The 281,407-nt window shown below is 37.7% G+C and overlaps 22 protein-coding genes, 1 long non-coding RNA gene, 1 other non-coding gene and 1 pseudogene across 30 annotated transcripts; 9 read left to right on the top strand and 16 right to left on the bottom strand.

The window, feature by feature from the left end:
- The first annotated feature begins 2,447 nt into the window (after positions 1-2,447).
- Positions 2,448-9,399, top strand: LOC145908267 (spermatogenesis-associated protein 20-like). The gene is made up of 16 exons (XM_082995509.1): positions 2,448-2,650; positions 3,013-3,232; positions 3,543-3,686; positions 4,193-4,252; positions 4,460-4,598; positions 4,992-5,122; positions 5,352-5,531; positions 5,826-5,924; positions 5,996-6,100; positions 6,370-6,562; positions 6,931-7,099; positions 7,466-7,580; positions 8,007-8,100; positions 8,230-8,429; positions 8,563-8,643; positions 8,705-9,399. Exons 1-16 carry the CDS (start codon positions 2,457-2,459, stop codon positions 8,888-8,890), a joined length of 2,310 nt encoding a protein of 769 aa, XP_082851635.1. The 5' UTR covers positions 2,448-2,456; the 3' UTR covers positions 8,891-9,399.
- A 352-nt stretch (positions 9,400-9,751) lies between these two features.
- LOC145907879 (chondroitin sulfate glucuronyltransferase-like) lies at positions 9,752-19,820 on the top strand. Its single transcript, XM_082994975.1, has 17 exons — positions 9,752-10,048; positions 10,541-10,748; positions 11,198-11,378; positions 11,655-11,814; positions 11,954-12,124; positions 13,126-13,317; positions 14,206-14,356; positions 14,789-14,889; positions 15,029-15,193; positions 15,445-15,558; positions 15,928-16,053; positions 16,225-16,299; positions 16,509-16,629; positions 17,044-17,102; positions 17,599-17,745; positions 17,897-18,006; positions 18,311-19,820. The coding sequence occupies exons 1-17, from the start codon at positions 9,800-9,802 to the stop codon at positions 18,438-18,440; spliced, it is 2,460 nt and encodes an 819-aa protein (XP_082851101.1). The 5' UTR covers positions 9,752-9,799; the 3' UTR covers positions 18,441-19,820.
- Positions 19,821-20,920: 1,100 nt separating this feature from the next.
- LOC145909232 (acid-sensing ion channel 2-like) lies at positions 20,921-28,216 on the bottom strand. The gene is made up of 13 exons (XM_082996563.1): positions 27,983-28,216; positions 27,663-27,824; positions 26,777-26,976; positions 26,345-26,543; positions 25,755-25,902; positions 25,206-25,333; positions 24,716-24,872; positions 24,215-24,332; positions 23,691-23,783; positions 22,834-22,925; positions 22,480-22,568; positions 22,148-22,229; positions 20,921-21,686 (listed from the first exon to the last, which is right to left on the bottom strand). Exons 1-13 carry the CDS (start codon positions 28,214-28,216, stop codon positions 21,037-21,039), a joined length of 2,352 nt encoding a protein of 783 aa, XP_082852689.1. The 3' UTR covers positions 20,921-21,036.
- Positions 28,217-52,622: 24,406 nt separating this feature from the next.
- LOC145908852 (acid-sensing ion channel 1C pseudogene) lies at positions 52,623-56,020 on the top strand (annotated as a pseudogene).
- A 4,910-nt stretch (positions 56,021-60,930) lies between these two features.
- On the top strand, positions 60,931-70,425 carry LOC145909273 (acid-sensing ion channel 1-like). Its single transcript, XM_082996631.1, has 13 exons — positions 60,931-61,209; positions 61,783-61,935; positions 62,321-62,523; positions 62,721-62,922; positions 63,992-64,139; positions 64,554-64,681; positions 65,019-65,175; positions 66,704-66,821; positions 67,056-67,148; positions 67,908-67,999; positions 68,095-68,183; positions 69,285-69,369; positions 69,884-70,425. The coding sequence occupies exons 1-13, from the start codon at positions 60,931-60,933 to the stop codon at positions 70,423-70,425; spliced, it is 2,289 nt and encodes a 762-aa protein (XP_082852757.1).
- Positions 70,426-72,217: 1,792 nt separating this feature from the next.
- On the bottom strand, positions 72,218-74,922 carry LOC145908851 (uncharacterized). The gene is made up of 9 exons (XM_082996174.1): positions 74,859-74,922; positions 74,473-74,639; positions 74,017-74,152; positions 73,554-73,741; positions 73,324-73,492; positions 73,083-73,148; positions 72,683-72,792; positions 72,487-72,606; positions 72,218-72,436 (listed from the first exon to the last, which is right to left on the bottom strand). The coding sequence occupies exons 1-9, from the start codon at positions 74,920-74,922 to the stop codon at positions 72,218-72,220; spliced, it is 1,239 nt and encodes a 412-aa protein (XP_082852300.1).
- Positions 74,923-78,007: 3,085 nt separating this feature from the next.
- Positions 78,008-78,876, bottom strand: LOC145908398 (uncharacterized). The gene is made up of 2 exons (XR_014402991.1): positions 78,766-78,876; positions 78,008-78,278 (listed from the first exon to the last, which is right to left on the bottom strand). It is a non-coding gene; the product is annotated as an uncharacterized LOC145908398 (long non-coding RNA).
- A 358-nt stretch (positions 78,877-79,234) lies between these two features.
- Positions 79,235-84,884, bottom strand: LOC145908954 (uncharacterized). Its single transcript, XM_082996272.1, has 14 exons — positions 84,797-84,884; positions 84,439-84,584; positions 83,624-83,771; positions 83,153-83,346; positions 82,294-82,444; positions 82,177-82,228; positions 81,855-82,020; positions 81,481-81,617; positions 80,902-81,070; positions 80,673-80,725; positions 80,446-80,611; positions 80,056-80,145; positions 79,879-79,978; positions 79,235-79,780 (listed from the first exon to the last, which is right to left on the bottom strand). Exons 1-14 carry the CDS (start codon positions 84,843-84,845, stop codon positions 79,557-79,559), a joined length of 1,845 nt encoding a protein of 614 aa, XP_082852398.1. The 5' UTR covers positions 84,846-84,884; the 3' UTR covers positions 79,235-79,556.
- Positions 84,885-86,116: 1,232 nt separating this feature from the next.
- Positions 86,117-89,647, bottom strand: LOC145908848 (cytochrome P450 2U1-like). Its single transcript, XM_082996171.1, has 9 exons — positions 89,357-89,647; positions 89,032-89,177; positions 88,496-88,598; positions 88,329-88,438; positions 88,042-88,163; positions 87,795-87,916; positions 87,287-87,431; positions 86,902-87,065; positions 86,117-86,380 (listed from the first exon to the last, which is right to left on the bottom strand). The coding sequence occupies exons 1-9, from the start codon at positions 89,645-89,647 to the stop codon at positions 86,117-86,119; spliced, it is 1,467 nt and encodes a 488-aa protein (XP_082852297.1).
- Positions 89,648-92,405: 2,758 nt separating this feature from the next.
- LOC145908847 (uncharacterized) lies at positions 92,406-102,200 on the bottom strand. The gene is made up of 22 exons (XM_082996170.1): positions 101,910-102,200; positions 101,585-101,730; positions 101,049-101,151; positions 100,883-100,992; positions 100,596-100,717; positions 100,349-100,470; positions 99,842-99,986; positions 99,458-99,621; positions 98,676-98,937; positions 96,949-97,094; positions 96,501-96,648; positions 96,064-96,257; positions 95,191-95,341; positions 95,074-95,125; positions 94,727-94,892; positions 94,352-94,488; positions 93,773-93,941; positions 93,516-93,568; positions 93,288-93,453; positions 92,898-92,987; positions 92,722-92,821; positions 92,406-92,623 (listed from the first exon to the last, which is right to left on the bottom strand). Exons 1-22 carry the CDS (start codon positions 102,198-102,200, stop codon positions 92,406-92,408), a joined length of 3,255 nt encoding a protein of 1,084 aa, XP_082852296.1.
- A 2,758-nt stretch (positions 102,201-104,958) lies between these two features.
- Positions 104,959-115,485, bottom strand: LOC145908846 (uncharacterized). Its single transcript, XM_082996168.1, has 23 exons — positions 115,195-115,485; positions 114,873-115,018; positions 114,228-114,330; positions 114,062-114,171; positions 113,764-113,885; positions 113,441-113,562; positions 112,935-113,079; positions 112,503-112,666; positions 111,505-111,766; positions 110,278-110,352; positions 109,920-110,065; positions 109,096-109,243; positions 108,622-108,815; positions 107,753-107,903; positions 107,636-107,687; positions 107,296-107,461; positions 106,923-107,059; positions 106,344-106,512; positions 106,097-106,149; positions 105,870-106,035; positions 105,425-105,514; positions 105,248-105,347; positions 104,959-105,149 (listed from the first exon to the last, which is right to left on the bottom strand). The coding sequence occupies exons 1-23, from the start codon at positions 115,483-115,485 to the stop codon at positions 104,959-104,961; spliced, it is 3,303 nt and encodes a 1,100-aa protein (XP_082852294.1).
- Positions 115,486-117,166: 1,681 nt separating this feature from the next.
- Positions 117,167-121,808, bottom strand: LOC145908845 (cytochrome P450 2A9-like). The gene is given in 10 exon segments (XM_082996167.1): positions 117,167-117,778; positions 118,453-118,616; positions 118,979-119,123; positions 119,370-119,491; positions 119,833-119,954; positions 120,177-120,286; positions 120,391-120,493; positions 120,885-120,957; positions 120,960-121,029; positions 121,518-121,808. Coding segments are annotated over 10 exon segments (1,515 nt in total). The 3' UTR covers positions 117,167-117,463.
- Positions 121,809-123,081: 1,273 nt separating this feature from the next.
- On the bottom strand, positions 123,082-127,681 carry LOC145908622 (cytochrome P450 2B19-like). Its single transcript, XM_082995939.1, has 10 exons — positions 127,571-127,681; positions 127,082-127,382; positions 126,760-126,905; positions 126,196-126,298; positions 126,030-126,139; positions 125,763-125,884; positions 125,451-125,572; positions 124,942-125,086; positions 124,263-124,426; positions 123,082-123,714 (listed from the first exon to the last, which is right to left on the bottom strand). Exons 2-10 carry the CDS (start codon positions 127,370-127,372, stop codon positions 123,400-123,402), a joined length of 1,518 nt encoding a protein of 505 aa, XP_082852065.1. The 5' UTR covers positions 127,373-127,382; positions 127,571-127,681; the 3' UTR covers positions 123,082-123,399.
- A 919-nt stretch (positions 127,682-128,600) lies between these two features.
- On the bottom strand, positions 128,601-132,044 carry LOC145908844 (cytochrome P450 2B19-like). The gene is made up of 9 exons (XM_082996166.1): positions 131,754-132,044; positions 131,422-131,567; positions 131,066-131,168; positions 130,900-131,009; positions 130,607-130,728; positions 130,336-130,457; positions 129,754-129,898; positions 129,294-129,457; positions 128,601-129,083 (listed from the first exon to the last, which is right to left on the bottom strand). Exons 1-9 carry the CDS (start codon positions 132,042-132,044, stop codon positions 128,769-128,771), a joined length of 1,518 nt encoding a protein of 505 aa, XP_082852292.1. The 3' UTR covers positions 128,601-128,768.
- Positions 132,045-133,281: 1,237 nt separating this feature from the next.
- On the bottom strand, positions 133,282-138,714 carry LOC145908841 (cytochrome P450 2U1-like). The gene is made up of 9 exons (XM_082996164.1): positions 138,424-138,714; positions 137,938-138,083; positions 137,400-137,502; positions 137,234-137,343; positions 136,549-136,670; positions 135,597-135,718; positions 134,774-134,918; positions 133,937-134,100; positions 133,282-133,596 (listed from the first exon to the last, which is right to left on the bottom strand). Exons 1-9 carry the CDS (start codon positions 138,712-138,714, stop codon positions 133,282-133,284), a joined length of 1,518 nt encoding a protein of 505 aa, XP_082852290.1.
- A 1,252-nt stretch (positions 138,715-139,966) lies between these two features.
- Positions 139,967-168,259, bottom strand: LOC145907952 (transmembrane protease serine 9-like). 5 transcript variants are annotated; one of them, XM_082995094.1, is made up of 29 exons: positions 168,110-168,259; positions 167,969-168,015; positions 167,556-167,722; positions 167,112-167,213; positions 166,603-166,757; positions 166,269-166,408; positions 165,640-165,759; positions 155,737-155,758; positions 155,523-155,552; positions 155,184-155,226; positions 155,012-155,031; positions 154,761-154,801; positions 154,192-154,352; positions 153,854-153,955; positions 153,466-153,620; positions 153,025-153,164; positions 151,975-152,116; positions 151,753-151,782; positions 151,430-151,459; positions 151,258-151,281; positions 151,005-151,054; positions 150,478-150,638; positions 150,141-150,242; positions 149,627-149,781; positions 149,202-149,341; positions 141,448-141,589; positions 141,234-141,263; positions 140,900-140,935; positions 139,967-140,806 (listed from the first exon to the last, which is right to left on the bottom strand). In XM_082995094.1, the coding sequence occupies exons 1-29, from the start codon at positions 168,213-168,215 to the stop codon at positions 140,727-140,729; spliced, it is 2,673 nt and encodes an 890-aa protein (XP_082851220.1). In that variant the 5' UTR covers positions 168,216-168,259; the 3' UTR covers positions 139,967-140,726. The 5 variants fall into 5 exon arrangements, with proteins under 5 accessions (XP_082851220.1, XP_082851222.1, XP_082851219.1 ...); XM_082995096.1 differs by having other exon boundaries at positions 140,900-140,916; positions 141,233-141,263; positions 155,012-155,038; positions 155,188-155,226; XM_082995093.1 differs by having other exon boundaries at positions 155,012-155,038; positions 155,188-155,226.
- On the top strand, positions 165,327-165,400 carry Trnat-ggu (transfer RNA threonine (anticodon GGU)). The gene has a single exon. It is a non-coding gene; the product is annotated as a tRNA-Thr (tRNA).
- Positions 168,260-169,419: 1,160 nt separating the features above from the next.
- On the bottom strand, positions 169,420-172,868 carry LOC145908971 (chymotrypsinogen A-like). Its single transcript, XM_082996288.1, has 9 exons — positions 172,785-172,868; positions 172,474-172,520; positions 171,810-171,976; positions 171,511-171,612; positions 171,113-171,267; positions 170,561-170,700; positions 170,155-170,296; positions 169,943-169,975; positions 169,420-169,883 (listed from the first exon to the last, which is right to left on the bottom strand). The coding sequence occupies exons 1-9, from the start codon at positions 172,834-172,836 to the stop codon at positions 169,804-169,806; spliced, it is 918 nt and encodes a 305-aa protein (XP_082852414.1). The 5' UTR covers positions 172,837-172,868; the 3' UTR covers positions 169,420-169,803.
- Positions 172,869-176,990: 4,122 nt separating this feature from the next.
- On the bottom strand, positions 176,991-181,597 carry LOC145908840 (chymotrypsin-like protease CTRL-1). Its single transcript, XM_082996163.1, has 9 exons — positions 181,534-181,597; positions 179,629-179,675; positions 179,158-179,324; positions 178,833-178,934; positions 178,346-178,500; positions 178,011-178,150; positions 177,599-177,743; positions 177,249-177,278; positions 176,991-177,070 (listed from the first exon to the last, which is right to left on the bottom strand). Exons 1-9 carry the CDS (start codon positions 181,595-181,597, stop codon positions 176,991-176,993), a joined length of 930 nt encoding a protein of 309 aa, XP_082852289.1.
- Positions 181,598-185,474: 3,877 nt separating this feature from the next.
- LOC145908420 (chymotrypsin-like elastase family member 2A) lies at positions 185,475-193,087 on the bottom strand. Of its 2 annotated transcripts, none has more exons than XM_082995699.1 (13): positions 191,622-193,087; positions 191,091-191,218; positions 190,533-190,634; positions 189,724-189,856; positions 189,378-189,507; positions 189,155-189,213; positions 188,228-188,381; positions 187,729-187,830; positions 187,268-187,419; positions 186,713-186,885; positions 186,380-186,524; positions 185,674-185,706; positions 185,475-185,603 (listed from the first exon to the last, which is right to left on the bottom strand). In XM_082995699.1, exons 1-13 carry the CDS (start codon positions 191,683-191,685, stop codon positions 185,536-185,538), a joined length of 1,443 nt encoding a protein of 480 aa, XP_082851825.1. In that variant the 5' UTR covers positions 191,686-193,087; the 3' UTR covers positions 185,475-185,535. The 2 variants fall into 2 exon arrangements, with proteins under 2 accessions (XP_082851825.1, XP_082851826.1); XM_082995700.1 differs by having other exon boundaries at positions 188,228-188,397; positions 189,397-189,507.
- Positions 193,088-194,129: 1,042 nt separating this feature from the next.
- LOC145909167 (protein transport protein Sec24C-like) lies at positions 194,130-206,686 on the top strand. The gene is made up of 23 exons (XM_082996490.1): positions 194,130-194,396; positions 194,807-194,982; positions 195,646-195,800; positions 195,999-196,099; positions 196,174-196,426; positions 197,459-197,544; positions 197,885-197,990; positions 198,275-198,351; positions 198,623-198,811; positions 198,985-199,101; positions 199,321-199,524; positions 199,902-199,999; positions 200,247-200,355; positions 200,710-200,826; positions 201,126-201,280; positions 201,515-201,627; positions 202,020-202,165; positions 202,435-202,580; positions 202,901-203,069; positions 203,528-203,650; positions 204,091-204,282; positions 204,390-204,479; positions 205,173-206,686. The coding sequence occupies exons 1-23, from the start codon at positions 194,244-194,246 to the stop codon at positions 205,311-205,313; spliced, it is 3,216 nt and encodes a 1,071-aa protein (XP_082852616.1). The 5' UTR covers positions 194,130-194,243; the 3' UTR covers positions 205,314-206,686.
- Positions 206,687-207,870: 1,184 nt separating this feature from the next.
- On the top strand, positions 207,871-231,648 carry LOC145909773 (uncharacterized). 2 transcript variants are annotated; one of them, XM_082997123.1, is made up of 21 exons: positions 207,871-207,950; positions 208,048-208,086; positions 208,586-208,664; positions 209,220-209,263; positions 209,423-209,462; positions 214,414-214,442; positions 214,851-214,920; positions 215,219-215,256; positions 216,685-216,790; positions 220,879-220,973; positions 221,834-221,903; positions 222,222-222,265; positions 224,599-224,728; positions 225,422-225,453; positions 225,624-225,672; positions 226,949-227,151; positions 227,353-227,435; positions 227,622-227,690; positions 227,941-228,007; positions 228,219-228,299; positions 228,947-231,648. In XM_082997123.1, exons 1-21 carry the CDS (start codon positions 207,904-207,906, stop codon positions 229,134-229,136), a joined length of 1,605 nt encoding a protein of 534 aa, XP_082853249.1. In that variant the 5' UTR covers positions 207,871-207,903; the 3' UTR covers positions 229,137-231,648. The 2 variants fall into 2 exon arrangements, with proteins under 2 accessions (XP_082853249.1, XP_082853250.1); XM_082997124.1 differs by having other exon boundaries at positions 207,875-207,950; positions 208,589-208,664.
- Positions 231,649-238,740: 7,092 nt separating this feature from the next.
- LOC145907942 (zinc transporter ZIP10-like) lies at positions 238,741-250,290 on the top strand. Its single transcript, XM_082995069.1, has 17 exons — positions 238,741-238,899; positions 239,265-239,331; positions 239,485-239,561; positions 239,755-239,924; positions 240,590-240,871; positions 242,618-242,762; positions 242,839-242,895; positions 243,149-243,321; positions 244,348-244,500; positions 244,997-245,105; positions 246,011-246,117; positions 246,496-246,553; positions 246,703-246,798; positions 247,553-247,690; positions 247,843-248,022; positions 248,258-248,349; positions 248,579-250,290. The coding sequence occupies exons 1-17, from the start codon at positions 238,896-238,898 to the stop codon at positions 248,759-248,761; spliced, it is 2,091 nt and encodes a 696-aa protein (XP_082851195.1). The 5' UTR covers positions 238,741-238,895; the 3' UTR covers positions 248,762-250,290.
- Positions 250,291-251,084: 794 nt separating this feature from the next.
- On the top strand, positions 251,085-259,872 carry LOC145909239 (electrogenic aspartate/glutamate antiporter SLC25A13, mitochondrial-like). Its single transcript, XM_082996571.1, has 16 exons — positions 251,085-251,212; positions 251,424-251,566; positions 252,141-252,256; positions 253,171-253,310; positions 253,614-253,760; positions 254,179-254,317; positions 254,629-254,804; positions 255,043-255,121; positions 255,242-255,363; positions 255,863-255,952; positions 256,011-256,088; positions 256,546-256,686; positions 256,992-257,130; positions 257,852-257,964; positions 258,366-258,513; positions 258,779-259,872. Exons 1-16 carry the CDS (start codon positions 251,165-251,167, stop codon positions 258,940-258,942), a joined length of 1,983 nt encoding a protein of 660 aa, XP_082852697.1. The 5' UTR covers positions 251,085-251,164; the 3' UTR covers positions 258,943-259,872.
- A 7,972-nt stretch (positions 259,873-267,844) lies between these two features.
- On the bottom strand, positions 267,845-274,242 carry LOC145909771 (uncharacterized). Its single transcript, XM_082997122.1, has 15 exons — positions 273,145-274,242; positions 272,892-273,017; positions 272,723-272,803; positions 272,523-272,633; positions 272,178-272,231; positions 271,883-271,995; positions 271,567-271,679; positions 271,048-271,286; positions 270,579-270,740; positions 270,327-270,498; positions 270,161-270,214; positions 269,900-270,017; positions 269,457-269,649; positions 268,999-269,163; positions 267,845-268,809 (listed from the first exon to the last, which is right to left on the bottom strand). The coding sequence occupies exons 1-15, from the start codon at positions 274,057-274,059 to the stop codon at positions 268,567-268,569; spliced, it is 2,859 nt and encodes a 952-aa protein (XP_082853248.1). The 5' UTR covers positions 274,060-274,242; the 3' UTR covers positions 267,845-268,566.
- Positions 274,243-281,407: the final 7,165 nt, after the last annotated feature.

Raw genomic sequence — 281,407 nt, 5'->3', positions numbered from 1 at the left:
CGGCAAAACGTTCTTTAGAAATTGCGATAATTCTACATCAGCCGAGCAATGGAATTCAAGTCTGGGTGTAACCTGAACCTATGTCTCGCTGTCTGATTCCAATTCGTATTGGTTGATTGTGCACTCATTATTTACCAAGAAACGGCATTCGAAGAAATTAATGAAACGTTGAGACTTCCCGTTGTCGTCATTGCAAGCCGATCAACAACGTCTACGGTCTCCCGATAGCCATTAATTACCTGCGGCATTTTCTTATTGATACAATTTTAAATTTGACCCAATTTCCTGCTTTGTCAAGCGTTTTTTTGTTCAAATTGTCGTCTTTATCTAAACACACATCATATCAACCATTTCTACTTTAGTTGGGTGCTATGCAAGGTTTCTACACACACCTCTTTTGAATTATAATCCTGCTTGTAGTTTGTGTCACCTCCAAAATTGGGAATTAAAACACCTGACAGTAAAATGCACTTCTCGGATATACACTGAGGCAACAGTTATGTACGATGCACTTCTCTATAACTTATGTTGCGTTAAGATTTTTAAGTGCAAACCAAACCAGTTGTTTGTGCGTTACTTGATTAAATTTGTTAACGACAACCGACTGTCTGAATTTATATAAATTAGGCCTCAATTAAATAAAACTACATAAACTTACGCCTCAATAAACTTAACTCAATTAAACCAGATTCTGTTCCGAGAAGCCGCAATTCAAAACTATCTTAACGTTCCCTGGTAACATTTCAACTGATCAAAACCGAACGGTAAAATTCTCGATTTATTATTTGCACAAGAATTTGAAACCCATTTTCTTGGGTTCGGCCGCCGACGTTTGCCGCGCCATGACTCGCTTACTCCCATTGTCCGAACGCGCATGTCCGCTTCCACCAATCCACCGCTTTGCGCCATAGGAAGCATAGAAATACATGAAAACAATCCACCGCCAGGCACTGGAAGGGCTACGGACCATTCATGGAGGGCAATAAGGTTTGGGTCAGCTGTGCTCTCTGACTCCAACCTTTAGTTACAGTTTCCTCGCCATCAGATTGCAGAGAGATTTGGCAGAGGTTTCTCGTTGACTGCGCTTTGATTGCTTGTTTAAATCAGAACCCGCACACTTTGCTCGCCTTATTGGGTATCGCCGTCTCGACGTGTTTTCAAACGACGCCATTTGATGTAACGGCATGTTGTTGGCCTTCTTTCAACTTGACGTTTGACGAAATGAAAACAATACCATTGCTCGAAAACATATTTTTCAACACAACTTGAACCTAAACATATTGATTCAACTTCGTTTGCGACGAAATGCAACAAATAATTCCATATTAGCTTATTACCAGTGTTTAACAACATGTTTAGAGCAAAGCTTTTAATCCATCATTTTCAATATAATTGATCTTTTGGTATAAAAATAAACAAAGAATTCAACCAACGTTTTGTCTGGTAGGTGGCAAATCTTCATCAGTTTTGTTAATCACATTTACATCTAGCAGCAACAACAGCGCATTAATATTCATTATTATTTGATATTATCTTTGTGCTTCGTCTGATTTCACATATATTTATTACTTTTATAAACAACAGGTCCTTCTTCATTGTTTTTGTGTGTGTTTGTATTCGTTCGCAAACAGGGTTGTTGTAATCAATTTTACATTTCACAAATTTCTGTTCCGGTGAAATTTTGCGGCAAAAAATCGGTCTCTGACGTCAATACCGAATCAAATGTGGTCCGGTATTGGCTGAGAGTCAAAAAGGTCACATGAAGGACAGGTTGACCTTGAAGTACTCGAACCAATGTTAAAATAGCTGCTGAAAAGATATGACAAAGAAATGTGGAACAGCTTATTTTAAGTCTGCGATGTGCCGGCATTTTGGTCACTGTACCAAAGGTGGCCAAAATCTCAGGTTGGTCAACCTTTATTCACCTGCAAACTATTTCAACGCATGGAGCTCGATTTAAATCAAAATGTTATTCTCACGGTTTTTCGCTTCCCTCGCATTCCCATACAATCAAACAATAAGCTCACCAAAATTTGTTGTTTTGGCGAAAATGAAAAATGTTTGTGGTTTTCGAAACGTGAGAATTCCACATGATAGAGATCAATTATAACGTGTGGTTTTGGCATCGGCTGCTGATACAATTTTAGATTCTTCCATAACTGGCAGGTTTTGCATAACTCGGGAAATGGTTGCGGGTGCTGGAATGCTTCTTTTTCACCAACAGTCGCTCACTTTTTATGCCCGAAAACTTGACACAGAATTTGTAGCAATTATGCAAAACTGGTAAAAAAATTAGTTGCTGTAAAATATATTTGATGAGTCATTGTCCTAGTCGTCGCGCAATCAGGGGATTTACCTTTCTGTGGCACTGCCATGACTTGCAAGTTCGCATAGTGAATTTCAGTAAGTTTGCAAACTGACAACTGTTTCCGCTTGTTTGCAGGTTTGGCAATGAAATGTTCATGCACTTGCGTCGGTTTGTATCTGCAGTAAATTTTTCTTTACCGCGTAAAAATAGGATAACGTCAAATTCTTTGGTGACCTCGAGTAAAATGGCTGCTTCCAGTTCAACTTCTCAGCAAAAACCAAACCGTTTGATCAACGAGAGGTCTCCATATTTACTGCAACATGCCTACAACCCAGTTGACTGGTAAGTCTAAGATTTTTCCTTGTTTATTTGTAGTTAAGGTGACTACAATTGTTGGCAAATTGCGCGGGGATTTTTTTTGGCGAACGTCGTTTGCACGGTTAAACTAACGTTTTTCGTATGTCAATGCATTTGAAAAGTTAGAAAGAACAGATCATCCTTTCATATCAGCCAACCAATAAAGCTGTGCATTATAAATTCCTTGAATAAAATTCTTGGTATTCATTTTGCTTAACAACTGTTTTTAAAAATAAAAATTTTTTTTGCTTGTAAATTTACCCAAAACAAAACATACAATGAATTAAAGATGTACATAGTATATAAAATCATTGTGAAGCCACTTTATTTTCTTGCCATCTTTTTAGGTACCCTTGGGGTGAAGAGGCGTTTACGAAAGCAAAAGATGAATCAAAGTTAATATTTTTATCTGTTGGTTACTCCACTTGTCACTGGTGTCACGTAATGGAAAAGGAATCATTTGAAAATGACCTGGTTGCGAAAATTCTCAACGAAAAGTTTGTGCCAATAAAAGTTGACCGAGAGGAGAGACCAGATGTTGATCGAGTTTACATGACTTTTGTTCAGGTTTTTTTTAGCATATTTATGCCATAAAGTGAATGGATAAATTAGTTTTTATAAGTTATTTGAAAAACCTAAGAAAGTTTCCATTTTATATACCTGAAAAACAAAAATGATGTACTCAAGATAGGAAGAAGGACATAACTCATCATTTCTTATGCTATTTCAACATAAAATCTAACTGAAGTTGTTTAAAAGCAGACCATGAAAAAGATTACGAAAAAAATATTTGCTAAAAAAGCGGATTATGCTTGTTACACAAATCAAGCCTGTCTGTAAATAAATGTGGTTGTAATACTTTATTATGAATTTTCAGGCCACCAGTGGTCATGGTGGATGGCCAATGAGTGTTTGGTTAACACCAGATTTAAAACCATATATTGGTGGAACTTATTTTCCTCCGGAAGATTCAATTTCACGTCGAGGGTTTAAAACCATCCTGGGAGTCATCGCTAAAAAGGTGAACAAACTGAACATATTTGTTGCTGATGCTGCCAGGCATATTACTCAATAATTTAAAGCTCTTCTGGCAAAAAAACTTGTTTGGACGGCATTTCGGTTGTTATACAACAGACCTTCATCAGGACAAGTGAAATAAAATGCCAACACGGCAATAAACCCAGTAATCGCTAAGAAATTGAATAACCAAATACGTGTTTGTTGTAGTACCAGAAAGGTTACCGTACAAATCTTGATGGGAAACGTTTCATATTTGAAATGCTGGGTTTGGATTAAAGAAATTAAAATGTATTGCTCTACATTCATTTAATTAAAGCATTCCATTATTCCTTTCATAATTGGGTTGCACAATTAGTTACATCTGTAAAATTGTGAATTATGAAAAAGTTCTTGTCCATCAAAATTTTATATTTGTCAAAATATCTGTTGATTTGTCCAGATATTTTAACACATAAGCTTTCAGTGTGTCACATTGACAACTTTTATTTTGAATATGCTGTTCAACAGTGGGATGAAGACAGGGTGAATTGCAGTTCCACAGCATCAAAAATAATGGAAGCAATTCAAGTAAGTCCTATTTTATTGCTTCACATGAAATATCAGGGATTCCCTGACTTTATTTCAGAAAAGTATTAAAAAATACATTTTAAAATATTAATATCTCTAGATTGCTTTTGCTTTTGTAAATACATTTTTGTGGGTCTAGGGACATATGAGGAAAAATCATGTGTGTAAAACATATGAAGGTGGACTTGAAATAATATTTTTGCACAGAAAGCAATTGAAGTAAAGCCAGACAGTTCAGCTGGGATTCCTGACAAGGAAGCTTGCGATAAATGTGTGACACAAATGACAGAAAACTTTGATGATGAACTTGGGGGATTTGGAGGAGCTCCAAAGTTTCCACAACCAGGTTATTTATTTTATTCACACTAAAGTTAAGATTCATGTAAAACAAACCTTGTTATTTAAGTTCAAGTTCCTTGCAAAAAAAATCAAACAAACGCTATTAAAAACTGAAAGAAAATTTTACCTTGAAATGGACTTTCTAAGAAACTTTCGTTTCAGGCTGAAATCTGTCAGATTTCAAACGAAAGTTTCTTAGATAGTGTATATATTTAAAATAAGGTGGAAATCGTCAGGGCCACTTGCAACAGAATGGGAAATAATTCCCAGAATCAATTCACAAGCCTTGAAATGGACTTGTTATATATTCTCTTTTTATTTCCCATGTCCTGGTCTTTCTGTTATTTTTTTTAGATATGTGAAGTTAAATATCTGATAACATTCTCATGTTTTTTAACAGTGAACTTGAACTTTCTTCTCCGATACTTTGCCTCCTACCCTGGAACAAACTTGGGCCAGAAAGCATTGGACATGACATGCAGGACATTGAAAGCGATGGCTGATGGCGGAATTCACGACCATATCGGATATGTATGCTGCATTTTTTAAAGAGCTTAGTGTCTGACTTTAAATGTTGTTTTGTGTGTGTTGGTGTAACAATGTTTTATCCAACAATAATGGCTGAATGTGTCAACTTTTAGGAAACCAAAATTTGTCTTTGTTTAAAAGGTCATCAGTAACTTTTTGGTTCTTTATCTTCATTGTTTTGTGTTCTCCAAAAATCTTTGACCTTCAAATGTTTTCACTTTAATCATTGCAGGGTTTCCATCGCTACTCAACCGACCAATATTGGCATGTTCCCCACTTTGAGAAGATGTTGTACGACCAGGGGCAGATTGCGGTGGCACTCGCTGATTGTTACGCAATAACCAAAGACAACAAGTTGAAAGAGGCTTTGGTTAAACTACTTGCTTATGTTGAAAGAGACCTCTGCCATCCTGTAAGTATTTTTCTTTTTTTATAAGAAGGCTATTCAAAGGTTTTTAAGAAATCTTTTCTTTTGTCTCCAACCAATTTGTTTATTTTATTTGATAATTCACTTCACAGACTTTCTTTACCTATTACTAATAAGGCACTGAAATTTGGTTTCTATGTTGTAGGCTTTTGGTGCTAGAAGAGACTTTGACTTGTATAGGTTCAATGATATCGCGTTGTTAGCATAACGGTGCCTGTGTGTTTGACCATCCATCCTCTAATCTATAGTAAACATTGATAACAATCCATATTTTTTCAGAATGGTGGATTTTTCAGTGCGGAAGATGCAGATTCGTTGGAAAACAAGGATGACTCAGCAAAAAAGGAGGGTGCATTTTACGTGTTTACAAAAACTGAGGTAAAGTTTATTTTGTAAAAGGTATTTTGTGTTGAACCCTGGCTAAAATATCACCATGTATTTTTTTTCAGATTAAAGACATTCTGAAGGGCGAAAAAGTCGGTGACGTTGAACTGTGGGAAATTGTTTGTCAACATTATGGTGTAAAGGATGAGGGGAACGTGGCTTTCGAGCAGGTGACGTATTAACTACTAACGCCTAACCATGCAGCACACGAAACTGTAGTGTCTTGGCACGCTAATGTTTCTTAGTTGTGCACTATTCTCAGTCGGGTCTTATAACAATGCGCCTAATTTGGATCCATTCAAATCTGCACAATTACGGGGAAATTTTATATCGATAATATAGCTTAAAGCCCCGTTTTAACAAAGTAAGCCACTTTATTACTGGACACAGACAAAGTTCAAAACCAACGTCACATATATTTACTAACCAAACTCTTCAGGATCCACACGGCGAGTTACGTGGCAAAAACGTGCTGATTGTACGAGCTAATGTCAACACCTTATCTGAAAAGTTCTCTCTAGCCTACGATGACGTCATTGCGGGACTTGAGAGAGCACGTGACTTGATGTTTGAGGTTCGAGAGAAAAGACCTCGTCCCCACTTGGATGATAAAATGATTACGGCGTGGAATGGTAAGATTTTGTTGCTCTTTTATTCCAGTTTAAACGAAACAATGGGAGTTTTCTGGGGAAATTGGAAGGAAAAACAACAAATTCGGTCTGTGTTCTGTGACTGAAACTTGTGAACACAGAAACAAGTCGTCCTGGTGGATTTATATTTGGTGATTCGTGATTCTTTCTCGGAAGATCACGGCGTGGAATTGTGACGCTCCGCTGGTGACGACTAATGTTGTAACAAAGACAGTTACTATATCTATGGTGCAACGTCAGCCAGCACCAATTTTTTGTGTTTTTTGTTCTCTTTTAAATTAAATAAACTAGATTTTAAAATAAATCAATATTCACAAATTTGTATGAAGAATAATTTTTTTCGTTTTCAGGTCTCATGATTTCCGGTTTCGCAAGAGCGGCATGCGCTACTGGAGATACTCGCTATAGCGAAGTAGCGGAGAAGGCGGCGAGATTCGTTCGCGATCACCTCTATGACGTCACAAGCCAAACGCTACTTCGAAGTTGTTACAAAGGGGAGAACAACGAAATCGATCAAATGTAAATGTCACTTTTCTGTGATAATGTTTCTAACCGGTCACAAACATTGTGTCAACCACGTGCACAGTTTTGCTCGGTCCGAATGTTGGATGTTTTATGTATTCTTGTGGGCAACCTTTCCCTGTAAGCCTCGGGACAAATCCAAACTCTACATGGTCTCAGCGGGCCGTATATTTTACTACTAACATTTACGTTCCTTATGTACCGTTTATAATTATGGAGATTTATAGAATTTTATTCCGATTATCTCCTAATATTTTGCACCAAAACATAACAGCACTGATGGGCCATATCGTGACTGCCATTTGTAAAGAGACTGCGCACTGGGTGATTTTCCCCGCCCTGTCGTAACGGATAGTTTTGCAGACGAACTCCTATCAATGGTTTCGACGCGGATTACGCTTTTCTTATTCGTGCCCTGCTGGACTTGTACGAATCCTCACATAACGATAGATGGGTGGAATGGGCGGGTGATCTACAGGTGTGGAGATATTTACATGTTGTTGTGTACTTTTCTAGTTAGGCAATATTAAAAAGACTGATTTTTATTTTCAAAATATTTTATAATTTGATGTTCTTTTGCGTCATTTTTTACTTCAAATGTTCCATGGACGCAATATTTAGGCTTGGAATCCTACTATGTTCTTGATTATTAGGATTAGCTCATTAGTGTTAGAAGTAGCTGTCCCTCGTTTATACATTGTCGTATCTCTGTGACACCAAATTTTTATTCTTCTGTAAATTACTAAAGCAGCAAATTCGATATCAACTGATTTATTTAATCATTATTAGTTTTTTTATTCATGAAAAAAAGATTTTCAAATTTATCTCCCAGCTGACATCGAACGGAAGCTTGTTGCTTTATTGACAAACATAATAATTGATTTATTATTTTTTAATATTTTAGGAAAGACAAACGGAATTATTCTGGGACAAAACAAATGGAGGATTTTTTACAATTTCTGAAGGAGATTCGTCCATTTTGTTGCGAATGAAAGAAGGTAAATGCATAAAAAATCGTCTTTTCTTAGCGAATCAATATATTCGTGTTTTTGAGGCTTTTTCTTACAACTATTTGCATGTCGCATCAAAGCACGGATAAATGTAACATAAATGTTTATGTTTTCCAGATCAGGACGGCGCAGAGCCGAGCGCTAATTCTGTTTCCGCTTTAAACTTACTTCGTCTTTCCGCTTACTTGAACGAACCTAAACTGGAAGAGCAAGCCCACCAACTTATAAAATCATATTCAAACCGCCTTACAACTGTGCCTCACTCATTACCAGAGATGGCTTCTGCTCTGTTGTGGATTGCGAAAGGACACAAACAGGTTTGGAACAAAAATCAATGTTAGAAATGCTATATCTCCGCTTTTAATAGACTTTTGCCATAGTGAAGGCCTTGTTACTAAAAACGACCGATTTTTACATGTTTGCAATTAAGTTTTGTGTTTTATTTCATAGATTGTAATTCGAGGTGACGTCACAAACGAGAAAACACGTGATCTCACACGTCACGTCAGTTCAAAGTTTTTGCCCCACAAGGTAAAAATCTTTTTAGCGAACTTTGAATTTATCCAAAGTTATTGAAATGTTTCTTGTGTAGATTTTCGTTCCCGCTTCGATCAATTCACCAGAGAGTTTTCTCTATCGCCACCTCGCGGGGCATTTATCCGGCATGACTGGAACACAGGCTAGCGCCAGAGAAAGGTCTCGCGTATTTGTGTGCGAAAACTTCACGTGTCAGCTTCCGGTTGAAAATTTGGAAGATCTTGACGCAACTTTGCAATAAAACAACATTTAGACGTTTGAGTAAAACTGTTGCACTTTCAACGCCCAAAACTTATAATAGTGCTTCTGCGGACCAATGAATTCAGCATTATTTGTGAGGCTTGTGATTTTCATTTTAATGAGGGTTTGTTGTTACAGCAATGGAGTATTGTTGTTTTTGCATATTCCTCTACCTTGAGAGAATTCTCTACTGTAATTGTGGTTTGTTGGACATTAACTGTGGGTTTATGTGAATATTGCGCCCTAAAAGAGCCTTTTTCCTGTACAAAATCGTCCTTTGGCTGAAAGACAGCTATAAACATGGCCCACCCTGTGAGTAGCTGGATTGGAAATTAGTAAATCAGCAAAACAAGTTTGCATATTCCACCAAAAACACTGCTTAGTATGTTATATAAGGTTAATAACTTTTTAACGTAGCAATTACAAAACTTCGTGCTTATTTACTTTTTTCCCTTGTTCTCTTTTATGCTTGAGTGGTTTTGTGACGTGAGTGTGATTTGCGAGCTTGTGGGCATTCGGAATAAAATCCCGTTTAAAGAAAACAGAATTCAGTTCTGTGTTTATGTAATGTCTTGTTGAACCGCAGAACCTGTTTGAACAACTCGTATCACATAAATAGGCAAAGCAAGGATACTGCAGGATGAGTTAATTGTCTACACATAATTTATCTGGCCTACGGTGTATTCGTATTGTAGTTACGGGTGGATTTTGAAATGTGATATGGAAATGCATCTTTGCGATAGGCTATAGTTGAATTAGATTTCCTTAAAATTTATTGATTTTTCTGAAACTAGTGAAAAAGTACATGGCAGGCTAAATATTAAAACATTTACAAAAAAATTTGAATTTTCAATGCAGAGTAGAATATTACAAAGTGAGACATAAGAGTCCACAACTGACAAAATCCAACATGAAGTTGAGGCGTTTAGTTTGCGTTAACAAGATTCGTCCATTTTTACCTGTGATCATCGGAATTTCATTGGGATTTAGTATGAGTATCGTTCGTATGCCAATCTCTCATGAAGATTGTGTACATTTATCAAAAGACAATGTGGACAGAAAGTTGCATTCAATTTCAAGATCAAAGGAATCACTTAACGATCCAAACAATCCTAATGCTCCATTTGAAGTTATGAGCAAGGAGGATGCTTTCCGATATGTAAGCAATAAATGTTTGTGTATTTTTTTGGAGTAGAAAGAAAAGAAGTAAAGATGAAGTTTTCTTATGTGTTGCTAATGGCTGTTTTCTGAGCACTTGCTTACTTGTTGATTCTTGAATTGTATTGCCAATTTGTGTAGTAAATTGTTGAATGAATGCTTTAGTAACACTATTCACAAATGTAATCTCAGAATAAATGTAATCGCAGAATATATAAAACTACCCACAAACCTGTTAACATGGACATATTTATTGAACATCAATGTTTCCTAACATTTATTCAGCTATTTACTTCTCTACATAAATATTATTTAACAACTTCTTTTACCCATTTGCCTGTGTTTAATCATGCAAAAAACATTAATTAAGTGTAGTTGTCTGATGTGTTGTTCTATAGGTAGTGATAAATTAACTGCATAAATATACAGTTTTTGTGTGGGTGGCTAAAATACATACAGTCTTGTTAACCAAACTCATTACAATCAATTGCAGAGAAAAGACAGGGAATATGCTCCACCCATTTTCAACACCCTTGAAGATTTTGAACCGCGAATCATAACAGATCCAGCACTTCTGCCCAAAGTGGATTTTGCCCCAAGCAAGAAAATGGTGCGACCTAGATTTATCAGCACAGAGCTCGGCATTCGGGAGAAACTTGTTAGCTCAGTGATTACGTCAAGAAACACATTTGAAACTCTTGGTGAGTTCAATAACTTGTAATCACCTCTTACATGTTTTTGCAAATTATCAGCGACCTCGCTAAATAATGAGTGTTTTTTTATGTCTGGAAAGACGTGCAAAACAAGCAAAAAGTATGTAGAAATGTTTGTGGAACAAGTTTCGATCTGACCACATTTAAAGTCTTTCCATTTTCTGCCTTGTTGCCCTGCAATTTCATCAAATATATTTTATGGTTGCGTCAAATATAATATGTCACGGGCATATTAGCTGTCATGTCAGTGTTAAATTTTCCGAGAAATAAAGGGTGGGTGTAAGCTGTAAGGTGTTGATGTAATGACCACTTACTAAGTAATTTATATTCTTATGGTAATATACCCTTGGTGTCTACAATTTTTGTGTGTCATAAAGCAGTATAGAAGAAATGCAAAAATGTGTTTTTGGAAGTTACTGATCTTTTGTCTTTTGCAGGGGTTGCTTTAAACAAAACGTTCTCACACCATATGAAAAAAGTTATATATTTTGATGGTTTGATGAAATCTCACAGTAATTTGCCACCTTCTGCATCAGGGATTACGCTCGTGCTACATCCCAATTCTAATCCTGTTCACATATTGCATCAGACACTGACTTATCTTCATTCAAAGTTTGGGTAAGTGGCCACAGAAGCATATCTAATGTTGCGGTCGGATAATTTGATACATTGTTGTGGCAAAAAAGGTTGTTTTTTTGCTTTAAGCTCTTTCGCTTCAAAATTGCCTTGTGATTTATAGTTTTGTATGAATTGCTGTTGTTTAAATACATGCATAAACACTTAGGGTTTGGTAGTGTAAGAAATCGAACCCATGTTTTGGTAATTATTAGTCATAATTACATGCATCATTAAAAAAATCTCTATAACATAACCAAAGTTTATAATATTTTTCAGGGAGGATTATGACTGGTTTTACATCACAACTGATCAAGCTTATTCCGAAGGAGACCGAATTAATGACATCGTTGACAGCATCAGCATCAATAGAAGATTGTACTTGGGAAATCCTTTTCAGTATGATGATGATGTCGCTGGCTCTGTTACATACTGCAATGTAAGTTTAATTCAAATTGTAAAGTTAGCTCTGTGTGAGTTAAAAATACTTAAGTCATAAAAAGGTGTTATTACTTGTTACATTATTGAGAATTTAGTACTAATATGTATTATAGTGACATTAATTTTGTTTATTGCAGATGAACAATGGCTTTATTATATCCCGTCTACTGTTGGTTGATCTGATTCCCGGTTTGGATCGGTGTCTCCAGGACATGGCAAGCGTCAACACTCTGACACCCGACCAGTGGCTTGGAAAGTGCATTAAAAGGATTACAAAGGCGGCTGTGGAATGCGTCAACCAGGAAGAGGTATTAACGTCACAACCACTTCTTTGCACTACTGTCTGCTGCCCTTGTGCATTGTTGTGGTTTTATATTGCTTTTTACAACTGTGTCTAAAGTTATTCAAGGTATTAGTGTTTATTTTTCGTGTATTAAAATTAAATGATGTTTGACAACAATTATGAATCAACCTTAAAAAAAGAAACTACTTGATATTTTACTGCTTTTTATAGAAACACACAAAATTTGTCTGCTAATTTGTTGCTGCAAGTTTTTTTTGACATCAATCCTGTACAAACATGCCAAACCTCAAAGTCCAATTAGTTGTTAATAAAACGTGCAAAGGAGTGTTGCGGCTTCTAAGCCAACTTTGTTTAAATTTATTTCCAGGGCGTTTCCCTGATCTGACCTTTAAACAAATTCAACTTTTCCCTTCCACACTTTTATGAGTTGACATTTTTTTGGTGCCGACCTCCTTTCACAAACAATAGCAATTGTGGTCATGTTTGTTCAGTGTGGGTGGTGCGTCACTTGAACCTACGACTTACAGTAGCTCTATGTTTAATCTCGTCCGTAGTAATTGATTTTTCCCTACAGGATGAAAGACTCAGTTTAAACTTGTTATGACTTTCTCACAAGTATTTTTGCCAATAAACCTGTGTAAGACGCTGAGCAAATAGATTGGAACAAACATGTTTTTTTTATTTTCTGCTTATTATTTATTTTCATCTTGGATTATTTTTCAAGTAATGTTGTTGGGTTAAAAACTGTGAATGATATAAATATGCACAATAAAGTTCGTCACTTTGAGCTGATTTGTCATTTCCTCTGTCAATGGGATATGTACATTACGTATTATTTAAACCTATATTAAAGTTTGTATTTTATTTTGTCATTTTAACTTGTGCTTGGCACTGACACTTGGATAATACCTACTTTCTGTGTGTCAATCAAATATTTTAGATAGGATGGATCACCTTTTGCTAAAATGTTTGTGATGTTATTTTTACCCAAACTCTTATTAACAGGGGATCGTTTACCACACATTTGACCTGAAAAGTGCAGCTGGTAACTTCGACCCTGAAACTGAGAATGCGGTGGAGTTCAAAAACGCTGTAACTGTCAGTGGTGTTGAGACTCCGGAGATGATGTTTTTACTTCACAAGCGCTTTTCACAAATTGAAATAGACAAAACGTACAAGGAGATTGTTGCTATCCAGGTAAATGCATATCTGTGACATTGGTCAATCATTACATGGTTTGGTTTATGGTTAATTATATAACAATGGTTTGATTTTATTATAAATGTAACTACTGAAGACTAAATTAAATGACAAGCCAACAGAAGTCTATATTCTTTTACAGAAGTATTTTTTATGTTCGCAGCAAATTAATTTTGTGTTTCTTTTTTCTAACTGATTTACTTGTTATTGGTGGCAATTCACAAAAAAACTTCTGTAAAAATATGATTGTTTGAGTTTTGTTTGTATAAAAAAAGTACATACGTTTTTGTAAATCTGACTTCTGGTGTATAAATAGTGAACCTACACCACAGTTTGTTTCTAGCTGTCCTAATGTTTGTCAATTGCAAGCCTTCGGGGCAAAGAAGTTGTTGACAGAATATCGTTTATCCATCTAATGCAAACATAACGAGTTTACAGCAAAACAATTTAACCCACCTCACTCCCTTCCATGTGTTAGTTGTAAAACTGGTTCCAAAGCTGCAGACAGGGTGTGTACACGCACTGTTTCGACCTGTAAGGTCTCATCAGTGCAGCTGTTGAGTGGCACTGTGCTAGCTTTCACACTAGCAGGCACACTAGTCTCCACTTTGTGGTACCTTTCGGTCAATGGTTCCAGTTTTGTTGTTTTTGTGTAACTATATTTTGAACTTTAAGTTTGAAAATATGATATTGAATCTTCTGACTTCAACAAAAACTGTGTCTAAACATATGCAAACATGTCACAAAATTTTGTGCAGTTTTGTATGTTTTTATCTGTCATGCAATCAAACATGTCTTCGTTTTTGACAATGTTTCCCCTTCACAACCCCGATCCAGATTTTATTACATGTACAGACCGTTCCCCTAAGTGACATGTTTTTGTAGGAAGAAATTAAGGAGTTGGCTCCGAAACTTCCCAAAGGGGAACAAGAACTTTCGTGGCCGGTCGGAATAAATCCTCCGTTTAAACCGAGCAATAGGTGGGACATCATCGTCTGGGATTATTTCACTGAGGACTACACTTTGACCTGTCCTGGTTGGTATTTTTGTTTGTGTTGTTACAGTTTGGTAAAATTACATGGTATGGATAATGCTGTATGTTTTCCTTTATAATCGTGCAAGAAAAGATTTCACAATTTTCTTTTTACTTTTTGAATTTCATAGTTTTGTGTTTCATGGTGTACTGTCTCTAATATTTAGTTGATGATAATATTTTTGATTTATAAAGTTTAAAAGAGCAATATTCTTCATGTCAACATTAAATAAAAATACCACAATGAAAAAATTCTGATCCTACTAGTTCACCTACTGCACTGTGTGTACTACTGTCTGCAGCTCAGTGATTATATGGCATGTTTGCTTCTAAATTACTAAATTTTCTGCTCAATTTTAAGCAACTGTTCAGTGTTATATTTGTATGTGGTAAATGTAAATCTTCCACATTACATATGTTTTTTTGCTTGTGCAGGTGAGGTACCAAAGTGTGAGCTGTCTGGCGTGGATAAACTGGATATACAAAACATCATACAAACTGCTATCGATCGTTTGAATGAAAAGTACAATCCCCAGGTAAACACCTTTAGGGTTTTTGAGTTTGTAGAATTCTTTACTGCATAATTTTGTTGCTTGAAAAAAATACAAAAATATTGATACTGTATCTGATGCTAAATGTAAGGTGTGTATAAGTCTAATACAATGCTTTTGGTAGGGGCTTATTGTGGAAAAGAAGAAATTGATTAACGGCTATCGTCGGTTTGATCCCCAGCGAGGGATGGAATACATCTTAGACCTCGTACTGAACATAATCGTTGAAAAGGAGAAGGAAGAAGTGGAGATTAGCCACAGAGTGAATTTGTTGCGTCCACTGAGCCAGGTTGTTTTTTTGAGTGGTTTCTGTCAGTAAAACCTGGGATATCAGTCCCTGTGCATTATGCCAACATGGCAGCTAACACTTTTTTAATATACAGTTAGGTGTTGCTTCTTTGAGACTGAATGGTTTAAATTATTTTATTTTTAAATTTTTTTGTGTATGTGTCAACAAACGCAGCATGCTCATATGCACTATTGCTTGTAGTAATGTGTTGCTCACATCATAATTTACGTCATTTTTGACAATGTTGCCAGGTTGAAATTATTCCAATGCCTTACGTGACTGAAGCAGCAAAAGTGAATATTGTGTTGCCGTTGACCAAAGATGAGCGTGGTCATTTCGAATCCTTTATGAAGTTTTTCGCTAAGGTAATGCCCCCATGTTGTTTGTATAAGATAAAATGGAATCTTATGAGGTGTATGATAAAGATATTTTCAATTGTTACTGTGTGTATCTGTTACAGATGAGAGTTAATATCATAAAAATCTACTGATAGCCTGCCAAACAATGACTCCGTAAATTTTTTTATAAACTTCTGTGATATATCCTGTGTCATTTGTTTCACATGGTTTTCCACTGATAAATATATTGCACCTATGCTTATAAGGATCATTAAAACAACATAAAACAACACAGTTTAAAACCAACAACTAAGGATTATTACAAAAGTTGTTAGTTTATTTTACAAATATTTATATATAAATTAAAATCTAATTTTAATAACTGCTATTTTTCAGGTTTGTTTAAACAGTGATGAGAATGCCGGTCTGATAATTGTGTTTATTTACGACCCTGAAACTGCCCAACAAATCCACGACAACGACATATTTGCTGAACAGAAGGATTTACTGAAGACATATGAGGTTTGTGAAGACATTTGTAGATTTCTTTTGAGTAAATATTTGTGGGAGATTGTAAAGTAAAGTATTATGTTTTCCCTGGCCTTGAACATTTAAATATTTTTTGAAAACTGTTTTTTGATATTTTGTCGAGTGTTATAAATCTTATAATTTTTTATAATATAATTTTTTCAGTCCCGTTACAAGAAAGACGAATCCAACACCAAACTTATTCCTTGGGTCAGCATTAAAACAGAAATTCCCTGCCAGGTCAGTAACTACTTAATGCTTAAAAATGTTATAAAATCCCAAATACCTTTGTTGCTTATAATATTAATGGGCCAAAATTGTTTTATTTAGACTGAAAAATGACATTTAGTCTCATAAATGTAACTGTAGAAGTATCTGCACTATTGTCTTCTGTCAATATCAATAATAACCAGTACTTGCCTTAAACAAGCATTATTTTTTGATTGCAGTTGAAAATCATGGATGTAGTTGCAAAAAAATATCCGACAGATTCTCTGTTTATGTTGACAAGTATAGCAGCCAATATGAATCTCAATTTCTTGAACAGATGTCGCATGAACAGCATACAAGGTAGAGGAATCACTGTTACTAAGAATGCTTTACTTTGCTATTGGTACATTGTGCAACACAACATTTATCACATGAATCTGTAATAGTTACTTGCAAGTCCAATATATTGTAGTGATTTGTAAAGAGAAAAAATATTTATCTGTGTTTGCCACAATATTTAAATGCGGAATATCAGCCCAAATAAATATGTGGCTATTCCTGTACATTAAGAGGGAATATACAATAATGCTAAACTGGAAATGGTAAATTTCATATCCTTGAAAAGCAACATTTTTATTACTTGAGAATTATTGTGGTTTTTCTCGTTGTTAAACTGTTATGAGCAGGTTTTCATGGAGCTATTGTGTTTAATCAGCCATGAAATCCCTCCCAGCATGTACTTTGTGATGTAACAATTGTTGTCTTTGTGTACAGGTTGGCAGGCATTTTTCCCCATACCATTTTCACAATACAACCCCGACATTGTTCTGAAGGTAAGAAACAATTTTTGTGCCAATTTTATTAAAAATCCCCTTTGGAAATAAAACTTTGTAGTTTCTTTGTTTTCCTTGAACAATCCATTGTGTTATATGACCGACAGTTTAATAAACCCTAATCCAGTGCCAGGTTTCACAAATAGTAGGTTATGACCCAATTTTGGGGCACCAGACTGTTCTATTGGGGTATCCATATATGTAATTATACCAATACACTTTTGCTATTTTTTTCTGTGCGTAAAATTGTGCAAGATCCAAAAGACAAAGTATGTTTTCTTGTTACCATTACTTGCATTTGCCAATGTTCACCTTCTTCCGTCACAGTTATGTTGTATTGAGTTTGACACAAGCTGAAATGAAAAAAGTCTTGTGTAGTAGGCTCTTTTTAGGGTTGCGAGATGTCAGTAATATTTTTGTGGATCGTCCCATCAAGTATTTACTGACCACTGGTCTAGTAGTTGATCAGATGCTTTATTAACTTATTTGTTTACAGAATGCTCCAGTACCAGAGCAGATTGATATAACACCTTCAAATGGGCATTTCGACATTTACTCTTTCGATGAAGTTTGCTTTTATAATTCTGACTATATGGCCTCAAAAACTAAGATGATGTCATCCATGGGGGATAGGAATACAGATGTAAGTTTTATTTTGAATAAAATTTAAAGTAAATACAAATTATTACACAATATTATATTGTTGCAACTAAAAACGCATAGAAAACAAATACTCTTGTGACTTATATGAGGTTAAACAATTCTTACAATTTCAAACCCTTATTTTTTGACAGAATAATGATGCGATCGAGACTGTGGATATTTATGATATGTTTGTGAAATATTCACAACTTCATGTCTTCAGAGCGGTTGAACCCCAGCTTACGCGAAGATATATACACAGGTGTGTTATCTTGAAAAATCACCCAATTCGCGTATTGCAATGTTTTCGACTGAACAGATATAATGCTTCAGGTTTTAATGTAACGCTCACAAGTAGCGTACAAAGGTTTATTTCCGCAAATCAGTCAGTATTCTCACTCAAAACTAATATATTTTTCCAAAATAAATATAGTCAGTGTTTAAAAACCAACACAAGGGGTTGAAATTATAAAAGAGTGACTGCTACCTCTGGCACACTCTGTACACAGCTAAAAGCTATTAGCGCTGTTATCAACTGGTAACATTGCCTTCAAATTACTTTTCAGAAACTGTAACGTTAGAAATGGCGACGCAATCTATCAACGTTGCGACAGAAGCAACGCCGAGGGTCTTGCGTCCAGAACACAACTCGCAATGGAACTTTTTCCTGATGATTCGAAAACGAAGCAGACGTAAAAGTATCTGGTGGTGATTCACCTTTCCACTGTTTTACTTAATCTTCTTCTATTAGGAATCAATAACTCTACTGTGTATTACATACAGCGCATGCAGTAAGCCCATGGATATTACCCTGGCCATCTTTTATCTGTAGGTCGCATCGTTATTGGCTGCTGACATTTGCCTCTATAAACACTGTTGAAAATTGCGCTACGTGTTGGGGTTGGCCATAATGTGTTTTGTTGGGGCGAAATATCGGAAGCTGTGTCATGTGCATGTTGTTTTGTCAAAACATCCAAGAAAACAATTGCTACCTCTTCATTTCATTATCAGTTCAACCGGGCATCCAAACCGTGGTATCATTTTCCCCTAAATCTTTTTTATACAATAGACAGGAGAAGTGGTGTCATGGACTTGATTCAAATTGCTGATAGTATGGATATCCCATGCGTCAAATGCACAATTTTAATTCCCCCGACCCCTTTCAATGAGTGAAGTCCACGTGTTCACTAGTTAGTTTATCTTACGTGTTTTTCTCCGTTACCCATTACTCTGTTAGATAATTTCGTTACCAACCGCAAAACCGTTTCGCTTTTTCTAAATTGCAAAAAGGCTGGTTTTTCTGTGTTTTATTGAAATGCTTCTAAATGACCTTAAAGACAGTGATTCGAATGCAGAAATTTGCGGATAAGGTCTGTGTGTTTCGTTATATACAATTGGTAGCCGATGACAATGCAGTCTTGCAGTCTTATACGTAGTGCCTGTTGTTTCGCCTTTTAATTGGTCCCGCACCTTCTGCTTTATATGTATAACAATCAATCCTATTTACTGCACCTTGTATTAGCTATTTTGCTGCGTTTTATTTGATTTAGGCGGTGAAGTGTGTATTGGTTAACGCAGTTGGGTGCATTGCCAACATCCAACATGCGTTAACTGTCCTCATAAAAAAGTGACCTTCAAAAATTGACCGTGACGTATAAGAGTGTTGTTTTTTTCTCTACGCTGAAATCAGATTGACTTTCGATTCATTTGATATTTATTACACAGTTGCGTCGCCTAATAAATCACGTTTTGTCCGCTATATTGCTCTCTGACAACTTGTCACTTTAAACCTTACCCATACTGTGCGTCTACCTTACTTTCACATAATTTTCGCTGGACTTGTGGCTTCAAACCACACGCATGTTAACATACCACATACTGCAGTTTGGTGTAATTCTTATTTGATTATTGGATAGGCGAAGTGGTGCCACTTTTACAATGTTATAGTTTTTAATAGATGCACTGATCGTTTTTCACTCTTTGGTGCTTCCAGCTGCACTTTTTTCACTTGATGCGTGCTTATTACTTTCTGTATTTATGTAAATCGGATCTGTTGCATTGAATACAATGTTGGCGTACACATATGTTTAGTTTGTTGTGTCAACTATGTGGTCCACTGGACTTTTCCAAACAAGCACAGGGTCATTATTAAAAAAGTGCAATTTTTTACGGTTATTGTCTGCAGAATTAAATATATTAGCTATCTGTTTCACTGACCTTTACGAGTTAAAAAACCCTGTACTAGGGTTTTGACAGGCTTTGTGCATGCAAAATTGATAGTTTACCAATGCCGATCAACAGGCGCAAATCCACCACGAAATGGGTTCTGAGTGCATAATAAGAGAATGGTTATGTACTTTTTTTAGGATGTAAACAATGCCGAAAGTATAGGAATGAACCCAAATTAGGATTTTCTTGCATAAATTGCGATTAAGAAATGTTAATTTTGTGAAATGTAAAAAGAGTACCGCAGCTGGCAACGTTTATTTGCATTAAAAAAATTTCCCGCTATTGTTGTCTTTCGATTTTGTAAGTTCACGGACGGCGCCGATGTGAAAGAAACCCAACAAAAGTCATATTTCAAACAGAAGTACGTATGATTCTGCACCGGTAGATCCTATTTTGTGTGTGTTGCTTTAGTGTTGTTCAACAAAATTGCATATAAATTCATTTCAACCCTTAATTATTCTTACAATCATTATAATTTTAGTTTTTAATTCCTGCAAGGCTGCAACATATTTCTTGTGTAAGTAATTTTCCAAGAAAGAATACATGCTAAAAATCTCCACCACTATTTTTTATTCCTTTCTGATGACTGAATGCTTCCATTTTTGGAAAAGTTGTTTCATTAATTAACCAACAACCATAAATTAACAACATTTAAAGTTTTGATTGTTTCGTCATACAGACAATAAGTACTTAGTAATTAAAATCCTGATCAGGATCCTGATGAAGGTCTGTTGGATAACGACCGAAACGTCGAACAAACAAGTGTTTCTTTTTGCCAGAAGAGCTTGTAATTACTAAGTAGTATGCCTGGCAGCATAAGCAACAGACAATTAGTACTACTGCACCACTATACACTTTTATTTTCACAGACAAATTTCTCAAATCAGTTCACAATCACTCTGTACCTCCAAAGTATCAAAATTTCCTTTGAAGAGCAATCTGCCCCACCAAAGATTTACAGATAGGTACATGTGAGTACTGTTTGTTATATTCTAAGAGTTTGCACAAGTATTTTAGGATTTGATTGTAACTCGCCCCAAATATTTTCATTTACTCCCATTCTTCAGTGAATGTCTGTCTCAATTGAAGCCATAGTAAACTCTTTGCTGCTTGTTGGCTTGTCATATGACTGGTTGTGGTTGTGGACATCAGATAACACAATGGGAGTTGGGGAAATAATTTGGCTTTCAGGTCGACTTCTTGGAATGGATATTGTGTTGTTGGAATTGTTGCCCGTAAATGATGTTGTGGCCGTTTCACTTGATCTGTTGTTTGGAAACTCTGTGAGATAATGTGGCCGTTTGAAGCTGTATTGTGGAGGGTTGTTGTCTTGTTGGAATTCATGGTGACGGACATCGTTGTAGCTTGCACTTAATTCATTCCCTCTTCTGGGCACATCCTTTCTGTTCAATGAAGCGTTTGTGCGAGGAATATACTCGCGGCTGGTTCGATTAAAAGCTCCACCTCCATCGCTTAATGGTGGTGCAGTAGAGTTCCCTGTGTATTGTACTGGCGGTGGAGGAAGGCTTCTAAATTCAAGGTCTCTGTGCCTGTTGTTGTCCATAGAATAGGAATGGGAGTTGCTTGGCTGCAAATATTCATCCTGCCTTGTGGGATAAGTGTTATATGTTGTGTAGCTGAACGGTCTGTTTTCATCTATCGTGTTTGGCCGCACACACTGGTCGTTTGCGACAATGTAATCTTTGGTGGAACCTAGGAAGGAGGAGAACATGTTATTCAAACTGTTATTTTAGCACAGGGGTTGACAACTTATCCCAAGCTGTGTGGTTAACTTTGCTAGGTGTCAGTTGGTGTATTATTTTTCCACTAACAATTTCAATCCTTTTACTGTTTATAATTTTATTGAACCTTAATTTAAGGGCATTTATTTACATTTTCTCCTTAATTTGCATCAGCATAACAGCACCTGTTGAGCCATATAGATACTATACAATTAATAGAGGGGCTGCATGCCAGATGGTTTTAATGGAAGGGTTGTGCATGGCATGCAGGCCATAGGTTCCTTCCCCAGTTTTTGAAACATGACACACTAAACATTAATGCTTTGATAAACCATATATAGCACATGGCATACTGGTAATGGTGTTACTCAAAGGCAGAATTTAGAAATTACATTTACATTATGTCCTCAGTATAGAGGTAACAATTTTCACCTGATGGTTTGTCCATTTCTATGATGGTTCCTCTTTCCACATCTGTCTTTTTTCTCCTACTTCTGGTGCCACAAATTTTTTCCTGTCAATCAAGTTGTCATAAAAGTTACATTTAAGTTACACCCTAACATAAAAGTAAATTTTTGCCTTCTTTTCTCAGAGAATTTCTGTAGCTTAGAACAGGGTTTCCAAAATTGGGGGTTGCATGACCGATTATATGGGTCGCCATGCTCACAAAGTTTTAATTACCAGTGCCATGAAATTTGATGATAATGTTGATTAATTTGTGGTATATTAACTGAGTAATACGATATTTGAGATTGTGTTTTTACCTTAATAACCTCATACACGTAATCAAAAAGTTCAAGTATTGTGAGGATACTTGCTCCAATGAACAATCCCATTTGACCGCCAATGTCACCTAAAAATCAATTAAATTTCTTTAGAAAAACTGTTTTATTTGACATAATAATAATTGGGATAAAGTGTTACATGAGATTAATATGACAACGTTTGTCATCAATTCACTACTTAAGTTGACAAAGCATTTATTACTTGCTGAAACAAACACTATTAGATACAAGTAAAAAAAATTAAAAAGTGTTTGCGTCACAACTTCACTCAACGTGTGTTAGGTTTCTGAGAAAATCGATTGTTTCGTCATAGTGACCTGATGTAACGCTTACCGAATAACCCGGGGATTTCGTATGCCACTTTTTGTTCGATGGTTTCGTAGTTCAACTCTTCGAAGAAAATGTTGAGCTTTACGTAATTGTTCCTATGACAACAACACCAGGTGCCATTAAAAGTTTCAGAAGAATTAAGGTATCTGCGTAACTCCTGGTCCATTAAGGTCTATTAGGACTGATGTGGCACTGGACAGATTTAATGTATGATGTAATATGGGAAGTCCAGCTGCAGCATCCCTTAAACAGGGGCGTCCGACCTTTTTGACTGAACATGCGGTTTGCAAACGGACATTTCAGTAATGTTCTTTTTTCCGTATGTTGGTGCAAAAACAAGGAAAATATCTACACTATTATTTCAACTTCAGATGATGTTTTAATACATTGAATAATTATATCGACGTTTGAGTCTGTGTTCTACGGATTGTGATTAAAACAATAATAAATTGTTAGTCGTGCAATTATTGTACTTGCAAATATGCTGATTTCGTTGAGGCAAACGCTTTGTAATTCGGTTGCTAATTCACGCAACGCTTCATGTGTGTTAAATATTTTCGGTTGGTAAATGAGTGGCTTCAGAAAAACCAATCACCCTTGCCTAAAACATCATCTTATTTTTGTGATTTTGTGCATTACTTATCGTTATGTAATAGCAAGATAAACAACTTTTGCGGCCGGGTGATTTTCTAAAATTGACACTAAAATGTAATGAACGGAAGATATTGACAGGAATTTAATACAACAAAAGAATGCACCGCGCACCAGAGGAGTGGGAAAATATGTAGTAAAAAAACAACGCGTACCGGGGGGTTGAGTAACACTGTTTAGTAATATGTGCACAAGAGTTTTGTATTCACCTCACGTAGTCTTCCGATTCGTCATATTTGTAGGCCAGATAGCTGAGAGCTTGGGTACTTGGAAGTTGAAGGGACGACATTTCTAGGTTGTATCTAACATAAACAGAGAATTGTTTGTGATTCACAAAATAGAGGGGGCACGTACATTTACATTTTTGTGTATTTTCTAAGAATAAAGAGACTGGCCCATCCTGTTAAAAAGATTGACATGTTTTTTTTTTTTGAAACGTCAAGTGCTATATTGCCGTAATCAGTTACAATTCTCAGAAAGTCTCTATTCTCAGAATTATGAGAAGATCCTTAAATAGTGTTCCTAAGTTTCTGCATATTATTACGATAATGCGATTTATTTAAAAACTGCCCAATGCTAATTACTGTAAGTTTTTTTGTAGTACAAACGGCCAGGTGAAATATGTGATATTTTCTTTGTGACTCTGTTTCGTTGGTATGTAACGTTATTATTACGCCAACATGACAAATCTAATGTTATTTAAGATGTTGGTGTTGTTCGGAAAATTGTTTACCTGGTTACTTCGCAGGGCGTTTCACAAACACATATTTTCTCATCTTGCGTGACGAGATAATCCAACGCCTTGTCAGCGCATTTCATGTAAACCTCAGGGGTGCAATATGGACCTTCACCTAAACCGTTAATACTTGTCACGTTTGGTTTCTTTGATAAACATATCGCAAACAAATTTGCGCTTCTAAAAGTGTCAGCAGTAAATATTTTTTTTGCAATGGTTGTTAAAATTTCAGGCGAATGTTTCTGAAGAAAAATACTCATAAATGATGGTATATGTTGCGTATATTAACTTTCAATAGTTATTATTCCGTATATAAGCAATGGAAACAATAACATGTTTAAGTGAGCATCAGACAGGGCCACTGTTTTGTTCTATGCAGGGCAATATGCAATGTAACAGCGGATAACATAAAAGTAAGGGTAAGACGCGTGTGTATTCTCAAATAATTGTATCCAGAATTTACTTTTAACTCGGGAAAGTATAGAGGACAAATTATACCTGGCATATGAATCATTTGGCAATTGCAGTTTTGATAAACGAAATTCGTTTCGCAGGTGATACGACAGGCAGAAATGCTGTAATTGTTATAGAGAGAATGGAAAGACTTGTCAAAACTCTCCACACATTTACCCCAAGGCTCAGGAAGAAACGTAATCTGCACAACAATAAGAATATTTACAAGGTATACTTGTATATATTATCGTGTTTTTTTGACATTCTTTTACCACAAGAATTCAGTCACTTTTTTCAATTTTCTTTTCGGTCAAAAAATCATAAAATTAAAATAAAAATCATCAGCATGATGACTTCATTCGTTCATATTTGCGCCTTTAAGTGGCCTGGCCAGTATTTATACGTGGATATACGTAGTCTCAACGTACATATTTTGCTGTCTTTTGTTAAAAGTGAAATAATTTCTCACTTTCCAAGTATTCCCGGCAACCGAATAATCATTTTCACAACAATTTTCTCGTGACAAAAACCTCACCCTCTGTTCTTGGGTCGCGACCAGAGTTTGGAAACCCGGGGAAACCCCGAACCCCAGTTCGTGGATGAAGGGGGGTTCAATTTGTGAATGGATCTGCACTTTGAAGCCAGCTTCCACTGAAATTTCATCTGTTGATCAAGGTAAGACAATTTTGTCAGAATCCAGCTCACGATGAAGGCATTTTCTTAATTATCACCAGCGACACCATTATGTCGAAATAGGAGTTAAATTGTACGAAACAAGATATTTCGGATTGGAGTTGACTGTTTATTATAAAAAATCGATTTCGCGTTAATATCTGTTGTTGCTTCTTTATATTCCAACAATTGAACTGACTTAGGGGTGTTTGTAAGTTTGAGGTGTCGTTGTTGAAGACAATTTAAGAGCATCCAAATGTGCCGAAAACATTTGAGAAACCCCGGTCCAGTAATTTAGTAGATTGATTTCGTTTTTAGTGAGTAACCACATACTGACATTTGCCGCTGTTAAATTATGTCGGATATTTATACTTGCTTTGTAAATACGGAGTAACAAATTTGCGTAACTAACCCGTTTCCTTCCATACTGGCATGTATTCGTCTTGTTGGGTGTCGAGCAGGATTTCAAGTCCGTTGTCAACCCCACCTTTAAGTGTTTTAAGCGGCGGAGTTTTTTTGCCGGAGTTGAAGGTGTAGCATTTTCCATACCTTGTAAATACCTGGGCGAAAGAGAAATTCAATTTAACTGTAGTTTATCCTGCGAGGCGGGTACGACACACGTGCATAGAATAAATATTGCATTCTGGTTTGACCGAGAAAGGTTGAATTTTTGCAAAGCTTGTCATTTTACTTGTGGTCCTATTCAGTGTTTTTTTGTGTTTGATTGGTTTGGTTTGTTTTCATGAGTGTAAAGGAATTCGTTGTCCAATGCAACAGTTTTTTTGTCTGTTTCTTGAGGGCAGATAATTTTTTGTTTCTGATGTAGTTGTTGTGAAAGTACGTGTTTTCTGCACAGTCCCCACTCATTCATCATCACAAACTCTAACCAAGGGCTCTGATTTTGGTTTTATTTGTCATTTTTAAACACAATGTAGTTTCTAAGTCGTTTATTCACTGTTAAAAACATCCATTTTTCAGTTATCGTAGCAGTTACACAGTTACCGGAATCCAGGTTTTTGGGCCTTCGCACGGTTCACCCCTGTATCGACATCTCTTCACCATTTCTTCAAGTGTGTGACCAGTCCGATTGTAAAACTTAAACATGTCAAAGGTCGTGTCCTTGGGTTTGTAATCTGACCTTTGCGTTGTGATTGGCCGAATCTTCTCCTCTACTTGTGGCCACGTGCGGTTGTCTTGGAATCTACGAACATTAAAAGCTTAAACTTGCATAGAGTAGAAAAGCAACAGATCAAATCATGTTTAAAATATACAGTAAAGCCAATGTACTGTTTGTTTTGAAGATTTATAAAACCGTGAGTTATGTTTCCATGTCATTTTTTGTTTGCAACTACCCAAAATAATACATGCATAAATATGTAGCTTTAAATGTGCTTGAGATTTAAGTCAACAACCTAAATAAAAACTTAAACTTACTCGACTTGTAGATTGAAATCTCTGTCAAAAATTCCCAAAATTGTACCGGCGTAGTAATAGTCATCAGTTGTTATGGCGCCTAAACGGAATGAGTTCATGTTGCAAATTGTTATGGCGGGAAAGTTCATCTCTGTTGCTTCCTCCTCGTCTAATTTAGTTACATGAGGATGGGAGCAGTAGTAAGCGTATCGATCATATGCCTGTAAATATAATATTACGCTTTGTTTGGGGTTGAAAACAAATCAGTACAGTGCAAATATTAAAAGAAATACGTAATGTTTTAATTGCCGAAACGGTGGCCATCTAAAATAATTATATTGCGTATTTTGTCTTACAATTCATTGAAAAAGCATTTTTCTTGCGCCAAACCAAGCAGCCTTTTTACGGGTTATACGTTATGTTGCGTGCACTGACATTTATCACAAATCCTTATCAGACATTGAGCATTTTGTAAACTTTCACAGCAAGGCGCCGTGATGAACACATGGAAACCATGCGGTTAAAATATGACCTCCCCTAAGTATTCTGACAGCCCTTCGTCTGGCGCCGGAGAGTTCGTTGTTTTTGCGGTTATTTTTGGCGGGATTAACGTCATTCCTGTCTTGTACAATTACCACCGTTCCTGGCTAATTCACTTGCCCGATATCGATTATTGGAACGATTCTATTGGCAGAAAGCGTATAAAATATATAGTGCGAAGTTTTACAAGAATTTTCAATTTTTTTTCGCACGTTGTTGAACCAATTTAGGTTTTTGTCATAGAAAAGACATTACGACAAAAACAGCGAATCCAATGTTCTCGTAAAGTGGGTTGGAGTAAATGCTAACATGACAACATTATTTATGTTCGACAAAGTTGCCAAGTTACTTGCAGAAGTTAACTCACCTGTATAAGAAAAAGACCGAGTGATGAGAAAAACGCAATTGCCCACAATGCCTTGCGAAAAGTAAACCGACTCGGTGTAATAATGTGGCTGATGCCATGGAAGGTTGAGTTTGAAGCAAAAAATACAAGATCAGACGGTTTCAATTCTTTGTCTTTGGGACCCTGTAAACAACAAACTCTGTATTGTGAGTTGTTCTATCGTGGAAATAAATATAATTTAGATGGCAAATATTATTCGTGATATTTTTATACAAAACTTGTCATTGGCGAACAACGCAAAAACGCATTCTAAAATTCGTGTAATTGAAACGAATACACACCTCCTGTTCTGGAGTCGATCTAAATGTCTCATTTTCCTTCGATGTTTGTTCAAAAAATGCAGGTTGGTATGAAACCGTCTCATCAATTCGAGCCCCATGCTCAAGCACATGGTTCCCCATTGCACCTTGTCTCTTTCTTTCGCTCCGTGACAGCGATGCATATGTCACACCCGTGGAAGGCTCGTGTGACGTAATAACGTTGTCACTTGCTGCCCACATGTTGTTTGTGTACATCGTGTGGTTTAGCAAAACTTTTTGCTGCCTTAACCAAAGTAAAAACCTGGCCTTAACTAAAGTAAAAGGAAAATATCGAGGTTTAGGCGTGGGGGTAGGATCTGTTCTACATACTATAAAGCAGGATATCACATATCTACCAATCTGTTTGTCCTACTATACGCGTCCTCTACTCAATCCAACACGTACACTTTCCTTAAACAGCAACTAATTGATCTGCAAAGCATTTGCTGAGTCTAATCACCTCAGGGTGAACTACAAAACCTCAATTTCTGTGCACTGCAAAACCTGCACGAGACACTCTATCGTCAACATACTCTACTTATACTGCGATATGTACACTCAATACAACCAAAACCTGCGAGTGCCGTGAAATTGGGATGATGCTGTATTGGCCGGAATCGAACGAGCAGTAATGAGAGTCGATCGACCACTGCGTTCCTTTTTCCTGCTTAGAAACCTAAAAGGTGACGGTTTCTCTCGCACGCATCGCGTCATCCCCTCTGGAACATCACGGCCATTAAAGAATGCCCAAATCCCGCGAGATGCGCGATATACAACGCAGAAACTCACGACGCAAATGAATATATTGTTCTTGTACAACGTCGCCTGGCAACGCCGCGGTCTGCGTCCATTGTTAGAGACGCTTGGGGACTTTTTTGATTAAGGATAGGACAGGGGTAATCAGAATGCAGAGTCGCGACGAGAAAATGAGAATTAATTTCAGTTGCCGATCCTTCTTATTGTTACTTTGACCGACCCCAAAGCAGCACGAATTCAGGCTGCGTTGATTTGCAACAAAACGGGCGTTGTCAACGCACAAAAGCGTACATGCAAGGTATTACATGACGCATTTTTGTAATTAAAGATTGAAGGCACGAATGGCAAGGCGATTTTTTTAGACTTTCGGATTACTGATATTTTGTACGTTTTCTCATACAGTTATGTGTTATAACTGAAGCAGTGGAGTCACCGTTCAAGGGTTAGTGAATGTCAATATTATGCCATAGACAAGTCTATGCATGGTTGCCCTTTTTTGAGAAAAACCTATGTTGAAACACATCATCAATTAGTGTGCGCTGCATTTGCATTTCAAACCAACGTATCCACTGTATCATTAAGAGACCATTAATATTTTATACATTTACCCGCGTGGCTGGCGTACTCCAGGGAATTTTGCGAAATCCCTTTTCTGTCTATCGCCGTCGGAGTGCTTGTATTCGTTGGCGCGGTCTCTGTTTGTCGATATTGGCGACTTTCTTATTTGCCTTGTCACGCATTAGGTGTGAAAGCTCCATTAAAAATCCATTAACATCAGTGCACATTTACCTTGCTGTCCGCCTTGTGTTTTGCTGTCTTGTGTGAGGTGTCCATTACCCCGACAATGTTTAGCCAGAACTACCGAGTGTTTCGCCAAAGCTCCGCATTTGTCGGTTCTTTATGTTAAGGTAAGCTTTTATTTATATTCCAATTCAGATGATAGCCCAGTGTACAAACAATGTTTGTATTTTCAATTTAGTGACATCGTGGTTTTTGAATTTTTACACTATATATAAATCGCCAAACAAGTTTGATGTGCAGACATAAGCGTTGCGTTGACAACCACATTTTGTTGTCACAGTGGTGGTGCATAATTTTAAAATGCAAAGCGGTCGTCCCAGCGCACAAGTACTAATAAGAAAACAACTGTCTCAAATTACCATGACGGACAAGCTAATGTGACATTGCGCGCTCTTGCGACGAAATATTTATTTACTTGTGACAAACCGGTGGCGCTAAGACGACGTTATGTGTGGCCAACGAGCCACTGCCAGAAACTTGTTTTTTAGGCTTAATCGCTTTATTTGCATGCAAGATTTTGTCCAACAAATCAATACCCAACGTTGCTCAAAAATGGAATGGGGTTTTCTTGAAAATGCAGATAATATTTACATGCAAAGCTTAGCGTATGGATCAGGGATAGGCAACCTTTTGATCCCCTCATGCCAGTTTGCAAATTATGTCAAATATTTAATGACTTCGCTTTCAAACCTGAATGCGCTCACAAAAATATGTTGACCTCTTTTCAGTCACCACTACGCCGCAACTGCCTCAGTATATGAACATATGAATTATATTGGGGAAATTGATACAATTCCCTGATTTAGACACTTTTAACCTTTCTTCCCAACGCAAAACAATCCAGGACGCATGGCGAAGTATTAAAGTATTAACTCGCAAATACGCACTACATATGCTGTGGATATAACCTGCACAGGGAACTTCCATTGACACAATATACAATCACGATATTACAAGATAAGCTCATGTATAACACAACAAAACAAAGTTTTTTGATCATATCAAGCTCAGTTGTAACGTTGCAGCAAGGAGAAGGGAGTGCGCTTAACATTGGCCTTGTGTTTTTTGCTGATGTTTCAATTTGGATTCGTTTGTTGTTTTCCGTCGGTCCTAATGCATTTTTTATGCTGACACGTTTTGTAGCGCGGCCGGAGAAAAGTTAATTAAACCGACCTTCATTCAACGTAATCCTGTGTTGTGGGTGGGGCAAATTTGTTGTGATAAGTATTGCAGCGCCATGAGATGTTTAATTATTAATACTGGCTTTGGTTGTCTACCGTGGTGCGCTGTAAATGGCTTTGTTTTGATTTGCTGCCGAGCTGCCACTGCTACACAGAGCTGGGGGAATTAAATCAAAACGTGTTGACTCTTGTAATGGCGATCCAACAAAAGTTTAATATTTCTAATAGATCATGTAGATTGTGTACATGGAATATGGATTCAAGTAACATGTGTAAGAGCATAATGGACACTATTAACATATCGTAAACTTGGCAGGGCACATGACCTATAGTTTGAGGATTTTAGTTCGTTTCTTTATGGTTTTGGTGCCGCTTCCTCGGTGTTTGACGCGTTTTTAATTATCTTTTTGACGCATTTATTGTCGTGTGGATGCGACGATTTTGCCATTTTTTCAGAAACAAAGGTGTTGTAACATGTGCAATAAGTGTGATAATAGCTTTCTTTTGTGGTGTGGTATTGTCCAATTATGCTCATAGACGACTCAGACAAGAGGTCTGTCAGACAGCGTTTTGCCCGACAATAAGACAAAGAAACACCATTAATTTGCAGTCACCCGACAGATGCCTGCCGAAATTCGCTTTTCTCATTAAAATTTATAAAAGCATCATTTTTTTTTTCAGTAATTAAGTATCTTTGTGTTGCTAACTTATGGCAGACAAAAGAGAAAATTTTGCTTGTCAAAGATTTGGAAGATTGAAACAAAGGTTGCTTCTCACTTTGCGTTCAAATTTACCTGCGTGCTGTTGCCTTGAGCCCCAAGCTGTATCCATCAGGTTTGAAGCACCTCAGAACATTTATCCTGGTTAATATATTCACTATTGATCCACGTTAGCTCTTGACAAGCCTTGCCCCAGTATAGATGCTTCATGTATTGAGGCGCGACTTCTAGTAATCGATAACTTCTAGCGCTAAGGGTTAATGATAAAAAAAACTCTTCTTCTCGAAATAATTTCCGCACGCTGTATCAACCAATCCCTCGCAATCTTGTTTTGGGGGTCTTTGAAATGTTCGGTGACCTTTGCTTGGCATTTTAAAATGGAATTTTTCGACTGCAACTTGTCGAAAATGCCAATACAAACCCAGTGCATAATTTCAACGTTAAAAAAACCTGACAGTAGCAGTATAAAAAAACGCAGTAGGTGCTCCCGAAAAACTGCTTCAATTTAGTGTAATGTTTGTACTGTGACCAAAACTAGAGGTTTTTCCTGCTAACATAATGGCTAAGTACCTTCTTATATGAAATTCCTGTTGCTGCCAGCCATATTGCAATTAAAAATGTACTGATCTTCTGGCATAAACGTACTGTATTCTTACGACGTTTCGTCTGCCATGCGGCGAGATTTCATCAGGTATGTCTACAGTACGTTTATGCCAGAAGATCAGTACATTTTTAATTACCTTCTTATAGTTTTTGAGTCTTGTATAAATCTTTATTTAAAGTAGAATTTTGCTACTTTTCATGCCCAGATTGTGATTTTGTGATATTTTAATATTATTTTGTGAAATCTACTTTAAACAATGTATTTCTTGGTGCGCCCATAACATGCTGTGTCATAGACTTTTTCATAAATAGGTAAGGCATGATTTCACATATTGATACATGTTTTGTTGAGTTGTATGGGCTGGAGTAGTAGTACTGTGTCTTTTTGTACGGAAACCAATATCAGCAAACAGCCAAACATTTTAAATACAAAATCGTAATTGTTTTGTTATGAAAATCTTGTGTCCTTAATTTTCAAATCAGTGAAAGGAATTGAATAGTAATTAAGATTGTGAAATGTGTTAAACTTCTCGGCCGTCTCAGTCTGAATGTTACAAACGTACCTCGTCGAATGAAGTGTGATTACAGGTCCCTCCTCTGTACTTACAGCTCAGTAGATAATCTTTGATGTTGTGTCCAGCCCGGTCGTACAAGTCAAACATGTTAAAGTCAGTTGGGCTGTAGAAATACGGAAACAATTATCTTAGCGCTTTTCGTTGCTACGTTGTTTAAACTGCTAGCTGTGAAGAGATTCGACTAGTTAAACAAGAAAAAGAGCTGTCCTTTTTCAATGTGATTTATACATCTCGTCTACTTTCAGAATCAGATACCAAGTCGTTGCTTCACATAAGACTGTTTGGTGATTCTAATACTTTATCAATATCAAAGAGTTCTCTCTGTAAAGAGCTTGCACCGGGGCTTAAAATGACTTTAATTCAAGAAATGGTTTAAGGGCAACAAAGACTTTGTATATGATTCCTTTTGATTTACTGCTACTATTGTTTGTATATGGGTAAATTAGATTGCGTGTGTGTTTGTAACTAAACTATGAACCGAACTGTATGAAAATACCATAGCTTTCTTAGGCCATTTTGTGCACCTAGCACAAACGCACAAGAATTGTATACTTTAATTACGAATGTCAGCATACTATGTTATGCAAACCCCTGATAAAACGACCTTACACGCAATCGTTTGCTAAACATTGTTTTGATTTTGTTCGGGTTGTTTTCGGTTACACTATAACTAATCAAATAAGTCGAATCTGATGTTTTCAGAATACGATGCGCAAAGTGCTTCTTAACTTTGGAAAGATTCATCCCACTTGTTACACACTTAATTAATCTATCAGGACGATTTGTTCCAATGTTTACAATTTACAGTCGCAAAAGTCTGACTTAACTTGTTATTCGCCTCCATTTCTTTCCAAAAAACTTAAATTTTTTAGTATAAATTGTTACGCGACGCCCTTGGAAACGCATAACGAGACACAGTTTAAGAGCCACTGTGGTACACGATGTAGCATAGACCTTTACAGTATTGACAAAAATCTATATCCACCTGTGTCCGGACAAGTCCGCCAGTCGTTCAATTCTCTGCTTCAAATCTTTCATCTTCGGGCGCATTCGTGAATCAAGCAGGTCAAGATTGTCGAAATATTCGGGGCGAATTAATGTGTTATTCTCGTTTAGAAAGCCAAGAAGTTTTCCTTCAATAATAAGTTTTATACTTGAATGAATTTGTGTTAATAATCATAGCAGATTAGACGCAAAATTCCAGAGAGATGTGACAAGAGAATCTTAACAGGCACTGCCTATTTAATATACACCGTAAACCGAAATTTTGTTCTAAATTTTTTACAAAATACGAAAGTCTTGTCAAGTTTTCTTGCCTTGGTGGATTTATTATGATCGGTAGCAATACAAACGTACGTACCTGCATAAAAGAAGTCGTTCTTAGTCAACTGTCCGAACCTAAGTTCGTTGAGGTTACAAATGGTCACCGCGGGAAAGTTAAGGTCACCTGCGGTCACTTCGTCTATCTTGGTCACGTGCGGGTAGCCGCGGTAGTAGATGATGCGGTTTGAACTCTGAACATATGAACAAGCAAAGAGTTTAAAGACGACGTTTGATTGGGTTGGTTTTTGGTGGTCGTTGTAGCAGTAGAGAGTCACCCAACAATACTAAGCGTGATGTTGTGATGATAGTAAAAAGGAGTGTTTCATCGGTGACCCAATTAACAACCGGTACAAGTAGAGTAAAAATAAACTTTTTCTATCGTTGGAAACGCCTAATGTTGTTGTGAATAATGGCGATTCTCACCTGGAGTAAAAATAGGGTTAAGCTGGTGAGGAAGGCGACTGTCCACGCGAATCTTCTCAAAGAGGAATGGTGTAGCGCGAAAATATGACTAAGTCCGTGCAACGTGGAAGAAGCCGAAAACATGTGAATGTTTGACGGCTTGCTGAGGTCATCTGTTTCTTCACTCGACGTCGTGCTGGTGACGTCATCGTTGTTGACGTCATGTTTTCCAAATTGGAAGGTGACTTCATTTTGGTTGCTCAGAGCGGCGGAAAGGCTTGTCACTTGGTTATTTTTCATTTCTGTTTCTTGGATTGTTGAATATTATCTAGTAAGGCTGCCGGAAAAAGTTTCATTGACAATGATAAAAATAACTACAGCGACCGAAGATGTTGAAGTAAAATTGGAAAAACTAAGCGCGACCAAACCAGCTCTGATTACGTCATATGCTGTGAACAAACTAATTCTGCAGAAATCGTGATGCGAAATATATAAAAAAACTAACCAAAAATTGGGTAAATTATTATAGTCTGGACATGTTTTAAAATCTGTGATAAGCTGTAGTCAATCTTAATTCTTTTTTTGCAATTTCAAATCAGGCTGCCATCTATAATGCACTAAGCACATACATCTTTATCTGTCCCACTGTTATGCGAAAATTCAATATACAAAGTCGGTGTATCATTGATTTAATTCCTTGTCAGGGCTGTCTTAGCTACTGTACAACCGTGACCGAGTTCGTTGCGCATGACAAATTAAATCAACATTATGCCCTTGCTTTCTTGCTCAGAGAGAATTAATGCAGCTTCTACGTGCTTTTCGTGGCTCGTCTCACGGGCTTATCGATTTTGCATCGCGATATATCTGGTATGGGTGAATATGGGCTGACTGCATGTCGCAAAAAGCTTTTTATGAACTCTTTATCTCGTGTACTCCCGCGCCCATCTAAGTTGTTTGAAGGAATTTGTGCGTACGAATATTCTCGAATTCATTAGCGTGGTGCTTTCCGGCAACAAATCGGCAGGAGTCGAGTTAAGTAACATCCTGGGCAAAATTACAGTGACTGTTTTCCCAAAAAATGTTACAGCGATGCATCTTTTTTGTTTTGTCTCTTTTTCTAACCTTATATTGAAGTTCACTAAAAAAAATACTTGTGTAAAGCGATCTTATGAATGCAAATGTGAACATGCGTTGGTAAAAGAAAGTAAATCACGATGTTTTTCCACCTTTGTGCGCCAGCAGGTTCGGGGTTCCTGCATCAAATTAACTCACTTTGGAAATCCATTCCTTGATTCGGTTAAAACCAGACGATCAATTCTTCCGACCGAACCTGCGCCACCCTTTGCCGTAATTCCCTTATTATCACTTCAAAAAGCAATAATTCCTTTTTAATATTTGCTTTTCAACACCCACAACCCCAAAACACACCTTTATTTCGATACCCAGAAATAAAGGTGTATTATGATACATCATATATGACATGCGGACAGCTAATTTGCTCTGCCCGTGAAACAATGTTTTGCGCTTTTTGTTATCTAAAATAAGAGCAAAACTTTAAACTCTACACAACGTTGCAATTTATAAACCAATAAATTTGGATAACTTGTCTATCCTCCGGAATGAATTACAATTTATAACTTGTACGTTCAAACTTTGTTGTTAACAATCTGTCGTGTAACATTCATTTTGCAAGTTTTGCCAAACATTCCTCCACATGAGACCTTGAACAACTTTCATTCAAAACAAAATTACTTCAAGTCTCTTCACTCTTTTCTGCAAAAATTTCATGAACATTTCGTCTGAAAATTCCCTGCGGTTTTGATTATGTCATAACAAGTGAAAAACGATCGATGCGGAACGACTTTTCCGTGGTTAATGAGAAGAGACCGCTATTTCCTTTGGGACTTGACTGCGTTATACCTTATAATGGGGCAAATAAGTCCTTGGGTTTTTGAGCTCCAGCCCTTGGGTTTTTGAGTTACTTTCTTCTGATGCTTTAAACTTGAACTATATTTTGCCTGCTAGTGAAATTTATTTACAAAATCCTTCCTCAAATACACATATTGCTTCTTGCCTGATCGAAGCTGGCCGGGTTGTTTTTAACACTTAGATATCTTCTATTGCGTCCCAACTTGGTCCCAAGTATACAGTGGGTTAAAAGTTAAACCCAATTAAACGAAATGCGCCCACGACATACAACCACCATATTGCTCTCCAATGAAAGACATACGTTACTCACAGCATTGCTCAACATGACCTCTTCCGCAAACCTTAATTCATCAAAGTACCTTATGTTGGTGGTTTTGGTTTCGTTGTTATTGACAAAGAGCTGAAACCCACGCGCAAAACGAACCGTCCTGTTCAGTTGTTTGTTGGTGACACTGAAAAGCTGATAATTCGCTACACATGAAACCAAAATCTTTGTTTGTGGCAGTTTTTCTCCAAACAAACAACGTAAATACGCTAACTATACCTCTTTCATGCTGCAACAAATTCAATCAAGCTGACTCTAATGTTTTCTGTTTCTCAATCCATTTCTCTCTGTTGGTTTCAACTTCCCAGACTCGGCCGCTGTCATTGTGGATCGATTTAACTGTGCTTTAATCTGGTCTCGTTGTACTTCGCGCTCCCATCTCTCTCCCCAGTGAAATCAAAAAAGGATCTTAAAGGCACCGAACATGGAATCTGCTGCGTTACGTTACCATGTAGCTTGTGTTTTGAAAAAAGATCTCCTGGCTGAAGGCAATCTTACCTAATGCCATTTGTAATTCCGTAATCACGGTTAAACGGAAGTTAGCGTTGTGAATTATCTGCAAAATATTCTTGCAAAAAACCTGTCTGCTGCTATGCTGGCAATGCTTCTCATTTTAACCCTTTAGGAATCTCTTACCAACAGAGCAAAAATTTAGCGAAAAGCCTGTCTGCACTATTACGATGCTTAGCATAAAACACACATTTAAATTCCAAAACTGGTAAGCTTTTGTGAATGATTTTGTTTTATTCTAAGTTAGGTTTTTGTCATTTTTTCGGTGTTTAACAAACAAGCGTTTGTAATCATGTTTCCAAATTGTCTAAATCTTGACATCAATTTCCTGCTGTATTTTATCTGCTTGCTGCTAAAATTGCGATTTCCTCTGATAATCTCAAAATACCGTAGCGCCAAGATTTCGGACATAAGCCCTGGCGGGTTTAAAGCGAATCAATTATTAAAACTCGATCGAAGGCGACGGGCCACAGTATTAGCTCCGCACGAAAAAAAATGCGCCAGGATGAAAATGGATTTCCGCACGTTTGTTGAGGTCGTCTTGGGCGTTCTGAGATGCCCGTCATATTTAATCAAGTGCAACGAATCGTCGGTAATTCCTAAGCCTTGCGTCCGACGCACGAAATGTCGTTGGTCGTGTTTTACGAAGCACGGGGACGTTAACGACCTTGCATGGTTTGTTCAGATTTACGCGACATTTTGTTTGACGTAACGACGTATTTGCGTCGGTGGGGCGGCAGAGTTCAAAATCTATGTTAAATCATTTCCCGTTGGCCAGGACGTAAAATCCTCGGTGGGTTGAGTTTATTTTCTACGGGAAGTTGATTAGTTTTGGTGATTTAGATGTAGACCGTTATAAAGCCCAATATTTTGGGCGTGAATATGCATTTGGTATTTCTTTGCATGTCTGAACTCTGCTGACGTATTGTTTTAAATTTTTGTTGTCAGGCAAGACAAAGTTTGATTTATTGGAGTACGACACGGTTGACATTTGACTGTTGTGGGCGTCAAACGTAAACGTTGCTGACGAAAAAAAAGGATTTCAGGACAAGTGTACGAGAAGTACGACAAAGCACTATCGTATGACGGTCGGTATTCTTCCAAAAATAATGTCTTCTACATTTCAAAACATACTTATTCCGACACAGATTGCCTCAAAGTCCATAAACACGGCACAATAAATACGCAGAAAGCTTGTAATGACTTACTAAGGTTAGGCAGCAACTATTGTAAACCGGAATCCTTTGTACACACTTACAGCGGTTTTAATGTCTGTAAAAAAATATTTTCGGAAACACTTTATTGTGGATTCGGTTGTATTTTCAGTAGTTCGTTGTTGTTGTGTTGGATTGCCCAACAGTAGTTCGTTGTTCTTGTTTGGACTTTTTTCCACATCTGCACCAAAGCTTCCTTACTGCGGATTGTCTCACGCAATTCAACAAGAATATAGAAATGCCCTGCAAAGATGCAATAAAGGCATGTTACAGTAACTGCTACAAAGCTAGACCGAGGGCCATATTCTTTTACAGTTAATAAGCAAATGCTACAAAGTATACTTTCTGGTTTGAAGCCGTCACATTCTCTGCAACACGTTTTTCTCACCTGTGTCGAGTTGAAGATTGTGAAGAGCCAGGCCATTATCTCCTGGTAAGCAACATTGTCGGCTAGAAGCATCAAGAATCCAAACACCCAGTTCAACCCCAACATAAAGGACATTGCAATGGCGATCATGAAGTTACCTTTCGTTCCTCTCTCCTTGACGTTTGATTGAATCTGTTCATTATATATCAGTTATTTGAGTGAGTTTGATGTAAATTGCACTTGTTGAAAAGCACTGTTGTCCAAGAATTTGGAATAAGATTGCAATTACACAAAACCGTATTGTTATCTAATGTTCGGATAATTAAAACTTGCCGTCGTTTAATGGACAGTTTGTGCGAGGTCTTCGAGTACTACGTGAGTTATTGTACCTTCAGACTTTGATTGGTAATCTTGCGCAGAATAACGACGAAAAGCACGAAGTTAATTAAGGTAAGAATTCCCACTGGGAGAAGAAAGCCGAAATATAGAGAGTAGAGACGAAGCCAGCACATATGGCGTGCTTTGTATGCCGATTCGAACATGATATTATCTGTAGGCACAATGCAAAAGAGATTGCATTATCTTCGTATTGAGTTCTATTGCATTATCTTTGTACTGCCCAAATTAAATTAGTTTGTCTTTTAAATCGAAGAATGTTATTTGTCAGTGTACTAAAATTGCCAAAAAAATCCGTACGCCTTAATAGCATGCTATTGCTAAATAATTTCTCTCTTTTAGATAAGAAAAATGCTTAAGAAACACATTTTAACCGTTCTTTTAACTATTTTACTCTCCTCCACAACTTTTTTTCCTAACAATATACTTTATTATGCCGAAGTTGTTGTAAATTACATGCCTGGTCTGTATGCGTGTAGATCGTTTCCAAATATCGCCACACCACTGTTCACTGATACCACAATCAGTGGAAGAAAGTAGCCAGCCACGCACCAACATACCAGGTTGTCGCCCGACGATCCCAAAACCTAAAAAAATATTTTCCCTTACAAACAAATCGAGTTAAATCTGCAATGACCACCCGCAAAAAGGTTTAAAGGTGACAATTTTGACCAAGATCACGAGTACGACAATTTAAAGCTCGACAAAATGCAATGAAAAGATTTTAAATTAACTGATGAGACCTATTAGATCGGAAATGCCTATTGCTCATAATGAAAAATATTGCTTGGTTTTACTTTTTAAAACATCGCAGTTGCAGCAAATGCTTCGTCTTTACGAAGGTTATAAATAACCGTTACAAATAAAACCAATAGTCATGCTTATACGCATTCAGCTGCCTACCGTGACCAATGCTCTGTACATATTGCAAGCATTTGCCGTCATCCAAACCCACGACGCCAACAGAAAGTAGTGGAGGAGCGCGGTTGTGACGTAGCAAGGTATCATATTTTGAACTTGGTTTGAACCGGCCAAAAATATAACGTTTACCATAAAGAGACAAAAGCAAATGTTGAGAAGGAAAGATGTGGGCTTCCGTTCCCTTAATGTCCTGGCAGACAAAATGAAACCAAAGATTTATTATAACTTTGGCAATTCTGTGATAATATAAATTTTAAATTCTCTTAAGTTTTGCTTTGGATGGGAGAATTTCCACTTAAACTAAGTCGTTTATGAGTAAGTTTTTACAAAAGATTTAAACCAGTTTAAAGAGCCAATATAATGTTGATTTTGTTAAATTATTTTTCTGAATGATGAATACTCCAGGTAAACAACGTTTATTATACCACGCTATGTCAGTGGTTTTGCACATGGTATCGAACGAAATGGCATTACCTTACTGAAGTGTAAATGGCAGCTGTAGCTACGAGACAAACTGCTGATATTCCCATTCCTACGTATGTAAATATTCCTATCGCAAACGACGATGGAAGGATTTTTGAATCCTAACAAAGAATATTGTAGTAACAATTAGTTTTAATTAAAATGTAGAATATCTTTGTAACTTAACATGCCTTAAGTCCTTGAAAATTACCAATAGTGTATGTATATGTCTTGGAACAAAATACCCTCAATAAATTTACAACACAGCATCAAAACACAAACAGTAATACCTTGCTGTAGCAAAAAATCGTACCAATGTTAAGAATTTTGTCAGGTACAAAAACAACATTTAGTTTTATTGTTATGTAAGCAATTACAAATAGCCAGTGTGTAAGTAAGCTATAAGATACGACCTATTGGCTGTATTTCTCAGGCAGTACGTAAGTTCACATTTAAAACGTACGATTAGCATTGCGAAGTTGGTTAATTTGTAGCATTCGCATTCAGGTGGAGAACTGTGTTTAACGAGTCTGCATCCATTCGGGATCCACCGGTCATGCTTCTCGTCCCATGTACTACACTGTGTCCTGGTCACCAGTTCCTGCAACATAGAGATCACGTAAGTGTTACAATATTGCTATATGAAGCCTACATGTTATTAATGTCAAGACAGTTAGGCCGTTTGAAATATGAGCAAACTGGTCTCTTGTTGGCTAACAAACTATTCCACTTTTGTGGTACTTTGCAGTGAACAAAGTCATAGTGTTTTCTACTGCTGCATAGTACGTCTCCGGTAGTTCGCACGTATACTTTGGTAGCTAACGGAGTCGAGGTAGCACCAAGTGGAATTGTCTCTATCTAGCTGCATTACCAGCAAGGCGAGTCACTTGCCAACTGCACTAATGAGACCTGATAGATCTAAATAGTGGCGCTTTTGTTTTACAATAAAACTCATTTATGAACAATGCTGTTAATATCACCGAAGCAATTTTTGTTGCTTCATTTGCGAACCCACAATTATACAGAAAAAGATGTAGCAACGGGAAAATTGCTTCTGCAGTATCGTTGCCGTTCATAAAGCCGTTCCATTAGACATGCTTGTTAATCGATTATGGGAATGATTTTCCGTTCTATTCCGCCATATATACCGTGTCCTACTTGAGTAAGACGCTGACGGTGCTGTTAAAGGCTAACTTTGCTTGTCTTAAATAACAGAGTTGACCAGAGATTAATCGTTCTATTTTCATAATAACTTACCTTGATGCAAAAAACTTAGGTCATTGTCAATGGGCGGGTCTGTTTATATTAAGCACTTACCTTCAGTTTATTGTCGTCCAGTTCAACTGCCCCTTGTTCTTCATTGGTGTAGTAGGAAACGCGTAACAGATTTTTCTTTGTTTTCGGTTCGTAGTCCTTGATCGATGCAGAAACCACCTGTGGTAAGTTATTTTACCTCAACAATGTTCCAACACTCGGCCCTTCTGACTGTACGAATGATAAAGTTAACGAGATCCTAATTGACAATCCGATGTTTAATTTTGAAATAAAAGTAAACGCCACGATCACCAGATGTATATATGTGTCTGTATATGTATATGTGTGTGTATATGTATATATGTGTGTGCATAGGCGCCTAGTTTTCATTTTTCCAGGGAGGGCGGCTATATTATGACGTCGTAATTTGTTACTATGACGTCATCAAGTATCGAAAAACTGTGTTTGAATTTCAATGCATGAGGCGTATTAACCAAAAGGGCGACGTTAACGATGAACGCACGAGATCAGTCTACGACACAACCAATAAGTATCTGTTGGTATATTATACTGCGAGACTGACGTTGCAACAACCGATGTCAGCTACGCAAGCGAAACTAGGTCAACATGTTTTGTGTGCGTCCTGTAAGAAACACATTGTTTTTAGGTCTTTTTGATCGTTACGAATGCGACGAGTTACATGGTGCGGACAGACGCGCGTAAAAGCCACGTATATGTATGTGTATGTATATGTATATATGTGTGTGTGTATATGTATGTATGTGTGTGTGTATATGTATATATGTGTGTGTATATGTATATATGTGTCTGTATATGTATATGTGTGTGTGTGTATGTATATATGTGTGTGTATATGTATATATGTGTGTGTGTATATGTATGTATGTGTGTGTGTATATGTATGTATGTGTGTGTGTATATGTATATATGTGTGTGTATATGTGTGTATGTGTATATATGTGTGTGTGTGTGTGTGTGTGTTTATATGTATATATGTGTGTGTGTATATGTATATATGTGTGTGTGTATATGTATATATGTGTGTGTGTATATGCATATATGTGTGTGTGTATATGTATATATGTGTGTGTGTATATGTATATATGTGTGTGTGTATGTGTGTGTGTATATGTGTGTGTATGTGTGTGTGTATATGTGTGTGCATATGTATATATGTGTGTGTATATGTATATATGTGTGTGTATATACGTGTGTTTATACGTATATATATGTGTGTATATGTGTGTGTGTATATGCATATATGTGTGTGTGTGTATGTATATAGGTGTGTGTATATGTGTGTGTGTATATGTATATATGTGTGTGTATATGTAAAAGTTTTCCGATAAAAACTTACGAACTGGGCGTCCTGTGACGACGCGAAAAGGTCATCGTTATTAAAATAGAGGAACCGGACATAGAGATCGTCATCAACGTCTTCAGCAGCTTCGTTCACCACCGACTCTGGTATTGTTACACTAACCCTCGGTTTCCCATCCCACGTCTGATTGAGGTTGAATGGGGCAAAGGTCATGGCTTCGTAGTGGTCGCTTTTGAAAGGTTTGTTGATCTGTGCGAACATGTGGTTGCGAAAGAGCCTTGTTAGAGAAGTTTTTTGGCTCATTAAGGACTAAGCTGACAAGGTTTTGTTCATCGTATTGTATATTCTTTGGCGCCCACTGACGGATGTTATAAAAGTGAAGGGCTATCGCATGGAATTTTACATCTTTGTGAACAAGGCTTGCTCCATTAAATGCACCTGTAGGGCTATGTTGTCTGTTGATAATATTTCAATCTCTTTGTCTTCCTCCAGTTGGACGTGAAGGCTGAGATTCTGCAGCGTTTGGAAAAGTTGTTGCTTCAAGTTCGGTTCTCCGCATTCTCTGTTGCGGGATAACTCGTGTTGAACGCACGAACAAGTGTCGTTTATTAAAATTTAAAAATAGTTAAATGACCTTTTGTTTATTTGGTCAATTTAAAGCTCTTCTGGCAGTCATTAAAATTGACCAAATATTATGCCTAGTTGCGTTAGCAGAAGGTTTTTAGAGTACAGGTTTTCGAAATACAAAAAAGTTTAGACACAAGGTTTTTTAACATGTTAAAATTAACCATGAAGTTTCCAACTGTGTCACACCTGTGTATGTTTCTGGAATACGGTTGATTTCTTGAAAAAAAAAGGGGTGATTTATTGTATTAGATAATAGCGTAGTAGATGTTGTTTTGACTTACGTTTGTTCCGACGTCTGGAGTTGTTTTGTTAAACTTTCAGTGATTTGCATTGAATCGTACATAGCAGTTACGGATATCTGCAAAAAATGTAAGGATATCACTAATGTTATTGGCTCTATTGCTTGTACGTGATTATTTTTGTGACGAGCACTGTTGGTTTTAGCATTGTGTTTCCACCTTGTTTTTTTTTTCGGCGTGTTACACCTGATTTGGTACCCAATGGTTGTTGGTGACTGCATGGTCACCACAAAGTGCAAGTCTTACTTTGCTATTTTGTAAATCGAACCGAAGCTGCACCGAGGAAACCTTTTTGGTATGTCCATGCTGTCTGCAGCTCACAAAAAGTCTATTGCCTCTTTTAGTCAATTACTCTTGATTTTGTGGAATTCTGACTGACGAATGTTTGGTTATACACTATGATCAAGAGTATACCGCCCATATCCCTATCACTGCCTCGGCGGTTATGGAATTTGTAACGCTTCATTCACCTTTTTTTGGTTCTTTGCGATATAGTTGTTAATGTATTTTATTCCTTCAATCACAGTTTCCACTTGCTCCTCGTCCAATTTGCTTCTTGTTACAAGTTTTAACGTAGCTAGAGAAAAAGACGTCCCCTTGTCCTCCACACCTTCTTTAACCTGAGAAAAAGGGGGAGTTAATTTTTTAAAATCTTTTTTGAAAACTAACAATGCCATAAACGTATTTTATTTTAACGAGAGCAGCAAAAGTGGCAAAAGATTTTTACGAAAAAATGGAAATTCGTGCTGTATGTGTATATACTACATATATGGGTTTTGAATCAAACTGCAGACAGATGTGACCTATAAGGTCTCGTCAGTGCAGCTGAATACTTCTGCTGAACTAGCTGATAATTAAGACAGGAACATATTATTCCACTTTGTGGTACGATCTGTTAAAGTTTCTGTGTCTGCAGGTCAATGAATATTGAGGTTCTTTTGCTTCTATACAATTTAATACTTGTTTTAAAATGTTGTCGACGGTTATGTCGCAATCCACGTGATACAATTCCCCGAATATCGCCTCGTCGCTCCCCTCCTTGTGAAAGCAGTCTCTTGACGCTAATGGCCTTCCTAAAAGCACATGGCGCATTACTTTGTCGTTGACCAGTAACGACCTATTTATAGAAGTTGTGCTTTATGTTTACACAGCTAATAATAACATTAGCGGTACATTACCGTCAGGACATAGCTGTGTAGACGTGACCGTGTTATCGACCGGCGTTTTAGGAAACGTCAAGGTTGTGTTTAAATCTTCCGACCAGAAATTCTGGCGTGGACAAAATGCTGCAAATGTTGTTTTTTTTTATTAGTGGTTCGTGATATTTTTCTACCTTAGTATTTTTTTCAAGTCATAAAAATTAGTGCTACAAAATTATGGCACTTTAGTTAGATTTTTTTTGATTTTGCAGCACTTTTGGCAATCTGAAACCGGATGTTTCAGGATAAGTTCAATAAAAGTAATGGACTTAAGTATTGCCTTATGGGAAAACCCAAAGATTAGTGTTACAATTTAAAATACTCAATTTCACTAACAGATGCACGTGAATCCATCTCCTTCGAAATTCTCTTTGCACTGACAAGTAAATCTTTCGTTTGTTATCACACATTCGGCCCACTTACCACAATCGGGAGTTCTGCACTGCAGTGGCACTGAAATAAATGATTGGTCATCAATTTACACCTCTCTCGTTTACCTAAATTTAAAGAATTAGAAGAAAACGGAGAAGTTATGTAAGGTCTGTCGAATCCTTATCATATAACTTAATAATCTGTTTTTTAAGTTGCAGATTATTACAGATTATTAAGTTACAATATGCCTGGCAGCAACAAAAACATTATCCTTATCATATGTTTGATTTTACCTACAACTCGCATAAACTTCAAAAACATACCAATTTCACAGTCTTTTCCGGCGTATCCGTGCTGGCAGGTACAATTGTAGTCATTCACTAAATCCATGCAGATCCCGTTGTTTACGCATGGTTGCGTAATACAATCATCAATATCTGTTTGATGACAGTTTTACTTTGTAACTTTGATGAATGATTTATTGCTTTAATTCATCGTTAACTTTAAGAACATGTCGAGGGAGTTCTAAATATTGATGCGCAAGTCTTATGTACAATTTGGTTTTGAATTAGATTTTGTCAGATTGGATTAAGGCTAATTTTTATGCAACTTTGTGCATCTTACCTGTTAAGCAATTTGCACCGGAATAACCCGGCAGGCAAGCGCACGCGAAACCATTTGTTGTATTTAAACAAACCGCATTTCCTCCGCACGGTGATGATTCTGAACAACCTGTGACTTCTACAGAGGACATTTAACTCATATAGTTTTTTTATAACATTAACGTTACAAGGCCATGCAAACTACACTTACACAATGTTTGGGTAACTAAAAAAATTAATTGAATACGATTGCATTGTCCAAAAAGTGAAAAAAAAACATTGCAAGACTTACCAATTTCGCAGTCTTTTCCCGTGTATTCTCCTTGGCAGATGCAAGTGTAGTCGTTCACTAAATCAGTGCAGATGCCGTTGTTTAGACATGGTTGCGTTATGCAATCATCAATATCTGTTGATGACGATACAATTTCATCAACATTAGAAGAACCTGGCAGCTTGTATACAAAAGTTGTGTTACCAATGGAACAATCGCTTCCTGCATATCCTGGTAAACAGTTGCAGGTAAACGTTGTCGGTTCGTTGATGCATTGACCGTTGTTGGAACACGGCACGGTCACCGCTGCACAGTAATCGTTTGCTGAAATCGGAAATATCGCGCGTTGCAGCATACTTTACATCAAATTATTTTAACAGCGAAACAATTTAAGTATTTTTGTACATTTAGAAAGGCTTGACCTTAGGTCACTGCCAAAAAGTTGAGATTGTTGTATTTGTTTAAAAATTGTCCATATACAGAGTTTGCAATGATTACTGCAACGAATGTTTGTGTTTGTTTTGACTTGCTTTTGAATTAAAGTCAGTTAACTTTCTGTAAGATCAAGGAACAAGTGACAGAATCTACAGAAGAATCGGCAAGCCAGGTTTATGCAGTTTGGTAAATATTTATTCAATTTAATATTCAACTTACCGCTGCAATCTGCGCCGACAAATCCCGCTGTGCACGTGCATGTTTTACCTCCTTCATTATTTGCACACGTTGCCCCATTTTGACAGAAATCATCGGCAGTGTTGTTGTTATTATCTTAATCGAAATAATGTCAGCAAACTGTTTTTCTTACTGGCCAAAGTAAATCAATGCGTCTTAATCGTTTTTCTTTTACCATTTACCATCATTTTTTTCAGTCAACAAATCATTCTACAACTTTCTTTCATACCAAACGATACTGTCCATGTAACGTCTCCTTTATTGTTTCCCCATCCACCGTTACTATCCGTTCTTGTTACGTCAGCATAAAATCCCCAGATATGTTTGGTAACCATGGTAGCGCTGAACGTGTGTTGACCTTCAGCCGTCAGTATTATGGTGGTCGGGCTCACGTTGTAACATTTCTCGTATAAAACCGTTATCCTCTTTGTGTTGGAACTGCTCTGTGGTATTGGTGCAACTCCACCGTCGGCTGCAAGAAAATGTTGCTAATTTCTTTGTTTTTGAGGAAGGCTTTGGGTACAATATAAGTGATTTATAAACTTATTCAATCCACGCAGTTTCAAATTAAGTGTTTCGTCTTTTCGCATGAAAATCGCAAAATGGCTTTTGAAATACTGCACACGTCACACTAAACGACCGACATCTTGGCCTGATTAAAAGCTTGTGGAATTTTTCGACAGTCCAGATAATACTCACCGTCACAGTTTGGTCCGAAAAATCCAGCAAAACATCCACATACTTTTCCTCCTTCTTGGTTTGAACATGTTCCACCGTTTAGACATGAATCGTCCAAGTAGTCGGTGTTGCTGCCTGTTTTTACACAAAAGCAACTCAGTCGTTTCGTGGTTGAAGTCTAAAATTTGGCTTTATATAGTGTGACTTTTGCACAACCATGGCTGCTTCGAAATCAATTCGCAACCAATTTTCACTACATGTGAACTTTGTTGTTGAGTTATCATAAAGATAAATAAATCACTATTGGATTTGCCGGTTATATATCTCAAAGAAAACTTTTATTTTTTGAGCAATCTCAAATCAGGCGAATTTCCAGGTGAATTTCATGTCAATTACGATCAGAAGATATGTAAACTTTCTTTCATACCAAACGATAATGTCCATGTAACGTCTCCTTTATTGTTTCCCCATCCACCGTTACTATCCATTCTTGTTACGTCAGCATAAAACCCCCAGATATGTTTGGTAACCATGGTAGCGCTGAACGTGTGTTGACCTTCAGCCGTCAGTATTATGGTGGTCGGGATCACGTTGTAACATTTCTCGTATAAAACCGTTATCCTCTTTGTGTTGGAACTGCTCTGTGGTATTGGTTCAACTCCACCGTCGGCTGCACGAAAAATGTTGCTAATTTGTGTGTTTTTAAATAAGGTTGTCAGTACAATATAAGCGATTTATAAACTTATTCAATCCACGCAGTTTCGAATTAAGTGTTTCGTCTTTTCGCATGAAAATCGCAAAATAGTTTTTAAAATACTGCATACGTCACACTAAACGACCGACATCTTGGCCTGAGTAAAAGCTTGTGGAATTTTTCGACAGTCCAGGTAATACTCACCGTCACAGTTTGGTCCGAAGAATCCAGCAAGACATCCACATACTTTTCCTCCTTCTTGGTTTGAACATGTTCCACCGTTTAGACATGAATCGTCCAAGTAGTCGCTGTTGCTGCCTGTTTTTACGCAAAAGCAACTCAGTCGTTTCGTGGTTAAAGCATGAAATGTAGCTTAACATGGTGTGACTTTTGAGCTGCCTTGGCTGCGTCGAAATCAACCTATTTTCACTACATGTGAAGTTTGTTTGTTGAGTTATCATAAAGAAAAGTTTTGCACCGTTAGATTTGTACCGGATATTTATCTCAACGAAAACTTTCATTATTTATGTAATGTTATTCTATGCAGGCGAAGTTCCAGATAAATTTCATGTCAATTGCCACCAGGAGATATGTAAACTTTCTTTCATACCAAACGATAATGTCCATGTAACGTCTCCTTTATTCTTTCCCCATCCACCATTACTACCAATTCTTGTTACGTCAACATAAAATCCCCAGATATGTTTGGTAACCATGGTAGCGCTGAACGTATGATGTCCCTGGACTGTAACTGTCACGTCAGTTGGTATCATGCTGTAACATACGTCGTAGGGAACAGCCACTTGCAAAGTGTTCGTGTTGCTCTTTGGCAGCTTCATCGTTCCTCCATCAGCTGTTAGCAATATAAAAAGTACTCTGTTTTCTGAAATTGATTGGTTTTACAGCCTTTACTTCTACTGTGTTGACGTTAACGCAACTTTCGGCAAACATTTTATTGCCCAGAAAACAAGTGAAAACATACCTGAAACTTGTATTACAAACGTTACGAAACAGATGAATGCTACGCGAGGGAGCATTGTGCTTCAGCTAAAGCTTTACTAGAACTATGTTGTGTAGATTATCAAATGAAATTGAAAAGGTTTTAAACCCATCACGTCAAACGCCCAGGGCTGTGTGTAAAGGGTTATTCACTCGACCGCTTAATGGACAATGAGCAATTATTGCTGTTGTCTAATGTCGCTTTCACCGAACGATATTCTCTTAAGGACGAATGTTTTTCTTGGGTAAAATTTAAATAACAATCTGAGACTAATGCTGTTGCCAAGTTATGACCAAAATAATAATGTGTTCTTGCAGCGCAGACATACAAATGTGCCACAGTACACTTTGAAAATTCGGTTATTTAAATTATTGTGTTTTGATCCACTACAGGGTGTCCTGTTAAAAAAGGCCTTGTACAAAAACCATCACAATATTGTTTCTAATCGCGGTATATTTTTTGTTTGCTGGAAATATATAATTTCTAGACACCAAATAGAGTTATTAATATTTAATTTTATTGGTTTGAATTTTGTCAGTTGTAACAAAACGTGATTCGCGAAAGGCTACTACTGGTGACGTGTAAACAAAAAAATATGTTGCTATGACCCTAGAGAAAGCTTCACCAGCCATAATCGAACTCTGTTCTATTTATATGACCACACTTCTCATAGGTTTTAATAGTGATAAACACGGCAAATCTTGTAAGTCAACATCGGTGTAAGCCGCATTGGCAGATATGGGTTATGTTGTTTGTCTCAAAGATTTGCAAAACCGTGAGTTCAGTTCCTTGGTCAACTGGTGTTGGAATGAGCGCAACTTCCCTGATCGCTACTCACGTTGGCAAAACATTTGTTGATTTTTAAATCAGTGGAAACAAGGCTAGTTGTGGTGTGTGCGTAGGAAGACGTTTTCGATCGGCATAAATAATTCATCCATTCAAGCGAGCGGATCATTTCTGTCTACGACCATTTAGCGATAAGTTTTAACATGCAAGTGTTCGCCCGGCGGAACTTTGTTGCAATAATTGCTTGCAACACGGCCGTGTCTGCAGAATTAGTGTTTGCATGAATGGGCGGATACTTTATGTAAAAGGATTCTCTCTTTTAAACTTTTGCAGCGCTGGGTTTAGCGGGACAGTTGTTTACCAGAAATTGGGTCAACTTAGGCTGTAAAGCGGTGAAAGATTTATGACAAAAAATTGCTCTCGAAGCTTACAACTTTTCCTATAAATCTGTTGGACGTATAAATAAATGTATATATGTAGTGCCTTGTTCATTCCCAAATTGTTACTTTTTTAGTGCATTGCTAATACAATATGCAGTGAGATTTGAAGTTGGTGAAAGTTGTTTGGGTAGAAGTTTTTTAACCGAGCTTAGGACTTGGCCAGGCAGAAAGACGTCTATTCTGCCACAACGTTAGTTGGAATTATGTTTATCTTTTGGGACTGTCTAGTTTATTCATTGCTGTGACAATTTATTTATTTTGTATTGGTTCTAAATAGTTTGAGTAAGAAACTACGGACGTTTAAAATAATTCTAAAGATGAAAGCCTAAATTGTAAATCTGTTGGTAAGCATGGACGATGCAAACGTTTCTTACCATATATCGTGTTTAAATACGATATTTGGAAAACGTTTATTACTTCAAAGGAACAGGTTTTATAAATAAATACACTTAATTGCCCAAAGACGCTTCGGTCATACCTTTCTCCACTTTCCAATAGAAACTCTTGTTTGAATTTAAGGCTGTAATATTATTGTAACGTTGGTTGTGATAACGTAGGTTGTTAATATCGAATATATCATTTCTTTTATTGTCGTGTTGCCCGTAGCTTGGTTTTCCCCTTAAGGGACCACCACTGTGTACTGAAACTCCCTCGACCACAATCTGGGGAGCAAATAAATTATTCAATACACAGACTATTTTCGAAATATTGGCCATTAAGCATGAGAAATTGTATTCTATGTGAAAGGTTGTCAAAATAATTTGAAAACCGAAACAAAATTCAGGTCCCACTATTTATATCTTTGCAGCTACACAAGTTTTTGTGTGTTTAGTTTCAGTGTTAAAACAAACTATTGTGTTTGTATTATTTCGGTCAATGTAAGCGTATATTGTGGGCTGAAACACAAACGTTTTTTTGTATCGTTGTGTTTAGAATTTTGTCAGTTTTTTGTCGGTGTTTCAATAGATAGAACTTTTGTGTCACTATATCATATGGCACCTTCACCTGGTCAGTCATATTGATGGCAGAGGTATTATAACCTCATTTCGTTTCGGGTCACAATGAGTTGTAGCCCTCGTGAATCCCCATAGGGCGAGACCGTCACGCTTACCATCCTATCCGATCCATCCAACGACCGTATCGCCGTTGACAGACGGTCTTATGTGAAATCGTATTTTGATGGTTGTGATTGCAGATGTCTGCGTTCTTCTGGAGCTTCAAATCGATGAGCGCTGCCGTTACAGATATTTGTGTCTTCTGTTGTCTTTATTTGATAACGTTAATGTCTTTCCTGAAGATACGTTTGTTTTGTTGGAAAGACACCTCTGTTTATCACACAGTAAACTTGAGAAAATGAGATTTAGAACTAATATCTGCTGCGCAGTTGTAGAGAGGGCTCCTACCAAATTGTCGCGATAATAAGTGGATAAAGATGCGTTTTATACTACATATGTATTAATTTTAGTAGTTTTGTTTAAAAGTCAATGATTCACTTTCTTCTTATAGCTTGAGATATAAAATATGCAGTTGAGCAAACGTAACCTACACGTGGGTGTTTCGAAGCTATATGATGAAACTCTTAGCATGTTTGCGGCAAAGTGTGTAACATTTAATGCAGTCTGTGGTGTTAAAGTCCACAGTTGTAATGGAAATTCCTTGTAATGGACGACGTCAAAGCGTCCATTATGGCGTCAAAGGAAACAGCCTTTTACACTTTGGATGCTTCAAGTTCACTGTAAAGCTGGGATTTTTCTATTATAGCAAGTTAACCTTGGAAGTAGTTTTCAAATAGAAACCAAGGTTTACTTTACTTAAAAGAAGCTACAACTGTTATGTAATCTGGCACATGAAGAGATTTCTTTCGTTTAGGCTGTAGGCGAATGTCAGACTCTGTATTAAAGAATGGGGGGAAAGAATAAACCGGACCTTGCACTTGCGTCACTTCCCGACCGTTCAACCAAGCACAGATACAAGTATGACGAGTCGAGCGTAAGTAGCGATGATTCAGAGGAATCAACCCGACCGTCCAACATCCACGTGTTCTCTGCTTCCTCGACTCTTCATGGATTTAGCCATATTTTCGCTCTGCATCATTCCTCCTTGCGAAGATTCGCGTGGACGGTGGCGTTTCTCACAAGCTTCACACTATTTTTACTACAGGTTAGTCGGAATTATGGCCACGCACTGTAAATGCATTAAGCTTGGAATCTTAACAGAGCCCTCCTGTCAATGTTGCTTAAATTTAACATTCCGTTTAATGGAGATTATTTAAGTTTCATGGTATATGTTTTCATGTGCAATCATTATTACTTCTATAAGCGTATATTAGCAATTGAGCCACTACTGTGTTTTAAGTGGGCTGTTTGTATCTAGCCCTGTACACAGCGGGTGCCTTTGACCATCACAAAAAAGTCTTTGTCTGGCCGTTTGGCGGGCAAGATTGTCGTATTGTCACCACAAAGCTCCACTGATTAGACCTAATAGGTCAAGACTTAAAATTATTTTCACACTTATTTATTATTTCTGTTGCAATAATATAATAATGTGGATGTATTGGAACTTTTGTTTCCAGAGCGTTGGAACTTGCGATATTGGAACACGCATATATGCAATGTTGCTAATGAGTGTAACATAACCAAGCGTGGAATGTATGATAAATGTCAACATGCGAGTTATTTTTTTCTATGCTGCCTAGCAGTGACATAAGTCCGCAGGGTCTAATCAGCATAAATACAAAGTTCTATCTTGCAACGTTTTAAACAAATTACTTGAAGTGACGAGTATTGCTGGCGTTTTAAATGCATTCCATAACCAACCATAAATCAATTGAATGGAAATTATAACCACAACTATAATTCTGTGGGGGAACTTCAAATGGAGAATACATGTATGCAAAGCATTACACATGACACACTTTTATATGATTTGAAAATGGTCGTTGTGTTGTGCAATATCCTGGGACCTAACCTCTGTCTGTTCATTAAACCAATAGTTAATCAACCTAGGCCCAAGGGTTCAATCATTGACACACTTACTAAGACTCTGAAATATTGAAGGCCTTAGAGGGGATTAAGGGCCTCGCTGATTGGTGTGAAAATTCTCACCAGACACAATTATATACGGTGATTTACAGAGGATTTGTGTCCCATGGCTCTTTCATTAAAAAGCGCAGGATCTCCAACAATGATGTTTGTCAAAACTTGCCTGATTTTAATTTAAACATTTATCATTGCGTTGTGATCTGTTTGTGATTACTTGAAAACACAAACACAAATATGAATTCAATTAGAACGTCCCATTGTGGTTTTTAGAAAAACTATTCTTTTCCTAATTTTTAATGTCGTGATGCAAATCGATTGCATTGTAAGCCCCACAAACGGTTGGACGAAAAACTTTATAGGCCGCGGCTTATCTCATAGGCTAGTAGTGCCGTGCTTATGTTGAAATCAGGCAAGTTATGCTGTACTACTGCGAAAGGGAGTCGGTGCTTCTAGTTATAAGTTGCCTATATTTGTGTTGCACAATTTTCAAGGATCCAGTTTAATATTTTTCACTTGTTGGTATTTTTTTTTTTTTTTCGCTGGGTATGGACCGCCAGATGCAATGCGGCATACACTGGCCGCCCTTTTTTCCACCCTCCAGTATCATAATTGTTTTCCTCATTAGGTAAATTGTAACCACATAAGGCAAACAATCGTTTCACATTGTTTTTTGTTCTAGAGTTCCAACCGCGTGATCTATTACTTGAACTCACCCCACGTGACTCGAATTGATGAGGTCACAGCTGGAAATTTAAGTTTTCCCGCTGTGACGATTTGCAACGTCAACGAATTGAGATTTTCCAAACTGACCCAAAACGACGTTTTTCATGTCGGTAAGTTCTCCCTGTAGGTATGGTGTGTTGGGTAATTACACAGAGCTTAAACCGCGATGTTTTGAGTTATTTTATGTCAGATATTAATTATACGAAGTTGGTGGGTCCAACCCGAGCTGAGGTTATTGTTGTATTTTGCGAAACCAATGCTTGGTTTGTTTTCATTCAGCGTTATAAAAAAACGTTTTGTTATATTCAGCAAAAAAGTTATTTGCCAGGCAAGCTTTTGAGTTAACTTCACGTTATTCCTGGGCAGCCTCGACAACAAACATGATTTTCGTTCTATGTAAGTGGTTTGTTAAAATACCAGTTTAAACTTTAGTAGCATTTGCCCCTCGCTGATCCAGTTTGCGAATCAAACAAACTTGAGACTTTCCACAGTTTACTTACTATTGATTTTTGCCATTTCGCGCGATGTGGCTTGGAATTTTGTGAAGTAAAAACCTATAGACGTGTTGAAAAAAAAAAGAATTTAATGACAATTATGGAATATTGTTGTATTGGGACATCAACATTTAAGAGCTAGAATCACAAAACTAGTAAGAAAGTTACTTCCAACAGGAACCTAAGTTGGACGGTTTCCGTATTCGACAAACAACCATTAATTATTTATCAGCATCAATCTGTGAGCAAACGTTAAGGCTTCCAACAAGTGTTCACGGCTTGTAGTTTCCTGTTCCCGTTGAGGATTCCTCGGTGTCTGCTTCCAGGACTTTTCTTGCCGTGTTGCTTTGTTTCAAAATAAAATCCGGTTGCAAAAAATACCGTAATGTTAAATATAGATTGCGTCAAATTATGCAATTACTGCATGACTCAGCTGTCACATGCCTCCGCGTATTGGCATATGTCACAGATGTTACTTTTTTGCTGCTACCAGGATTTAGAATTGATCCCTTTATTTATATGGCAATTCCCATACAGAGAGCATACCTGATACCTTCACATATCTACGCCGATTTTGGTTATGTAGAAATGTACTGTATGTTGTGAAACTATGGCTTTGTGAAGCTTTATTCTAAACACTGCAAGTCGTAACTATAGTAAGAGGGCAAACTTGCATCTCCAGCCACAGATTGACAGATTTAAACTGGTGGGAAGACCGGAACAAATCTGTGGTATTTCTACTGACAGTTCACAATTGGATTTCCATCCGTTAGCTGTGTGTCAGTAGTTTGTGGTTGAAATAGATTTCCCTACATGATAAATGGTTTTCTATATTAACAGATGTGCAAATGACTCAGTAATAAATCGTAGCTCGTTCCGAATATGATGAATGTTCTATACCTAAGGTCGACTACTCGGATTCTTGGACGAAAACGATACGTTGATCAGACCACAATATTACAACCAAGCGGATCACCCCAGATTGTACGGAGTCATGCAGAGAATGGACTGGTTGTCCGACTTCGGCGGAAATTTTATGTAAGATTTCGTATCTGAAAATGTTTTACGGTTTCTCCTTGGAGTTACGTTGCGCTCATTAGGTTTAGGTGCTTACAGAAACGTAATTTTCCGTAAACAAGTTCTTGATAAGTTGTGGAGATATCGGAACCGTCAATTCCAGTCATTTTTAGGGCCTCTAAACGTCACCGACCAACACACGACATTATGATTGTTTTGAAACAGTTTTATTAAAAACCTTGAAAATGTCACCTAAACTTTGAAACGAATTATTAAATAAAGGTTGCAACTGAAAGTTGGTCATAGCACACAGTTTCAACTTACAGTTAAGTTACTTTTGTTCTTGAAAAAAAAAAAAAAACTTGTTTGTGCAATGACTCGGTGAAGGTTTTATCTGAACTCGTGGTATTTTATTTCTGTGTTACGTTCTTCATTTACGTTGTTGTCATTCGCGCAAAAAAGGAAATGATTTGATTTTTGTTCAGACCGAACGGGGAGTTCAACATGTCAGAGTTTTATCACCGGGCTGGTCACGACATCGAGGATATTTTGTTGAACTGCAAATACAGGGGGAGCATCTGCAACCATACGTGGTTCACGGAGGTAATTTTACTATTTGCCCGTGTACCTGCTCTGTATTACAAGAAATGGGCGAAACGGAAAGATTTTTTGCGTAATTATCATTTAAACCTTCCAAGCTACAAGTAGAACTTAACTAAATATAATAAATCAATACAGATGTTAAACATTATGCAAAGATGGTGTTGCCCCGACATCCAGATAAATATAACCTTTGGTCTACTTAATTAAAATAACTTTGCGTTGCTGCTGTTTTGTAAATAAAAATAATAAAACACTACTGACACAAACACCGCAAAGCTTGCGGCGACGCTGGGTAAAGTCATCGCAGCCTAACATTACGATAACCGGTATTTTTGACAAATCTGTATATTTCGCAGAACAACGCAATAAAAAGAAGAATCATGTTTTCTTGCCTAAAACATGGGTAGAAACACTGCTTTAACTACATGATTGCAAGCAGTGTTTGAACGGCCTAAAAGCCTGATGAAAAATGAGTGCCCGGCCCAGTAAAAAGCAAAACGTTGTTCGCAACATACGGCAAATGGGCCGTTTTCTTATCAAACCAAATCCCTTGCGACCCACAGGTTTCTCATTAATTTCACTCGAGCTTAGCAAAAGGTTATGGCTTAACCTAAGGATATCTTGTTTAATTACACAAACTGACAATCTTAAGCCAAGTTACTCGCGCGGCAAGAGCACGGATTTAAAATTTCTTGGTTCATTTCGTTAATATTGATCGCTGGTGGTCTTGTTCGCGTGGCGGTTTTGGCTTCTGTTAACCCGAAAAAAAACTTCTCGAAATGTTGACGCAACTTTTTGGTAAATATTACTGGACTGCCAAGTTTTCGCCCCAATCAGGTTTTGAATCTCTGCGTGAAGAACCCGGATAATTTCCGAATTATGGAAACCTGTGAAGCAGTAACCCGGGCCAAATTTATTTACATTTTCTTGCCAACGTCAGTCAATCTTGTGATGTCCCTGATCTTTAATTGTCTGATGTTCACCCCGAGGTCAGGCAATGTGATTTTTGTTTTTTTTTCTTTAAGGTCGATACCAAAGGTGTCACTTTTTACATCAACTCCTCATTAGTTTAAACGAAAACTAAGGTAATCGATTTTATTGACTGGAGGTTTCGAATTACATTAGCTTGCTGGTGGATTTTACTGATCATTGGTGAAATTATTCGCTTCAACGAGTCGATTGAATCACTTTTTTTTTAGACGATTTTAAATATTTTCTGCCTACAGTCGTTAAATGTTTTTCGGAAGAGCTTATTGTTCAGTTTCAGTAGAATCTGGCCCCCGATTGGGCATTGTGCCGGCGACACCAATATATAAAAATTAAAATTTAATTGCTTGAAATAACATCGTTTGGTACCGTGGACCAACTTTTTACCAAACTCTGTCTATTACTCAGTAAAACGTTTTTATTACACGTTAACCAAGACAGCACCTTATATCGCTTTCAGCCAAATTATCTTTAACGCTGATCGACCAAATCAGCAACGAAAGTGTTTTTTTTTGGAAAATTCCTGTCGACCCTCTCGATTGGTCACTGTAGACCAAAAGGGGTTCATGATCACCCTTGAGAACCCCTGTTTTAAACCATACTAAATTCAGCACAGGCCCCAACGCCGTGTCAGGGAAAATTTGCTTCCAGGTTTATTGACATCAAGCGCTCATGGGATATGTTAAACTATTATGTCCAAGTGGTGCCCCTCCCCTTTAAGAAATAACACACAATGTATGCACCAGTGATTTTGCCTTTTTCCCAATGTGCTTGTCTTGACCTGGTGCTTTTGACCTTGTGGTTAGTTGTTACTGTTTGTGGAAACTCACAGATTCAGAGTTGTTGTTGCCACCTTGTGGCTACCTTATTTCGTCTTTGTGTACAGCTAGGTGACGCTACTGATTTTTTGCTCGCGTTAGACGTCTTGTGATTTATGACCCAGAATCACGTTGGTTTGACTCACGACATGATAAAAAAGCCTGCAGTTAGACGAAGAAAGACTCTTGTAGTCATTGAACGGTGGTTACATTTGCATAGAGGGAAGACTGTTGGAGAACTCAAACTTCCTAATGTAAATTTTTGTGAGGAAAAGTTACCGGTTTGACAAGAGAAGCAATACAAACACATTTAGTTCTGGAATTAGAACCAATCTTTCTTTGCTTTGGCCTTATAACATAGTCTCAATAATTGCTGCTGGACTTACTGGGTGTAAACGAGAACTACGTCAAGTTAAATAATCGTTTGAGTTGTTTTTTACTTATTGTCATGCTTTTCGGGTCGGCGACATTACTCATGAATTCCTTGTTTTAAATCCTCTTTCCCGCTTAAACCCCAATGCGAATTTAATTGTTTGGTAAGAGGGTGAGTTGCTGACAGCATGAACGTCACCATGTGTGGTTAATTACAATAACGCCCCCTGACTTGGGCTCCATGATTTCAGCAATTACGCTCCGCCGACTTTGTGTACTGAAACACAATCCTTGTATCGCGCGTGTTCGATCGATTCCTATTGGATTATCCCTGTTGGCTTCGGCCAATCGCACCGCTCTATTATTTCTCGATTTAAATGCTTCGCAACGGCCCAGCAGGCGAATGAAATATTAATGAAAATCCAGAGCTCAGGTTGCCTATAAGACGCAGTCAGAAACTTAAAACATATGACTTAAACGAATCTTGTGTTGATTGTTGAAAGAAACTGTGGGCTATTCTCAGCGAAATTGGGTGTTCGTACACGTTGACCCCTTTTTGCACAGCTTTAATTTGTTAAGAATTTTGACCAAGCCCGTGAAAACTTTTAATGCAGGTCCTGTTTGGTTACATAACGAAACATGTTAATCCATCTGAGCTGTCCAAAGATCGCTTTGTGAAATTTAACGTATAATTATAACGATACGGTGTGCGATCGACAGCCTGCCAGAGGCCTTTGGTTTTTAAATTGATCCAGTTTTTATTGTTTAATCACATGTTAATCATTATTCCATTTTTTAAAATGGCCTATACGTGTTATTCTTTAAAAACGGGATTGGTAAATTGCAGTTCGACGAAACGAGAATTCAACTTTATATCAGATCCGATGGCAAAATGACACAAAGTTCGTCCTGTGAAGGTTTTCATTTACAGATTGTGGGCATTCCGTTCCGTAGTTTGAAGTTTTTGGTCGTTGGCACCAACTACGAAACAACAGGTCAGGGACAAGGACAGCACTTGGAGTTTAGACTGGTTTTATTATTGATTTGGGACCTAACACTGCACTAAAAGCACCTTATCCCAACTATCTGTCAGATTTTAATCAGATCACTGTAAATTATTGCCTTACCTTGCATTTGAAACGCCCTACAGATGGAACTAATTCATCCCGGGAGGAATAGGGGCGTGTGATTGTATGAATTAAATTATACTGGTTCTATTTTCCATTGCACCGTCGCTGTCACTTAAACTACATTAAAAATCTAACCTTGATTCAAGTTTGACCCTGGCGGTCGACTAGGGTTGCTCTACCACGCGGCTAGTTTGAAACGCATTTGTCATGACGTCACTGTTTCGTGGAGATGAATGACGTCATAGGTCATGTTGTAGAAGGGTATTTTTCTTGTTTTATTTTTATGAGTAAGCAAATAAGTTAAATATCCTTTGCGGATTCTAAGACTTTTGCAAACGAAATTGCGGTGTAGCAACTAATAAATTGAATATTTTGTGATATCTTACAATAGCTCGTAATTGAACTCTTACCTGGGAAGATCGCACCCTTATTCGGCGTTTGAAAGCTGATTAAAAGTAATGTTGCCTGGTATATGAGCAGAAACAAGCTATTTGACAATTTCAGTTTTCTCTGCCCCTAGGAGTCGATCGAAGTCGAAATCGATCGATTAGTTCTTTTTCCTGCGAGTTTGGACCGCGTTTGGCGCTTTCATAGTCGTAATTTTTCTTCCATTTGACAGAGCGAGGAGCGGTTGGTTGATCTACGGCGTTATGGTTCAGATTATAACGATTAAATGGACGCTACGAGCGGCGCTTCGCAGATTCTTTCTCGGAATGTAAAATATTATGTTTATGTGTGATTTCAATAGACAAGCAAGATGGAAACGTGTTTTTCCGTAGGCTAAAATCAGTCAGCTTTCGAATTCAAGACAAATATATTTTCCTAACGTAAGAATCGTCCGTGTCTGATTCAAACAGATTTTTGTATAGTAGATATTTTGTAGGTTTGCACCTCAAGTTAATAATGTTTCGAGAGAACGGTTTGTGAACATAAAGTTTATGCAGACAGAAGAATAGTGTGTTTTAGTTATTATGTAGATTATCATGACATTTATGTTAGGTATCTAGGCCCGATATTTTAAAAGCATGGAACCCACTGGAGATAGATTCACAATAGAATCAGAAAAATGTTTGTACGTGGATATGCCACCTTACGAAGGCAACAGTAACACCTTTCCAAGAACTGTTAACAACGCCAGGCACCGTAATAGCTCAAGACCTGAAAGTTGCAAATCCTGTTCAGTGGAGACGTTCTGTTCCCCCCATATGGCGCATGACCAGCAAATAGCGATGGAACAAGCTTCGCCTCCTAAGTCGGTCTCTAGGGAAGTCAGACTGTCAAGACGATCAAGCAATTATGATGAAGTAAGTGTTAACACCATCTTCTACCGCTTCATGCATCTGCCAACCTATTTAAGGGAATTCATCTCAGCAAGCTGCACTCCCCAAGCCGCCCTTTTTTTTGCATGAAGCCATCTTGGTGGAAAATACGTTTTATATTAATGATAGGTCTGACTCGCTGATATTTACAAACCAACATTATTTAAATTTCCTATTTGTATTTTGCGGGTTTGTCAATCCAGAAGTCATTACAAAAACTTTATTTGAAGCATGTCTGAAAATCAATTTCAATTTCTCCCCGAAAAGTTAGTTTTAAATAATCCAACTGTCCCGCTCCTTTGCTTTGCATAATAATCGTTACTAAGTTGGCATGCAGTATTTGAAATTCTCCAAACATTCACCAGCACGTTCAACTTCTGTCCTCTGCGCAACCAAAACTTCATTAAATAGAAGTTTTCATCACAAATATCTGCAACATGCATAAAAGTAGTAAATACGTAAAACATGTAACAATAATGCAGAAACTGCAAAGTTGGGTTAAATTAAAAACCGCTGTTTGTTTTTTACAACACACATTAACATGAGCCTTTAAAGCAGGATCGTCAACCAAAGCCTTCGGATTTTGTGTTTTTTGCTGCAAACTCGACGTTGCACGGAATAAACCATATTTTTACCAATGGAAGATTCACCTTTCGTAAAGCGCTTTGGGCGATCGCGTTTACAGCTTCCTTGTTCTTCTTTCTGTTTCAGGTAAACTGATTTATTGGTTTGTGTATGCTTCAGACAAATTCCCTTGTCCTTTCCATGCACGATTTCATGTGAAGCTTACTTTAAAATAACATTTAATTTTTTTTCGGTCTAACGTCGTTATATTTTGTATGATACGTGACTTTTTATTCACTTAACTGCGTTTATCACCCTACAAAGTGGTTGATCACGAACAGAAAATATAAAATTACCATTTATTTTTTAACTTTGTTCGATAAAAATTGTACGGTGCCATGTACAATTTAAAGCTGTTATTGTTGTGTTTTGATGGCCGGTTTTGGCCAATGTTCCATAAATGCTGCTTTCCCATTTTTAGGCATTTACACCGCGGTTATGAGAGAAGAAACCAATTTGTATGCTTTTGCAGGCTTATGACCGGTACACTTACTATAGTTCCCGACCACATGTTACGAAACTGGACGAACAAGAAGCAACAGAGATCAACTTTCCCGCCGTCACCATTTGTAATTTGAATTCGTTTCGCCTGAGTGCGGTTTCCACTGATGATTATTTTCATACGGGAAAAGATATTTTGAGACTTTTCAACGAAGATTACTTACTTAAGAGCAGGTACCGCGACTTTAACCTTCAATCCTCAGAGAGTAAGAGAATAAATAACACCCACTTCTGTAACACGAAAATATACAGAGATTAAAACCGATGATGTCGTCAAAGCTTGACGAATTATGTAGTTACTGATAATCCCTTATAATGTATTGCTAATCGCCTTTAAATCTTTTTGTTAAGATAGTTGCCACTATTTTTAGGCAGTTCCGTGACAACCGAACTTGGCCTGCGGTAAAACGTAAAATCTGGCCCATCCTGAAAGACCGTAAAAAGTACCAACCTTTGGTGAACAATTTCAATATGTCTGAGTTCTACGATCGCACGGGCCACAGAGTGGATGAGATGGTAGTGAATTGCAAGTACAGAGGAACTTTATGTACTCGGTACGACGACTGGACCACGGTAAGGGTGACTCGTTCAGTTGCTGTTCCTGCTTGTGAAAGCTTGAAGTGGTCGCTTTAATAAAATCCACTTAACCAAATGTTCGACCTGTTTTTTTTTCAAAGTTTGGTGCAACAAAATATAACTTTCTAAAAAAACAGTCATTTTGGTTCTTCAAATCTGCCTACAAGATTGAAGTTCCAACTAATGATGTTTAAAAGTGTCCACATTCTGTGCATACAACCTTGTTTTGTGGTTCACACAAAAACAGGGTTAACCCAAAACATGGCAAACTCACTTTTTCATAAACGCATTGCATCTTCAAACACTACAATTTTATACATAATTTCCCGTCTAAAATGACGTCGAAGTCAATAGTTTTTTAATTTCTTTTCCTTTGGTTTAACCACCCTGTAATTAAACAACCGATAAATCAATTCAGGAGTTCCCAAATTGAAAACAAAAAGTTTTTATTGAAAGAAACAGTCGATTTGTCACCTTTATGTGGCACAGCTAATGAGCGGAAGGTTAAAAAATCGGTCGCGAATGTTCGATAACATTCTAACAAAATTCCTGCTGTATGAAAAATTTATGTTGTTTTTACTCATGACTCATGTAGCGAATTTCTTTTTAGGGTTTATTCAAAAACTTGCTTGACACTTTTGTCAGGCATGGAGAAAATACATTTACTTTAGGCATGATGAGTTTGGCATTAATCATGCCGTTTTTTATGACTACCTGTGTTGTTTATGGCGTGACTTCTTCAGAAGTTAAGACTGAAAAAGAACGTTAATTTAATCTCTAGCTCAAGAGCTTGCATTGTATTTAACTGAACAGACATGCTCCTTTTCCGACTCTTTGCTTTAGGCTCGCAATTGAGCTGAATAAGAGTTTTAGCAATCTGCTTTGTAGCATTATTGTTTCCAGTCACGATGGACTCTTGATGTTTTAAACAAAAAACTTACTGATGTCAAAATACTTGGTAGTTGCAATATTTTTTGTATTTCAACGCCGCTGAACTTATTTTTCAAAGGACAGTAAACCATTTGACGACTCAACTGTATTGTAACCTCGCGCAAATACGTTTTAGGTGTTCACGCGTTATGGAAAGTGCTACACCTTCAACTCTGGAAAAAAATACGACCCTTTAAAGACGCTGAAGGGCGGGATTGACAATGGTTTAGAATTACTTCTTGACACGCAGCAGAACGAATACATGCCTGTATGGGACGAGACTGGTGAGGCCACATGCACTCTCACATTTTCTCGAAACTTCTTATAACCTCATGTCGTTTCATTTCATCAACTTTTATGTGTGCGAACAATAGAGCCACTAATATGTTTTTTTATAATGAGGCATAGACAGGGCCACTGTTTTTGGTCTAGTGGGTCTCATCAGTGAAGCTTTGATGTTGCTGAAAACGATCTTAATAGCTAAATACCCGAGCGTGTGCTTTGGTGAAGACTATCTTGTCAGCATGCGCGTTTAACTGTTTTGGCTAATTACAAGCTTTTTGCTGGAATTTTTCATCATAGTTTGCACTGTTTGTTCATTGGTTCTATATATTTTGAGGTCAAGTTCACGGGTTATTTCCACCTCCTCCTAAACAATCCCTTGTAGAAATCCTTATTGTTAAATTTTCCTTTTACAGACGAGATTTCGGTCGAGGCAGGATTCAAAGTCCAGTTACATGTTCAGTCGGAACCACCATTCATACACGAACTCGGGTTTGGGGTTTCCCCCGGTTTTCAGAGTCTTGTGGCCACCCAAGAACAGAGGGTACTCACAATATCATACTTTATTTACAATCATAAGTTTCATTGGCATCGCAGCCAAGCTGGATCAGCCACAATAACAGTCTAGGACAAAGTAAATTTGTTGTATAGAATAATTTAACCATGGGGTATTTTCATTGGACCTTAATAAGTTCACTTTCAGTGTCAGTTAACAAAAACACTGTCCCATATTCCTGAAAACATAGAAATGTTTTTATTTATATGAGACGATTCGGCCTTTTTCGAAATTTTGAGTAAATTTGTGAATAGTGTTTTAAGAACGTTTCCCCTTCAAATCACAAGTAAGTTTACAAATGAATGTGTTTTTTTATATTATCCAGATAACGTTCCTACCATCACCCTGGGGAAACTGCGTAAAAGATTTCGACAAATCATACCACGCTCATTTTGACAACTACAGCATATCCGGTTGTCGAATAACTTGCGAGACGAGATTCGTAATGAGCAATTGTAACTGCCGGATGGTCCATATGCCAGGTGAGTTTCATGCCATGTGGTACTTCTGAACATAAAACTATCATTCCACCACCTGTCCATATGATTCCCGTATTCAAACGTTTTGGCTGCTGCCCTAACCCAAAGGTGGCCAACCTGTGGTTCTGGAACCGCATGTAGCCCTTTCACCATTTGATATGGCTTTTAATTGGTTTCATGTGATTAAAAGTATCAAAATATACCCTGCCAACTTAGTTTTGTGACTATTTTTGTTTCATTTAAGTGCTAAAGTGTGTAACTGGCTCCTTGGTGGGTTAGAGGTACCGACCTCTGTCCTAACCTAGTGTTTTTGCCTTTTTTTCTTCTGTAGTAGATAACATCCGATAGCTTGAACGGTGCTTTGGGACCATATTTTTAAGTAAGTTTGTGACGTATTTAAAAACTACGCGTGGTTCAAAACTGATTGAGAAACACAGCTCCTGCTTATCATTGTAAGAATAATCAGATTCATACGATATGCCTGTTTAATGCACCCAGAATACATTGTGCAACTGGTCGCATGAATCTGTTGTCGTAAATCCTTAGCGGTGTTAGAACATGTAGTGTCCAAACTTAATGGTCTTTTGTGCTTCTTGAACGGGCCAAAATGTCAGACACTTGGATATGCAGTTGTTAGTGGTACAGCACAGACCAAATGTAGCGGATAATAACAAAGGAAACAGCAACGATCACAAGATGTTCGCGCTCCAATGAAACCAACCGAAATTATTCTAATGAGATGTGACGTTTTCGCGCGACACCGCCCGTGTAACTTATTAGTTACTTCACAAAGATACGGAAAGAGTCTGGTCATGAGGTTTATTTTCGTTGTGCGGAGGAGTGGCCGAGTATTTTGGTTTGTATTTTCGTACGAATCACAATCGTTAAACCTCTGCCTGCTGACGTTGATACCCGGGAGATTTTTGACAAGTTGTGGGTTTGATAAATGGCAACCAACCGGCCGCCCGAGAGGGCAGATCGAAACTTATTGACGTTTCGCGTCTCCTGGCACCTACTTAGCTTTCCCTGTTACTTTTTTAACCCCCTTACAATGAGAAAGATGCAATTTTTCAATCCAATGATTTGATGTTAACGCAACCTGTCAACACCCTGTGATTAAGTAAGGTCTTTGGTCAGTTGGCTTTAGACACAGTTTCTCCTTTTCCGCAAGTAGCACTTCAGCTTCGGTATGAGCTCGCCCTAATGTTATCCATAAAAACATTCTTTCTGAATTGTCCTGCTTTGGCACTCTAAGGGTCTGACGTTTATATTAACATTCTTTCTGCAACATAAACCTAAATATTCCCTTCCACATTCGACTCAATGTTTTAAAACCATCTCAAAAAAAAATTGTTTGCGGTTTTTAATGTTCAATGGCGCACAGAAAGTACTGTTGACATTTGAATTGAAAAAGGCCAAACACGATTTGTGACAGGTGGTTTTACATAAAGCCCATCGATTTCCTTGCCGCCCTTTGGCGTCCATTGCCTAAAAAATTTTCCCGTTTGATTTTTTTGTTAAATTTCTACAGGAGATGCCCCTTTCTGCAATCCGGAGCAATACAGGAATTGTGCGGACAAAGCTTTGGATTATCTCGTTAAAGAAGATGATAAGATATGTGTTTGTGAGACGCCCTGTGAAGTAACCAGGTTTGTTATCTGTTTTAATTAAATTTACCTTCGTGAAAAGCAACAGTAGTTGAAAATAATATGCGACAAATCAAGTTGAATCAGAACAACAACATGAATCATGTTACGCGAGCTTGATAAAGGTTACTTGTCGTTGTTCGCAACATATCGCTTTTCCACAAACATATTTTCTTCTTCAACCTGCATGTGAAAAACATGATTAAGGTTGACGTAATTCACGTGTATTTGTCTTAGATACAACTTGGAGACTTCAATGTTGCGCTTACCCAGCACACAAGCCCTCAGCTATCTCGCCTACAAGTACAGAAAGTCGGAGGATTACGTCAGGTAGATGTTTACTTGACACTGACATTTTTTTCTTTCACGTACATTTTCATGTTGGCGTCGAATTTGCATCCAAGAAATTGGTTTGAATTATGTAAATTTGTGACGTTAAACGGGAATGTTGGAAATTTTTTCTCGATGCCAAATTGTTTGATTTACTTTTTTATTGAACTCTACAACAAAACCCGACAAAATACTAGACGAGGTCGCTGCCCCACGGCGAGTTGACTAATTTATTATTTACAACAACACAGCTGGTGGGACTGTGCGTTCGATTTCTTGTCAAACACGTGTTTTGTGATCAATAAAACGGTCTGTTGACTTCTTGAATCATCCACGAAAGACGACCATTGTTTCCATTTATCTTACGTATGCCAAGAACTCTTGAGCTATAAGCTGTTATGGTTTGGTTCCAAATTATCGACTCGACATAGACTGGCTGCTTATACGTAATTATGACGTCACTTTCTAGGTAGCAATGGAGTTGATAATATGTTTTAGGCAGGGTCTCATCAGTGCAGGTTGGTGATGTAGACGATTTCCGCATGTCTTCTTAGCTGGCGAGATAAATTTTCATTGTTGGTAAAATTCATTGCAAACGTCTTGACAGTGAAAACCGTGAAAACAATCGAATCGTTTGCAAATGAATTTTGCATCAGCTTTTAGGGAATTATTTCGTGTCCTATCTTTCAGCTTTGCGTTATTCCGCCCCACTTATAAGCGCAGTTACGGGTGGATTTATTCATGCATTGCTTCTTTCAGGGAAAACTTTGTCAAGTTGAATATCTTCTTCGAGGCGCTTAACTACGAGACCATTGAACAAAAAGTCGCCTACGAAATACCCGGACTTTTCGGTGAGCGTTCGAAACGTTTCATCCTAAATAGCAGTTGCTTATTTAAGTCTTGGTAACTCTACGTTGTTTGGTGGGTGACAATATTTCAACTGTAGGTGATATCGGAGGTCAGATGGGATTATTCATCGGTGCCAGTATTCTCACATTATTGGAACTCTTCAACTACCTTTATGAAGTTGTCAAGGTTTGATGTGTATACATTAAGTTTACATAACAACTGCAAAAAAATCTATGTTTAATTGTGTCGAAAAAATTTCCAAAAGACAATATTCCTAGTTGCGGTAGCAACGCAATATTATAGTCGTGTTTCACAAACCTTTTTATCCGCAAGCCTACCTTGCAAGGTTTTAAGTTGACCAGGAACCCCCAAAACGCCAAACAATGATAAGCGGTTTTTAACCAAAATAGCCGTATGTTTTTCGTGTGGACTTCGTTATCGTGCGTTTGTTGCCTGAAACGAGATAGTAGCTCATGAAATGCTTCGTATTTGTTCATTAGGATTCTTCGATCCTGCGAAAACCCCTTTGGAACGCGCTGCATTGTGATATAAACAGGCTATTTTAACTTAATAATCTGTTCTGGTACCATTACCTTGAGGAAGCCTTGTTGAATAACAGGCGAAACGTCGGTGAATAAAGTCACGTTTTATCTTTGCCAGAAGAACAGATTATTAAGTTGCAATATGCCTGGCAGCAACAAAAACATTAAACAGGCTATTGTCTATTCATTGTACGAATTTAGTTGGCTTGGTGATTTAGTTGGGAAAACCCCGGTCAAATGTGACGGACAAAATGTCATGTGTGACGTAATCAATACAATGACAACGCACCAAACAATATCGTTTCGAACTCTACTAATCTCCTGTGTAAATCGCATTAACGCGTACATTAGGCGAGATATGGGAGTGCGTTTCTCCCATTGTGTCACTTGCATTAGGACGACTTAACTTCCTGCAGACAAATCGATATCATTATACAAAACTGGAGAAAGCAGAAGGTCGTTGGTTTCAACTAAAACTTGTCCTGGCATTTCGAGCTTTTTTTTGACCTTTTCTGCATTTGTTCTTGGACAAAAAAATTCTTGACCTGTTGTTTTCTTTCCCTGAAATATCACTTGATGTTAGATCTAAAAAAAACGCAGATTTTGTTACTGTACAGAAGTCTGACCACCTAAAAACGACAACTATATCTTCCTATTTATTTCAGTGTTTTGTGTTTTAAACTTGACCGCTAAAATAACGTTACCTTAAACTCGTCACGTGCGAAATGATTTTTTTTTTATGCAGGACAAAACGTGGGGCAAGAAATTGAGAAAGGCGAGGCGACAAGCTGCCAACGAATCCCTCCGCCGTGAACTCCAACACCAACGTGGTACGAAACCAACGTTTAATAGCATTTCTTGGTATTAAACCATGTATCATATTATTCTTGGTCTTAACTTGAAATTAAACGCGATACGAAAACACGTGTTTTGAAGGTTTGCTGGTGGAATTAGACTTTGTTTTACAATTGAAGAATGAGTTTTGGGTTATTTTTAAAAAGCAACTTGCACGATCTAAGCACAGAAAAATGAAATTTTACTTGAATCAAATTTTCGTGTATACCAAACAAACTGTTGTTTGGAGTCCAACGCACTTCCTTAACAACGTATTGTGCAAATAATACACAAACGACTGGTCATGTACCCCATTATATTACAAGAAAGCAACAGTTCTTTCCTGACATTTATTTCCAGAGAAAACTCAATTGTATTGAAACGGAAGGACACAGCTTAAACTTGTCGAATATTGTTACACCTAAACCCCTTCCAGGGCACAATTACCAACTGAGCAGCTTATTATTTGTATTTCTTATTGTGTATGATTTTAAATGCAATATTGTGTAGAGTTGAACAACGGCTACAAGCTGGTGAGTCAGAACGACACGAGCGAGGAACGGAGCCAACTCCCCAACGATCCGCAAACCCCGTGCGCTTACAACAACAAACTTTCGCCTCTACAAGAATTCAACACCAGCAACTTTGCCAAGTTTAACTCCTCCGAATTTCCGCCACCGCCTGAGGAGTACGTGAAACCTGAAGAGAAAGTGCAGCGTTTTACGCCCTCCAGCGACGGTGCGCAGCTATCCCGGCGGTCCGCACGCGGCGGCAAAGAGACGAGCATGAGTTATAATGACTTGTATCGCACATCGGACAGGGATTGGCGAAATGAAAATGGAAAACCGAGATTCAACCACAGTCAACCGCCAGCGGCCAATCCAGCTGACTCCGGTTTCGGGGGTTCGGCGTATTTGGGGGGTCAGTTTCACCGACAGGGGGAAGTACCTATGACCCCCTTGTCGGTTCTAACCAACCCGTCTATTGTGACGTCACCGGTTCATCAGTTTCACGAATCTTCTGCACCATCAGTTGAAACTGATATTCACTAACAATGGACGTGGGATAATCCAGACAAATAAGCTTGGGTTTGCGGAATTGTTGGTAACTTTCCACGCCGCAAAACTTTCGTAAAGAACAAGTCCGGATTTGGGAAACCTATTCAAGGGTTCGGTCCTAATTCTGAATCTGATATCAAAAATATTACTTGCTCTGTATTTGCAGAATATGTTGACATGTATATTTCTTTGGACAGTTCGAAAGTAACTTGCGCCATCTGTTCAATGTAATTGCATAGCTAGTCTAGCTCAGTGCTCTTAGTAGTTAACAAAATATTTTAAACCCAATTTTTTGTCACACAAAAAGAAAAACACGTATTTTCCACTAACAATGAACGCAGTATTTGAATTTGTTAATAACACTATGGACTTGTATGGAACCCCAGGGAGTGCTTCCCGGGACACTAGGGTCCAGCGGAACCCAGTTAGAAGAGCTCTGGTATAGCTTTGGTACATGTTTATTCGAAGAAAGTTTTTCACATTTGTTTTGGCCCAAATATCGTAAACACCCCGATGTGTTCGTATGAGGACCTTTCATTGAACCATTTGCAACTGTTCCGAATGAACTTTTTTACCTGAAACTGAAGTTTACCCGCGATGTGAACTCCCGTATTTACATGAAAACAATCGCGACTCACGTTGTTTGTACGTGTGACCTTGCAGTGTCCTCTAAACCACGTGTGAATCGAAATGTTGGTGCGCTCGGTTGGATATTGCGAAAACACGATGATTTTGCTTACAAAATTTGTTGGTTGTGAAATGGCAGAAAGTTGTTTTAGTGGAAAGAATTTTACGGTTGGATGCACAATGGCGATGAATATATTTCCATTGGTTATTTGCGAATTTCCCAACACCAAGCTGGAACTTGTTGATTTTTGTCAAGAATTTAACCTTGTGGTTTAAAGATGACGTCGCACTTCCGCATACTAACTGATGTTTATTTTTTTAGGTCCAGAACACTCAATGACCCGGATTGTTGCATTGATGTGATTTCACTTCAAACCACAATTGGATCTTGTGCTAGTACGAAACCATCAACCAAAAGTGTTCCCAAAATGTTTGAGAAATATGTTCCTTGTGCCCGAACATGATGAGAAAAAACAAATGTTGGGAACCTTAATTGCAAACAAAATTTACAAAGAGTCTTTTCTTATGTATGGGTGGGTATAAATTTTATATTTTTGAAGGTTAGCTGTAAATAATCTGCATTGAGTAACTTGTAAGCAAACATCATCAGGGATTGGCTTTGTTGGTTTGTATTCACAAAAAGGAACTGCAAAAGTTTTGAAAAATCTGTACAGTTGTTTGAAAGGAACATCTGGACAAGCAATTACCGCTGGAACGCTATTTAGGGAATTCTCCCAAATTCGTTTTCGAATAGGCTACATACACCCACCAGACAAACATACACCCCGCTATGTGACACCGCTAAATCTTACCCAAAGCTTGTCACTTACCAGTGGGAAAAAATACATACAACTAGCATTGTGCTGAATTGCTTGTTCACATCTGTACCGACATTCACCAATTTTGTGTCAATTGTTTTGATAACAACGGTAAGTTTTACTACAATACCAAGAGAAGAAGTATTTCGGTTTGCTGTTGCAACTTATTTACATTGACAAACCAGAATACATGGAAGGGGTTTGCATTGCCAACAGTCGTATATCCATATAGGCCTAATTCGTCGAAATGCCAAGGAACAGAACAAAAATACATAAAAATTGTTCGTGCACGCATGTAAATGTTGTCCTGTACAGGTTTCGGTCATGTGCGTGTATAATTGTTAATTTTCCTTCTCAAATTTCTGGTCGATATTGGTAGGTTCCATGTACTGACTGATGGCTCGACTGTGCTCACTTTCTCTCGACGAGGTGCGCTTTAACAAAGCTTTGTTTGCCAAGAATGTGTTCAGCTTTGCTCTTATCCGATAGACCACGGCGATCACAACGATACTGATCGAGCCAATGATTAGAATAAACCCCATAGTTTTAATGGTTGAAATCTAAAGCGTATGGTGTTAAAATTAGTCCATCATTGGTTTAGGGAAATTACCTCGATTCTGCTGGCCTGTTTACAGTTTTCATTACGAAGAATTTGTTGAATTGATTCTTTTGTTATCGCTTTTTCATGAAGAAGAATTTGTAAATCGCTAATTGCATGCTTACAGCTAATCTAAAATATAGCAAGAACAATTCATTAAGGTGTACCTCAAAGTTTTTTGATTTGTCGTCTTAGCAACGGTATTTACCAGAAAAAATAACGTCCCGTTTTGTGATGTTGCCAAATTGTTGCAAGAGGTTTCGGACTTGTTACATTTCCGATAAACACCTTCGGAGGATGATTGTTTCACTGCCACTGCTGAAACAAAAGCCAATTAAAAGTTATTAACAGTGCCCTAATTTAGCGTATTAAAGCAATCATTTAAATCGGAGCAAGGAATGGCAATTTCGTAACTATGCTTACCAAACCGTGGTGGAAATCCTACACCTATTTTTTTAATTTTAGGCTACAGCTTATTTAAATATGGAAATTTTCCTATATCCTTGGGATTTGATTTTTACACCAGAATAAAAATTTCGATGTAAAAATTGTTCAAAGGTGTTATTATTTCAATACAAGCATTGGCTTTTTTGATGTACTTTAATTACCAGTGATGTTTTGTGGGTCTTCGTTGCCTGTTGATATTGGAAGTGTTTTGTGGCGTTGACGGCATTCTGAAACATGCAAACATTAAGTCATGTAAAAGTTAAACAATCTGTTTAATACAAGCAATATTCAAGTAACTTATTATATGAGAAATTTTTGGAATAATTTGTCTGTTTATAGACATTTTAGGAGAACCTGCTGTTGGGGATTTTATGTTTAATTGAGATGAGTTTATTTTCAAACCGGTCGATACAATGGCACTAAATCCAATCTTGTTCCGTTTCCTAAATCTCGGTTCTCCGTATGTGATAAGTTTGATGGAAATGGGACTTTCTTTTGTGTCCAAAGTAAAGCTCGTTTTCTTTCCTGTCCATTTACCATAACTCTGTCCTTTCAAAGAGTCTGAGATCACCTGTAATTTTGTTTCAAGTTCATATTAATGTTAGTTCGTGGGTATATCTGGCAATCCTTACCTCCACTGTGTCGCAATTGTCCTTCAAATTGAAGTATGTAAAATTAACACTGACGTCACAACCTTGTGTGCTCTCAAGTTTCCATTCAAACAATGAATAGCTGGGATAATTCCGAGGAAAGTTTGGTGACGATATCTCGACATTTGCTTCCTTCGTTATGTTGTGTTGATTTTGCTTATGGTTTCCATCTTAAAATCATTTTTATTTAGTTGTAGTTACCTTCACTCTATATAGGGACAAATTATGTGTGACATGTTCAATTTATCTTAAATTAGTATCCCTAATTTTCGTAACTAAGAAATTGGCCATTCTTTCGCTGACAAAAGGTGGTCCAATTCAACCCACCATTTCTGAACTGTGCAGTATGTTTCAACAAATGTTATTTCCAGTTGGTTTAGACAACCTACTGTTATTCAAAGAAAACTTGGTTACTGCTTATTAAACTAGTCGAACAATCACTCACGTCCACTTATTTTCATCGAAAAATTACTTGAACCCTCAAGTTTGCAATCCACGTCCAGTGTCCTGGTGTTTGTTATAAGTTTGCTTGCCACCATTTCTGCCACAATCTTTTCTGTGCGATTGTCATTACTTTTAAACTGTAAAAACATGCGTACAACTTGAAGGCTATTGTTCGACAAGTTACGTTGGTGAAAGCGAGCCATGCTGGGCGGTGCCTGTCTACCATTATTCAAATAAGGTCAACAACTTTCGACAAAAGTAATTTTTAAAACAAACTTGACTTAGCAAGAATATTAATAAATTTGCCAGCGTGTTCTTAGCGTTTTTACTCTCACTCTTGGTGAACGAATTATGTCTGGGTATTTTCAGGGCCACTTGTTACAATTTGGCCTAGAGCCAGCAGAGCCTTAATCCTTCACTGATTTTGAATCAAACCCGTTTTACCATCCTTGCTTACCGTACATGTTCCGTTCTGTCCAAGATCTCCGTGAAGTGGAGATATCGAAACGTGGTTATGTGAGTGTTTATGTGATTTGTAGAGGAACTTGTATCTTGTCGCTCTTAGAGGAATGCGATATGTCCTTTCGTAAGGAAAACCAAGCGTGTCGCATTGCGAGCATATCCCTATGATTTGTAAGCATGTGTTTGCCTTGTATACGTCATAATAACTTTATTGTAGACTAGCTGTGCTCACGAAATATTAAAAATCCCATGAAAAAATGAAATGACTTAGTTATCATGTCCTGACTATTTGCCATTTTCCGTACATTTTGACACAAAACTTCCGGACTTGTGGCAAATATTAAGAAAAATTTTAAAGTCAAACGAAATATTTCATCTCACCGTTGTTCCAATAAACACAAAACCACAGAAGGAAAACGAGTAGCTGAGTGCAGTTACTTCTCATGTTTCTGGCTTCATTAATTTTTACCTCGCAAACTCACGACGCTCAACACAAACTATTTCGCGAATGTAAAGAAGAAACTGCTAAAGGACATAATTTCCGGCATTCAAATTGATATCTGGACCACAACAATACACCGCCTCGTTGTTTATCGTTTCGCTTAAAAATAGGTCTAATTTGCATTACTAACCCGAACACGGCCTTTTAAATACCTTTACGTGCGTTGAGAAAAACCCTTCTTTCAGGACGCATATTGGTATTTCTATGAAAATTAGTTTTGGTGCTGGGAAATGCCCACCGTGTAGACCTGTGTCACAATGCAAAGTCATGCATCACCAAGCAAAGCAGTGACGCAATTAAGTTAAATTTACGGTTGAATGAGCGCACATGTGCGTGCTGTTGTCATGGCGAATTTTAAGGTGTTTGGGGCAGTTTTAGTGTGGTTTTGAGCTATTCCAATTAGGTAGTAACTTGCTGGTGGGTGCTGCTGAAATTTATGTTGAAAATGGAGCAAAAAAATCAGGCTGTGTTTGTGGCAAAATGAATCGTTTAAGTGTCCAATCATTTGTGATTTTATGAAAGATCCATTTCATATCTACAAATCTTGATCAAAATTAGTCTCCGAAAAAATGGTTTAGCCACCCCCCTAGGGCCATTTGCCCCCCTGGTTACTCAATATTTTGGTTAAAAGAGCAACCAAAAATGGAACTGGATTTTGCAGAAAAATGAATCGTTCAACTACCCACTCATTTGCATTTTTTTGTAAGTTCCAACTCTTCTCTATGCGATGGCATCAAATTTAGTTGTTGAAAAAGTGTCAATGCCCTCCCCCAAGGGCTGGGTATACCCCCCTGTTGGTCATATGATCTTCCAGGAGGCCCAAAAAGTCCTTGCTCTGTACAGTCTCATCCAGGAGCAATTTTTTTTTTTCAACTTTGTAGAATTCCAGGTCCCTATGTAAGTCACAAGACCCATCAACGGTCATTGGGAAACAAGCGGAACAGTCGCTAGATGCATTACAGCCGAGGGCCTTGAACACAGGATTTCTCCTATCTAATACCCATATAGGTCCTTAAGGCGAAATGTCAAATTTTTTAAATGGTGAAATAGACATTAAATTTACACTGAAATATGTTTATTTATGTAAGTTAAACATCATAGGAGGATTTTAAACCAGCTCCAGTCATCAGTCGCCACCTAGTGACAAAAATGAATTTTTTCAATGCCCTAATGTACATAAAGTATGGGGTCTGTTGCTTGACTTTCAGCTTTCAAACAACTTGAAATATAGCTTAAAATGCAGGCATTTCCTCTATTGTCATTCCGCAACACATTTTGAGTCATTTATAACACATAGTTTTTGCAATGTATTGTTCATTCGTCATGGCATTTGTTGCATGTGCTGTCTTTCACAGCATCCATTCTTTTGTTGACCTATTTTGCAAAATCTTGAATTAAAGGCTTTTTCATCTTGTTTAGTCATAATACATGAAATATAATTATTTTGTGGCCTAAGTACTGTATTTATTGCCACAGAAAGAAGTGGTCCAATGCCGGTGGGTGATACTTCAGACGAAAGGATTCCAATAAACCCACTGCTGAAACTGCCGCAACCAACAATGTATTTCCTGTATGTACTGCACTTGTTGACATGTACAGTAGTTCCTAATTGTGTTTGGGCCATTAAATTTCAATACAAAACACTTTGCAAGGTCTTGTGGGCCACTTAACAGCACTTTTTTCATGTCATTTTCATGCTTTGGAGATAGCCATGATTTCTTGCCATTATGCATGTGACTAATTAGCCTCGAATATTGATTAATTGAAACTTTTGTTGTGTCATTGAGCATGTGTGCATACAAATGGGTGTTGCCATGACTGGTGCATGATGTTTCGGTGTAATTTATGTGAACCGCTTAAGGTCGGTGGCATCATTTTCTGCCTATTAGCTGTACTGCTTGTAGCCCTGCTGATAAGGCCATTTTCTGTTGTTTAGGGGGTGTTGGCAAAAACAGCCATAACTCTGGGATCGATGATCAACCAGGTGTGAAACTTCACATTGTGATAGGTGAATGTCCCATATACTTTGCGGCTTAGGCCAATTGGGAATCTGGTCCATTGACCTTCTATTGAAGGACGCATATTGGTATTTCTATGAAAATTAGTTTTGGTGCTGGGAAATGCCCACCGTGTAGACCTGTGTCACAATGCAAAGTCATGCATCACCAAGCAAAGCAGTGACGCAATTAAGTTAAATTTACGGTTGAATGAGCGCACATGTGCGTGCTGTTGTCATGGCGAATTTTAAGGTGTTTGGGGCAGTTTTAGTGTGGTTTTGAGCTATTCCAATTAGGTAGTAACTTGCTGGTGGGTGCTGCTGAAATTTATGTTGAAAATGGAGCAAAAAAATCAGGCTGTGTTTGTGGCAAAATGAATCGTTTAAGTGTCCAATCATTTGTGATTTTATGAAAGATCCATTTCATATCTACAAATCTTGATCAAAATTAGTCTCCGAAAAAATGGTTTAGCCACCCCCCTAGGGCCATTTGCCCCCCTGGTTACTCAATATTTTGGTTAAAAGAGCAACCAAAAATGGAACTGGATTTTGCAGAAAAATGAATCGTTCAACTACCCACTCATTTGCATTTTTTTGTAAGTTCCAACTCTTCTCTATGCGATGGCATCAAATTTAGTTGTTGAAAAAGTGTCAATGCCCTCCCCCAAGGGCTGGGTATACCCCCCTGTTGGTCATATGATCTTCCAGGAGGCCCAAAAAGTCCTTGCTCTGTACAGTCTCATCCAGGAGCAATTTTTTTTTTTCAACTTTGTAGAATTCCAGGTCCCTATGTAAGTCACAAGACCCATCAACGGTCATTGGGAAACAAGCGGAACAGTCGCTAGATGCATTACAGCCGAGGGCCTTGAACACAGGATTTCTCCTATCTAATACCCATATAGGTCCTTCAACGTTAAATATTTTAGTGTTCAACTCATATTTGTGCAATATTACAAACGTGTCACAGAGTTACATTTACAAGTCGATTTTTGTACGTATTAACTAAGTTCATCACATTGTATCAGATCCTAATGAAAGAACAGCATTTTATTTTGCGCCAAATGTTTTTAATTCTGGTTCAGTCCGCGACAACAATGAGTTAAATAAAGGAAACCAATGTAGCATTCTTTTGTGCCTTTCTTCACACGTGGTCATGCGCCAAGGCCTCGTTCAATGCACTTTGATATAAAATACCACAGTACACGGAGAAAGACAAAAAGGAAGAAGATGCTTGTGAGGATGATTAAGCCCAAACTCCACCCATCATTCATGTCATGATGACCGATCAGCCTCACCCTAAATCCTGTATTTGACAAACAAACGGTTTAGAATGGGCTGTTGGTAGAACAGAAAAATGTTTGTTAAAACTGTGCGGAGTTTTTGACTTACTAAACATTTGGTGTTACATCTTACGTCAAATGGACTTTTGTCATTGACTGGCAAAATTAGACGCTACTGATTAGAATTAGAACAATTCTTACTCCAACCATGTTTAACTTAGCACTGAAAACTAAACTTGATGTGCTTGTTTGTCAAGCAAATTGTCCTCTGAAGTCATTTGAATCCGCAAGCATCATAACTTGCGATTTTGTTATTAATAACACAACGGTACGCTATCACTTTTTGAGGTGGTAAGTTAATGTCCGCCCCACGCAACCTAAATTGATCGATTAACACATTTCCGCCATATAGGTCGCTGCATGAGTGACTTATAAACGCAAACAGGCCTATAGATTTTGCCCAGGTAACACCAGGAAAAGCAAATTTAAACCCACAACATATATGCTTACCTCGCACCAAGCAAAGGAGGCTGTAAACGAGCAGGTTTCTTAAGATCATCTTTCTTAAAGCTTTAAATTAAATCATGACTGCTTATAAAGTCCTTGCTGCCTTTGTTATTCATTTCTTGCGTAAAACGTTCAATTGCACAATGGCATTAAATGCAATATGTTTATAAACCTATACGCTTGATACAGAGCTAATTAGGAGTTGTTTCCTTATATGGTCGTACGGTTTCGGTGCATTTCAATGCGTTTCGTTGTGACGAAATCCCAGTCTTTGTTCTCGAAGGTCTTTGTGCCACAAAATTGTATTGTAATGCAAAAAATATTAAAAACAATCAAAAAATTCCATTCAAATTGCGTTTAGTAAGCAGTATTTATGCTTAGAAAAGTAAATCTCACAACTCCAAAAAAACAATAAAATTTTGTTGTCGTCATTATTGATGAGACACCATGTGTTTGGTTGCAACCCGTTGTCATTCTGAGCTACAGTTCTTTTTTGGTTCCAAATTCATAAAAGCACAATAGTGGCAAATGGCATCTACATAACGTTGGAAACAGATCGCTTTTTTACGTTTATAATTTGCCCGTGTTTTTTTTTTAATTACCAACAGAGCTTCCAATGCGGAACACAACACAGATCCATACGTCTCTACAGAAAGCTCATTAGTCCTATACAAAAGTGGGAAAACGTATTGAGAAAAATTACTGTTCATTAAATGCAGCAACACGATTTATTGCCATTATTTTGCCAATGGGTCGTTTGAAACTTGAAGTAAACACGGCAGGAAGTTAAAGTCTCAAATCACAACTTCCTCGACTACGCCGTTGCTGTCGCCAGCCTTTTTCCTCTGCTTTTCAAAGTCGATGTCGATCGAGTGTTTTGTCTTGAAGCAAAGCTTGCCGCGCAGTTTCATGTGCCTGATGACGCACACGATTGCCACGAGCAAAACGACGCAAAGCACGCTGGCGATGACGTATGCGGCGTATGGGGGACTTCCCCCTGCAGTGCTGACCTGTGTGTCTGAACAGAGCGCAAACATAAAGAACTTAGTTTTGCCTATTTCAGTTTACGGTTTTGCCTCGTCTTAAAAACACGTCGCACTTTTAACATTAAAATACCTGCAACGCACGACTGACAATCATTTGATAGCGTCTGGCCATTCTTACACGAACACGTCGCGAACCCGCCTTGAATTACACAAGATTCTCTACACGTAATCTGAAAAAAACAACATTCAATGTTAATCCTGGACGAAGTTGACAACTGTCCAAGGTAACTAGAGGTTCTAATCCTACCTTATCGCATGACGTCAGTTGCGTTGCCTGCAGGGAGGTTTCAACTTGTGTGGAGGGCGTTGCTACTTTAACATTGCAGCTTCCGCTTGACTGTTGTACAAACAATTAGAATTACATATAAGTACTAATTATATGTTACAAATTTCACTGACCACCAATATAAAATGGTATGCTGAGTCTTGGTTTGTGAAAAAAGTGCGCCAAATGTTTGTAAAAAACAAAAACATATTTATTTTAGGCATGATGACAGCGGCCGGTATATGTTATTCATGTTATCATAAGCCAAAATGAAAAGATCAAATCAGTTCAGCTGGTATGACTATCAGACGACTTTGCCGACTAAACGGCCAAGCAAAAACTTCCACGGAAACATTAAACGCAACCACTCACAGTCGGTTGGCATCCAGGGTCTGTGTTTGCGTTGCAAATCGACACATTGCAGTGCAAGCCGATATATGCAGGCCCAGTACATGAACTTGGTACGGTGAATGTAAATTTGGAATACAAGGGCATGTTGTTTCTTTTCACGCTTGCGTGGCTTGTGTTGGTGCTGCATCTGTCAAACAAACCGGATGTGACGTATGGTTGACGTTTATAAGTCACGTGACTCAACTTACTTGTCGTTGAACAAAATCTGCGTTTTTCCGTTGGAGGTCCAACATTTTTGCATCTACAAATAATCATGCTTTGAGTATATTTGTGTTTTGTTGCTCTACAGCAAAATTTCAACGCGAAGTTGTTCGGTCAACTGCAAAGTTGCAGGATTAATATTTCTCGGCCATAATTGCTACAAGTGAAAACTGAAAAGTGTGCCAGCCATCAAAACAATAAATATGATTTCGATACCTGAACAATAATGTAGTTATTATCAACAGGAACCCCTTCAAGTTGTATCTTGGCGTGAACCAGACTTCCAAAAGCTGCTGAACGAATTTGTTTTGTTCCTGTTGCGTCAGAATACAGATCCAAGCTGATTGGTAGCTTTCCTATCTCTCGGGTGCTGGTAAAATATTTTCTGCAAACAGTGTAAAATAAAGCTGCTTGACCTCGCTATTTTAAAACGTTTTTATGTAATTTTTAATTAGGGAATAGCTAAGGCTTAGCCATTCCTTTCGGAGTGATTTATAAGGCACGTGTATAACGTATATAGGAAAAAGCATGACATGTTTCCGGAATTTTAGTATCCCTTAGGGTGTGCCTGGTATCCGCTTACAATGGAATATAAGTTATAAAAAATGAATAAAAGGCATATGAATGACGCAACTGGTAACATTGGTTTGTTATGAATACATAGCAAAAATAAATTGTATAATTTGTTAGAAAGTCCTTGCTGGCGTCTAAATTCCTAGCCAGGATATCCTGGGTTCAAATCCCGATGTGGCAAATAAATAAAATAGGAAAATTTTCGGTGAAGCACTGACTTACTTTATGTCTTTCTCATTTTTTCTCTGGTTAAAAAACACGTTTGCCGGAAGCGAACATTCAGCCTCTGGACGATTTGCATTTTTTGGTGCGTCAACTTTTCCAACTATGTACTTTAATCGAATATCACCTCCGTTTGCCTGAAAACGTGTAAGTTTGACCGCAACACATGGATGTCACAAAACTACAACTAAATTTCTCGCACGAGTTAAACGAGTGTTTCATTAATTATTTTTTTTATCTTCATTAAAACTTGATGAATTCTCAAATAGCTCCTTGACAATCGTAATTATTGCTTTCACCGAATGCTGGTGAAAGCTTAATTTGTAAGACGTCTTAACGTCCAAAACTAATTTGAATTTTAAACTTTTTTTCACCTTTATATCCGGGATACATTGAGAATTTGATGAGAATGACACTGCTTTGTCAAAGCTGGCACAGTAGGAGCCGAATGGTTGGTCTCTTTCGGTCACGTGACTTGTGACGTATAGCTTGTCCAAATACGGAGTAGCTCCAAGAGAACTGAAATCACTCATTCCTATTCTAAAAACACAGCGGAGGTTTGGATTTAAAGTTTATTTCATTGCCAAAAAAGAGCTTGTGAATTTACCATTAGCAAAAGCTAACTTTATTATCCATGCAAGCTAACAGGACTTTTTTCACAAAATTATATTGCTAAGTTACTTTACTCGGCATTACCTCATGTGTACAGTTTCGTTGCAAGTCATAACAGTCTCGTTTGAAATGCATCCTGGCATAAAACAGAGTGTTACGGATCCGCCATGCAACGCATGTATATATTTGCATACTATTTACCTGCAGATGTAACATGAAGTTTCGTGTTTTGTGCTGTTTTAAATACACCTTGTATTTGAATATAAAGGTTTGTTCCGCCAGTTTGAAAGTTAAATGTCTTGTTGGCTTTGGTCCATCTGCTCGAGTTTGCATTGGCGTCATCTGTGTGAATCTGAACGGAAGAAAATGTGTTAGAAGTGATGTATTATGCAATCAATCAATCAGAATACTAAGACCGAGACTTCCCAAAACTATTAGTCCAGTCATCAGGACGTTGTCTGGGGCGCCTAGCAATTTGTGAGTACGTGCGTTATGCGATTGAAAAATCAAGAGTTTCGAAAAATAATTACGCACTTTCTAATGAGTGTGAATGCACGTTTAATAACAGTAGCACTTTATATCCATTTAGATTGGATACTGGACGAAAAGATTAAGAACAACTGTATCAATATCACACAACAGTTTGCGTGCGGTGATTCCAAACGTTTTTGTGGTTGCGCACCATTTGGAGGTAAAACAATTTCGACGCGTACCACCTAGTTGAGTGTTACAAAGTAACCTAGGGAATGAAGTAACAGAAATATTGGAATCACTTACGGTTTGTTAAATTCGAAATATATCCGCAAATTACAAAAAGGTGCTCGAGTACCACCTAGAATGCCGTCGTGTTTTACTAGTGGTACGAGTACCACCGGTTCGGAAACACTGGTCTAGTAAGCTTATAAAGGGATTGCAAAAACTGCCATAATGAAGAAAGGTACAAGAACGTAAGCACATGTTAATATACACCGATGCCGTTGCATTCTAAACGGCGTATCTAGGCGATTTTTGTTAGCAAAGTTTTAAGTTTGTTGAGTTATCGTTGTCACTTGCAACTTACCAGCATTGAGTTGTCTCTCTCCAAAGTCAAATTTTCGAACTTAAGCCCGAAAAGGCAGTACCTATTGCTGGTGATTTTCCATTCATTCAAAGCGTAGAGGTCATCTCTACTTTTGTCGATTGCCAACGTTAAGACTGTGGCAGTTGACTCAGTTAAATTCATTGCTTCGTGCGAGACAGAACTGGAGTTATCGTCTAAAAAGGCGAGTTCAATACAAAATTTAAAATTTTTACAACTAACATAACATTTCAGTGGCCTAATGGCGTAAATCATATCGTTCAGCTTTGCCGATTGAATTAAGCCGTATTACAAATACTAGAATTAATTGTAATAACCGAAACAACATCAAAATCATATTTGTTATCGACAAAAGAGCTCATTCGTTGTACGAACACAACAAATTCAAAGGTTACTTGTTGCCCATTAGGTAGGTATTATAACTTGAACATCATCTGGACTACTACTACTTACACTGCTTTGCGATCAGACCAAATTCACTTCCGTTTCCTGACAGCGCACAGTTAATATAAACAATATTTAGTGGAGTTGACAAAATGCCCGTTGCAAGACCATCACCGGTATATCTTCCCAATTCAACTGTCTGGTTTTCGACCAAAATCTGAAATATTCTTAGTTCATATGTTGCTGGTTCACAGAGCGTATGTCTTTTCTGACTCTTTAATTCAGCGAGAAAAATTAGATTGAATACAAATATATGTGTTGGGAAGCATTTCTGAAAATTGATTGTCTCGTTTAAATTCTCGCACTATCACATGGGTTTCCAACCTTTTTGTAGTCACGTGCCCCTGTTATGAAAACGACCAAGTTTGCGGATTCCTACATAAATTTACGTCTTGTAACGTAAAAAGCTGTACATTATTTGGAGAGTGATGTAACAAATTGTAAAGATTAGGAACATTTTTGACATTGCTTTAAATGTTTGCATCAACGACCCCCCTGAAACCTATTAAGTCTCTGTGTTAGGAAAACTGTGCAATGGTCCACGTTAGTCAGTCAGTTTATTTTCCACGTATCAGATCGTTAAATCGACACTATTTTGTACATTTTCCATCCCACGGACTACGAGGTTTGGAAACTCATGCTCTATAACGTTGGCAAATTGTTAGGCAAATTGTGCAATGGCCCGCATATCAGTTGGTCAACAACAAAACGTTGACATAATTTTGTACGTTTATTGTACAGTGTGTGATGCCGACTCAAGGACACGAAATCCTTAATTTACCACTTCACCATATCAATCAGAATCAGGTCATCAATTAACTCACCCTGCAGAAATCTCCGGGTACAAGCCTTCCGGACAATGGTTCCACGTATATAGGAATATTACGTCCTGACTTAAAAGTGTGCTGGAAACTTGTATAGCCTGGACGTATGTCAAATCTCATGGTTTCGTGAAAGCTGTCGCATGATCCTGTGTGCCGAAGAAAACGTAAAAATTTACCACAAGGATGTGGTTTCCAGAAGACAAAGCTAAGATGTTGTTCAACGAAATATTACGTTTTTAAACATACCTATGTTCATCATTATTGCTACTAACAGCACCAAACTTTCGTCATTACATCCACTATTAGCATTTCAGAATGTACTCTATCATATATACGGATACATGAATATAAATCTTACCAGTTTTAAACAAGATTGCCAAAACTCCAAGTATCTTCATACAAAGCATATTTACTTTCTCCCAAAGCTCTGCCTCCAAGCAATGCAGCCAACAAAAGTCCTAAACTATCTGCATGCCACCTCCAATATAGGGTAAGCTTCTTTTTATTTGCAATTGCCTCTAAATCGCACTTCCGTTGGCCTCGCGTTTATGCACATGAACCGCTCCGTTGCCCGATTTTAATCACGTACGCAGTTAAGGTGAACTTTTGCACTAAAGATTCAATATTTTTGTGTATTACACAGCATTTTTCACCTTTACTCGATCTGATGTAACAAATGAGTGCCTTTTTAAACCACTACGAAGCTAAGTAAAAGGAACCCAACAGTGGCATTTTGATCAAACGTTTTAGCGACACGATAAGTAGCAAAAGGTGTTAAATTTTAATAACAACTATGCTGGACCTATGCTTGAACCAAGCTGCCTGGCAGGCTGTCGTATCGTTAACCGTATCGGAAGCAAATGTGTAAAGCTGAAAATACCGGTCAATCCGACAGCTCTTCTGTGTTTAAAACTCTGCACTCACATAATTTGAAGATGCCTCATTAGACGAAATTAGAAAACATATATAGAGCCATGTGTTTGATCGGGATTTTCAGCTTTTCACACAAACTAGCCAATGTGTTGGTTCTATCTTGTGTGACTGATTACAGGTAAAATAACTAATGAGGGTTTTTGACAAAATAAAAACTCTTGTCAGAAGAAGCTTCGGACGAACCATTAATCCCAGTTACAATCAAATTACTCCACAGTTACAACCACACCTATCAGTGACGTTTATTACGATGATCTGAACTCCATAAATACAATTCCATACGTTCCATTGCCATGTGCGAAGCTTGTTTACATAATGCCGTCGGATTGAAATTAGGGTAATTGAACACAAAATTACACTTTTTAAGGCTCTTCTAGCAAAAAAGAAAAACTTGTTTGGACGACGTTTCGGTCGTTATTCAACTGACCTTCATCAGGACAAGTAAATTAACACGCCAACACGGCGACAAATAGTCACGCGTGAAAAAAGCAAAAAGACGAAACAAAATTACACAATGATGAGCAGATCTGGTATGTGAAAAGATACATTTAGCTGCATGTGTCATGAGTGCGTTTTAAATACTGTTACCCACAGTAGGATATAGAAGGCATTTCCAGCCAGTATACATTGGTTGCACAAAATTAAATCAAAATAGCAGATCGTTTTTGGAGCAAAAAAATGATGAATTGAAATTAAGTGCTGTTTGGGAATTTTGTATGCAAAGATCTGCTGTGTATTCAAACTGTTAACCTCTGTCCTGGAGCATTACATTACACGAAATAGGGGTCAAAAACACACCATAAATGTGCAACAATTTCACGAAGAAAATGAACATCTCAGCTCTGGCCAAACTTTCACCCAAACAAAATCTTGTTCCAACCCCGAACGGAATCACTTTTCCCGAAGCCACGAACTTTCCATTCTCGTCGATGTGTCTTTGTGGGTTGAATAGTTTGGGGTTGGGCCAGTCCATTGGATCCATGTGGGCCCCTTCTAAGTTTGCCCAGACCTAAAATGTTTTGGTTTAGTTGCATGTTCGTTTTCAAAAAAAGGGATAATGAGCAAAAGACCCAAGGAATATAACAAAAAATTATGATCGTGTTTATTTCGCCTAAAGTTATAGGCTGACCCAAATTTGTATTTTGGGATGGTGGTATCCCTGGTTAGACACTATTATAAAGATAAAAGGAGGCCCAAGTTATATTTTTCTAATAATGTGTAACCAGGGATATGTACGATTTTTCCTCTACGAAATGTATAGTAAGGTCAATAAATTGGAAACTATTACTATCCGTATTTCCACGTATGTTCTAATGTATCACCGGACTTTCTAATTTTTAAGCCGTTATTGTAACAACAAAGTTAAATGCATGCATTCCCCTCTGCGTTTCTGACAGGTTTTAACATTCCAGTTTTCCAAAAAATGGTCCCACAATTCCTCCCGTGTACAAAATTGCTACTTGATGGATTTAAAAAGTCAACACACGTGGCCTTGTTCGTGAACTTAATCCCACAGTTAGCCCAACTTACAGCAGTTCCTTTAGGGATAACGTGCCCCATTAACTTGGTTGTGTGGCTTGTCATATGAGGTACTGACAGTGGCACGAGCGTTTTTACTCTCATCGCTTCTTGTATGAAGGCGCAAGTGATTGGGAGTTCGTCCTTCTTATCCATGGTTGGCATTCCATCGTCACCTTGAGAAAAAAGTGGAACAATAATGTCAGTAACATGAAGTTAAAACTCACCAATGCAATCAGTTTGTGCCAAGCCCCAATAAACACAACATTACTTGTACGAGCTGAACCAATATGAGCCCATATACTATTTGGTCGTCAGCATTTACGATACAATAAATCGTTGCTACACGATTAAAAAAATTATTTATGCTTTGTTGCATTACCAAATAGTTTTTTACCAAACGCGTCATCAATTTCTTTGCGAATTTTCTTCTCATAATCCGGATTGTTCAGTAGGAAGACAAACAACCATGACGTTGATGCACTGGATGTTTCCGATCCAGCTATCATGAGATCTCTACACAATGCCATGAGTTGCTCATTCTAAAAAGTATTACTTTAATCGAATAAGTTCTTAGGCAACATCATGCAACTGCAGATTGGAGTCAAAATCTTTCTATGTCTAAAGGTATTGCAAATTTCGCATGTCGTATAAAAACCTATCGTATTGATCGTCTTTTTTTTGTCTGATGTATATTTTTCGCCTACAGTTGGGCACCGTTAGTATGATGGCAAAATTATAGGAGTACACCCTAATACAGGCTGCTGCATAGCAACTGAAACTTTGATATTTGCCAACACTGTATTGCGTTTTTGTGTTGATAATATGCCTGGCAGCATTATTAATGAGTTGTGGGTGGAAATATTTTAATAATGGAGAATGCAATAGAGCTTAAAGTGCCTTACAGAGCTGTCGATATCATTTTTTTTGTTGGACTTTTGTTCGTAGATAAACGCGTCGATTAAGTCAGCAATGTTGTTTTCATTAAAGTTTTCCCGGTGATCCTCGATGTAAGTTTTCATTGTTTCTGAAAAGGAACAAGTGAGCTCAAGTGCGATGAGCTGTTATTCGGTAGAATTTTATACAAATCTGTGGCTTCCTCCAAACGGTTTGCGGGCACGGGGCATTTAGTCCCAAACACTGCCTTCATACCTAAAATGTATTTCTGTTTTTCTCCGAAACGGTCAAAGGCTCCTTTGCCAGGCGGGATTTTTCCCAAAATCGTGAACAAGACTGCGAGTTGGAGTGTTTTGGTATCTTTAGGGTCGTTGAACCTTCAATAAATTAGTTACGGTTTGCATTACTTACATGAAGTAAAACATTAGCTTTTCATTTATTATTCAAAAAACAAAGCATTTATGTTTCAGTTAGCATAGAGATTTTCAAACATTTACAAAATTTTACAAAAGAGCTAGAATTGAACGGTAGATATCACTTACAACTTTTCCAAAGCGTCAAGCAGACGAAGAAATGTTTCGTCTCCATATTCATAACGTTTCCCAAACGCTATTTGCATAATCACGTTTGATGTTAACCAATAAAGGTACTTCTGGAGAAAAACATTATGTGAAACACTTTTTTCTTGTTTTTTTTTCTTCCATCTCACTTGGAGGTTGGCTGGGTTTTTGTTTATGGTTTTCAGGAATTCCACGAATCTGTCGCCTTCGTCATTTATAACTTCGTCTACCTTATGAGCAGCCAGACCTTTTCTGCACGAATTATAACTATTTTTATGTACAAATCAATTGGCCACGTTTGTTGTTACGCCTTTCCGTCGCACCAAACCTGACTAAAGACAGTCTTTTTGTTTAGTACACAGATGACCTGTGGAGTTAACCATCAATATATTTACCAAAACATCATTTATGAGCAAAGTGGAGCTAACAATATGTTTTCTGTGAGCTGTTACAGATGGTCGGCAAAGTTGTCTAGAAGAGACGCACCAGTTGCACTGATGTGGCCTTGAAGGTTAAAATTATTGTTACAATTTCCTAAAACACAAATAGACCCCGAGCATCCGAAATACGTTCAGAACTTCTGTTTTCGTTTGAGTTCTATGCAGAGTTACAAGATTTAATGAAAATTTAATTTAATTCAAATCAGCTCATCACTGTTATTCCCTTACAGGGATACCCTACTTACCCTCTCAAATATTTGATAGCGAAGTGTTTATGTGTTTTGAAAGTCTTGTCGTATCGGCGGAAAAAAACTCCAAGGTTTCCAGTGTTCTGGTAGAACAGCTCAGTTCTGGGACGGTCAGAAAAGGTCGCACTCTGTTTAACAAATGCCTGAAACATACCAATGTCAGACTCTACGAAAGGGTGGTGGTATGTGTATCACCAGCAGTCTATATATCACCGGTCATAACTACACTGTGGCATGTTTATTATCAGTGACATGTTACCAACAAATGACAGGTTTGTCAGTGGTGTTGATGTACATTGCCAAGTTAGACTATTTTACGCACCTGATTTATTGCCTCAACGGTGTTCAGAATCACAACATCCTCTCTTCCAAATCTGACTGACATCACAGGTCCATACTTAAAACTCCATTCCTTTAGTGATCGACCGGTGGACTCCCCTAAAAACGGTAAAACCCCTAGCACGGAAACACCCCTTGGGCCAGGTGGAAACTTTGAATGAGGTTTTCGCCACCAGTATATGATCATCAAGGTCACAGATATTATGGCAAGGTTCCAAAAACTAACAAACCCAGCAAGGTCAAGGTTGTACTTTGTAAGAACTTCCTCCAGCATGATTTCTGGTCCTACATACAATATATATATGATTACTTGTGTAATTACATGTAAATATCTTTCAGTTAGTGAGCCTTACGTTGTGGATATCGGCCAGTACAAAGATCAGTTAACAGTAATGTAGAATAGATCGAACAACAGTTACAGTGTTTAACTCTTCTACTTTTTACTTAGATACAGCGATCATTTTGCCTACCGCACTGCTTACTTACTATTTAGCTTCACGACGTTGCTTTGACATTGCTTGCTGTTGCAAAGTCATTGCCTTTCTTTGCAAATGCTGTAAATTCCTTCCAGACAATGCGCGTAACTGAAGTGTAACCAAACCGACTTGACTGCGTAACAGCTCGACAACAACGGGTTTGCAAGGTGGATATTCTGTCTTGTGGTTTTCCTGCTCAGCAGAATTAAACATTAAAACGTCGCTGTAGGCTATGTTGTAAACTTCGACACTCAGCAGATGTGTTGCCCTCGTTAACACAAATTCCTGTCTACTCCCATCTGATTATGCAGAACACGAAGCAACGGCGTGTGAACATGTTGCTTGGTGCCCATGTTTGTTATTTTGTTTGTTCGTTCACATCTCGGAAATATTTGAAGTTTTGTAAAATAATTCGCTAGTTTTTCAATGTTGTTTACAACATCTACATTTTTTGTTATTGCTGTTTAAATTTTGTGCCTTTTAAATCGACTAGGAACCTGGACACATCGGAACACTGCTCATAGAGCTTTATTTGCTCATTTTATGATGTCTTTAGCACGAAAAACGTGGCTGCGTTTGTAACTTTGCCATTGTTTGTAACAATATGTGACTAACCAATGAAGAACCGTTTTTTACCCTACAGCTCAAACTCTCGTAGCGTTTAAACTAGATTGTGAGTAGATTTTATATTTAGGTGTGTTCATCGGGTTATTGTCGTACATAGTTCGTTAAAAAGCAACCAAAACATCGGCAACCACAGTGACGTATTTTAAACTAGTTTGGCTTTGGTCAAAGGGAATACCAATTAAAGAAATTCTTAGTTGGCATAAACTACACCTTGCAACCAAGTTCACATCTAGTGCACTCTTAAAGAGACGTTTTATTAAGGACTCCACGACCACACAATACAACTCAATACGATGTAATTTTCCATTCATTTAAAGCGTAGTGGTCATCTGTACTTTTGTGGATTGCCAACGTTACGACTGTGGCAGTTGACTCAGTTAAAGTTATTGCTTCGTGCGAGACAGAACTGAAGTTATCGTCTAAAAACGCGAGTTCAATACAAAATTGAAAATTTTTACAACTAACATAACATTTCAGTGGCCTAATGGCGAAAATTATGTCGTTTAGCTTTGCCGATTGAATTAAGCCCTATTGCAAACACAAGAGTTAATTGTAATAACCGAAACAGCATCAAAATCATATTTGTTATCACAATAAAGAGATCATTCGTTGTACAAACATACCAAAGTCAAAGGTTACTTTTTGCCACGTTAGATAGGTATTATAACTTGAACATCATCTGGACTACTACTACTTACACTGCTTTGCGATCAGAGCCAATTTACTTCCGCTTCCTGACAGCTTGCAGTCAACATAAACAATATTTAGCGGAGTTGACAAAATGCCCGTTGCAAGACCATCACCGGTATATCTTCCCAATTCGACCGTCTTGTTTTCGACCAAAATCTGAAATATTCTTATAGTTCATATGTTGCTGGTTCACAGAGCGTGGGTCTTTTCTGACTCTTTAATTCAGTGTAGCAGCGAGAAAAATTAGATTGAATACAAATATATGTGTCGGAAAGCATTTTTGAAAATTGAGTGTCTCGTTTAAATTCTCGCACTATCACATGGGTTCCCAACCTTTTTGTAGTCTCGTCCCCCTGTTATGAAAACGACCAAATTTGCATATCTCTACATAAATTCACTTGGACGCTGTCGCATGATCCTGTGTGTAGAAGAAAACGTAAAATTTACCACAAGGGTGTGATTTCCAGAAGCCAAAGCTAAGACGTTGTGCAACGAAATATTACGTTTTTAAACATACCTATGTTCATCATGTTTGCTACTAACAGCACCAATCTTTCGTCATTACATCCACTATTAGCATTTCAGAATGTACTCTATCATATATACGGATACATGAATATAAATCTTACCAGTTTTAAACAAGATTGCCAAAACTCCAAGTATCTTCACACAAAGCATATTTGCTCACTCCCTAAGCTCTGCTTCTAAGCAATGCAGCCAACAAAAGTGCTGAATTATCTGCATGCCACCTCCAATATAGGGCAAGCTTGTCTCTATTTGCAATTGCCTCTAAATCGCACTTCCGTTGGCCTCGCGTTTATGCACAAAAAAATCCATTCAAAATGCGTTTAGTAAGCAGTATGTATACTTAGAAAAGTAAATCTCACAACTCCAAAAAAAACAATGGAAATTTTGTTGTGTTTTTGGTTAAACCCGTTGTCATTCTGAGCTACAGTTTCTTTTTTGTTCCAAATTCATAAAAGTACAATAGTACCAAATGGCATCTACATAACGTTGGAAACAGATCGCTTTTTTACGTTTAAACAACATTACTTTTATAATTTGCCCTTGTTTTTTTATAATTACCAACAGAACTTCTAATGCGGAACACAACACACGTTCATACACCTCTACAAAAAGCTCATTAGTCCTGTTCATTAAATGCAGCAACACGATTTATTGCCATTATTTTTCCAATGGGTCCTTTGACACTTGAAGTAAACACGGCAAGAAACAAAGTTAAAGTCTCAAATCACAACTTCCTCGACTACGCCGTTGCTGTCGCCAGCCTTTTCCTCTGTTTTTCAAAGCCGATGTCGATCTAGTGTTTCGTCTTGAAGCAAAGCTTGCCTGCCTGATGACGCACACGATTACCAAGAGCAAAACGACGCAAAGCACGCTGAGGATGAGGCATGCGGCGTGTGGGGGACATCCCCCTGCAGTGCTGACCTGTGTGTCTGAATAGAGCGCAAACATAAAGAACTTAGTTTTGCCTATTTCAGTTTACGGTTTTGCCTTGTCTTAAAAACACGTCGCACTTTTAACATTAAAATACCTGCAACGCACGACTGACAATCATTTGACAGCGTCTGGCCGTTCTTACACGAACACGTCGCGAACCCGCCTTGAATTACACAAGATTCTCTACACGTAATCTGAAAAAACAACATTCAATGTTAATCCTGGACGAAGTTGACAACTGCCCAAGGTAACTAGAGGTTCTAATCCTACCTTTTCGCATGACGTCAGTTGCGTTGCCTGCAGGGAGGTTTCAACTTGTGTGGAGGGCGTTGCTACTTTCACATTGCAGCTTCCGCTTGACTGTTGTACAAACAATTAGAATTACATATAAGTACTAATTATATGTTACAAATTTCACTGACCACCAATATAAAATGGTATGCTGAGTCTTGGTTTGTGAAAAAAGTGCGCCAAATGTTTGTAAAAAACAAAAACATATTTATTTTAGGCATGATGACAGCGGCCGGTATATGTCATTCATGTTATCATAAGCCAAAATGAAAAGGTCAAATCAGTTCAGCTGGTGTGACTATCAGACGACTTTGCCGACTAAACGGCCAAGCAAAGACTTCCACGGAAATATTTAACGCAACCACTCACCGTCTGTTGGCACCCAGGGTCTGTGTTTGCGTTGCAAATCGACACACTGCAGTGCAAGCCGATATGTGCAGGCCCAGTACATGAACTTGGTACGGTGAATGTAAATTCGGAATACAAGGGCATGTTGTTTCTTTTCACGCTTGCGTGGCTTGTGTTGGTGCTACATCTGTCAAACAAACCGGTAGTGACGTATGTTTTGACGTTTATAAGTCACGTGACTCAACTTACTTATCGTTGAACAAAATCTGCGTTTTTCCGTTGGAGGTCCAACATTTTTGCATCTACAAATAATCATGCTTTGAGTATATTTGTGTTTTGTTGCTCTACAGCAAAATTTCTACGCGAAGTTGTTCGGTCAACTGCAAAGTTGCAGGATTAATATTTCTCGGCCATAATTGCTACAAGTGAAAACTGAAAAGTGTGCCAGCCATCAAAACAATACAGTTTAATTTCCTAGTTTGCGCACAGAAATATGATTTCGATACCTGAACAATAATGTAGTTATTATCAACAGGAACCCCTTCAAGTTGTATCTTGGCGTGAACCAGACTTCCAAAAGCTGCTGAACGAATTTGTTTTGTTCCTGTTGCGTCAGAATACAGATCCAAGCTGATTGGTAGCTTTCCTATCTCTCGGGTGCTAGTGAAATATTTGCTGCAAACAGTGTAAAATAAAGCTGCTTGACTTCGCTATTTTAAAACGTATTTATGTAATTTTTAATTAGGGAATAGCTAAGGCATAGCCATTCCTTTCGGAGTGATTTATAAGGCACGTGTATAACGTATATAGGAAAAAGCATGACATGTTTTCGGAATTTTAGCATCCCTTAGGGTGTGCTTGGTATCCGCTTACAATGGAATATAAGTTATAAAAAATGAATAAAAGGCATATGAATGACGCAACTGGTAACATAGGTTTATTATGAATACATAGCAAAAATAAATTGTATAATTTGTTAGAAAGTCCTTGCTGGCGTCTAAATTCCTAGCCAGGATATCCTGGGTTCAAATCCCGATGTGGCAAATAAATAAAATAGGAAAATTTTCGGTGAAGCACTGACTTACTTTATGTCTTTCTCATTTTTTCTCTGGTTAAAAAACACGTTTGCCGGAAGCGAACATTCAGCCTCTGGACGATTTGCATTTTTTGGTGCGTCAACTTTTCCAACTATGTACTTTAATCGAATATCACCTCCGTTTGCCTGAAAACGTGTAAGTTTGAGCGCAACACATGGATGTCACAAAACTACAATTAAATTTCTCGCACGAGTTAAACGAGTGTTTCATTAATTATTTTTTTTTATCTTCACTAAAACTTGATGAATTCTCAAATAGCTCCTTGACCATCGTAATTATTGCATTCACCGTATGCTGGTGAAAGCTTAATTTGCAAGACGTCTTAACGTCCAAAACTTATTTGAATTTAAACTTTTTCTTCACCTTTATATCCGGGAAACATTGAGAATTTGATGAGAATGACACTGCTTTGTCAAAGCTGGCACAGTAGGAGCTGAATGGTTGGTCTCTTTCGGTCACGTGACTTGTGACGTATAGCTTGTCCAAATACGGAGTAGCTCCAAGAGAACTGAAATCACTCATTCCTATTCTATGAAAAAACACAGAGGAGATTTGGATTTAAAGTTTATTTCATTGCAAAAAAAGAGCTTTCAATTTACTATTAGCAAAAGCTAACTTTATTATCCATGCATGCTAACGAGACTTTTTTCACAAAGTTATATTGCTAAGTTACTCTGTCCATAAGTTTTACTCTGTATCGTTGGCATTACCTCATGTGTACAGTTTCGTTGCAAGTCATAACAGTCTCGTTTGAAATGCATCCTGGCATAAATCAGACTGTTACGGATCCGCCAAGCAACGCATGTATATATTTGCATACTATTTACCTGCAGATGTAACATGAAGTTTCGTGTTTCGTGCTGTTTTAAATACACCTTGTATTTGAATATAAAGGTTTGTTCCGCCAGTTTGAAAGTTAAATGTCTTGTTGGCTTTGGTCCATCTGCTCGAGTTTGCATTGGCGTCATCTGTGTGAATCTGAACGGAAGAAAATGTGTTAGAAGTGATGTATTATGCAATCGATCAACCAGAATAGTAAGACCGAGACTTCCCAAAACTATTAGTCCAGTCATCAGGACGTTGTCTGGGGCGCCTAGCAATTTATGAGTACGTGCGTTGTGTGATTGAAAAATCAAGAGTTTCGAAAAATAATTACGCACTTTCTAATGAGTGTGAATGCACGTTTAATAACAGTAGCACTTTATATCCATTTAGATTGGATACTGGACGAAAAGATTAAGAACAACTGTATCAATATCACACAACAGTTTGCATTCTTTCTGTCTAGTGCGGTGATTCCAAACGTTTTTGTGGTTGCGCACCATTTGGAGGTAAAACAATTTCGACGCGTACCACCTAGTTGAGTGATACAAAGTAACCTAGGGAATGAAGTAACAGAAATATTGGAATCACTTACGGTTTATTAAATTCGAAATATATCCGCAAATTACAAAAAGGTGCTCGAGTACCACCTAGAATGCCGTCGTGTTTTACTAGTGGTACGAGTACCACCGGTTCGGAAACACTGGTCTAGTAAGCTTATAAAGGGATTGCAAAAACTGCCATAATGAAGAAAGGTACAAGAACGTAAGCACATGTTAATATACACCGATGCCGTTGCATTCTAAACGGCGTATCTAGGCTATTTTTGTTAGCAAAGTTTTAAGTTTGTTGAGTTATCGTTGTCACTTGCAACTTACCAGCATTGAGTTGTCTCTCTCCAAAGTCAAATTTTCGAACTTAAGCCCGAAAAGGCAGCACCTATTGCTGGTGATTTTCCATTCATTCAAAGCGTAGAGGTCATCTCTACTTTTGTCGATTGCCAACGTTAAGACTGTGGCAGTTGACTCAGTTAAATTCATTGCTTCGTGCGAGACAGAACTGAAGTTATCGTCTAAAAAGGCGAGTTTAATACAACTAATAAAATGTTTTAGTTGCCTGATGGCGAAAATTATATAATTAGGTCGTATTACAAACACAACAATAAATTGCAATAACCGAAACAGCATCAAACTCATATTTGCTTTCATGATAAAAGAGCTCATTCGTGGTAAAAACATATCAAAGTCTAAGGTTTCTTGTTGCCACATTAGATAGGTATTATAACTTGTACATCATCTGGACTACTACTACTTACACTGCTTTGCGATCAGAGCAAATTCACTTCCGTTCTCTGACAGCTTGCAGTCAACATAAACAATATTTAGCGGAGTTGACAAAATGCCCGTTGCAAGACCATCACCGGTATATCTTCCCAATTCGACCGTCTGTTTTTCGACCAAAATCTGAAATATTTTTAGTTTATATGTTCCGTAGATTCGTAGGTCTTTTTTTGGAGAGTGGCGTAACAAATAGTAAAGACTAGGAACATTCTTTAAGTTGCTTTAAATGTTTGCATCAACGACCCCCCTGAAACATACCTGTGTTAGGGAAATTTTGCAATGGTCCGCATATCAGTTAGTCAACAAAAAGTTGACATAATTTTGTACGTTTATTGTACAGTGTGTGATGCCGACTCAAGGACACGAAATCCTTAATTTACCACTTCACCTTATCAATCAGAATCAAGTCATCAATTAACTCACCCTGCAGAAATCTCCGGGTACAAGCCTTCCAGACAATGGTTCCACGTATATAGGAATATCACGTCCTGACTTAAAATTGTGCAGGAAACTTTTGAAGTTTGGATGTATCTCAAATCTTTTGGTTTCGTGAACGCTGTCGCATGATCCTGAGTGTAGAAGAAAACGTAAAAATTTACCACAAGGATGTGATTTCCAGAAGCCAAAGCCAAGACGTTGTTCGACGAAATATTACGTTTTTAAACATACCTATATTCATCATTTTTGCTACTAACAGGACCAATCTTTCGTCATTACATCCAGCATTTCAAAATGTACTCTATCATATATACGGATATATGAATATAAATCTTACCAGTTTTAAACAAGATTGCCAAAACTCCAAGTATCTTCACACAAAGCATATTTGCTTTCTCCCTAAGCTCTGCCTCTAAGCAATGCAGCCAACAAAAGTGCTAATTTATCTGCATGCCACCTCCAATATAGGACACAAGCTTCTTTCTATTTGCAATTGCCTCTAAATCGTACTTCCGTTGGCCTCGCGTTTATGCACATTAACCGCTCCGTTGTCCGATTTTAATCACGTACGCAGTTAAGGTGAACTTTTGACATAAAGATTCAATAATCTCGTGTATTACACAGCATTTGTTACCTTTACTCGATCTGATGTAACAAACGAGCGCCTTTTTAAACCACTACGAAGCTAAGTGAAAGGAACAAAACAGTGGCATTTTGATCAAACGTTTTAGCGACACGATAAGTAGCAAAAGGTGTAAAATTTTAATAACAACTATGCTGGACCTATGCTTGAACCAAGCTGCCTGGCAGGCTGTCGTATCGTTAACCGTATCGGGAGCAAATGTGTAAAGCTGAAAATACCGGTCAACCCGACAGCTCTTCTGTGTTTAAAACTCTGCACTCACATAATTTGAAGATGCCTCATTAGACGAAATTAGAAAACATATATAGAGCCATGTGTTTGATCGGGATTTTCAGCTTTTCACACAAACTAGCCAATGTGTTGGTTCTTTCCTATGTGACTGCTTACAGGTAAAATAACTAATGAGGGTTTTTGACAAAATAGAAACTCTTGTCAGAAAAAGCTTCGGACAAACCATTAATCCCAGTTACAATCAAATTACTCCACAGTTACAACCACACCTATCAGTGACGTTTATTACGATGATCTGAACTCCATAAATACAATTCCATACGTTCCATTGCCATGTGCGAAGCTTGTTTACATAATGCCGTCGGATTGAAATTAGGGTAATTGAACACAAAATTACACTTTTTAAGGCTCTTCTAGCAAAAAAGAAAAACTTGTTTGGACGACGTTTCGGTCGTTATTCAACTGACCTTCATCAGGGCAAGTAAATTAACACGCCAACACGGCGACAAATAGTCACGCGTGAAAAAAGCAAAAAGACGAAACAAAATTACACAATGATGAGCAGATCTGGTATGTGAAAAGATACATTTAACTGCATGTGTCATGAGTGCGTTTTAAATACTGTTACCCACAGTAGGATATAGAAGGCATTTCCAGCCAGTATACATTGGTTGCACAAAATTAAATCAAAATAGCAGATCGTTTTCGGAGCAAAAAAATGATGAATTGAAATTAAGTGCTGTTTGGGAATTTTGTATGCAAAGATCTGCTGTGTATTCAAACTGTTAACCTCTGTCCTGGAGCATTACATTACACGAAATAGGGGTCAAAAACACACCATAAATGTGGTCATCAACACCTTGCTTAACACCGTCTGCAAATCTAATATGAAATTTTTGCAACAACTTCACGAAGAAAATGAACATCTCAGCTCTGGCTAAACTTTCACCCATACAAAATCTTGTTCCAACCCCGAACGGAATCACTTTCCCCGAAGCCACGAACTTTCCATTCTCGTCGATGTGTCTTTGTGGGTTGAATAGTTTGGGGTTGGGCCAGTCCACCGGATCCATGTGGGCCCCTTCTAAGTTTGCCCAGACCTAAAATGTTTTGGTTTAGTTGCATGTTCGTTTTAAAAAAAGGGATAATGAGCAAAAGACACAAGGTATATAACAAAAAATTATGATCGTGTTTATTTCGCCTACAGTTATAGGCTGACCCAAATTTGTATTTTGGGATGGTGGTATCCCTGGTTAGACACTATTATAAAGATAAAAGGAGGCCCAAGTTATATTTTTCTAATAATGTGTAACCAGGGATATGTACGATTTTTCCTCTACGAAATGTATGGTAAGGTCAATAAATTGGAAACTATTACTATCCGTATTTCCACGTATGTTCTAATGTATCACCGGACTTTCTAATTTTTAAGCCGTTATTGTAACAACAAAGTTAAATGCATGCATTCCCCTCTGCGTTTCTGACAGGTTTTAACATTCCAGTTTTCCAAAAAATGGTCCCACGATTCCTCCCGTGTACAAAATTGCTACTTGATGGATTTAAAAAGTCAACACACGTGGCCTTGTTCGTGAACTTAATCCCACAGTTAGCCCAACTTACAGCAGTTCCTTTAGGGATAACGTGCCCCATTAACTTGGTCGTGTGGCTCGTCATGTGAGGTACCGATAGTGGCACGAGCGTTTTTACTCTCATCGTTTCTTGTATGAAGGCGCAAGTGATTGAGAGTTCGTCCTTCTTATCCATGGTTGGCATTTCATCGTCACCTTAAGTAAAAAGTGGAAAATTAATGTCAGTAACATGAAGTTAAAACTCACCAATGCAATCAGTTTGTGCCAAGCCCCAATAAACACAACATTACTTGTACGAGCTGAACCAATATGAGCCCATATACTATTTGGTCGTCAGCATTTACGATACAATAAATCGTTGCTACACGATTAAAAAAATTATTTATGCTTTGTTGCATGACCAAATATTTTTTACCAAGCGCGTCCTCAATTTCTTTGCGAATTTTCTTCTCATAATCTGGATTGTTCAGTAGAAAGACAAACAACCATGATATCGACACACTGGATGTTTCCGTCCCTGCCATGAAGAGATCTCTACACAATGCCATGAGTTGTTCATTCTAAAAAGTATTACTTTAATCGAATAAGTTCTTAGGCAACATCATGCAACTGCAGATTGGAGTCAAAATCTTTCTACGTCTAAAGGTATTGCAAATTTCGCATGTCGTATAAAAACCTATCGTATTGATCGTCTTTTTTTGTCTGATGTATATTTTTCGCCTACAGTTGGGCACCGTTAGTATGATGGCAAAATTATAGGAGTACACCCTAATACAGGCTGCTGCATAGCAACTGAAACTTTGATATTTGCCAACACTGTATTGCGTTTTTGTGTTGATAATATGCCTGGCAGCATTATTAATGAGTTGTGGGTGGAAATATTTTAATAATGGAGAATGCAATAGAGCTTAAAGTGGCTTACAGAGCTGTCGATATCATTTTTTTTGTTGGACTTTTGTTCGTAGATAAACGCGTCGATGAAGTCAGCAATGTTGTTTTCATTAAAGTTTTCCCGGTGATCCTCGATGTAAGTTTTCATTGTTTCTGAAAAGGAACAAGTGAGCTCAAGTGCGATGAGCTGTTATTCGGTAGAATTTTATACAAATCTGTGGCTTCCTCCAAACGGTTTGCGGGCACGGGGCATTTAGTCCCAAACACTGCCTTCATACCTAAAATGTATTTCTGTTTTTCTCCGAAACGGTCAAAGGCTCCTTTGCCAGGCGGGATTTTTCCCAAAATCGTGAACAAGACTGCGAGTTGGAGTGTTTTGGCATCTTTAGGGTCGTTGAACCTTCAATAAATTAGTTACGCTTTGCATTACTTACATGAAGTAAAACATTAGCTTTTCATTTATTATTCAAAAAACAAAGCATTTATGTTTCAGTTAGCATAGAGATTTTCAAACATTTACAAAATTTTACAAAAGAGCTAGAATTGAACGGTAGATATCACTTACAACTTTTCCAAAGCGTCAAGCAGACGAAGAAATGTTTCGTCTCCATATTCATAACGTTTCCCAAACGCTATTTGCATAATCACGTTTGATGTTAACCAATAAAGGTACTTCTGGAGAAAAACATTATGTGAAACACTTTTTTCTTGTTTTTTTTCTTCCATCTCACTTGGAGGTTGGCTGGGTTTTTGTTTATGGTTTTCAGGAATTCCACGAATCTGTCGCCTACGTCATTTATAACTTCGTCTACCTTATGAGCAGCCAGACCTTTTCTGCACGAATTATAGCTATTTTTATGTACAAATCAATTGGCCACGTTTGTTGTTACGCCTTTCCGTCGCACCAAACCTGACTAAAGACAGTCTTTTTGTTTAGTACACAGATGACCTGTGGAGTTAACCATCAATATATTTACCAAAACATCATTTATGAGCAAAGTGGAGCTAACAATATGTTTTCTGTGAGCTGTTACAGATGGTCGGCAAAGTTGTCTAGAAGAGACGCACCAGTTGCACTGATGTGGCCTTGAAGGTTAAAATTATTGTTAAAATTTCCTAAAACACAAATAGACCCCGAGCATCCGAAATACGTTCAGAACTTCTGTTTTCGTTTGAGTTCTATGCAGAGTTACAAGATTTAATGAAAATTTAATTTAATTCAAATCAGCTCATCACTGTTATTCCCTTACAGGGATACCCTACTTACCCTCTCAAATATTTGATAGCGAAGTGTTTATGTGTTTTGAAAGTCTTGTCGTATCGGCGGAAAAAAACTCCAAGGTTTCCAGTGTTCTGGTAGAAGAGCTCAGTTTTGGGACGATCAGAAAATGTCGCACTCTGTTTAACAAATGCCTGAAACATACCAATGTCAGACTCTACGAAAGGGTGGTGGTATGTGTATCACCAGCAGTCTATATATCACCGGTCATAACTACACTGTGGCATGTTTATTATCAGTGACATGTTACCAACAAATGACAGGTTTGTCAGTGGTGTTGATGTACATTGCCAAGTTAGACTATTTTACGCACCTGATTTATTGCCTCAACGGTGTTCAGAATCACAACATCCTCTCTTCCAAATCTGACTGACATCACAGGTCCATACTTAAAACTCCATTCCTTTAGTGATCGACCGGTGGACTCCCCTAAAAACGGTAAAACCCCTAGCACGGGAACACCCCTTGGGCCAGGTGGCAACTTTGAATGAGGTTTTCGCCACCAGTATATGATCATCAAGGTCACAGATATTATGGCAAGGTTCCAAAAACTAACAAACCCAGCAAGGTCAAGGTTGTACTTTGTAAGAACTTCCTCCAGCATGATTTCTGGTCCTAAATACAATATATATATGATTGCTTGTGTAATTACATGTAAATATCTTTCAGTTAGTGAGCTTTACGTTGTGGATATCGGCCAGTACAAAGATCAGTTAACAGTAATGTAGAATAGATCGAACAACAGTTACAGTGTTTAACTCTTCTACTTTTTACTTAGATACACCGATCCTTTTGCCTACCGCACTGCTTGTTTACTATTTAGCTTTACGACGTTGCTTTGACATTGCTTGCTGTTGCAAAGTCATTGCCTTTCTTTGCAAATGCTGTAAATTCCTTCCAGACAATGCGCCTAACTGAAGTGTAACCAAACCGACTTGACTGCGTAACAGCTCAACAACAACGTGTTTGCAAAGTGGATATTCTCTCTTGTGGTTTTCCTGCTCAGCAGAAATAAAAATTAAAACGTCGCTGTAGGCTATGTTGTAAACTTCGACACTCAGCAGATGTGTTGCCCTCGTAAACACAAATTCCTGTCTACTCCCATCTGATCATGCAGAACACGAAGCAACGGCGTGTGAACATGTTGCTTGGTGCCCATATTTGTTATTTTGTTTGTTCGTTCACATTTCGGAAATATTTGAAGTTTTGTAAAATAATTCGCTAGTTTTTCAATGTTGTTTACAACATCTACATTTTTTGTTATTGCTGTTTAAATTTTGTGCCTTTTAAATCGAGTAGGAACCTGGACACATCGGGACACTGCTCATAGAGCTTTATTTGCTCATTTTATGATGTCTTTAGCACGAAAAACGTGGCTGCGTTTGTAACTTTGCCATTGTTTGTAACAATATGTGACTAACCAACGAAGAACCGTTTTTTACCCTACAGCTCAAACTCTCGTGGCGTTTAAACTAGATTGTGAGTAGATTTTATATTTAGGTGTGTTCATCGGGTTATTGTCGTACATAGTTCGTCAAAAAGCAACCAAAACATCGGCAACCACAGTGACGTATTTTAAACTAGTTTGGCTTTGGTCAAAGGGAATACCAATTAAAGAAATTCTTAGTTGGCATAAACTACACCTTGCAACCAAGTTCACATCTAGTGCACTCTTAAAGAGACGTTTTATTAAGGACTCCACGACCACATAATACAACTCAATACGATGTAATTTTCCATTCATTTAAAGCGTAGTGGTCATCTGTACTTTTGTGGATTGCCAACGTTAAGACTGTGGCAGTTGACTCAGTTAAAGTTATTGCTTCGTGCGAGACAGAACTGAAGTTATCGTCTAAAAACGCGAGTTCAATACAAAATTGAAAATTTTTACAACTAACATAACATTTCAGTGGCCTAATGGCGAAAATTATGTCGTTCAGCTTTGCCGATTGAATGAAGCCCTATTGCAAACACAAGAGTTAATTGTAATAACCGAAACAGCATCAAAATCATATTTGTTATCACAATAAAGAGATCATTCGTTGTACAAACATACCAAAGTCAAAGGTTACTTTTTGCCACGTTAGATAGGTATTATAACTTGAACATCATCTGGACTACTACTACTTACACTGCTTTGCGATCAGAGCCAATTTACTTCCGCTTCCTGACAGCTTGCAGTCAACATAAACAATATTTAGCGGAGTTGACAAAATGCCCGTTGCAAGACCATCACCGGTATATCTTCCCAATTCGACCGTCTTGTTTTCAACCAAAATCTGAAATATTCTTATAGTTCATATGTTGCTTAGTCACAGAGCGTGGGTCTTTTCTGACTCTTTAATTCAGTGTAGCAGCGAGAAAAATTAGATTGAATACAAATATATGTGTCGGAAAGCATTTTTGAAAATTGAGTGTCTCGTTTAAATTCTCGCACTATCACATGGGTTCCCAACCTTTTTGTAGTCACGTGCCCCTGTTATGAAAACGACCAAATTTGCATATCTCTACATAAATTTACTTGGACGCTGTCGCATGATCCTGTGTGTAGAAGAAAACGTAAAATTTACCACAAGGGTGTGATTTCCAGAAGCCAAAGCTAAGACGTTGTGCAACGAAATATTACGTTTTTAAACATACCTATGTTCATCATTATTGCTACTAACAGCACCAATCTTTCGTCATTACATCTACTATTAGCATTTCAGAATGTACTCTATCATATATACGGATACATGAATATAAATCTTACCAGTTTCAAATAAAATTGCCAAAACTCCAAGTATCTTCACACAAAGCATATTTGCTCACTCCCTAAGCTCTGCTTCTAAGCAATGCAGCCAACAAAAGTGCTGAATTATCTGCATGCCACCTCCAATATAGGGCAAGCTTGTCTCTATTTGCAATTGCCTCTAAATCGCACTTCCGTTGGCCTCGCGTTTATGCACAAAAAAATCCATTCAAAATGCGTTTAGTAAGCAGTATGTATACTTAGAAAAGTAAATCTCACAACTCCAAAAAAACAATGGAAATTTTGTTGTGTTTTTGGTTAAACCCGTTGTCATTCTGAGCTACAGTTTCTTTTTTGTTCCAAATTCATAAAAGTAAAATAGTACCAAATGGCATCTACATAACGTTGGAAACAGATCGCTTTTTTACGTTTAAACAACATTACTTTTATAATTTGCCCTTGTTTTTTTTTAATTACCAACAGAGCTTCTAATGCGGAACACAACACACGTTCATACATCTCTACAGAAAGCTCATTAGTCCTGTTCATTAAATGCAGCAACACGATTTATTGCCATTATTTTGCCAATGGGTCGTTTGACACTTAAAGTCTCAAATCACAACTTCCTCGACTACGCCGTTGCTGTCGCCAGCCTTTTTCCTCTGCTTTTCAAAGCCGATGTCGATCGAGTGTTTCGTCTTGAAGCAAAGCTTGCCTGCCTGATGACGCACACGATTACCACGAGCAAAACGACGCTAAGCACGCTGATGATGAGGCATGCGGCGTGTGGGGGACATCCCCCTGCAGTGCTGACCTGTTTGTCTGAATAGAGCGCAAACATAAAGAACTTAGTTTTGCCTATTTCAGTTTACGGTTTTGCCTTGTCTTAAAAACACGTCGTACTTTTAACATTAAAATACCTGCAACGCACGACTGACAATCATTTGATAGCGTCTGGCCATTCTTACACGAACACGTCGCGAACCCGCCTTGAATTACACAAGATTCTCTACACGTAATCTGAAAAAACAACATTCAATGTTAATCCTGGACGAAGTTGACAACTGTCCAAGGTAAACTAGAAGTTCTAGTTCTACCTTTTCGCATGACGTCAGTTGCGTTGCCTGCAGGGAGGTTTCAACTTGTGTGGGGGGCGTTGCTACTTTAACATTGCAGCTTTCGCTTGACTTTTGTACAAACAATTGAAAGTATAAGTACCAACACGAATTATATGTTAGAAATTTCACTGACCACCAATATAAAATGGTATGCTGAGTCTTGGTTTGTGAAAAAAGTGCGCCAAATGTTTGTAAAAAACAAAAACATATTTATTTTAGGCATGATGACAGCGGCCGGTATATGTCATTCATGTTATCATAAGCCAAAATGAAAATCCTACTAAAATCGTGTAAGCTGCATAGAGATGGCCACAATTTCGACCTAGAAGGTCAAATCAGTGCAGCTGGTGTGACTATCAGACGACTTTGTCGACTAAACGGCCAAGCAAAGACTTTTACCGAAATATTTAACGCAACCACTCACAGTCTGTTGGCATCCAGGGTCTGTGTTTGCGTTGCAAATCGACACATTGCAGTGCAAGCCGATATGTGCAGGCCCAGTACATGAACTTGGTACGGTGAATGTAAATTCGGAATACAAGGGCATGTTGTTTCTTTTCACGCTTGCGTGGCTTGTGTTGGTGCTACATCTGTCAAACAAACCGGATGTGACGTATGGTTGACGTTTATAAGTCACGTGACTCAACTTACTTATCGTTGAACAAAATCTGCGTTTTTCCGTTAAAGGTCCAACAGTTTTGCATCTACAAATAATCATGCTTTGAGTATATTTGTGTTTTGTTGCTCTACAGCAAAACTTCTACGCGAAGTTTTTCGGTCAACTTTAAAGTTGCAGGATTAATATTTCTCGGCCATAATTGCTACAAGTGAAAACTGAAAAGTGTGCCAGCCATGAAAACAATTTCCTAGTTTGCGCACAGAAATATGATTTCGATACCTGAACAATAATGTAGTTATTATCAACAGGAACCCCTTCAAGTTGTATCTTGGCGTGAACCAGACTTCCAAAAGCTGCTGAACGAATTTGTTTTGTTCCTGTTGCGTCAGAATACAGATCCAAGCTGATTGGTAGCTTTCCTATCTCTCGGGTGCTAGTGAAATATTTGCTGCAAACAGTGTAAAATAAAGCTGCTTGACTTCGCTATTTTAAAACGTATTTATGTAATTTTTAATTAGGGAATAGCTAAGGCTTAGCCATTCCTTTCGGAGTGATTTATAAGGCACGTGTATAACGTATATAGGAAAAAGCATGACATGGTTTCGGAATTTTAGTATCCCTTAGGGTGTGCCTGGTATCCGCTTACAATGGAATATAAGTTATAAAAAATGAATAAAAGGCATATGAATGACGCAACTGGTAACATAGGTTTATTATGAATACATAGCAAAAATAAATTGTATAATTTGTTAGAAAGTCCTTGCTGGCGTCTAAATTCCTAGCCAGGATATCCTGGGTTCAAATCCCGATGTGGCAAATAAATAAAATAGGAAAACTTTCGGTGAAGCACTGACTTACTTTATGTCTTTCTCATTTTTTCTCTGGTTAAAAAACACGTTTGCCGGAAGCGAACATTCAGCCTCTGGACGACTTGCATTTGTTGGTGCGTCAACTTTTCCAACTATGTACTTTAATCGAATATCACCTCCGTTTGCCTGAAAACGTGTAAGTTTGAGCGCAACACATGGATGTCACAAAACTACAATTAAATTTCTCGCACGAGTTAAACGAGTGTCATTAATTATTTTTTTTCATCTTCACTAAAACTTGATGAATTCTCAAATAGCTCCTTGACCATCGTAATTATTGCATTCACCGTATGCTGGTGAAAGCTTAATTTGTAAGATGTCTTAACGTCCAAAATTAATTTGAATTTAAACTTTTTCTTCACATTTATATCCGGGACACATTTAGAATTTGATGAGAATGACACTGCTTTGTCAAAGCTGGCACAGTAGGAGTCGAATGATTGGTCTCTTTCGGTCACGTGACTTGTGACGTATAGCTTGTCCAAATACGGAGTAGCTCCAAGAGAACTGAAATCACTCATTCCTATTCTATGAAAAAAACACAGCGGAGATTTGGATTTAAAGTTTATTTCATTGCAAAAAAAGAGCTTGTCAATTTACTATTAGCAAAAGCTAACTTTATTATCCATGCATGCTAACGAGACTTTTTTCACAAAATTAAACTGCTAATTTACTCTGCGCATAAGTTTTACTCGGCATTACCTCATGTGTACAGTTTCGTTGCAAGTCATAACAGTCTCGTTTGAAATGCATCCTGGCATAAAACAGAGTGTTACGGATCCTCCATGCAACGAATGTATATATTTGCATACTATTTACCTGCAGATGTAACATGAAGTTTCGTGTTTCGTGCTGTTTTAAATACACCTTGTATTTGAATATAAAGGTTTGTTCCGCCAGTTTGAAAGTTAAATGTCTTGTTGGCTTTGGTCCATCTGCTCGAGTTTGCATTGGCGTCATCTGTGTGAATCTGAACGGAAGAAAATGTGTTGGAAGTGATGTATTATGCAATCAATCAACCAGAATAGTAAGACCGAGCTTCCCAAAACTATTAGTCCAGTCATCAGGGCGTTGTCTGGGGCGCCTAGCAATTTATGAGTACGTGCGTTGTGTGATTGAAAAATCAAGAGTTTCGAAAAATAATTACGCAATTTCTAATGAGTGTGAATGCACGTTTAATAACAGTAGCACTTTATATCCATTTAGATTGGATACTGGACGAAAAGATTAAGAACAACTGTATCAAAATCACACAACAGTTTGCATTCTTTCTGTCTAGTGCGGTGATTCCAAACGTTTTTGTGGTTGCGCACCATTTAGAGGTAAAACAATTTCGACGCGTACCACCTAGTTGAGTGAAAGTAACCTGGGGAATGAAGTAACAAAAATATTGGGATCACTTACGGATTTTTAAATTCGAACTATATCCGCAAATTACAAAAAGGTGCTCGAGTACCACCTAGAATGCCGTTGTGTTTTACTAGTGGTACGAGTACTACCGGTTGTGAAACACTGGTCTAGTAAGCCTATAAAGGGATTGCAAAAACTGCCATAATGAAGAAAGGTACAAGAACGTAAGCACATGTTAATATACACCGATGCCGTTGCATTCTAAACCGCGTATCTAAGGCGATTTTTGTTAGCAAAGTTTTTAGTTTGTTGAGTTATCGTTGTCACTTGCAACTTACCAGCATTGAGTTGTCTCTCTCCAAAGTCAAATTTTCGAACTTAAGCCCGAAAAGGCAGTACCAATTGCTGGTGATTTTCCATTCATTCAAAGCGTAGAGATAATCTCTACTTTTGTCGATTGTCAACGTTAAGACCGTGGCAGTTGACTCAGTTAAAGTTATTGCTTCGTGCGAGACAGAACTGAAGTTATCGTCTAAAAAGGCGAGTTCAACAAAAAATTTAAAATTTTTACAACTAACATAACATTTCAATGGCCTAATGGGGTAAATCATATCGTTCAGCTTTGCCGATTGAATTAAACCCTATTGCAAACACAAGAGTTAATTGTAACAACCGAAACAGCATCAAAATCATATTTGTTATCACGATAAAAGAGCTCATTCGTTGTACGAACATACCAAAGTCAAAGGTTACTTTTTGCCACGTTAGATAGGTATTATAACTTGAACATCATCTGGACTACTGCAACTTACACTGCTTTGCGATCAGAGCAAATTTACTTCCGCTTCCTGACAGCTTACAGTCAACATAAACAGTATTTAGCGGAGTTGACAAAATGCCCGTTGCAAGACCATCACCAGTATACCTTCCCAATTCGACTGTCTGGTTTTCGACCAAAATCTGAAATATTTCTAGTTCATATGTTACTGATTTACAGAGCGTAGGTCTTTTCTGACTCTTTCACTACAGCAGCGAGAAAAATTGAACGAATGCAAATATACGTGTTGGAAAGCATATCTGAAAATTGAGTATCTCGTTTAAATTCTCGCACTATGGCATGGGTTCCCAACCTTTTTGTAGTCACGTGCCCCTGTTATGAAAACGACCAAGTTTTCGGATTCCTACATAAATTTACTTGGATGTCTTGTAACGTAAAAAGCTGTAAATTTTTTGGAGAGTGACATAACAAATTGTAAAGATTAGGAACATGTTTGACGTTGCTTTAAATGTTCGCATCAACGACCCACCTGAAACCTATTAAGTCTCTGTGTTAGGGAAATTGTACAATGGTTCACGTCAGTCAGTCAGTTTATTTTCCACCTAACAGATCGTTAAATCGACACTATTTTGTACATTTACCATCGCACGGGCTACGAGGTTTGGAAACTCATGCTCTATAACGTTGGCAAATTGTTAGGCAAATTGTGCAATGGTCCGCATATCAGTCAGTCAATAACAAAAAGTTGACATAATTTTGTACGTTTATTATACAGTGTGTGATGCCGACTAAAGGACACGAAATCCTTAATTTACCACTTCACCATATCAACCAGAATCAAGTCATCAATTAACTCACCCTGCAGAAATCTCCGGGTACAAGCCTTCCAGACAATGGTTCCACGTATATAGGAATATTACGTCCTGACTTAAAATTGTGCATGAAACTCGTATAGTTTGGATCTATCTCAAATCTTTTGGTTTCGTGAACTCTGTCGCATGATCCTGAGTGTAGAAGAAAACGTAAAAATTTACCACAAGGATGTGATTTCCAGAAGCCAAAGCCAAGACGTTGTGCAACGAAACATTACGTTTTTAAACATACCTATGTTCATCATGTTTGCTACTAACAGGACCAATCTTTCGTCATTACATCCACTATTAGCATTTCAGAATGTACTCTATCATATATACGGATATATGAATATAAATCTTACCAGTTTTAAACAAGATTGCCAAAACTCCAAGTATCTTCACACAAAGCATATTTGCTTTCTCCTTAAGCTCAGCTTCTAAGCAATGCAGCCAACAAAAGTGCTGAATTATTTGCATGCCACCTCCAATATAGGGCAAGCTTGTCTCTATTTGCAATTGCCTCTAAATCGCACTTCCGTTGGCCTCGCGTTTATGCACATTAACCGCTCCGTTGTCCGATTTTAATCACGTACGCAGTTAAGGTGAACTTGTGCACTAAAGATTCAGTATTTTTGTGTATTACACAGCATTTGTCACCTTTACTCGATCTGATGTAACAAACGAGCGCCTTTTTAAACCACTACGAAGCTAAGTAAAAGGAACCCAACAGTGGCATTTTGATCAAACGTTTTAGCGACACGATACGTAGCAAAAGGTGTTAAATTCTAATAACAACTATGCTGGACCTATGATGGAACCAACCTGCCCTGGCAGGCTGACGTATCGTTAACCGTATCGGAAGCAAATGTGTAAAGCTGAAAATACCGCTCAACCCGACAGCTCTTCTGTGTTTAAAACTCTGCACTCACATAATTTGAAGATGCCTCATTAGACGAAATATAAAACATATATAGAACCATGTGATTGATCGGGATTTTCAGCTTTTCACACAAACTAGCAAATGTGTTCTTTCCTATGTGACTGCTTACAGGTAAAATAACTAATGAGGGTTTTTTGACACAAAGAAACAAGTCTTATCAGAAGAAACTTTGGGCAAACACTTAATCCCAGTTACAATCAAATTATTTCCCAGTTACAACCACACTTATCAGTGACGTTTATTACGATGATCTGAACTTCATATATACAATTCATTATGTTCGATCGCCATGTGTGAAGCTTGTTTACAAATGCAGTCGGAAATTAGGGTAATTGAACACAAAATTACACAATGATGAGTAGATCTGGTATCTGAAAAGATACATTTTGCTGCGTGTGTCATGAGTGCATTTTAAATACTGTTGCCCACAGTAGGATATAGAAGGCTTTTTCTTTATTTAAGCATTTCAAGCCAGTATACATTGGTTGCACAAAAGCAGAGCACAAAAAAGTTATTGGAGCAAAATAAAATGATAAAGTGAGATTAATTGCTGTTTGGAAATTATGTATGCAAAGATCTGCTGTGCATTCATGCTGTTAACCTCTGTTCTGGAGCATTACATTACACGAAACCGGGATCAAAAACATACCATAAATGTGGTCATCAACACCTTGCTTAACACCGTCTGCAAATCTAATATTAAATTTTTGCAACAACTTCACGAAGAAAATGAACATCTCAGCTCTGGCCAAACTTTCACCCAAACAAAATCTTGTTCCAACCCCGAACGGAATCACTTTCCCTGAAGCCACGAACTTTCCATTCTCGTCGATGTGTCTTTGTGGGTCGAATAGTTTGGGGTTGGGCCAGTCCACCGGATCCATGTGGGCCCCTTCTAAGTTTGACCAGACCTAAAATGTTTTGGTTTAGTTGCATGTTCGTTTTAAAAAGGGATAATGAGCAAAAGACCCAAAGGTATCACAAAAAGTTATAATGCTTGCTCAGGAGATTTTGCTGCACCTGATGAAGCAAGGTCAAAAAGCTCGCGAAAGCTCGTGCTAATAAAGTCGTTTATAGTCAGTCTCTTACAAAAGCAGTGCACAAGCAAGCAATATATGTATAGACCAGAGACGGACACGGCGATTTGAAGAAATTGAACAAGAAGCTATACTCGTGTTTTTTCTCTGCTACGTATATTTCGCCTACAATTATAGGCTGAGCCAAGTTTACATTTTGGGATGGTATTTTCCCCCCTGGTAAGCGACTATTAGATAAAGGCCCAAGTTATAATTTTGCCTAATAATCTGTAACCAGGGATAACACCCTTACATGTACCATTTTTACTTTATTTAATGTACAAAATGGTCAACGTATTGGAAAATACTATTGTCCGTATTTCCATGTATGTTCTAGTGTCTCACTGGACGTTTTATTTTTTAAACTTTTACTGCCTCAACAAAGTTGAATGCATGCATTTACCCTATGGGTTGACAACAGGTTTTTACATTTCCGTTTCGTGAGATTTCATTCCACAAAAAATGATCCCACAATTTTTCCGTATACAAAATTGTTACTCAGTGCTGGATTTAAAAAGTCAACACACGTGGCCTTGTTCGTGAACTTAATCCCACAGTAAGCCCAACTTACAGTAGTTCCTTTAGGAATAACATGCCCCATAAACTTGGTTGTGTGGCTTGTCATGTGACCTGCCGATAGTGGCACGAGGGTCTTCACTCTCATCGTTTCTTGTATGAAGGCGCAAGTGATTGGGAGTTCGTCCTTCTTATCCATGGTTGGCATTCCACTGTCACCTTAAGTAAAAGATGGAAAATTAATGTCAGTAACATGAAGTTAAATCTCACCGATGCAATCAGTTTGTGCCAAGCCCCAATAAACCACAACATTACTTCTTGGAGCTGAACCAAAGTTAGTCTATATACTATTTGACCGTCAGCATTTACGATACAATAAATCGTTGGTAAACGATATTATGTAAGACGCACATGTCAACCTATCATATTTGCGTCAAATTAAAATTAAAACCATTGATGTTTTGTTGCATGACCAAATGTTTTTTACCAAACGCGTCATCAATTTCTTTGCGAATTTTCTTCTCATAATCCGGATTGTTCAGTAGGAAGACAAACAGCCATGCTATCGACATACTGACCGTTTCCGTCCCTGCCATTAAGAGATCTCTACACAAAGCCATGAGTTGTTCATTCTGAAAAGTATTACTTTAGTCGCATAAATCCTTAGATAACCACATGCAACCGCAGTTTAGAGTCATAAGTTTTCAACATAGGTAGTGCACATTTTACATGTTATGTAAGAAAAAAAACTATCGTAATTATCGTGTTTTTTTCTCTAATATGTTTTTTTCGCCTGCAATTGGGCACCGTTATTATGATGGCAAATTTATAAGAGTACATCATGATGAAGGCTGCAGCATAGTAGCCGAAACGTTGATATTTGCCAATATTGCCTTTTTGTGTTGATAATATGCCTGACAGCATTAGTAATGAATTGTGGGTGGATGGCATTTTAGTAATGGAGAAAGGTAAACGGAGCTTAAAGTGACTTACAGAGCTGTAAATATCATTTTTGTTGTTGGACTTTTGTTCGTAGATAAACGCGTCGATGAAGTCCACAATGTTGTTTTCATCAAAGTTTTTCCGGTGATCCTCGATGTAAGTTTCCATTGTTTCTAAAAAAAGAACAAGAGAGTTTGAGTGTGTTGAGCTGTTATGCGGTTGAAATCTGTGACTTCCTTAAAATGGTTTGCAGAATTTTTTTAATTTTATTAAAGTTGAATTCGGTCAAAACAAACACGTGATTTTCCGTTGGAAATTATCGTTACCAAACCATGCGGGCACGGGGCATTTAGTCCCAAACACTGCCTTCATACCTAAAATATATTTCTGTTTTTCTCCGAAACGGTCAAAAGCCCCTTTGCCAGGCGGGATTTTTCCCAAAATCGTGAACAAGATTACGAATTGGATTGTTTTGGCATCTTTAGGGTCGTTGAACCTTCAGTAAATTAGTCATGTAAACCAACGTTTTAAATTACGTATATAAAGTAAAGCATTAGCTTTTCATTTACTCCTAAAAAAACAAGGCATTTATGTTTCAGTTGGCATAGAGATTTTTAAACATTTCTGTATTTTCTACTAAAGAGCTATAACGGAACGGTAGATATGACTTACAACTTTTCCAAAGCGTCAAGCAGACGAAGAAAGGATTTGTCTCCATATTCATAACGTTTCCCATACGCTATTTGCATAATCACGTTTGATGTCAACCAATAAAAGTATTCCTAGAGAAAAACATTAGGTGAAACACTTTTTTCTTGTTTGTTTTCTTCCATCTTACTAGGAGGTTGACTGGGTCTCTGTTTATGGTTTTCAGGAATTCCACGAATCTGTCGCCTTCGTCATTTGTAACTTCGTCTATCTTATGAGAAGCCAGACCTTTTCTGCACGAATTAAAGCAACTTTTTCATATACAAATCAATTGACTGCGTTTTTTGTTTTGTTTTTCTGTTGCACCAAATCAGACTAAGACAGCCTTTTTGTTTTGTACACAGATGACTTGTCAAGTAAAAGATTATCATAATTGCTAAAACATTATTTATAAGAATAGTTAAGCCAATAATATGATTTCTGTGTGCTGCAGACAGGTGGCCACTGTTACGACCTACAGAGTCTCATCAGTGCAACTTGGTGTGACTATCAGACGACTTTCCCGACTCTACGGTCAGACAAAGATTTCCACTTTGTGGTGACTACCACTGTTTTGTCTGATCATATGGTCGGCTAAGACGTCTGGAAGAGTCACACTAGGTTGCACTGATGAGACTTTGTAGGTTAAGATTATTGTTAGATTTGCCTAAAACACAAAATGGCCATGAGCATCCGAAATACGTTCAGAACTTCTATTTTCGTTTAAGTTGGATGTAAAATAACAAGATTATCCAGATCAAATGTTATTCCCTTACAGTGATACCTGATGACTTACCCTCTTAAATATTTGATGGCGAAGTGTTTTTGTGTTTTGCAAGTCTCGTCGTATCGGCGGAAAAGAATTCCAAGGTTTCCAGTGTTCTGGTAGAAGAGCTCAATCCTGGGACGATCAGAAAAGGAGGAACTCTGTTTTACAAACGCCTGAAACATGCCAATGTATCACAATCTACGAAAGGGGTGTTGTACTTGTATCACCAGCAGTATATATATCACCGGCCATAACTACAATGTGGCATGTTTATCATCAATGACATGTTAGCAACAATTGACAGGTGTCACAGTGGTGTTGATGTCCATAGACCTGTTATTTCACGCACCTGATTTATTGCCTCAACAGTGTTCAGAATCACAGCATCCTCTCTTCCGAATCTGACTGACATCACAGGTCCATACTTAAGACTCCATTTCTTTAACGTTTGTCCAACGGACTCACCGAAAAATGGCACCACCCCAAGCAAAGGAACACCCCTTGGGCCAGGTGGGAACTTTGAATGGGGTTTTCGCCACCAGTATATGATCATCAAGGTCACAGATATTATGGCAAGGTTCCAAAAACTAACAAACCCAACAAGGTCAAGGTTGTACTTTGTAAGAACTTCCTCCAGCATGATTTCTGGTCTTAAAAAAACACTTGTGTAAAATCTTTTACCACAATGTGTTGTGACATGTTATAAACGTTTTTTAAATGTGGGAGGTCTTGCAGCCTAATCAATCAATACATTAGTGGTTTTCGCTCTTCAGACAACAGTTACAACATTCATCTATTCTCCATTTTGATTTTGCCTGCCCCACTGCCTGCTTATACTTTTCAATTTTACAACGCTGCTTACTGTTACATAGTAATGGTTTTTGCAAACAACATAAATTAGGCCAGTACAAAATACCTGACTGCAATGCAGTCAAACAGACTTGACTGCAAGCGCAACAGCTAGGCAACAACATTCTTTACATCTGTCCGGTGGTTTGTCAGCTCAGCAGAACCTTGACGTTAACATCGAGCAAATGTTTATTCAACAAACATCGAACGTCGTTTGATCCTCAGCAGTTGTGTTGCCTCCATTCATCCCTACTTCCACATGGCCTTGTAGAAGACGAAATAACATTGTTGTGTAAACATGGCTACTTGAAACTGAAGAAGAAATCTTTGCTTCTTCGCCCTCATCTCAATTTGTAACAGAAGTTTTCCTTGAAAAATGGTTTGCCCAAAGTGATTGTTTGATATTTTCAACATTTTCTATTGTCACTGTTTAATTTCTGTGGTGATCAAACCGCTAATGGAACTTGCATGGGTACACCGGGTCACTGATCGTCAAAGTATATTTGTTGTAAGAGCAAACAATGACACTGTACATGAGCAGGTAGTTTGTTTGAGAATGTCGTTGTTCACAATATAACGAGGGTGTGTTTGTAAATAAGCCATTGTTTGCAACCCGAATGTAGACTGTAAAGGATCTACATAGTTGTAACTCAAAATCTTCTGGCATCCAAACGATCACTAACATAATAAATATCTGGCGAAAATAAAAAAGAATTTTATAAATATGAAACAAAGATATGTTCGTCCTAAACTGGTTTAACCGACTTAAATACTACGAACACTTAAACCACTCAAGTTCTTATTCAATTTTGTGTTTTTGTTGGGTTACTGTTATATACCCTACAATTTATCCAAAAGCAACCACAGCTATTATGTTAACACACGTTTAATTTCCTGGTTTTTGTTGATTTGTGTAGTGGAAACGACGATGTTCTATGCTATCAGAGAAGCGCAGAGGAAATACTGAATTGCTACACTTTGCAACTTGCAGACCAGCTCAATATCTTTTTAACTCCTAAAGGGACGTTTATTAAGGGCCATCAAATCTTGTATATTCAACTCAATACGTCATCCGTTTACCATATGTGAAGCGGACAGTGATAAAATCACGCTTCCGTATTGAAGTTTGCTCAATTAAACATAAGACCATACAATGCTCAGCAAGATATGTTATTTTTCTTAGCGGAAAAATATTTACAGCCAAAGTTGTCACAGTATTCAATAATTTTGTTGTATTACACAGCATTTGTCACCTTTACTTAATCTGATGTAACAAATGAGCGCCTTTTTAAACCACTACGAAGCTAAGTAAAAGGAACAAAACAGTGGCATTTTGATCAAACGTTTTAGCGACACGATAAGTAGCAAAAGATTTTAAATTCTAATAAAAACTATGCTCGAACCAAGCTGCCCTGGCAGGCTAAGGTGAATGTGTAATGCTGAAAATACCGGTATGTTGGATCACCATGTGTAAAGCCTGTTTACAAAATGCCGTCGGATTGACATTAAGGCAATTGAACACAAAATTACACAATGATGAGCAGATCTGGTATGTGAAAAGATACATTTAGCTGCGTGTGTCATGAGTGCATTTAAAATAATGTTACCCACTGTAGGATATAGAAGGCTTTATTTAACATTTCCGGCCAATATACATTGTTTGCACAAAAGCAGAGCACAAAAAAGTTATTGGAGCAAAAAAATGACAATGTGAGGTTAATAGCTGTTTGGGAATTATGCATGCAAAGATCTGCTGTGTATTCGAACTGTTAACCTCTGTCCTGGAGCATTACATTACACGCAACCGGAATCAAAAACACACCATAAATGTGGTCATCAACACCTTGCTTAACACCGTCTGCAAATCTAATATTAAATTTTTGCAACAACTTCACGAAGAAAATGAACATCTCAGCTCTGGCCAAACTTTCACCCAAACAAAATCTTGTTCCAACACCGAATGGAATCACTTTCCCCGAAGCCACGAACTTTCCATTCTCGTCGATGTGTCTTTGTGGGTCGAATAGTTTGGGGTTGGGCCAGTCCACCGGATCCATGTGGGCCCCTTCTATGTTTGGTACAACCTGCAGTAGTTTTATAGTGTCGTTGTCTGTTCCTTTTGTAAACCAGGTTATAAGTGCAAGGTCCAACTTAGTGTGTAACTAGGGATCACATTCCTTGCTTATTTCAAATAATCACCCTACTTTATAGACCACCCTTGTGTCTAACCGGACCCCTTTTAAGTTGTAAGTACGACCTTTTTTTGTTAATGCAGCCTCTCATTTATTGCAGCACTAATGATAAACACAGGTGTGTTTAAATCGTCTGTTTAACGTGGCTTAAGTATTTTGCACCTTTGTTGCATCTTTCACCAGAGTGCTTTGTGTCACATTTATGTGTCAAAGATTTTCCTAAACTTTCAAATTTCTATAAAATTACTGCAGTCGTATTATTAGCATCGATTACAAATAACTCATAAAGACTTTGTTCAGTTTGTTGCATAAGAGTTATGACTGCTTTTATCCAAGTCAAGTCTGCCTAACAACTGCAATAATATTATCATTAAAAGACACAATGATAGAATGATTTTTGTTTCTAAATACGTTTATGTTTCTTACAGCTTTCTTCACCACAATATACGTATCCTCGCCGACCTTTTACCACCGACGGTATATATAAACGCACGTGATTCCGGTAGTCCTGAATACGTCAACAAACGAGGCTTTGACTTTGTACTAAAGCAGTAAGTCCAACTTACCATCGTTCCTTTAGGAATAACATGCCCCATAAACTTGGTTGTGTGGCTTGTCATGTGGTTTGCTGCCAGCGGTGCGAGCGTTTTTACTCTCATCGTTTCTTGTATGAAGGCGCAAGTGAATGGGAGTTCGTCCTTCTTATCCATGGTTGGCATTCCTTCGTCACCTTTAAATACCAATTCCCATAAATGATAGTTACACGAAGCAGGCCAACATGTAAGAACAACAAACACATTTGCCGCTCGTGCCAATTCCACGGTTATGTTTGCTTTATAGAAGTGGCCAAGCATGCCTTGCATTTGAAGCAGTCCTTTGGTGCAATATGTGCTGGTATTATCCATAAAGAAGCGTTATTCAAATTAAGAACACACCTATACCTATGTGATTATATAAGTCTTGAGGAAATTCAGCCAGTTTGACATGCAGTATTTACGATGTATTCCACTTTATAAAGCGCTCATGTATTTATTACATCAGCGTCCATATTTTCTATTTTTTATCATTGCTCAGCTGTATCTTAAAACGTACCAAACGCGTCATCAATTTCTTTGCGAATTTTCTTCTCATAATCCGGATTGTTCAGTAGGAAGACAAACAACCATGATATCGACACACTGGATGTTTCCGTCCCTGCCATGAAGAGATCTCTACACAATGCTCTGAGTTGGTCATTCTACAAAATATTCATTTCAATCGCATACTTCCTTAGGTAACATGATAAGAAGAGTAGGCAATAAGCAGAATAAATAAAAAGAAAGCAAGATCTAATTTTATTGCGTTTAAAGTTATTGAACATTTGACACGATATTTTTATTAAAGGTCTTTCTTTAATAGTCTTTAATAGTCTTACCCCAAGGCAACAAGCAATGCAAATTATTATAAGTTCAGTTGAGAAGAAGGAAACTTAAAGTTGACGTACGGTAAAGTCAACATCACTTGTTTTGTTGAATTCCCTTTCGTGGATAAAAGCATCGATAAAGTCATCCACGTTGTTTCGGTCAAAATTTTTCCCGTGGTCGTCGATGTAGGTTTGCATCGTTTCTACAACACGAATTTTGGATTGACGTGCTTTGCTGAGTTGCACGGAATCAATTTTCTGCCAAACGGGATTGACCCACAAAAAATTCTGGTGAACCTGTGGTTCTGCAGCGAATTCCCTTTTATTTTGTATTGATGTGAACGACTTTGGCGTGTGGGAAAGGGTTTAAAGTGTATGAAGTGGTAACTAAAGAGCACAGTAACTTTATATGGCGACCTTTAAATCTATTCCTTCTAAGCCTAATGCAATTCTTTCCTATTGTTATTTAATCCCAAAAGTTTTTTACTAAAGCAGTTTTTAACTTTTGTTGTAAGGAAATGTCATCAAAACCCTGCCTTCATACCTAAAATATACTTCTGTCGGTCTCCAAAACGGTCAAAGGCTCCTTTTGTGGGCGGGATTTTTGCCAAAAACGAGAACAAAGCTATGAGTTGAAGTGCATTGGCATCTTTGGGATCGTTGAACCTGTGGAAATTGTTTTAAATTTGCTGGCGATTGCTTTGACTTTGATGAGAGTAATTTACACCAGTGTTTGTACAAAGTAAACACGGTTCATGACCATATGTATTGAAATAATTATGTGCTTTGACTTGCATATCAATCGCATTACAGTCTGCGCATCTCAGGTACATCGGCAATCTAACAGTCACATAACGTATTTGTTATCAGACAGTATCTATCACTTACAAGTTGCTCAAGGTGTCGAGCAAACGGAGAAATGATTCGTCTCCATATTCTTGACGTTTCCCCAAGACTACTTGTGAAATCACGTTTGATGTCACCCAATAAAGATATTTCTAAAGAAAAACATTATGTGAAACACTTTTTTGTACCTTTTGTTCATTTTGTTTTGTTTGTAGGAAAAAAAGGTTAAACAATTTTGCGTGAACGTGAAACTTACCTTAAGGTCAACTGGGTCTTTGTTAATGGTTTTCAGGAATTCCACGAATCTGTCGCCTTCGTCATTTATAACTTCGTCTATCGTATGAGCAGCCAGACCTTTTCTGTATTAAACAACATATTTATTAATTTATTTGCATTAAATGCAAAAACTTTTTCGATTTTAGACGAATTTTGACTCAATTCTATATCAGGCCAAGTTACACCAATGCGGGCCGCATCAATAACAAAGGTTTTTTTTACCAATTTAGTTTATTTGCTGAAATGTTTTCTCTACCATGATTAGCATATTAGCTCTGACTTTTCTATTTCGTGTAGTTAACCCATATTTTGTTGAATTTTCAAAAAAATATTTCCAAGAGTCTTAAAATGTGTCCAAATGTTTTGTGATTTAGTTTTGAATTTCGACTGTAGAGTCGAAGTAACAGTAATCTAGTAATCTATATTCTCGGAGCTAAACACCGTAAATTCCTATATTATAATAACATGAATTACCCTCTCAAATATTTGATGGCAAAGTGTTTCTGTGATTTGAAAGTTTCGTCGTATCGGCGGAAAATCACTCCAAGTTTCCCGTGTTCTGATAGAAGAGCTCAGACCTGGGACGATCAGAGAAGGTGGCACTCTGTTCTACAAACGCCTAAAAATACAAACGTGTTTCCTAATGCAATAGGTAATAGACGCAATCCTTTATGGGTGACATGTGTGTTACCAGTAACATGTGTATCACCAGTGGCATGTGTGTTACCAGTGACATGTGTGTCACCAGTGGCATGTGTTACCAGTACCTTGTTTTTTACCAGTGGCATGTGTATCATGACCTACATAGTTAGTTAGCATTATTACCTTGAGGCACATAAAAAGGTCTTCGCATGTTTTACCCGAATATCCCCCGTTTTAGGAAGTTTATATCCACCTTACTATTGCCACTGTCGCCAGACAGAACGCCAGCCGTTTTTGCACACCGTTGATCAATGAAGCGTAAAGAACGCAAGAAAAAGGCAGTCTCGGTGCAAGTTCATCCGATTAATGAGAAAGAACCTCAAAAATTCCGGACAAACAAACCCTCAACTGGATTGAGTTGACATGAAGGTTTGTTAAGGGTTAATAATGGATAAACGCACCAACCTGGTTTATTGCCTCGGCAGTATTTAAAGTCACAAACTCCTCTCTTCCCAATCTGACTGACATCACAGGTCCATACTTAAGACTTCATTCCTTTAACGTTTGTCCAATGGACTCCCCGAAAAATGGCACCACCCCAAGCAAAGGAACACCCCTTGGGCCAGGTGGGAACTTTGAATGGGGTTTTCGCCACCAGTATATGATCAATAAGGTCACAGATATTATGGCAAGGTTCCAAAAACTGACAAACCCAGCAAGGTCAAGGTTGTACTTTGCAAGAACTTCATCCAGCATGATTTCTGGTCTTAAACCCAAATCTAAAAAAGTACTTTTCACAATGTGTAAAATACTTTATTACAAAGTGTTGTGACATGTTATTAACGTTTTTGAAATTTGGGAGGTATTGAAGCCTAATCAATCAATACATTAGTGGTTATCGGTGATCATACAACAGTTACAACATTCAGCTATTCTCCATTTTGATTTTGCCTGCCCCACTGCCGGCTTATACTTTTTGCTGTTACATAGTAATGGCCTTTGCAAACAACATAAATTAGGCCGGTACAAAATACCTGACTGCAATGCAGTCAAACAGACTTGACTGCAAGCGTAACAGCTTAGACAGCAACATTCTTTCCAAGGTAGACGTTCTGCCCGGGTGGTTTGTCAGCTCAGCAGAACCGTGACGGAAATGTTTATTCAACAAACATCTTACGTCGTTTGATCCTCAGCAGTTGTGTTGTCTCCACTCATTCCTACTTCCACATGGTTGTCTTGCAGAAGACGAAATAACATTCTTGTGTAAACATGGCTACTTGAAACTGAAGAAGAAGTCTTTGCTTCTACGCCCTTACCTCAATTTGTAACAGAAGTTTTCCTTGCAGCTGGTGACCGTGGCACATGCTAGCTGGTACACTAGCAGGCACACAGATTTCCACTTTGTGGTACCGTTCCGGTCAATCGTCGATATGTTGGGTACCGAACTAGGTACCAATCAACACAGACGAACCACGTGAAGCGCACTATGGCCAAACAACTGTTTGGGATCCAATAGCGCTATTCGGCTTTCACCCAAATCATATTATATGCACGAAAGGGCCATAATAGTCAATACTACGAACACTTAAACCATTCAAGTTCTTATTCAATTTTGTGTTTTTGTTGGGTTACTGTTATATACCCTACAATTTATCCAAAAGCACACACAGCTATTATGTTAGCATACGTTTAATTTCCTATTTTTTGTTGATTTTGTGTAGTGGATACGACGATGCTGCCAGAGAAGCGTAGAGGAAATACTAAATAGCTACACTTCACAATTTACAAACCAGATCAATATCTTTTTCACTCATAAAGGGACGTTTATTAGTGGCCATCAAATCTTAATTACACAACTCAATACATCCAACTACCATACGTCGAGCGGACAGTGATGATATCACGCTTTCGCATTAAAGTTTCCTCAACTAAATACAAGACTACACAATTCTTAGTAAGATATGTTAGTTCTCTCAGCGGAAAAATATTTACAGTCAAAGTTGTCGCAGAGTAAGTTTATTGTCACTGTTATCCACAGTTAAACTTAGTTGTATGTTTGTTTATTCAACGTGTCTGACCCAATGATTTGTTGCAATAACAATGACAATTAAGAAGCACAGCACTAAACTTTTGCAAAATGGCAATTCCAAAAAACTGCTAAGCAATAATATGACCCGTCTGTATGAGATAAGAGCAGTTTTCTTGCTTGTTCATTCGAGTTTACATTTAATCTCTCCGAACACATCGCATTTTAAAAAGTGATGCAAAGAGAAATTAAATTAAAGTGACAATCCCAAATTATTTTGAAAGAATTTTGTTGATTAAGATCTGTTGTGCATTCATATTATCAACACTTAACATCAAGCATTATTTCACACGAAATAGGATTCAACGCCACTCCATAAAAGTGGTCATCGACACCTTGCTTAACACCGTCTGCAAATCTGACATGAAATTTTTGCAACAACTTCACGAAGAAAATAAACATCTCAGCTTTGGCCAAACTTTCACCCATACAAAATCTTGTTCCAACACCGAACGGAATCACTTTCCCCGAAGCCACGAACTTTCCATTCTCGTCGATGTGTCTTTGTGGGTTGAATAGTTTGGGGTTGGGCCAGTCCACCGGATCCATATGGGCCCCTTCTAAGTTTGACCAGACCTAAAATTTTTTGGTTTAGTTGCATGTTCGTTTAAAAGAGGGATAATAAGCAAAATACCCAAGTTATATCAGAAAAGATCTAAAGACACTTATTGTTATGATTGTGTTCTTTTTACTGAAGATTTTGTTTTTACAATTAAACTGACTCATATTAATTTTTTCGTATTTTAGTGAACCCCTGGTTGCCCACTTTTGGATAGAAAACCCAAGTTATATTTTTGTCTAATAATCTGTAACCAGTGATACCATCCTAACATGCATGATAAATCACACGAAATATACAAAAAACAAGGTATTAAAATGTAATATTCTCTTTTTTCTATTTATGTTTTAATGTCTGACTGTAAGTTATAATTTTTAAGCTGTTATTGCCTCAACAAAGTTGAATACATGCATTTCCCTCTTGGTTTCTGACAGGTTTTTACATTTCAGTTTTTCAAAAAATGGTCCCACAATTGTCCCGTGTACAGAATTGTTTCTTGATGTATGTAAAAGTTAACACACGTGGCTTTGGTCGTGAACTGAATCCCACAGTTAGCCCAACTTACAGTAGTTCCTTTGGGGATAACATGCCCCATAAACTTGGTTGTGTGGCTCGTCATGTGAGGTACCGATAGTGGCACGAGCGTTTTTACTCTCATCGTTTCTTGTATGAAGGCGCAAGTGATTGGGAGTTCGTCCTTCTTATCCATGGTTGGCATTCCATCGTCACCTTGAGAAAAAAGTGGAACATTAATGTCAGTAACATGAAGTTAAAACTCACCAATGCAATCAGTTTGTGCCAAGCCCCAACAAATCACAGCATTACTTGTACGAGCTGAACCAATATGAGCCTATATAATAATTGACCGTCTGCGTTTACGATACGATAAATCGTTCCGTTCCTAAACGATATTATGTAATTGTGTAAGCTGCAGACAGATGGCCACTGTTTCGACCTAAAAGGTCTCATCAGTGCAGCTGGTGTGACTTTCAGACGACTTTGCTGACCCAACGGCCAAGCAAAGACTTCCACTTTGTGGTGACTATACAATCACCGTCATCCGTTGGGCACCAAACTAGGTGCAACCTACGGAGCAAACAAGGTGGAAACACTACGGCCAAGCAAAGCTCAACCAATAGTGCCGTCAGGATATTATGTAAGGCGCACATGTCACCCTATCATAATTGCCTCAAATAAAAAAAAAATCATTTATGTTTTGTTGCATGACCAAATAGTTTTTTTACCAAACGCGTCATCAATTTCTTTGCGAATTTTCTTCTCATAATCCGGATTGTTCAAGAGAAAGACAAACAACCATGACGTTGCAACACTGGATGTTTCCGACCCAGCCATTAAGAGATCTCTACACAATGCCACGAGTTGTTCATTCTAAAAAGTATTACTTTAGTCGCATAAGTTCTTAGGTAACAACATGCAACCCAGTGTAGAGTCAAAAGTTTCATACGTAGGTAATGCACATTTTACATGTTATTTTAGAAAAAAAAAACTGTGGTAATGGTCATGTTTTTTTTCTCTGATATGTATTTTTCGCCTGCAATTGGGCACCGTTATTATGATGGCAAATTTATAAGAGTACATCAGGAAGAAGGCCGCAGCATAGCAAGCGAAACGTTGATATTTATAAAAACTATATTGCCTTTATGTGTTGATAATATGCCTGGCAGCACTAGTAATGAGTTGTGAATGGTATTTTAGTAATGGAGAAAGGTAAACAGAGCTTAAAGTAACGTACAGAGCTGTAAATATCATTTTTGTTATTGGACTTTTGTTCGTAGATAAACGCGTCGATCAAATCATCGATGTTGTTTTGATTAAAGTTTTTTCGATGGTCCTCGATGTAGGTTTCCATTGTTTCTAAAAACAACAATTTAGCTCAAGTGTGTTGAACTGTTTTCGCTTTCTGGAAATAAGTTTTAATTTCATACAAATCTGTGGCTTCCGCCAAACGGTTTGCAGGATTTTTTAAATTTTATTAAAGGTCAATTTGGTCAATACAAACACGTGATTTTCCGGGGGCATCTAGTCGCAAACACTGCCTTCATACCTAAAATGTATTTCTGTCTTTCTCCGAAACGGTCAAAAGCTCCTTTGCCAGGCGGGATTTTTCCCAAAATCGTGAACAAGATTACGAATTGGATTGTTTTGGCATCTTTAGGGTCGTTGAACCTTTAGTAAATTTGTCATGTAAACCAACGTTTTAAATTACGTATATAAAGTGAAACATTTGCTTTCCATTTACTACTCAAATAACAAGGCATTTGTGTTTCAGTTGGCACAAATGAGCTATAACGGAACGGTAAATATCACTTACAACTTTTCCAAAGCGTCAAGCAGAAGAAGAAATGTTTCGTCTCCATATTCATAACGTTTCCCAAACGCTATGTGCATAATCACGTTTGATGTCAACCAATAAAGGTATTTCTGGAGGAAAACAATATGTGAAACACTGTTTTGTTGTTTGTTTTCTTACATCTCACTTTGAGGTCGACTGCGCTTTTGTTTATGGTTTTCAGGAATTCCACGAATCTGTCGCCTTCGTCATTTATAACTTCGTCTATCTTATGAGCAGCCAGACCTTTTCTGCACGAATTAAAGCAACATTTTATGTAAAAATTCATTGACTGCGTTTTTTGTTTTGCTTTTCTGTCGCACCAAACCAGACTAAAGACAGTCTTTTTGTTTAGTACACAGATCACATGTGAAGTTAAAAATCATCATATTCACCAAAACATAATTTATAAGCAAAGTGGAGCCCACTATATGATTTCTGTGAGCTGCAGACAAATATGGCCACTGTTTCGACTTACAAGGTCTCATCAGTGCAGCTTGGTATGATTAGATGGTCTGCAAAGTTGTCTAGAAGAGTCACACCAAGCTGAACTGATGAGACCTTATAGGTTAAAATTATTGTTTGGATTTGCCTAAAACACAAATAAGCCACGAGCATCCGAAATACGTTCAGAACTTCTGTTTTCGTTTGAGTTGGATGCAAAATGACAAGATTTAATGAAATTTGATTTACCAAAATTCTGCTGACTCACCCTCTCAAATATTTGATAGCGAAGTGTTTATGTGTTTTGAAAGTCTCGTCGTATCGGCGGAAAACAACTCCAAAGTTTGCAGTGGTCTGGTAGAACAGCTCAGTTCTGGGACGGTCAGAAAAGGTCGCACTCTGTTTTACAAATGCCTGAAACACATATATGTATCACTTTCAACGAAAGGATAGTGGTATGTGTATCACCAGCAGTATATATATCACAGGCCATACACGTCAAATGGCATGTTTATCATCAGTGCCATGTTAGAACCAGCTGACAGGTGTCACAGTGGTGGTTATGTCCATTGTCATGTTATATCACGTACCTGATTTATTGCCTCCACAGTGTTTAATGTCACAACATCCTCTCTTCCTAATCTGACTGACATCACAGGTCCATACTTAAGACTCCATTCCTTTAACGTTTGTCCAGTGGACTCCCCTATAAACGGTAAAACCCCTAGCACGGGAACACCCCTTGGGCCAGGTGGGAACTTTGAATGAGGTTTTCGCCACCAGTATATGATCATCAAGGTCACAGATATTATGGCAAGGTTCCAAAAACTGACAAACCCAGCAAGATCAAGGTTGTACTTTGTAAGAACTTGCTCCAGCATGATATGTAGTCTTAAATACAATATATATATGATTACTTGTGTAATTACATGTAAATATCTTTAAGTTAGTGGATATCGGTCAGTACAAAGATCAATTAACAGTAATGTAGAATAGATCGAACAACAGTTACAGTGTTTAACTCTTCTACTTTTTACTTAGACACAGCGATCATTTTGCCTACCGCACCGCTCACTTACTATTGAGCTTTACAACGTTGCTTTGACATTGCTTTCAGTTGCAAAGTCATTGCCTTTCTTTGCAAATGCTGTAAATTCCTTCTATGCAGTGCACCTTACTGCAATGTAATCAAACCGACTTGACTGCGAGCGATATTCTGTCTGGTGGTTTGCGTGCTCAGCAGAATTTAATCTGATAAACATTGAACGTCGCTGTAGGCTATGTTGTAAACTTCGACACTTAGCAGATTTGTTGCCCTCGTAAACACAAATTCCAGTCTACTCCCATCTGATTTTGCAGAACACGAAGCAACGGCGTGTGAACATGTTGCTTGGTGCCCATATTTGTTCGTTCACATCTCGAAAGTATTCCAAGTTTTGTAAAATAATTCGCTAGTTTTTCAATGTTGTTTACAACATTTACATTTTCCATTATTACTGTTTAAATTTTGTGCTTTTTAAATTGAGTAGGAACCTGGACACATCGGGACACTGCTCATGAGAACTTATTTGCTTTATTTGCACATTGGGTGATGTCTTTAGCACGAAAAACGTGGCTGCGTTCGTAACTTTGCCATTGTTTCTTACAATATTTTTACTAACCAATGAAGATCCGTTTATTAACCTACAGCTCAAACTCTCGTGTCGTTTAAACTAGATTGTGAGTAGATTTTATATTTAGGTGTGTTAATCGGGTTATTGTCGTACATAGTTCGTTAAAAAGCAACCAAAACATCGGCAACCACAGTGACGTATTTTAAACTGGTTTGGCTTTGGTCAAAGGGGATACCAATTAAGGAAATTCTTTATTGGCATAACCTACATCTTGCAACCAAGTTCACATCTAGTGCACTCTTAAAGAGACGTTTTATTAATATAATACAACTCAATACTTTTCACCACCGTTGGATTAAACAATCTACACCATTATACAATGCTAAGTAATATATGTAACCTTGCTCAGCGAAAAAATATTTACAACTAAAGTTGTCGCCTAATAAGTTTATGGTCATTGTTACCCACATTTTAATACAATATGACTTTCTGCTTATTTAACGCGAATGGGTTGATTAGATACTGCATTTCTACCAATAATTATTCATTACAATCAACAAAACACGAAATAACACTTGGAGAAAAAGTAAGTAATGAATTGTTTTTTGAAAATTAATTTCTTATTTGGGTATTTTGTGGCAAGATCTGCCATGCATTCCTATCATTACACTCGTCCCTGAAGAATTACTTTACACGAAATAGGGTAGAACATCAAACCATATTTGTGGTCATCGACACCTTGCTTAACACCGTCTGCAAATCTGACATTAAAGTTTTGCAACAACTTCACGAAGAAAATGAACATCTCAGCTCTGGCCAAACTTTCACCCAAACAAAATCTTGTTCCAACACCGAACGGAATCACTTTCCCCGAAGCCACGAACTTTCCATTTTCGTCGATGTGTCTTTGTGGGTCGAATAGTTTGGGGTTGGGCCAGTCCACCGGATCCATGTGGGCCCCTTCTAAGTTTGGTACAACCTGCAGTAGTTGCATGATTGTATTGGGCGCTCGTTTTCAAAATGGATTGAAGTTTTATTCTTTCAGTGTATAATAAAACTTTCTGGTTTTGTAAGTTTAACTGGTTTTTGCAAAATCTATCAATGTTCTACAGTAATGTTAACACCCAAAAGTGCAAACAGATAAAACAAAAAAATCGTTATGTATATTAAAGCAGTAAGTCCAACTTACCACAGTGCCTTTAGGAATAACATGCCCCATCAACTTGGTTGTATGGCTTGTCATGTGGTTTGCTGCCAGTGGTGCGAGGGTTTTTACTCTCATCGTTTCTTGTATGAAAGCGCAAGTGATTGGAAGTTCGTCCTTTCTTTCCATCGAAGGCATCCCATCGTCACCTGAAGAAAAAACATAGCTGACATTATCCGCAATTTCATAAAGTCAGCAAATGAGAAAAGGGCTTAAAATTACATCAGTGTTTCTCCACACCTGTTAGTTCTCTGAGTTTAGTTTTCAAATATACCCGGCCGTGTTTTGAAAATTAACTGCTTTGCAAGTGCCAAAAGGTTGTAACCACTGGACTAGATTATACACAGCGCACAAGTAGTTCATAGCACATTATTAACATATTTTTGTTTTAAAGTTTTTGGCTTTTCTGAAAATAATGAGTTGCACCACCACATATCATATTTACCGAATGCATCATTGATTTCTTTGCGAATTTTCTCCTCATAGTCTGGGTTATTCAGAAGGAAGACAAACAGCCAAGATATTGCAACACTGGTCGTTTCGGTTCCTGCTGTAAAGACATCTCGGCACAATGCCCTGAGTTGTTCATTCTGAAAAAAATTCAGTCGCATGAGTCCTTTGGTATCATCACAAAGAAGCAGGCAGAAAGCAGAATAAAAATGGACATTAGATAAGAAGCAGATTGGTGTGGAGACCTTAATTTATTGCGGTTTGGTTGTTGCATATTTGTCACACTCTCTTTCGTTTAAAGAGTCACGTATATATATATATGTGTGTGAGTATATATATGTGCCTTTTACTATTTTCGTCACATGATAATGCTACTATAAGGGTAAGACTATATGTAAACGGTGACGAAATTATTTCAAAATTCTCAAATTATGACATGTTAACATTTTATTTGTTGTTTATTTAAATATCTACATTTTCTTCTCTTAACAAAAACAAACAAAAGACAGAACAAGTTTGATTTTCGGACAATGCCTGGAAGCTTTTTGGTCGAAGTTAAATGGCGAAGTTGACTTACCGAGTTGTCAACACCACTTATTTTGTTGAATTTACTTTCGTGGATAAAGGCATCAATCAAGTCATCGATGTTGTTGTGGTCAAATTTTTTCCTGTGGTCGTCGATGGAAGCTTGCATTGTTTCTGAAACGCCAAATTTTATGTTAAACACATTACACATAACTGGAAACATTACAGAGTTGTTTTTATTTCATAAAAGGTGGATGTTGTCAATTCAAAAGTTTTGTTTCCGGTAGAAATCATGACATTTTTCCCAATTTCATCTTTTCTACCTAAAATATAATTCATGCGGTCTCCGAAACGTTCGAAAGCTCCTTTTCCGGGTGGAATTTTCCTCAAAGTCGTGAACAAACTTATGAGTTGAAGGACATAAGCATCTTGTGGGTCGTTGAACCTTAAAATATTGATCATAACATACAGATATTAACAGTGCGTTGAGGACTTCGGCAAATACAAAAAACACATTTTTTACTCTGCTTTCACAATTACGAATTAATCAGAAATTTTCTGTTTGGTTTGAACCCGTTTTTGTATTCTTGTCATTGCATAATAAAAAAAAACTTACAAATTTTTTATAGCTTCGAGTAAACGAAGAAATGATTTGTCTCCGTATTCCTGACGTTTCCCCAAAACTAATTGCGAAGGAACGTTTGATGTCAACCAGTAAAGGTATTCCTAGAGGAAAACAATATGTGAAACACTGTTTTGTTCTTTGTTTTCTTACATCTCACTTTGAGGTCGACTGGGTCTTTGTTTATTGTTTTCAGGAATTCCACGAATCTGTCGCCTTCGTCATTTATAACTTCGTCTATCTTATGAGCAGCCAGACCCTTTCTGTAGCAATTGAAACAACTTTTTTTACGTATTCATCAGCAAAAATTGAATTGCTGCGTTTTGTTTCTGCTTTCTGTCGCCGCACATCAGTCTTAGTTAATATTGCGTGACCCTGGATCACAGCAACCTGTTGCAGTGGATATTTTATGAATGGCGGTAAAGGAGGACCTGCTCAGTAGGGTGATGTCATGCGGTTACATGATATTTCTGTAGTGTTAAAGAATATTAATTCTCCATATGATACCAGACTCACCCTCTTAAATACTTGGTAGCGAAATGTTTGTGTGATTTGTAAGTCTCGTCGTATCGACGGAAAATCACTCCGAAATTTCCGGTGCTTTGGTAGAACAGATCTATTCTGGGTCTATCAGAAAACGTGGCACTCTGCTTCACAAATGCCTATAGATACAAATGCAATACTAATAAAACGATTATGCAAGTGTACTAAGTCAGCAATAACACATGTACGTAACTATAGTCATGTACTTATTACGTGAATCATTATTGGGAAGTGTTTGTGCGCATCATTTTTGGCGTTAGTGGAATTAGTAACTTGTGTATTCCTTGTAAATAGACTGTATGTACCTGGTTGATTGTATCAGCGGTGTTCAGAATCACAGCATCCTCTCTTCCTAATCTGACTGACATCACCGGTCCATACTTAAGACTCCATTCCTTTAACGTTTGTCCAACGGACTCCCCGAAGAATGGCACCACCCCAAGCACGGGAATACCCCTTGGGCCAGGTGGGAACTTTGAATGAGGTTTTCGCCACCAGTATATGATCATCAAGGTCACAGATATTATGGCAAGGTTCCAAAAACTAACAAACCCAGCAAGGTCAAGGTTGTACTTTGTAAGAACTTGCTCCAGCATGATTTCTGGTCTTAAAAAATAAACTTATATTTGTATCGATATTTGAAATCATATTTGCACCAGTACCACAACAAGACTTTTTCTACCTATACCTGTTCATACTAACTAGCTTTAAACCATTGCCCTGCTTTGCTCTCTGTTTCAAATTTGTTTGATGCCTCTAATTATACAAGATTTCCCTAAAAAAAACTGACTGTAAAGTAGTTGAACACATTTTACTGCGAAAGTATCAACTTAATAATTTGCACGTACCGCAGCGAACCTTGCAGCAACCGAAATACCTGCACAAATTGTCCAGCTTAACAACGTTGCTTTGCTTTCTGTTACAAAGTCATTGCCTTTGCAAATACCATCAATTTCTACCACATGGTCATACATTACACCTGATTGCCATGCAATGAAATAGAAGCTACTGCAGGAGTAATAGTTTTGCAACAAGATTTTGAAGGTTTTTTTGTTTGCCTGCTCAGCAGAACTTGTGTACTTATGACGACGCAATGTTTGTCAGACAAACCTCAAACCTCAACGGATGTGTACTTAGCCCTAAGTCTGTTTCCCACATACATGTTTCCATTATCAATGATTTACTTTTGCAACTATTAGCAAAATCGTTTTGAGCAAGAATAGTAATAAGGTGAACAACCAAAACCTAAGCAATCACAGTCATTATGTTCAATTACCAATGTTTAAATAAACCCACGAGCTTAAGTGGCCGCTTCACTGAATTTATTTGCAATGACGTCATACATTTATGCTCCGTACCCCAAACTTGAGACATATGTTGAAAATTCACATATATTTACAAATTCGATTTGCTCCGAAAAAAGTTGATTAAAACTGAGAAGAACAAAATGGCCGTGCAGATGAATGTTATTCAAAATAAAACAACGAAGAGTCGACAGACAATTTGCAAGCAAAAAATGTTTTACTGAATTTGACTGCAATAAAATGCAAGAATATATGAATCTTCCTGCAGCATATATTCTTCGTTCTGACAGAAGGCTTTTGTCATGGACGCTTAGCAAAAAACAAATTGGATTCTACATAAAACTGTATACAGTGCTGCCACAAGGTACGTAATTAACAAAAATCAAATTCAAAATTACTTTCACCCAACTTACATGGTTTAACGCTAAATTGACGTTAAACAGTGTGCTCGTATCTGGGGAAAGATATGTATATTTGAGGATATAGGAATTAAAACAACGGATGTGTGTTGATAAGGATCTGTCATATATTAACCTCTGGCCTCAAGCATTACTTTACACGAAATAGGATACAAAATCACACCATATTTGTGGTCATCAACACCTTGTTTAACACCGTCTGCAAATCTAATATGAAATTTTTGCAACAACTTCACGAAGAAGATGAACATCTCCGCTCTGGCCAAACTTTCACCCAAACAAAATCTTGTTCCAACACCGAATGGAATCACTTTCCCCGAAGCCACGAACTTTCCATTCTCGTCGATGTGTCTTTGTGGGTCGAATAGTTTGGGGTTGGGCCAGTCCACCGGATCCATATGGGCCCCTTCTATGTTTGGTACAACCTGCAGGAGTTGCATAGTTTTGTTTTAAACCGGGTCAAATATTGAAGGTCAAAGTTTTTGCTATTCGTTGATGATTTTGGGGGCCTTCATGTTTTACAAGTTTGGCTGGTTTTTGCAAAGTCCACTTATTTTCCCCATTAACATTAACTCCAAAGAGTGTGAATGACTGCTGAACTGATTTCCAAGTGTTTCCACAAAAAAATGTGCATTCTTAATCCTTTTAAAGCCCAGCACTGTTACATATTCTATTCGGTTCGTAATCAATATCATATCACTGACAAACGTCACCACACGAGGCTTTTATCGTAACATAAACAGCAAAGCAGTAAACCCAACCTACCACCGTGCCTTTAGGAATGACAAGCCCCATAAACTTGGTTGTGTGGCTTGTCATGTGGTTTGCTGCCAGTGGCACGAGCGTTTTTACTCTCATTGTTTCTTGTATGAAAGCGCAAGTGAATGGGAGTTTATCCTTCTTCTCCATCGAAGGCATTCCTTCGTCGCCTAGAGAAAAAGGTAACTCTCGTTAATGGCAGTGAAAGTGAGCAAACACGTTCCGCTGCGCTGTCATTTTGTGCACTTTCACCCTTTCAAGTAAATGTCGCTCTTGTTTGTTTAAAAGGGGTAACGTCCAACCATGCACTGTGTTTGCAGAAGTGCTCTGGTACACAAATGTTTGGTGTAACTACAAATAGGCGATATATGTATTAGGAACATGTGATTGCTTTGTGCCAAATACCCTTGGACCACATAATTACTTCTATAAATTTAAGTAAACTCAGACACTGTTTGACTTGTGGATTTTACGATGAAATTGAATTCTATCGCAAGCTTTTCAAACCTTTGAGCTCAATTTGAACAAGGCCCCCTCATTTTTCACATTGATATTTAGATATTAAATGTTGCGCTTCATGTAACGCGTCAACACGCTTTGCTTCCCAGACGTTGCAAACTTGGTAGTGTTTGAGATCTGATAAGATCTATATTTAATATCCAGATAATTCGAAACATAATGAGTCGTCTAATGTAGATGTTAAAGATTACAGATCACTTGTTCCTCCAATTTTTCTAATTAACCGAATCCGGATTATCCGAATACTGAGATATACTGTATTGGCAACCATTATTTTTTATATGTTTTTCAATGCTTGGATGCTTGGCCAAATGCTACATTTACCAAAGGCGTCATCAATTTCTTTGCGAATTTTCTTCTCATAATCCGGATTGTTCAGTAGGAAGACAAACAGCCATGATATTGACACACTGGATGTTTCCGTCCCTGCCATGAAGAGATCTCTACACAATGCTCTGAGTTGATCATTCTAAACAAATACAAAAAGTTATTGCATACAAAAAGATGGCCGACTTGCTTAGTAGCTGTAGAGGAATCTAGCCCTCGGTTAGGCATTGTTTTATTATCTGCGACAGCAAATTACTTTGGTTCGCATATATCATGAAGCAACAAGGCTCAGATTGAAGTCAGCAGATTTATTTGTAAAAAAAATCGATTTCGCGTATGTAAGCATCGTCAGTTTCTTATTCAAATAGAATAATGTGTATCAGTGGTGGCATGTGTATCAGTGGTGACATGTGTATCAGTGGTGACATGTGAATCCGTGGTAACCTCAAACCTCAACGCATGTGTACTTAACCCTAAGTCTGTTTCCCACATATACGTTTCCATTATCAACGATTTACTTTTGTAACTGTTAGCAAAATCGTTTTGAGCAAGAATAGTTATGAGGTGAACAACCAAAACCATAAGCAATCACTCATCATCACTGCTATAGCATTAGGAACTAACTGAGGCACGAACGCAAGCCGTTGCGGGCTTGTGGTCGTCTTAGCAACCTAGTTTTTTTTCATAGCACTGATGATATGTTCATACAGCACTGATGTTTGTTTTGTGTGTTTTAATTTAACCCAAAGTCAACAAAAGATACTTGATTGCACAATAGTTCGTTTGTGAAAGCGAACAATATGACTTAAAGTTGACTTACGGAGTTGTCGACATCATTTTTTTTGTTGGACTTTTGTTCGTGAATAAAAGCATCGATCAAATCATCGATGTTGTTTTGATCAAAGTTTTTCTTGTGGTCGTCGATGTAAGTTTCCATTGTTTCTAAGTAACCGCATTTTAGATTAGTCTGATTTGTAATTTCATACGTTTTTCATATGTACTCAATTTAAAATAGTTTAAAGCAAAACAGCTTATCAATTCGTTGCATGTCACAGTGGTGCTGGTTGAAAATAAAGGACTTCAAGTCTGAATCACCCGCAAAAACTGCTTTTTTCATTTCTATTGTATGTTGGTGGCGGGATAAAAAACTAACTAAGCGAGTTTCTGTGAAACGGGCTTTTCTGGCAAAAATATTATGAGCCTTTCGGTTGCTTTGTAGCAACCTTCCTGAGGTTGTGCTCGTATAAATGTGAAAAGTCCGATGAAATGTTGTTCATTCGCATAGACATTTGACCCTGATGCTTCAGCAATGAATTCTGGTTTAACCTCAAGCATCGGACTGTTTTTTTACATTTACACGAGCACATTCTGATGAAAGCTGTTGCTTATATATATTAAAGATTTCCAATAAGATGGTTTGCATGCCACTGCCAGGGTTGCATGTTTAATAAACGTGGACTCAGTCAATCCAAACAGTTGATTACTAAATCATATTTTCCATTTTTGTTCTGCGTGTTTCACTTGTGCCATATAGTAATTATTCCCAACCATATTGTAATTATTCCCAATCATATTATAATTATTCCCAATCTTATTGTAATTATTCAAATCATATTGTAATTATTCCCAATCTTATTGTAATTATTCCCAATCTTATTGTAATTATTCCCAATCATATTGTAATTATTCCCAATCATATTGTAATTATTCCCAATCATATTGTAATTATTCACAATCATATTGTAATTATTCCCAAACGCATTTTTTCGTACCTAAAATATATTTCTGTCGGTCTCCAAAACGGTCAAAGGCTCCTTTTATGGGCGGGATTTTTCCCCAAAACGCGAACAAGAATAGGAGTTGAAGTGCATTGGCATCTTTGGGGTCGTTGAACCTTTAAATATATTTGCCACGTTAAATAACATTCCAACAAAACATGGGAGATTTCGTTGTGCATTAATTTTCCAATGACTAAACAAACTGACACATCTAGACTTTTTGGACACTCCCATGTCAATCTTTAGTGAAATGACTGTAATATTTCTACCCATAGCATCATAAATGCTTTGGTTTTCTAAACAGCAATTGACTGTGATTGAAACTGAATGCATGTTGAATGTCTAAAACCTGTGGTCTGCAGGTGTTTCGTATTTCCAAACCAACTTCGAACAAACAGTTGTCCACGTATCAAAGCATTTCGAAACAAATTACAATGAAAGGCAAAGCAGAAATATTCCATGGAGGCTGCCAAGCCAGTATAACTTAACATAACATTAAATAAAAATATTTTTATTCCTTTGCCCAAACAAAACACTGATTAACACAAAACACAAATTATGATATTGCTTAAGTTGAATAAGCCTTATACTAGTAATCCAGTTTGTAAGGCAAAATACATACGATGTAAACCTTAGGTTGAATTTGCACACGCGAATAGCAACTCCAGATATCACTTACAAATATCTCAAGGTGTCGAGCAAACGAATAAATGATTCGTCTCCATACTCGTGACGTTTCCCCAAAACTATTTGCGAAATCACGTTTGATGTCAACCAGTAAAGATATTTCTAAAGAAAAACAATATGTGAAACACTGTTTTGTTGTTTGTTTTCTTTCATCTCACTTTGAGGTCGACTGGTTCTTTGTTCATTGTTTTCAGGAATTCCACGAATCTGTCGCCTTCATCATTTATAACTTCGCCTATCTCATGAGCAGCCAGACCTTTTCTGCAAAAAACTTGAACATTCTTTAAATACATCCATTTGCACAAATTAAATTAATGGTATTTTCGGTTTCGCTTTACTAGAAGTCGTTTTGGTCAAATGTGTTTTTTCCGAAACAGAAAATGGCTTCAGGAATGCGTTCAGATGTTTATGACGTTTTGCTGACGACGAAATATTTATCTGACAAACACTTGGCTCTCTCCTGTATGTACTTAACCGCGAGGCTTCGGAGTTAATGAACATACATTGCAACACAGTGTGGCTTACTTCTACACGTGACCTCTGCGTCATTTTTGCAGTTTCATCAAAAGTTGAATGACATCACGCGAAAATAAGCACCTTCGTTTACATTTAGTACAAAATTCACATTAATTTATTTTATAATTTAATTCACCATAGTTAAGCTACATAATATTCTTACTACAATAACAGACTTACCCTCTTAAATATTTGATAGCAAAGTGTTTCTGTGTTTTGAAAGTTTCGTCGTATCGGCGGAAAATGACTCCAAGGTTTCCGGTGTTCTGGAAGAAGAGCTCAACCCTTGGTCGGTCAGAAAACGTGGCACTCTGTTTTACAAACGCCTGAAAAATACCAATGTGTCGTACTATGCGAAACGGTAGGGATGGTTTATTAAATCGTTGAGAACGACTAAGGATGTCAATGTATGCCACAGAATGGTCCAGCCTCTTTTATCTGTATTCTGAATAAATCCTATACGATTATGGATATGTTAAGTTAATGTCAAGTGTATCACCAGCAGAAATATGTATCAGTGGTGACTTGCGTATCCGTGGTGGCATGTGTATCAGTGGTGACATGTGCATCCGTGGTGACATGTATCAGTCGTGACATGTGTATCAGTGGTGACATGTGTATCCGGGGTGACATACACAAGTCACTATGGATTCCCCTGTCACGTACTTGATTAATTGCCTCAACGGTGTTCAGAATCACAGCATCCTCTCTTCCTAATCTGATTGACATCACCGGTCCATACTTAAGACTCCATGCCTTTAACGTTTGTCCAATGGACTCCCCGAAGAATGGCACCACCCCAAGCACGGGAACACCCCTTGGGCCAGGTGGGAACTTTGAATGAGGTTTTCGCCACCAGTATATGATCATCAAGGTCACAGATATTATGGCAAGGTTCCAAAAACTAACAAACCCAGCAAGGTCAAGGTTGTACTTTGTAAGAACTCGCTCCAGCATGATTTCTGATTAAATTTAATCTAAACACATGGCGCAATTTGTTGGTCAAAACATTTGGCATAATGCTCACAGGTATCTTAATACTACTCTTAATGTTACATGTTGTAGTTAATTTTCCAAAATATGATATTCATGGTGCTGGTAATACCAATAATGGTGTTTGAAGAATGCATGAAGATACTTCGTACAACCGCTTATATATAATTTCTTACTATCCCTTTTCTGCAGCGACACCGCAGCGAGCTTTTTTCCAAACCTCTGCTCCATAGGCCTTGCTTTTATATTTCATATTAATTGCCTTTCGTAACATTATACCATCAGTTCATATACAGAATATTTTCAAGCAATGCACTCGACCTTTCAGCAACATTTGCAAACTTGGTATCCTGGCGTGTAGTTTGCCTGATCAGCAGAAGCTTGTGTGGTGATGGAGGTGGAATGTTTACCGGACAAACATCAAACCGCGTTGTCCTAAAGTTCAACCGCGAGACGCTGCCAAAAACTAACATTGCAACACTCTGGTCATTACATTTAAATCAAGGGGTTAGCAAACCTTTCTACTTGTGTTCCAGAAATTTCAAAAACTTTACAGGCGCCTCAATGCTGGGAAACACAATTTTGTTATGTTATGTCAACTCTAACAGCTGACGAATGTACCTATTTAAAATAATGTTATGTCAAGACAAGGCAGAATTTACCCACAGCGAAGGGCTTAGCTTGGCTATATCAGTATATAAAATCATTAGGCTTAATAATAATTAAGGTTTAAATATTCGAAATGTCAAAAAATGTGCATCGTTACATTAACCTCAAATTACATTTTTCCATTATTAGTGTTTCAGTGGTTTTCAAACCGTAGTTGGAAAAGGAAAATTGTGTTTTATTTTAAAAAAGTTGTGGGAAAGAAGGCCACTGCAACAAACACAGTTTAACTGCCGTACGCCTGCAGGTTATTCAAATCGGTCACATCTTAGCAAAACCTGCCCGAAACTGAATAATCTGTGTTTTTATTACATCCTTGCTGACGTTTTTATTACTACAAGACAGCACTGCAGTCAAAAGTATAAATATCAACGTAGCGTTGCGTTGCCAAGCCTTCATTATTTTCCAGTAGAACCGTTTATAGCAATCTGCGTTTTTGTGAATTTGTTTGCTTAATGAAACTTTCATGCTGATTTATATTGTCTTGTGCGAGACACAGAAATCATACCCCATTGAGGTATGACGTCACGATCTTGAGCACACCGAGCCATTGCTCTTTGGATTATATTTGTTTTATTTTCGACCAACGAAACGTTGTATGGGCACCGAAGTGATGTCGTTTATAACACTACTACGGCGATAATACAAGCGTTTAGCAATCAAGGATTAATCAAGTCACATCTACTTAAATCGCACAGCTAACTCTAGTATGTCAAGCTTACTACGCAATACAAAACTAATATAAAAACTCTGATGCTAAATATCGGATTCGTGTCAGAACTTTGTTCAATTTTGAAGATATTACTAACATTTCGTCAGGATGCTAAACCCTTTTTTAAGGTGGATTTTACGAGAAAAGCACGTTTGAAGGCAAAAACGTATCGTATCAATAGGAACAAATGCACTTTCAAAAACACAACTTGTGAAAAGAAAACACGGTAACCCTGGATACAGAAAATTGCCTTATTTCCAATAGATTTGCTTAAAGTTGGGTTACTGTTAAATCTTACAATATCTTCAAAATCAACCAAAACACCAGGAATCACATTCGTTAAATTGTGTTAAATTTAAAAGTAGTGATGCACCGAAACAGTTTGAACAATGATTCTAAACTTTGCGTATCAGTGTTGCATGCGGTAAAAAAGTTTCGGTTTCGGAAAAGTTTTCGGAAACCGAATAATTATAAAAAAAAAACTTAGTTTCGGCCGAACAAATTCGGAAAACCGAACTTTCGGTACATCCCTATTAAAAAGCATTTTTATTTCCACGTTTTCAAGATTTATGAATATATTCTGTAAGGGACTTGAATCCTATTGTATATAAAATAAAACTATTGCGACCAGCTTTAGAGTCCCCAGCAAGACGCCACAACGATGATAACTCAGTGCTCCTGAAAAATTATAACGATAGTAAAAATGAAGTTCACAGAATAACACGATTTTCTTCTTTGTGTAAATAACGTAACGAGAATTATAAAACTTACCACTTGTAGTGGTTGCAGTGGTTGTAGTGGTTGCAACTGAAAAATAACCGTATAACTGTTAACGACATCGGATATTCTAGGATGTCCTGACCATGAATCCTGGTCAGGTTTCTTCTTGTTTATCAATTTTTTACAAGTAAGCTGAAACGAAACCTTTACCGCTAGCTAGCGGCCAATGCAAAGCGAATTACCAGGACATGGTAATCATTTCTAAGCGAAAACATGGTACAATATGTGCTTTCTGTTTTTGTCGCAATAACTGTAATAAATTGCTCTGTGTCATAGAAAGTTTGCGTAATAACTTTTATGGATACTGAAAATACACTGAACTTACCAACAGGAGCTGGAAAGCTTAGACCAGTTGCTGCAAAACAAATACGTTTTAGCTGTGTGCTCTTAGCAAACCGGATGGTAAAGCAACAAACTAATTTTATATTTGTCTCAAGGCACTTTCTACAGTTTAATAAAGTTTTATTCCACCGTTGTTAACGAGAAACAAAATCTTCTCATGCTACTAACCATCCAAAACTTTATATCTATGTACTTACTAGCTTGTATCCAGGAATAAATCTCGGTGATCTCAGTAAAGAAATCTGGACCTGTACCACATGGAATAGCAGACCTGCTTGCTATCCCATATTGATACCATCCGTTATCTGTTTCACACACCAAAGGTCCTCCACCATCGCCCTGAGAAAACGTTGCATAATTTTATAAATTTTAGCTATCATGAAATGTCAAAAGTGTGCCCAGTCACAAAGCATTTCGCCACGTAAAATTTATAACTTTATTTCTTTTTGACGAATGTTGCAGTGTTGAAAAACGACTCCACGAGTCAAGTGTTTGTGTTAGAATTGTTTATTTTCTGAAGTAGTTCCTATCAACCACCAGGCAAATTCTTTTTTTCTCTATAAGTACCATGATTTTTGTGAAGTTTTTCGTGAGAGCACCATGATTTAATGAAGTGCGTGTGTGCACCATGATTAATAAAGTTCGTGAGCGCACCATGATCAATGAATTTCGTTAGTGCACCATGATTTAATGAACTTCGTGAGTGCACCAAGATTTTATGAACTTCGTGAGTGCACCATGATTTTATGAAGTTCGTGAGGGCACCATGATTTTAATAATTATTTTGATGGAAGTGATCAGTAAATATCTTTTTTGGAGTCTGAATTATTGTTTAATGTGGGGATTTCGGTGAAGTCTGCCCGATGCTTATTAGTGGGTGAATCCCCTTTGTTGTTCATGATTTACATCACAGGTGGAGGTTCCAGTTTCAAGGGCACACATTACAGTCTGGGGATAAGGGCTGCCGTGGATCCCGAGGCAGTAACTTTCACTCTGAACTCTCACGTCAGCATCTCTTAAGGTGGAAGCAAAGTCCGAAGATGAGCCTAAAAACAAAATATATTGTCTGACATGCGATGTGTCTCATTCAGTGTTTCTCAAATAATCTTTGTTATTTTTCAAAGTCTCGTTTAGTGTTTCATAAAATATTTTTAATTGAGCATTTCACAAAAAATTTATCCTTTAGTGTTTCACAAACAATTTGTCTCCTAGATCACGATTTCCAAAAAAAAAATTCACCATCGTGTTTATATCCATGACACAACACGGCTCAATCCAAAATATGAGCAGATTTACAAGAATAAAATTGCAAAAGTTTTTTCAACCGGCATACAAAACAAGTCACTTAATCCAATCATCGATAAAAGGTTACTTACTTGACGTGTGCCCCCAACCGCTGACGTAACACCTTGTGCCAGCTGGGGCGTTATAGTTCGTACCAGGAGGAAGACATACAGGCTGGATGTTGTCGTTAAATGTTATTTTGGATGATAATCTGAGAAGCCCGACGTCATTGCCGGATGCCGCAGTTCTGTAAGGTTTTTAGTTTCGTGCGATACTCATCAACTCTCAACATAATGAGTTAAATAGACATAAATACTGTAGGACACTAAGCATCATTGTGCGGTGCTTAGTGATGACCAACGGACCTGTTTCGTGCGTATCAATATCCAGGATACTCAGAAGGAATGCTGGTAATCAGCGCCACTATGACGTTTGTTGATAAACAGAAATACTAATTTCGTAAACAATAAAATGAAAACTTACGTAAATTGAGGATGCTTGTGTGTTGAACTGACAGAAAGCAGTTGTTGACCGGTCTCATTAATCGTTCGATCGCTTAACAACTTTCCAACATACACAGTGATTCTACAAAGATAAACTGCTGTGATCGTTGTTAGGTAAAGCCCAGAGATTTTTGAAATATGACGTTTTTCAATTAATTACAGAAACGGCTCACAAAAAATTCTAATGCAAAGAAAAATAGATCGACAAATATTTTTCAAATTATTTTTTTTCAGTTGTTTTAGCTGATTTATACAACGACATTCACGTTCACGGTATTCATGACAACATTGCTACTTATAAGGAAACGCTTACGTGTCAGTGCTGTCAAAGCATTGCGCCGCCGTCATGACCCAATCTTCCGACAATATCGTTCCGCCGCAGAAAGTAGCTGTGAGAATTTTTGCCGAGTAGATCATCGCTTGCCAAGGCCATTCTCCCCTTAGCGATGAACTCCCACCCGCTATTCTGCTGGACTGCAACGAACCAACAACTTCAATACAGCACGAACAAATTTATAATCTAATACAGAGGTTCTCAAACACTTTGCATTTTTATCGGCTCGGATAACTGAGAAACACTATAGAGTATAGGCTTATAAATGTATATATTTTATTAATTGATAGTAAAAACTGGCATGAATAAAATGTACACGACATAGATGGAGATACTTGTCAAATCCTATCAAAACCTTACCCCGGAATCACCACGAACCACTTTCCTGCCACAAGACTGACCTAAACAGAACATTTTATTTCTACCACTCGTAAGTAATTATTTTATATTTATTTTGTGTTTTCACCAAACTCACACTTACCTGTAACCAATGTAGCCAGGAGACAAAGCAGAATTCCAACTGATAAACAAGTTGACATTATCGAACTTTTAAATTTTGAGCAACTACCTTGACACGAAATTGAAATTTATTATCACCAAATGCTAACACACACAAAGTTTATCAGGTCGAAACTGTGGCCCTGTCTGCAATTCCCTTTAAAAAACATTATTGGCTTTATTGCTTTTATATGATTTGTTGTGTTTGCGTTTCCTTGGCCACAGTTTCCACCTTAGTTGGTTTCAGGTAATGTGGTACCCAACGGTTGACGGCTATTCAGCTGACAAGATCGATTTAAGTCACACAATAGCTGCTTTAACGAGACCTAATAGATCGAAACAGTGGCCCCGTCTCCTGCTCACTATAAAAAAAACAAATGTTTACACCTCATATTTCAATTAATCACTTTACATTAAATCAATTAATCGAATTTACGGTACAAGCCGACATCGAACTTCATGACAAACTAATAAATATTGACTCACTCTTCCGCTTGCTACTGATACACTTTATCTGAATGAATCAAGGTGCATGGCCGTGTCTATATGTGCTGGATGATGGACTTTTTCTACTACCTGTGCGTTGTCAAAGGACGATTGTAATGCGTGTGTTGTTCCGATGGAATCAAAAGAAACGAACCTTTGTCGATATGAGCTGGTTGTTATGTTACTACTCTACACAAGCGGAACTTCAGTTTCACAGGAATTTCCAACGGTTTACAACAGAAAACCACACAAGTTCAAATACGATTGAAAAGAAACAACTAAATGTGGTAACAATGCTTATTCGAAAAAAAAAGACAACAAAGGAATCCGCCGTTTGTCCCACAGAAAAGGTTGGGGCCGCTAGCGTCAGTTCCCACACAACCTACAATGGACGAATATATTTGTTTTTCATTCAGCGTCGGTATAAGCTTTTGTGCAGTTTTCATGATCCGCCCGATTTAGACGAACGTCAAAGGGAAATGGACAAAAGGCGACGCGAAACACTTGCTGTTCAGAACATTGGACTCTTGAACGACTTCAAAACTGGTGAAGGTTTAGCAGATCTCGCAGCACTCTTTGTATGCATGGGCCGAGTCAGTCAATCAGTTTTAAGTGTCATTTGCCACACTTGCATTATTTAAAAAACCCACACGAAAGTTGTCAAAACGCAAACCATCAACCTCTGTTGTAACTCTCTGGCAGGAATGAATGAAACGTGACGTCATGCCTTCCCTTCGGTCACTCACATCTTGCGTTTCATTCCTAGCATCATATGCTAGCCCACAAGGCAACGCTCGTTGCTAAAAAGGAAAGCAATCCGCCTGTTTTCCAACAGAAAAGGTTGGTGCCGCTAGCGTCAGTTCCCTAACAACTTACAATGGATGAAGGCAAGGACGCCAAACATTTCGTGCGTCTTGCCTTGGAATTGTTAATCGCGTCTAACGAAAGTTTCGGACTTTTTCTTTGTTAAGTTCCAGATCTGTTTACGCATTTTTTTCATTCGGTGTTGGTATTTGCTTTCGTGTTATTTTTTTCGAAAAAAAGATGACAAAATATGGGTTGGACCCGCTAGTGTTCGTTCACATACCGGTTAACAATTTACAGTGGATAAAGACAAGCACACCAAGTGGTCAATGAAACAAAACTCTAAAAACAAATCGTTTCTTTGTGATCTAATTATCCCCCAACGCTTGTTCAGCTCAAATCTACATGCGGGTTATATTTTGCCTAGAATATCTTGGATATGTAGTTACCGTGCTGACTTTAGTGTGTCTTGCCTTGGAATTGTCAATCCAAAGTTTCGGACTTTTTTGTTGTTGGTTGTCGATTTACCATTTCGAATTCTTTGTTCTGTCTCGCGCCCATTTTTTCCATTTAGTGTTGATATCTGATTTTGTGTAATATGACAATGTTTTTCAACCTATTCACGATCCGCCCCGCTGTTGACGAACGTCAAAGGGAAAATAGCGACGCGAAATTGGCTGAGCATTGGACGACTTCGAGAGTGGTGAAGGTTTAGCAGATTTCACAGTGCGCATTGTCTGCACGCAGTCAGATTTTAAGTGTCATTTGTTGCACTTTGCATTATTTTAAAAGCACATTCGAAGGTTGCCAAAACGCAAACCATCAACTCCTGTTGTAACTCTCTGGTGGAAAGAATGAAACGTGACGTCATACCTGCCCTTTCCACTTGTTTTTATTCATAACACCTTAGTACTTGCCTACAAGGCAACGCTCATGGCCAAATGCTATTAAAAAACAATTTGTGCCTGTGTTTGGGATTTCTGCGATTTTGCATGGTTACCCAAGCTTTTGACTGCGCAAATTCCATAGTTTTGTATTTGCAGGCCCTTTTGGTATTCATGCCCCCCTAGAGTCGCATGCGCCTCATCAACTGCACCCCTTCTTCTCGTGGGGTTTGGCTGTCAGTATCACTAATTGGAAATCAAACAAGGCTACTTTTATATGTGAGGCAAACATCGTTGTTAATCAGCGGCATTACCCAATGAAATACAAGCGGCACTAATAACGTCAGAAACTCAAGAGCCAGAAAAACGATTTTGGTTAATTAGTATGCGTGGCAGCAAAAATAGCAGTATTGGCAGCACTACGTTTACATCTCCTTTTTGCGTCCGAATGCGTTACGTCACACACTTGTTGTCAAATGTAGCTTTTGCCCAACTCCCTTTTTCTCTACCGGGGGCGTTTCCGTCACGGCGAGAGAAAAGTGCTCGTCTTGATTAAAGGTACGAATCTATTCCCAGTCATTATTAAAAAGATTTTCCGCTTGAAAAAATATCCCGGTACATTTCTTAGGCAGGAAATTGATGTCTTTTGCAATGTTTAAGGATAGATCAGTAAGTTTATTCTGGTAAAACGTTCTCTTCGTTGGTTCTACCTTTAAGCTTACGTCAACAGGAAAAGCCCCGAATCAAATCTGAGAAACAAGTTTTTTGTCGTTTTCAGAACGAACTCATAGTCAGGGGTTATATTTTCGGGAATGATTCGTTACTGTACAAAAGATACATGAAGATTTAGCAGCACAATTTTACGATCGCTACAGATTGTCTTTTGCTTGATTGTTTCCAACATCAAATGAGCCGTTTATAGCAATCTGCGTTTTTGTGAATTTGTTTGCTTGATAAAACTTTCATGCTGATTTGTATTGTCTTGTGCGAGACACATAAATTATACCCCAGCGATGTATGACGTCACGATCTTGGACACACCGAGCCATTGTTCTTTGGATTATATTTGTTTTATTTTCGACCAACGAAACGTTGTATGGGCACCGAAGTGATCTCGTTTATAACACTACTACGGCGATAATACAAGCGTTTGGTAATCAAGGATCAATCAAGTCACACCTACTCAAATCGCGCAGCTAACTCCATTATGTCAAGCTTACTACGCAATACAAAACTAATATCAACCTCTATACGTATAACACTAAAAACATTATGCAAAACATACGTTTGCCGGTGATTCGACGCCAAATGTACCGGCTAATAATTTCCTTGTTATAGACAGGTTTACCATCAACATTGATTAAAAAAAAGCACGCTGCTTTTTGATGTTAAAATATCGGATTTGTGTCAGAACTTTCTCCGATTTTAAAGATATTACTAACATTTCGTGCTAGACCCTTTTTTATGGTGGATTTTACGAGATTTTATGAATAAATAAATAAGCACGGTTAGATTCAAAAATTAAGAAAAACAAAGCACGCAAGTCCAAAATAAACATGTGTCGTATAAATAGGCACAAATGCACTTTCTAAAACACAACTTGTGAAAATGAACACGGTATGGTAACCCTGGTTACAGAAAATTGCCTTATTTCCAATAGATTTGTTTGAAGTTGGGTTACTGTTATACCCAACATATCTTTAAAAGAACCAAAACGCCAGGAATCACATTCGTTAAATTATGTTAAATTAAAAAGCATTTTTTATTTCCTCGTTTTCAAGAATATTTTGTATAAGGGACTTGGATCCTAATATACATGAAATAAAGCCATTGCGACAAGCTTTAGAGTCCCCAAAATGACGCCACAACGACGATAACTCGGGGCTCCTGGAAAATTATAACGATAATAAAAAATAAAGTTCACGCAAACTTTTGTTTAGAAAACACGATTTTCCTTTCTGTTTAAGTAACGTAACGGTAGCAGAGAATCAAAAAACTTACCACTTGTTGTTGTAGTGCTGGCATCTGAAAAATAAACGTGTTAACGAAACCGGATATTTTTGGATATCCGGGCCATAAATCCCGATCAGTTTTTTTTCCTGAAACGAACGCTAGCTAGCGGCCAATGCAAAACGAATTACCAGGACATGGCAGTGATTTCTAAGCGAAAACATGGTACAATATGTGGTTTTAATTTTTGTCGCAATAACTGCAATAAATTGCTCTGTGTAATATAAAGCTTGCGTTATAACTTTTATGGATACTGAAAATACACCGAACTTACCAACAGGAGCTGGAAAGCTTAGACCAGTTGCTGCAAAACAAGTATGTTTTAGCTGTGTGCTTTTAGCATACCGGATGGTAAAGCAACAAACTTTTATATTTGTCTCAAGGCACTTTCTACCTTTTAAATAAAGTTTTATTCCACCGTTGTTAACAAGAACGATATCTTCTGATGTCAAAAAACTAATATTGCTGTACTTACTAGCTTGTATCCAAGAATAAACTTCGGTGATCTCAGTAAAGTAATCTGGACCTGTACCACATGGAATAGCAGACCTGCTATTTATCCCATATTGATACCATCCGTTATCTCTTTCACACACCAAAGGTCCGCCACCGTCACCCTGAGAAAACGTTGCATAATTTTAAAATTATCATGAAATGTTAAAGGTGGGCCAAGTCACAAAGAATTTCGACACGTAAAATTTATAACTTTATTTCTTGTTGACGAAGGTTGCAGTGTTTAAAACGACTTCACGAGTCAAGTGTTGAGTGTTTATGTTAGAATAGTTTATTTTCGAAGGAATATTTTATCAACCACCAAGTAAATTCTCTTTTTCTCAGATGTTTTACCTCAACAATATTTTTCAATAAGTATCATGAATTTAATGAAGTTCGTGAGTGCGCCATGATTTAAAAGTTCGTGAGTGCACCATGATTAATGAAGTTGGTGAGTGCGCCATGATTTAATGAACTTCGTGAGTGCACCATGATTTTATGAACTTCGTGAGGGCACCATGATTTTAATAATTATTTTGATAGTGATCGGTAAATATCTTTTATTGGAGTCTGAAATATTGTTTAATGTGGAGATTTTGGTGAAGTCTGTCCGATGCTTATTAGTGGGTGAATCCCCTTTGTTGTTCATTATTTACCTCACAGGTGGACGTTCCCGATTCCAGGGCACACATAACAGTCTGGGGATAAGGGCTGCCGTGATTGTTGGAGCAGTAACTTTCACTCTGAACTCTCAAATCAGCATCTCTTAAGCTGGAGGCTAAGTCCGAAGAAGAGCCTAAAATCATAACATATTGTCTGGCATGCGATGTGTTCTCATTCAGTGTTTCACAAATATTTTTTTCAAAATTTCATTTAGTGTTTCACAAAATATCTTGCATTTGGTTTTTCACAAATAATTTGTCTCCAAAATCACGATTTCTGAAAAAATTCTTACGATCGTATTTATGTCCATGGCATAACAGAAAACTAAAATGTGAGCTGATTTTACAAGAAAAAAGTTTTTTTGTGCCAGCATATATAAAAAGTCACTTAATTCAATCATCGATAAAAGGTTACTTACTTGACGTGTGCCCCCAACCGCTGACGTAACACCTTGTGTTAGCTGGGACGTTGTAGTTCGTACCAGGAGGAAGACATACAGGCTGGATGTTGTCGTTGAATGTTATTTTGGATGACAATCTGAGAAGCCCGACGTCATAGCCGGATGCCGTATTTCTGTAAGGTTTAAAGTTTCAAATTACCCCACTCGTGCGATGGTTGTCTCTTTGGTTGAGGTTTAAAATTATTACGCTTGGCTTTACGGGGTTTATTCTGCTGACTAAGAAGCTCGCCAGTACAAGTGAAATCATATATAGTATCGCTGTTTCGACATATAACGGTACAGCTTGGAACATAATGAATTAAGTTGTTATAAAATATTATGGGACACTGAGCATCGTCGTGCGGTGCTTAGTGTTCACTAATAACTAGGATACTCAGAAGGAATGCAGGCAATCAGCGTCGGTATGATGTTCGTTAAAAATACAGAAATACTAATCTCATTTACAGTTAACAATAAAATAAAAAAAACTTACGTAAATTGAGGATGCTTGTGTGTTGTACTGACAGAAAGCAGTTGTTGGCCAGCCTCAATAATCGTTCGAGAGCTGTACAATTTCCCAACATACACAGAGATTCTACAAAGATAAATTGCTGTGATATAGTTGTTAGGTGAAACCCAGAGATTCTAAAAAATATGACGATTGGAAATTTCAATTAATTACAGAAATGACCCACAAAAAATGCTAATGCAAAGGAAAATAGATCGACAAAGATTTTAACTTTTTTTTCAGTTGTTTTAGCTGATTTATACAAGGAAATTCACGTTCACGGTATTCATGACAAAATTGCTACTTGTAAGGAAACGCCTACGTGTCGGTGCTGTCAAAGCATTGAGCCGCCGTCATGACCCAATCTTCCGACAATACCGTTCCACCGCAGAAAGTATATGTGAGAAGTTTTTCCGAGTAGACCATCGCTTGCCAAGGCCATTCTCCCCTCTGTGACAAACTCCCTCCCGCTATTTTGCTGGACTGCAACGAACCAACAATACAGCACGAAGGTATTACAAATTTATAATCTAATACAGAGGTTCTCAATCACTTTGCATTTTTATCGGCTAAGCAGATTTACAAAATATAAGCTAAAATGTATGAAGAAGAACACATTAATAAAAATGTAAAATTAATAAAATAAAGTGTGCGCTTGGCACCGGAAAAAATCAATTGTGAAAATGATTTATTTGACATGGAAAAAAACCTCACACGGATAACTGAGAAACACTATAGACCATCGCTTATAAATGTATATATTTTAATAAATGTTAGTAAAAACTGACACGAATAAAATGTACACGACATAGATAGAGATACTATTGTCAAATCCTATAAAAACCTTACCCCGGAATCATCGCGAACCACTTTCCTGCCACAATTAGCGGAAGACTGACCTAAACATAAGATTTGAATAAAACATGAAATAAAAATAATTGCGACAAGGGTCCCCAAAAAGACGCCACAACGATGAGAACTCGGGGCTCCTGGAAAATTACAACGATAGTAAAAATAAAGTTCACGCAAATTTCATGTCCAGAAAAACACGATTTTCTTCTATTTAAATAACGTAACGGTAGCAGAGAGTCATAAAACTTACCACTTGTTGTTGTTGTGCTGACAGCTGAAAAATAAACGTGCTATTAGTTTTTTCGCAGTAAATTTGATCGCAATAAATGTAATAAGTTGCTCTGTGTAACATAACTTTTGCGTAACACGATTTGCTTCTTTGTGTAAGTAACGTAAAGGTAGCAGAGAATTATAAAACTTACCAGTGGTTGTTGTTGTAGTGGTGGTGTCAGCTGAAAAATAAACGTATTGTAATCGACATCGGATACTCCAGGATATCCTGACCATAAATCCCGATCAGTTTTCTTCTTGTTTAATCAATACTTTATACGTAAGCTGAAACGAACCCTTTACCGCTGGCTAGCGGCCATTACAAAACGAATTACAGGACATGGCGATCATTTTCAAGTAAAAATTGTACGAAATGCGCTTTTAATCACATCGAGACACTTCCAGTATTTCTGAAGCTTTTTTCAATGTTTTTTTTTATCGCAATAATTATTTTTTTATGCTATTGGAAACTTACCAACAGGAGCGGGAAAGCTTAGACCAGTTGCTGCAAAACAAGCAAATTTGCGCTTAGCAAACGAATGGTAAAACAACAACCTTATTTTGAGAAGTATTTGTCTCAAGGCAGCACTTTACAGTTTAAAGGCAGAACGTTACAGTTTAAATTTCTTACCACCGTTGTTTACAAGAAGCAAAATCTTCTGATGTTACTAACCATCCAAAATATCACTGTACTTACTGGCTTCTATCCAGGAATAGACTTCAGTGATTTCAGCAAAGAAATCTGGACCTGTACCACAAGGAACAACCGACCTGCTTGCGATCCCATATTGATACCATCCGTTATCTCTTTCACACACCAAAGGTCCTCCACTATCGCCCTGAGAAAACGTTGCATGATTTTATTAATTTGAACTATCATGAAATGTCAAAGGTGGGCCCAGTCACAAAGCATTTCGCCACGTAAAATTAATAACTTTATTTCTTGTGGACAAAGGTTGCAATATTTAAAACGACTTCACGAGTCAAGTGTTGAGTGTTTATATTAGAATTGTTAAAGTTCTGAGAAGGTTTCTATCAACCACCAAGTAAATTCTCTTTTTCTTTCATGTTTTGCCTCACAATAATTTTTGATAAGTATCATGGTTTTTATGAAGTTTGAGATGTGTACCATGATTAATGAACTTCGTGAGTGCAACATGATTTGATGAAGTTCGTGAGTGCGCCATGATTTAATGGACTTCGTGAGTGCGACATGATTAATGAAGTTCGTGAGAGCGTCATGATTTAATGAACTTCGTGAGTGCACCACGATTAATGAAGTTCGTGAGTGCGCCATAATTTAATGAACTTCGTGAGTGGGCCATGATTTAATGAAGTTTGTGAGTGTACCATGATTAATGAACTTCGTGAGTGCACCATGATTTGATGAACTTCGTGAGTGCTCCATGATTTAATGGACTTCGTGAGTGCGACATGATTAATGAAGTCCGTGAGTGCGTCATGATTTAATGAACTTCGTGAGTGCACCACGATTAATGAAGTTCGAGAGTGCGCCAAAATTTAATGAACTTCGTGAGTGCGCCATGATTTATTAAAGTTCTTGAGTGCGCCATGATTTAATGAAGTTCCTAAGTGCACCGTGATTTTAATAATTATTATTATTTTTTTAAGTGATCGGTAAATATCATTTTTGGAGCCTGAAATATTGATTTTTTGTGTGGAGATTTTGGTGAAGTCTGTCCGATGCCTATTAGTGGGTGAATCCCCTTTGCTGTTCATAATTTACCGAACAGAGGGAGGTTCCAGTTTCAAGGGCACACATTACACTCTGGGGATAAGGGCTGCCGTGAATGCTGAGGCAGTAACTTTCACTCTGAACTCTCAAATCAGCATCTCTCAAGGTGAAAGCCAAGACCGAAGAAGAGCCTAAAAACAAAAAATATTGTCTGACATGCGATTTGTCTCATTCAGTGTTTCACAAATATTTTTTGCTACTTTTCAAAATCTCCATTAGTGTTTCACAAAATATTTTAATTGACTGTTTCACAAAATATTTTTCCTTTAGTGTTTCACAAATAATTTGTCTCCAAGATCACGATTTCCAAAAACATTTTACCGACGTATTTATATCCATGACATAACATGGCTCAATCCAAAATATGGGCTGATTTTACAAGAATAAAATTGCAAAATCACTTAATCCAATCATCGATAAAAGGTTACTTACTTGACGTGTGCCCCCAACCGCTAACGTAACACCTTGTGCCAGCTGGCACATTGTAGTTCGTACCAGGAGGAAGACATACAGGCTGGATGTTGTCGTTGAATGTTATTTTGGATGATAATCTGAGAAGCCCGACGTCATTGCCGGATGCCGCAGTTCTGTAAGGTTTTTAGTTTCGTTCGATAGTTATCAACAGTCAACATAATGAGTTAAATAAACATAAATATTGTAGGAAACTAAGACTAGTGCGGTGCTCAGTGTTGACCAACGGACCTGTTTCGTGCGTATCAATATCCAGGATAAACCAAAGTAATGCCGGCAATCAGCACCGATATGACGTTTGTTGAAAATCAAAAACACTAATTTCGTTGGCAATGAAATGAAAACTTACGTAAATTGAGGATGTTTGTGTGTTGTTCTGACAGAAAGCAGTTGTTGGCCAGCCTCAGTAAACGTTCGCGAGCTGAACAATTTCCCAACATACACAGTGATTCTAGAAAGATAAAATGCTGTGATAGTTGTTAGGTAAAGCCCAGAGATTCTAGAAGTATGACGATTGAAAATTTCAATCATTTACAGAAATGACCCACAAAAAATTCTAATGCAAAGAAAAATAGATCGACAAATACTTTTCAAATTATTTTTTTCAGTTGTTTTAACTGATTTATACAACGACATTCACATTAACGGTATTCATGACAACATTGCTACTTATAAGGAAACGCTTACGTGTCAGTGCTGTCAAAGCAATGAGCCGCCGTCATAACCCAATCTTCTGACAATATCGTTCCGCCGCAGAAAGAGGTTGTGAGAAGTTTTTCCGAGTAGACTATCGCTTGCCAAGGCCATTCTCCTCTTAGTGACGAACTTCCTCCTGCTATTCTGCTCGACTGCAACGAACTAACAACTTTAATACAGCACGAAGGTATTACATATTCTCAATCTGTTTGCATTTTTATCGGCTCGGCAGATTTACAAAATCCAAGCTAAAATGTATGGAGAAGAACACATTAATAAAAATGTAAAATTAATAAAAAAAAGTGTTCGCTTGGCACCGGAAAAAATCAATTGTGAAAATGATTTATTTTAACGGGTAAAACCACGGATAACTAAGAAACACTACAGACTATAAGCTTTTAAATGTATACTATATTTAATGATATTGTCACCTAAAGAATGCGGGATGTTCGTCACGACTACAAATCGCCATATTTTAAGTAAACTGGCATGATTTATTGAAAATTAAATACACACGACATAGATGTAGATACTATTGTCAAATCTTATCAGAACCTTACCCCAGAATCATCACGAACCACTTTCCTGCCACAAGACTGACCTAAACACACGATTTTATTAAAATACGAAATAAAAACCATTGCGACCAGCTTTAGGGTCCCCAAAAAGACGCCACAACGACGATAACTCGGGACTTCTGGAAAATTATGACGATAGTAAAAATAAAGTTCACGCAAACTATATGTTCAGAAAAACACGATTTCCTTTCTGTTTAAATAACGTAACGGTAGCAGAGAATCATAAAACTTACCACTTGTTGATGTTGTTGTGCTGACAGCTGAAAAATAAACGCACCGTTTATTTTTTTCGCAGCAAAATTTGATCGCAATAAATGTAAAATTTGCTCTGTGTAATACAACTTTTACGTAAAACGATTTGCTTCTTTGTGCAAGTAACGTAACGGCAGCAGAGAATTATATAACTTACCAGTTGTTGTTGTTGTTGTTGTAGTGGTGGTGGTGTCAGCTGAAAAATAAACATATTGTAAACGGCATCGGATACTCCAGGATATCCTGGCCATGAATCCCGATCAGTTTTCTTCTTGTTTAATCAATTTTTTGTATGTGGGCTGAAACGAAACCATTACTGCTAGCTAGCGGCCAATGCAAAGCGAATTGCCAGGACATGGTAATCATTTCTTAGCGAAAACATGGTACAATATGTGCTTTTGATTTTTGTCGCAATAACTGTAACAAGTGGCTCTGTGTCATAGAAAGTTTGCGTAATAACTTTTATGGATACTGAAAATACACCGAACTTACCTATAGGAGCTGGAAAGCTTAGACCAGTTGCTGCAAAACAAGTATGTTTTAGCTGTGGGCTCTTAGCAAACCGGATGGTAAAGCAACAAACTAATTTTATATTTGTCTCAAGGCACTTTCTACAGTTTAATAAAGTTTTATTCCACCGTTGTTAACAAGAAACAAAATCTTCTCATGCTACTAACCATCCAAAACTTAATATCACTGTACTTACTAGCTTGTATCCAGGAATAAATCTCGGTGATCTCAGTAAAGAAAGATGGACCTGTACCACATGGAATAGCAAACCTGCTCGTTATCCCATATTGATACCATCCGTTATCTGTTTCACACACCAAAGGTCCGCCACCATCGCCCTGAGAAAACGTTGCATAATTTTATAAATTTGAACTATCATGAAATGTCAAAAGTGGGCCCAGTCACAAAGCATTTCGCCACGTAAAATTAATAACTTTATTTCTTGTTGACGAAGGTTGCAATGTTTAAAACGACTTCAGGAGTCAGGTGTCAAGTGTTTGTATTAGAATTGTTTAAGTTCTGAGGAGGTTTCTATCAACCACCAAGTAAATTCTCTTTTTCTCTGATGTTTTACCTCACAACATTTTTCAATATCATGATTTTTATTTAGTTCGTAATTGCAACATGATGTGTTGAAGTTCGTGAGTGCACCATGATTTAATGAAGTTCGTGAGTGCACCATGATTTAATGAAGTTCGTGAGTTCACCATGATTTAATGAACTTCGTAAGTGCACAATGATTTATTGAAGTTCGCGAGTGCACCATAATTTAATGAACTTCGTGAGTGCACCATGATGTGATGAAGTTCGCGAGTGCACCATGATTTAATGAACTTCGTGAGTGACCCATGATTTAATGAATTTCGTGAGTTCACCATGATTTAATCAAGTTCGTGAGTGCACCATGATTTATTGAAGTTCGCGAGTGCACCATAATTTAATGAACTTCGTGAGTGCACCATGATGTGATGAAGTTCGCGAGTGCACCATGATTTAATGAACTTCGTGAGTGACCCATGATTTAATGAATTTCGTGAGTTCACCATGATTTAATCAAGTTCGTGAGTGCACCATGATTTATTGAAATTCGCGAGTGCACCATAATTTAATAAACTTCGTGAGTGCACCATGATGTGATGAAGTTCGCGAGTGCACCATGATTTAATGAAGTTCGTAAGTGCACCTTAATTTAATGAACTTCGCGAGTGCACCATGATTTAATCAAGTTCGTGAGTGCACCATGATTTATTGAAGTTCGCGAGTGCACCATAATTTAATGAACTTCGTGAGTGAACCATGATGTGATGAAGTTCGCGAGTGCACCATGATTTAATGAAGTTCGTAAGTGCACCATAATTTAATGAACTTCGTGAGTGAACCATGATGTGATGAAGTTCGCGAGTGCACCATGATTTAATGAACTTCGTAAGTGCACAATGAATTATTAAAGTTCGCGAGTGCACCATAATTTAATGAACTTCGTAAGTGCACCATAATTTAATGAACTTCGTGAGTGCACCATGATTTAATGAAGTTCGTGAGTGTACCATGATATAATGAACTTCGTAAGTGCACAATGATTCATTAAAGTTCGCTACTGCACCATATTGTGAAAAATTATTTTGGAAGTGATTGGTAAATATCTTTTTTTGAGTCGGAAATATTGTTTATTGTGGAGATTTTGGTGAAGTCTGCCTAATGTCTATTAATGGGTGAATTCCCTTTGTTGGTAATGATTTACCCGACAGATGGAGGTTCCCGATTCCAGGGCGCACATTACAGTCTGGGGATAAGGGCTGGAGTGACGGCTGGAGCAGTAACTTTCACTCTGAACTCTCAAATCAGCATCTCTTAAGGTGAAAGTCAAGTCCGATGAAGAGCCTAAAAACAAAATATATTGTCTGACATGCGATTTGTCTCATTCAGTGTTTTACAAATATTTCTTTTCAAAATTTCATTTAGTGTTTCTCAAAACATCTTGCATTTAGTGTTTCACAAAGTATTTTTCCTTTAGTGTTTCACAAATAATTTTGTCTCCAAGATCACGATTTCCAAAAAAATTTTACCGACGTATTTATATCCATGACATAACATGGCTCAATCCAAAATATGAGCTGATTTACAAGAATAAAATTGCAAAAGTTGTTTTTTCTACCAGCATAGAAAACAAGTCACTTAATCCAATCATCGATAAAAGGTTACTTACTTGACGTGTGCCCCCAACCGCTGACGTAACACCTTGTGCCAGCTGGGACGTTGTAGTTCGTACCAGGAGGAAGACATACAGGCTGGATGTTGTCGTTGAATATTATTTTGGTGGACAATCTGAGAAGCCCGACGTCATTGCCGGATGCCGTATTTCTGTGAGGTTTAAAGTTTCAAATTACCCCACTCGTGCGATGGTTGTCTCTTTGGTTGAGGTTTAATACGCTTGTCTTTACGGGGTTTATTCTGTCGACTAAGAAGCTCGCCAGTACAAGTGAAATCATATGTAGTATCGCTGTTTTGACAGTGCATCTTGGTGCGACGATTTTTACAGATCCAAACATTGGCCCTCTGTCTGCAGCTCACAAAATTCATATTATTGGCTCCATGTTTATTTCTAAGTAGTACCGTTGAGGGAAATATCAATAGCCAACATAATATGTTAAGTTGTTATAAAATATTATAGGAAAATGAGCATCATTGTGCGGTGCTTAGTGTTCACTGATATCCAGGATACTCAGAAAGAATGCAGGCAATACAGAAATAGTAATTTCGTTGACAATGAAATAAAAATTTACGTAAATTGAGGATGCTTGTGTGTTGCACTGACAGAAAGCTGTTGTTGGCCGGTCTCAGTAATCGTTCGAGAGCTGTACAATTTCCCAACATACACAGAGATTCTACAAAGATAAATTGCTGTGATATAGTTGTTAGGTAAAGTCCAGAGATTCTAGAAATATGACGATTGGAAATTTCAATTAATTACAGAAATGACCCACAAAAAATTCTAATGCAAAGAAAAATAGATCGACAAATATTTTTGAAATTTTTTTTTTTCAACTGATTTGTACAACGACATTCACGTTCACGGTATTCATGACAACATTGCTACTTATAAGGAAACGCTTACGTGTCAGTGCTGTCAAAGCAAATAGCCGCCGTCATGACCCAATCTTCCGACAATATCGTTCCGCCGCAGAACGTGTTTGTGAGAAGTCTCGTCGAGTAAACTATCGCTTGCCAAGGCCATTCTCCTCTTAGTGACGAACTTCCTCCTGCTATTCTGCTCGACTGCAACGAACCCACAGCTTTGATACAGCACGGAGGTATTACATATTTATAATCTAATACAGAGGTTCTCAATCACTTTGCATTTTTATCGGCTCGGCAAATTTACAAAATCCAAGCTAAAATGTATGGAGAAGAAAATTGATAGTAAAAACTGACACGAATAAAATGTACACGACATGGAGATACTATTGTCAAATCCTATCAAAACCTTACCCCGGAATCATCACGAACCAATTTCCTGCCACAAGACTGACCTAAACACAATATTTCGTTTTTATCACTCGTAAGCAATTATATCATATTTATTTTGTGTTTTCACCAAACTCACACTAACCTGTAACCAATGTAGCCAGGAGACAAAGTAGAATTCCAACTGACAAACAAGTTGACATTATCGAAGTTTCAAATTTTGAGCAACTAGCTTGGCACTAAAATGAAATTTAATAACAACAAACAGTAATACACACAAAATTTTATCAGATCGAAACTGCGTGGCCTCAGCTGACAAAATCGATTTAAGTCACACAATAGCTATACTAATGAGACCTAATAGATCGAAGCAGTGGCCCTGTCTCTTGACCACTATAGAAAAACTAATGTTTACACCTCATATTTCAAGTAATCACTTTACATTGAATCAATTATTCGAATTTAAGGTACAAGCTGACATTGAACTTTGTGACAAACTAATAGAGGACGACTCACACTTCCACGTGCTACTGATACACTTCGAGTGAATCAAGGCGCAGAGCCGTGTCTATATGTGCTAGATGGTGGACATTTTCTACTACCTGTGCGTTGTCAAGGGCGATTGTTGTACACCCAGCGCGTAACCAAGTAAAATACGACGAGAAGAAGGCGCTATAATGTGTGTGTTTTCCCATGGAATCAAAAGGACCGGCCCTTAATTGATTTGGGCTGTTTGTAATATTACTCCTCTACACAAGCGGAACTTCAGTTTCGATGGAATTTCCAACGACTTTTTACGTTGCGGGCGCAAAGGTTTCCAACAGAAAACCACGTTTGTCAGTAGTTTTCCTTTACTCTCTGGTTTTTATAAGGTGTCTGAAATCACACATTTTCTTTAACTGGTATTTATAGGCTTTTTTAATGTCTTGACTTTGTCAAACTACAAAGCTGTAAATACAATGGAGGTCAGGCATAATTAACCACACCACACAAAAGTTTCCATCGAGCGAATTTCCAATCAAGAAACTCGTTCAATTTGGAATAAACTCAGACCTTTTCCAGCGCAGAAGTTCCAATTCAAAGAAATCATCGGAACAGTTAAGACAACAATGCTTTTTCGAAAAAAAACAAAAGAAGCGTTGCGGCCGCTATCGTCAGTTCCCACAGCGGGTGACAATTTACAATTGATGAAGACAAGGACGTCAAACGAAATTATCCCAAAGCTTTTGTTAAGCTCAAATCAACAAGCATATTATATCTTGCCTAGAATATCTTGGATATGTAGTTACCGTGCTAGCTTTTGTGCGTATTGCCTTGGAATTGTTAATCGCTTCTACCAAAAGTTTTGGGCTCTTTTGTTGTTGGTTGTCAATTTACCAAATAAAATTCTTTGTTCTGTTGCGCGAGCATTTTTTCCGTTTAGTGTTGGTATCTGATTTTGTGTAATAGGACAATGTTTTTCAACCTATTCACGATCCGCCCCGCTGTTGAAATAAAATTCTTTGTTCTGTTGCGCGAGCATTTTTTCCGTTTAGTGTTGGTATCTGATTTTGTGTAATAGGACAATGTTTTTCAACCTATTCACGATCCGCCCCGCTGTTGACGAACGTCAAAAGGGAAAATAGCGACGCGAAATTGGCTGAGCATTGGACGACATCGAGAGTGGTGAAGGTTTAGCAGATTTCACAGTGCGTATTGTCTGCACGCAGTCAGATTTTAAGTGTCATTTGTTGCACTTTGCATTATTTTAAAAGCACATTCAAAGGTTGCCAAAACGCAAACCATCAATTCCTGTTGCAACTCTCCGGCGGAAAGAATGAAACGTGACGTCATACCTGCCCTTTGACCGCTTTCCACTTGTTTTTAATCATAACACCTTAGTACTTGCCTACAAGACAACGCTCAAACAAATTGACCGGTGTTGGGCATTGTTCAAAGATTCTGCGTGGTGGCCCAAGCTTTTGACGTGCAAATTCCCTACTTTTGTATTTGCAGGCCCTTTTGGTATTCATGCCCCCCTAGAGTCGCATGCGCCTCATCAACTGCACCCCTTCTTCTCGTGGGGTTTGGCTGTCAGTATCACTAATTGGAAATCAAACAAGGCTACTTTTATATGTGAGGCAAACATCGTTGTTAATCGGCGGCATTACCCAATGAAATACAAGCGGCAGTAATAACGTCAGAAACTCAAGTGCCAGAAAAACGATTTTGGTTAATTAGTATGCGTGGCAGCAAAAATAGCAGTATTGGCAGCACTACGTTTACATCTCCTTTTTGCGTCCGAATGCGTTACGTCACACACTTGTTGTCAAACGTAGCTCTTGCCCAACTCCCTTTTTCTCTACCGGGTGCGTTTTCGTTACGGCGAGAAAAGTGCTCGTCTTGATTAAAGGTACAGATCTATTCCCAGTCATTATTTAAAAGATTTTCCGCTTGAAAAAATATCCCGGTACATTTCTTAGGCAGGAAATTGATGTCTTTTGCAATGTTTAAGGATAGTTCAGTAAGTTTATTCTGGTAAAACTTTCTCTTCGGTGGTTCTACCTTTAAGCATACGTCAGCAGGGAAAGCCCCGAATCAAATCTGAGAAACAAGTTTTTTTTCGTTTCGAGAACGAACTCACAATCATGGGTTATATTTTCGGGAACGATTCGTTTCTGTACAAAAGATACATGACGATTTAGCAGCACAATTTTACACGATCACTATAGATTGTATTTTGCTTGATTGTTTCCAACATCAAAGTCCTAATATAGTTGAAGAGGAATCATGGCGACCAACGTTAGAATCCACACAAAGTTGCCGCAACGATGATAACTCAGTGCACCTAAATAATAAATATTGGTTGCAACAAGTTATTGACGAACATTCAGCTGCAGACATACTGACATTGCATGCAGAATGTGCAAATTAGAAGTATTATGAAAGCTACTTTGCATAAACATTATTTAAATGTGCGCAATTTTATAGAATGAGGGGATAAAAGATAAAAAGATATTGGAGGTCTTACCATCTTCTGGAGGGGGAAAAGTGATCCCGGTGGCTGAAAAACAAATGAACGAAAATGTTTTTTAGCTAAAAACCACAAGCAAAGCAGGCCTTCCATGTTACATAAGCACTTCCACAGTTTAATAAAGTTAACATTTAGATGCAGACATACTGACATTGCATGCAGAATGTGCAAATTAGAATTATTATGAAAGCTACTTTGCATAAACATTATTTAAAATGTGCGCAATTTTGTAGAATGATGGGATAAACGACAAAAAGATATTGGAGGTCTTACCGTCTTCTGGAGGGGGGAAAGTGAGACCGGTGGCTGAAACACAAATGAACGATAATATTTTTTTGGTGAAACCTCCACAAACCTTCCACATCATGAAAAGCACCAATAAAGTGCTTTGCAGTTGTTAGAAAAAAAACAGGAAAACTTTTTTGAATTTTATAATTATTGTTGCATTTAAACCACAAACATACTTTGTTGTATCCAAGAATAGACCTCAGTGATCTCAGTAAAGAAATCAGGGCCCGTACCACAGTGGTCAATAGTCCTGCTCGCTATCCCATATTGATACCAAACGTTATCTCTTTCACACACCAAAGGTCCGCCACCATCACCCTGAAAAAATATTTTTTTATCAGGCGACTGCTTTGTTGACACCTGGCTGTTTGCGTTCGCACAAATTTCTGTGTCACACAGACTTTATGCATGTGGATCACGACCTGACTGTGTCCCGGTGTATTGGTGTTTTCTGTTTTATGTGGAGATGTTTGTGGTCTCTGCCTTATGCCTAGTGGGGTGAATCCCCTTTTTTGTTCGCTATTTACCTCACAGGTGGAGGTTCCCGATTCCAGGGCGCACATTAGTGTCTGGGGATAAGGGCTGCCGTGACGACTGGAGCAGTAACTTTCACTCTGAACTTTCAAATCCGCACCTCTCAAGGTGGAAGCGAAGTCCGAAGAAAAGCCTGAAATGAAACATTGATACAGCTGCTTAGATTTGAGTCTGGCTTTTTCCTTTTTTTGAAAATGTGGTTCAAACATATATTATTTGAATCACTTTATGTTTCAAAGAGGCAAAAATTGTCGCAAACCTTGTTTATCTGTTGGCAAAAATGAGCTTATACTCTGTACATGGATCTACATTTAAGGATCAAGTATTAAAAAAGTGCGCTTACTTGTCCTGTGTCCCCAACCGCTGACATAGCACTTTGTGCCAGATGGTACGTTGTAGTTCGTACCAGGAGGAAGACATACAGGTTGGATGTTGTCGTTGAATGTTATTCTTGAAGACAATCTGAGAAGCCCGACGTCATATGCAGTCCCCGTATCTCTGTAAGTTTTGGGTTTGAAACTTTAAACGCTGCTGAATTACAACCACACTAGATTGATCAAATTGTCACGAGACATTATAGGAGTTCGGTTCCCAGACAAAGTTTTAGTTTTACGCCGTTACTGTTTCGCAAATATCATGACGTATTAAAACTGTTTCACACAAACTTACAATTATTTATATTTTTTGCGCAAAAAAAATCAAATGTCTTGGGTACCGAAATAATGTCATCGTACCAGACTCCCATCATTCACGATAGTAATCAACATCGATTGGAACTTACGTATATTGAGGATGTTTGTATTTAACACTGACATGGAGCAGTTGTTGTGCGGATTCTATGAGCGCTCGATTGCTGTACAATTTCCCAACGTACACTGTGGTTCTAGAAACATGTATTGCAAAGGCGCTTGTTAAATAGTGAAGTAGTATTTCTTATAGAATATAAACCCTAACAAGCAAAACGCCGCTTTCTGAAGTTGCGTTTTGTACGCAACCTTCACGACACTTTTGCTCAGTTTCGACAGCAAATAGAGTGCATCTTGCTGGATATGTTAACGGTTCAAAAGCCAAAAACGTAACAAAATTGTCTGCAAAGCTTACGTGTCGCTGTATTTAAAGCATTGAGCCGCCGTCATGACCCAATCTTCCGACAATATCGTTCCGCCGCAGAACGTGTTTCCGAGAAGTCTCGTCGAGTAGATCATCGCTTGCCAAGGCCATTCTCCTCTCAGTGATGAACTTCCTCCTGCTATTCTGCTTGACTGCAACGAACCAACAATTTCAATACAGCTCACATGCTGTATGAGCAATTATGAGGAGTCACAGTGTTTCAAATAATTTTTCTAGCTTGCAAAGGCATCAAATCAAATAATTTTTATTTTGCACGCAAAGTTACTGCGCATATGAACAATAGATGTGATAAATGACATCGGCGCCGGTAAAACCTTGGAGGTTATCGTGTCAGGCGCCGATGTGAAGGGATTTCCTCACGGAGAATCACCGTCTGTCGTAGGAAGGCAGCCAGTCCCGTAGATGGGTAAGGAAGCAAAAACAGAAATTTGCCGCACCAAACAAACCGTTCAATTTGATTAAAATTGTGCCTTGAATCAATGGAAGTCAAGGTTTAAAAGATTGATGGGCCTTTTTTTGAATCGCCCAATTTTGTGGGAAATTCACTCACCACAAAGCTTTCTCGAGATCTTTTGCCACATTTGGCGGGAGACTGACCTAAAAATTTCATTGTTACACTTTAGGAAAAGTTTAGGACAAACCTGGGGTTTTGCAAAATCGTCCAAGACGCCTAGTAGTAAGAATATGTATATTTCGCCCTCAGGGCATTATCTGATTTCTAAAACTTATAAACCTAAAACAAGTGCAAACATTAAAGATTAAAATCAAACACCTACGCTTATAAATAATTCTACCTTTCATGACCTAACGAAAAATATGCGGGTTGGTACGATACTTATATTTTTAAACAAAACAATATTTTACGTTAAATTGTCAAACTCGCTACCTGATGGCGAAGGACTGGGCAGGGTTACTGCAAAACAAAAGTACATATTTACCGCATGGACATTCGAAAAAATACGTTAATAATATTTTACACAAACACCGAACTTACCTTGCGGAGGCGGAAAACCTAGGCCCGTGACTGCAAAATAAACGTTTTTTTGTTCAATTGTTTGTTAACAGCACCGGGATTCGAACCCACGTCATCCTGGGCAAGAATCCCGATCAGGTTTCTACTTAGTATATGGGTTTGACCAATATTGCTGATCGAAAGCGGGCACTTTACCGCTAGCTAGTGGCGAAAGTAAATTAACTTGTAAATTTAACGCAGTAATATTTCATGCAATGGCATAATTGGCAGGATCGCCCCACTGCGCAGGTCCTTGCTTGGCGATCACAGCTATCGTATCGCGATCATTAGGTTTGCGGGCTTGGCAACCCAGGCATTGCAGCCTAGCTGGATCAGCCACTGAGCTCCTGTAGCTCAGTTGGTAGAGCGTTGGGCCTGGTTAGCCCAGGGTCGTGAGTTCAAACCTCACCGGGAGCTTGATTTTTCAAATCTTGCTCCGACTTGTCAGGAAAAAGTGGCTGATCCAGCTAGGCTGCGATGCCTGGGCTGCCAAGCCTGTAAACCTCATGAACTTGTAAATTTATTTGAAAACGAAATAATGGTTCAGCTTCGCTTTATAGTTTTTAGAGGCAAAAATTATATAAATTTTTGTTTTCGTTACGGCAAGCAACAAACGAAATCTCTTTAAACATACTTCGTTGGATCCAGGAATAAACCTCGGTGACCTCAGTAAAGAAATCTGGGCCCGTCCCACAGTGTGCAATAGTCCTGCTCGTTATCCCATATTGATACCAAACGTCATCTCTTTCACACACCAAAGGTCCGCCACCATCACCCTGAGAAAAAACAATGTATGATTTCTATATTCATCTGAGCTTGTTGTATTTATGACGTTTAAAGGAGTCTTATGTCTATACAGAATTTGCAGCGTTGCTATGAAAATAAAGTTCAAGGTTTTAGCGCAGCTATTGACAGACATGCTCAACGTTTCCCACGCTTCTGTGTTCGTCAGCAGTGAAATGTCTGAGTGGGTCCTTCATGGAGCATTCAGGCGCATCGAACCGATGCACAATTTGACGGTAAAACTCAACAGCATTCTTGTTTTAAATTTGTTTTTGTCCACTGAACGATTGCGGACTTAAGGTGATACGAATAAATATCATTATTGGCGTTCCGAACGTTCTAATAGGAAGTTTCGAGGTGTTTATTCTGATTTCAACGGTAGATAAATTCCCCTTTTTCAAAAGAAAATGTCACAAATCTATTGAAATAAATAAGACAGAAACTGACTAATGCCTATCGTCTGTTACCCTTTTAAAGCTCCCATTTCTCAATCATACTGCACCTGACAGATGGAAGTCCCCGATTCCAGGGCGCACATTACAGTCCTTGGATAAGGGCTAGAGTGACGACTGGAGCAGTAACTTTCACTCTGAACTCTCAAATCAGCATCTCTTAAGGTGTAAGCCAAGTCCGAGGACAAGCCTGAAAGCATCAAAAAATGTCAGGAATTTGATGTGCATTTGTTTTAGTGTTTTCCAAACGCTTTTACTTCTAACTTTAGTTCTGGTCTCCCTACTCCCAACTACTATATACAATTGTGCCGTCAGACGAGCTGTTGAAAGTGTGTCCAGATCCACAGAAATCGAAGGCACAACAATTGATAAAAGTTTACTTACTTGACGTGTGCCCCCAACCGCTGACGTAACACTTTGTGCCACTTGGCACATTGTAGTTCGTACCAGGAGGAAGACATACAGGCTGGATGTTGTCGTTAAATGTTATTTTGGATGATAATCTGAGAAGCCCGATGTCATTGCCGGATGCCGCAGTTCTGTAAGGTTTAATACGTAACTAATCTATTGCTTGCACCGGATTGGCTAATTTTTACTTTACTGTATGCACCTGGAAGTCATTGAACTGAACATGAACTGCATGGCCATGGAGGAAATTATTATAAAAATGTAATTGTTCCTGAGTGATATTGCAGTAGAAGCTGAACGTGAGGTTTGAACTCACGACCCTTGGCATGCCGTGGTTCTGCAAGCTTTAGCGAATTTAACTATTCACTGGCATGTTGCTCAAACATTTTGTGATTTAACACACAAATTTTACATAACTGCTCCAACTGTTTTACATAAACTTACACGTATAAGCGACACGCTGCGCAACATGAGCTGGAACTTACGTAAATTGAGGATGTCTGTGTGTTGCACTGACAGAAAGCAGTTGTTGGCCAGTCTCAGTAATCGTTCGATCGCTGAACAATTTCCCAACATACACTGAGGTTCTACAAAAATAAATTGGCGTATGAAGATAAAGCAAAACCAATAGAAAATACAACAAGGAAAATAGTTCATCACCGCACTACGATTTTTAAGATAAAATGTTTTTAGAAAATTTACGCTAAAAAAAAAATTTTTTTTTCGAGAAAAACTTTAAAATCATGTGCTCTTATATACGGTCGAGTCCTCAAACACTGCGACCAAAACAAGTTTTCGGTTAGTACTTTGCTCAGTCGTGGCTTTATTTTTGAATGAAACTTGAGTAATTTGCGAGATAATTTAGGTTAGGAACCACTAGGCTATACAAATAAACGTCAAAAAAGTTGGCTACATGGTTAAGATCTTACGTGTAGCCGGTTTTAAGGCATTCAGCCGCCGTCATGACCCAATCTTCTGATAGTATTGTTCCGCCACAGAAAATGTATTGAATCCCCAAAAATCGCGTCGAGTAGACCATCGCTTGCCAAGGCCATTCCCCCCTTAGCGACGAACTTCCTCCTGCTATTCTGCCCGACTGTAACAAACCAACAATTTCAATACAGTACACGTATTGCATAGGCAGTTGTAAGAAATTACAGTTTCCAACATCATTTTTAGCTGACAGAGGTATCATATACGAAAATATGTACGATATTTGCTGCATTACACAAACTGTCACATTTCATGTAACACGTGCCGCCTCGATTTGGAGAGCATTGAAGCGTAAAGCCATAAAATACTACCAGAATGTTTTATACGGAATACACATCAATGTACTTACCGCAAAGTTACCCACAACTCGTCTGCCACAATTGCCAGAAGAAAGACCTAAACACAATATTTCACTCTTACATTTTAGGATTTTCTAAGAGTTAAGATATATTTCAATTGTTGTATTTGATTCATTACAATTTCAACTTACCTGTTGTAGCAAGGACACAAAGTAGAACCCCAGCTAATAAAGTGGTTGTGCGCATGATGGAATTCTGTTGTTTCCAGTAACGAAATTGCCGCAACGTTGCAATCATGTAAAAATAAAATTAACCAAGGTAGAAAAATATGTGTATGCTTTTCTGTAACAAACAATAAGCACACGACAAATCAATCAAGTTTCCTTTTATATGTGAGACATACAAAAAATGTAAAACTACGCAGCTAACTGGCGAAATACAAGTAACACCGCGGTTGTTTCTTTTGCGTCTGAATACATCACGTGCACATACCTGTGTTCAGATGTATTGGGGCGTGGGATTTTTTCTGCCCGGCGCTTTTTCCGTTACGGCGAGAAAAGTGTTTCGCCTCGTTTAAAGGTACGACTTTTTTGCCAGTCGTTATTTCAAGGTTTTTTCCGCTCAAAAAATCATCCCCGTACATTTCCCTGACAGAAAATTTATATCCTTTGCATTATTGAAGAATTTGGATAAGATGACGTCATCAGTGAGTTTACCAGTTTCTTTTCCTCGGTTCCACCTTTACAAATATTATGTTACCTCGGGCTTCTTCGTCATTTTACAAAACGTCCCACAATATGGGGAAGAGTTCGTTAGAGTTGTCCCAGTACAAGAGTTAACCAACTTGAAATTAAACGTCGCAAGAATCAAAACGACCATTTTATGAATTATGTGAGCTGCAGACAGATGGCCACTGTTTCAACCTATAAAAAATTGTAGGCATCCTCGAGACCTACGTAGATAGGAATTATTTTGACCCTTTAACGCTCACGAAATAACAATCATCACTGTACATTGTCTGTAAACTTGCAAAATATATGATTTCTGTGTGCTACAGACAGATAGCCATTGTTTCGCCCGACAAGGTCTCATCCTTGCTGTAGCTTGGTGTGACCCATATGGTCCATAAAATCGTCCAGAAGAGTCACACCAAGCTGGGACCCTATAGGTCGAAACAGTGGCCATCTGTCTGCAGCTCACGGAAATCATATTATTGGCTCTACTTTGCTTTATATTGCAAAACTAATATTTACTGATAATAAGCATCGCTATAACCGAAATGTTTCTTATATATTTACGTTATAGTTTCCCAAATACGCTTGCCGCTTTCTCTATGAAGCGATGCTTATTATCAGTAAATATCAGTAAACGCTTTCTCTATGAAGCAACAACTGAGTTACATGTGGCTCCGAAACCATAGGTTTTCGACCTTTCAGATAAACGAACTCAAACAACAGTTGTTTGCTTTCATAATGACAAAAGCACTAAAAACTGTTCCTATATTTTACACATTATACATTATTTTTAAAAATTCGTTCTTTGTCACGGTTTGGTGATTACTGCGCTACGGGTCACCGGGCACAGATACCAGAGAAATTGTCGTAAAAATTACAGGAATCAGTCTTAACTGCTTGGTGGCGCCCAAGATGCATTTTCGTGACACAAAAAGAATCAATTTTTATCGAGATAGAAACTAACGCTGCTGTTTATTGGGCAAAAGTATTGTTTCCAACAAAAATCATAAATCCACCTGCATTGCACGGACTCATTGGATTTATAGATCGTAATTCGTCAATTTACACAAGACATATGTTAAATTGGGCAGCATATTAATACAAGATTGCTATACATTGGCTTTCGATGGATTGTTTCCAGTACAGGAGTCTTAATGCAGATTAAATGAAATCATGGCTACCAACGTTAGAATCCACACAAAGTTGCCGCAATGATGGTTACTCAGTGCACCTGAAAAAATAATAAATATTTTTATAGGAATACGTTTCTCCTTTTAGTATAACACTTACCGTCTTCTGGAGGCGGAAAACTGAGACCAGTTACTGTAAAACAGAAGCACATGATTTCTACTTTGCTGGTACAAAATCTACTAACACAGTGCCCTTTATTTCCACATATTGACTGACGGAACGCACAAAATCATATCTCTGAAGCCGATAACGAACAGCCTCCTATAACTTTGGTTATTTTTTTTTGCAATACAAAATTGTCACAAACTTACTGTCTTGTATCCAGGAATAAACCTCGGTGACCTCAGTAAAGAAATCAGGGCCCGTCCCACATTGGTCAATAGTCCTGCTTGCTATCCCATATTGATACCATCCGTTATCTTTTTCGCACACCAAAGGTCCTCCACCATCGCCCTGAATTAAACCGACGTTGTGAATACCTACACTAGGGCGGGCGAAAGTTTATTTCTCGGCAAAGGTGGTTTTTGGAAATATGAAAAATAGACAATTAACAGAAATAGAAACCATCTGAAATACAACATACAAGACAGCACTGGCACGGCTGTATTAGTTTTTTTACAAAATAATTTTATGTGGGTCGGTAAGGCCCCATGTGAACACGAATTGCAAGCTAATATTTGTAAAACGATAATCCAGCACTTCATCTTTAACCATTACATCACAGATTGACGTTCCCGATTCCAGGGCACACATTAGTGTCCGCGGATATGAACTTGGGTAAATTTTGGAGCAGTAACTTTCCTTCTGAACTTTCAAATCGGCATCTCTTAAACTGGAAGACAAGTCCGAAGAAGAGCCTAAAAAACATCAGAAATAGACATAATTTAATTTTCTAATAAATCACATCCAAACACAGCGGAATTGCGACCCTTCATATTTACAATACTCGATTATATACCGCAATAATAATGTTTGAACTGTATGGCACTGCAGAACCATTTATACCTCGATTGGGATCAATATCTAAGTTTCTGCCTTTTGACTGTCTTTGTTTCCAACAAATAGGACTCGACAAAGACAGTGGCAATGCTGTGTTAATCCCAAGCGACGTTGCTGCGCAAATTACAAGTCGCGACCAGCAACCGCGTATTAATCACTCGAAACCATAATGATGTCACTGTATGCAAATACCTGGTCCTCAAGAGGCAAAAACATATTTTATTTTACATGGAGTAGCAGAACAAAAACTTTGAGAAAAAGGTTACTAACTTGACATGTGCCCCCAACCGCTGACGTAACACCTTGTGCCAGCTGGCACGTTGTAGTTCGTACCAGGGGGTAGGCATACAGGCTGAATGTTGTCGGTGAATATTATTCTGGTAGACAATCTGAGAAGCCCGACGTCGTAGCCGTACGCGCTATCTCTGTACATTAAAAAAAGCTGACTGGGCTGACGACATTTCTATTTTTTTTTGTTTCCGGGTTGGAGGGATTTATTTAGAATAAGTGTGCAGAATGAGTGCGATCTTAAATAACTTGTGACCACAATTGGACATTTTTTTGTTAAAAATTCGGCCGCTGTTTGTTTCGTTGCTACCCAATCACCACTCCGCATAACGTGACGTCACAAATAGTCAAACAAAGTTTTTCTGACGTGATTGTCGTACATGTACTGAGGGTGTTGGTATTTCACAGCTACCAAACTCATTTGTTGTCCGTTCTCAATCTGTAACCGATCGCTGTACATCTTTCCAACGTAAACCGAGATCCTGTTAAGACAATATTCGAAGCAACTCAGGAATACCTCACAATAAATTTTTATTTGATAGGTTTGTGTCAAAAGTCGAACATTTTTGTGGGAGGATTCGAAGTATTTGATTAAAATTGCTTTCACAGAAGCCCTAAACAGCTTAAACATGTGAACTTTTTTGGAGAAATACAGGCCGAGGTTAAAAATGCCACTCACACGTCGCTGGTTTCAAAGCATTGAGCCGCCGTCATGACCCAATTTTCAGACAATATCGTTCCGCCGCAGAAAATGTAGATATTCAGATTAGGTCTATTCGAGTAGATCATCGCTTGCCAAGGCCATTCTCCTACTTGGGATGAGCTCCCCCCTGCTATTTTGCTTGACTGTAGAAATATTAAGTTGCATTTGGTTTTCATAATTCCAGCAATGGGAAGTTATAGGGTTGTATGTCAGTAATTAGTTCCGAAATATACAAAAGTAGTTGCAAGAGAAAATGTTATGTTCTGTATTCAATGTGTGTCGTACACTTGTTGGAATTTAAAATTTAAAATTTAAATACCAGTTGGAGATCAGGATTCCGTTTAGACTGAAAGTGGGAAATGACAGAAAAAAGTTAAAGAACCATTGGCGTAGAAGTTGAATTGTGTTTGCTTTTACGCAGTTTGTCCTGATGAAGGTCGATTGTATAACAACCAAAAGGTCGACCAAGTAAATTATTGTTTGCCAGACAAGCTTGTGAGTTTATTGAACATTATGCCTGGCAGCGTCGACAAATTGTAGAAAGATAATAAGTTGCCATTATTCACGTAAGGTCACAAATGTTAAATTGTGACGTAATAGAGTTGATTATCTTGAAGCATTTTGCAAACACTGCACTTACCGCGTAGGAATCGCGTGATCTTTTCCCGCAGCTGGCTGTAGATTGACCTGAAAACAAAACGTTTTTATTCCAATCTCCAACTTAAATTGATTTAAACCATGAAGGCTGAATGGCGAGGGTTGCTGGGTTATATAAATACTTTAATATATGTATATCAGGAAGGTGTAAGAACTCGTTGCAGATTGAAATGATGGCGGGTGATTAGCATCGGTCAAGCGTCCGACCCTATAGATTTCACCAAAACAAGTTGCAAAAATGAGGCTATTTCTGTCTGCCTGGTAAATTTGCCCTGACGTCTTATTTGAACTTACCCAATATTGCGAGGAGAAGTAGAATACCAGCCAATAAACAAGATTTGTCCATACTTTTAAGGTAGTCCAAAGTTTTGCTACAAAATCACTGCAATGTAAAAAAGTATTTGCTGAACTAAATATATTTTCTAACAACCGCTGCCTCTGCGACGACTTTTATGCCACATAAAACATGCCGAATAGGCAAATATAGAGGTATCGGTACTCTCTAAAACCAGTTTATGACAAATGATCACAAACTTCACATACGGTGTGGAGGCAATTAGCAGAGTAAACTCACAACACTCGCCCCCACCCATCCAGTTGTAATTTTCTAAACAAACGGCAAATTTCATCAAAGTAAACGCGCAACACTTTGCTTTGCAACGTAACCTGTGAAACGCCCCCACAAACTGGTACGCAGTTTCACAACAACCAGGTGGAATTTTCTTAAGTCTACTCAAATGTCACGTCCTCATCCTCGACATAAACCAACTGATTTTGTTTGCAATATGATAATAATTCAAGTCTACGTGGATTTTATTGACTCGCGCTACCAACCAAACAGATTTGCGATAATGAATTCTAGCTACTACTTGTTCCGCTAATATTTGTTCTGTAGCAGAACAGCATAGCAAGGCCGTTGCCAAGGTTGCACACGTTCCTATTGTTGGGCAATACAAACTTTCAACTTAGCACGTTTATGTGCGGTATTTGATTCGGATAAAATCAATAAAATAAGTGTGTAGTCGTTGGTTGAACCACGTCTAAATTCAGCAACGAGCATTCGCTACGATCTTTTTTAATGATTTATACGAATTAAGTAAAGAACATAAACACGTTTTCATTTTAAAACTACTCTTACTTAAGGGTTACGCTAACTAAAATGTTGACAATCAGTAGTTCCTACGAAATGTAAGCAAAGCATCACGCCAATTCTACATATTACTTGCTACACAGTGCTATGCCTGCTGCCGAAGAGATTCACAAAGACTTTACTTAAAACCTCGTTTATTAGTAGCTAAAAACTGGTGACGTTTACAACACATGGTAAATTCCTTTGCGGTACTCGCATACAGGATTATGTATTGACAAAATGATGTATTTGTATATAAGCATGGAGTCAATAATATGATTTCTGTGAGCTGCAGACAGATGACCTATTGGGTCTCATCAGTGCAGCTGGTGTGATTCTTGTAGACGATCTTGCCGACCAAACGGCCAGACAAAGACTTTCAACAGTGACGTGAAGGGGTAACGTTTCACTCAATTTGCAACAGAGGCAACGCCTAATATGCTAAATTTACAAACCCTGTTTTGTTAAATATTTAGTGTAAATGCCAAAAGCACTCGCCTATATAAAGTTATAGGCATGCGTAAATTGCATGAAATTTTAAAGATTCGCAACACACGGCCAGACTTCGAGGATCTTGTGCCAACCTAGTTCAAACTTTGTATTCATTTCCTTCTAGTAACATTTTAATCCGGGAACCAAACACCCTCTGTTAGATTACGCGTTATTTCCATCCCGACAGTTACATACTTTTACGTGGATCCTTGGTCAGGACATGAAAATTAATAAAAGACACCGAAACACTTTTAAACAAAAACAGAACAACCACGTGAACGTATTTCCACTATGTTGGATTGCAACACGTGATTTCGACTGTCGCCGCATAGCCTTGATGCGGCGTAGGCTCAGTTAGACAGCACAATGCATTTACGAACTTACAGGACCATCATTTTCTTTCATGTTTTCGGTGTCAACGGTTGTAAATGTGTTTGACTACATGCCATAAAATGAAAATCGCATTGCAGTGCGGTGTTTATTTTGTCCAGTTGACAGTGAAGCAGAAATGATACGAGTATAATTATCAGATGGTTGTACATTTGCCACGCTTATAAAACCCGGAAGTTTTTCAAAACGTTTACTCAAGTTAGAAATACACTGCTGCGATACCTACTCTAAAGGTTTGGTCAAGGATTAGTTTATTAGAAAGGGATATCTCAGGTTGATAACGTGTAATGGCCGACATTATCCAAGCTTCTTCTCTACCAGAAGACTGTTCTACTGCGGCTACAACCAGTCCGGCTGACCCTCAAGTTGGAATAGATGAAAAACTCGTGATTGTATTGGTTGCCTCACTCTATGCTCTGTTGACTTTAATCTTGAGGTGTTTCCAGCATTGGAGAACCAGAAAAACAAGTGTAATTTCAGAGAATATAGAAATGACAGAAAACTCCATGGGTAGACATGCCGAAACATCTAACAGAATTCGCCAGAGTGGCGTGTTTGTTTTGGCCAACATGAATGCAGAACCTTCATCGAGTACTTGGCATGCAACGGTAGGAAAGAAAGCAAAAATCATCGAAGCTGGCTTGTATAAACTCCGCTTCCCTTCAATGTGTTTGAACGAAGATGTTGAAATCACGGTTGAAATTCTCCCCTTTGAAGAACAACAGTTGGAAGGCAAGTTCAAGCTCGTTTCAACATTGAGGTTGAAACCTAATGGATTGCAATTTCAAAAACCGTTTGAAGTCACCCTCATTACTAGTTTTTTCGCGTGGCATTCTGACAAAACCGTCCCTGTACAAGTCTTTGTCAGAAGAAACGAAACCTCACGTTGGAAATTTGAATCTCACACTGAATTACAGCACGATGGAAAGATCAGTTTCAAGGTCCAACATTTTTTAGATCGTGAGATCGTATGCGATAATGACCAGAGAGAAAATGTTGGCAGGAAAATGCGTACATTTGGTTACCAGAAAGAACAGCCAGCGGACCTCGAATCGAGGGAAATTGTGTGGTATGTTTTGGAGGAAACTGTTGGACTTGATCACAGCTGGATCTATAATCTCCACTTAAGAGATAGTGCCGCCATTTCGGGTTCGACATTTGATGTAAAATTGGATTGGCACCTGAGATTGAATTTAAGCTCAGCTGAAAGGATTCGAATAGAACCGAGTGAGAATTTAATCAAATCTTCGGATTTGTCTTCACCCAACGCCCACTCGAAATTTTTTTTAATAGAGCAGATAGCTGGGAGTAATATTGGCCGATCCACCATCAAAAATTCAGTTACAGCTCTGTTTCCCGGCGGCGATGAGCACCCTCTTGTGAATGGCAGGTTCACAATCTTATGGAGCAACCCGTTTCATACTAACAACACGACTGCTGTTATTGCCAACAATGTTACCTTGCAACAAGGCGATACACATATACATGTTCCAGAAAGTATCCGCGGCTTGCCAGCATCCAGGACTACAATCAGGTCAACGGCTGTTTGAAGTAAACAGTCAAAGATTGCTCTCTGTGCTTTACCGTGAACTCTTTTTTGGTGAAACAAACGTTGTATTAATTAGTAGAGATGTAAGTCATGAAAAGACAGTCGTTAAACCCTTGAACTAACCGAACCTTTTCATTTCACTCTCATCCTTCAATTATCTTTTCCTCTTCACAGGAACAACAAAGCAATTCCAACGTTGTAATATGTGTAATGATTTCTTAAATTCTGCTTTAAATTATGTGCAAAAAAAGCCATAATATTGCAAAGCTGCAGACAGGGTGTGTACACGCACTGTTTCGACCTGTAAGGTCTCATCAGTGCAGCTGTTGTGTGGCACTGTGCTAGCTTTCACACTAGCAGGCACACTAGTCTCCACTTTGTGGTACCTTTCGGTCAACGTCGATCTGCAGGGTACCCTATAGTGTGAAAGCTAGCACAGTGCCACACAACAGCTGCACTGATGAGACCTTACAGGTCGAAACAGTGCGTGTACACACCCTGTCTGCAGCTCTGCTTTAAATTGTTTGCAAGTGCTAGCCTGACGGTTCCATAAGCATTATCTAAAAATCTCTTGGTTTGAATAAAGGCTTTACAAAAAAGCTTTCTTCACTACATTTGGATACTCCATATGAATGACTTTTTACAGTATGTTTCAGTGACAAAAACTAACGATTTTGTATATTAGGCCGAAAAGTGTTTTATCAATTCACAATCATATACCCACTGACACTGCGCGCCTGCCACGGAGTCATTTGTTGAAGATTTTTTACTGATTTATTATTTTAATTAATTGTGAATTGTTGCATATTTCAAAAATTCCCAAACAAAAATGACAAAGATTACAAATTCGTCACTCTACAGTGGATATAAAATTGGGCAGCAAATTATTACAAGATTGCTATACATTGGCTTTCCTTTGATTCTTTCCCGTATAGGAGTCTTAATTCAGATGAAACGAAGTCATGGCTACCAACGTTAGAATCCACACGAAGTTGCCGCAACGATGATAACTCACAGCACCTAAAAAAAGAAATATTTGTTTCAAAAAATTATTTATGAAAGTTTGCAGTTGATTGTAGAGGCAGAATGTCAAACATACTATGTTTATTTCGCATTTTTTCCTTTACGTCAGGAAAATATTTTTTTACATATGAAATTGTACAACGCAATACGTTGGTAGAATGTTGGGCAGACTTACCATCTGGAGGCGGAAAATTGAGGCCAGTTGCTGAAAAACAAACAAAATAGTTTATGCCCAGCAAAGTGCGCTCTTTACTGCGATCCAGCGGCTGTCGCGTAACGACATGCAAATCATAAAAATTATGTTCGTACGTTTTTATTGTCTCATTGCTGTTGAACAGTAAAATGAATTTCTCTTCAATGTGCCTTGTAGTTGTTGGGAAAAGAATAATTCAAAATTCTTTAATAATTCGAAATTCTTTGATAATTCGAAATTCTTTGATAATTCAAAATTCTTTAATTATTCAAAATTCTTTAAATAATTCAAAAACGTCCTTCAAAATATAACATTTTAAACCACAAACATACTTTGTTGTATCCAGGAATAAACCTCAGTGACCTCAGTAAAGAAATCAGGTCCCGTCCCACAGTGGTCAATACTCATGCTTCCTATCCCATATTGATACCAGGTTTGATTTCCACGTTCGCATACCAAGGGTCCGCCACCATCACCCTGAGACAATATTCTATGATAAGTAACATAATTTCCATTATGTTCGTGAGTGCACCATGATTTTATGACGTTCGTGAGAACACCATGATTTTATGACGTTCGTGAGAGCACCATAATTTTTTTATTGCGCTCGTGAGAACACCATAATTTTGTGACGTTCGCAAGAACGCCATGATTTTATGACGTTCGTGAGAAGACCATGAATTTTTTTTCACTCATGAGAGCACCGTGATGTTCATAAATTTTTGTAATAATAATCTTTATTACCTGACAAGTTGATGTTCCCGATTCTAGAGCACACATTAGCGTCCTGGGGTAAGTCTGAGAGTAAATATTGGAGCAGTAACTTTCTGTCTGAATTTTCAAATCAGCATCTCTTAAGTTGGAAGATATGTCCGAGGAACTGCCTGAAAGCATTAGAAATAAATACAATTCGTCACATTTAGTGTTTCTCAATGATTTCAAACCAAACCCTTCAAACCTAATTTATCGTAAACATGAACTGAATTTGTTTCTGTCTACATAGACCAGTGCAAAAAAAATCGAGCACATGTTTGCCTTTGTAGAAGGTACCTGGGTCACCACTGGTAACGGTTACTTACTAGACGTGTGCCCCCAACCGCTGATGTAACACCTTGTGCCAGATGGTACGTTGTAGTTCGTACCAGGAGGAAGACATACAGGTTGGATGTTGTCGGTGAATTTTATTTTAGATGATAATCTGAGAAGCCCGACGTCATTCCCAGTTGATGTATCACTGAAAGGTTTTAATACATAACTAATCTATCGCTTGCATCCGATCGGCTAGATTTTTACTTTACTGTATGCAACTGAAAGTCAATAAACATTAACTGCAAGGCTGCCGAGGGCGTTATTATAAAAATCTATTGCGTTACTAAGTGACATTGCAGCAGTAACTGCATCAAACCCGAGCGCCTTGGCATAACACAACGAAAAACCGCTGAAAGTGAGGTTTGAACTCCCGACCTTTGGCATTCTTTTCCCGTGCTCTGCCAACAGCTTTAATGCTTCCGTTACGCAAGGGTATCAAAGTCAACACAAAACAATATTATTTGGGTTAGAACTTACGTAAATTGAGGGTGTTTGTATTTATTACTGACGAAAACCAGTTGTTGTCCAGTTTCTAGAAGTGTTCGATCGCTGTACAGTTTCCCAACGTATACTGAGATTCTGAAAATGTAAATTGCAATAACGTTGTTATTCGATTGTTCATCATCTATGCACAAAGGCATACAATGTTCGAAATTAAATTATGATTGTTTCGTTTGAGGCAAAAATGTTATCCTCTGTTTTACCGAAAAAATGTATTTAAAAAGAGAAAAGTATTTGGCTGCGAGTATTGAGCAGGAAGCTGAAATTACGTAAAAAACTTTGCTGGATGGGTGAGACTTACATATCGTTGCTTTGAAAGCAGGAAGCGGCCGTCATGACCCAACCTTCTGACAATATCGTTCCGCCGCAGAAGGTGTAGAAGAGACCGCTGGGTCTCGACGAGTAGATCATCGCTTGCCAAGGCCATTCTCCCAATTGAGATGAGCTTCCCCCTGCTATTCTGCTTGACTGCAACGAGCAAACAACTTTAGTGCAGCGCAAACATAGGTTGTTTAGTCAGTAATAAATAACCGTTTTTCACACATTCACATGTGAATAACCTGTAGCAGGGTTTTTGAACACGTGTGGATGCTGAAGCACTAGGGGTACTGAAGGTTGATTACAATATAACCTTGTGGGTTCTATAGAGTTAGCAACTGAAAGATTATATATCACTGCCATAGACTTTGAAGTTAACTTCAATTTGGAGTAAAATTATACAATACTAAAGGAACTTTACTTTACTCAAATCTTATGTAATATGAAAACTCACTGCGTAGTTGTCGCGAGATCTTCGTCCGCAATCAGACCAAGACTGACCTAAAAACAAGATTTCATTGATGTATTTTACAACAGAATATTCCTTCAAGTAGTTTTATGGTATATTTTGCTGCAGATCAAGGTCAACTGCGTTTATACACACCTGATATTGAAAGGATGCAAAGTAGCATTGCAGCTGATAAAGAAGTTGTGGACATGATTTTGCAAGTTTAGAAACGAGCTTGTAAAGTATTCGTAATTCAACAAATAACTTCCTACAAATTAATAAAAAAAATCGACCAAATTCTATACAAATCTAAGAAAAACCATACAAATTTTCTCGCCGTCGAAGCAAACACGCCTCGTCGAGGGAAAAAGGAGTCTAAGCCCCAAATTCCTCTGATTCTACACCAATTAACCAAATTCCATACAATTCTATACATTGCGCTGCATTAAAAAGGCATGAAATGACAAAACAGTTTGCTGGCTATTCTTAAACAGAATACCTGCATGGCTGAATCAATCACGTGCCGGTAATGTGTGAAGGATCTGAGGAATTTGGGGCCAAGACTCCTTTTTCCCTCGACGAGGCGTGTTTGCTTTTACAGCGAGAAAAGTGTTTCGCCTCGTAAAAACGTGCAGATTATTAACAAACCAGAAAAATCTCCTGGTATCCTTTCACGGAGCAATTAAGGTGTTGTTCCGCATTCAATGTTATGGCGTAGAATGTTTTGTAATTATTCTAAATTGATATATAAAGTAAAAAATATTTGTAAATATGACGGATTGCTCGTGATGAAATAAACCTATAATGCAACAAATAACAGGAAATGTTTCTGTAATTGTTTCACATGATAAAGGGAATATTTGTTTTCTAATCATAATTGGAAATTTATAAAATTTGATTTTTATATAATTTAGTGATTTGTATCAAAACCTATCATTTTCTTCCACTCGTGGGTTTATCAACGTTGATTTCCAAGCAAGTAGTTTCTTTTTTAAAACTATTATTTTACATCAAGAACGCACACCGATGTAAACCATACGACGGAATAACGCATTTTAATAACTGTTTGCTTCGATAAAACAAACGACACTAAACTGCCCTGGTATTGATCAAAGTAGTGTTTTCCCCACTATACGCAAACAAAACCGAACTCCCCCTCAAGGTAATTTACAATAATGTTCAGTGCGCATTTCCCAACGCACAGCAGAGGCTGCAATCCTAAATGTCAAGTTGTCAGTAATCAGGATTATTTACTACAAACCCCGATTTTATGAGGTAATTATTGCCCGAGTTTTTGAGTAATAGTTGATCAACAATCTCTATCACACGTTGGTAACTGATGACGTCATATGTGCAGTTGACAAGTTTTTCTCAAATTTTATTGGTTGATTTTTTGTTTGTGGGACTGCACTTAACTGTCGGTGCCAACTGCATATCAAAAAGCACAAGCAGAACCCGGTAGGTATTAACATGTGTTGTTTTTAATACGACGCCTTACAAACTTAGGGTTGGTTTGTCTCGCGCTTTAAAAATGTTGATAACCACTTGATAAAATATAAATATGTGTGTTTGTAAAGTATAGGAAAATATCACACTTACCATTTGGAAATGATTTTGATTTTCTGGAGCAAAATATTTTACCATAGGGATATTCAGGCCACGAATCTCGTTCAGGTTTTCTTCTGTGTATATGGGCGATACAAACGTAATTAAAACTACAAAATCCTTCTTTACCGCCGCCAAGCGACCGACGCACATTAATTCGCAAATAATCCAGTTTTTTAAACGAATAAAAAAAAACATATCAGAGGACAGCTAAAAATTAGTTCCATTTTCATTGACAACTTGTTTTGTTTTTTGTGAAATGCCGTTTTGGTCAAGAAATAAAGTATTCACACCACAAACTCTTACTGTCTTCTATCCAGTTGACCTCCGTAAAGAAATCTGGGCCTCTACCACATTCGTTAATAACCATGCTCAATATTCATATTTGATACCAGGTTCGCAAATCAGAGGAACACCAGCATCACCCTGACACGTAAAAGAAAAGTAATTAAAATCTGTCCAGGATATCCTGGGTTCAAATCCCGTTGTGGTCAAAAATAAAATTGCTCGGGCAACACAACACCAAAGCTATTACGAAACCGACCTTTTGAGTTGTGAAAACGGTGACTCATATGCACTATTGGTATTGCAAAATAACTAAAGACACGACCACGTGCTACCTGATCCTCTGTACTTTAAGGTAAACTTTGTAGGTTGTGCGAGATACACGATAATTTTCAACGCTTTTTTAAAAACATGCCATGCACTGCATGAGTTTTGTCAAGTAACAAAGCAACCATACTTAATTGCATGAACTTACAAGATAAATGCACGTCATGTTGTTTGCGAACGATGACGACTTATTCAGCCCAGTGTTGTCTGAGCAAACAGAATCAAACGATTTGCTGGCATTTTTTGATTGCATGGCGTTAACTCCAACCAAACAATGAAACAGATGTGCGATAACCAGTTGCAACTACTTGTCCGCTTATATTTATTCTGCGGCAGCTTGGTGTTGCTGTTTTATTTGTTTTGAGGTTTCGCCGACCCGTCCAAATGATTGGTGGAGGCAAAATAGATGTTTGGCTTTAGTGAGTTCAAACTTTAACTCACGTATAGGAAGGGGCCACGGTCACTTTTCCTCATCCCTGGTTACGCCAATGGTTATAATATTGTTGGTGGAAACAAACTTTAAACTTCGGAAACACCTAACTCTAAGAAATCTTGAAGTTTCGCTATACATGCGACAACTCTTCTCCATTACGCAATTGGAGGCTATACCGCAGATAGCGTAGAATTCTTACGCCTCATTCTGTAGAGTTTAAAACAAAACATAAAAAATGTTTGCACAAATTTGCCGGCATAGGTTAACCGACAATTCACTTTAAGCCTAACTTTTGTATTGATTTGTGCGAACGTTCAGAAATCACCTAATACGTTTTTTTTTCATCTACATTTGCCTCGACCCCAATCATTTCGTTTGATACGCTGTGCCGTCGCAGTTACGCAACCGATGATGCACCAATGGAAATTCACTTAATAGCTATCTTGGTAATACTTAACAGCGGGAATATTTAAAACACTCGAAAATCTGCCTCTGCGCATGCAGGACTTGTGTTTCGGCAACTAGTATACTTTGTATTTCTTCACCCATTCAAGGAGGTATCTTGACAACAAATTTGCAATTAACATTTTAATCCCACTGAGGCAGTAGTGTGATGTTCGACAGTGCCGGTAGGGACCGAAAATCGGAAAATTCCTAGCTTTAACACTGTGCTGGGAATGTTCCGACACCAACTGCTGATCGACCTGGATTTCTGCAGCAGATATTGACCTTTGCACAATAATTCCCTTCTCATTACTCTGGATGTCAATAAACTTTCCGAATCTTCCCGAATTGTCGTTTCGGATTGTTTTCGCATTTCCAAAAGCTGCAACAAGAACAAAGAACAAGTTATTTTTTGATATTTTTTTTACTTTACTCGATTACACAAACTTTTAGTTGCCGTAAATGACAACGGATGAAACCCGATGTCGAAAATGTTTCTTGGATCACGTCATAGAGAGGATGCTTATAAGCATGCAAACATAACCTGCACCTGTGGTGGTAAATGATTGAACAAAGCGAAGGGTTGGCATTGGTGGTGAAATACTGATGGCGATTGTTGGTGCAACTGACATCTGTGTCGTGTTTTCGTTCCGACAGTTACATAACGGTTTTTAAAATGATTGATTGAGTTCGTCGTTTCTCTTATCTGCATATCAGAAAACTGACAGTTTTTTATGTTTTTTTTACTTTTAGGAAGATAACAAGACAACAAATATTCGACAGTTTTTCTTTGATGCTAAATCATGAGGAAAACAATGTGCGATGACTGTAGCTCCGCAGCAGGTACTGCCACCAGTTTGCCGGGTGGCCACGATCATGCTAATGATGTAGTTATTATCGTTGCAACGATCTGCTCTGTCTTCTCTGTTTTGATAGTATTTGGGCTTGCGTTCTACCTACGTAGACGCTCAAGAAGAAACAGCACCACAGACCGGAATTATTAAACCGATTCAGATGTGTTTTCATGCGAACTGAATGAATATAGTTTGCGTGATGGAAGACAACAGGGAGGTGTATTTATGCTGTCTAATATATATGCCAAGCCTTTTCCAATCACGTTGAGCGATACAATTGGAAAAGAGGCAAAATCAATTATGACCGACATGTTCACGATTACCTTCCCTTCAATGTGTTTAAACGAAGAGTGCGAAATTAAAGTTGAGGTTCTTCCTTTCGAAAAAATAGAACAGCAAGACAACTTTGTGGTTACTCCGATATTGAGGTTGAAACCCAGTGGATTGCAATTTCAAAAACCGTTTGAAGTCACCCTCATCACTAGTTTTTTCGCGTGGCATTCTGACAAAACCGTCCCTGTACAAGTCTTTGTCAGAAGAAACGAAACCTCACGTTGGAAATTTGAATCTCACTCTGAATTACAGCACGATGGGAAGATCAGTTTCAAGGTCCAACATTTTTCAGATCGTGAGATCGTATGCGATAATGACCAGAGAGAAAATGTTGGAAGGAAAATGCGTACGTATGGTTACCAGCGGGAAATAGACCAACAATCCAGGAACATTTCGTGGTACGTTATTGATGAAACTGTCACGCCCAACGACAACTCTGTTCACAAGTTACATGAAGGAGAAAGTTCTGTCATTTCTGTTTCGTCCTTTGATGTCAGATTGAATTGGAAACTGAAACTAAGTTTAACCTCAGATTTCGGAATTAGAATAGAACCGAATGAGGATTTTATTGTATCTTCGGACATGTCCACGCCCAACATTCACTCCAAACAGTTTTTGTTAGAGCAGATTCCAGGAAATAACTGCGTACGACCAACCATTAAAAATACGATCACAGCTCTGTTTCCGGGCGACGAGGAGCGTCCTCTTGTGGATGGTCGCTTTTGGATCGCGTGGAGCAATCAGTCTTATGACCGGCGTAGCAGCAGCATGACATCGGTGACGACCCAAATTGCTTATGTTGGCGACTTTACATCATACAATGTTACCGACAGAAATGAACAAATATTACGCGGTAGGCCAGCATCCAGATATAACACTGATGCGTATAGTACATCGAATGTTTGAAAAATAAATAAGCAAATATTGTTCAGCTTTTGATAGCATTAACAATCACTTTGGCCTCAATTTTGATCGCAAATTTTTGCATGACTTAAATTTAAGTGCAAAGTAAATACAGTGGACACTATTGTCTGCAAGTTAATGATTGTCAAGACTCTTTTTGTATTTCAAGTATTATTGAAAAAACTGTTGTATCCTTCTGTCATATATTATGACTTATCTTCGGTAACTTGAACCCGACATATACATAAACATATTACCCGAAACATAAACATGCTATCCGAATCATAAACATGCTACCCGAAACATAAACGTGTTACCCGAAACATTAAACATGCTACCCGAAACATTAAACATGTTACCCGAAACATAAACATGTTACCCGAAACATAAACATGTTACCCGAAACATAAACATATTTGTGAAAAGTAGTACGCCACATCATGTATTAAACAGAGTACAGAGTGTTTGCATTGTTCTCGCGCTAGTCGTATTTCTTTCAATATACTTTTTCGAGACTGATCCAATATCCCCGGTTGCTTAGGACGTTTTTTATTTCACATTAGAAGCAAAAATGATACAATAATGTTTGTGCTGAGCGCTCATTAAAATCGTCACATACCTGCCTAAAGTTTGTTTTAAACCAAAAGAATGGAAAAAAACAAAACAGAAAAATTAATAAATTTTTATTGCAAATGTTCAAAAAGAAATTGCGTGGATTGCATATGTTTGTTAATGAAAACTAAACACTGCAATGCAGATGAACCACGGCAGTAGTAGTAGCTTGGCATTAAAAAAATCTGTTAAAATTAAAAGAAAGTTAAGGATTTAATTTATCAGGGGGAAGAATACACAATACATATAACTCACCAAAACCACTTGGTGCCGCATTTATCGCGGCATCTGTAACAAAACAATTATCAGTTAGTAATGCGATTTCGGGCTATTGGTAAAGCGGCCGACCCCATATATCTACAAGAAAACCTGATCGGGTTTCGTGCCCAGGAAAAAAGTTATTTGGTAATGTAATGATGATAAAAACTCCTTAGAGGTAACTCTAGAATTACACAGAAACAATCACTTTCGTCCACCGTGGTGTGGTTGCTTTGCTTAATGGTAAGAAGGTGGTTGATTTGGGTGTCAATTTTCTAAAGGGGTGCCACTATGTTGTTGTTCCTCTAGGGTGGGATATACTACATTACTTTTAGTGCATTTGTGGCCTGATGTATTATTGAAAAATCAACATTAAATATCAAATATTCTTTAGTTTAATATATTTACAAAGGGGAACGTGTGCCTACAGCAGTGATTCCCAACCTTTTTGTGGTTGCGTGCCACGTACCACGAGTGTTACAAAGTAACCTAGGGGATGAAGTAACGAGCATTTTGGGATCACTTACGATTTTTTAAAGTTGAACTATATCCACAAATCAGGGACATGTGCTCGCGTACAACCTGGAATGCCGTCGCGTACCTCCTAGTGTTACGCGCACCACCGGTTGGGTAACATTGGCCTTATACGGTATGTGAATATGAATAAATATGTTGAAGATGGCTAATGCTAATAGAGACCGACCGTTAATCCATTCCACAACTTGCGCCACGTTAGCATAGAAAGAAGGAAGAGTTCCACAAGGTATCACTACAAATGACGCCACTCCGATCACCATCCAACTTTCACTGTCAGCATCTAAACATAACAGCGGCCCACCAGAATCTCCCTGCGAAAAAGCTTACTGTTAGCTTACCACCGAAGTGTTTCCAATAACATTCCTTTTCCTTATTTTATAATCGTGATATTGGTTTACCATCGCAGTGTTTCCGAAAAAATCTTCTGGCGGGCACTTTTTACTTGACATTTTTGTATGTTAAATTTAAACGTAAATGTAATTGTTACGTAACAAATCACCTGACAAACATCACGGTTGTTGGATGGGGCATCCCCAGCGCAGAGAATGCTTGGAGGATAAGGTATTGCAACACCATCGATGATGCTGTACAACCCACCACAAAATGCCCGCGAATTTAGGTTCAGTCTAACTTGACGAAGGGCTTCCGAGACAGGCACTGCACTGCCATACTCTGCGATTGGACATACAACGGAATTTAAAAATAAAATTGTCAATTAAACAGCCAGTTTTGTTACCGCCATGACCGTTGGTATGCACTGCATCACTTTAGTCAAACCATTTCAAACAGAAAACATTCACCATTTTAAAAATATTTCAACAGCCTACTGACAATTAATTTACTAAGAAAATTTTCACGTCAATAAGCTACCAATACGAATATATTTTTTCCATATAAAAAGGCTATATAAGCATCAATAAGGCTAAACAATAATGAACCCAACATCCTTCCTTGTGCAAGCGCAATTGATATGTTTTGCGAAGAACGAATTCATTCGATTTTCGACAAATCATAGGCCTTTATCTAACAGTTTTTTCACGTAAATGGTCGTTACCGTATTTTCCGAACCCGATAGCGACGCACGTGGACCCGGCGAATGGAAGTTGGGTGATAGATTGGGGAACGCATACAGCACCCACGTATTCGTTGAAGACAATCTTCCGGTCCACACGCAACAACGCTACGTCATTTCCGCCTATGGCGTCACTTGAACACAAAAAAACAAGCCCTTTACTTAGAGAAGAAAGGTATGATTGTGGAATGCGAGGTTTTATATATATTTTAAGCTCCAAACTCCGAAGTAATTATTTTTTTTCTTTCTTTTCAATTATTTTCTCTATACTTTTTCTGTAATATTTACATGATTTCTTCCGCCAGTTTAAACATGTTTTTACCATATGTAAGCATTGGTAATTTTCTAAACCGTTGCCCCTGTGTCATGCGCAATAAATTAAACAAAACATCAATCAAATAGCCCTCAAAATAGTAATAGTCGATAAAACTACAAAAGTTTACGTGTAAGAAGGATGGATGACAATCTCCGCGACAGAAAGCTGTTGTTCGCTGGATTCAAACTTCAGTCGGGTTTGTTTTCCAACGTAAACACAATAATTGTACCTGAAAAAGCACCTAGATATTAGTACTGTTGTAACGAGAGAGTGACTGTTAAACATTTATATTTGCACGAGCTTACATGAGCTTCATCTCGCTACCTCAGGTGCTGATTAGTTATAGACCAGAGACTGACACGGCGCATTGAAGAAACTAAATATTAGATCAGTCGTGTTTAAAATATAAATGGCAAAATTTTGTAAACCTTGTTTTTTTATAACATGAAATTTTCGCAACCAGAAATGAAACCAATTGTGTTTTATGGTGAACTGGAGGGCTACTGCTTTGACCTAACAGCTGTCACTAGCGCAACGTTGTTGTCTTTGTCAGCTCATTATAAACATGTTAACTTCGTTGCCTTGTGTGAAAATGCTTCTGCCGATTTTGATCCCATAAGACTTACACTTGTTGTGTTATAAGACAATGAGCCGCGGTCAGAATCCAACGGTCAGATATGATGCTCCCACCACATAACAGATCATAGCTTCGAACAGAACATGGCTGGTGCACCAACATTGTGTACCACGGCCACGAACCCTTAGTCGTTTCCTGTCCGCCTATAATACGAGGGGTCTGTAATGTGGAAGGTAATAGTCGTAAACTGTAGCCGTATTGGATTATGTTTCAAAGACGTTGGCGCGCATTTTTTAATTCTTTGTGTCCCCTCCCCGTTTTTTAGCCTTTTTTCTCGTTTTTGCCTTTTTCACGTGTTGCTATTTATCGCCGTGTTGGCGCTTTACTTTACTTGTCCTGATGAAGGTCTGTTGTATAACGACCGAAACGTCGTCCAAACAAGTGGTTTTCTTGCCAGAAGAGCTTTGAGTCATTGATGTTTCAAGGACTTCGTGTCAAAACGAGCTGATGATGTTGTTTAGCGAAACATGTTTTACTCAAAATACAACTGCGTTTTGACGTTTTTTTATAATGTAAATTTAAACGTGAAGTTTCCACCTGTGTCACGCACAACAAATGACGTTTGAATAAGGTCGATTTAAGGAAGGTAATAGTAAATGCGATTATGTTTTGAGGATAACAGACGTGCTGAAAAATGAATTATTTTTGTGCTGATATCTCACACGCTTGAAGGAAATCTCTGCTACGACTTAACAAGTGTTAGTATAGAGATGATTCGCTATGAAATTTATTGTTACATCGCCACTAAATCGGCGTTTGATTAGATTCGGTAATTCTCCTCAAAGGATAAAATTACACTAAAAAGACCTGCAAAAACGTAGTTCTATTTTAAGGAAAACATGTTTTACAGGACAGCAGCATCAGTACAAAAACGGAACATAAATTAAAAATGATAAAAATGTAAATTGATACTCACAGCTGAAAAGAATGGAGGAAAAGATGATCTTCCACATTCCCCGTAACTCGTCCTGTTCGCTGTAACGAAAAGTTTGAGACAATTCTGTAACCAATCGATTATCTTTCGTAACAAGACATTTGTAACCTCAGTAGTTAGTTTATTTCGTTCTTTTTAGGGGGAATATATTAGTCTTGTTTAAAAGTGTCAACCATTTATCTATTTTAATGGTAAGAATATTTACTTGTAACATAAACACACACCACACTCCATTTCGTCGCTGTTGTCATGGCAATCGCTATTTCCGTCGCATTTCGTCATTTCGGAAATACAGTTTCCGTTCCAGCATTTGAATTGTTCCGTCTGACAAGCGACTGTTGCGACAACGATAATAACATGAACATTAAATTGCTTCATTGAACATCTACATACTCAATAACATGCAATTTGGGCATTGCAAAATACAGTTATTGGACTGCAATTTAAAATCGCAAAAGTTTTTATTCATGTAAGTATTTAAAATAGTGCTGTGTTTATTTCACAAATTCCTCAAGCACTTTCTTGATAAATGACACCCAAGACTTTTGTACCTTCAGTGCTCCAACTTATGCTGAAACTTGGGGAAAGTTTGGTGTCAGTGAGAAAATAAACAACCAGAATTTCATTTGATGTCGATAAAAAATCCCTGAACGCTTGATTCCCGCATAAACGACGATCCAAAAACTGTAAGAATATCTTTTCATTTGCGTTGTAATTCATTTGTCCTGATGAAGGTCAGTTGAATAACGACCGAAACGTCGTCCGAACTAGTTTATCTTTTTTGCCAGAAGAGCCTTACATTACCAAGTAATATGCCCGGCAGCATCAGCAACAAATATCTTATGTCGTCATCGATAAAACTATGTAGAATTTAAAGCGACGATTTTAAACTTCCACCGTTCTCGAACACGACACAAAATTTTTAATATGAAAATTGTACATCACAGTTACCAGTTTTAAAAATTGAAAAAGTTAGCTGCCTCCGTGAAGATAATACAAAGATAAACCAAACACAATACAAATTTTAAACTTCTTGGTAGATTAAGTTGGACGGATGATTTCGGCCATCGTAAGTTTATTTAATGAATATTTTGAGACATGTTTCAATTTTGTATTGAACAAATATAACGTTACTGTTGCTGTCAGGCATATTATACTTTAATAATCTGTTCTTCTGTCACAATAAACGTAACTTGTATACACCGACGTTTCGCCTGCTATTAAGCTAGGCCTCCTCAGGGTAATGGTACAGCACACAACCAACACCAATTTCTTGAGCAGACTATTAAAATGTTGTATTGAATGGCCAACGTACTGGCATATATAAAGCGTTCGAACTAGTAATAAAAATTGTTCCTACCCGGGGACTGGAAGTCGTCGGTCCATCGTAAATCTCCAAGTATTCATCTGGGCAGTTGTGAACGAACGGAATGTTGAAGGATAGAAATCTTACCACAATTTGCTGCAAATATCAAAAAAACTTCATTACACATAGTAGTGTATTTCTATGTTAATTTCAATACAGAAATGAAAAAGCGATCTTGCAGTCAGCTCAGTTTGTCGGTATTTAGAAAAATATATTTCGCTTGAAAGGCATCATAAGTTATTTCAGATACGGTGCGCGATCGACTTTGGTTTGCCAGGGGACCTTGGTTCGAACTGACGCATATTACTTTATCATTTTGCCATGCACATTAGTCGTTAAAGTTTGTGCAGCAAACTGAAAGATACTTTCTGTACCACTTCCAAGTTCAACAGCAGTGTTTCACGATATCACTTGACAAGGTGGGATCGCCCCACTGCACAGGTCCTTATACTATCACAGCTATCGTATCGAGATCAATGCGTTTACTAGCTTTGCAGTTCGTTTACTGCTATGCCAGCCAACCATGAAATTGCTTTTAAAAAATGCGCTTACTTGATCAGCTGGAACAACAATTTTCCATCTGCAGAAACGATTTTCGCCGTTTAAATTTGTTATGCCTGAAGGTGATATGGATCCAGTTGTCTCGTTGATTGAAAGAATTTCATTAGAACATGTGGAACCTACAAAATAAATACAAATATTACGAGTTTGTCAATTAAACAGAATTAGAAACGAAACTATTTCACGTAAAATCCGTTATCCTTGCATGTGTATAAGTGCCGCAAATCCATTATTTCTACTTGAATACAATATTTAGTTTACTTGTAAAAATATCCATAGTTTCTTGTGGACTTTTTGTGACAAAATGATTGACTTACAGAAGTTAGAAATCAGAGACTAATGCGGCGCACGTCAGAATTAAAACTATTGCAATTAATTTATCGCTTAAATGTGATGAAATCATAATGCGTGATAATTATCAAGGTTAGATAACATTTCTTTGTGCAAAGAATTTAACTTATATCTTCACTTCGTTTCGTTTTCGCAAATTTCATTCTAACACACGAAAGTCTAGTTGCTCACCTTCATGGTTGGACGCCACCGAAATGCCGATAAAAGTAAAGAAAACAAGACAACGGATAAGCATTGTTGCTGCTTATAACAATACAGCTGTGAGAGTGTATGTTGTGGGTAGTTGGTGCTTTTCCACCGGAAATCAATTTCTAGCAGAATTTCCAATTAAACGTTTCCTGCTCCATCCATTGCTACAGGGTATATAAACCTTGTTTTATCCAAGACAACAGGGATTGTCATCCATGTTTTCTCAGCCCGAAAATATCGTGTGTCATACTCGGACCTCATCATTAACAAACTAAAACGTCCTCTGCAATTGCGGGTTTTGGTGGAAGCCCCAGATCTAGTCAAACTAAACAAACGATCGAATGCACTTCGGCATGCAACACATAATACTGATATATCCTACCTAGAATGCCAACTACAAACGTATCTTTCAGTATTATTCACCTCTCGCGCCCGTATCGACCCATCCCAAACCCTTTCTCACAGGGAAAAACTAAACAGCAAACATCACAGGTGACAGGAACACAGAAATCGGTTGTTCGTACCGAAATCAACCTTTTTTATTTGAACCCAGGATATCCTGGCCACGAATCCCGATCAGGTTTTCTTCTGTGTATATGCTGGGTCAGGCACTTGACCAATGTACGTTTACTATTTAGATATACAATCACTTGTACGCCGCGCGGCCACTGTTTCGTGAATTATTCCGGCAAAAACCGTCTGGCAACAATATTCGAACGGAGAATTAAACTCAAATGTACAATTTGTCATAAGTATAGGATGTTCCACTTTAAAACAAAAGGGAAATTTACTTCTCAATAATCGCTATCTCTTGTATTTCATTGTCACAACGTATCACGCGCCTCGAGATCGTGTAATAGGATCCATCGCCTGGAAAACGGGGGGAAAGCCATGTAACATTAGCCCATGGTAACCCCCAGACATTGTCTCGTAACGATTGCACCATTGGTTTGTAACCTTGTTCACAAAATCTTGAGAAACCTGGCCCATATATAGTAATGCCTTCATGATAAAACTTACAACGCATTTTAATATCGCGAAAAATATCATACTCTATCGACAACCTTTTTTGTAAAAAATAACCCCAAAAATTGTCCCCCATTGACTTAATAACCTATCGTCCTCTATCAACATAAATTAAAAAATATCCTGCTTACCAGCTACCAGCAATGAGTCAATGGTTATACTATTTTACATCCTTGCTCTTGTATAATCCCAACTGTCCAACAACATCACGTGACTATATTAACCAATAAGTTTCGATAGAATTCCTGTGTGTACATGCAAATATTATTCTAACTTCTATGCCATTGATCTGAATCAACACCAAATATAATCGACAACTCATCCGAAGACACCGTTATGAACTGTTTTGAAGAGCCTGTTAAGATATTTACATACAACATTTATGCGGAGAACTCTCTGAGATCTGATTATTTGACAAGACGAACCAGAAGCTATCAAGACCGACGTATCTCTAGAGGCTCAGTAGCTGATCGCGCCATCGAAGCATTGTTTAAACATGTATAGTCCCTTTACAAAAGGTAACAGGTGATTCCCCCGAAACAATTTGCCTTCGTGTGTTGCCCTTCATTAAATTTGTTGGACCTGTTTCTTGGATTTAAGTGAAAGTTTCTTCTTTGAAATATCGACTAAGGAAGTCAAATCTACAATTAGGCTCAATTGCAATTTATTTTAACAAAAATTAAGTCATATTTCCAACATTTGGAAATACACAACCATACGGATGTACAAGTTACAAACGTAAAGGGGGGGCATGACCCCTTTGTCCTCAAGCCTCCATCAATGCGTGCCATGAGCCAAATTAACAAAAAAAAATAAGTAAAATATTGCGCAACTGTCATGATACGCAGTTTTAGTATATTTTTATCTTTAAACTAATGTTGTGTTGTTATTTTAAGACCAAATAACAAAAAAAGATGTGATGAGTCTGCGCGTGTCGTTGTGAGACTAAAGTTTTTCTTCATACCTGACGTGGCATAACAGCTCAGCTGATTCATGTTGTCATGTTACTCGTGGAAGGGAAAGATACAATAGCTCTTGAAAGTGGAATTTGAAACGTTTATCGCTTCTTGCATGGCAAAGTTCTATATAAAACCGAGACTTCAATCAGAACTAGTATTTTTTGCGCAATTACTACTTGTGTTTTCGGTTTATTGCCTTGTATGTCGCGACTTTGCAAATATAGCTGCAGACTGCAGATCTGTGTTACACACATTTTCAGTTTAGGTATAATGTATCTACGCAACACAGTTTTTACTAATTGGACAACAACAATTACCTAGTAATTTATTTGAATATTAAACATACATATTTTTTTTAAATAAAACGTCAAGCAAAGGACTTATGATTAGGCTACTTGCAGGAATTGTTAACCTAATTGAAAGGAATTAGAATTATCTTAAAAAAGAGTAATGCGTTATATTTACCAATAGTTTTAACAAAATTTATTTATGTTTTGTCAGGTACTCTGCGTAGTTACTCAAAAGTTTAAAATCTACATACAATGCAGTGACTTTCTACAACTTGGAAAAGCATCTTCAAGTCAGGATTTAATATCACACATTTAGTAGTTTATTAAAAATGATGCAACAGCCTCCACCGCAAGGGGGTTACCCTTCCCAGTATGCACCCCCACCGAACCAAAGTAACCCACAGTCATCTGCGTACAATCACATGCAAGCACCCGTACCTTCTCAACAGCCAATGTATAACGGGGCAGCAAGTGTTACATATGTAAGTTTGTTAAACTACTAAATTGCATAAAGCAACTAACATGGCAAACAAGATTGTAAAAATTGTCAACTTTTACAGTTTTATCGGCAATCCGTACAAAAACAATTAGCTGATGCATTAGCATGTGAAAAATGTCTGTTTGTCCGCACAAAATCTACATTCACTTAAAAAAATATGCGCAAATTGATACTTTTCTAATTTATACATAAGGTAACAAAAAACTCTAATACACAATACAATTTATTTCGTCTCCATTGTGAATATTCTTAATTGTATAAAAATCATTAGTTTGATGAGCAAAAATGTTGTATTTGCGTTTTTGAGATCTCAATTTACCTTGATGGTTTTTTTAAGTAACTTTGCACCAATTGCTTGCTTGTTCGTAAACTTTACGCATAATTTTGCTTCAGGCTCATGGTGGAGGTCTTCAAACTACGAAACAAATCCCCCCTGCCACTAGTGGGAGCCTTCCCTCTCGACAACCAGCAATGACATCAATGAATGGGTACCCACAAAATCCAATGCAAAATCAAGGATATCAAAACCAATATCAACAACAACCTCCATCTACTAGTTATAATAATCAGTGAGTGAATACCACTGTTGTATTCACTTGCTTCGTAGTCATAATAATTGTGCATTAATTTATTTAATTATTCAGTTGTGTGTGTAGTTGCGTAGTTTAATTTCAAATTATGCATGTTTTTAGAATCTCTAATATAAAACTAGCATTATTAGCAACAAACTCATATTGTAGGATTATTTATATGAATAATGTTAAAAAAAGTTCTGACTCAAATCTAATTTGAGTGTATGATATATTTGGTGCTGTAGGATAACAAAGTTTTTTACAAAGACGTGTTTGTCGTTTATCAAACTGTGACTAAGTATTTTATAAACTTTGCAAACTTATACAACCGGAACACAACTCACAGGTTTTCTCATAATTCAGAGTATAAATAGACTGGCCCATATTGTTATTAACATTGTCATGTTAAAATAAGACGTTTCGACAAACTGATGATGACAAAAGTTTTTGTCGAAACGTCTTTAACATGACAGTGTTAATAACAATATGGGCCAGTCTATTTATACTCAGCAATATACAACCGACTTTTAGGTTCCAGCTCATTCCACAATAAAACAGATTTTCCAATAATTTTAATGAACTATACAAATTATAATACCTATCTCAAAAATTGAAATCATTGGTATCAAGATGATGCTTAAAAGCCATGTTTTTCACCAGACAAGTGACTTCCCCACCGATGGGGCATGGTGGCTACCAACAGGGTTACCAGGGACAGTCCCAACCCAACTATGGACCCCCTCCACCTGTGTCTGCAGGTGGAGGCTATCGACCCCCATCATCTAATATTGGACCCCCTCCAACAGCTACTCAAAGTACGATTTTAAAACTAAAAAGATAAATAATACACTTGCTGTAATTGTCATCGATGTTTACGACTTGTTCAACTTATTTATCATCTCATTTTTTTCCTGTGGTATATTTTTTTTAGCACCGGCCTAATTTATATTTCCAAACAAGTAAAAAAAATTCATGCTTAAACTAACTCATATTACTGAACTAATAAACTTCAGATTCTCAGCATCCCATAACATCAACCATGCAGCCACCTGTTCAGCAAATGCAGAACATGAACATTGGAAATCCGATGACTTCCCAGCAGAGTTACTATCCAGTAAGTTGTATATAGTTAATAAACTCACAGTCATTATGCTTGAAGAAATTAATGTAACTGTTTTTCATTTACAGCAATCACAAACTGGTCAAATGCCACCTGGAGCAGGTTCTCGTCCACAAGGAATGCCCCCAGGTCCACAAGGAATGCCCCCAGGTCCACAAGGAATGCCCCCAGGTCCACAAGGAATGCCCCCAGGTCCACAAGGAATGCCCCCAGGCCCACAAGGAATGCCCCCAGGCCCACAAGGAATGCCCCCAAGACCCCAAGGCATGGTGCCACCCCCATCGAGTGGCCAGCCACAACCTGGATACCAATCTCAGCCAGGTTAGCGTTTAAAGCAGTGGTTCCCAACCTTTTATGGTTTCCCCAACAGCAATATCAATTAAAGTGCATTTTATAATATGTATTTTATTGGCAATCACTTTGCTCCATAACACGGCTGGATGCAACTTCATAGCCAAGTTTGAAATCCGTGATTGAGTAGTTGACAACGCTAAAATCTGAAAACTACCTCCCAAGTCAAACCGGCTTCATGACATTTGAAGAATTCTCAATCTTTTTTTAACGTCTTGGGGGTGCATAGTGTGTAAATGGCGGTTTAATTCAAACGGCTTCATTGATTCAGCACTGCACCACGTTGCACAAAACACACGGAGGCGTCTCTGTGCCAGTATTTTATTTCTTCAACATATTTACGCTTCTTCTCCATGACCAGAGTTAAGAAAAACACTGCACCTTGATATCTCACTGCTACTTATACAACTGAACGCCCTAAACTGCTTTTTGATACTTTCATTGTTGATGACAATAATTGCTGTGACGTTACAATGACAATGCCTGTGCACAATGCTAGTGGCATGTAGCCTACTGCTTATCGTCCCTGACAAGACAAAGCGATAGTAGGCCCAACTAGCTGTAGCCTATATGTTGTAACAAGTTATAAAAACATCACATATCTGTCGCGTCCCACGGGTAACCTTCCCAGTAAAGTTACTAAAGCCTTTTGTTGTATGAAAATGATATATTATAGTGATAAAATTTAGACTGTTCGTGTAACCTTTACATTTGCTAATTATGTGCTAATAAATGCATGCATGCATACATATGGTAATATTTCAGCAAACTTAAAAAGAGTAACAGACAATCAGCATCAGTGTATGATGTTTTATTAAAAAAAACAGAAATATCGATTCCGCCTTTTCATATGTGTAAATATACATGCCTCTGTTGTATTTTGTGTTTAATAAACTAAGTAGCAACTATTGCAGTAAAATAGAATTCTTGATATGCCTTCAATTTAGCCAAAACCAATCAATTAATCTCGAAAATTAGAACAACTTTTTCTTCCATTTGCAGGACCTGGGATGCATCCATACCCAAACCAGGCAGCCCCTGCAGCAGGAAAAAGGTTAGACCCTGATGCTATGCCAAGTCCTATACAGGTATGAATGTTTTGCTTTCAACATTCGTAACTCTGTGAAAACCTCATGATTAACATTGAAAAACTATATATTGTAACTCGGAAGACTTCTCTGTTTATCATGTGATAAGCTATGCCAAAGTGATAATAATGTGTTGAAACCTGCAAACTTGGTTGGTATACAACCTCAAAGACACTCAAGTTAACAATTATATAATTACATTCCGGTGTAAGCTATTGTGCTTTGTTGGTAAGAATAAACTTCATGGTCAGTTGTAATACCTGTTAAAAATTAAAGAATGGCTGTCGCGTTTTCGCATGTTGCACGCCTACATGTCGCAAGTAACAAACTTATTTCCCAGGTTATCGAAGACGACAAAACAAGCAGAGGTGGTGAAGTGTTCCGTACAGAGGGTAGGGGTCTGGTTCCTCCATTGGTGACGACCCCCTTTGTCGTCGAAGACATGGGTAAGTTGGTCTGAAGATTGTTTACAAGTAGAATCTGGCCCTCGCTTATGTATTGCTTAATCTTCACGAATACAAATTACTTCTAGCATTCTGTACATCAAAGAAGCAGCAAGCTTGATGTCAGCTGGTTTATTAATTGAAATATCATGTTTTCATTTCCTTTCTATTAGCATCATCAGTTTCTTAATCTAATAGAACCACATGTAATACTTGCTTTAATTAAACGCTCATATTATATACTTACCTTATGCAAACAAACAGGTTTATTGTGCTTTTTGTTACAGGTAGTGCAAGTCCACGCTTTGTGCGTTGTGCGACTTACAATCTACCTGCAACTTCAGATATGGCAAAAAATTGTCAGGTACAAACCTTGTGATTACTTTGCTGACAGCCAGCAGTGATGATTATGCAACTTATTTAAACTTTATATGTATCTAATATTGTGGAAAATACAAATATACAAAATGTGAGGTACTATAAAACAGAAAAACACAATTTTTGTTTGATTTGTAAATTCCTCAAAACCTTCAAAAAATAATTGATTAAAGTCATGTAACCATATTGGCTTTCACTTGAGTGGTAACCAAGATTATTTATGAATAAAATTGTAAATCTACTGCATTTCACTGTAGGTACCAATGAGTGTCCATATCAAGCCTATGGCTCAATTACCTGAGGGTGAAGCTCCACCGCTATTGGTCGATCATGGAGAAAATGGACCAATCAGATGCAAGCGTTGTAAAGCTTACATGGGTCCACAGTTTAACTTCATAGATGGTGGGAGACGATTTCAGTGTGTCATGTGCAATGTAATTACTGAGGTGAGTTGTTATTATGTAGACTAGAAAAAGTTAGATTAATAATTGAACACTATTATTGAAAACAAAACAAGCACAAAAACAACATACTTTTGTTAAATCAAACATATTTCTGTTGTAAGGAAGATGTTGCTTGGATTTTCCATTACTTTGTGTACGATTTTTTTTATTTCCAGACTCCTCACAACTATTTTGAGCACCTCGACCACATGAACCAGCGTCAGGATAAATTCCGTCGACCAGAGTTGTGTCGCGCTTCATACGAATATGTTGCAACCAAGGACTACTGTCGGGTAAAGATTCGTATACTTCAAATGAATCCTAGAAACAGTTTTTCTGTATGTTTACAGCTACTGTATTTTTTCTGAACCAAATTTCCCAATAAAGACAAGTATTTGTGTACATTTCATTTGGAAAACCTGAAATTAAAGATAGCAGTCTTGCTTATTAAAAACAGTCAAACTTGCAATTACTTCATGAGAAAACCTTTAAAAAGTGTTGTTGTTTTGCAGAACGATAAGTTTCCTTCACCTCCGGCATTCATTTTTGCGATTGACGTTTCTTACAACGCGATCAAGTCTGGTTATGTTGAGTTGCTATGCCGACAGCTTCAAACGTTACTCGATACTTTGCCGAGAGAAGAAAACCAAGAACAGTCGAGCATAAAAGTTGGAATTTTCACCTACAGCAACGTCCTACACTTCTACAACTTAAATGTAAGACACTTTTAATTTTTTGTTGAAGAAATTTTATGTTCTATTTTGAAAAATAGGAGATAAAAAACTTTTGTCGGTATAATTTTTTGTTTATTGATTGTAAACAAAGTCTTTAAACAACTGAGCCACATTTGGCTTTGTGGTGGAAACAAGTGTGAACCTTGCTGTTTGTTAGGAAAACTTGCCTTTGTTTGTTCAACCCAATTATGAGGTCTTGCTAACTGCAGGACAAACACTTCAGTGGTCCAAAGGTTCAACAAATTAGGGCATTTATTTTGTGCCATAAACTTGTAGGTTAAATAGTATATACACCAAAGTAAATTTGTCTAATGCTTTATCGTCATTGATTTTTCTTAAAATATTTGTGTTTATCTCAGAGCTCTCTTGCCCAACCTCAAATGATGGTGGTTTCGGACGTCAGTGATGTTTTCGTGCCACTTCAAGATGGTTTCCTTGTAAATCTGAATGAATCAAGGTGAAAATGTTAAAAATGTAAACAATTGGCTTTCGTGAAAATGTGTTGTTGTTTGTTTAATTTGTGCATTCAGTATGATTTGTCGTACTGCGAATTGCAAACAATTTAACGTGTGGTTACTAAAACTGTAGTGTATGGTTTTGAATATTGACTGCATATGTTTTGAGCGAAAGCAGTCTTAATGCCACAGAAGCCTTGTCTCATAAACAAGCAGAGTACCATATTAACATTTTACTACTGTTTACAGACACGTGGTGAACAGCCTCCTTGATCAAATACCAGAAATGTTCAGAGACACACGAGAAACCGAACTTGTGTTTGCTCCGGTTATACAAGCGGCTGTACAAGCTCTTAAAGTGAGTTTTAAGATTTTCTTAGCTAATTTTAACAATTAATTCAAGAATTGGACTGAAATATTTGCTTTCTTTGCATGGTTGTATAACAGGACTCTGCTAATAGTGGGTTGCATGTGACCCAATGTTGGGTCTCGAAAAGTGTTTTTTTGCTGGGGGGTAACACCAAAAAGTATTGCAGGCCCCTTGTGTATTTGGGAACTCCATTACTGTGTTTGTCACCTTTAACTAATAAACACAATTTCTTTTGCTTTTTTTTCATAATTCCTATTTGAAAAATATGATGCTTTTTTTCAGCATGATGGTGGTTTAGGCTAATGTTGATTGCAGTGTAATAATTTATATCATTTGCCACAGTCTGCAGATTGTGCTGGAAAGCTTTTCATGTTCCACACCAGTCTCCCAATAGGGGAAGCCCCAGGCAAACTGAAGAATCGTGACGATCGAAAATTGATCGGCACCGATAAGGAAAAGGTTGGTTTCAATCATTTTATTAATTGGTTTGGTCAGAGTCCGAAGGTTTGCTTTCAAGTATGATGTATATATACCAAAGTGGAACAATAAGTGATTGTAATATTAAATACAGCTTTAATTGAAGAAGAATTTTATCGATGACAACTGGTATATCTTACATATAAGTTTCTGTGATGAGATTAAATGAATGTTCAAGTTTATGGTTTTCAATGAAGCCAGTGTGATACTGACGTGTATATGATGTTTTATTTGTGCGATTTCCTTGCCAATATTTTAGGATAACATTTTATGCATTTCAGGTTTTATTTTCCCCTGCAAGTGGTTTTTATGATAAGCTTGGCAAGGAATGTGTGGCACAATCGTGTTGCGTCGACTTGTTCCTTTTCCCATCGCAATATATGGACATCTCCACCCTGGGACAAATAACACAGATAACTGGTGGACAAATGTACAGGTATAGACTAATATTATAAAAAAGTTGTGCCCTGTATTAAGTCCAGTGGAAAATTGCCCAAAAATATATTATTTGGCCTCAATATTTTATTTTATTGTGGGTCGAAGTAGGACTTAAAAGAAGCAATGTTTTCCGAAAATGTTATGCTTTTATTGGCAAGAAATGATTGATGCAATGTAACAAAAAGATACCAATGTGCAACAAGGTTTCCATAATTAACAACCATTTTTACAGTTACAAGTTTTTCCGCACGGAAGTTGATGGTGAAAGGTTTATCAAGGATTTGGCGCACGACCTTCAACGTGACATTGTGTTCGATGCAATTATGAGAGTCAGAACAAGCACAGGTGATGATCATAACAGTTTTGTTACTATTTCTCAAAAGTCAACAGAAATTTTATTATTTTACTTAAAGTTAGGCTTTTGTAACACCAACTGTTTTGATAGAATGTAACTTATAATTTTATGTAAACAGTAGTACTATTTCATGCAATGGCATGATCGACAGGATCGTCCCACTGCGTAGGTCTTTGCTTGGCGATCACAGCTATCGTATCGTGATCATTAGGTTTGCAGGCTTGGCAGCGTAGCTGGAGAAAAAAAGTGTCTGATCCAGCTAGGCTGCATTGCCTGGGCTGCCAAGCCTGCAAAACATTTATGTAAACATAATTTAGTTTGTTTTTACATTACATATGTCCATTTTATGCTTGTGTGAAAACCAAACTTGTTTTGTCTTAAGGTATCCGACCGGTGGAGTTTATTGGTGCTTTGTACATGAACAACACGACCGATGTTGAGTTAGCTGCCATCGATTGTGACAAATCCATCACAATTGAACTGAAACATGACGACAAAATTAATGAAGAGTTCGGAGCCTTCTTGCAGGTAAATTTAATTGCATTATGATGTAACAAAACATGTATAAGCAGTTTTGTGGTCACTTTAAATAAAAATCTTAAATATCTCAGTATAAATAACTTGTCTTTTGCCACTGGTATAATAATATGTGAAATATTTTTTTTCAACAAAAATTAGTTAGAGAAAGTTTAGCCCCTAAACCAGTAACATTCCAGTGTTAATTAATGCGAGTTATTGTTTTGTTATGTTGTAAAATATTATTAAATATGCAAAATTTACAATTGTTTATTCACCAGATTGCCCTCCTGTACACATCGGTTAGTGGACAACGTCGTTTGCGTCTACATAATCTCAACCTTAGCGTTTGCACTCAACTAAGCGACATGTACAGAAGTTGTGAAACTGATGTACTCATGAATACTCTTGCCAAGAAAGCTGTCAAGTATGTTAACCTACTTTTGATTTTGGTCCATCGTTTCCAGCTAATTCAAGTATAATAATTGATTACTGTGCATGTCCCATGGTACTGGACACCTTGGCGTAAATCAAATTATCTACTATTTCAATGAATTGTTGTTTTAACCACAACCTTTGCAGAAATATTCCTGACTTGTTTTGCCAGCGTAAGTTAACAATGATTTTTTTTTACTGCAACAGTTCAGCTGATATACACATGTAGAGTAAGCCTGACTAAACACAATAATATCATCGAGCTTAAATTTTATGTTACAATAAAGCAAAACGCTTTATTTTTTGAAACAGAGCCGGACTACAGACGTCCGGGGCAAAAATACGAGAAGACCTGATTAGTCAGTCGACTGTTGCCCTGGCAACGTACAGAAAACATTGTGCTGCTCCTTCCTCTCCTGGCCAACTCATCCTTCCAGAGTGTATGAAACTGGTGCCTGTATATCTTAACTGCTTACTGAAGGTAGCGCTCAACTCTGCTGTTCTCTGTGTTTCATAGCTGTACTGTAATTGTGTGTGGGAAAGTCATCCTGATAATATGACAAATAGCATTGACAATACAGCGGAAGCCTTGCTTGGCTATTTAGCTGGCAATATCCACTCATGAGACCTAAAATGTCAAAACAGTGGTCCTGTCTGCATCTCACCTGTAATGCAATAAGGTTGCACAAGTGGTTGGTATTGAATACTCAACACATGAGGTTGCACTGAAAAATTTTAGTGTACTAAGGCTGTGGAGGAAACCATTGATTGGTAATTAAATGCAAAAATGAAATTTCCAAAACCATTTACACTAATTTTCAGTAGGCTTTTTATGCTAACAGCAAATTGAACAGGTGCAATTTTGGCATTTAAAAAAATGCATTTCATGCAAGAATTCTTCAACTGACTGCAATAATTAACTGGGATATTGTTTCGCAGAATGATGCTGTTCATTCATCCACCGACATTTCAACGGATGATCGGGCGTATCTTCGTCATCTTATTCTCACTATGGATGTGACTGAAAGTCAAGTATTTCTTTATCCAAGGCTGCTTCCTGTGGTAAGTTGTTTTGTCATCACATTGTCATAGAGATCTATAACATAGAAAGATATCGAAGCTCTAAGCAAGTTTTTCTCAATCTTCATGTACTTGGGGGTCTGGTGAAGTTTTAAAACAATTTTTGTGCCCTGTTGATTTTAAAAACAATTTAATACAATGCAATGAGCAGGTCATACAAATAAAACCAAATAAGAAAGAAAGTCACAAGGCAAAGCCGTACCAGAATGGAATTTGTTTCCTGTAAAAATAATTTATATTGAGGGACAAGTAAAAAAATTAACACTGACTGACAGTTGAGGATTCTGACCTGTAAAAAAAAATTTACGGAACAGTTATGTACGGTTAAATCTTGTTCTTGATTTTTTCAAAAGGAATCATGAATAAAATTTAGATTTTTTTAAAAAAAATCCTGTGTATTTATGTTCCATAAACTTTTTTAGTTATTTTCCACCCCGACAAAAGACGGGTTGCCGGCGGCGATCCGTTGCTCCGAGGAGAGGTTGAAAGATAATGAAGTTTACATTCTGGAAAACGGAATCAGCATGTTTTTGTGGGTCGGGCAGTCGGTCGATCCAACTTGGGTACAAAATGTGTTCGGAGTTCAAAGTGCTGCACAGATTGACATCGACTTGGTCAGTTCTTCTTTAACTTTAAAAACTGATTGTGAATTCTATATTTTTGGGAAATTTCTTTTGAAATTCTTCTGTACTTACAAAAGATATGTAAATTATATTTGCAGGGCAACCTAATGGTGTTCGATAACGACGATTCTCGTCATATCAGAGAAATGCTTTCCTCAGTTCAATCACAACGCACTCGCCAAATGAAGGTTTGTTTCATTTGCTTTTGTTATTGGTGATTACTATTGAGAATGTGCAGTCAAAGGTTGCTGATTTAGATGCAGACAGTGTTGTGCACACTGCAAGCTGCAGGCAGATGACCACTGTTTCAACCTAAAAGGTCTCATCAGTGCATCTTGGTGTGACTATCAGACGACTTTGCTGATCAGCAAAACAGTGGTAGTCACCAAATAGTGGAAGTCTTTGCTTGGCCGTTTGGTCAGCAAATTCGTCTGAAAGTCACACCAGCTGCACTGATGAGATCTGTTAGGTCGAAACAGTGGCCATCTGCCTGCAGCTTACAGAAATCATATTACTTTGCTTGCTTATATAGTGGTATACACTGTTTGGGCCTGGATCTGTGCATGTTGTTTTAAAGCTATCTTAGTGCCACAGTCACCAGCTGTACTGATGAGCTTACAGGTCAAAACAGTGTGTAAACCCTGTCTGCAGCTTCATAATCATATTATGGCTCTTGGCTTCTATATAAAGGGTTTGCCAATAGTCGATCAGGATTAACAGGGCTTGAGGTGACAGTACATTTTTGAAATGTAATTTTGGTGTTTTAATTTTGAGATTTTGTCACCCAATAGCAAAACACATGTGTAAATCATTGCTAAATACTTTTGTTAAATATCGTTGCACAGTTTGTAAATTCCTAACTTCCCATGTTTTTATTTCAGTTAACGATAATCCGACAACGTGACAAGCTGGAACCGTGGTTCAAACATTTCCTCGTCGAAGACAGAGGATCAGGTTCGGCCACTTCGTATGTTGACTTTCTTTGCCACATGCATAAGGAAATCAGAACCTTACTAAGCTGAAGCTACAAAACACGGCAGCAAATTGAAGAGCATGCCATCCGCTAAATGGCAGCACTGCATAAGATAGAAATATCTGATTTTTCCATGGTTTTATCTTGGAAGCCGAACTGTTTGTGGACGTTTTCTGCTGCTACCTAGATGTTGAACAGAATTTGCTCCATAAACGATCTTGGACGATAATTTCACTTATGGATTTTGTAAAGTGGGATGCTGGTCCAGTTGCAAATTATGATTTCGCTGTATTTTTAAAGCGACATCTGATGACAGTAGATAAGGCGTTGTGCAATAATTATAACATTGGCTTATTCAACTGTAGGTGTTGAATAAAAAACAACGTCAATGTCACCTGTTCAAGTGCTTAAATACGTTTTTTGTCCAAGTTATGTGACTACTCGATAAAAAGTAAAATAACAGATTGGCAAACCATGTTTTGGAGTCTTAACAAGCTTTGAACATGTTATAAAACTTGAGATATTCATTAGCAATTGTTAGATTTCCATATTATGGCTAACGTTTGGCCGGTTTTAAATAGTTAAGATATTGTGAGTGTTTCAATTTGTTTTACTCCCTTTGGTGCCCTGACTGAACACATTTTGCCACACGAAGCATGAAAGCGTGAAATATTTTCAGTATGTTGGTTTGTTTGTGTACATAAAGCAATGTCACACTAGAGGTTAGAAAATATATTTATTGCGCTTTACAATGCTCCACGCCTACCAACCATCTGCACTGTTTATTGGTAACACGAGCGTCCCTGTAACTTTCATGAACTTTTTTTGCTTTCTGGGCACAAAACCATTGGAAACCCGAAGATCTGTTTATATTTCCGGTTTACTCCGGCTTTCGACATTGTATTGACGGCATGCATAATGTTACCTTGGCAACTAAACCGTCATGTGCTATACTATGTACAAACTATTCTTGTTCTGGCCTGATTTTTGGTTACTTTTCCAGCATGAATTTTCGACTTCTAGCAAAGGTTTTGATCGACTTTGTCTTTCAAATTATTCTATAGTCGTTTCCGCTGCTTCTCTTTGCTTTGTTATGAAGATAAACCTTTTGAAAAGATGGATTCCATGTAGTTGGGTGACGTAGAAATTTCCTGCGGTGATCCCCCTCTCGTGTGACTGGTTTTGGGCGTGCATTTTAGTAAATTATCGTCGACTTGTGTTTGCGGGATGTGGAAAGAGCGTGGATTCCGAAAGAGTCGACTGTTTTTGTCCCAGTTTCGCCGAACTCCATAATTTTGCTGTTTTCTGCAATTTTTATCAATTTCGCCCGTTTTGTTTCGGAATCGCAAAGTGTACAGACATTTTCTCGCCGCCTTTCGCCAATTTCTCACAATAAACTAAAATGAAATAAAACTACACCGATTGTGTAAAAGTTTTGTACTTTTAAAGATGGTTACGACGTAGTTGTAAAAATTGATGCCAAAACCCATAGTCGTCTAAGTGTTAATACATCGTTATAACTTGTAGCTCATTAATCGAAGTGTAGAGCAGTACTTCGATTTTTCAATACTAAAAGCCAAGGCTTTTTTTGGAAAGGTCAACATTTTTCGTTGTAATCACATTTTGTTAGGAAGTTGCGTCGCTGGATGAACGTCGGGAATCATGCAATAAAGCTAGGCCAAACTCAGTCGAAAAAATGAAAAAGGTAAAAACAAATGAAAACGTATTTCAAAATATGAAACTCCTGTTGCTGCCAGGCATATTGCAATTTAAAATGTACTGCTCTTCTGGCATAATACCTGATGAAGTCTCTGCTGAATGGCAGACGAAACGTCGTAACAATACAGAATGTAAATTTTATGCCAGAAGAGCAGTATATTTTCAAAATGTTTTTTTTTGAATTGGTTGTTTTTTAAGTGCCATCCTCGTTGAACCACAGTATGTTAGGTTGTAATGTTTGGTTTTGCGTGTTTGGCTTTATACGCGCTTAACTTTGCTGTTACCGTATTTAGGCTACTCGATTGTAAGCCGCGGCTTCTAAACTTTTTTAACCTACCGTTGGTGTGGCTTACAATCGAGGGCGGCTTACATTCGAGGGCGGCTTACAATTGAGTAAATACGGTACTCGACGGATTTTATTTTTTTTTATACATTGAACAGATTGACACGAAAAAATATTCGTACGATTTTTGGGTCGGATTGTCATAAATCAGCCATAACTTTTGTCATAGCTCGACAGCAAAGATAATTTTTTTCGCTATTGCAAATTCTGCAAAAATTATGGAAATCAGCAGAGTTATGTGTTTAAACATAGTTTTAAAGTTTGCATTGCCACGGGAAAAAGGTTTATTTTCTCGAGGCTCGGATCAGAGTCATAGAAATCAACATTTTTTGGACAGTCGCGCTTTGCTGTTTCGCGCGCTGGTTTGTTATTTATTTTTTGTTGTTATCAGTTGGAGATTTAGCTCCCGCGCGTAACGCAGAAAGCTGAAACGTAAAATGGAGATAAACTTTTAATTTTGTGCTTAAACAATAGACATTGTCAAAAGTTTTGCTTTTAACTCTTCCAGTTTTCGTTTTTATCTTGACGTTTGTTTGTTCCCTCTAGCTGAAAATTTTGTGGTAAAATTTATATTTAAATGGAGTCGAGAAATAGAAGCCCAACCAGGGAGGAAAATGAGGAAAGGTAAATTTTTCTCTGTTATAAATAGTTCTGCAATAACTCACTGTGATAAGTCTCACATACATACGCCCTTTAAATAATAAACATTGTTTGTTTTAAGTTTGGAAGAATCATTGGAGTGTGGCCCATCACCTGATAGGTGGGTTTATTTCTTAAACATATTCATGTTATTTATGGTTCTGACTTTGTGTCATCAATGGTTTAAACACCACAATGCTGAAGTGCAGGTAAAGATTGGCTAAAAATGCATCATTGGTTTAGATAGGAGTTATGCACTACAAGCGTGTAAACAAACATTTACGTTTCACAGCGTAATAAACTTCTGGAATTAATGCCAACTAGCATATCTGTCAGGTACTTGGCTTTGGTGTGAACTTTTATATATCTTGGTCGTATGGAAACTGACACCAGATGGACACTGAACTGAAACTTATCTGAACATATGTTTTTTTGTCAGTGCATGCAACTGAGTTTTTAATAAGTAAGTCCCTGTCTAAACCAATGCATTTTCAGCCAATCTTTACCTGCAGCGTTGTGATGTTTGACCATTGATTACAGGGAGCCGGAACCATAAATAACAGATATAGTTCTATGATTTTTTTATGGAACATCGCTGTGAAAGTTGTATATTTTTATAGCAGTTTGGTTGTGGAAGAACCTTCAACCTCTGGCTTAAATGTGACACAAACAGTGGAGTCAATGCAACAGTCAAGAATGGTAAATATGTATTAATCAAGAGTAGTGCATAAATATTTTATTTACATATCACAAAAACCTTGAAAAAATGGGATCTTAACTATTAGCTTTAGTTGCTGTCCAATAGATCACTGGTTGTTTCCATTATGGCAATATTGTGTGCATCTTATTATTGACAAGTGAATTTGTTGGTATAAAATACATATATACAATTTCAAGTCAGCAAAAAAGCTGACCAAAGACTCTGCTAGCTCTAACTTTCATCTAACATGTACCTGGAATTGTGACAAAACTAATTAAATTCTGTCTATATCATCATAATATTTTTGTGCATTTTTGGAGGAATTGCAAGGTAGTGTATCTTTAAATATATGTTGTCCTGTTGCCTTAGCCTAGTAATGTAGAAGAAATTTAATAAACTTGTCCAAAGGCACTAATGCATGCGATTCAATATTCTGTATTTTCTTTGTGTGGTCACTTTAAACATTTGTCAGTAAACAAAAAATAAGTTTTTTAAAAGTTAAATTTTGTTTCAATCCAGACTTACCTCTTTTAATCCGTGTTTGTAAACTACAGGTGGATGAAGGAATTTTGGATGAAAAAAATTTGTCAGGAGTTGGGTAAGTTTTCTTTTGTTTTCACGAAAATGTTGTTTTGATAAACGTTATCTCACACAAAGTAGGATGTTGCATGTTTTAAATGTATGATATTTCTGGCCGAACGGCACAAAGTGAACGACAACACATTTTCTGACAAGTGTCAATATTCATTTTGTTTAGAATTCATCCACCAACTTCAGGCACGAATGCAGAAAATGAGGTACTTTAATTTGCTTCTGATATCTGTTCTATTGTATTCCATAAAGTAGTTTATGAAATTTGGTTTGACAAAACGAATCTGGGTTATGTCAGTTTATTTTTTTTCTATGGCAATATTATGTGTTGACAAGGGGTACTGGTTAATATAATAAGTTATACCTGTATTGGTATTCTGCACAGTTCTATTTTGAAGCTTACTTTAATATTTTTACCAATTACAATGTGTATGTTGAAATTGATAGCAGTAGTTGTTACTACCCTCAGATAAATAAATCAATAGGTACCAACATGGGCGTATCCAGGGGGGGGGTCCAAGGGGTCCGGACCCCCCCCTTTTGTGAAATATATTGGTCTTTTTTGATAACTAAACAAACGCCACTATATTTTTTTGTCAAAATCCGCGTGAAAACTAAAAATTTGCTTTGACGTTGACCTAAAAACCGCATCGTGTTGCATTCGCCATTGTTTCCAAACAGGGAGCATTGTTACCGAACACTCGGCATTGTTACCAAACATGTTGCATTGTTACGAAACAAGTGTCATTTTTCGTCAGTTCAGGGACGAAACGTCGTTTTTCAGTGGCCACGTTGTAATGACAAGCGGTTTATTTGCGTGAAAGTCAATTAGTTTAGTTGTTAAACTTTCCATAGCATTACACAATTGCGGAAGCCAGAAAGCCACCGTTTTTGTGACGATTGGCGAGAACACCGGCGTTCGTATTTTGCGATTCTCGCCCACAATAGTTTATGCTTAGTTTATACCTGAAAATCGGGGAATTCCCTAAAAACATTTGGACCCCCCCCTTTAAAAATTCCTGGATACGCCCCTGGGTACCAATATTATAGAGGAGTCATCTTCGGATATATACGTTTGTAGAATTTTTTTATGTCACTTGTTATGTGTGTTGTATACACTGGATTTGCTCATTCTGATGTGGTTATGTATATTCAGATCACAGGGTTAGGGACAGATTACATTGTGATAAACTTTACATAATGTGTGTTTGTTCTGTCAATATCTTGTTGGTTTGGAAGCAGGCGTGGTGTTATTTACCCTGTTTCTGACACTTGATTGTTATCTGTTTTTGTATTATGGACTTACTTGATATGCTAAACAACTTTGCTGTATTACCAGTATTGTGAAATGTTCTGTGTAGGTGTGTTGTCTTGTAAAACTTTTTTGGCAAAAGTGCTATACAGCATCTCATAAATGAGTTGCATTTCATTTTTAAAATTTATAACTGGTGATAAAATTTCCAGCCAAAATAGTTCACTAAAGTTTGATAATGTTCGAATATATGTACTAGCTTGCATGTAGAATCAGTTAAATTTTGTGAAACTGCATTTTTTATATTCATAATCTTGCTTAGTTTCGGAACAAATAGGTCTTTTTAAATCTCGCTCCGACTTGTCAAGAAAATGTGGTTGATCCAGCTAGGCTGCAATGCCTGTAAAACTAATCAGGGTTCGAATTAGCGGTAAAAAAACGTACTGCCAAAACGTTACAACCACAAGGATTGAAAGAAAATAGTCGTTGACATTGCCAAGAAACGTTAACAACGTTGTTTGCATCAGCGGTTGTTGTGTGTACGAATGAATAGATAAAGAAGGATGCGGCGCCTTATAATCTGCTGCGTGTTGCATCGCAATAATTTTACAAACAGTAAAAAAAAAATAAATAAACCCAAAATGGTTTGCAATTTGTGAATTGCGAACTGTTAATTCGAACCCTGCTAATGATCTCGATGCGATAGCTGTGATTGTCAGGTAAAGACTTGCGCAGTGGGGCGATTACTCCATTGCTTGAAATATTACTGTGATGTTAGGTTGAATCTCAAACATTTGATTTCAATGTCCTGAGTGATTTTTTCCCTTCAAAACCTATACAAGCACAGGGCAATTTCTATTCTGCAACTTTAGACGAAAACTAGTACACCCAATACCATTTTGTGTTCTGCGTTAATGGGTGTCAGTTTTGCAAATTATTCGTGAAATTGTGTCTAATTTGAACAATATCTCTGTTTACAAATAATAGTAAGGAGTAGTGATGTTCCCAGTTCCAAATTATCTGGCCCGGCCGGATCCGGATAGTTATCAATCAAATCCGGCCGGATAATTTGGATCCGGCAGTTTGTTAACACCGATACGTGTATTATGGCAAAAATGTTTGATTGCCAAACAGAATGCTATGTTAAGGTTAGCCTGTCAGGAGTGGAACAAATAAACGTGGGTATTTATTAACATGGTACAACACGTCCTGAAAAACCTTACTAACAAATAACAGAAAAATCTTTTGTCGGCGAGTATAACAGACTGGGTCCCAAAAACGAGTAATTTGCGAAATGTTTGTCCGCTTTTAGGACAAAAATGCTTTCCCAACTATCCGGTAAAATTAATTGTATTATCCGGCCGGGTCCGGGTATTGAAAATTGGTCAATATCCAGCCGGGTCCGGGTACCCGAATCTGGCGCAACACATCACTAGTAAGGAGTAGGGATACATGACTTTATTGTAAAATATATAGTTTGAGTTTCTTTTCACATATGGCTGAATGATTTCACAATTATGTAATTTGCTACAGTTGAGTGAGACACAATGCTCTTCGTGCATTTTTGTCTGTTTATTAGGACCCTGTTTTGTTGTATTTGTTTAGTCAATATCATGTAGTATTGTTGTTGGAAAACACCTCCTTTGCTTATTCCCCTTCACATAACTTCCATGTCACACCCAGTTGTGTTTCGTCATGTGAACACAAATATTGCACAATTTCATACAACGAATGACTTTTTATTCGTTATGTTGTGACCCAGAAAAAAAACAGTAACCTTTAACACAAAGTAATTGCTGCATGTCATCAATTGGCCCTTAAATTATACAGTAAGTACAAGTAAAAGCAAACTTATGCATGGTATGTTATACTTGATACGTTGACAAGGCAACTAATGTTATAACCCACACCCCAAAATGTTTTGCAAAGTGTTGAAAACATTATTTCATGATGCTTGGCTCAAATTAAAATTAATTGCATCATTACAATAGGTAGGAATCCATGCCTATTCAGTGCCACAATACTATTTTTGTTAAATGGGTGTGTCCTGGTGGGCTTTTAACTTGATGATTTAATGTTTGCGTGAAAGTACAATCGGTTGACACCGTTCTTGTTTGGGTGCCAAATATCCTCGATGGTATTAAAGAAATAATGACATCCTTTTTTTATTTAAAATGTATATCCAAACACCCGTTTTACGCAGGGGGCGGATATGCTACCGTCCTTTTTGACCAAGGGTGGCTCACTTTTCCTTCCGTTTATCAAACGTCGGTTTTAATCTCAACGCGTATGCTCGACGAAACTGATTGTTTTAGCTGTGAAGTTGTTTTACGGAGTTGGAACCAAATGGACAAACCCGTTATTGAACATCGTTTAACAAAAAGCTGCCTATAATATGGATATGAAGTCCGGATCTTCGCCAGTTTAGGATATAAGTTGGCCTTTTTATATCTCATAATCCAGATTTGGGAGTTTCTTGCTAATCTCACCGGTATAGCAGTCTTGTTAGATATTCGCAGAAAACAGTATAGTAAGGATAACCGAATTATCATGGCGGTATTACGGTTGTTTGTTACATTATATAAGATATATTTGTACTTTCGTACCGTATGTATTTCAGCAGCATTGTGTCTTGATTGCGTATATGTGGTGGTTTATTGTGCTATAATTTAAGTAAGTAAGTATAAAGTAAGTTTGTGTGCCTTCAGACAATGGATGATTCTGTAGGAATTAGAACAGAGTTTGGCAATAATACAACTCTTTAAAATTGGCTTGGAAAATCAAACACAAAGGCTAACTGTTGACAAGGCCATTGATGTCATTGCCTGTTGAACTCTTCTTAAACAAAGTATTGGCACCATTCGGTGTCTGGCGCAAAATGTAAATTTGAAGAATTGCAACATTTAAATGCGTAGGTGCATATTGAAACACTAATGTTTGCTTGTTTAGAGGTTCGGCATTGTGCAAAGCATGACACAATCGCTTTTTTTAAACTTGCTTTTCCGCCCGTTGGAAACGAAGGGCGTTTTCTCTTAATAATCCTTCATAGTCTTTAATAGTGATTGCTGTATTTACTCGATTGTAAGCCGCCCTCGAATGTAAGCCGCACGTAAATGTTAAAGGCAAACTTATCTGCCTTACAACAATAATTGTCAACACATTTGTCGTTTAAAATTGTCAGATAAGCTGACAACCTTGGACAATAAAACGTATGGAGCGAGTTGACGGTAAATTTCATTTAAACACAGAACCGCAGACAAAATATCGGGGCAACATCAAATAAAGTAAGCCGCTCTCTATTTAAGCCGCACAAACGTTAGGTTAAAAAACTTTACAAGTCACGGCTTACAATCGTAAATACGGTAAACCAATTAAATGTCAAATGTTGACTTACACTCGTCGTAAGAACGTGGTTTTAATTGACAATGCGACAGTATAAAAAGGTGGTGGTTGAATTGTTTGTTATGTGCATTGTGGTTGCGCTATGTGGTTTCTAACTCTTATGTCCAACCGAGGCCTGCAGTTGTGTGGACATAAGCTCGGGAACTTTTAACTGGTGAATCGATATTTCCTAACTCGTGTGTTAAAATTCCTACGTGTGTGGTATTGGCTGCTTCTGGTTTGTGAATGACGCCTTTGTTCGCTTTGCTCCTCTTTTCCGGCTGTCCCACGTTAGTGTGATTTCATTTGAAAAGTATTGTTTGCATGTCCATTCACATCTAGCGGTGTGTTTGTTTGTGTGGCTGACGGGACTCGGTTACACAGTTACTGTTAAAATTTACAGTAATGTTTATTAAATTGCAACTTTTCTTGTCAAATACATCTCTAGATTATACATTGTTACCTCGGGGTTCAACCAACATAGCTGTATTTTCTACTAAACAACTGGTTTTATGTTGTTACAGGTGCAAGGGAATCTAAAACCCGAAACTAGGTATGTAAACTATTATTTTTTGTACGTACTTTATGCTTGTTTTGTGTTAAACCATCATTTTAGGCTGTACAATTCAAGTAGGTTATTGACCACCACGCACATGCTATCAGGTCAAAATACCTGCTTGGACTACGCGTTTGGTAATTATGGGTGGTGGATTCAGGGTTTTTCTGTGAATTATGCGGATGTAATTCCTTGCTGGTTTAACTTAAATTGATCCAGGGTGCATGTAGACGGTGCCGTTACAAGGTTTTGTGCATATTTCATTACAATTCAGCAACCTCGTGGTGGTGCTGTTAGAAATTGCTCAAATGAATTTGGCTTGGACAATTTCCATCTGTATATTGTACCAATTGTTTTTGTATGTTTCCCTTGCACAAAAACTAAGAGAATGCGATTTGTTTGTAGGCGAGATGGAAGTTCTCCGGGAAGAAACGAGCACGTCAAGCAACCGGCCGATAGTTCCAGCGAATTGAATGTAACGAAACGCTCGATAAATGTTGCATTTTTCTGCATGTTGCATTTTTCTTAATAGCCAAAGATTAGGATAACCTATCTTACTTTGCGGTGTTGTTCTTATTTGTATTAATTATCACTAAAGCACAATTAATTGATAATTGTATGCACTGCTCATGGGTACTGCCATCCACAAATTCCTTTAGTTCGCGTTTTTTTAACTGTTTCTGTATGAAAAGATTGTGGTGATTCTATCGCAATTTTTTCACTATTTTCCTGCGAGTTTACATTTTTAACCAACCATTGATTTGCTCTAACAGAAGATCCGACACCCTGTGCATGACAACACTAAGCAAAGGTGAAACTTGTTTGTTTTTTAAGCAAATTTGCTCCTCTCATAATTGGTAGTGGATCATGGCTTGCTTAACCATTACATGACAAAATTGTCCTGAAAAAAAAAACTGGTCGTCGATCTTTGCATGGGACGTATTCTTAACTCGGTGAAATAACCACTTGCTTGTCAAGGTCATGTTTGGTAATGTGATGTGGGTTAAATAATTTAATATATGACACCTAACTTTGTTGTAGGTCCTGCACATAAAGTAAAAACAAACCTACACAACATTAGTATGGAGTATGGGATAATATTTCAAATAAAACACCTAACTGGCGATCAGCTATTAATAGCAAACTTAAAAAAGACCAATTTCGTTTTAACGTTTTTGTTGAAGAGTGTCATCGCTTGCATTAAGTTGTCACACAGTGATTTCGCATGTTCCACCCTTACCTTACTGTTGTTACGTCTCAGTTATATTGTGTTAGGATGTCGCAGGCGGAAATGGTCGTCATTAAAATCACGTGTGTTTTTTTTTTGGGGGGGTCATGAGAAATTACGAATATTTTTTGTAGTGCGCGGCGCAGAGTATTCGGTAACCCCTGTCTTATGCCATTGTTAACAACGTTACGTGGGCAGCCGATTTCCTCAATTAAAACCACGTAGCTGGATCGCCGTGTCATTCTTGGGCGAAACTATTCTCTCGATCACGCGTTATGACCCTTTCGTTTCCATGGCGACTCTCTACAGGATGTTGCTGACTTTAACCTGTGACGCAATCGGTAAACCTGTCCAGATGTTTACCGTCATAGGCACATTTTTAAGTTTTCAGACGAAGCGATTTTCGAATTATATGCAAATTAGTGTTCGCACTCCTGATAACAAAGGGTTGCCGTCGTTCATTCCAAGGAAACCCAACTACATGAGTGGGGCCGTTGTTCGCTATGTCTCGACTGATTTATTTTTTAAATTGTGAACCGGTTGTTAACGACCTGCGTTTAAGATATGAACGAAACGATTGCACACACAAATACATCTTGTCAGCAAAAATGTAATTAAAAAAAAACGTTTAAACTGGGGTTTAAAACGAATTTTTTGAGGGTTAAATATCTCAACAGAGTCTAATACAAAATCCTGACAATCCAACTCTGTCCAAAGCCACATTTTCATGACATTTGTCGTTCAATGTTCTCAAATCAACAGATTACTTTCGCATGAAATTTTTGAAGTCTTTCAATCAGTTTCGGTTATTGTTTTGCTTTTTACAAATGCGCCTCACGCGTTTCGTCATAATGTTGTATGTTATTATGCCCAAAAAATCTCGGTCTGTCGCACAAGTTTTCGAATGTTAACTCAGGCAATGCTCATGTTTTGTTTGACGTTCTCAAGTTTACTTATGAAAGTTCGTGTTAAATTGTTCGGGTTTTTCTTAACATCTGTTTAACATCGCAGCCCGCAGATGCCAGTGTTGGAAGATGATCGCGAAGCATTGAAAAGAAATGATTCAATGGATGTTTCTGTTGGGCCACAAGAAGTTCCCCCGTCACCAAATGCACAGGTTCGAGTTTTTTTTTATTTTCTCTGTTTTCAAAAGTATTTTTAAACAAACACCTTAGGCAATGTAACAGTTTTGTATTTTATAAAGTCTAAAACGATCAAAAGACGTTTGCTCGGCATTTGTTTTGAAAACATTTCCCATCCCCCAAAGCATTCTACGATACTTTGTGGTGGAGAAATTTGTGCGACATTTTTGGGTGGGATTCTGGGTCAAAATAGGTTTAAAAGGGTAAGGGTTCGTTACCAACTTTAGGCTTTATGCAAATCCAAACATTTCACCGACTCTAATATCCTCCACGTGTTACGTTTGTATGTTATCCTTGGAACTAAGGGCGTGAATAAAACGTGTGATGGTGGAAAGATTCGTCAGACAACAATCCACTATAATTAAACCCAACACTGTCTCATCGTCCCGCCCGAGTAGTTTGGGAATACAATGTCCGTTCTCTTGACAACAAAATTCAGTGCTTGGACAATAGATTCAAGTGTGTCGCTCGTCCGTGGTGTCGCTGCATTAACCAACCATAACCCCACAACAATTAAGCCTAACAGTTTAGATTAACCCCTAAACGTGCACAAGCAAATTAAAACACTGTGAGCCATATAGCCACTGGTTCGACCTAATAGGTCTCTTTAATAACTACAAAGGACCTTCCACGAAAAAAATTCCGTCTGCAGTTCACTTACAACACATCTTTCACACAATTGTTAATAGAACAACGGTTTTAATCTTGTACAAAGGTAGGCATGTGGTGATGACGTCAATTAGTTCGCGTATTTCAAACTTTTGTAGACGTTCTAACAGTGACAGCCAGGTGATCTCGCGCGCAATCTGAACTCCAGACACGTGGCTGCTCTCATAAAAGGTCATACGATTTTGCCGGCTATAGTAATAGGTTTGTTTCATTTGTATCGAAACTGAAACTGCAGTTGGTTTCCTGAGGTCTCAGAGCCGGTCTGCAATAAAAGTAATCAACCAGCACTTCAAACCAAGCGATGACCTATAGGCGTTTTGCGTTTGAATAAAGTCGTTACCGCGTTCCAAAGATATCAGTTCGTTCAATTTAAAGCCGGTTATCTCGTCCACGGACTATATTTTCCTGGGCAAACTAATAATCCTGTCTTAATTTTATTCGCTGTCACTCGTTCACCTTCGCAAACATTGTTAAAACCAAAAGTGAAACGCACGATAAGTTTATGTTTATTATCAATGTTTAAAGGTTTGTAAAGACCCACTGTGCAAACACAAAATCGTAAACGTTTATGGAGGATGGCTTGTGAAATATAGCGACCACATGTAGACGTCCATCTTGCATAGGACAGCTTAGAATTACGACATGTTGTTCATCCTACGTAACCACCGGTGAAAATATAATCAAGTTGTCCCATGGTGTCTAAACTACAGACGAGGCCCGTAGACTGTTCGTTGAAAATAATCTCGACAAACAAGGGCGGATTTGTCACGTGACACCAACAAGCCGGCTACTCCCTGTGTTTATTTAGGTATTTCCGCCCCCCACCGAGCTTAGCAAGGTTGTCAGTTTTTCTGGCATTTTGCAATTACAATGGTCCCATTCCCTTCCATAATAGATGTATTTCATTTTATTAAATAATTCACTCTTATGAATTAACATCACTCGCTATAACTTTATAAGTTTTCTTTTATTCAAGCATTACTTAAAATGTCACTTTAAGAACGCATTCCTCACGGTTCGACCAAGTTTTTTATTCTACGCCGGCCACGTTGGTTGTGTATAGCGACCACATCCAGACATCCATCTTGGAAAAATTTAGAATTACGGCGGGTGTCCATCGTACGTGACCATGCACCGGTTAAAATATAATCACGTAGTCCCTGGAGTCTAGACTGCAGACGAATGTCACCCCGTAAGCATGTCTTGTGATGTCGCGTAAGAGACAAACAATAGCCGGATTGCTACTTGCCCTGCGAGGGTGTTAAATCATTTCCGACCTTGCGCACACGACAGTTTTCCGTCGTGTTCAATTCCAGTTTTTAATGCCTCGCTTTATTAGTTAACAAAAGCCATCCTCTACTGTCTTACCATATGTCGGTACCTATTTATCATGTTAAATAATTATGATTCAAGAACGCAAAACGCATTCCTCACGGATCGACCAAGTTTTTTATTCTGCGCCGCCCAACGTTGGTTGTGTAGAGCGAACACATTCGGACATCCATCATGGGACAGTTTAGAATTACGGCGGGTGTCCATCGTACGTGACCACCGGATAAAATATAATCACGTAGGCTTTGGTGTCTAGACTGCAGACGAATGCCTCCCCGTAAATTGTTTACTAAGCTAGTCTTGTGATGAGGTAAAAGCGACAAACAATAGGCCCGAGCGCCACCGACGACTTGCCCTTCTGCGTGGGCGTTGAATCATTTCTGTTCGTCCGCACACGACAGTTTTCCCGCGTATTGTATTACAGTTTTTAATGCCTCGCTTTATTAGTTAACAAAAGCCATCCCCTACTGTCTTTACCATATGTCGGTATCTTAACCTTCATTATTGCAAGCAACCTTAGTTGTCACACCCTATATTATCATATTAAATAATTAACTCTAATGATTCAACACTACTTTCTACAACTATGCAGGAATGTTTCTCCTTGGGGTAAAAAAAAAAATTGAAACATTGGCAGCTTCCTGTTGGGCGACGTGTTTAGAAATACAAAACCTCTTTACGCTTTGATTCCTCCATTTCCAGAATACACTTGAGTTTTATTGTTTGATAATATGCGCAGGTCCCATCGCAAGTGTCGATTGTTTGTTGTTAAACCTCGTACTCGAAATTAGCTGAGGCACAAAGAAGGTCTGATAAACGTGGTTTTAATTTCGTGAAATTGCAACTTAACAATCAGTTGCCAGCAAAAGTGAACATGTTTGCATGCGTACCCCGTGTTGTGCACCCCCCTGATTTATTGTGATGGTTACAAGATGTGTGTTCGCATCTATACCTTAATGGAGATGGAATGGGTTAGGATACACACACATGTAACTGTGATGGTAAAAGGAAAGTATGATCGAAGTTTCCCATGGCAATGTAAACAGAAGATGGCATTTTCTTCTATTAATTCGAGTCCCCAATCACAAACACCGCGTAGAGACACTTTCAGCTCTAATCTAATAGTACTCCCCGCCTGTTACTATCGTCAAAATCTTGCTTGTTCTCACATAAGGTACGATATATGTTGGAATTCTGGTGGACCTTTGTTTCTGACCTGAAAATAAATTACAATAGCGCCGTTAGACACACATACTTAAATCTCGGGGGTTACTGTTTGGTGGATAATTTACAACTTACGTAGTTGTCGGGAGACTGAAGTCTGTGGTCGCGATTGTTCGCGATCTATCGGGCGCAAACAAATTGTTTGAATGGTGGCACGGGTTTCCTGTTTGTACAGGCGACACTATCGAGGTTCGGCAATCCCGAGCTTTTAACCACATATAGATTTGATATTGACTGACACGCTTTCACAAATATTAACTCGACTTTTGTTCATAGATACTTTGTCGAATTCTTGTTTTAGCGCAAAGTGCAACATGCTCTATTTAGTGTGGTAAAAAAAATTATCAAGGAAAATTACTATTAAAAACTATGAAAATATTTTAATAATCTGTTCTTCTGGCACTTATAAAACGTAACTTTATTGACCTACGTTTCGCCTGTTATCCAACAAGGCTTCCTCAGGGTAATGATACAGGTACAGCACACAACTAACGCCAAAAAACGTACCAACACGAAAAAATTTATAGCAGGCGAAACATCGGTTAATAAAATTACGTTTTTAATGTGACTGAAGAACAGATTATTAAAGTATCATGTGGCTGGCAGCAACAGAAACATTATATTGATGAAAATATTGTTATAAAATATTTTTAACGCAAAAATATCACAGCATTCTCATGAGAAATGTTATTAAAACAAATAGATTTAAAAACTGATCTTCAAATTAAATAATTATAACAATTTTGTTGTTTAAGTTGCTTAAATGTAAACGTATACACCAACTGTTAGTGGAAATTATTGGGGAAATACATTATGAAAATTATTTTTCCATTAACAGAATCGCTCCAGCGCAAGAGATATGCCGGAAAAATCGCAGGTTCTGCCTGGATGGGTTGGTCGGACTTTGTCTGACATCAAACGTGCTACTGAGAGGTATGATGTAATTGTTTATCCCGCCTTTTGTTTCCCTGAAAAGCCAATGCTCCGTCCGGGGTTGCCCACGATTTACAACTCGGTTGCTCCTGACCGACCAGAGGGAAGCTAGTTGACAAAAAAATCTCCAGTTAAAAAAACTTTGAACGTGGGTTACTTTTTCACTCGTTATGTTTCGAAGACTGAACTTTCGAAGGAAAGTTTCAAAGTCATGTTACATGTTCCCTACATCTATGTGTCTTATGGGCAACAAAGAATAATTTATATAGCAGAAACAGTATAACGAAAAACGACTTAGTTTAGTTTTCTCTTATATTACTGTACTTTTGTGCATACAAATTTACCTAAGCATGGCTAAAATCCATTCGTTATTTAATTTAAGAACATGATCTCAATTTAATATTCCGTAGTAATTCACATTGTGTGCTTGTAGCAGGCTTTGCCACGGTTCTCTGAATCTTTAACTCACTTCACTCTCCACCTGTTTGCAATGTGTTTATGTAAATGCCCTGCCTTGTAGTGAGTCTGCGATCTGCCATTCTGGAACCAGGTTTGCGGCTGTTAATGATTACATCATAGTTGGTTGAAGCATTTAGGTGTGGTTTATTAAGATGAAAGCCAATGTTGTACATCTGCAGGTAAGCATGGACGAGGCAAGTGTTTATGTGTTCGTCATCAGTGCTAAATGCTGACTGAATGCACTGGGGCTTTTGCCCAGCTAGGAGCAAGCTTGCCTCCTGCATACTTACCAGCAGATTTCTTACTTTAGCTTTTCCTCTTAACTTTCCGGATTTGTCAAATCACGAAAATTCATATTATACTTTTTCAAGCACGTTAACATGTTGGATTCTGTGTTTTAGTGCGACCAATCCACTGCCTTCCCGACCGTCCCCTGGACAATCTCTGACACCTGGATCCGATGGATTTTCGGTAAAACAGAGTTCCTTAATCAGTAGTTTTTAAGTTTTTGCACTTGCGGATCAGTAAAAAACAAGTTTTGCCGCCCTTTAATTTTTTAACACAATGATTGACAAGCATATTTAATAATTCGAAAGTATTCGCTTTAAAACGAAATCCATTTGTTCTGAAAAGATAAACGGTAAACAATGTAATGTTGACTGGCGGTTTTGAAACACGGTCTTAAATCATTGTTGCGTGGATATAATTTCAGCTCGAATCACAATTTGCTCGTAAATCAGTTCACAAATTAATTCATTGCCGAATTTTTTCCATTATTTTGCTTTGTAGGTAAAAGATGGCGGAAATGAGCTAACTGGGCCCCTTGGGAGCAGGTAATTGTTTTATTTAAGTTATGACGTAATTCCATTCACAAATACTTCCGAAACTTTTGATCGCATAGTGCGTGTTTACCCTTCAATTTTTACTGGCAAGTCAAAATCAGATCAAACAAAATATTTTTGACCAAATAATTTCCCACAATTGGGCAAACACTGTTTTTCGTGCCGTCGACTGAATTTACTTTTCAAAAATCTTTATTTAAACTGTGGTTTAGTTTGCTTGTGAACAGAATGCACAAGATGTCAATTTGCTACCTTGCAAACGCTGTGGAAACTCGTGGCAGGCGTGAAGCAATAATTTTATTAACCTTCAATAGAAACGTCCTTTAGAAGCTTACGAGGGTAAAATTTGACGATGAACTTGTGTCTGCAAAAGCAAAATTAGAATTGACGTCACGATTATTTGCTTTCACTGAAACCTATATTGTAGTCGTCCTATGCGGTTTGTTCACTTCTAAGGGAGGTAAAATTAAGAATATCTTGGAGCAGGTGTTCAGGCCATCGACAGGTGCGATATTGCTGTGAAATTAGACACGTTAAGTCAGTCGTAACCAATTGCTCACTTTGATTTCATCATCTGCCACACACACTTGTTACATAGTGGGTGCCTCCGTTCCACGTTAACCTGATTCAATTTTCTTGCAATGAATAAAGTGGTCGATATGTTTAGTGGTTCACAAGCGAAAAATTACAACATCTGGGGTTTCAATTAATTCGCTTTATCGCACATCAATGACTGATCCCACGTCAATCATAATTAACTCAGTCGTTTCATTTCTATGTTTTGTGGCGCACGTGTGTTGCAATATCAAAACAACTAGCGATAGAAAAGCTTTCAGAATAAATAAGATCAATTGGCATTCTCGACCGGCAAAAAACCGTTTCGACGAGAGGTCCTTGTGTTCATTGCGACATGAACCTGAGGAAGTCTGGCACGAAAGGTGGCGAAACGTTGGTTACAACAAACACTTTCGTAACTTAAATGCAACAGTTTTTATTAAAGTGTGTCACTGTGGGATTACCACAACCGTCACAAATCGATGGTAAGAGTTGACCCCGCGGTTAAGGTTTAGTGATTTTGTGGTAAAACAACTTGCGCAATAATTCAACCGTCCCTTATGATGTCAACCGCTGGGCGAGAATGGTGGCAAATTGTATATCCATTGATAAGTGTTTGATAAAACTATGTTCAAAATGTGCAAATTTGTTTTAATTATCCGACAGTTTAACGTGTGCGAAATTCCAGTTGAATTTTAAGGGTAATTCATGTCCAAAAAGCTCATGTTTAAGTTGTTTGCGCTGCCTCCTGTTCAAAACCAAATAATGTGCGAAGGGCAACATTGGAAGTAGGCGGTGTTTCGATGCAGAGACACGAGTCGTCTTAACCATATTTGGAAAACGCCTTTGTGGCGTTACCGGGGCCTGACAAAGGGACCACGCCTTTCTTCAGGGGCTCGATTTTCGGATTACCGGGAAGCATTTAAATAACATAAACGCCGTTTCCTGACGAAACAATGTTGATGAATACAGATGCGTTTGCAAGGTTTTATAACTTGTCATTTAACAACAACATGTTTGCTTTCGTGTTTATTTTATGTTCGTAAGTGGTGGTGATTGTTGTTGGCGCTGTTGGATCGAACTTACGACTCTCCCACGGATGACGTCATTTGTTTTTGCGCCAAATTTATTTTGAATGTTTATTTAACGTTAGGCAGTGCGTGAAGTTGGCTTTAAACCTAGTGTTAATACGGATAGTCGGTGTCAAAGTTGTTTGCGTTGTCATGGAGGCAAGCAACAGTTATCAGCGCACCTTCCGGGAGCATCTGGTATCGTGTTACAATAATAAATGTCAAGACAAGGCGCACAAAACACTTCCATATTTGGTAAGAGATGTTCACGCTTCACCTGCAACGCAACGCTCAAGTCTAAATGATGACAATTACGTAACATTTACAATACGTGGTGCAACTTAATTGTTGGTATTTTTCTGCTAAAGCCGGTTCCTTGTTAGTAATGTTTGCCAGTGCAAACCTTCCAACTTAGTGTTTTTCCCGTGTGGCCATTTGTGTTGGGAGGTTTATACCGGAGTTGCAGAAGCTACATTTTATTTGTTCGCATTCAGATGTTGTCGGCCATGTACAGTGTTGTATTTTACAGTGGCCAGTATATGGTGGGTCGTGACGTAAAATCTGGGAACAACTTATTGAAATAAAAAAAACGGCGTCCAGATTTCACAGGAGATTGTGTTGCCATTTACACTTGAAATCAATAATCAGTCCAACTTGCAAATCGCTACATCTAAATTATGCTGTGTCATTTGTTGCCAGATTTACAGATTCACCACTCGAACCAAGGTCGCCAATTCCAGTTCAGCCTGATCCGAACAACGCTGATGTTGATGCCTTGAAAAGTGATGTACCGGAGCCGAACGTTGAGCCAACTTTGGTGGATACAGAGGTTTGAAACCCTTCGTTATTCCTGGGTTATAAATCTTAATACTGGGTTGGGTAAATGGTTGAATAAAGCGACCCGCGACCTACAAAAATTTAAAACGTTGACACTTGACATTACCTGCAACCATGACCAAATATGGGCATTTTCATCAAAATACGGGTCAGGCCTTTTAAGGGCATAGGCCGAACTTCCAAAGTGACTTGCAAAATATGTGGCATGTTAAGTTACCAATTATCAACGGAACAAGCAATGAGTTATATGTTTTGCCGGTCATGTTAGGCTTTTCCGTACTGGCGCAAATTATTTCTAATTGGTGTTGATTTTTTTTGCGTTCTGGTGACTGGAGGGGAATACTGAGTCAACTGTGGTAGATATAGAGGTTTGAATCCCTTCTGTTATCCCTGTGTCAAAAATCGTCCACCACCCATGACCAAATATGGGCATTTCACCAAGAGACTGGTTCGAACCTTTTAAGGGCAAGGGGTGGTGGGCGGAGGCTGTTGATCGTAATTTCTCCTAATCTGTTCCTAAGTGGCTTGCAGAGTATGTGGCTCATGTTTAAGTGTACCCAACGGAATAAACTAGAAGCGTTTTTTACTGGCCAAGTCGGGCTTTGTTGATGTTTGGTGTTGATTTTTGTTAATTGTTTCTTATGGCAATGCGCTGAACGCTCGACTAATCACGTTTGTGTTACAGGGACGCACTGGTGACGTGGAACCTCCTGCAAGGTACGTTTTTCCGCCTTGGAATTTTTTTAGATATAAAAATGGTTTCGTATCAGTAGAATCGATCGGTTTAACATTCAGGAAACAATATGAAATGAACTAATTTTTCATTCTTATTCTTTGGCGTCACCCAATAAGTAGATGTGACGTATAACTGGTTAATTTACGCACAGAACGATCGAGAGCCATCCCATTCAAGTCCAGATACCTGCTGAGCGAAAGGTAACTTAGTTGTGTATTTATGTGATTAGGAAGCATCTCGTCTCACCTGCATAGTGGCGTAATTTTATTGTCGTTTACGCAACCATGCTTGACCAAACACTTAAACCGTTTAAAAATTTTCCAGTAAGTTTCCATGACGTCAGCGGAATTGTAGGTGATGCCATTGTTACGTCTCAGAGAGGATGGTTTGCTTTAATATAATTTGGTGCACACTGCAGTGGTACGGGTTGTGTATTTTCCTTGCAAAATATGTTAAAAAGATGGCTACCTCATGGTAAATTGATTTTTTTCCATAAACTTTCCATGACGTCATTCTGGTTTATTGTGGCTTGTGACGTGGGCACATCTGTGCGCGGTTGCAATAAGATTTGTTGCGAATTCAGGTACTTGCTTCAAATTTAAACATTGATGCAGAATGTACTTAGCTGTCATCAGTTATAGTTGCTTGAAGTTTGGTTGTTACCCATTGGAAATGAAACGTCACGAATTTTAATTAAACGGAAATCTGCGTGTGTTGATGACATTTATCATAAAGTTCAAATCAACTATTGTCCAACGGGATTAAAAAAGGCGTTTTCAAACTGATCTTGTGGGTTTTTTCCCAAAACAAAATTTGCAAAGAAGTGACACGTGGCAAGTGGAACTTTACCCAAAACTTTCCATGACGTCACACAGGTTGTAGATACGTCAGTGCTGTTGTTGCACTACAGGTTACTCATGCAAATGACTTGAAATGTCACTACAGTTAATAAAATGCCTCAAAACGTTTGTTTGATGACAAAAAACACGTCGTTGTTACAATGTTACGTTCTATCCTACGTGACTGCGCCATATCACTACCAATGCTAACGTAAACTAAACGTTAACCAGATGTTTGTGGTAGGGAATTTGGCTAAACTTTTGATCAGGTGGCACTCAACCCCATGGTATAAAATATTATGTCATGCAAGGTCTTACCTCATGCACCCCTGTTTAATGTGTAAAATAATGGGAGTTTCTCCTGCATCTCAATGCACTAAATTAGTTGTGTTGAAACGAACATTATGCATGTTACTTGCAATTGTTGTATATTGGAGTTGATTGGCAAGCCAAGATCACTTTAATCGGAGTTGCTCTTCTGGCACTTAGTTTCTAACGTGTTTATTGGAAACCAACAGAAGAGCAATTCCGATTAATTAGTATGCCTGGCAACAAAAATAGCAGTACAAGATCACTTTGTTTCTTGCAAAAATATCTATACTTTCATATTTAGCATAAAAATGGTCTCTTTTATTAGAAAGAAGAACCAGTTGGTTGGCATCGGATTCTCCATTGGTTCACCATCTGGTGGTTCGTGTGGGATTTGGTTGAAAGGTTTAAAAGTCGGTTAAGACCCAAGGTTTCTGTGAAGAAGGGACATGATGATGAAGTGGAATCCGGGTTGGAAGGAACCTTGTTTGAAACCCCCGATAAACCAACTTCTGTTGTTCCACCAACAGGGTAACAAGTTTCCGCTAAATTCACTTAATTTAAAAACAGTCAATATGAAATATTCTTTAGGTTTCCGCTAAAACAAGAGTACATACAAGTTGATATTCTTATTACCAATTTACCACCAGAGTCAACATGTATTCAAATGTGTTGATGATTTAAACACCAACAATTTTTTTAAAAAAATATATAAAAATTTTCCCGTCTTAGTGATGATGAAGATTATGATATGGAAGCGCACAGAAGAGATCGGATAAATGGACAACATCCCATCCAGTGCTCTGACGATGAAGGTAATACCTCAATATTAACTACCAGTTATATCAAGTGTAGTGCAGCAAAAACCTTTAGATATCAGTCCGATTAACTTGATTTTTTTATGCCATTGTGCTTTGTACAATTTATGGCAAACAAAGTGTATTTATACAAAACTGCCATATGGTTGGATAGTAACTGGAAATACAATTTTTGTATTTTAGATTTTGTGGAAAATGATGTTGAAAGACAAAATGGTCGTGAGACAGAACCTATTCCAAACCCAAACCATGGTATCATGTTTTGTTATTTAAGTTCAACAAATATTTTTATCTGAAGTAAAGGGTATGAATGAAATGTTTGTCTGAGTAAGTTATGCACATTGTCAAACTAATATTCTTACAAATTCCTGTAAAATAATAAAGTTGAAAAAAATTTGACGTAAAATTTTTATATATTTATATTAAGCTGCACACAGGTCCAAACTTTGACTTAATAAATTTCATCAGTGCAGCTTGCTTATGCATGATTTTTATTTTTCAGTTGTTTCAAACAACCAACACATTCTTTCCTGGTTGTGTCTGATGTCCTTCCTTCTTTACCCTTCCCGGTAAGTGTTTATACAGTGGGGTCATATCTAAAAGGTGTTCAACAACCAGAACGGAAGGGAAAATATTATCAAAATAGTTTTGTTTTAATCTTCATCAAGTTTCATAATCAGCAGATATTATTGTGCACAAAATTATTAATTTGTTGGTTCTCGTTGTGCAAAGTAAGTGGTGAAGCACAACCCAGTGAACACTTCGTCATTTTTCTTACAGTTTGTCAAACAGGATCCTGGACCAGTATCTGTCTTTGCTGGAACTTCTTCAAAGAGGAAGTGGAGGGCCTGTTGTTGAAAGGTAAGATTGTGTCCCTCACACTTCTCCAGCTCATATTTTTAAGACCCTTAACCTCCATGATGCAACCGAAGCATTCAGCAAGGCCCACATGTTTGCAATGATTTCATGGGTCAGTTACCAGCTAGTTTACAGTGTTGTTTTTCACAAATAGAATGTTTCTGTTGCTGCCTGGCATATTGTAATTTAATATTCTGTTCTTCTGGCACAATAAAAACGTAACTTAATTGACCGACGTTTCGCCTGCTATCCAATAAGGCTTCCTCAGAGTAATGGCGAAACGTCGGTGAATAAAAGTTACGTTTTAATTGTGCCAGAAGAACAGACTTTTAAATTAGTATTGTTTTACTACATGTTGGTGCAATCATCACACTGAAATTGCCATCTAATGGGTTTTGTGTTATGAATTGTGTATTTGATGCTTGTGGTTTAGTCAAATATGGTTGGGTTTGGTTGTAATGTATGCAGGCTTTCTTGACTGCTATGAAAGAAGTTCTCAACCAAAACAAGTTAATGCTAATATACACTGTTGTGGTGCTGACCACGATAGAGAAACAATAATAAATATGCAGTGGGGACATTCCTTTTTAACAACTAAAATATCTGATAGCTTTGCGACAATGTGTTTCAATACTTAACTTGTTGTGTAGACCCAACATCAGTTACCATGGTGATGTCTTCATCCACAACCAGGCGAATCGTCCCCCGATGGTTGACGACCTGTACTGTGTTCACTGTCCTTCACTTCTTTCTCCAACAAGGCCTTTGTACATTTGCCCCGAATGCAGAGGGAGGCTGTGTGGAGAATGTGCTCGGCCAGACTTGGAGTGCCCAGATTAGGAAGACTGTGTTGATCCATGTTTAGCTCAAATCAAAAGTTTTTTAGAAATTCTCTCACATCTTTTATCATGATTTAACATTTAAAAACAATCATGACTAACAACTTTCTACTTAATTACCACCCCATGTTCTAGTTGTAAAAAATTATTTTGCTTCCCAATCTCTAATAGTTTCCTGCATACAACATGCAAACCAAAAGGAAATGTTTGGAAATACCAAGTTAGAAATCTTTTCCCCCACAATTGTAAATAAATATTTAAAAAAAATGAATGCAATGGTTGGACTTAGTGAATTCAACTTAATGACACCATGTCAATCTATGGATTGTTCAACTTGTAAATAAGAAAAAAAATTTTGTTACATTTCGCAAATATAATATATTATTGGAAACATCATTATCTGATTGGCTTCCAAAATCACTACTTCCAACCTTTGTTTTCATTTGAACGATTATTATTTTTTTGTACAAACCAAACTGGAATGGTGGATAATAATTATGGAAAAACTTGTTTTTTTCCATATTTTTACATGTATTTTTTTTTAACAAAAATATAAAAAAATCAAAAAATTATAAAAATCAAAAAAAAAATTTTTCATGTGTAATATCTGTGTTTGTAAAAAAATCTCCGCTGTCAAGTTCAAAGTTTCGATAAAAGTTTGGCAATTATTCCAAAGCTCAGTTACACTGCAATGAACAAATGAAACTGTAAAAAAGTTTTTTTAACAAACTTTTATATTCTGGCCTAGGACAATACAGATTGATCAAATTTTTGTCTTTGTTAAATATCAATCTAGCCTGTGGTTTGCAGCCAATAATTGTACATAAATATTTTCAAAAAATCATAATTTCTGTAAAATCAGGCATCTGAAATCCTTAAGGGGGATTTTAACTCGCATGTACTTCAACTTGTAAAAATTGTCAATTGCGGTCTCCACATGATCTTAAAAATTATGTTACAAAGGTAGCTTGTTATAAACTATCACATCCAAATCCAAAACAATGTAAAATTTGCCTAGCTGTGTTTAGACCCTGATATTAAACACTTGTAAATATTTTTTGCTGGGTTTAATTAAACACTCGTCACAAGATTTAAATAATTTTGTTTGGTATTTCTTGTATTACAAAGATCTTTATGTATAGAGGGTTGACATTTTGTGTATCTTTCTAAGATTTTAGGGGTAAAATTTATGGAAATACAAGAGTGCTTATTTTAACAAGCGTGCTAATTCCAATAGTTTTTTGTAACAATGTTGATATTTTTAACACCATGTATTTTGCTGGTCCATTAAACAATAAAACTAAAGCTAAAGAATTTGTATAGGCAATAACCTTAATTTTTGGTTTGGGCAGAGGGTAGTCCTGTGTTAAAATGTTGTTGTTTCTCGCATGCTCTGTAGTATTTAACCTTAGAAAATTATAGGAAACACTTATTTATTTATTTGTTTTTGCCCTGCCTTGATTTGTATCAGAAGGAATTCAGTATTTGCTTAATTAAAAACTATCATCATTAATTAAGTTTGATCATGTAACAGCATAGGAAAAACTTGGTAAACATTTCCTTTTTGTCTTCATAACTTCGTTTTGTTTGAAAGCATCTTTGTGTTTGAAAATTTAATAATGTTGAACCCAAATTATGGTAATATGGGCAATATTTCTTAATTTTTAAAATTGTATGAATGTTTGTTTACAGATTGTCCAGTGTGTGTATTGTTCTCTGTATATTTTCCATTTCCATTAATGTTTGTTGTTTTTTCTCATTGTTAAGAGTTCCAAACCAATGGTGAATATTGTCTTGTTGTGTCTTGTCATTTTAACCTACTTGTTTTTACATTGATTGATTGTGATGTGCTGTTGTAAAGAGTGTTGGTCCAGATTATCTTCTTGGCATGATTAAAAATGTAAATGTTATGATCTTCTATTGACACACCAAAATTTAGAACTTTCTTTTGTTTGCGAACACCAACATCTTCAAAGTTTATTTCTGTAACATCCAGGTTGTAATCTGGACCATCACATTGCTTCTTAATCATTTTATTTCACAACTGTATTTTTCCCTGGTTATGTAGCTTTTACTCTCGATATTTTGTTGCAAATTTTCATTTGCTAATCTCAGCCATTGTAAAAAGACAATCAAAACCATGTGAGAGAATAATAAAAAAGTTATGTTTTTTTTATTTTGTGGAAATATAACAATTATACATGTGCCATTCACAATCACCAATTGGTTGCCTGTAAGAATTTGAGATGCACTAGAATTTTTGTGTTGTACATATTTTTTGTGACATGCTGCCATCCCCAAATTTGAACTATACAAGTCACAAAACCAAATAATTATGCAGATTTGCCAACAAGCCATGGTAGCAATGAACTAAACATATATGAATAAGGTGCAGTAATTAATTATGTCAAATCATTGTGGTACAAAACTACTCCATGCAATTAACCCAACAGCTTCATTTTTATCAATGGTGCGATTTCTTCACATAATTGTGGATGATAATAAAGTGTCTGTCGTTTATAATTGTGTACCTGTTCTATCGAATGACAAGGTTCAACATACTGGACGTCTGCTCAGACAATTCAAAAGCCCTTCTTTCAAGAATTATTTATGAGATCAGTGGTTCTAACTTTTTTCTTCTCATTTCCTACTTTCAGTTTAAACGGAATCCTTATTTCCCAGTATTTAAATTTTGTGACTAAGAATTTAACAATTGCATTTGCGCTATGTCTGTTTTACTTTTTGGCCTCGTGGCCAATTGCCAATAACTGTAGGACACACAATTTCTTTTCCAATTTTTTTATATTTCGTTGTTGACAAATTTCCCACCTACAACTCTATAACCTCCCATCTCCCACCGTTTAAGAACTCCTGGATTAGACGAACAACGAGCAGAAATTCGCAAACTTTTACATCGTGTACTTTTTGAACGGTTATGTTTTGCCAAAACCATTAGTTGATTTTACATTAGTTCTTTTCTTCGCTGCACTGTTTCTAAGTTCGATACAATTTCGTTCGAGCAGCCTATGTATTTTAAAACCTCTCTGCCTGTAAAACTATTCTGCAAAATTAGTATGTTAAAACACGCCGGTAAATCTAGTCTTCAAAGGCTGCCATGGAGTTAATTTGAAAATAAAGTTGGGAACCTATAGAATAAATAATGTTTTGCCAGGGGAGCCTTTGAATTGGCTCGATTTTGACTTTCATGTTGTTTCTTATGAAAACTACTATACTTTTGTCCGCGAGATGACAGGCGGGCGTTGTGCAACATAAACTTGGAAGAGGGGTTGGCACCATGCGTTTGACCTATATACCAAAAGGAAAACCTGATTAGGATTCGTGCCCAGGATGTCCTTGGTTTAAATCCCGGTGTGGTAAAAAAGTAAATACACTATAAAGTGTGACAACAGACTTTGTGTGGATCAAAGAATTCTAAACAAGGCGCAATTTTCCGGTCTTGGGACTGGTTAAGTTATGTTGCACATTTTTACTTAAATAGTTTCGTTTTTTTCAGATTTAAGTTTGTTTCGTTTTTTTCAAAAACATTAAATCCAAACTTACTAGTGTAGTTCAAAAAAAAAGAAAAATACAGCCAACATCAGAAAAACACTGGCTTTCAACATGAGCGTAGGTTTTTTAACGCCAAGCCACCGCGGTTTCTTAAGAACAGACATCTGGCTCATATATGCCTAATAGGCACCGCTTGTCAATAAACAGCCATTAAACTAACCTCAGAGGTATGGAAAACGAGCCAATAATCGCTTACAAAACTATTCAATCAATAGTTTCCTTTATTGACGTAAAAACGACGCTCAATGACGTCATAGAAGAGTATCAGACAACCGATCGTTGACATTTATTCCCTTGGTGGCGCGACGGTGCCGGTTTAATAAATATTTAATGGTTAAATGTTGGGGGTTTATTGATGGCATGCAGTAATCTATAAGCATGGAATTTAAATGTAAATCAGTACGGAACGGATAAGAAAGTTGTTTTGTGGCATTCAGTTTGTGAATTGTTGCAACGTTTGAACTGTAACTTTTTTTAATGAAAACTAATTAACCCAACAACAAAAGGCAATCGGGTCTTGTTATTCACCAGGGTCCAAATTTGAATAAAAATTTTAACTTGGTACAAATTGCCTCCCCAAAACCTATATTTGCTATAAAGGTCAGCTGCGAAGTGTTTTTACACTTGACGCATAACAACATCTGATTGATCAATGCGACGTATAGGATGTAGTAAAACGCCTCCCAAATACACAGTATTGTTACTCCAGTAGGGGCGTTGGTTTTTCCTCGAAATGTTGCGACCACGTGCTTGCAGTCTCCATTCATGCATTTTAAACAGAGACAGACTGTAGTATTTGATTTCCTGTTATGACGGAAACGCCCAAGTTGTCACAATGACTGCAGTTGAGTCTTAAAAGACAGACGGAAACTTTCTTTCCTGTTATCGTTCATTTTCCTAGAACACAGAGCATGCTGTAGTCTAGTCCTATAGTATTTGCTAAAATACTCCGGGTTCATCCTGTTTTTACGGAACACAGTAAATAGCCTGGGTATTTTGAGGGGATTATTTCATGTTTTTGCAGTGTGACCAATTTTATTGGAATAAACGCGGCGGTCAAGTAAGTTCCTTTACCAATAAACCAATGCTTCTGCACCAAACCAGTTAAATTTAACAGAAAATCTCCATTGAACAAATACATATGCTTTACGCATGTGTAAAAATACCTGATAGTCGTATGTGTGGGTTGGCACGATTAAACCACGAGGAAATCCGGGTTGATTATGATACGTTGAAATTGGAGGTGTGCGTACTTTTGCCCTCGGCACAATGCGGTCCGTGTGTTACAAACGGAAAAACACCGTGCGTAAAACTTGCACTCGGCTCTAAAATGAACTACAAAATTGTAGGAGGCGGTTTATGACTTTAAAAGTCATTATTTTTATTAGAAACACTTGCCATGCTATGATCATACGCAATAAAAGATTATTTAAAAAGCTTACTTTCATCGCCTAAAATTAATCTTTTATGTTGGATAGTAAAAAGGTTATTTGGCTTTTTAGAGACCTCGGATTTTACATAAAGACTCAAGGTTTGCTATATATACTTTCGAGATCTGCAAGTCTTTGACAACTTAAATAACCTTACATGGTTCCAGCGACAAAAAAGTTTTGGAAACACTGCTCTGCAACCCAACACAACGAAATTGTATTTTTTGAAATTGTAAACACTGCACAACTTCGAGCCGCAAACGTTGGATTGTCACAGTGCATATCTATTTCCGTGTATGTGCAATACAACCAAGCAACCGCAAATCTGTTGTGCTCGCTCCACACCAATACTGTTCCGCAATTGTTGAATGCAACGTGAAACTTATGTACGTGGGTTGCCTGCTAGAAAGGTTTATTAACCAATTCAACATGCAGCACTGAGCATTTTATAGTAACTGGCTTTTCTTGGGTGCTCAGGTAGTGGAAATAGGAGGATAAAACGACAGCATAAGGAGTTATTCAGGTCCGCTTAATCAAGGTTTATCACTAAAATTCAAATCGAGCAATTGCGGCAACAGCTGCAAGATCAGTTGGTTCCCAACCTTGGGTATATGGGGGGTGCGAGGTTATGGTTCCAAAAAATAATTTCTTCCCATACAAATTTGCGTGTACTTTCAGTATCGGTTACATTGGCAATTTAACTTTTCTTATTTAAAGAAATGTACAACTTGCCTCGTCACAAGAAATTTGGAAAAATATTTGTTAGAGCACCACAGGCCTTACGATTTTGTACTATATAGGGTTCATCATGACGTCAATAAGATTGGAAACCAATTTCTGTTGATGCAAGATTAATCTATATAGCACTTAAAACATGAACGTCATCGGCAAAGAGTCACAGTCCCAAAATAAACTGTGAAACCTCACACGGGCCGAAAAACGAGTGCGCAATTTTTGACTTACAGCGAAGTGCAGAAACGTCGTCAAAACGTGACCTCGTCCAGCGGCGATATTTCAACGGAGAAGTATTTTCTGGCGCCTTTTTCTTTAAACACGTGACTCGTAATTACGCCAATTCCCAACGCATCATCATGCGAGATATGCTGTTTTCCTCCGACGTAAACGCGCTGATTGCTTATTCAAAACGAGGATTAGAAAGCCGGGTACTGCAGTGGGACGGCTTTGCAGGCAAGCGTCGGATCAATTATGGTGAGAGTAAGTGAAGCAGCACCGTTTAATGGCGCATTAACTGATGGCAAGATGTTTTAAGTCATTTGAAAGCTGGTACACAAGATGATGTGATTCATTAGAGTTTACGTAAGCTTGTGACGTTTGCTTGCCGTCGTCGCCGCGGCGTCAAACTTGTTGTCGTTTTTACTTCACTTTGAGTGTTTTTTGTCGTGAAGAAAAGTTTGCTAACGTGTGTATGTGCGATGCGATGTAGATACAGTATTTCAATCTATAACCAAAAATCACAGGTGTATGCTTTGCTAACATCTGAACGTTAACGTACGCATTTAGCAGACTTATATGCGGACAGGGAATGAAGACTACTGTAAATTTTGTATATTTAGTAACGTGTTCGCTAAAGGAAGTCTCGCAACAACATGTTTTTTGTTCAATGTGAATTGTAAAATGAAACCTTCTGAAGTGTTGCAGACTGCATACATAAATGTAATAAATTGTTGAATGATCCGAGCCCCACATTCGTTTTACGTGTTTCTCGAACCCAATTTTTTCTACTTTTTTTGCAAAGCCCGAAGGCACATTAGGCTGCTTCGCTGTGTTGTAACTTATATATAGTTTTTCAGTCGTTAGCGGAAATTTTTTTTCGAAAAGCTTTGGTTTAAATACCAATAATATTTTATGTAAAGTCACTTACTTGCGTGTGCAAAAAATGCAAGATAATACTATAAGTGTTGTTGTAATCTGGTATCTCGTTAAATTTTTAGACTTAGAAGCAATTATTGTTCAAACCTTCCGAATAAGCTATTTCTAAAGTTTCTTGAATGCAATTCGATAATTGTTGATGGTCGATTTCAGTCTTACGTGCGTTTAATCAGCAGTCACGCGAAACACGTCCGCATACCATTCATATTACTTGCACTTGTGCAAAATCTAGCCTCAAGAAGGGGAACCACCTATAACCTTGTAGAGTTAAGAGTCAAAAGACGTTTTGTGTTCAACGAAAAGATGTTCCGAGTTTCCGAGCAAAGCATTCTTTGTGTGGGCACTCATACAGCGATCTATACACCAGCAGTTATGTCGAATTAAGCGGTCGTTAAGTGCCGGTCGTCGATTTGCGTGAAGTTAGCTGGAGGTTTGAATGAGAGCTAGGAATATTTTGTATAAAAATGGGCGTTTCCGCAACGGCAGTTTTCTGGTATTGAGGATAATTGCCGATTTGAGACTACTTAAAAAACGCCATGAACGTAACCGGAACCTACAGAGGACACTAATTCGCCGGTGAGAAGTATTTTGTGGAAGAACATAAAATTGTATAGGAAGGGCGAGGCTTTATGTGGAGAAATTCGTAAAGGAAACAACGACATTCATGACCCCTTAGACTCGTACGACCTCCTAGTGCGACAATATAATGGCAATAATGTTCTCCTGGTATTGGCTGTAAAGACACTGCAAAAACTAATAGCCGATAAAAAGTTGATTTCAGAGGGTGGGATAAACACAATTATTACCTCCCCCCGTTTAGGAAGTTGCAAGAAATTTTAACAGATAATCTTTAGAGTTCACCCTGCATCAGACAGCTTCATTAACAAACTGTTACAATAATTGTTGACAAGATTGTTGAGGACAACACACATAGTGGAGGTGAAATACAAGGTCACGGTGAGGTTTCGTGTGAAGGTCACGCAAAAAAGTTGGTTGAAGTGCTTTTTTGCGTCAATTTCCGTCTCATTGCGGATGGGAATTGTGTTGTACACGATTAACACAGGATGTATTGCGTGTATATAATGCAGTTCCATCTCCAGGGTGTCAGCAAATTGCATTTTTACTGACAACGTTGTCAGCAATAGCAAGGCGATTGACTCACAACTAGAAAAAATCTGATGTGGTTTCGGGCACATGGCACCTGGTTCCGAATTAAAGTGATTTGCTTGAAGAAATCGGACAGTGATTTAGAGTCAGCAGCTTCTTAGGCTAAACTAATATAGGCTGTACTTTTTGTTTGTCCGATTATTGCACAAAAAATTCTTTGAAATATTCAGACTGAATACATAATCGTTGTAAAGTTTTTCAAAACTCTTTCAAGTAACAATAAACCGTTCGACATTTGCTTAAACCCCACCCCCTCGTTCTTTATACAGAGGAACCTAAACGTTTTGTAGAAAAGACAATGAACAAAATTAAGTGGGAAATACCCCAAATTATTGTGAAAGTTTGGTTTCGATCAACATTTGCATAAATTCTAATTCCATTGTGACGTAGATAGAAATTGAAATATAAATAAAATCTGTTCTACTTCGAGAATAAGGAGGGAGAATGCAGTTCAATGCATTTAAATGTTAAACCTCATTTGAATATTTGGGAAAAATCGGGAAACTTCTCAGGCAAATTTAAAAAATGATCCTCACTAGACTTTTAACAACAACTTTCAACTTTCAAGCTTAGTTAACAAATGCTCATTTCTTGTAAATTCAATCGTCCCAGGAATTTTTAACATAATTTCATAACTGATGCTAGCATAGTTTAACGTTTAAGGCCGCGTAAACAATGAGATTATTGTCTGTTGTCAGGAGTTCGTACTTCAATTACTTTCGTAGTTGGAATCACCGAGAATTATTCAAACAGCCGAAGGAGATGTTTTTCGCTTAAAAAATGCGACAGTTTTTCGCTCACAAAGTAAGCAATGCAGTTGACGAAAAAAGAAAGGACGCCTTGTCTGTAAGCAGACTAGCTTTAGTAGTAGTGACACCGACAGTGTAGGCCTATACTCAATCCACGAGTGTGCAATGATCGTTGTAAAAAATATGAAAAAAATAAGTTTCGACGTTAGAGTGACCCAGAAACTAACAGGGGTTCACAACAACCTTTGACACCATATGGTCGGATAGTCATTTACAACGACAGATTCCAATCTAAACCCCAGGGGCGCTGTTTCACCATGGGGGAACACGTCGGTAAATACTTGTCTGACCACATGAATACCTGAGTAACCTTAGCGTGTCTTGCAATTTACGCTCGATGTTCTGTTTGATCGATGGTGTGGGTGCGTTGTGCTTGTCTGCTATCTCATATAGCCTCCGTCTGTCGCAGATTAAAAGCGCGCTAGGATTCCAGAATGAAAAGCTAGTTTTCGTTGTGATGAAAAAATATTTTATACGAGCAGTTTTTATGCAATGCGATGTAGCCCATATTATCCAGTAACTTCAATAAATATGTTTTAGTTTTTAAATGTCTCAAACCACTGGTTTTGTTTTAGTTTTAAATTAGTAATGTTTTAAATTGTTTTTCAATCCCCAAAAGCTCCTTCTGTCCACCTTATTGAACAACAGGAAATCGGGCGTTATTACCTAGCCTAAATTACGTCATGCCACGTAGACGGCAATTCTTCAAAGTTGAAAACTTGTCGTTTTTTCTAGAATTCGTTTCCCGCTTAAAAAAATAGAGGAATAGCTTTGTCATAGCGCCCCACGTGGTCGTATATAAGTCGGAAATTTCGGCTGTAGTGGTTCTTTTGCACACGGCACTAGTTTACACCGGGTACTTGAATCAAGACGAAACGTTCCGTGTGAAAAATAATGGGTAAGTACCATGTGTCTCTCGTATGTGTTTGTTATTTGTCCAAATCTTGCTCTAGGTAGTTTTCTTGCAGAGATTTTACAAGTATTACCTAGTTTAGTTGCTTTTGGCTAGTTTAAACTAAAAAAATTTGACCTTAGGTTGATCATTTTTTATCTTATCCAACTTTTTTGTAAGAAATCTCAATATTTATTGGGTGGTTATGCTTACCAACTACTGTTTGAATGTTATTTGTTCTGTAAATATACCTACAGACGAGTAAATACTATGTAAAGTGATGTGTAATGAACAAAACAGCCTATATAATGTATATGCAACATTAAAATGGATGGAATTGACTAAGCAACTATATTTGTTGTATTTTACAGATTGTAAAAAGTTGTACAGCTGTGTATATCATAACAGAGCAAAATGGAATCTTCCTTTAAACCTCAGGTAGGGTTGTACTTTTTCATGGTGTCTTACAATAAAATTGCATCAGAGTTTGTTATTGTTAACATGTTGTATGTACATTTAGAATGTAAAATGGTAGCTATGATTTCCCTCTAACTAATTTACATTTAAAATCTATCTTTTTTTTGCCTGTAGAGCTTCTGCCTTATTGAGCAAAATGTTTTTTTTCTTGATGATTCTGCATCTCACTTTATCCCAAAGCACTGTGGAAGGTAAAGGATGTTTTTCTTGTGCTTTAATGATTTTTTGTGTTTTATTTCTGCAATAGCACCGTCTTAATTTTTTTGCAAAACGATCATAACCGTATTTTGAAAAAAAATAATTTAAACAGGTATAAAATGGGGAAAATTTAACCCAAAATTTAAAAGCAAACGTAATAAAAAATTTTTTGATTTATTTTTAAAGTTGGCACAAGTGTTCCAAATGTAATGCCGTTCGAAACTGTCACTACCACTGCAGACGTACTACAACACTCCACCATTTCAAACCAAGTTACTCAAAATAATAATGATGAGCCTATTCTTACCAACTGTACTAATGGAACGTGTTCCCTTCAACTCAACTCAAATGAAGTTGTATGTATCTTTTTATTGCTCTAAACAATGTCACCATGTTTATCAAATTGTTATTATATATATATATATTAAAATAATAAAAAGTCGCAAAAAATACTTTAAAAAGTGAATGTTTGCCTCCCGCACATTTTACAAATCAATAATAAAAAAAACAGTGAATTTTTTTGGTGATCCTGATTTGACATGCATGAGTACACATTATCTCTATGTTACTAAAACATAGTATGCCAAATTTAATGAGATATTTTGTGCAAACCTTTATCTTTCAGGTCAAATGCTTATCTATATCATTTACCTTAATGTCGCTCATTAATTATTTATGTAACATTTATACGTTTGTAAAAATCATTAAAATTGTGATTTGTTTTAAATGGGATTAAGGTAATTCCAACATTGATTTGACTTTTGTGCTCCTTTACATGATTTACTAATAACAATATAATAATGCACACAACAAAACATAAACCTTATTTAAATACTTGATCTTGATTGCAGTTCATTAAATCTAAAAGTTTGAAGCGCTCACACTGTTTTCTTGCTTCTAATGTTTTGTAAAGTTTTGGAAAAAACAAATTTATTTGCAAACTTTGAATTGTGGTGTTACTTTGTAAAATTTTATTTTAGTGTTTTTTAAAGATATTGACGGAAAACACTATATTCTTTAGACAGTGAAAAGGATGTTGGCATACACCTCTCAAATATTTAATGAGTACGCCAATGGAAGCCTGATCACAGAGGAGGGGCTTAAAAAGTTCATGACGCAAATCGGTTTTTGGCGCAAAGTTGAAAAAGAAGATCCGCATGCAGGTCATGACCATGGTTCCCATGACAGCTCCTCTGAAAGTCACGATGGTCATGACCACGGTGAACTGACGTTGCAGGACCTCCTTGGAATCGATTACTACTATGACCTTGAACTTGATAATGGGGTCGTCATATCTGAGGAGGTAAGCTGAAAATCTAGTTTGAATTATAGAGTAGATTGTATCAGTGTTTTTCGAAAAATGAAAGCTAAAAATCTGCTGGTGGTTTGTGAATGCTTGCTGGTTTTAGCACTGATGATGAACACAGTGTAGTGTTTGAAACACTTGCTTCATCCATCATTGCTAGCAAATTTATAGCTTTGACTTTCATTTCGAGAAATATTGGTTCCGAAATATATTGTACCTTCATCAGTCTCATGTAATCTGCATTTTTCTGTATATTGGGCACATTGGAAAGATTGGTTGATTAGTTTCCTTTAAAACACAAGCTTTCAAGTTTCACTCACTTCAATTGTGTAAAATAGGCTTTTGATGTCAAATTTGTAACATAAACTCAATGATGACAGTGCAAATTTGTAACATAAGCTTCTAGTACTGGGAGACAAAGTTGTATTCAGCAGCATTGTTTTTCAGTGGTGCTGTGTATATGTGCACTGTCATCACAGACCTCTTCTGCATGTTTGCAGTTGTATTAAGAACCACTTGACTCTATTTTTTGTTACTCTGTCGTCATTAGCAAATTACTCAGTAACGTTTGAACCAGCAAACATAGTCAGTGACAACGTGTCAGTATTCCCACAACTGACCCTGTTTGAAATTAAGTTGTGAACAGGCACATAGAATTTAAAGCTCAAAAGTAACTTTCCAATCGTGTTTGTTTATCGGAAATGGGAAAAACTATGTTGCCATTCTTGTTCCTCCAAGAGGCACCATGCATATTTCCCTGGTATTACTGCAAGGGCTTTTTGATTGACATTTCCTTTCATTGGAATATTAGTAACCACTGTGGTGATTTCCTTGATGCGCCACTCAACGAACTGTGTTTCCACCTTATTTGTATTTGTGTGTGCCAAAGTATGAATTCCTTTCTACCCAATGGATACCTTAATGTTACCAGATCATTTTTTAACATTACATAAAACATTGAGTTACTGTTTCAGCTTTTTCACATATTATCCAACATACGTCAGTGTTACAAAATATTTAATATGCTACACATAATTATACCTCTGTATTTTCCTTGTCTACGGAACCCTTTAAGTTTGAGTTAAGTTGACAAAGAACCCAAGACTTTCACCAAAATTTAGACATGTATTTTTTACCCATAGATTCAACAAATTTGTTTAGCAGGTAGCTCATGAAACCCTTAAGATTATGTTGTAGAACTCACTTTAGGGAGCACTGTTATACCCGATGCATTTATATTTGGTATGATATTCTCCACACACACCTTTTTCTTTAAATTTTAACAAGCCCAAATCAAACCTTTAATGAAAGTTCACTTGAAAGAAATGATTAAATTTGCATGCAATTTCCCCTCCTGGGATTTTACATGCCAGAACCTATTAACTGCTTCATTTGATAACATCCTGAAAAAGGCCGAGATTGTGAATCTATTTCAATTTTTTTTTATTTATTTGTGTCGAGTTAATTCGATCTCATTTGTCTTATAAAAGTCACAGATTTACCCATAATTCTAAGAATAAAAAGACTTTGAAGAAAAGACAAACACAGTATGAGTCAGTCTTTCTATTCTTAGAATTATGAAGTTTTCTATTGTGGACAAAAAAACATGAGCAAATTTAAAATAATTTTTTGAATTGAATGACCCCAATTTCCGGTAATTACAAACAACCAAAAGTTTCTTTTTTTCAAACAATTTCCATCCCTTAATTTTTTGTCGATTTAAAATCACACTTTTCATTGCAGTGCTTGGATTCCGCCCGAGCATTACTCGATGAATTCAGTGAAGATAGGGAAGGGAATCAAAATGGTTTCACTCTCTCAGAATTCTGGCTGATTTTACCGAGACTTCTTTACAACCTGAATTCACCTTTTTGTCAACCAGAATCTGGTAGGTTGTCATGGTAACGCTGGTTTCTCTCCTGTTTTATGGAGGTTTATTTTAATTTCTGTTGTTATAATTTCAGCTGAGGAAAATCAAGTTTCTGATGATTCCACTCCACAGAAAGAGGATCGTGCAAAAGGTGAAAACAGTTACTTTTTCAAGCAGTTTGATTTTAAATCTTTTTGCGTTTGTGAACTGGTAAAATTTAAATCAACTATAACAGCCAGGTGATTTCTAAAATACTTGAAACAAAATAAACACTCCAGTCAAATATTTATATTTAATAGAATCAAAAAGGTTATAGTTGATAAGGTAGAATCAAAATGCATTAGGGAAAATCTATTGACCATTGACAAATGCTGGTTAAAACAACTCTCTAACTTTTAACACAGTTTGGTTGATCTCTATTGCTTCTGTGGCCGTGATTAGTCTTCTCAGCATTGTCGGAATTCTGATCGTTCCTCTGATGAAACACTCCGTACATTTCAACAGACTACTGTCATTTTTGGTTGCTTTGGCTGTTGGGACTTTGGTCGGCGATGGATTGCTTCATCTTTTACCACATGTGGGTTTTAAGTATTTTAAGAAGCAATGACATATAATTTATTCTCCTACCAAAAATGATCAAAAATGGCGCAAAAACAGTTATACTAATGGGATGGACCAGTTTAGAACCCAAATTTACATGTTGAATAAAGTTTTGCTGCTGCTATATCTTGATTACCGGTAAACCAGGAAATGATAAAAATAGATATAACGCATATTGTACATTTGAAACTCTCAACCCAACCATAAATGAGCTGTAGTGACTCATTTTGCACAGTTGTAACTTCCTTTCTCGTGTTTTTTAGTGGCCTTGAATCCTCTATAGCTAAATTACTTAGATTTCACAATAACGGCAATACTAAGACCCCCATGGATACGAAAATTCGATGATGCAAAACGCTTGTTAATTTAAACATGTCGCAATATCAGAGCTATTATTGCAGCTTTGCAACCACCGCTCAAACAGCAAACGCTGTAAAAGATAATAAAATACATGGCGGTGTGTGTGTTTTCTGCAAAGAGAAGCAGTTAAATAAACATTTTTTAAACTGGACATACTTTGCCTAGAGTTCAAATTCCAGTTCCACATGTGCCAGTATTAAATCAACGTCATTAAAACCTTTTGATCTGTCATGGTTAGGAATGTGAACTGTTTCAGCTTTACATGAAACAGAGCTGTCATGTGAATATTAAACTATCGCGCTTTACATGTCAAAATGTGAAAGTATGTTTTGTTTCTATGTTGAAATCACTTTCATGCACAGAAAATACTGTGTGTTGATTGTCAAATGAGTGTGGGACTAGTCAATAAGTTGTGAGCAATACTGCTTAATTAGTTCATGTCCGGTTAAAGCCCACACGCTAGTACACAAACTCTATACTAAAAGTTCCATTTTGTAGTATAAAGTAGTTTCTTTATCTATCATTTTTTGAAATTATTGTTGTGCCTTTAAAAGTAACATAGAAATTATATTTACCGCCTTTTCGTCTGCCATCCGACAAGAGAAGACGTTCTCTTCTTAAATTATTATTGCTTGTTTCACAGGCGATGGGGGGTGGAGACCACAGTGGTCATGTTCACACTGCGGAGGTCGTGGCAGACGAACGACAAAAAGTCATGAAAAGTTTGGTCGCTGTCATTGGCATTTATATGTTCTTCGTGTTTGAGAGCGCGATGGGAATGTGGAGAAAAAGAAAGGTTGGTATTATGATGTCATAAAACATTTGGAACAGACGATGATTCTTTAATGACATAAAATGTTCTGGAAATTTACATCATGTTCTACTTATCCACATTGTTTGCTATTGGGTTGGATAAATGTGGAGAAAAATATTTGCTTTATGATGTCATAAAACAATTTTTCCAACAATAAAAGCATGAAACTCCTATTCTTACGCGCTCATTGTTTAACAACTACAAACAGATGAGATAAAAACGTGCTTCACACAGAACGCGTAAACAAAGGTGGCATTCGAGCAAGCGTAACTAATTGTTGGTTTTGTACACATTGGAAGCTGCTAATGTTCACTTGAGCGGAACCTAGTTTCATTTATAGATGCAAAGTTGGACTTTATTTTTACCGTTGCTGAGTTTTTTATTTTCATATTTCAATCATATTCACCCCAAAATGAGTGAATTATTGTTTTATAATTTTTAAACAGAAATATTGAAGAAATTTCTTCTCTTTTCACAGCAGAAAAAGGATAATCTTGAAAAGAAAGCTATTCCGACTCCATCAGACACGGTTGTGTCTCCAGTAAAAAGTTCTGATGTATTTTTTCCGAACAACACTGCCATGAAAGGTAATATACAGACTTAAGCATGTGTTGTATTCACATTTTTCAACCTTCATGTCATCACATCTTGACCTTACTATAATGTTCCAAATAGTATCATCAAGCCATAGTTTTCAGAATCATCCACTTATGTGACCCAGGCAGCAAAAATTACCAGAAAAACAGTTGTAATTTATCTGTCAACCTTTTCTGTACTTTCTTTTTTTGTCAAAAATGCGTTAATCTTTTGACAGTGGTTCCTAGAATCCACATTAAAAAAATCCACTCCAAAGTTCTGTTTTAATTATGGATTGTAAACGGCCACAAATATTTTCTTCAGTGTATGTGCTTTGTTTTAATTGAACGTTGTCTGGTTGTCATTTCGTTGGGCTTAACGCTTTATAGTGGGTTAAAATATGTAAATTAGCTCTGATTCGTAGTTTTCAAGTGCTCATGTTTTTTTTTGGATATACTCAAAAGATGTCGATGCCATTTTGTTAATTTCCAAAAAAAAATTTTAGAAAGTTTTTCTATGTTTTTTTTCTCCCAAATATTTTTACTTTAAAAAAAAATGAAATTAGGTTTAGAAAGTTTTTCTGTGGACCTTTTTTGGAAACCAATTTGAAATTGGAATTTAGAGACCTCCCATAGCTGAAGTTATTGAGTGGGTGGTAGTTTTGGAAAATAACCCATTGTTGCCATTATTCTGGAATGTCTAGTCTTTATGTAAAGGCCCCACACACATTTCTCCATGATTTTGTCAAAGACTTAATGCCACAAACAAAGAATATGTGTTATTACCATTTTCCAATCTGTTGAAATAACAATTAAAGTTGTCTTTACCAGACATAAATTGTCCCTTGTGGTTATGTAAGAATCAAGCACTATTTGTTGGTCAACTAAATCATGGAATTCGTGCGGATCTTTTGCAGAAACTGTTCTAGCAACAGAAGATGAGAAACCATTCATAACGGCAACCAATCAAGTCGATGACACAGATGTCCACGGTTCGCAAGACAGCGGTTGTTCTTCTGCTGCTGTAAGCCTAAACATTGTCAACATTTTTGTGGCTGTAAATGGTAGATCTTGTGTACTGATAGGTTTTCGATGAACTTTTTAGAAAATCCCTTTATGATTCAGAACTTATACTAACGGCAAATTCGGGAAATTTATCTTCCTGAATTATTATGGGCAAAATTTATAAACCATTCTTTTACCATGCAAATAGTTTGATAAACCTTGACACTTTGAACAATTATTGTAAAAAAGAACTAGTAACATGGTATAATATGTTTCAATAATTCCTGCATTTAAACTAGTGTATGTTTGAGAGTTGGTTTATTACTATTTCTTGTGCTTCTTTAAAAAACAAGTTGTTTAAGCAGACAAACCTTAACTTAAACCAACAATTTTTTAGGGTTGCAACCATATTGCTGCTGGAGATGCCTCTACTGCCACCTGGGGAACAAAATGTGGTGAGTTTATTTTAAACTTATTCTCTGTGTTTGTGTTGCATTTCTTGAATTTATTACAAAAAAAAACTTTTACTTGTCAATACATATTAAATGTGTTCATCATATTTTTATGTGCAATTAAGAAAACTATGTTTCTGTGGTTGCTACAGGCAACAGCACTCCGCCGTTTCCAAGGAAACTGGATCTTGAAAAAACAATAGAAGATGATGTGAAGGAGAAGTTAGTTGTGCCAACTGTGGTCATCGGTATGTACACTTAACTGTTGTATTAGGCTTTGATTCCATCTTTGATTATTGTGTTATTATTCTTCGGGATAGCTGGTGATGCAAAGGATATTTTAGTTAGGTTTAATTTGTTTCTAATGTAAAATCGGTTGTTCTAATGTAAACTGGGCAAAAACTGATCTATTAAATTTAACGATTTGGTCGCCAATCTGCTCATGGTCTGCTGTGTATTAACGATATGTTGCTCTATTAAAACTTACATTAAGAATTCTTCATGCATAATGTATTATATTTAATACATTAATACATGTAGTATTCCCCAAATTCGAGTGTAGGTAAGGAAACCAAGTAATTGGGATTTTATTACATGTAGCCTAACCACGTCTAATTTTCTTACGTGAGTCATTGACGGGTAACGCGTCATGCCACCTAATGTTTGAAATGCCCTTTTTGGACGAAACAGGTCTTTCGTCGAAAAAGGCTTTGCTCGGGGCTGTTCACAACTTCGCAAAATTTTCAAAATTTTCACTTATCGTGAAAGTAAATTTGGTTTGAAGGTCATCGTGCGCTTCAAGGTCAAATACGTGATAAATCATCGACCTTGTAATAAATGTTAAATGGAAAATGATTTGACCCCAAAACTGTAATTGACAACTGTAAAAAATGTGAACACTTGACCTGACAAATACATGCTTATGTGACTTTTTCCTGTACGTTTTGACATTATTTTGACGTTCACGATTTGCGTTCGCGCTAACGGCGTGGTTTAATACAGAGGGTCCCCATCACGGTCATCACCACGGCCACAGCCACCATAACCATGACATAGCGAAGGCCTCTGGTATCAAAGACATGGCGTGGATGATAGTCATGGGTGACGGCTTGCACAACTTCAGTGATGGCTTAGCTATCGGTAAGCTTAATTCTGTAACTCAGCCTAAAATACTGCGTGTTACGTTCATAATATTTGTTTAAATCGCCTCATTTAAAATCATAAAAGTTTGCATTTTTGCATTGTTGTAGGAATAACTCTCATTGTTATCGTAACAATGGTCTTTATTACAGGTGCAGCTTTCAGTAGTAGCATTGCGGCTGGGTTGAGCACTTCACTTGCAGTATTCTGTCACGAACTTCCCCATGAACTTGGAGATTTCGCCATTCTTTTAAATGCTGGAATGTCAATCAAGCAAGCTATTCTCTATAACGGCCTCTGCGCTTGTCTAGCCTTTATTGGCGTCATAATAGGTAAGTCACGTGCGTTCCTTAGGGAGCGGATTCATTTTGTTCAACGGTTTTCTGTCTGTCAATCGCGTCGTTTACCTGACAAAGCATATTGTTCATTGGGGATATTTCTTCATTAAATGGATTCTGTATCGTGTTTGCAGACACATCGCATATCTACATACTGTACGCCGAAAGGCCGAATGCAAACCCGTGCCCAAATATGTTTCGTATATTTATCTTCATGTTTTGTTGACAGGGTTGGCAATAGGCGAATACACAACTGAAGTCAAGCTTTGGATACTTGCCATCACCGCTGGGGGATTTCTATACGTTGCTCTCGTTGACATGGTAACGATGAGTTCAATTTTGAACAAAATAAATAAACCAATTTAACAATTATGTAAAAAAATGGCAAAAAATGTTTGTTGAGTAATTTTTTCATGTCTGTTGCTTTTGTTATACTTCAGTTATAAAATTCCTCGTACGAACTTGTGGTTGTGTTATAAAGTACACGCCCAATAAAACGCCCTTGCTTTGTTTCTATGCTTCAAGTGTAATCCGTATGTTTACGTTTCAGATTCCTCAAATGCTGGAATCAAGTTTACAAAAAGACGGCCTATTCCGATTTATCTATCAGAACGTCGGTTTTTTAATCGGTGTCATGATCATGCTCATTATCGCCCTCTACGAAGGCGCCTTCCATGAGGTCTTCTCTGGCTCCTCCGGTGGTAATGGTGGTCACAGTGGACATGGACACTAGATGGTGATGCGGGTTCCAAAAGTTCCTTAAAATTTATATTTTTTTGGCGCTTCGGCCGATTTTGAGTATTTCGGCGAAAAGCTTTGGTTAAGATGGAAATGAATGTATCCGCACATGGTCAAACATCAATCAGTCTTTTGCTTATTGAATGTCATGTGCTTATTTAACCCTATACACTTGCCATTATGATTTGATTATGTCACAACAAACCCTATTGTGACGAACATCGTCAACAACAATGCTGTGTTGTTATTTGTAAACGATGAATTTATACAAGCCTATTGCGGCAGTAAAGGATTTCTGTGATGCCAGCAAACCTTTTGACCTTTAAAAAGTTTTTTAAAAAAAACATAGTTTGATGGTCATGACCAAATACTTACAGTCATTTTTATCAGCAGTTCGCATTGAATTGTTTGTGACGTTAGTTTTGGAACATTTGTTCTAATTTTGTGGTTGATAAAAAACAACAATTTTTGGTGCAAAAATGTCATACATACTCCAGTAGTTTTCAAGTTTGTTTGGCCAAGTGTTAAAACTTTCCAAAAAATTTCTTTATCTTGGCTGATTTAAAATATGCTTCGCTAAACCGTTTCCCAATGCTCTGCTGGTTGTATTTATTCTTTTTATGAGATGTTCCTAAATGTAAAAAACGCTTCCATTTCTGCTCGAATTTTGGTGCATTCAAATTATTTCAAAATATTTACTTGAAACTCCCAGTGTTTGAAAGTTCCAAGACTTTTTCATTTGTACATAAATATTCACTTATAACAATTTATTAGCAAAGTATTATCAAAACCCTTCCAACCTGCTTTTCCACCAGTTCATTTTTGTGACCTACAGTTTCTACCCCTGTGATGTCACAGATACCATTGTTTAGTCACTGTTGTATTTATTGTTTACCTGCTGTAGAAAGTGTTTTTCAAGGGATTTTAAAAACTTAGTATATGATTTACTTTACCATTTCTACGAGGAAAAGGGGAGGCTGATTGCAGATTGCTTTTCATGTAGTATTTTTCCTCGTTAGCAGTTTTGTGAAATAAGGCTGCCTAAACTGTTATTTACATTTGTGATCTTCAGCTGCATATTTGCTCTGTCTTCTGACTTCGCGAAGCCTTTTTTGTGTTTCTTGTCGCTGTTGTACAAAGTGTGTTGAATTCAATCTTGTGCTTAAAGTTTTTTAAGTCTTTGAGAATTCATTCTGCTCAAGAGTTGGTGCTTGAAATGGGTCAATTCAATAGTTGCCCATTGCACTTCTTTGACAGAAAAACATGCTATGGTGCAACAAAATATTATGCCGTTTGTCCCAAATATAATGCTGTTTGCCTTTTCAAACTTCTCTGTACCTTGGCTTAGGATTGAAACCCTTGTGATCAATGTAACGGGTCATTTCTACACAGAAAACCCTTAATTTATCGGCTTTGTAGAACTTGGTTAGTGTGAACGTTTTATTGTTGTTTTTGTTTATTTGTTTTTTTCTGCAACTGTGTGCTGTAGTGCATTAAAAAATGTCACTTGGTGATTGTTAGTTTGGACCTTTTTGCACCCTTTGCACAGGTCATGAAACTGCTAGAAGGGCTAGATACATAGGCTCATCAAATTGAGTTTCTGTTGAAGATGTTTAAACACTTTTGTATGTTAATAATCTTAAATCAGCGATTAGTTTGCGCGGGAAAGTTACATTTCCGTGTGACACGTGGACATTGTTTTATCCAATCAGACACTTCTCCACCTGCGCCAAACCGGGGAAATCCCCGGCTGAGATTCTTTCACTGTTTGCGAAAAAAAATGTTTGCAACACGTGATCAAAATCACATAGATTTTGAGATTTTGGCTTAAAATGTGTGACGGCTATGTTCTTTCGACATGTATTATGATCTGTGTAATGACAAATTTAACCTTGAGTGGGTGAATGTTACATACCAGCCCTCCAAGAACAGCCGGCACGCAGTGACCACGCGTGTTTAGTAACGCATGGCTGGGAAGGACCAATCAAGGTTTATTCGGCGCGTGTAAAGTTGGATAGGAGGAACACGTTTCAGGTTACTTAAGGTCATTCACCCGGTGACTGAGTTGGTTTCAACATGTAAAATTTTGGCTCCAGGCCTCGGGCGTTGGTTTCGGGTTATAGTAAATGCAGCAAATAGCAAATTAAACGACACCCAGTCATTTTCTAGATACGCAGTATCAAGCACCTTGTAGTTTATGTATTCTGTCCATAGCCAAATGTTGCAGATTACAAGCAAATATGTGCAGCAATCACCCTGAAAATGCAAAACGTATTGTAGTTTTTCAGATGGAAACTTAATGTTTTTGTGTTGAAGGCAGACCTCCCTTTTTACTGGCAAACACAAACTTGAGTTAAAGAACTTATTTTCGTTGTTCAGTTTTCACGAGTTAGCAGACATGGCGGAAGTTTCAGCCACGGGCAAATTGAAGGAAGTATTTCTGAAGGTAAACTATTTATAGAATTGTTTCTGTAACAACAAAGACATTTGCAAATACTGTTTCTTGTGTTGCTTTTGCATTGCCAAAAGCATTTAAATTACACCTGAAGAAGTAAAATCTAACTTATGCATGACTTTGTGGTTTTATTAAATTGGCTATGATGTGTATAAATAGTTATTACAGCATTGTTAGAAACCTGTTTATATTTTTTTTCTAGTATGCTTCTGTGAATAAAGGTAGTGAGTCTTTTATGAGCCCGAATGACTTCATCAGGTCGTATCTACTCATGTTCCCTGAAAAAAACTTCAACCAAAACACAATAAACAGTCTTGCGGCCGTAGTCGATTCAACAGGAGATGGGCAAGTTCTGTTTTGACCTTTTTTATGTAAAGTCCAACATGTGTTCCAACATAGTTGAAAATTTTATTGTGTTTGCTCTGTTGTTAAAGTTACGATGTGTATTGTCAGTAGAGTGGTTTGAAAAACATTCCTTTTTTTATTTTATTTTCCAGTTTTGATTCTGCTTCTTATGTACTTTCCTATTCTAACCTGGCCAAAATGTTTAAAAATGGGGTTGTGGTGGGTTTTATTTAAAAACATTTTTGCAATTATCCCAAAACAAAACAACCCTCATTTGTAAATTGGTTGTAAATTGTCCACATTCATAATTCAGTGCATAATGACTTTATTGCACCCTTACTTGAGTAGAGACAAATTAGCATATTATTAGTTACTTCTAAGACAGAAATTTTTAGATAGTGAAACCTCAGCATTGTGACTAAAAAAGATTTTCTATCATATTATTTTGGACTAAAAACTTTCATGTAAAGTCTTTTGTCAGTAAAAATATTTTCATTTTTACTGATATATATATTTTACTTACCAAAGGCATCGTCAACATTGCTTATTAAAATTTTATTTACGTCTACTACAGGTTTATTTCTTGGCCTGAATTTCAAGCATTTGAAGCTGTTTTGAATCTTCCCGATTCATTGTATCATGTTGCCTTCCAACTGTTCGACATGAACTGCAATGGAAAGATTAACTTCGGTAAATATGTGATTTTGCTTATTTGTTCGTCTTCTTGCTAGTCCAGGGTTTCTCATCCGTGACCAACAAGGGCCATAGGGTGTTCTGTGGTTGCCATGACAATAGTCCACATGTTATACAAATATTTATTATTTAATGGTTTGATTTTCGAGCTTGCTATCTGTGTTTGGATGGATGAGTAGTAGGGACCAGACCCTAAGACTTGCTGTGGGAAACATAAAAGGTTAAGAACTACCGGTGTAATCACAAAAAACATTTTGTATTATCCATACGATAGTTTAAAAAAGAGTTTGATTATTAGTGGAAATTTATAGAATAAATGCACAAACAAACATGTCTTCCCATGCATTGCTTTAATATAGATCTACAGCCTATTAATAAACTTGACTTAGACAAGTTCAGTTACAGCTGTTACAAAACTATGTCCTCTCATTAGTTTTAGAAGTTGATCGCTCTGTTGTTAAGAAGAACATGTTATATATGTTGTCCTCCTTTGTTTTCATTCACCCACAATCCCAAAATCTGACCCTGCAAGGGTTACTATAAATTATTGTTCCTTGAAAAAATTGTCCGCAGCGTAGTTAAATGTAATTTAATTGCGTATTTTTTGCTTTTCAGTGACAGCATTGAAACATAGATTACTGTAAATAGATTATTTCATAAGCCAAAGTATAAACACATATATGTCTGTTTTACCCCATATGGCCCACTGTAGATTTTTTACAATTTCAAGAGTACCTCTGATCTATAATATCGGATTTGTTACAAGCCATACTTATATAGGTGATAAAAAGTGAAAAGGACAAAATAATGTGGATGTAGGTCATGTAACCACCTATTTGCTGAAGGCTGTGTTTGCTTTTCATATGTAACATGCGACACTACATGTGGTAATACCTAATATTGCCTTGCAGAGGAGGTGCAGAACATCTTTAGTAATACTGTTTGCCATCAGCAAATACCTTTCCACTGGGATTGCAGTTTCATAAAACTTCACTTTGGCGCCGACCTTAAAAAGACCCTCAATTACTTTGAGTTCACACAATTTCTTCAGGTTTTCATTTCTTTTTGCTCTTTTATTATGTATTTTTTGTTTATGCCTAGTTTAATTTTGAAAATGTTCTGGATTTTAAATAATTTTTGAGTTTTCGCCAATAATGTGGCAACATGTTATTCTGCTGAGATATTCGTTGTGGCCAATGACAAAGTAGATTAACCTGGTTTAATCGAATATATAACAAACAAGAAAGCTGTATATTGTGCGCTACCAATGAGCAAACAGAAAACACTGTTATTTTCCTTTGCTGAGATGCATCATATTTGCCTACTTTTCCATAATAACCACCGTTATGTATAGGATCTTCACACAGAACACACACTGCAAGCGTTCAATCATTTTGACACTCATGGTAAAGGAATAATTACTTCACTCGCTTTCAAAGAAATCATGGAAACAATTCGCCCTCATCTGCTCACGGATTTTGTGAAGGAAAAACTGATTGCAGTGAGTGTTTGTTGAAATTGTAACATGTAAATTTAAAGTGGGGTAACAAAATAACAATTGTGTAAGCTGCATACAGATGGCCACTGTTTCAACCTATAATAATGTCTCATCAGTGCAGTTTGGTTTAGCAAAGTCGTCTGATAGTCATACCAGTTGTACTGATGAGACCTTATAGGTTGAAAGAGTGGCCATCTGTATGCAGCTTACACAATTCATATTATTGGCTCCACTTTGCTGAAAATAACAAGTAATTATGTGACTTTTTCATATGAAGTGGATCTTTCAGTAAAGATACGACTTTTGTTTTAATTCCTGAGACACTTCTTAGCTGCTGAATGAAAAAAGTATCGTTATTGAATGCCGTGTGCCAGTGACACACAGCAGTTTGCAACTGACACGCATGTTTGTGTCGTTATAGGTCATGGCAGGATGTGGTCAGCAGTCTGTGAGCTTCACATATTTCCAAGCATTCAATTCCTTGCTCAAAAACATGGAGTTGGTGAAAAAGATTTACCAAAGTGTCGCTGGGAAAAAAGAAGGAACGCCAGTGACAAAAGGTCAGTTGATATTTACTTAATGTCGAGTTTTGACGTGAGCATCTTTTATGCAAATTATCTTGGACTTGCACGCACAGGGATTAAAGTTGATGTGGGTTTGGGAATATTTTTTTACCGTCAACATTGACACTGAAATGTGCAAGCTAAATTATATAATTTCCTATGATTGTTTGTTATGGTTGCTATTATAAACGTGAAAAGTAGCCTTTTGCATTCACATAACTTGTACTTCAAATAAACCTGATTAATTGTGAATTGATGAAAACTATACTGAGGCAACATTTGTCACAATGTATATTTTTACGTAACAGAGGAGTTTTTACTCGGAGCTCAGCGTGTGTCCCGAATGACACCCCTCGAAGTTGACCTTCTTTTCCAGTTAAGTGACCTTGCAGGGGGCAAAGGTCGAATCACGATGAAGACCCTGGATATAATCACGCCCCTTGAAGAAGGTTCCATGCCCTACAACATCGCGACTCAACAGAAAGTAAATCTTAAACCTAAGCTACCATTGACCTTCTGTTGACATTCTTACCAAACACTAAACTGTTTTCTCTTAACTGCATTCTTCGCAAAACTTTTTGATGGTTTTGCAATTAAACTATCTTTAATGTTTTTATTTTATTAATTCGTAAAGAGGTTTTTGTGAACTGTAATTAACACCAAGTTGTTAACAAAAGTTTGTCGAATATTTATAAAAACCTGAAATACTTTGTTGATTACAGACAATCGATACATCCCGACCTCTTTGGCTTGCGGCTTTGGAAAATGCCTATAGATTTGGTCTTGGTGTTTTAGCTGGAGGTAATAGAGTTAAGATGTGGAAATAAAATGTTTTAGTATTTGTGCGTGCGTTCAGAATTTATCAACTGTACGATAAAATCTGGACAATTATGGATTAAACCATCTTTGTTTATTCGCTAGGCACTGGTGCAACTGCTGTTTATCCAATTGACCTTGTAAAGACAAGAATGCAAAATCAGAGGTCAACTGGATCGTATGTGGGGGAACTTATGTATAGAAACAGTTTTGATTGTTTTTTCAAGGTAAACGTCATTTCAAGATTTCACAAATACATGTTGTGCATCTCATTTACAAATATAGAAGCAAAAGAGTCGTAATATTCATTGATTTGCGAGTGTTTCTCTATTCTGCCATCTTTTTATATGCGAGTGAATCTATATATTTTACGCATTCTAAAAATGAAAATATATATGCTTAAAAACCCCTAGTGAAAGTTTACACTGGGGAATCATACAAGGTGGTAACATATATTCAGACTCATTGTTAAATGTTCATTGTCTACATTTGGGAAGTGTCCCCCCCTACTGTGTCATTGTGATTTCATAACAACTATTGTTTTGTATCAGAGTACATGTGTACTAGGTCAGTTCTTCTAAAGGCCTACATTCCCATTGGTGCCATTACATACATACACCTATTTGTCTACTTCACGCATAGATCTAAATCATATAGAGACATATACCGAGACATTGTCAATTTTTATACAAATACAAAAGATTTCACCAGTGATTTTTTGCGAAGGTGTTGCGGCACGAAGGATTCTTTGGACTTTATCGAGGTTTAATCCCACAACTGGTTGGAGTTGGACCAGAAAAAGCCATCAAGCTTACTGTAAGAACATAACTACAGCCAGGAAACTATATTTGTTATGATTATATTTTCTTTGTAGATGAATGATTTTGTGCGGGACCAGTTTCGAAAAGATGGTAAAGTCCCGTTTGCTGCCGAAATGTTGGCTGGGGGTTGTGTAAGTATTCACATAATATTTGCGACTTGTTGAGGTGTCAAGTTTAGCATGTCCTTATTGCTATAGCTGATATAACACAATATACCAACACCACATTTGTATCACTGTACCTACATACAGTAGTGGGATTCAAATTTTTTGTCAGCGGGTTTTATCACAAGAGTCTTATTTTTCAGCTGGTTTTGTTACAAAAATCCATTGACACCGGTGCGCTGATCTCATAAAATTTCGTGAGACAGTTCTATAGAATCGGTGCGAACCGGCTGAATCCCACCGCTGCCTAAGTATCATATACTATGACAAAGTCCATGATGACATAATAATTCTTACTAATCAGGTTAAAGTGTGCCGTCGAAATTTGAAAAGTGTGAAGTCACTGAAAAACGGTTACAGAGTAGATGATTCAGTGTTTGTTGTCGACTGGGTAACATCATATTAAACTAAGTTTACGCCATAGGCTGGAGGGTCCCAAGTCCTCTTCACAAATCCACTCGAAATTGTGAAAATCCGACTCCAAGTTTCCGGGGAAATTGTTGGAGCTCCAAAAGTTTCTGCAATCACCGTCGTCAAAGAACTTGGAATAACTGGATTATACAAAGTTAGTGCTGCACTTTTTGCCTTTATTTGTAGTGAAATATTGTTCAGTTTTTGTTGTATATTATCTTTAAATGTGAGCTGCAGACATGGTGTGCACAACTGTTTCGACCTGTAAGGTCTCATCAGTGCAGCTGTAGACTGTGGCACTGTGCTAGCTTTTACACTAGCGGGCACACTGATTTCCACTTGTTATTATGGCTTTTTTGCACATATATTTAAATGTTTAATGCAAAAAACAACAATATTAAAATCGGAACATTAAAAATTGAATGTTTTCAGCTAAGAATTTTGTGTTTGTGAGTGCAGGGCGCTCGGGCTTGCTTGCTTCGGGACATCCCCTTTTCTGCGATATATTTTCCTGTCTACGCTCACACCAAGCAGTTTCTTGCAAGCGAGGACGGCCACGTTGCGGCGCATAACTTACTGCTGGCTGGCACCATTGCAGGTAGGGTGGATACATGTGAACTCTAGTAAATATTGCTATAAATGTGCACATAGGGCATAAATAATGTGCATATATACATTATGCCTCTTTTGGCGATATTTTTCTGATATGAAACATCTGTAAAGCTTTACATTTGGCTGGAAATTTCAGCTTTACGGTTATCGATCAACAGCCAGCTAGGGTAATTTGGTTCAAGCATTATCCAGAAGGGTTTACATTACTTTTGCACATTTTTCAAAATGTGCAAATTAGAAATGTAGTTCTTTAGTATATGCGAATGTGACCTTGTATTATTGGCATATTTACTCCATTACACTACAATAGTAGTGTTGCAAGCACTAGAGGTGCCACAGAGCTACTGAACCTTATTGCAAAACTTCAGCCCAAAAAAGTTTTTTATGCATGGTTTAAAGTACATTCACTGTAATGTTTAAATTGATGCCACAAGAACAAGTTTGAGTCTGACGCTTTAACTGAGGGAACATTGTCATTTTGTCCCACCACAAGTATTTTGTTGGTTGTAATTTTTGAGTGTTAATTTGATTTCAAAATGTTTACGACTTCTCAACCCTTAAATATTCGTACCAACATTTGGGTTTTGGGTAAATTGTGCAGAAATGTCAACCCAGGTAAGGTTTGGATTTGGCGGTCAAGTAACACTGTTAACGTTGTACATTATGTTGTCAAATAAAAGCCTTCAAATTCATCCCATTTATCTCAGGAGCCCCTGCTGCCTCACTAACCACCCCAGCTGACGTAATAAAGACGAGATTGCAGGTGAAATCAAAAGCTGGACAGACTGCGTACAAGGGTGTATTCGACTGCGCAAAGAAGGTTTGTAACTTGCTTTTCTTGTGCTTGTTTAGAGTCAGATTTTCTTCCTCATCGTGATCGACTCAATCACAGCAGGGGAACGGATTATTAGGCATCACGTTTTGGGCATTGACTGGGTTTTGGGCACATTTAAAAGCTACATTTTGGAGTTGTAAAGTTTGTCGTAGAAGTTTATAAAAACATCCCAACGGCTGAGCTCCCGTAGAGCGTCGGATTTAGTTAGCCCAAGGTTGTGAGTTCAAACCTTACCGGAGGCGCCTTTGAAACTAATTAAATTTTCTTAAAGTGAGCAGTTTATAACGCACGAAACGCTAAACGTTAATCACTGAAACGAGTGTGGTTTGTACTCAGAATGTCCCGGTCGTTATTAAATTTCGTAACTTTATTCCCTCCCATTGTAGGTTTACAAAGAAGAAGGTTTCAAGGCCTTCTGGAAAGGAGCTCCAGCCCGTGTTTTTCGTTCGTCTCCCCAGTTTGGAATAACCCTCCTCACGTACGAACTTCTGCAGAGATTCTTCGACCTCGACTTCGGTGGAAGCAAGCCAATCGGTGAGTGACACGTGTCGTTTTTTAAGTGGTTCGTGTCGACTGGCAGTGTTTTTATTCTAGTTTCATGCAAAGGTGTGATTTTAAATCGTAATAATTTACCTTTTCTTTGTGTTTTACTGTTATCTGTTTTGTGGACCAACTTATTTGTTGTCATAATGCCGTCTATGACGTCACAACTTTTAACAGAAAAAGTTGTTTTATTTGAAATGTTTGAAGGCTTTTTTTATCACCACCATATCAGATAAATTGGGACAAACATTTTCAGGTTCGACTCATCAACCCAAAATTGTCCACGTGTCCGACCTCCCGCCAATCAGCCCAGATCACGTGGGTGGCTTCCGATTGGCTGCGGCAACTTTCGCGGGAATGGAACATAAATTTGGTCTCGCTCTCCCGCGGTTTCAACCCGTCGTCGAAACGAAGAAGTGATGACGTCACGTTTTCTTTTCTGCCTTGAATTTTCCCGTGCACGATGGTGTGCGCCACCTGGTGGTGAAGGAAGTTTGTGTGTCGTCCATCAAATTTCCCCACGATGCCGTTTTGCAATTTGCGCCACCATGCGGAAAAGTATTATTTAAGGTGTCATTATTATTTGAGGACTCCCGAGAAAGCGTCCGAATTATCCTGTATTGCTTGGTTAATGTGAGGATTCAACGCTTTATCGACCAGGTGTTGATGTCTTCAATAATAATGGAATCATTCGTCTGCCCTTGTTAAAATTCTTGCACTTTCCCAACAAAACATTTGTAATTTCGTTAATGATTGAATTAGTTCTGACCATTAGGGAATTCCAACACACTAAAAACGCCATTAATATTCAATAATTTGACCGACCTAACATACCTTAAAGTCGTACTTGTAAATGTTCTAAAATTATGGCAATATAAAAAAAAACCAAAGGCAAACGTACTTCAAAAAACATTTGCTAACAACTGTTTTTTTTAAATTTCACCGACAAATATAACTACTGTTTTTTTGAAGTTTCCAAGTTTTGCAATTGAGATTCTGCAGCTCTGTGGCACCTCTTAGTGTGTTTAGCTTAACGTTCCCAACTCGCTGTCAACCTGTTTGTCGCCTATTATTATGCATTTTCGTCCAGTTCTTAATCCATTGTTTCAGTTCTTGCTCATTTCGTCCTCAGTTTGTTGAAAACATTAATTAACGTGGAATCATTCACTGATGCCTTCGTATTTTTCGCAAAATGATTCAAGTTACGTCAATTACCAGACCTTCTTTTAGTTGAAACCACGCAAACCCACTTTCTTTCTCATCCAAATCTGTTGTCATGACAAGTTGCAAGACCAGTGTTTTTCTGTTTTCATTTTTTCGCTGTTATTTTTTGCAAAGTTCTGGGTGCCTGCCGACAATAGAAAAATTATTGCATAAAAAAGACTGTGTAAGTTGGAAGTGTTAAAAAGCTTCAGACAGGATTTTGTTTCTATCCCAACGTCTGATTTGCGGCAAATCATGCTCTGACGCAGACAATGAGCCAATGCTGACCTGAAAGATATATTTATATCAATTGCTGTGACAAATAACATAACGATTGTCTACCATTTGACTTCGTATCGATGAAGCGTTATTGACGCATAAAATACCTGGATATAGTGACGTCATTAATGTCACATGACACGCTAATGTTTGAAACGGTTACCATGCGATTTCAGTTGCTGAATCGATGACGCGTTTTAAAAATTCCAGCGTTGATTGGTCGTTCGCCAATCAACGCCTTCCAAATTCACTCAACTAGACTTCTAATGCTCCAGAGTTGCAAAGATTAATTGAAATTTTGCCTCCAGCAAAATTCCACTCAATTATTACACATTGCAAGTACATTTCAGTCCAAGTAAATGCAATCAAGGCGCCGTATTTTGATGACACACCAACGAAAAGAATTTTACCGCAAGCAAGAAGACAACGATGGTGGAGAAAACAACGTCAGAAACTTTCATTCCCACCGAAGCAAAAGTATCATGAAGGTATGTCTTGTCTTTGCTAATAAAAACAAACCAATGGAGGGGGTCCAGGCGGCCCTGAGGCCCTCCCAAACCAGTTTACACCGATTTTTGAAAAACACCAAGGCTATAGCCTTTCCTTTTTTCCGGATTTCGGCCAAAATTGAAATGTTGATTTTTTGGCTAATTCTGTTGGAATTGAGCGGTTCCAGGCGGTTGGTGGGGGTCTAGGGGGCCCTGGGGCCTTCCCAAACCAGTTTACACCAGAATCGGAGACACCCAATTTGTGACCGATTTTTGAAAAAACACCAAGGCTATAGCCTTTCCTTTTTTCCGGATTTCGGCCAAAATTGAAATGTTGATTTTTTGGCTAATTCTGTTGGAATTGAGCGGTTCCAGGCGGTTGGTGGGGGTCTAGGGGGCCCTGGGGCCTTCCCAAACCAGTTTACACCAGAATCGGAGACACCTAATTTTTGACCGATTTTTGAAAAAACACCAAGGCTATAGCCTTTCCTTTTTTTCTGATTTTGGCCAAAATTGAAATGTTGATTTTTTGGCTAATTCTGTTGGAATTGAGCGGTTTCAGGCGGTTGGTGGGGGTCTAGGGGGCCCTGGGGCCCTCCCAAACCAGTTTACACCAGAATCGGAGACACCCAATTTTTGACCGATTTTTGAAAAAACACCAAGACTATAGCCTTTCCTTTTCTCCGGATTTCGGCCAAAATTGAAATGTTGATGTTTTGGCTAATTCTGTTGGAATTGAGCGGTTTCAGGCGGTTGGTGGGGGTCTAGGGGGCCCTGGGGCCCTCCCAAACCAGTTTACACCAGAATCGGAGACACCCAATTTTTGACCGATTTTTGAAAAAACACCAACCCTATAGCCTTTCCTTTTTTCCGGATTTCGGCCAAAATTGAAATGTTGATTTTTTGGCTAATTCTGTTGGAATTGAGCGGTTTCAGGCGGTTGGTGGGGGTCTAGGGGGCCCTGGGGCCCTCCCAAACCAGTTTACACCAGAATCGGAGACACCTAATTTTTGACCGATTTTTGAAAAAACACCAAGGCTATAGCCTTTCCTTTTTTTCTGATTTTGGCCAAAATTGAAATGTTGATGTTTTGGCTAATTCTGTTGGAATTGAGCGGTTTCAGGCGGTTGGTGGGGGTCTAGGGGGCCCTGGGGCCCTCCCAAACCAGTTTACACCAGAATCGGAGACACCTAATTTTTGACTGATTTTTGAAAAAACACCAAGGCTATAGCCTTTCCTTTTTTTGCGATTTCGGCCAAAATTGAAATGTTGATTTTTTGGCTAATTCTGTTGGAATTGAGCGGTTTCAGGCGGTTGGTGGGGGTCTCGAGGGCCCTGGGGCCCTCCCAAACCAGTTTACACCAGAATCGGAGACACCCAATTTTTGACCGATTTTTGAAAAAACACCAAGGCTATAGCCTTTCCTTTTTTTTGCGATTTCGGCCAAAATTGAAATGTTGATTTTTTGGCTAATTCTGTTGGAATTGAGCGGTTTCAGGCGGTTGGTGGGGGTCTCGAGGGCCCTGGGGCCCTCCCAAACCAGTTTACACCAGAATCGGAGACACCCAATTTTTGACCGATTTTTGAAAAAACACCAAGGCTATAGCCTTTCCTTTTTTTCTGATTTTGGCCAAAATTGAAATGTTGATGTTTTGGCTAATTCTGTTGGAATTGAGCGGTTTCAGGCGGTTGGTGGGGGTCTAGGGGGCCCTGGGGCCCTCCCAAACCAGTTTACACCAGAATCGGAGACACCTAATTTTTGACCGATTTTTGAAAAAACACCAAGGCTATAGCCTTTCCTTTTTTTTGCGATTTCGGCCAAAATTGAAATGTTGATTTTTTGGCTAATTCTGTTGGAATTGAGCGGTTTCAGGCGGTTGGTGGGGGTCTAGGGGGCCCTGGGGCCCTCCCAAACCAGTTTACACCAGAATCGGAGACACCTAATTTTTGACCGATTTTTGAAAAAACACCAAGGCTATAGCCTTTCCTTTTTTTTGCGATTTCGGCCAAAATTGAAATGTTGATTTTTTGGCTAATTCTGTTGGAATTGAGCGGTTTCAGGCGGTTGGTGGGGGTCTCGAGGGCCCTGGGGCCCTCCCAAACCAGTTTACACCAGAATCGGAGACACCCAATTTTTGACCGATTTTTGAAAAAACACCAAGGACTTAGGCCGGATACCATAAGATTTTAGTTGCTAAATCGATGACGCGTTTTAAAAAATTCCGATCTTGATTACTTGTCCGCCAATCAACGCTTGAAAATTCACTCACCTAGACTTCTAATGCGAGATATTTGCTCCAGAGTTGCAAGGATTTATCGGAATTTTGACCTGCGGCAAAATTCTAATCAATTATTTGAGGAGAAATGCACTTTTTTGTGGCATCTTTGGCAATCAAGGCGCTATTTAGTGGGAAGTTGGGAAGTAACTTTCATCCATTCGAAGATTCATCAACAAGAAGAATTCAACCCCAAGCAAGAAGACGGGGTGTGTTTGGATGTATGGGAGAATTACGTCAGTGATTTTCATCGTTGCCGAAGCGGAGATACTGTAAAGGTATGTCTTGGTTGCGGTGTTTGAAAAAATTAAATGGTTTTTATTTATTTGTTTGCGATGATCAAACTATTTACTCTATGCGTGCTGCCGATATGACGTCATGTGCATTTAACTTCACAGAGGTAGTAATGTACAATGACCTAATAAAAGTGGTGACGTCATATTTGCCTAATCGTGAAATTCCTGAACAGGTAGTGTTTGGGTTGTGCTGTATAAAAATGGTAACCTCCGCTCCAAAATGCTGTTTCTAGATCGGGAAAGCCGAAGTTCCGTTTCACCACGATCAAAATTGGATGATGTTACAGGACCGGTTCGGATTACACCCACAATACCTTCCTGTCCACTGATGAGGTTTGTCCAGTTAAACCCAAGTGACAATTGTTGCCAACGTACAGATATGTGGGTGACGAACTCCTTCAGGTTTGCACAGGTCAGTGTAATGCATGCCGTGGTTATTAGGACTATTATTTCGGTGTCAATACCATCTCACTATCAATCTGTTTCAGGGTTGCAGTGTCATTCATCATACAGTTACAGGAACAGTTGGACCCACGCCACCTGCCGGATTTAGATTTGCACCGGATACCATGCAATTATTTGCTGAATCGATGACGCGTTTTTTCACCATCGCCACTTCACAATATCAAATCATCATCCAATATGTTCACTTTATACAACTGCGTCCCGTTCTTTGCAATTGCAATTGATTCACGTTTCTCATTATTGCGTCACTTTGGCGTTTTTGCCCACAATAAACCAGTATTCACATTCATAAATCTCGTATATTTTAGTCGTTGGTTTCAATTCCGCAGTGTGTGTCAAAGAAGGGTAGGAATTCATAGTAGCAATTTTTTTTGTTTTCCCAGAAATAAAATATTTTTTTATTAAGAAACAAAATTATTATTTTTTTTATTTTGTAAAGAAAATTTTGGCCACTAGGTGGCGCAATAGGGGACTTAGGCCCTATGGCAGGGTTCCTCCTAGCAAATCTTGGAAAATTTCGGCAGCATTCCACCTTTTCAATATTTTTGATTCGCTGTCGAATAAAGGGGGCCGTTAGGATTTACTTTCAAAAATTTTATTGAGTGGAGGGAGTAAAGTAACGGTAAGTAGAAGAGCGATGCGTTGATGTCTTCATCAGGGAGGAGGTCCGAAGTAATGGAAGTGCAGGAGAGGACTGACGATACCATTGGAGATCAGAGGATGTTCTGCCTCCGCGAGTAGTTGAAGAATATCCGGAGTGTCGTAGAGATGCGTAAATGATCGGATCAACATGGATTGGTCTGAAACGCAAAAGAAAAAAATTCAACACATCAAAACAGCCCAGGTAGTGAAATACAGCAAGCGAATTAAAAAAATTGTATAGGAAGCATCCCTGCCAATCAGAAAATCACCGACAGTTCGTCAATTCAGGAACAGAATCTGAAAAAATAAACATTCTAAATTTTGAATGTGATTTCTAAAAGTAGGTAGTTTAATAAAAGTACAGAACGGCTTGCATTTTGAATAATTTCTAGTTCGTGTTCCGTTGGAGCGGATTTTTAACCATATTAAAAACCTTCAGTTAATTCCGTATTACCAATTGCAATAACCGTGTTTACATTTCAACAAAAGGAACTTTTATTTTTAACCCAAAATTTTAACAGCGGTTGCAGCTTTGAACTATTACGCCCAACAAAACCAAATGTTATTATTATACCCAGGACTCGTACCTAAATCGGGGGTCGAAAATGCCTTCTCTCCCTAAACACTAAAATACGGACCATTTTATTTTGTTGGGTGACAAAACGCTAAAGCGAATTATGTGACGATTTCTTTCAATCAAGTTTCTGGCAATTTGTCTATCTCCGCTCATCAGCATCAAAGAGTTCACTAAAAAGAAAAAAAAGCATGTTGCGTTGTATTCCATATTATAAATAATCAACCTGTTCAATACAGGTCTGTAAATCTACTCTACAATGTTTCATTGAAATAGCGTTGATGACCACCAGCGGTTATCGTCCACTACCGTATGTGTGTCCATTTCACATATATACCAGCACTAACATCATCAAAAATCAGATAAATATCACGTGTTGCTTATTGTGATGCGGCACAATATTTTGGCTAAATGTGATTTTTTTTAGTCTAAGGGCATTGACATTATGGTTGGGGAACTAATTGGCTTTTTAGGGAGGGCATTAAGGTAATTCACGTTTTTAATTAGAAATTCCTCTTTTTCAATTGGTTCGCACAGAATTAGCCTTGTAAAGACCAAACATTCTAACCATGGTTTACTGGTGGTTAACGAGAAGAGGAGCTAAAATAAATGTTTGGGTCAATGAAAACAAGTCACTTCATTTCGTACATAAAAGCTGAATAATTTTACAGGGGTCGATTCTATGTTCCGTTGCCATCAAGTCAAAGATGAAAAATGAAAAATTTGCATTGACCTTGTAGTGCAGTAAGTAGTTCGACCTTATATGAACTCAGTAGATGATAATTCTTTGCTGCCAATCTGCAGTTCAATAGCTGGCCTTAAACCAAATAAAAACGCATCAAAGTTGGCATCTAACACATGTTGTTGTACGAGATGCCGCCACGCGGATGAATATTTGCAATATTTCAGGACAAATACAAGAATATCTTTTCACCAGTGTTAAGATTTATTTCAATAAATTTTATTTGTTGTTAATGAATGTATTTTGAACAAAATTGCGAATATATACTTCAGAAATATGATAGGTTGGGCTAATGTGCTTGTCACAAATTACAAAATATCAAGATCAACCGGATGAAGGTTTTGTTTTCTAATTGGCCTAAAAAAATTCTCTACTTAACTTGAAAAAATTGTGGTTCCTTCAACTTCTTGGCTTGACTTTTGGAAACTTCTACGCACTTCCTCCAGCAAAGTTTCTAAAAATAATGGCATTTTTATTCCCGTCAAAAAAACAGGAGTTCCCACTTTAATTCGGTTCCCGTAACGCTTTTGGTTCTTAAAGCTCTTGTAATTTCTACTTAACCACGTAAACCATTTAAGTTAAAGATTACAGAGAAGAATTGTGTGCGAACAATCACTTGTTGTTACTTGTGGTGTAATTAAGAGCATTGTTCAATGATAGTACTTTAATTTAAACATATACGGACTAAGAATAAATTTACTCGGCACCCCCGAAATCGCTTCACTGACCAACAAGGGAAAGAGCCCGCTATAAATTATAACTTACCTTTTATAAGAATGACGATATTTGTTGTATTCTAGGTATTAGGTTCCAAATTAGCCAGAATGTCACTCTGAATCTTAATATAAGTTGTACATTAGAATGTATTGCTAATATATACCTACTTCCCACATTACAATCCCCTCCAGATGCCGAACAGGTCAGGGGCTTTCCCAATAGCATCCTCACTACGCAAGGGTCTGTATAAGGAAACCGTAACTTTATTAAGCACATGATTTGGTATTTTGAGTCACTTTTAACCTGGCGATAGTTTCTTAAATTTCTTCAACTCAAAAAAAAGCATATTCCTACAAATTTACCTTGTATCTGAAGATTTTCTGTTGCTGTTTCTACGGTTTTCTGTTGACAAAACCACCTTCGGTGTGCAACGCAAAGTGTTACAAGCTATATAAGGAAATATGTTTTATTAGGAAAAAAAATATTTTTTAAAATCTACGTAAACGCTTGAACAAATCATCCCGCTTAAACATTCAAAGTAGGAATGTGCGTGATCGTTTCAATCTAGTTTAACTAAATCTTACCCCACGTTAGATTAACTTATGTAACCTGCAACCGATAACTCGCGGGCGTCTTTTCTGCCAACCAGTTACGTCTCCAATCTAAAAATCAACCAGTTACCATAAAAAAAATATTAATCCACAAAAACTGTTCACTTGCATTTTCATTCTTTTCAGTAAAATATATATTTTTGGTCAGTCCACTATTGCAGAGTTCCTGGACATTTCCTGAAAGTAAAAAGATAGACAAGTTCCATACGGATTTTGCAAAGGTACTACATCCTTTCATTAGGTTCCGAGCTACCAAACCACCAAAAAATTATCGACATCCTAATTAAGAGAAAAAATCCTGAATCAGCTTGCCAGACACAACACAATCCTCTGCTCTTAGCGCCTTGTATAAAAGAAAACTATGACAGATTTTAACATATGTGACAGCCATTTCCAAACTTCCACCACCAACCATGTTCCCTTTCAAATGACGCTTTCACCTTCATCGTTTGTCCTTCAATCAACGGCGATCACGTGATTGTTGTCTAATCAAATAAATGCGTCGCGCCAATCAAGCAATTAGCCTCGAATACAGACTTTAGTAAGTTTTATTTTAACAAGCTGCTGAATAAAAAAGAAATTTTGTAAAAGTTAGAAACTTACTGTTTATTAGAAGTGAAATGCATTAAGTTTATTGCAACTCTTAACAAAAATTGCCGTAATTTTTTATTAATTTTTTAACAGTTGATTTCTTTTGATGCAAGAGAAGTTGTGCCGACTTTTACCACAGTTTGATGTATTTTTTTTTGGTTTTCGGTTCCAGTATTTAATCGTTAAATAATGTGAATAGGTTGGTTCGTAAACTGTTTTGTAAACTCTTGCACATGTTTGCTGGCGTAATCCACTATAGGCCGCCTGCCAATTTTCTCAGAATTTCTGACCCCTGAGCCAAAAAACTTAACATACCAAAACCACAAACTGCTGTTTTATCTCAAACTAATAAGCTTCTACTAGATCTCAATACCATACGCCATTTTCAAGGCGCCTTAAATTTTGTCCTCTGCTTTCCTCACACACCACAACGTCGTCTCATTGTCCCATCAACATTCTATAATATTCACTCATCGCTGTACAACACACGGTGCTATCGGGGAATCCCCCGATGTGAGACCGCCCGTCTATATACAACAAGTACCGCCGACAGAGAAGATAAGGGAGAAACGGGTGCTCGGGCACGCCACCCACCGACTGCTCGCACGCACGCCGGTTAGTCGTTAGGTGGTGCCGGCATGGCGAGGCAGGGGCGCTATATATAATTTTTTCAATCAATAGTGATTTTGTGTAAAAAAGATCTGAAATAGAAAAAACGACGAAGAAGGGACAGAAGTTGCTACGTTGAAAGATAAACTACTTTCATGGAACTTTTAACGCGAATATGGACTATTGTTCACTTGTTTGTGACGGAACAAAGCAAATCGTGAACTTTTTTACCAGAGAAAACGACATTACTTATTTTACTTTGGGTTTCGCGTCTTAAGACAATTTTCAGGGATTTCGGCCAGAATATAAGCGAACGATAAATGGTGAAATTTCATGTGAAAGCAAACGAAGGTGCAAGTTTGTAGCAGAAAACACGAACACGTGGAACTCATGCTGGGGCTGGGAAAGAATTTGGACACAAGGATGAAAAGTGACGACAAAAGTTCCGAGATTCGGTTGTTTGACGGGAAAAAGGTTTCCGCACGAAGAAAAATAGCGTCACTGCCCGCAAGTGGGCGTTGTTGCGCGGGCGGGGTGGTTCCCCCGAGTCGTTACTCCCCCTTCTCGGTTTTAACTTTAAAGAAATCGACTTTCGGGATCCGGGCGTCGTCGGCGTCGTTGGACGAAGAGCTGCTGCTGCTGCTTCCGTTGCTATGGAGCGAGCCGGCGTTGTCGTGGCAACCGTCGTCCCTGGCAACGCGCGGTATTAGGAGAACGGCACTGTCGACTTGTTCGAGACTGAAACGGCTCGGGTCGTACGGACGTCCGGATTCGTCACGGAGGGAACGGAAAATCTGCGAGGTTTGCGGAAAGATTAGACACGGGCGCCGTCTAGCGGAAGTCAAATTTTCCACATTTTTCGCAACCTTTTTTTGGTGTTTTAAAAAAAAGTTTCACATTTCTTCTTATGCGCACCAGTAACTACATGAGTTATAGCGGACCTGAGACTTATTTTTTTTACCGTTTACGTTGTTTAAATTTACCTGCTGGTACAACATGTTGTATTGCATCTGCATGTTATTTTTTGTTTCCTCCAAACTTTTTTGTTCTTCGACGAGTTGATGTTTCCTCGATCTCAAAACATCGACATCATCCTCCATGTGCGTGATCGTTTCAATCTTACGCTTGCGACAGTTCTGTGCTGCAACCTGTTGAAAAACAACACACTTTTAGTGGGGATTGCAAAATACAAGTGTAAAAAAACAGAAATTACTTTCTTGACAATTCAAACAAAAATCTTTCTTGAAATTAGTTTCGTTTATTATGCAAACAAACTTTTCAATAACGGATATTGTTCTTCCACTAATCCCAAGTAATGTGGCAATAACTAACGACATAAATATCGCATGGATAAACATGACTTTCCACAAATTTTACAAAAGTGCAATTTATTAACAACCCACAGCTTGGGTTAATTGTCAACAATTTTTAACCAACAAACCTTGTTCTTTCCTCTACGTCTTATATCCTTCACAAGAGTTTGCTGGGTCGGAGTCAGTGGAGTTCTCGCCAACATCTCATTGTATTCTTCAACTGGCGACATCACAATCTCAGACAATGTAAATGGAATGTTCAGTTCTCGAGCTTTTCGCATGTCTCTCGACTCACGAGGTTCATCTGCCTTCATTGGTTTTCTGATAACAATAAAATGTTATTTAACTTTAAGTTGCGTTTTTTTGCTGCAATACCAAATAATTGGAGCCACCTGAGGCTTTGTCTGTATTACCAGTCAAGTAGAATTGTTTTGTATCATTATATAAGCAATTATTCATGTTACTACTGCAAAAGTTTTACAAATATTTCACTCTGACATGAAGTACTGTCATCAAAAACAAAACTCACTGTGAAGTTTTTACTCCCTGTAAAACCAACTTTAACACTCACTTCTTTGTCTTTGCTTTTGCTCCAACAGTTCCATTATATGTGTGGTTGTGTTGAATTGCTTTGATCTCATCCATGTTTAGGATTTGCTCGTTCAACAAACCATCTTTAACCGATGAAACTGCAACACAAAAAAAATTATGATAAGGTTAACGGAAGACCAAATTAGTCATTAAACTGCTTGCAGGTTGGTCACAATTATATAAATTAGTTTGTTTTAGTTTATTAAAAAGTACTTGTCAGATTAGGACAGAGAATATTTACCTGGTACAAATGACAAAGTTTCATCCATTGTACTCGGTGGCATCATTCCAAACCCTAGAACAAATATTAGTTTTAATTACTGCCACAACCATATCATGTATCAGTGAAATTACTACAGTCAAAATAAGGCATTCAACAGAACCTACACAAAAATACATTGGCTTACTTTGTGGGCTGTGACCCATGGAAATTCCTGAGTCAGATTCGTAAGATTCTCCGCTGTCAAGACGAGTTTTCAAGTGAGTTTCCGAGTCATCGTTGAAAGCCATGAAGCCAGGGTTTGAATCAAGTGGAGGGGGATGAAAGGATGGTTGGGTCGGGTTCATGTACGAGCCATTCTATAAAGACACAAGTAAGATTACTGGCTTTAAAAAATTCTGAAAGCGACACCGTGTTCTTGCAGGAAGCAACAACTTACCACATTGTTCTCAAACGGTGAAATGTTGGAGTTAATCGAGATTATCTCATCCAGCATTTTGTTCATGTTATTCGGTTGGTCAAAGAAGAATTGTCCAGGCTCTGACACAGGTGACATCATCCTCTGCCCGCTCCCGAATGGCTCGCCAGTCTCCATGGCAACCTGGAAAATATGTTTAAAATCATTAAAAGTCCAACACAACATTGTTTGTGGCACTTGGTTCAGTTTAAACTTCATTGTTTCTTTCACATTGTTGTTTGGAACTTGGGAAATGACAATGAAAAAACAGTTATGTTGGTAAATCACAGTTGTCAATACTTTAAAAGTACAACTTCACTGCGAGGTTAACACAAAATGAAGTTGTTCATTTTACATATTGCTTGGTTGTTTCATTTTGCTTTGTCAATCCCAATCTAATAAACTACCAAAACGTTGCCACAACACAACACCATTGAACTGCAAGTAATACCTGATAGTTATTAAGTTGTCCGAGCAGATACGATTGCTCATTCATGTCTGTGTTGCTCATGGGACTGCTCCCTCCACTGGTTCCTTCCATCGGAATTCCTTCGTCATTGCTCAGCGGCGATGCAGAAAAACTTGGTGACAGTCTTGCAGCTGGTTGGTAAGTTGGAGTGTTGTTGCCGTGGAGATATCCGACAACAGTTTGGTTTTTGAAAACGTTGCTTGGTTGTGTGTCGAAGTTTTCTACACAAAAGTTTTTTTTTTAGTTTTTTTTAATGTAAATTTTCATTCCTTTTTGTGTTTTCAGTAACATAAAAACTGAGTTCTGGCAATAATGAAAAATTTAAATGACCATAAATGAATATACAAAACAGATACGCAAAATGCGAGCATTACTTCCTTAATATGTATATAAGCAGAACAGTCTAATGGTGGAATTTTGTCAATACTGTTATTCTCCGAAAGGAAAGGAAATTACGTCAGGAAATTGTTGCACAAAACAGGAACCAACTCCCTTACTTACCACACTGTGTATAGTTAAGGTTGCTTGTGTTGTAAACGTTCTGCTGCTGTTCCAAATGTGCTTGATCCAATAGGGTACCATTGGAACCATTAGGCATTGGTGTATTAGGAATCCTGTCAATTAACACAATGAATTACATATTATGGTAGAGCAAAACTATTACGCACACTTTTACCACCAAGTAGCGTAAAAAATGACCATTATTCTTAATGCCCAAACAATTTTGCTGTGAAGTTTATTCAAGTTTTTTCAAAAAGGTAAAGTTTGTCAGCAAATTTATTGGGTCAATTTTACTTAAATAGTAGAAAGTATTTACCTTGGCATGTTATCCAATGTATTGGGATTATTCATCATTGGGTTTCCTGTGGTTCCCATTGCAATATTATTCAGTTCAGGTATTATGGCCATATCCCTCCATAATCCCTCATTCTGAAACACATTAAACTGCTGTTAGCAAATTTCAAACGCAATAACTCTGAAAATTGGCCCCAATTTCAAAAAAATTGGAAAATTACAACTGGTTAGAGTATAATTTGTATGTCATGTTTATCAATTTAGTTGGTTTAAGACCAATGCACAGTTTAGCAAGATGGTAAAAAATTTAAACTTACGTTTTCTTCTGCAGAACTGTTGTCAGGTACCATTACTGGCATACTGCGGTTATTCTGCAAAAAATTTGATATTTTTTAATCTTTTCACTGCAGCAAGTACAAAAGCTCCTATAATCAACAACAGTAAAATTTGAGTAACTGACAAATTATCCTAAGAGCATGTGACTCTACTACAACTAAAATACTCTGCTAATATTTGTCACAATCACACCAGGGTTCCCGGTGATATGGAATTGATCATTAACTAACTTCTAACAATGGATGAACTATAACCCAGTTATGTCAAACACTGACAATCAATCTGATCGACGCAAAGCTTCCCACAAAGGGACTCAAGCCTTTTACCTGTGTTTGAACATTTTGCTGCTGGTTTTCAGCGTTTGTAAAAACACCAAAGTACTCTTCCAGATTAAAGAAGTTAGTCTGATTATTCGCAGGTGGACAGCTTACATTTTGCTGCAAAAAAGAATTTTTGCATTACTACAAGTTTACATCATAACATGCACTAAAATACTATTTCATATTGAGATTGCTGGAGCACTTACTTGATTTTGTGTGTTGTTGTTGTTTTGAGAAATTGGGATTTGTTCTCCAGTCTCTCCATCAACAAAATAAGAAACTGATTCCTAAACACAAAATATTCCTTTACAACTTGAACACAAATTTAACATTTTATAGTAAATATATTTCTTAAGAGCTTTTTTGCACACATACCGATGCTGTTTTGTTTTTTTCGACCAAAACATCGTCAACATCTTTAACTTGTTTAGTAACTTCGTTAGTCTGCCAGCTGAAGCCAAGGTCAATATCTTGCAGGTACATCTGCTGTAGATCCACATCCTAAAAAATTAAAAATTGTTCTTGTTTAATAAATCAGGAAACCAAGAAATATGTAAAGTTATGTTGTTAAACAAACTATACCAAGTAGTAAAACCTAAAAATTTCAAATATCAAGAAATTAACATACAACTTCAGTATATTCAACTCGTGCATTGGCACCGCTGGACGTAGAAGGCTGTTCTTGGCCACTAAACATCAAATCAAAATCAAGATCAAAAGATTCGTCTAAATTTGCTGCTGCAAGAGTAGGACTTCCGATGGAATAAGTATGATCGTGGGTTAAGGAAATTGGAGAAGCAGCTTCTATTTCTATGCCGCTTTCTTCACTGAAGATTGATGTTGTTCTTGTTCTGCCACCGTCAGATGCCTCAGTTACAGTGTCAATGTCATCAAGATTGAAATAAATATCAGGTTCGCTGGTGGAGCATTCACTTTCTTTATCAGATTTTTCACAGTGTTGATTTTCATTATTTTTGCTATTTTGCTCATTCAGGAAATCCCGCCACCGAACGTCTTCACCATTATTAAAATTATTTTCCTCTTGCCTTTCGTCGGCAAGATCCAACTCAATGTCTTGCGGCATTATGCCATTAAAAATACTAAACTCATTATCATCCACTGTCATTTCAACCACTTCGGATGTATCTTGATTAACACCAGCATGGGTTTCAGCAGCTCGAAGCATCATTGCAGTTACATTGCGATGAAAAATTGACACAGAACTGTTAGCAGTTATGTTTTGCACTGGAAGTCTGCTGCGGACATCTTGCATAATGGCAGCATAGTCTTGCATAACATCATCCACATCCATGATACTAGATTTCATGCTTGGGTAGTCAACCCCAATGTGAAATGGGTATCTTGGCAGTTGGGCCAAACCAAGCATAGGTCCAGCGTCATGGAGCCTTTCCTGGGGGGGAAAATAATCCTCAATTAAGGGAGGATTATTAATCCCAATTTGACCCATCAGTGCAAGAAATATTGCAATGTCTAACAGGCCGACAACCAAGTCCTTCTTGGCATGTCGCCGTTCAACCAACATATTTTCTTTCTGGTTTGTCAGTCTTGTAAAGAAGGAAATTCCTCAACGGAGCTCATTATTCCTGAACAAATTGACTGCTTCTAGAGCATCTTTACATGGCAGATAGATTCATTCAGAAGAAAAGAAACAAAATGAAACCAATACTTTTTTCCTAAATAACTAGAAGTACGCACTAAATACAACATTCACAGAATGATGAATAACTAAAAGTGAAAGAAATTGGAAACATTTTCTTGGTAATTTAAAACTATGCCGGGCCACTTTTTCCAGTTACTCAGTTTGGAGGCAGTTACACTATCCGCATCGGGCCTTATGTCGCATTTTTTTCCTGCACTGTTCACACTTCCGACAACAGGCTTATGTCTGTTAAACCACTCAGACATACTAGTTTAGAAAATAGTTAAACCATAAACTCTATCCCCACAAATATACGAATTAAGGTAAATTTAAGCGTAACTTCGCTGTCATTGCCAGAACAACTACCTACAGATGACACACAACGGCGCATCCAATGCTTAAAACCTCCCCTATGTGAACTGAAACTGCGACGAAAAACCGTTGACTTTTTCATAACACACCGTCCTTTGTCTAAACAGCAAGCATGTGCCTCTGTCCCCCGGGGCTTCATCATCAACAAGTGACTGAGCGAAATTGGGACCAGCCAAGCGTGTCGTCACGTGCCGCTGAGCGAATTGTGACGTATTGCAGAACATTCGAGACTTGAATCGCGTTTTTCTGTCGGTTAAAGTGACGTGAAAAACCTTTCGGGTTAAAACCGTGCGGTGTTGGCGTGCTTGATGTTTGTGGTGATGCAATGTGTGGAAAGGTATTGCGACAATATGTGTAAGTTTATAAAATCCGTACCGATGGGAATTGCAAAACATTTTAACGTGATTACAAAGCACAACTACATGCAGTGAAGGTTTTTTCTTGCAAAACATCAATTTAACACTTCAGTCTGACGTGCGACCATAAAATAAACAAATCCATGACACAAAGAATTTATAATGTATAAATAATAACGAATAAATTTTAGTTTGCTTAAATTATTTTCAATCCACACAAATTTGAAAAGTTTTTACTGTGATATTTTGTTTCCGTTCATTTTTTGTAGCTATCAGATTCTAGTTTCGCTAATTAGGCTTCGCGACGAGTAAATTCTTTTTTTTTATTTTATTTTTTGACCGCAGCGGGATTTGAACCCAGGACATCCTGGGCACGAATACTGATCAGGTTTTCCTCTTGGTATTTGGGTCGGGTGCTTGACCAATGCTGCCAATCGCCAAAAAGCGATGTCTTTGAGAAACAATATTGCGCCACCTATCAGATGATTGACAACACAATTTTCATCCGCATAGTGTCGCTCAAGAACAAACTTAGTATTCCAGTCTGGCGGTTTCATAATAAGATAACGACAAAAATAGGACTCAACGCTGTACGTGTTTTTTCGCCAATACTTCGCATATAAGCAAACATTAGAAAGCTAACAACAAACCGGATTGTATTTGTAAAATGTCTTTAAAAAAGTTGCTTCAGTCTTGCGCAATGACCATTATGTCAGAAGTATTTCCCAGCCCATGGGTTCGCTACCGCACACAGTGCAGGCAATTAATAGAAATGTCGACCTTGGCGTTGCTGAAAACACTGCTGAATTTGAGAAATAGTAGAAAAAATTCAAGAAGCTTTTTTGGTGAAAAAAACCCGCTAAAAAAACGTGCCCAGACGAAACAAACAACTGACAGAGGTGATTATGATGTCACAGGAATTGCATACGTGACGTTTAATGCCCTGAGGGTCCAACGCTTTGGAGAAAGAGCTGATTTTTCTTCGCAAATATGTCTAACCTAAACTTGCAAGCATCCTCTGCCAAAAGCCACCGAAATTTTCTCTTAACCGGCTTTTAAAGAGGAATCTATTTGCTCAAAATATCTTTAAATATTGGCTAAACAGTTTAACCCATACGTTTATTATAATTGTATGGGACTAATTTGTTTTAACTTGCCTTAATGAATCAAGAATTTACCAATAGAATATTACTATGGATTTTAAATATAATTTTGCTTTCATCTAGTAATTGTGTGTAGTCAATCCATCATATAAGTGCAAATATATGCCACAATCTCTCAAATCAGCACTTTGAGAATATGCTTTTAAAATTTTAATCAAACGTCCCAATAGAATTTTTGAAAACCGCCGTAAAAATGTTAATGTACTTTGACGTGAGTGCGAAGGCCCAACCCCAATAGTAAACTGTGTCCGGGCCCAGACGCTATTGTTAAAAGCACATGACCCCATTCTATTGATTACAAAGCGCACTTTCAGCTTTGGAGAATTGATCACAGAAGAAATATTAAATCTGTTTGGTTTGGTGAAAAATGGCGATCGAACGGAAAATTTTTAAAAAAGTTTGTGCATAATTTGGTGGAAAATTTGTATGGCTGAATGATTTTCGCAAAAGCATTTTGAGGATATTGTGCATTTTGGTTATTGATGACAAATCCATTACTGAATAAAAAAAAGCAAATTGGCATTTCTTTTTTTGAAAATTTACAACAAAAACCTCCCAAAAGACTTAAAAATTTAAATTTACTGAAATTAATGAAATTTGTAGTGATGTCATTCCTGCCAAAACATCCAATGAGTTAAATTGCAAATTTCACTTTTCCAAACTGTTTTTTTGGGGGGGTGTTTGTTTAAAGTTGGAAGAAAGGACCCCAGGCCACATTTTCCCCATGCATGGGCCGCATGGCCCCGGGGTCCATCAACAAGTCCAACACGTAGAAGAAACTCCAGATGAACACAATGGCACCATTGTAAAAGCTTTGTTTAAAGAGACGAGAGAAGGAAAAGAGAAGAAAGATAAGTAAGAGAATAGAAGAGAAAGGCGATGCCGCAGACAAGTGAAAATTGAAAGGGATAAAAATAGTTGGTGCGGATTAAGAGCAGGTGGAATGGAAAACTTTTCGACTCCATTACTTTTGTCCTGTTAACTTTTAAAGGATAAAAAACCACATGTAAACCTTTCGTAAATGGTAAAATATATGTGGAACCATTTGTTCCGAAATCCAGTAAAAGGTCAAATGGAGTTTAAGTTGGATCCACAAAAATACCTGCTTTCCTTTCAATTCCGCATCAAGTTCAAGTTCAACGACCCCAAACATGGGTTGGGGAAAATACTTGTTCTTGTTTAACGTTTGTGGGGTATTTTAACCTTTGGCACAAATTCATCTCAGGAGTTGCCTTTCCATGGTCACTGGGGCGTAATGGAAAACATTCTGTAAGTCCAATCAAGTGTGACTTTCATGTCCGAAAGAAGTCAGACCATAGGACTAAGGGGGAACATGGAAAATATAAAACGCCATCTTATCCACACCAAACTTATTATGTAAAGTTTTATGTGAAAGAAAAATTGTAACATAAATTTCTCAAAACCCCAAGCAACACATAAAAATCATAACAACCATCAAACTTAATAACAATTATTCAGGACTTGTATCACAGTACCTTCGCGTGCAACGGTCAGTTTTTGCGCCCAAGTTGTTTTAGCGTTTTGCCAATCGTTCCATGCGCCCGCTGGAGGTACAATTGACCAACATGAAGACCAAAAACTACCATACCATCAAAACCACGTGGTTTCAACCCACCGCCCATCCAGAGTAAAAATCGGCAAATATTTGACCTGGCGGAGAAACGCTTTATATTTAATTGTGTTGCTCGCTAAATGTTTAATATTTGACAGAGAACGACCCGTCACCAGAGAACTGTTATATAGTAACGCACCTTTGCGCAGAGAAAGGACTTTGGACCTTCCGTCCGTGCAGTTATATAGGGTCATTCAACCCATTGTTCCACAACAACAAGGCGCTATCACGTGATTATACGTTCTATTATTCATGAAAGTTATGAAGAATTTTTCAAAATAGAATTCTGCTTGGTTATAAAATTTCGGTTATTTTTTGGAGATTTTTCCAACAGTTTGAATTTGGGATTCCTTTCTTGCTAAAAAGTGTGAATGCTAATATGAGAGAAAACATGGCAGAAAACTTGACCTTGGGAGACCTTGGGAGAAGTAAAAGAATCTGAACCCAAAACAAAATTGAGAAATTTTCACCGGAAGTTGTGGTAAAATTTATCGTTCTTTGACCCCTTTTTATCGTAAAACAAACACTCGTCAACTCACAATCGACGTCAATTAGGGTGAGCCTCACTTGAAAATGTTATGAACAATGAACTTATATCAAACATTAAACCATCTCAAACCATTTCAACAAAAGATGGTTTGAGATACCGCTACCGCATCTGAAAAACTTGACCCAAAGTAACCTTTAATGGACATGTACTAAACTTCAAAATAAACGTGAAGCAAACTTTTGTAACCAATAAACTACGTAGTTTCCAAATCTCCCAGTCCGAAAGCTGTCATGGTCCGCAAAACCAAGCATAAAAAGTTTTTGGAAACACTGTTTCGTAAATCACATTGCAAAAGTGGAGATAATTTCGTCGGAACTACAAGACCATGTTGTAAAAATGGACAAATAAGATTAAAACGTTTTGGAAACACTGTTTTCTAACGCAAAACGTGTGGATGGTTGTGTAGTTATGATTATCAGCCATAAACACAGCAGTAAGTAGAGCTTTCAGAGGTTATTAAAGACTTCACCAAAGGCGCCATCATTAATCACATAAGCCAGAGGGTAATAAACGCAAATTTGAAGCTCTCGAAGCGTGGTGAAGGGGGCTTAAGTGTGCGGCTGTATCACCAGAAAACCATGGAAGTTCTTCCCATGATACGAAACACGACCCGCCGATAAAGAGGTGACAGATCTGCACCAAGACAAGATTACACGGACTCCAACACAAGGAAAGGGGCGCAAGGCTGCTGGGGTAGCTTCAGGCAAGTTGCGCACGTCCTTGACAATGTTATAGAGCTCCTGTCAAAACAAGACTGGTGGCGTGTTCATGGCAAGGTTTTAGTTAAGTACACACGCGTGTTCTGTGCTCGGCGCCTGCTTAAAGTTCCTGTCGGATGTTTAACAAGTTTGTGTACAGATGTATTACTAAGAGCGTTCGTGTACAAATGTAATGAATCAAATGTCAGCTTTTTTCATGAATAAAAACCACAAAAAGGCACAATTTTCCACAAAATTCACCAAAAAGCAGAAAACTTAACTTGAGTTATTTCTGCCGGCTCCAAACCACAATCACATATCGCCAGCAAACGTCCAAGCAAAATCGCATCTACTTCGCGGTTTTCAAATTATAAATTTCAACACAGGTATTTGGTCAACACAAGGACGGTTACCACGGCAATTGCATATCTGTGACGAAAGCTTTGTGGGAGATTGAGTACTTGTCAATAGCCCGCAACCAAAACGGGCACAAAAATAGCGAAAGATTTTTCGGGTCACCGGGCACAAATGTTGCCTTTTATTCTGTCGTTTCCCCAACAGGAATTCGCCGTTTCTTGATGTTTGCAAACACCTCACATGTTGGCTTCAAAATGTAATATTGTTTCGTTGTCAAAAATGTGGGGGTCTGAATTTTTTATGCTTCAATAAGGCAGTTTATTTGTTACTGAAATAGAATTGTCGATAAAACACATCTGCGTTATGCTTTTTGGACCATGAATTTATTTGCTTTTGGGACAAATAAAGATAATATGGTTTGATTGATATGAATTGCGGATATTTTTGAAACACGTATTTGGCAAAAATTACGTCTATCAGCAAATATTTAGAACAAGCGAAAAGCAAGACCCGACCACATGACTGAAGCAAAGTTTTCATAACTTGCAACTTAACTTCTGCGCAAACCTCTCCGACGCTAAACCAAACCCAAAACAAAATTACAGATATATTTATTTGTTTCGTCACAATCTCGTCAGTCGCGCTCTTCCACGAAGTTACGTCACAATAGTGTGAAGTTCTAGGCTGGAAATTCGAGCGATGCCCTCAGGCATTGTTTTGTTAAAACCTACTGCGCAGACATCTGGCGCAGCCATGCCAAATGCCACCGAATTTAAGAGGGGTTTTCCAAGTTAAGCTGAACGCCGGAAAATTAGCCGCTTGTTGCTAAACCTGTATGTGTAAAAATTGATTCGCGAATTCGAAGTTTGAAATTGTAATCATGACAGGGTTGTTTTGTATGTTATGCCACATGCCACAAGAAGTTAACTGTGTTTTTTAAATCATTACATAAAAACATTTTTAGGTACTTTTAAACGGACATTAAGTTTTTGAGCGCTTTTACATGCACAGATCAACGATAAAATGTTTATTAATGGACAGCCCCAAGTGCAATGATCAGTCCTCCTTTTAAGCAACTGTCACTGATCGATTATTACGTCATAAAGCGATATAAGGCGACTTCCAGTGCCTCATGCCATGTTTGTAACACGTAATTCCGGTTAGTTTGCTCACGAAGTTGGCACGTGACTAGTAACTGGGGCAGCTCCTATCGTGTTTTCGCCACTGCAGTGAAACAAACATTTTGCTTTTCCTAGACTTGCAGCTAAACGATACCAAATACTTTTTCACAGGGTTTAAACAATTGAATATAAGCTTTGAAAACCGCGCCCAAACATGTCAAATCACGATTTCCAACTTTTATAAAGGGTTTGCTTTAATGAAAATTAAACTGAACCATTTTCATAATTTTTAAGGGCAACAAAACTGTTCCACTTTCAAATTAGGTCAGATTTGGAACGCAGGCTACGCAATGCATTATGACTTATGTTGTGACGTCACAATCAGTTAAACGGGGGAAAAAAAGCGTGGCGTGTTGGTTTGGGACGAAGCGGTAATTCGTGATCAGAAGTTTGGAACGTGTCTATTGTTTCGTCACAAACCGTGAGCGGCGATGTAGAAAACAACACAAAATTTTGTTATCTTTTAAAACATATTTTCGCGGGTGAAATTTAAAACAAATATGTTTGATTTTTCATCGTTTTTGTTTCTTTTTGCAATTTTGTGTTTTGTTTTATGAAGGTTTACCTCCTGACCACCGATTTAAAGCTACTTTCTACGTGATCCAGGATTAATTTGTAAAATTACCTGATTCAACAATCACAGTCAGTTATATAGGCGAGGTTGGGGTTGAACGTACAGTTGTGGTTTGCGAGAAAGTAATTCACAAACCTCCGCCCTACCCAGACGTTAAACAAGGTCTTCTGCTGTAATTCTGACGATCTAAATTGCCGGCTATGGATAGGATTTGGTTTTTATCTGCGTACATTATTAATGAAGTGGGGATTGATGTAAATGCCAATATAAACGTTTTGTGTGTAAAAAGGTATTTCAGCAGCTTAGCTGATTTATACAAGAAGATTTTTTGTCAGTAGAAAATATGT

This window comes from Ascidia mentula, chromosome 7, assembly GCF_947561715.1.
Source record: "Ascidia mentula chromosome 7, kaAscMent1.1, whole genome shotgun sequence".
NCBI classification, from domain to species: Eukaryota; Metazoa; Chordata; class Ascidiacea; order Phlebobranchia; family Ascidiidae; genus Ascidia; species Ascidia mentula.
This window is presented reverse-complemented; position numbering and strand designations above follow the sequence as displayed.

Coding starts and splice junctions, on each gene's coding strand:
- LOC145908267 (XM_082995509.1), top strand. CDS start 2,457: ATGTTCATGCACTTGCGTCGGTTTGTATCTGCAGTAAATTTTTCTTTA. Junction 2,651..3,012: donor GCCTACAACCCAGTTGACTG/GTAAGTCTAAGA, acceptor CCATCTTTTTAG/GTACCCTTGGGGTGAAGAGG. Junction 7,100..7,465: donor AACAACGAAATCGATCAAAT/GTAAATGTCACT, acceptor ATAGTTTTGCAG/ACGAACTCCTATCAATGGTT.
- LOC145907879 (XM_082994975.1), top strand. CDS start 9,800: ATGAAGTTGAGGCGTTTAGTTTGCGTTAACAAGATTCGTCCATTTTTA. Junction 12,125..13,125: donor AATGCGTCAACCAGGAAGAG/GTATTAACGTCA, acceptor TCTTATTAACAG/GGGATCGTTTACCACACATT. Junction 15,194..15,444: donor TGTTGCGTCCACTGAGCCAG/GTTGTTTTTTTG, acceptor CAATGTTGCCAG/GTTGAAATTATTCCAATGCC.
- LOC145909232 (XM_082996563.1), bottom strand. CDS start 28,216: ATGTACACAAACAACATGTGGGCAGCAAGTGACAACGTTATTACGTCA. Junction 26,544..26,776: donor GATTTCAATCTACAAGTCGA/GTAAGTTTAAGT, acceptor TAATGTTCGTAG/ATTCCAAGACAACCGCACGT. Junction 23,784..24,214: donor ACGCCCTGCGAAGTAACCAG/GTAAACAATTTT, acceptor TGTTTATGTTAG/ATACAACCTAGAAATGTCGT.
- LOC145909273 (XM_082996631.1), top strand. CDS start 60,931: ATGGAACCCACTGGAGATAGATTCACAATAGAATCAGAAAAATGTTTG. Junction 62,923..63,991: donor GGTACGACGACTGGACCACG/GTAAGGGTGACT, acceptor AATACGTTTTAG/GTGTTCACGCGTTATGGAAA. Junction 67,149..67,907: donor AAGTCGGAGGATTACGTCAG/GTAGATGTTTAC, acceptor TGCTTCTTTCAG/GGAAAACTTTGTCAAGTTGA.
- LOC145908851 (XM_082996174.1), bottom strand. CDS start 74,922: ATGAGAAGTAACTGCACTCAGCTACTCGTTTTCCTTCTGTGGTTTTGT. Junction 74,640..74,858: donor TTGTGTTTATTGGAACAACG/GTGAGATGAAAT, acceptor TACAAATCATAG/GGATATGCTCGCAATGCGAC. Junction 74,153..74,472: donor GACAGAACGGAACATGTACG/GTAAGCAAGGAT, acceptor ATGTTTTTACAG/TTTAAAAGTAATGACAATCG.
- LOC145908954 (XM_082996272.1), bottom strand. CDS start 84,845: ATGCTTTGTATGAAGATACTTGGAGTTTTGGCAATCTTGTTTAAAACT. Junction 81,071..81,480: donor AAAAATGAGAAAGACATAAA/GTAAGTCAGTGC, acceptor CACTGTTTGCAG/AAAATATTTTACCAGCACCC. Junction 79,979..80,055: donor AACTGACGTCATGCGATAAG/GTAGGATTAGAA, acceptor TGTTTTTTTCAG/ATTACGTGTAGAGAATCTTG.
- LOC145908848 (XM_082996171.1), bottom strand. CDS start 89,647: ATGCTGGAGGAAGTTCTTACAAAGTACAACCTTGACCTTGCTGGGTTT. Junction 88,164..88,328: donor CTTGACGCTTTGGAAAAGTT/GTAAGTGATATC, acceptor AATTTATTGAAG/GTTCAACGACCCTAAAGATA. Junction 87,917..88,041: donor AAAACAGAAATACATTTTAG/GTATGAAGGCAG, acceptor GTTCCTTTTCAG/AAACAATGAAAACTTACATC.
- LOC145908847 (XM_082996170.1), bottom strand. CDS start 102,200: ATGCTGGAGGAAGTTCTTACAAAGTACAACCTTGACCTTGCTGGGTTT. Junction 100,471..100,595: donor AAAACAGAAATACATTTTAG/GTATGAAGGCAG, acceptor GTTCCTTTTCAG/AAACAATGAAAACTTACATC. Junction 94,489..94,726: donor AATGTTTCCCGGATATAAAG/GTGAAGAAAAAG, acceptor ACACGTTTTCAG/GCAAACGGAGGTGATATTCG.
- LOC145908846 (XM_082996168.1), bottom strand. CDS start 115,485: ATGCTGGAGGAAGTTCTTACAAAGTACAACCTTGACCTTGTTGGGTTT. Junction 112,667..112,934: donor AGAAATTGATGACGCGTTTG/GTAAAAAACATT, acceptor CTTTTACTTAAG/GTGACAGTGGAATGCCAACC. Junction 107,462..107,635: donor AACGAAACTGTACACATGAG/GTAATGCCGAGT, acceptor TTTTTTTCATAG/AATAGGAATGAGTGATTTCA.
- LOC145908622 (XM_082995939.1), bottom strand. CDS start 127,372: ATGCTGGAGCAAGTTCTTACAAAGTACAACCTTGATCTTGCTGGGTTT. Junction 126,299..126,759: donor GCTATCAAATATTTGAGAGG/GTGAGTCAGCAG, acceptor TAATTCGTGCAG/AAAAGGTCTGGCTGCTCATA. Junction 124,427..124,941: donor AGAAATTGATGACGCGTTTG/GTAAAAAAACTA, acceptor TTTTTTCTCAAG/GTGACGATGGAATGCCAACC.
- LOC145908844 (XM_082996166.1), bottom strand. CDS start 132,044: ATGCTGGAGCAAGTTCTTACAAAGTACAACCTTGACCTTGCTGGGTTT. Junction 130,458..130,606: donor CCGCATGAATTATATTTTAG/GTAGAAAAGATG, acceptor TTGGCGTTTCAG/AAACAATGCAAGCTTCCATC. Junction 129,899..130,335: donor TAAGTGGTGTTGACAACTCG/GTAAGTCAACTT, acceptor AATTTTTTTCAG/AATGAACAACTCAGGGCATT.
- LOC145908841 (XM_082996164.1), bottom strand. CDS start 138,714: ATGCTGGAGCGAGTTCTTACAAAGTACAACCTTGACCTTGCTGGGTTT. Junction 137,503..137,937: donor GCTATCAAATATTTAAGAGG/GTAAGTCTGTTA, acceptor AGTTTTTTGCAG/AAAAGGTCTGGCTGCTCATG. Junction 133,597..133,936: donor TCATTCCTAAAGGCACGGTG/GTAGGTTGGGTT, acceptor CAACTCCTGCAG/GTTGTACCAAACATAGAAGG.
- LOC145907952 (XM_082995093.1), bottom strand. CDS start 168,215: ATGATTGCAACGTTGCGGCAATTTCGTTACTGGAAACAACAGAATTCC. Junction 152,117..153,024: donor CTGGAACCTCCCTCTGTTCG/GTAAATTATGAA, acceptor ACGTTTTCTCAG/GGCGATAGTGGAGGACCTTT. Junction 140,936..141,233: donor AAGCTTTCCAGCTCCTGTTG/GTAAGTTCAGTG, acceptor GTTATTTTTCAG/TTGCAACCACTACAACCACT.
- LOC145908971 (XM_082996288.1), bottom strand. CDS start 172,836: ATGGACAAATCTTGTTTATTGGCTGGTATTCTACTTCTCCTCGCAATA. Junction 172,521..172,784: donor ACTTCTCCTCGCAATATTGG/GTAAGTTCAAAT, acceptor TTTTGTTTTCAG/GTCAATCTACAGCCAGCTGC. Junction 171,613..171,809: donor TGCTTTGAAACCAGCGACGT/GTGAGTGGCATT, acceptor TTGTCTTAACAG/GATCTCGGTTTACGTTGGAA.
- LOC145908840 (XM_082996163.1), bottom strand. CDS start 181,597: ATGGTTATTAACGAATGTGGTAGAGGCCCAGATTTCTTTACGGAGGTC. Junction 178,501..178,832: donor TACAAACACCCTCAATTTAC/GTAAGTTCTAAC, acceptor AAAACCTTTCAG/TGATACATCAACTGGGAATG. Junction 177,744..178,010: donor CGGGAACATCAACTTGTCAG/GTAATAAAGATT, acceptor ATATTGTCTCAG/GGTGATGGTGGCGGACCCTT.
- LOC145908420 (XM_082995699.1), bottom strand. CDS start 191,685: ATGCTTATCCGTTGTCTTGTTTTCTTTACTTTTATCGGCATTTCGGTG. Junction 189,857..190,532: donor CGACGACTTCCAGTCCCCGG/GTAGGAACAATT, acceptor ATATTCTTACAG/TTTTTGGATCGTCGTTTATG. Junction 187,420..187,728: donor GTCATCCATCCTTCTTACAC/GTAAACTTTTGT, acceptor TTTGTGTTCAAG/TGACGCCATAGGCGGAAATG.
- LOC145909167 (XM_082996490.1), top strand. CDS start 194,244: ATGATGCAACAGCCTCCACCGCAAGGGGGTTACCCTTCCCAGTATGCA. Junction 194,983..195,645: donor TCTACTAGTTATAATAATCA/GTGAGTGAATAC, acceptor GTTTTTCACCAG/ACAAGTGACTTCCCCACCGA. Junction 200,827..201,125: donor TCGGCACCGATAAGGAAAAG/GTTGGTTTCAAT, acceptor TATGCATTTCAG/GTTTTATTTTCCCCTGCAAG.
- LOC145909773 (XM_082997123.1), top strand. CDS start 207,904: ATGGAGTCGAGAAATAGAAGCCCAACCAGGGAGGAAAATGAGGAAAG. Junction 220,974..221,833: donor ATCAAACGTGCTACTGAGAG/GTATGATGTAAT, acceptor TCTGTGTTTTAG/TGCGACCAATCCACTGCCTT. Junction 228,008..228,218: donor TTCCTTCTTTACCCTTCCCG/GTAAGTGTTTAT, acceptor TTTTTCTTACAG/TTTGTCAAACAGGATCCTGG.
- LOC145907942 (XM_082995069.1), top strand. Junction 239,925..240,589: donor AACTCAACTCAAATGAAGTT/GTATGTATCTTT, acceptor TATATTCTTTAG/ACAGTGAAAAGGATGTTGGC. Junction 242,763..242,838: donor TTTTTGTCAACCAGAATCTG/GTAGGTTGTCAT, acceptor TTATAATTTCAG/CTGAGGAAAATCAAGTTTCT.
- LOC145909239 (XM_082996571.1), top strand. CDS start 251,165: ATGGCGGAAGTTTCAGCCACGGGCAAATTGAAGGAAGTATTTCTGAAG. Junction 257,131..257,851: donor GCTGGCTGGCACCATTGCAG/GTAGGGTGGATA, acceptor CATTTATCTCAG/GAGCCCCTGCTGCCTCACTA. Junction 257,965..258,365: donor TATTCGACTGCGCAAAGAAG/GTTTGTAACTTG, acceptor CTCCCATTGTAG/GTTTACAAAGAAGAAGGTTT.
- LOC145909771 (XM_082997122.1), bottom strand. CDS start 274,059: ATGTTGGTTGAACGGCGACATGCCAAGAAGGACTTGGTTGTCGGCCTG. Junction 272,804..272,891: donor AAAAAAACAAAACAGCATCG/GTATGTGTGCAA, acceptor TTTTGTGTTTAG/GAATCAGTTTCTTATTTTGT. Junction 269,164..269,456: donor GACGTAGAGGAAAGAACAAG/GTTTGTTGGTTA, acceptor GTTTTTCAACAG/GTTGCAGCACAGAACTGTCG.